Below are 264,967 nucleotides of genomic sequence, written 5' to 3'. Positions count from 1 at the left end.
TCTATAAGGTATATGGGTTCATCACATGGAAGCAGATTCCTTTTAATTATTGATAATCATGCAAATAGTATAGCAGTATCATACAGATAAAATACTAGAATTCTACACAACAAAACTGGAGCATAAACTTCTGCAAGCAGAGGTGAGACCCAGGCAACACATACCTGTCAATCAAAGCACCCACACCCCTACATTTAAGCATTAATAAAACCCAAAATGCTTAGTTATTTTTTAAAAAAAAGTTGATCCACCATACAGCTTTGGAAGAGACCAGAAGCCTAAATCACATACTAGGACTTTGTATGCCTTAAAAATAAAGTAAATAAATCATTTGACACCACAGACTTTAAAATAAAGACAACACAACACTAAAAGGCATGGAGCCACTGACTTTCACTACGTGTTAAATGTTACAGAGCACTACACTCAGGTGTAAAGCATCACATGGTCATGTATCACCTTTCACTCTCTGACAGATACACTGTCACTTTTTGTTGCTGGTAAGCTGATCCAGCTGTTTCCCAGAGGACTGCCGTAACCATAGTAATATGCTGCATAATTTATCAACCTGAAAACATGGAGCAGGTAGGATGCTTTGCTGTGGCTGTGTGAGAAATGCATTTGTTTTCCTTTTGTATGTACAAGGTTGAATTGAATTAACTGAAAATAAATGTAATTACAACCATGTGCTTTGCTTCAGGATTACATTGCTGGTCTTTACCAGTCTCTAGGTATGTCTGTTGGCGCAGAGTTTACCCCTGAGGATGTGAGTCTCCTTTACAGCAAAGTGTTTCATTTTCCTTCCAGCATCACTGAAGCACATACAGCTATGAAGAAGGTAGCAGCTCACACATAATTAGACACAAACACAAACCAATAGTAACAGAATACTACGATGGGGCTGTTTGTGCTTCAGATTGCAGGAGGAGACAGTAGCTGGACCTGTATTGGTGAAAATGTTTTGGATGTTTTCTTAGCAATGGAAAGGGAAAGGGAAAAGAAGGAAATGGTACAATTTTTCTTCTTTAATATGATAATATCGTATCTTAACTCCATAATCAAAATATTATTACTACTGCTCTTATAAATACTCTTATCTTCAGCTGTACTGGGACCTCCTGCTACTAAATACTGGAAATCCCAATGCTTTTCATCACATGATGGATTCCCTGCTCCAGAATACAGACTTTAATACTTTCGAAAAGGCATACACCTCAGATTTAGGATCCCTACAGCAGGTTGGTACAGGTATGTACTTGCAGAACTGTACACTTTCTCCTGCATTAATGCAGTTCATTATTTGCCCTCTTTTGCTTTCCGCAGATCGGAAGATGGGGAGGGGGGAAAGAGTTCTCTGGGAAAAAGACATGTGGGAAAAGGCTCAAAAAAGCAGCCAGGCAGTACTGGGCTAGGTGAGTATCTTTTATTGAGGGTGAGAAGTTACTCAGTTTATAGCAAAATGTGTTATTTTAATATTAAATTTGTACATGTATTGATTTTTATTATGTGTATATATAAACCACATAGTACATGGTTGTTAGACTTACAGCCACATCACCCACTCTCCTCACCCAGATTACTGTGTTGCATGTGTGAAAAGCCAAAGATTAAAGAACCTAAAAGGAGCAACATTCGTAGCTGCTTTTTCTTTAATACCTTAGTCCCTGTGGCAAATCTGTGCATTATTGAATAATATTAAATTGTGGGTTGCATGTAGCACAACAAGTCACTGAAGCAAGTAGAAAACAACTCGGTGACTGAAGCTTAACTGGGTGTACTGATGTGAGCAACAATTGTATTGCCAGTTAACACAGCTTTTTACTAAGGAGGATGTTTTATATTTCAGAGGTTATTCAATATTACTTAACCTGAGTATTAAGGAGCAACTGAGCATTTCAGAAATACAGTTTTCTAATATTACAAACCACCCCTTTATAGTGAAGTGCTTACTTGCAATAGCTATGTTGTTAATGTGTCTGCTTCTACTAAGATTGGCATCACAGGGTGTGTGGAGCATACTGCCCTCTACATGGCAGAGCCAAAGTCAAAGGATTACAGGCCAGGCGTGGGGCCATGTCTCCTTGTCAGACGTCCTCCTCTTGGTGGATGTCAAGTATGATGTGGTCACTCAATTGCTGTATACAGAAATGCTTCAGGAGCACCACAGTAAGGAAAGGTTCCTCTAAACTGTCAACTAAATACACCTTAATCACAATTATGGAGTCTGGTTTGGATGCTTCATGTTTCTGTTCATGTTTCTGTCATTACTTCTTTGTTGATCAACAGCTAAGAGTGTCTGGGAGATGATGCCGCCATGGCAACAGCATCAGGAAGTAGAACAGTTGGAGGATCGTGCAGATGAAGCTTTGGCATCTGTTGATATGCTCAGCTTAGCTGAGCTGCCAGGAGCTTTCAGGATGTACAAGTAACACACATAGATCATGTTTTTGCTACTTTGCTTGAGTGTTTGAACTTGGCTACACTGCCACTGGTCGGGGATATAAGGAGTCAGTGTGTTATCCAAAAACTAAAAAGGATGTGCATAAACAACTTTGTTAAATAGCACACGTAACGGCAAAGAAAATGATTTATCAAAACAGATGGGTTAATTTGTAGATCCATCAATTTTCCTGACTGCTTATTTAACTAAAGGGTTGAAAAAGGGATAGATCCCATCTCAGGTGGCATAGGCCAAGAGGCAGGATACACTTTGGACAAGTTCAGCGCAGGGAGAACAAAAAGCGACAGATGATTCACACTCACATCCATACGTACTGGCACTTTAGGGTCTATCATTAAGATGGCATTCATATCTTTGTATTATGTCTGTATTATGTATTATGGATGGAAAACATTTAGTTTGATTCATGTTAAGCCAAAGCACCATGGTAAAGCTTATTTCCCTTCAGGGCCTGTATGAGTGCATCTTTTAGAAGCTGTCCTGAGCCGTCCTGGTCTGCCGTTTCTCTTCTGAATGAGTTGCACAAATTTCGTCAACAAGAACATGATGCACTTACAGTCCTGCATGAGAGGTAAATTATTTCAAGTAGTTTCATACGTTTGACTTAAGAGAGTTTTTGGGGGGGAAATACCACCATGAAACCCTGAGAGGGAAAGGGTTGATTCATCAATCTTTTATCTTCCAGGCTCCATGGGGAGAGTCTGAAACTGTTGTGTCTGTACGTCAGGTTGGCAACTATTAGAGCTCAGAGAGAGAAAATTTCCTATACAGCTCTTCTGGCTGCTCACCAGTCCTGGGAGACATGGTGAGCCAAAAAACACTCAGAGTATACAAAAGTTTGTATTCACAATCATCAAGTTTTCATATCCTTTGTGTACTGTCTGTCCATTCAGGCCACATGTTAACGGTCCACGTAGAGCAGAGCAGGCCTCCTTGTGGCTACATGGAAAAGCACAAGAGAAAGAGTATGACTTTGAGACAATAGAGCAGGTATTACAAATCTGGCTGTGGACAGCAAACTCCTGTTATAATATTGCTCTCAGATTATATACATGATCTTTTTTAGTGGGTTAACATTACTTTTATAAGTAATAGAGCAAAGTTTTTGGTCCACTTATAGCAGTCAGTGCTGCAGCTGCTGGTGCTGACTCAAGAGCAGGAGAGGAAGCAACTTATCACATTAATACATGGAATCTCCATAAAGGATGTGCAGGCACCAGCATTCACAGTGCCTCCAAAATATGGTAATAAATAGTTTTATTTTTCCCAGCAGAATTTATTTAGAATTTACTTCTTTTTGATTTCCATCATTTCTCCACTTCATTATCTTCTTTCCTGTTTCCTCGACAGACAATCATCATCAAGTTCCTTTGAGGAATGGCTGTATTAAACGGCTGCATCAAATTCATGCTTGGTTGCAGGCACACAGTGGTACTCAGAGCCCTCTACAGCAAACAAACCCTGAACCACAACCGATGGCGCAGTCCAAAGTGCAGGCCTACAGAGAATGGTCCCAACTTCTCCTAGAAGACTGTGCCCTGCTTCTTCTAACCCATCTAACAGAACTTCAGGAAGTCCAAGCTTCTGCTTTACTGCAAGCGATGATGGATGGGGTGAGTCGAGGCAATCACAACATACAAGTCAAAGCAAGAAAACCTACAAAAGGCTGTAATGTTAATAGTGGTGCATCTTGTCTCTTTGTTTAGAATGCACAGCTTCTCCAGGCTTTGCAGGATAAATATGAATCTGAATTTCAAGCTCAGTGCTTTAGCAACCTGCTCCACGTCCTGATCTCAGATGCCCCCCTTAGTTCAGGCTCTATGTTAAATCCTTATCCAAACTTTACTGAAACCAGCAGCAGCAAGCAAATCATAGTTCAGTCCTCTTACACTGGACAGGCAGAAGTCCAAAACATGAGTGGTGGATCAGCTGAAGCTGAGACGGTTGATTCAAGCAAAAGCAGCAACAGTGTAGTGAATGAAGTCCAAAATGCGGATGGGACTTACAAACAGGATTTCTGTTCAGGTATTAAAAACATTTAATAACTAATTATCTTAATAAAATAACATATTCCTAAAACTGTGGGAATAATATGCTTTGAACTCCAACAGGTTGTGGAGCAGTCATGGAGGACCTGCCCTACTTGGAGATCCTGTGTGTGTCAGATGCTCATGAGGGTCTTGCTGCAGATGGAGGAGCCAAAGAGGAAGAAGAGGGCAGTGAATTAAAGAGCCCCCAGAGCTGTGAGAAACAGGGCTCTTTAATCACCCTCGCCTGGAGCAAACCACCAGAGGATGACATAGACAGCACAGCAGAGCCTGCAGATGGGTGTACAGGACAGATTCAGGATGGTGCAAGAAGCCTGAAGACGCAAGCACGGCCCACACAATGTGATGTGTCAGATCAAGAGAGAGATGGAGAAGAGCTGAAACCCACTGTGTTGCAGTCTGGTACTCCAGATCACTGTGACACACAGTCTGCAAACCAGCAGTGCAGCACAGTAGAAGAGGTACTTCATAAGAGTGTAGCAGAACGTAATTCACTGTGACTGTCACTGAACTCATGTGTTCACTTTCTGAATTCTTATTAGCTGGCCTTCAGTAACAGACAAACAGCTGATCAACCAAATGAAGGAGAAGCTGTATTTGAATGTGGCTTACAAACACATGCTTTGGTGGCAGTGAGCAAGGAAGCCGCACAGCCACACCCTGTGGCTGATTCCTCTGAAGCTAACCCACATGCAGACGACCTCTGCTATGGGACATGCAAGGACATAACTAATGCTGACAGGGATGTGACTGAGGTGGAAACAGAGTCCAAGCAGTGGGACATGACAGACTCTGAACTTGATCACTATAAGGAGCAGAAATACTGTCCAGAAGAAACAGTAAGAGTAGTCTTGATATATTCTGGTTAGATCGGTTCTCATTTAAAACATACAACCAGCTATTTTCCCACTATGTTCCAGGTAGACTGTAGCCTGTCAGAGTGTAAGGCAAAGAAGGAAGCTTCTCTGATGGAGAGAGAACGAGTGAGCGAACCGGTGTCTGCAATGGAGAGAGAGAGGACAATGCGCAACCTAGTGGACATGCAAAGAAAAGTTGAACAAAGGCAACAGAGAGACAGAGACAGGCAACTGCTCAGGGTGAGACAAAGGTGTAGAGAGGGACACTGCATGCTCATGACTCAGAAATGAAAGCAGAATTGATGTTACATTGTTAGCATGTCTTTCAGGTTCAGGAGCGCCTGTCAATCATCCAGAACAGAAAGGCAGAGGAAGACCTGCTTGGCCTGAAACACACAGACAGGATAAAGCACCTTACTCAAGATCTACCACTGGTAACTACATATTGAGGAACTGTACACTTAAAAAAAAAACGAATTAGTATGCTATCTTATCATCATATTGTCTACTTTTTAGGAAGATAAGAACAAGCAGAAGACTGTTGTGAAAGAGCGTCTGGAGCAACTCAGAAGAGAGCGCTCTTATGTCATGCAGTCTAAAAGAGATAGGTAAATGACACCCTCTTGAATCTGCCAGTCAACACCAAATTAATATTGACCGCATTTATTTCAACACTATTTTTTAATCCTTTAGAAATACCACAGGGTTTAAAGAACTCCTGGGTCCAGTTGCCCTCCAGAGCAGAGACACGGAGGATGCAGAAGACTGAGTCACAACACAGTCACAAAAATACCAACAAATGTACGCTTTTCTTATTTTGAATATATTGAGGCACCAATTGTCTAATGTGTTTAGGTTTAATGGTGCAGATTTTCTATCAGCAGTATTTTTTTTTGTTCGGGGTTGTAACAAAACTTATACAGAATGCTCAGAAACCAGTACAGGTTGTACATATGAAAACAGAACAGCTCAATGAACTTGCAGTCATTTATTGTACAGTTTAATTATAATCTCGACAACCATAAGCATCAACAATAATGTAATTTACCAATGACCCTCCTTAAATTGTGTACAGACTATCCCGTGGGCTAAATTAAATACACAATGAGTCACAGAGGTGTGTGATAACAGTCTACAGTGGCTCCATTAACTTCTCTTCATCTGAACATAACATTTATTACCATTATGTAAGAAAAAAAGTTGTGGCTAAAGAAAGACACTGCTGTTGACTCTGAATGCACCTGTGGAGTAGGACTGTATTTATTTACAGGTATATGGGGGTGGGACTCTTATAACATGTTGAGGGACAAAGGTTTGGCTAACAAGAATAGGGAGATATGTATAACAGAGGGTTTGGTGCAGGCTCAGTGGTTTTCCTGCAAGCCAGGAGAACTTCTCAGTCCTGGTGAGAATAAAACTGTCCATGTGGGGAAGATTCTCAGCAAATAAACATTTTTTCTCCTTCCCTAACTTTATATAATATCCACTCACACTGCAGTCCAATATAAAGCAGGAATACCTACCACCCTAATAAGCCGGAACATTCCACAGCAGCTCCCACACACTGAGCCACTGCATTACACACATACAAGTAGTATACAAGTTTGACCTCCACTCAAATGAACACAAAACTTCAAGTTCAGAGGTCTCAAACACACTAACCCCCCGCTTCAGACATGCAATTGTTTCCATTAATCAACTGAACTTGTCGGCTTCATGTCTGAACGTTGATCGTCTCTCTTCAATAATGGCAAGACTGTGAATGTGCATGTGTCTTGAATCAGTAACGACTATAATTTGAAGATTTGTATATGATGCGGTTTTCCTGATCCAGAAGAGAAATGTTTGTCCCTGGGTGGATGTGTTAGGGAAAGGGTACAGCTCTCCAAGGAGCACCATGCAGTACAAATACAGAACCTGCCCCTTTTTACACTATTGGAGAGAACTAAACATTCAAAAATTTACTCGTCTTCAATTAAGGAACATTAACAAAAGCGCTATACATCTGCACGGCATAGTTTTCTCACTTTAAAGATTAATGAATGTTATCTCTGTCTGAATGTCTGAAAAGGGGCTTATCATTCACACCTACATAGACAAAAACAGCTTACATATGAGAAAAAAACAAAAAAACAAATGTCCCTGGCAGGCAGGTACTTTAGTCAGGCCTTTAATATGTGTGTGTGGCAGCTAGGAACTGAACAGAACCAGCAAATCCCATTTTCAAAATATGACAAGTCTCCTTTTAAAGTATAATCAGGTTAGCGCTGATGGGAGCAGAGCACTTTAATAGTGGTGAAACACTGAAATTGAAATGTATATGTTTATGTAATGTCTGGACCCTAGTTTTACAAGGGCAAGCTCTTTAGCAAACTGCAGCATGCGCTTGTGTGTAAAAGATTTTAAACTATATATTTTACAAGACAGTCAACAAAAATTTAATTTTATACATTACCTTTCATTATGGGAAAGACGAGTCTAAACATTTAGGATGAAAACGAAGGGATCTAAATCATGTTCATTCAATAAACTTCTGAAAATGGGGCCACCTTCCTGCTGCTGGCTTTGAAGAGTACTACTGTTCATAAACATAAAATGATCATAACACATCCAGGATCACTCTGTCTTATGGGCACCATGGAGCTGAACGAAGGGGGGTAATTTTGTGTGTGTGTGTATTTATATATATATATATATATATATATATATATATATATATATATATATACACACACACACATACATATATATTAATTAATCTCTTTTTCATGTGAGTCTTGACAGGAGGAAAATGTATGAGTCGCAAATCTTGAATGGTGTTAGCAATGGGACTTTTGTGTTTTTATGCTTCTATGTGTGTGCAAGTCTGTAGTCTTTCTATTGGTGTGCGCACTGCACTCCTGGGCCATGATGACCCCCTTCCTCATCAGAACTATCATTGTAGGCCTCTCTCCTGGCTCCGCTTCCTGAACCTTGACTTCTGTCAAAATCTGTTAGGTCAACTTCCTCAGCATCTGCTGCAATAACGGGAGTCTCGGCACGGGCAGGCAGCAAGCACTCGAGTTCCTGAAAGAAGACAAACATCCATCACGACATCGTATTCACTCTAACATTTTGCGAGTTGTGATTTTTGTTTTCTCTATTGCAACTCACATTCAGCTTTTCAGGGTTAATCCAGTTGTTTTCGGGGAACTGGACCTCAAACTTAATGTAAAGATCTCCCTTCTCAAATGGATTTCTGTACTGAGGCATCCCCTCTCCTTTCACCACTCGAATGCAGCCTGCCACAAACACACAAAGGAGAAACGGCACACAGATTCAACAACAATTGTACACTACAGTGCGAGGTCTATGAGCTCTCCAACAGAGTCTAAATATAAGATGGATCTAGGCACAGTGATATCATCCACTGACATCATCTCTCGCACTGAGCGTTATCACAGTTGCTGTGTTAGTGAGGGATTGATCTGACAGTGACACCAGGGGACACAGTATACTGTAGGGACTTGTCAACCACAAGGTAGGCTTGCCCTAAACCATACTGTGCTTTATGGTCCTTTCAAATCTGATAGGGTCTAATATTTTCACATTTAAAAATTTTTAAAAATAATGAATTGTTAAAAGTAAGATTTGAAACTAGAGAGACCAAAAGAAAACCCAAAACAAAACAACTTTATCACAGATTTCATAGCTCAACTTCGCTAATTGGTTGATTTCCAAGAGACATCCATATAAACAGGCTTCTTTTTGGGAACAAGTGACGTCGCCCCCTGCTGCCCATTAGACAAAATTAGTTATACGATACATCAGCATTTCGACTTTTCTGACATGGAAGCTACATCCATCTTCTATATACAGCCTGTGGTTTCCATATTTATTCTGAACCTGGAATTTATAATCTGTGTAATATAAACTATGGTGCAAGTTGTCAAAATTGTCATGCAATCGATATTTTAAGACTTAGATTATACATGTGTCTGTGCTTATCATACATGCTAATGCCAGAGTTTTAAGTCAAATGCAGTTTTATAGTTACATGTTTATTTAGAAAACTAGTGTTAGATTTTACATTGTTAAGTTTGAAATGTCCCAAAAAAGTATATGTATTCTCAACAACTTGAAACAATGACAACTTTTTCACAAGACAGTTAACTATATACCACAACCTTGAGAAATTACCAGGAAATTCTACAACACCAAGGTGACTTGTTAAAACAATCTAATTTTGTTTTCAATTTGGTTCACATTAGATGCTTATATTCTCTCTTTTATGCTGTCCTAAAAATAAATGCTGGCACCAACACTTGCAGTAAAACATAAGTATTCATCCAATAAATTTCCTTCTGTCCAACCAAAAAAGAAAGAATGTCATAACAGAAAAAATAAATTAAAGTAAAGGGAAGGTTTTTACCTGGCTCAATGACCTTTCCAGGTGGATATTTAACAAGCAACTGACGTCCGTCGAGGTGTGTGACTGTGAACTGGAAGCCGCACAGAGCCTCAACCAGGCCGATACGATGAACCATGTGAAGATCGCTGCCATCACGGCGGAAATCCTATTTGAGATATAAAACCCATGTTTGTTGCTTAGGTTCATTACATCAAATCGCTTGGATAAATGTAGACTTCATTCATTATCCAAGTTATTCTATTATTAAAAACAGTTTTGTAATCAATGGGAGCTGTCTGTTTTGGGGTACCTCATGTTCTTTCTCTTGCAGCACCAGAACTATATCTCCTGGTTCCATGCCTGGTGCTTGGTCAGCTTCTCCAGTGAATGTGATCTTCTGTCCATGTCTCATGCCTTTGTCCACGTGAACTTCAAGAACCTTAGTCTCCTTACAGACTTTATGACCCTCACACTTTCTGCAGCGGTCCTTTTCATTTATCACTTCACCTGTACAACAACCACACACACAGAATAGAGGACCTCAGAGAGCTGTTTTGCTGCGGTTTGTACATTAACTTTGTTTTTAATGTCAGTTTGCAGGTGTGTGGGGATACATTACCCTCCCCATTGCAGTCTGTGCAGACTGACTGCATCTGCTGAACCATTCCTGGAGCCAGCTGTCTAATCATGATTCTCATGCCCCGTCCTCTGCATGCTACACACTTCTGCACAGCTCCTGCCTTACCACCCTGACTAAAAGCCAACAGTAAAGTATCAGCATTATTATCCATTTAGAGCAACTGCAAATCATTCATCAGACACCCTTAAAACTACAAATCAACATAATTTTAAGAAAAAGGAAACTCACCCATTACAGGCACTACACAGCACATTCTTACTGAGCTGCAGTTTTGTGGTTTTACCATTGTACAAGTCTTCAAGAGAAACCCTGTAACAACACGAGTTGTAAGTACACATACTGCATTACATATGCACCATCCACTGAAGCATCCATCAAACAACAACACTTACTTCAGCGGGTGTACCATATCATCTCCTCTCCTCCTGCCTCCATTGCGTCCTCTTCCTTGTCCCCCCATGAACCCAAACAGTCCTCCACCAAAAATGTGAGAGAAGATATCCTCCATGCCAGGTCCTCCTCCTCCTCCCTCCCGTAGGCCTTGCTCTCCATAGCGGTCATAAAGCTCCTTTTTTTCTGGGTTTGTCAATACCTCATATGCAAAACTTATCTCTTTAAACTGGAAAACGAACAAAGCACAATCAGACAGGTTGAACTGGTGCATGAAGAAAAGAAATTCAGTGCACCTCAACAAAAGTTCCCTTTTACAAAGCACAAAGAACTTAAAAGAGGCTTTAAGATTTGAGTCATAGAGAAATAAATATATTTTTAAAAAGCATTCTTCTCTAGTGGAAAGCCTGTGTCACATTTTGTACTCTGATCTGTGCCTAGGAGTAATCCTCAAAGCACTGGGCTATGTGATCATTATAAATGGAGGCGACATCATTTCTGCATGCCCAATTGTTGATCAACTGAGCATCCTTTGATGCTGTTGCTAACACTACTATTTTGGTGCATCATACCTTGTCTCCAGCTTCAGGGTTCTTGTCAGGGTGGTACTCTTTGGCCAATTTGCGGTAGGCCTGTAATAAACCAAAAAAAAAAAAAAATCAGCGTGGAGAAAGCTGGGTCACAGACCTAAGCTCATGTGCCTGTAGCAAGACGCTTCAATTAGCTTGCTGTCTAAAACATCAGGACATAGTCAAGATCATGGCTGCATGTAACATGTCAGAAACTCAACAACACTGCTTCCAAATATTAACAGCTTTTGACTTGCCAGCGTTATTTTGAATCCCGATAGACGGAAATACAAGGTCTTTATTTCGAGACAAGAATAAGATGAATACACAAGCTGTATAAGTTGTGTTATGTCGGGTTTTGCAGAGGACGCAGCAGTTGTCAAATATGAGCCATTAGCATCTGCTTGATGTTTGAATGGATTTTAAAGGGAATAACGCCTGGATGTTGGCTAATGTAGCTGCACGAATGGTGGCATAAACGTTAGCTTGTAACCGTCACACAGGTTGTTTATAGCGTTCCCTAACATCAATACTGATAAGTATGATCAAGTATTACACTGGGGTTGGCAGTATATTAAGCTAAGAGTCTCATTTAGCGAGTATTGTTTCGTTACTGAGTTGGTGGGGACTATTTGCTGGAGTTTAGCATTAGTAGCCGGCAAGCTATCACGCTCGTGTTTACCAGTGTTATCTCTGTTTTCAAAGAGACTAACTTCATCCTTATCACGTATTTAGAAACAATTATAAGTAATCATTCAATGCCAATGTGTCGCTTAAATTATGTTTAAAAGTCCGGTGATGTATCCCGCTGTTATCCAGCTCATTTTACTGGCTAAGCTAGCTAAACATCCATTAGCTTGTTTCTAGGCCACATTTGCACTGGTGACCTCTCTTCCTCTTTTTTCAATTTTGTTTGAACTCCAAGACATTCATTTCACTGTAGCATTTACATACCTTTTTAAGTTCATTTTCAGACGCAGACGGCGAAACTCCGAGGATGTCGTACAATTTAGTATCCACAACGCCCGACATGACGCTAACCGGCAACTACAGACAGACCTTCTCCGGAGGAGGTTCAGCTGTGCGACGATACGCGGATCTACCGGCTGGGACTTTTGCCAGAAACAGCACAGACAAACACCCCCTGACAAAAAGATGCTGAAACATGGCACATACTTATTATTCCAAAACAAATACATTTTCGTTTAATTTGTATGATATACGTGTAATTAATGACCGATTTTGTGTGTGTTTACCAAAAAGTGACCACCCGAAACTTTATTGTATTTAGTGGTAGAAAATACATTAGGGACTGTGTTAAAAATCTGTTACAAAACATTGTTTAAAGCATGAAAGTCACACTTTCCACATTGGTAATCTGGTTAAAAATATGTCCCAGAAGATACATTTTCCGGACTTATTATATGTTATGGTTATTTTCTTTTAGAACTTTGAGTGTACCATAATACCACCATGCTCAACAGCTCTAAGCACTGCAGTCTTTATTTAAGCTGAGCCTATGCTTAATAGCTGTTAGGCTGACACAACATAAATGTAATTTTAACAAGAACACTGATCAAATATCAGTCAGTGTGAAGATTTTCCATCCTTTCATGCATTTTCTTCTGCTTTTACTAGACTTAATAACTACAAGTGACTCTAAGCCTGATAACGTTTTCTCCTTCTTCTTTTAAAAAAGAAGCCAGTAAACAAGCAACGGAAGTCCAGACTATATATACAAGAAACCACAAGCAAAAAGAATTTATGGAGCATACTGCACAAAGGAACTGAAAACATGAGCTTTGGCACAGGAATGACTACCTGCACAACACAAGAAGGAAACCATAACACATGCTGACCAAGTAGTCTTGCATTTGACACAATGCAGACTATCCCTCTCCTTTCTGCTGTATATTTATCTCATTCTATATGCATACATAAACCAGTCCATGCAATGTTATGATAAATATAAAAGAAACTGAGTTACTAGACAGATTGGTGTGCAGCATATTTCCTCAACCGTGGCTTTTAAATTGCCTTAACAGCAGAATAAAGAAAGCTTGTATGAGAGGAACTCGTTTATTCATAATAAACTAAAGCAAAACTAAACATTTTTCAGCAATAAAACCTAAACTGAAACAAGCAGACTGGAACAAGTGACTCCACCCTGTGATACAGCTCCACGGTGCAGCTTAAGACAAAATATAATTAATGAATGTTCAGACCCGTAACCCTACACAGTGGGAATTCATGTGCAGGTAGAACAGGGACATGTTCAGGTGTGAGTTTTCGTAAAAAATCTAGCCGGAAACATAAAGACAGTCCCTGCACTTGTCGCTTACTTTATGTGCACAACTAAATCATTTTCCTGCAATATTAAATAAATGTTCATGTATGCATTATTGCATTCTTCACCCCAGTTTTAAACTTAAAGTGTTTATTTTCATAAAAAAAAAATGTTTGAGAGCATGGATGTGAATGTTAAATGTTGCTGCAGTGCTTGATGACAGCAGATAAATATGGACTTACTGGATGTTTACACAGTTGATGGACAGCCGAACTTTTTGATTACGTTTAGGTTTTAGGTAGTCGCCATTTTGATTTCCAAACCTGACTATTTTTATGTATTTTTTTCCCATTTGGTCCTTGGACTCCTGAATAATAATTTACACCGTGTCAACACAGCCCTCCCAGCAGCAGCAGAGCTAGCCGCTGAGTAACACGGCTGTGTAAATGACATTGCAGCCGGCGGAAAGGGTAGTATCGTTAAGCTAACAGCGCAGCCCTGAATAGGCTGCAATGGGCCTCCGAGTGACCTGACAACCAAAGTCGCCGAGTTGCCGTTCAGCTTCCAGATGTCCACAGATTAAACAATGGCTCAGAGGTAACGGTGGTATGTCTTTTTGGGAGTTTAACATGTGTAGCCCAACGTAAAGCCTGTTCAAGCGATCAGAAGACGGTGACTTCAAGCTAGGTCTGAATCAGGAGCACGTCGTCCGACCACCTAGCCCCTCAGCGGCGATAAATAACTGACCTATATTAGCTTTAATCTGAATGTGGTTTGTCTCCAGTAAGAATTTTTTTTTTTTTTTGGGGGGGGGGGGTTGTTAGCAACTGGCACTGCTTGCTTTGCTAGCGGGCTGCTTTACGATCTGCAGTCAAGGTAAGTGAAAGTGGTTAAGGGAGACACAGTGATAAAGGAGACAAGTTAACGTGGAGTTAAATGCACGGATTCGCTATCTAACACAGGTCCACGCTGATATGACTGTTACCCTGTTATAACTCAAATCAGCTAACAGCTCAGAGTAACCGTTTACAGCTGCTCTTAGGACGCCTTGACAGGCCTGTCACGGTTATGCAGTTGTATTAAATTTTAAAATCCACAGATGGCAATGACGAATCTGTAAACCCAGATTCCCGAGACACCTGTTTATCCCCTGCGTGTTTATTCAAGAGATGTGTACACAAGGGTGGCGTACTCCGACACCGTTCAATGTTATGCAACTACTTTTAATGGTCTCTAGATATGTGTAAGTTATTTCCAGCCATATTTTGTGCTGTAAAACGATACGCTACCCTCTTGTTTTCTCTCGTTGACGAGAGTTTGTTTGTAAACATAAAGAGATAATGGACTCTTGATGGATGCTTCGTACAAAGTGTGGTCTGATTTGGTTTAGTTTGCGGGGTGGGGGTGGCTTAAGGTGAATATTTAAAGCCTTAACAAAGCAAGCAACATTTCCTGCCTCTTACAATATTCAGCTGTCATCACCACCACACCTAGACTCAAGTTTGCTAGCTCCCAGAAACCTCCCATACTCAGGCATTTCTGTCACCGAAGGGTCAGTGTGTGCATCTTTCTTATCTCCAGTCATTCTTTGCTGATGCAAGTGCATGTGTGAGTCCCTTCCCTAAGCAAAGTGGTTAATGTTAATACACGAATGAGCAGCAGTAACTCAATTACAGATGCATTGCTTCCTGTTCTTTCCAGAGAGGAGTCCAAGCCTCTTAGCCTGAGTTCAGCCCTTCATCTAGCTCTCAAGAAGGCAGAGGCGATATTACCGTAAATGATTCTCCAACATTTGTTGTTCATTTTGTTGCTTCCCATTTTTGGGTTGAAGGCAACTCTGCTGGGTTGGTGCCTCTGGTGTTTAGAATGAGTAAAGTGGGTGTGTTTCCACCTTCGCTATACTCAAATGAATATTGTCTCTGATGTACAGGTTGCACAGTGTCTGTGAGGCAAATGGCTCTTTAGCAAGATCCAACTGAGTATACTTCTCCTTGTCCAAATGTAAGCATTCATAAATAAATTAAACTAAATCAAAAATTAACTTTTGCATGCATTCTACATCATCCTGTTGCTTATCTCTGCACCACATCCTCTTTTGCTCAACAGCAGAGTGTATGCTACGGTGACGTCAGTCATGTTTTGGAAGTTTGATTTACACACATCTTCTCATCTGGAGGCTTTACTGGACAAGGAGGATGTCACTCTCGCTGAGCTCATGGATGAGGAGGATGTGCTGCAGGAGTGCAAGGCCCAAAACAGGAGGTCTGTTTAATGTCTACTTTGGTGTAGCTGCAAATTATTACCACATTTCGCATAATCAATCACCTTTGCTGTAATGCTTACTAAATTAATACGTTGTGCTTTTTATGTCACCGTTGTGGTTTTGCAGGCTTCTTGTGTTCTTGTGCCAAGACCAGAGCATGAAGGAGCTGGTTCGACTGATTACTACAGAGCCTCCTACTGGTGTAGAGGAGACAAAGCGCTTCAAGTAGGTCCTGTTGTGTAGAATATTCTAATGTAGTTTATTATATTCAGGGTAAAAATATATTCCTGGTGCTGCACTACATTATATCCGTTACCAGCCACTTTGTAGATGAGCCTGAATTTTAAGAGGATTCAGATTTGCTTAAAAAAATGTTTTTAATCCGACTAAAAGAACACAAATGATTCCCTTAAATTAGCAAAACTATTTAATTGCCCGGTTGCCAGCAAACCAATGAAAGTCCTGTCCAGATAATTTTATCTTGTTTTGTTTTTCTTTGAAGTGGAAAATATAGCAATAATTTTGTTCCTCCATCATTTTACTGCAATATATGTCCATGCCATTTACAACAGGTATCCAAATATAGCATGTGAGCTGCTGACAAGTGATGTGGGAGTGATCAATGATAAGCTGGGTAATGAGGAGCCACTGCTGGAAAGCCTGTATGCCTTCCTGGAGCAGCCATCCCCACTTAACCCCCTCCTGGCGTCCTTCTTTAGCAAAACTATTGGGAACCTCATCACACGGAAGACTGAGCAGGTAACACACATGTACACTGCTACATCAAAAGGGCATGCTTAGTAAAGATGACGGTTGCATTTTTGTGATGTTGTTTTCATTTAATAAGTCTGAGGCAAGTTGATGGAAAATACTCACAAAAAATGTACTTTCACCCAAAATTGTTTTAAAATTCTGTTTCTTTTGAGGTGCCAACATGCATGGTTTGTTTTACCCTTTTAGTGTCCGAGTTGATGATTTTAGTGTAAGATTGCTTGTTTATGAAGCAGCACATAATCAAAACTGTCCTGTATCAGAAGGGAATTATTTTAGTGAACCATTATTGTCCAAAACAACTTAACTCAAAAATGAATGGCTGGACTGCAGCTTATATAGTCTTCCATTTAACCTCCTAAGACCTGAACTCTTCTATGGCATGCATTTTTAATTTCTCTTTGATATTTGGTCACATTGGGGCCTGATGAATGTCAAAACAAAGAATTACCAGATTTTTTTTAACCTTATTTTTGTTTTTAAGAAAAATCAGAGCCACATATGAGGATATTCGTTTAAAATTTTGATAGAACAGTAGCAGTATAATGTCCTCGTAAGTGGATATCAAGCCCTTGTAGAGCAAAATTGAGTATTTTGGTCTACATAACCCAAAATGTGATGTCCACATATGTGGACGCCAGGTCCTAGGAGGTTAAGGCTAACATTCCTGCTTGTATTAAGCCAACTAAAACATAAAGAAAGCTTATTACCTCTACATTTCATTTGCTCTGAACTCTGTATATATTTGTGTGTGTAAATAGAAGCTTATTTGATTCTGATGTGGGGTTTCAGATTTTTTAGAGTAGCTTTTTAAGACTTTAAGTAAGGCAGCTATCTCACCTATCTCATGACCATAAGGGACAGTCACTGGGGCAGGGGGCTAACCCAGTTGTCACCGGGTGAAACAGGGTACAACCTGAACAGCTGCTCATGATGAATTGAATCATAATTGAACTGAATCTGAATCAGAATACTTGAAATTATGTGGTTATAGTTGCTCCAACGCATTAAGAACAGTAACAAATTTAATTAAACATTACAATATATTACAAAGTTACAAAAAATAATAATAAGGCTGTAATATATATAAATAGCTCAATTATAAATATTCCAGTATATAACACAAATTAAATAGATATGGTTTAAACTGAGGTGCCTCTCTTACCAAATTGTAAAACGTTGTTATTTTCTCGTCTCATCCCAGCCTTGAAGTTAAACAAATATTGCAGTGAAGATGGCGTAATAGAAACATTTGTTATATAATCATCTGCATTTGTGTGTGTGTGTGTGTGTATAAAGGTTTATCTGTCTTTGTACTACGGTCTGTCACCCACAGTGTTAGATTTTATTGCATTTCAAGTTGTACTGCTCAAATAGCAGTATATCGTTTGGGAAATAGTGTCACATTTATCCAGCATGAGTCAGTCTTGAGAAATAATACCACTTGTTTGACAGCAAGCTCCTTATCCTATTCTTCAGTTTCCTGTTTTGTATAATCATTATTTTCTCTGCTTTCTGTACTGTTTAGGTGATTAGTTTCCTGCAGAAGAAGGATGGATTTCTTTCCTTGGTCCTGAAGCATATTGACACGTCAGCCATGATGGATGTGCTCCTACGCCTTATCAGCTGTGTGGAGCCACCGCCTCTACGACTGGAGACACTTACTGTATGAGACAAATAGACCCACATTCAGAATTTCACATAAATCTGATTTTTATTTTAATTTTTTTAATTATTTTGTGTCTAGTTGTAAAGCAATATTTTTCTCAACAGTGGCTGAATGAACAAAAACTGGCCCAGAGACTCATAGAGCTCATTCACCCTGAGAGGGATGAAGAGGTAGTGGAGAATTTCATAGTTTTTAAATTTAACAAATATTTTATTTTTGTCTTTAAAAGTGTGCCATTGCTATTATTCACAACGAAACCATTCATAAGACTGAGTGTCCAGATGTGATTGTTGTTTGTTTTTTCCCCTACACAGAGGCAGTCAAATGCATCACAGACTTTGTGTGATATCATTCGTCTGAGCAGAGACCAGGCCAGTCAGCTCCAAGAGATTTCACAGCCTGACCCACTGCTGACTGTGCTTGAATCGTAAGTTGGAAAGACTCACATGCACGCAAGTTTATGCTCTCTAAACAGGATGCAGCGATACTAACGTACTCCGTTTTGTTCATACAGGCAGGAGTGCGTGGAGCAGTTATTGCAGAATATGTTCTCAGGAGAGAGAACTGAGAGCTGTATCGTAAACGGGATTCAGGTTCTTCTGACCTTACTGGAGATCAGGAGGCCTGTGTAAGTGAGAAACCTCGAACAGTTTCTAACAGTGTGAAGCTATTCCAGCTATTCCTTACAAAGCTCTCTGACAAGCCTTCTCATTTAAAATTTGGGCATTTTATTCTCTTTTTAAACATTTGTTAAAGTTTATTTTATATCCCTATTTATTAAGCCTTCCCAACATCTATTTTGAGTTTTCTGTTTTTGTTCCTCTGTCTTTATGGCAGGGTGGATGGTGTAATGGATGCTCAGGGATTTGAGAGAAGCTACACTGTTAACAGCAGTATTTTATTGGCCATCCAGCCACACTTGATACACTTCCACCAGCTACTTCTGGAGCCACCCAAGGTACATAAACAAGTCTATCTACGATGTATGATAATGTAGCCACTTGTAGGTATTTAAGATTGTTGTGTGAGAGTTTCCATAGGTGAGAACGGGCTTTTAGGAAATCAGGTATCGATAAATTCAGTCTGTCCACATACATTTCATTTTGTATGGAAAATCAGGAATCCCCTGTGTATTTCATCAAGGTGTTCGTGCTCAGTTTCAAAAATGATGAAATTGCGCAGTATAAAAGTGCAAGCTCTGTTAGCTCAAGTCATGCTGCATGACGCAGGCTTTCATTTGCTTGCTCCACCAGCCTCTTTCTTTATCAGGTATGTTTGAGTCTCTGCTGTTTACATGCCATTGTTGTACAGTAGTCAGACCTGTATAACAAAACAAAAACCTCTAGATCATGTTTCCCCAAATTCCTCTGCCTTTTATCCGTGTAGCGAGAGCCTATGCTGACGACTTTGGGTGTGCTGGAGGAACCGCTGGGGAACACGCGTCTGCACGTAGCCAGACTAGTGGCTTCTCTGCTTTATACCAGCTCTGCTAGCCACGCAGTCGTAGCACAGGAACTCTGCAGACTCAATACACTGAACCTCCTTCTGGTGAGAAAATCTGCTGCCCTTTTAACAAGTTACTTATGTTGAGAAAACATTACGTGTTAAATGCCCCTTTGAAAAATACAGGACCTGTTCTTCAAGTACACCTGGAACAACTTTCTGCATCTCCAAGTGGAGCTTTGTGTTGCTGCTATCGTCCGGCCCTGTGCCCACGAAATGAGACTTCAGCCTGGCTTGGTTACCCAGGAAAAAGTCAAGCCTCATCCAGATGCATCACCAGAACAGGAGTTGAACGAGACCCCGACTTCTGAACTACCAGACAGATCTGAAAACTCTGCTCATAACCTAATGGTGACTCATGTGAGTGTCTCTGCTTGTATTTGTGAAGTAGAAGGGTTGATCTACAAGAATGGACAATGTGGCATCTCTTTGGGAATAAATAAATAACTCATTGACTCAATGTTTTTGTTTCCCAAGTTGTTTCAGCACTGCCACCTTGTCCAAAGGATTCTAGAGGCTTGGGAAGAAAATGATAAAATTCAGTAAGTAACTTTGAGATCTTTACATGAATTAGTGGTAATTGGCGGTAATCTCTGGGTTTCTCCAAGTGTCATATCTATTTGTTCAGGTCGGATCGTGGTATGAGACGAGGCTACATGGGGCATCTGACCAGGATCGCCAACACAGTGGTGCACAATCTGGAGAAAGGCCCGGTTCACACCCAGATCAGTAGCCTCATTGCAGGTGTGTATGTGTTTGTGGACACATGGACTCATTTCTGTGTGGAAGAAAGCAGTAACTACCACCATTCACACCAAACTGGCTTATGGCTTTCATAATGCTGCTGTTGTGTGTTTGCATGTAGAGCTGCCAGAGGACTACAGAGGGCGCTGGGAAACCTTTGTAGATCAAACGCTGTCTGAGACCAACAGAAAGAACACCATAGACCTGGTAAATCCTAATTCGTGCACATCTGTAGAATTAAGAACCTGTTTTTCATTACACACACATTCAGAGTTTTAAGCACTGCACAAGTGTTGATCTTTCCATGTTAAGGTTGGCACTGGGAACCCTCGTCCTTCCTCAGAGGATGATATGGAGAGCCCTTTCCCCAAAGAACTGACAATACAGCAGGTATGCACACACACATAAGCACATATTTAAAATATTTCTTGCTTCTCTTATGGGCTGTTGTGCTGTAATTATATTTGTTATGATCTGTTTTTAGGCCTTTTCAGACTACCAGATCCAGCAGATGACAGCTAACTTTGTGGATCAGTTTGGCTTCAATGATGAGGAGTTCACTGACCATGATGACAGCATTGGGTAAATTAGCTGACATTTTTCTCAAGTGATGGTGTATTCTTATTTCACTCGTGTGTGCTGAGGGTGTGAATCCTGGTTCTTTTTGCAGGGCAACTTTTGATCGGATTGCAGAGATTAATATCAATATTGATGCTGGCCATGACAGTGTAAGTTGATTTTAAAGGGGTTTTCTTTATTTCTTTAGGCTGTAAATATTTTTGTTCATTCTTAACTATACATCGTTTGTTTGTTTGTTTTTAGGCACTAAAGCTCAGAAATTAAACCTGACAGCTAATTCTTTTGTTTGTTTTTTGTGCAGGCTAACACAGCTGTATTTGAGGCTTGTTCCAAAGAGAGGATTCAGCCCTTTGATGATGAGGAGGAGGACATCTGGGAGGAGAAGGAGATTAACTATGCAACACAAGCCAAGTCCCGGAACAGGTAACCACATGGCTTTGAATAAAGATGCTTTCAACATCTTTATTATTATCATTATTTTGCTTCAAAATGATGGTTAAAGTTTTGTATTCTGTGCAAATTTCATATGTTTCAAGGTTTGGTGGGTCACAGTCCTCCCAAAGCCAAGCAACCAGTAAGACCTGTGATATGACAGAAACTTGTGAGAGCTCCAGCAGAGCAGCAGACTCAGACTCTGACAAAGGAGAAGACCCTAAATATGATCTGGACCCTTTCGCAAGTCCAGACCAGACCGAGGCAACAACGAGTGAGATATGATATATCGTGTAATCATGTATATGTGTTTTGCCGTAGTTGTGTTTTAGGTCTAAAGCAGGTTTTAAGTGTCACGTGTCATGTATGTATGCTCTTTTTTTTTTTTCAGGCACTGGATGGGTAGCAGACTTTGGAGAAGTGAATTCAAAGGCTCCTGCAGCAGGAGCGGGCTTCTCAGCCTGGGACACTCCAGTGTCTCAGCCAGCTGCAACAGAGGCTGAGGAGAAGGGATGGGCCAAGTTCACAGACTTTCAGCCTTTTTGCTGGTGAGTTTGGGTGCATTATATCTAAGGAGAGTTCATTGTCTAAAAAGCATCTAATTATAATTATAAGACTATATATCTTGTGGCGATTAATATTTTATTTCAAGGAAATGCTAATTTGGCATCATTTATTTTCTATGATAGAAATATGTACTTTTCAGTGGAAACTCAAAGTAAAACTAAAAAAAAGTGTAAATACCATGTGTTTTTCTTTTTTTAAATATTACAAAATTAAACAAAGATTTTCCTCCCTCCCCAGTGACATGTTGTTTGCAGTGGTAGTGCAAAGGAGAACATTTGTGTTCAAAACTAACGACAAACCATTTTAGTCACATGACCAGTGCAAAGCAAAAGCACTGTTAGGACATGTTCGCCAACACTGTGCATAATTTTTCCATTTGAAACTATTTAGATCGGCTCTTGAAAAAAACAAAAAACAAAGATACAGACTTCAAGTTTTTTCCATACAGTGCACATTCTGTTGTAGGCTATTCCAATCACTATAAACAGCAAGTCCAAGGCAGAGCTTTGCTTTAGAGATGTTATATCTTTTTGAGACTTTATTACTTTTCTCTGGATTTTTGATCTGGATTGGTGGATTCTTTAAGAGGTGAAGTAGACAAGGTATTCATTATCAAAGGTGATAGCTAATAAGCCTTTCAACATTGATGCATCTGTCATTAGTGGCAGGGTCACTGTTGACAGCATTGTGGGGCAGTACAGATTAATAACATTAAAACTTTTGTTAGATTAACATATTAACTTGTGTTAGTTTAAATCATTGAAAGCTTGAGCTGTTGTGGGGAACACAAATCGTTTATGCGATTTGGCTTCTACTCTACATTCGCATGCAGTGCCATACTGTGTTCTTTGCTAGCTGTTGTGAACAAACTGAGTGCCTTTTCCTAGTCATTGATTTTGCATCTGATTTTACAAGTATCACAGGTAAACAAATACAACCTCCACATACAAAGGGTGTGTGTAGTTTATTAGATGCGGCGCATTTTCTCTCTGTTTTATTATCTGTGTGACTGATGTCCAGCAGCTCTGAAACGGGCCCAAGATGCAGCTCACCTGTGGACTCAGAGCTCAGTGGATCAGACATCCCCAAACAAAACCAAAACCGTAAGTAGCCTCAGAATGACTGACTGTGAATATTTTGTAACACTTCACTCAAACATAAAAAAACTACAGAAATGGTAAAAAGTCTCCACTGTATTTCTGTTCAACTCCATATATCATGGTCCACAGGAAGGATATCTAAATGACAAGGCCTCTAACATCTCTATCAGTCAGTTGGTTAACTTTATGGCAGGTAAGCTTTTCAGATAACCATGCATCAATATTACAAACTGTTTCTTTCCTGTTAATCTCAACAGCATGTGTGTGGAGTGTTTGCGTGGCAAGGAAAGCACCACTAGTGGCATCAGACAGCTCCTCCTCCAGCAGCTCCGACAGCGATGAGGAAGAAGCAAAGACAGAATCCACATCCAGTGAGACGGTCACCACAGAGACCATCACCACAGGTGCTGGCAAGGAGACCATCCGGCTCACCGTTGACGCCAAAAATGAGAGGGCAGTCTTCAGCAGGTGCACATTCTCTCACACAAATAGGGAGCTCCTGTTCTGTCTGGTGCAGTGTGCCAGGTTTTGATAAAGCCCTCCTTTCCCTTTGCTCTCCTGTACAATTTTGCTTCCCCCTTCTCTGCTTTTTTTCTGATTATCCTCCTCCCCCTGTTTGTTCCCTCCTTTCTCATCTCCCCTTGACTCCAGAGTATTCAGACCTGCAGTCAGACGGTATGTTGTGCTTGAGGTCCTGTGCTCTGAAGTGTGGAATGCTTCCTGGAGTTGTGTTAAGGATTTAAGATGTGTCTTGCTTGTTGCATTTAACAGGATGAGGAGTAATGATTCCTTATGCCATAATTCAGGCCAAGCCTAATTCATAAAAAAGAAAATCCACTAACTCCAACCTGGTGACTTGTAGAGTCTCTGTATTCTCTGTGATTCTCAAACATTACAGAAATTCACTGTGCATTTATAAAAGAAAAGATGGTTGACTATTTGTTACCTTACTTGTTTTATACAGTATAATGATGAGAGAAGAGTACCATATTAGTGCTGATTGTAATGATGTGATATTTTGGTTTTATTTTTAATCATAACATTAGGGCTCGATATGATTTTTCATTCAGAGAACCTCACCACTAACAGTCTGTTGGATAGCATGCTATGAATAAAGGTTGCCACCTATCCAATTTATCAACATCCTAACAAACCAGTACATTAGCAAATTACTAACAGTGCACCAACGAGCATGCTGGAGTTAAATCAGTCCCGATCTGAACACAGTGGTCAGCGGGGACAGAGGCCACAGATCAGAGCAGATGGAGACAATTTAGCAAGCAGCAGAAAGGAGCATCTACAGTACTCAGTTCAGCTGTCACTTGTTTTCTTAGCTAAAGCTGTAATTCTTGTTTTGTTTTGTTTTTTCAGCGACGTGCCAGTGGAAGGGCTCGCTAACGATAAAGAAAGTGGCAAAGGTGAAAAAGGAAAGCAACATGGGAACAGTTCCAGCCCAGTTACTGCTGATTCAGCTAACCAGGCAGCTGCTGTTACACAGTAAGTTTGCATTTGTGTGTTTTGTATAGAGATGAATAAAGGATGGATGAGATCACCAAACATTGCATTAGTGATTCATCCCTGTCAAAGCACCTCTTTATGTGAGAGCTCTTTGACGAGTCACCGCACAACCTGCGCACATTTCTGACCTCAAGAACAGAGGTGTAACCTATCATATCTAATTGGCTGCATTTCTTTTTGATTTTTCTTAGAAGCTTTAAGGAGTATTAAATCATGAATGTTTTATCTACGTCCAGGGCAGCCAAAAATAAACCATTATACATCACTTACAGGACTGTTGTGGTGATTTACAATTCCAGAAATGGGAGATTTATGGCCTCTTTGTTGAATAATTTAGTTTCTGTCATATGAACATACAGCAGCATTGTATAGGCTGTAGATGGATACCCTGTTGTATTTAAGCAGTTTTTTCTTTAGTAAAAGTTACTGCACCCCAAATTACAGTTAGAACAACTTAAAGTTTATGAAGTATGTAAATGGTACACATTTTTCTTTTTAAAGATCTATTTTTTAGAGACAAGTGCAATATAGCTTACATGCTGAAGGAATATGTTGTACACATGCAACCTGCTGAGCACTGAATAAATCCCAGTTGCAAAGTTATTACATGTATTCACCATGCGATGCAGAAAATATATAAATTAATTTAAATTTTTTATTTGAAAATTTGTATAATATATAAGCATAATTTAAATTATACTTGGTTCTAATCTTTTGTAATGACCCCTTTGCACAGCTGGAAAATCACTTAATAGAATACAGGTTGGTTAAGAATACGTATTCAACAAATAAAATTAATTTCACTTTGATCTGGCAAAAAAACTACAGGGAGGCCATAAGAGGATGTGGGGAACAATGTCAGAACTGTTTGTAAGGATATATTTTTAAAGGTTTATAATGTTCAGCTGCCATGTTAGAAACAAACAGCAGCACATATTGTAGAGTCCAAGGAATGGTGCATTTGTGATGGTCATGAATTCACAAGATTAAGATTTTTCTGCAGCTTTACGATTGAATTTTATTTGCAGCCACAGTGCATATTATAGTTCATTTTCCTATTCTCTTGTCAGTTTTTTTTTTTTTTTAATATTTTTTAAAAATTGATTTCCTTGTAGATCATCTCTCCTTCCTTTAGGTGAAAATATGGGCTAGTGAACAAATAGACTGTACATAAAAGATGTACACACCCATCATGATATTACCTGTTGGTTTTGGATTTAAAGCCTTGGTGTTGTGCTAAGGTAATGATAACAAGCTGGATTTCCAAATTTGAATGGGCCAGTGTCGTTTGACATGCATAGCAACAGTAGCCACAAAGAAACCAACTCGTCTGAATTCTGTCTCTTTTTTTGTTGTTGTTTTAACTGACAGAGAGATGCAGTCCCCCGCTAATGGACCGGCCTAACGAAGTGGTGCAGGAACACACTTCATACCTGATCATTCAACACACAGCCACGCCACCTTTGCTTCCTGTTAGCAGTCCATCAATACCCTCGTTTGTGTCTAAAAGACATGTAAGTGAATGGAAGATCCTTAGTGCAGAGCTCGAGCAGTATTTATAATGGATACCAGAAATCAACACATGGGTACTAGTGATGTCTCTAATGCGCCTTCATGACATCATTACAAATGAACCGCTTCAAAAAGAATTGTGTGTTTTATAAAAACATTTCATTGTGCCAGGCACACCAAAGCCAAACTGTGTTACATACGAACTTTTTCAAGATGAATTTCTTTCCCATTAAACTTGGAAATGTAAACACCTTTATCTGTCGGGATCTGCTGATGTGCCAGCTGCACTTTTAATGTTAAGAAAACACCCTATTCTGAAATTTGACATTTTATTAAATTAAGCACCGGGATTTCAGATTATTTGGGTCTGTCTGCTCTCCAGGTATAAATACGGTCCAGTGGATTTTTTTTTCTGTTTTCTAGGAGAGCATTTGACTGTTTACACTTTAGTAACAAAAAGCATTCAAATAATCAGCCAAGATTACAGACGCCAAGATGCTTGCAAAGCTAGCTAGCCGCCATTTTGTGTTCAACATTTCAGTCTTCGTGCCGGGCAGACAGGTCATTATAGCAAATATGCGACTTATCTGATCGTTTCTCAGTCAAGTAAGTTTTTATCTCCTTGGATCACATGACGCGCAAGTGCTCTCTATTTGTTAGTTTGGAGCATTGGATTTGGGGGCCTCGCGTGTGTCACTTCCTCCTCCTGACAGATTCAAGTAGTTTAGGGGTACGTGTGTGCGTGCGTGTGTGTGTGTGTACTGTTGTGTCCATGTGTATAGACGTGTGTGCCGGCGTGTGTGTTTGAGCTCTGTCTGAGGTACAGAGTATGTTTCTCAGGTCAAAGGAGAGGTATGCAGATAGAAAGAAAGCACACCTGTGTAACACACACGCAGACACACAGTGCCATACACACACACAAGTGTACACAACCATATCTAGATGCAAAAAAAAACAAAAAAGGAAAAAAATGGCAGCCCACATATAAGTTCATACCACCCTCAGAGCTGTTTAAATGTAATATTGTGAAATTTGAACCTGTATTAGGTTGTGGCTCTTCTTGGTAATCTGTAAACGTAATATAAATGTAAACAGTATATATATAAACATCATATCTATTTTTGGAATAAATCCAGTGTACGGAAAGGCGGTTGTTTTGCAGGTTGCGACGTGTGTATCGTATGTGTGTCGTACTGTCGAAATGAGGCAATAATGATGTCTGTGTTTCGGTTAATAGGCCAGCATCAGTTCATGTTTCTTTGCTACATGCTTCCTACATGGCAGTTTAGGAGTGTGCATGCTGTGAATACGATTTGGTTGTCTGCGGTACGTCTTCCATTTTGTTTACTTTGAGGATGATTCTTGTTAATGACAGCTTGGGTCTTTTTTTTTTTTCTTTATTTCCACCATGTATCAATTTTAAACCCATTTTGCATAATTTAAATAGTCAAATTCGGGGGAAAAATGATGATAAACAATAAAATAGTCCCTGTACTGCTTTTTGATCATATCGTTTGTGTACACATGTGTTTCCACTGTAACAACGATGATTAATTTAAACTGGATCTGAACAAATGTGTTAGTTAGAGCAATAATAAATCAACAGAAGCACATTAGGCACATATTTTTATAATCGGTAAATTAATGTTGCCTAATTTAGCTGCTCCATTTCCTGCTTTAACTTCATTTTGGATTTTCAAAAGACTGGTCAGACCAAAACGCTTAAATTTACTTGGCAGATTAGAGGTGCCTTGTGGAGTTTACTTACAAAGGAAATATTGTGACCTCAAGTGTCATTCACCAAAACCCATTGTTCTCTAAGAAACGTCTGGAGTGCATTTCCTTTTGCAATGCATTCATTGGTAGATATTTCAAATCCAGCATTGTTTACATTCTTGTTTACTTGGTAGCAGTCTTGTTCTTCCTGTCGATCAGTGTAGTGTCTGCAGCCACTTGCAGGAATGTGTAACATTACTCACATTCTTGCACAAGTGGAGCAATGGCAAGACGTAGAAAAAGGTGCGATAGAACTGCTAGAGGCCGAGAATTCCCGGGGGTGAAACTTGAGTCAGTAATGAAAATCAACATTAGTTGCAGCAACACCATCAGTGCTCACTGAGGTGGCACACCATTAAGTTAGCTGTCTGATCTTTCCTGCTTCATCAAATCTATACTTGTTATAAACAGTTAACCGGTTTAATCCAGTCTGGTCATAATCAGATTACATTAAACAACACAATACGTAAGAAAACGTGACCCAAGTTGTGACGTACTGAATTATCCTTTAAAATCTGCGTGTGCCAGACAGTCATCCTTTACGTCATCTTTCTCCTCGTCTCTCTCTTTCTCAGGGTAGGAGTCGAATTAAATTGCATTTAATACCTATGGAACGATTCTCTGAGATTGTTGTATTTATTTTAAAAGCACTTTTTCAAGAAGCACTTTTTGGTTTTTGGTTTTTTAATTTGGTGGCGCTAAGCGCCCCTACGTAATTCCCTCCCTCAGAGCGATGGGAATGTTTGACTTGACGAGTGAATCACATAGACACTTTAGAATATCTTTTTGTAGTTGTTTTTTCTTCAATGCTTTCTGCCAGAGTGTGTCTTCCCACCAGTGTACAACTGGGTTTCATATCTGTGAAGTAGCCTCTTTTCTTGCAGTGGTCTTAGAGGTGTAGATTTATCTGAAGCAGCCTTTGTTTGATCCCTTGCTCATGTTTTTTTTTTTCTTTGTGAATCATGTGATGGAGTTATTAGCTGGAGAAGAGAATGCCACAAGTCAAAGAAAGACTTTGAAGATTCGTCTTAGATCACAGCTCTTTTTCTTCCTCCTCTGCTTTTATCTGTTCACCGCTTTGAGCCGTTTGAAGTGAAACTGCACAGAGCTAGCACCGCTTCGTTGCCAGGGTTAAAAGAGGAAAAATAGGGCTGCGTTTGTCAGGGTTGTTCACATGGTCAGAATATGTCATCCCACCCGTCACTAAGCCTAAGCAGTGCTTCTGGCCTATACCATTTGTGTGTATGTGTATTTAATGTGTGTTTGTGTGCCCCCTTCAGTTTGAGAGTGTTTTAGCTACGGGTATGTTGTCACATTATGCATAATGGTACGTTGCATTCATCTCTAAGTGCCATTAAGTTTGCACATTAGCCTCGTTCACCTCTTTTTGGGCATTCGCTGTATTGCACAGTGTGTGCCCCAAACTTTATAGAGAAACAATGGGTGTGAAGTTGTTACTTACCAATTACTTATTATTTACACTGAGACCATTTCAAAGTTTTTCTCACATTATAGCTTATTATTATATTAGGGCATGTGTGTGCAGATGTGTGGGGGAGTGGTGGGAAAAACAGCCGTGTGGTTAAATGCCTTTTTTTGTAAAGCGGACTGATGCTGGTGTCTTTGTTTTTGGGTTCTTTTTTTCATTTAGAGTAATGTGTCTGTTACCTGTTGTCAATTTAGCTTGTACATTCAGATATGAACCTAATAAATATGTCAAAGATAAATACTCTGTTTGTGTGACGCTTACTGTAAAACCAATGTAAAACACACACACCACACAGTACACAGAGCGAGAGAGAGTCAACAGGACATGGTCTTTGGAATATGTTTACCTTAAGGGCAGTTGAACAGGTGGATTATGTTGCGTGCCCGTCTCCCACACCTACAATCAGTGCTACACCCTCACAGTGTCTCCCCTGCTGCAAACATGAACCTGCCTGTCAGTTAGATGTCAGTGTGCTGCAGGCATCAAGTAAAGTTGGTTCACATAACAGCTGAGAAGGACCTGAAGAGCCTTCATTTGTGCTCATTCGCTTCACTTACATTTCAGTTTTTCAGCCTGTGGTCCTCTCTATATGTAGCTACCCTTTTACCCGTGGGTGTATGGCTTCATTCCTGAGCTTAGATGTTTGTCATACTAATCCTGGAGCACAGATACTGTTAAGTCTTACGAGGTAAGACTCTTTTCTACCATTCTCCCTGCCTTCTTCCTTCCTTCCTTACTTTTGCACCAAGGGAAAAAACAAACAAACAAACACCTTTTTAGGTTTTGATCCACACCTGCCTGCTCTCTCTGCGCAGAGTGCATGAAGGAGAGAGTGTGTTTGCAGTGGGTGGAAAGGGGAAGAAGGCGGAGTTGTGTTTTTGTACTTTTAATGGGTTGTGGAGAAACCTGCCTGTCTGCTTGGAGCTGGGAGAGGAGGAGCCTGTGGGGTGTGGGACTTCAGACAAAGGAGACATAAACACACTGACACTGGATCACTGGAGCAAAAAAAGAGTAGGAGACGACTAAGGGAGACGATCTCTAACTCTTGGACTACTTTTTTGCTATATTTTGGAGAAAAAAAACTTTATGTAAAGGAGATTTTTGAGGGGGGGTGATACCTTGGATCGGTTTGTGAGCTGAGACATGTTTGTGTTGGAGCAGTGGTGGCCATATGTTGCCCAGACTGTGTAGAAGTGTGTGTGTGTGTGTGTGTGTGTGTGTGTGTGTGTTTGGGATGGAAAAGTGGGGCTGGCACGATCAACATTTCTGCTCTTAGCTTCACGCCATGGGGGGGTGCCATAGTTACCCCTCGGCTAAAGAAGCAGACGGGAAGACCCTTCAGCCTTCTGACTTCAGCAGTGACAAATTGTAAGTTATATCTCTTTTTCTCTTCTTGTTGTTTTTTTTTATTGCATTTCTTTGTTTGTCCTGTCAATCTTTTACTACTTCTGTGTTTTTGATAGAACAAACACTCATGTTAAAAAGAGGACAAAAGTTATATCTGTTAATGGTGTGTAAGAAATGTGACTAGAAAGCTGGCTGCACATGGTTTACTCAGGAATGTTCTCCAGATAAGACTGTGTGCGTGTGTGTGTGTGTGTGTGTGTGTGTGTGTGTGTGTGTGTGTGTGTGTGTGTGTGTGTGTGTGTTACATATTTGCCTGATGCCATCAGTGACGGTGGATTCCTCTAACAGCGGGAACACATTATGAGCAGCAGTTAAAACTAATATGAGGAAAGGCATTGGGAAAATGTGTTTTATCTGAGTTACTAGGCAAATGTTTGCCTCAGGTTAAATCTTTTACAGCCAGCTCGCTGTAGCGAAGAGAAACCCGCTCATGGACAAAGTAAAAGTGGACAGATGGCCGAGTGCAGGAGAGCAGGGTCACAGAGGAGAGTGTTTACACAAAAAACACAACATGACAACTAGCTTTGGGTTCTTTGTGTTTGTGTGCTGACAACCTGTAGCCAAGAGAGGGGGTGACTGAGTTAATGTCAGTGAGCTGTAACAGAGCAGGATGTGAGCAGCTGAAGTTCCTGTGGACATTAGGAAAGTTTGTCATGGCTTGGCAAAGCTTTGCTCGACTGTACCTTTGCACAGCTAATGTTTACATTGATTTCTGACACTCTTCCTCCCTTTCTGACTGCTCTGACCTTTCACGTTAGACAAAAGACCTCCTGTTTAAACCTTTACACAAATGATCCCTGGCAGCCACCCTCTCTCTCACACACACACGCACACACACACGCTCACACATTTATACAGGGGGGAGTGAAACCCCATGGAGAGTACTGTGTTTTCCTTATCACAGCAGGCAAGGTCATACTAAGTAAACCCTCAGCTGTTGCGTGTGTGTGTGTGTGTGTGTGTGTGTGTGTGTGTGTGTGTGTGTGTGTGTGTGTGTGTGTGTGTGTGTGAAAGAAAGCTGAGTGTGACAGCTGCCTGATCCACTACACTTTTAATATTGCAAAGTCTTGACTAAAAGTCTGAGTTAGTTGCTCCTGATCAGAGCAGGCTATCCTGCATCCCTGCTTTGAATAAAGTCAAATTCTGCTGCCAGGTTTGACTCTCCATCACACTGTAAACATCATGCATTCCCAGTATTCTCTATCTATATTGTCACACCTTCCTGATTAATAAGCCCTGTCTGTAGCTTATCAGTAGGTGCAGTATATAAACCGATGTAGGAAAAAGAGATGTTTTCCCAAAGAGGGTTGGCCTCAGCACTCGGCTCTACATTATCCTGAACAATCTTGCTCAGTTATTTGCTTTCCAGCATTGACCGCTGCAGCAGTCTGCTTCATTAACAGCAATTACGCTGGCTCTGAATTGACTGCCTTCATTACATTAACTGCTGGTGTATTGGATGTTTAGGTCTGCAGTCACAGCAGTGCTTGTATGTTTCAATGTGTGTGTGTCAGCCAACACAGAGCAAGATAGATGAAAGAACTTAAAACATCTTATCTACTGAGTGCAGCAGCAGTCATTAATCCACTGACCCGTTGGTCGTTAGACATTTTAGCGATATTTTTCTGTCTCCCACTCTTTCTGTGTCGGCTTCATTAAATCTGAACTGTCTTCTCAAGGGGGATTAATAACAATAACCAGGAAGCGCGTCCATATCTGCAGCAGCAGTATGTGTGTCAGCGGATCACACACGCAGACATGTATGCCCTCATAGCTCTGCCGCCTGGCGTCGACAAGGCAGAGTGGCTTGCCAGCAACAGTAAGTAGTAACAGATTTGTGTTTGGACTCATTTCTCTGTAGCTCTTTAACTCCCAACACTTTTCTTCTTTCTGCAAAAACAAAGAAGAAGAGAGAACAGCAATGTGCGCAAGATATAATGTTGCTGTGCTTATTTATTTTTTTCCAGCTGTGGCATTTTTCAAGCATATAAACCTGTTCTCCAGTGCGCTATCAGAGTTCTGCACTCCCAGCACATGCCCAACCGCCTGTGGACCAGGCAACGCGTAAGTTACTCAGTATTATACTGCAAATTGTGGCACCGTATGCAGATACAAAAGCTGTTCTTGATGTATATTATAATAATATATTCATATTATATATGGGTAACTTTGTAAACTATATCTGTTGCAGTCATTGGGGTAAACTGCAAGCAATCAGCATGTGCTGAAGTAAAATGTCCAAGCTCCTATTAGTCTTGTAAAAGAAAAAAAATGTTTATGTGAATTGTTTTAAAAGTTAGTTTTTCGATTTTTCCCCAACACAACTGCCAGCAAACGGCCTTTTTGCTAACAGCATTAGGAGAGCTTGCATGAGGTTGACCTTCTGAAAAATGTACTATAATCAGTCTTCAAGCGGAGCTCTGAGCAGCTTCTCAGTCTTTATCAGCCCACGAGTGCCATCACAATATTTACCCTTTAAAAAAACATCAAGTACGGATTCTGTTGTTTCCATGTTGTGTAAACTTTTAGTACGCTTTCGTCCTCAGGGTTTATGTTTGGACTGATGACCATGGCAGGAAGCTTAAGTGCTCTGCTCCACTTTACTTTGACTATGCCATGTCATACATTCAGGACCTACTGACTGATGAAGACGTGTTCCCTACAAAAGCAGGTAGAGTGCATTTTCATTGTGTGTTACCTAATTGCACGGCATGTTCCAGTTTCAGGTTTAGTTTTAAACTGTCACCTCTTCCTCGTTTCTCCAGGTGCAGAATTTCCGACAGGCTTCGTGTTTATGGTCCAGAAGGTGTTTCTGTTGTTGTTCAGGACAATGGCTCACATTTATTGGTCTCACTACACACAGGCCCAGCAGGTGGGTCTGCACCCGCACCTCAACACGCTTTTCATGCACCTGACGCTCTTCTGCCGGCACCATGAGCTGCTGGATCCAGAAGACACTGAGCCACTGCAGGACCTCATCACAGCTTTGGGACGACAAGGGTGAACTTAAAGGGCAGCCGCAGATATTGTACAATCACATCATTGCACGCTTATTTATTTCTTAAAGCTGATTGTCTCTCACCACTCTGGGCCAAATTTAAACGTATTCCCCAGTATAGATTTTTAAAGAAAGCTTTATAAGGAGAACATTGCAAAGAAACAATGCTCCTGTTGTTCTGTAGAATTGGACTGAAGTGTATGACTGTTGCATGCTTTGTTTTGTTTTGCTTTTGTAACATAATGGTGCATTATTTTACTTTGATAAGGTCAAGATCTTCAAGGTCACTTAACCAAAAAAACCCAGTTAGTGCCATTTTTGTATTTTGTGCACCGTGCAAAAATGCTGCATCTACATCTTCATGTATTTTAGAGTACTTTGTAATAAATATTTGTGAGCCATTATCTGTACAGTGGAACTGAAAAGCATGCATACTTTATTTTGGAGAAATTAGTGAATACAAAAAAGTGGGAAGAATTGATTAAAGACAGGGAGGGACTTTGTGTTTGATCCTGAAGTGCCTGCTGGTGCTGTTTTATTTAGCATATTTTCAGGTCTTTGGTTTATAATCAGCGCCACCTGCTGCTAGTAAAGGAATCCAGCATGTATCACATTTTCCCTGCACCATCTGTAAATGTTTGTTTACATACTGGATTTATGATTAAACTGACTTATGAGAGTTAAATGGTGGTTTTTCAGTTTTAATGTAAGGGTGTTGACAAAACATCTGGCTGCACTGGTTCTTTCATTACAGATGTGAACGCCGTTTGAGGCCCACAAAGCTAAGGGATCACTTACTGTAAACACTGAATTGTATGAATATTTTTATTGTTTCTTTTCAGAGTCGTCTTTTTTCTTTTTAGTGCTGCAAAACAAATAGAAAATGTGCCTCTTCAAGATACAAACTCTACTGTACATTCTTCTTGGTTAACAGCGTTGTTTCTGGGAAGTGTCAGGCCACTCGAGCCGCACTGCATTAAATGAGCCTAACGGGCCCTGTGCCTATTTGCATATTTGGATCTTAACAAGGTTCCAGGTAGAGTTTCAACATGCAACAAGAAGAAATAGGAGTGAGACAAAACATTTTTTTTAAGCATGCAATTTATTGAAAACAAAGCTTAAACTGAATCAAGCTGTTTGATTTCTGTTTTGGGGGAGTTTACAGGGTTTTTTTAAGGTGTGGTCTTAAACTTTTGATCAGCCGTAAAAGTTCTAAACATTAACTCAGTAATGAGTAGCTCCACCGTTATTGTTGATCACTTCAAAAAATTGTTGCGGCATGCTTGATGCAAGCGTTTCCATGAGGTGAGTGGGAACATTTCTCCAAGTGGTGAAGAGAGCCGCAAGAAGGGCATCTACTGTCTGGTACTGTTGCCCATTTTTGTAAACTTCCCTAGCCATCCATCCCCAAAGGTTCACAGGGAACATGCAGGATGGTCCAAAAGAGTGATGTTATTGTCCTGGAAGAAGTCCCTTGTCCTGCGGGCATTGTGTACTGTAGCGCTGTCCTGTTGAAAAACCTAGTTGTTACCACACAGATGATGGCCCTGTCATGAGGGATGCTTTCTGCAACATCTGGACAAACCCAGCGCCCGTTTGATGCCCCTGCACCACCTGAAGCTCCTACTATTACTAATTATACGTAAGGATAATTAGTAATTTAAAAATGATGTGCTTACCCCTGATGGCATATATGTCAGCTATGCTTCCATTAAACAATAAGCTCTCACCTCACTGCCTCCACCTCTTCTATTTATTAACACTATTTATTTACATATTTCTATTTTTACCCGATTGTATATTTGTACATTTTATATATTTTTTCTCTAAATACTGTTCATATGTATATAGTGCTGCAGAAACTCTGCGCCCCCCACCACGTTTGCACCGAGTAGGAAATGCTCTGTATGTCATTATAGTGACAATAAAGGCATTCTATTCTATTCTATTCGATTCTACTCTGTAGCTTCCAGGTCATTTGAAAATCTGTGTTTTCACCTCTTTTTCTCACACCTCATGCCCCAGATACAGACATAATCAGGATATATTATTGCTTGGCTATTTTTATTTAAAAAAAATTTTCCTTTGCCCAATATAAGCATGTAGTCCTATATTTCTCCACAAAGAGGCAGCAAAAACCACTACATTTTACCGACAGACTTAAAAATACAAAGAAATTTGAAAAATGATTAACCTAAAAGAAATGTATTTATTCATTTCATAACTTCATTACTGAACAACACTGTTGCAAAAAATGATTAAGCTCTCATTTCAACTGCAAATTCTGTTCAAATTAAAATGAAAACATGCCTCTTTCATTATACAGGGTGGGCCATTTATATGGATACACCGTAATAAAATGGGAATGGCTGGTAATATTAAAGTCCTGTTTGTGGCACATTAGTATATGTGAGGGGGCAAACTCCTCAAGATGGGTGGTGACCATGGTGGCCATTTAGAAGTCGGCCATCTTGGATACAACTTTTGTTTTTTCAATAGGAAGAGGGTCATGTGACACATCAAACTTATTGGTAATGTCACAAGAAAAACAATGGTGTGCTTGGTTTCAACGTAACTTTATTCTTTCATGAGTTATTTACAAGTTTCTCTTTGTTCACAGCCATTGACATGTCGAAGAGGTTAACACGTGAGGAGCGGAGCGAAATTGTGTTGATATCTGGTGAACGCAGTAACCGGGTCATTGCAGCAGATTTCAATGCAAGACACCCTACGAGACCACCCATCTCCCATGCTACAGTTAGCAAACTGCTTGCTAAGTTTCGTGAAACTGGTTCAGTGTTGGATTTGCCAAAATGTGGACGCAAGAAAACTGTCACTAATGAAGAAACATCAGTGGCTGTCCTAGCTTCATTCAGCAAGAGCCCACAGCGTAGCACTCGCCGCATGTCACTGGAGAGTGGCACTAGTCGAACATCCCTTCGGTGGATATTAGCTACTCACAAATGGCACCCTTACAAACTCCAGCTACTGCAGCATCTCAACGAGGATGACCCAGAATTTGCAGAATGGGCAAAACAAAAATTGGAACAGGACCCTCAGCTCACGCAGAAGATTTTGTTCAGTGATGAGGCAAACTTTTATGTGAATGGTGAAGTTAACAAACAAAACCACCGCTATTGGTCTGACACTAACCCACATTAGATGGATCCCTCCAAGACTGTTGGAACAACAAAAGTGATGGTTTGGTGTGGTATATGGGGGACAACGATAGTGGGTCTTCATCAATGGAAACCTCAAGGCCACTGGATATTTGAAATTGCTACATGATGATGTGTTTCCCTCTTTATGCACTGAAGCTGGCACTTTCCCTGAGTTTTTCCAGCAAGATGGTGCACCACCACGTTATGGGTGCCAGGTCTGAGCATTCCTAGATGAACAGTTTCCTGGAAAGTGGATTGGTCGTCATGGGCCAATTGAATGGCCCCCAAGGTATCCCGATCTGACCCCCTTAGACTTTTATCTTTGGGGTCATCTGAAGGCAATTGTCTATGGTGTGAAGATACGAGATGTGCAGCACCTGAAACTACGGATACTGGATGCCTGTGCTGGCACTTCTCCTGCGGTGTTGCTATCAGTGTGTGAAGAGTGGGAGAAGAGGGTTGTATTGACAATCCAACACAATGGGCAGCACATTGAACACATTTTATAAGAGGTCAGAAACTTGCAAATAACTCACGAAAGAATAAAGTTACGTTGAAACCAAGCACACCATTGTTTTTCTTGTGACATTACCAATAAGTTTGATGTGTCACATGGCCCTCTTCCTATTGAAAAAACAAAAGTTGTATCCAAGATGGCCGACTTCTAAATGGCCACCATGGTCACCACCCATCTTGAGGAGTTTGCCCCCTCACATATACTAATGTGCCACAAACAGGACTTTAATATTACCAACCATTCCCATTTTATTACGGTGTATCCATATAAATAGCCCACCCTGTAGTTTCTGCACGCCTCTGCTTCACTCTTTGTACCTAACACGGTTCGTTCTGTATGTGCAACATAACTGGAACAAACTAAACCAACATATTACTACAGCACATCTTGTGGTCACACCCACCCTTAAAAATAAACGTTTATTCAGCACATAAACAAGCCTTATATGGAGTGCTGCAGATGCATTAAAATACTTACGACTGACTTACGTGGGACGTAAACTGAGAAGGAGAGACAGGCCTTTGGCCTACATACTTTAGACACCCTTAGTACTCGTGTTTCAGACCAAATAAAGGTTGTTTTTATTTAAAATCTTTATCTTGTTTGATTGTAGTGATATGACATTTAGACACATAGAAACCTGCAAATGTAGACACAAAAGCCTTTGTGGTAGTTCCTTCCATGATTTTTACTTTGATGAACCTACTGTGTGCCATAGTTTTGTGGTCATTCCATCATTCCACAGTGAAAAGAGAGCTCAACAGAAAATGGAAGTTCTGTATTGCAAGTGTGTATGCGATGTGATTTCTGATTGATTTCAGTTGGATTACAGCTCATAACTGTAGCCAGATGGCTGATTTCCACTCAGATTTCAACCTGAGGTGTTCAGCAGACACAAAAGACTGAAACTGAAACCCTTCACAGAGGAGGCAGGATAAGTCTGGATAGTGCAGACATGCACACACTCCCTCACACACGCATACACACAAAGGTTTGTTCTTTGGGTAGATAGGAGATGTGTTAATGCACATGTTGGACTGAGGTAAGGCTCACCGTATTGGAAACTGAGCTTACAAGGTAATACTGCAAACTGCTGAGTCACAGACAAGCACAGCCATGGTGCTTTAATTAAGACCTGAAGCCACCTCCACATACAGAGCATTCTTTTAATCAGGTTCAGACTCTGAGCTGCTCATCTGTGCCCTCCTTCACAGTAAAGAAGAGTTGTTCTTTTACAAGAAAACTGAAGGGAACAGTATCTGACAGCCTCTGGCCAACACAGAGACTGATTCTCTCTAGTTTTCCTTACTTTTTTCAACTTTCATAATCAGGGGATAACATAACAGTAGCCAATCTGTCTTAGCTGAACTTGTTACATGATGTTAATTTGAACATAAAAACGTTGGGTTTGCATGCGTTTAACTGGCTCGTGCATCACGTCACAGCTGTTCAGGTTAACTCCATGAGAGAGTTCTGACCCCCATGTGGGAAACATGTGGGTACAATTTGCACAATGTCATCTCTTTACAGGTCAAAAATATCAGCAGCCATAAAGCCAGGCACTGGGGTACAATATGAGTTCATATACTGCTGTTGTACTCAGGTTTCTTCAACAAAACACATCTTTAATGGAGGTGGTGGAGGTGTCATTTTTCAGGCAATGTTTTTTTTTCTCCTTAGATTGGACCGTATTCGGCTGTAAAGACAAATGTCAGTTTTTGTTGATAACTTTATAAATGTCACAGTAACCTGCTCTACACTGCAGGGAGAGTGATTTAAATTGGCATGTTGGGATAAAAACACTCACTAACCACTTTATTAGGTATGTCTTGCTAGTATCTGTTTAGACCCCCTTTTGCTTTTAGACCTACCTTTATTCTTCGTGGCACAAGATTCAAGAAGGTGCTGGAAACATTCCTCGGAGATTTTGGTCCATATTGACACGACACCATCACACAGTTGCTGCAGACTTGTTGGCTGCACGTCCATGATGAGACTCCTATTCGACCACAGGCCAAAGGTGCTCTATTAGATTGCAATCTGGTGACTTTGAAGGTCATCTGAGTACAGTCAACTTATTGTCATGTTCAAGAAACCAGTTTGAGATGATGTGAGATTTGTGGCATGGCATGCTAGCCTGATGGAAACAGCCAGAAGATGGGTTCCCTCTTGACACGAAGGGATGAACATAGTCAGCAGCAATATATAGGCAGGCTGTGGGGTTTAAATCATCCTCAGTTGGTGCTAAGAGACCCAAAGTGTACCATTACCATTATGCCATATTCTAATACTACAATCCAAATATTGCAGCAGAAATCAGGCTGCATTTGAAGTACAGTCTCAGATTTCTGTTCTTAATTGACAGAAGTAAGTTGCATGCAGTAGGCTTCTGCTGCCGCAGGCAGTCGGCTTCAAGGTTCAACATGGCATATTTTTCTGCAAACTGGTTGAAATGAGTGGTTGTTTGAATTACAGCTCAAGCCAGTCTGACCATTCTCCTCTGACTTCTCCCAGCAGTGAGGCATCTTCACCCAGAGAACTGGGCTCACTGGACATTTTGTGCTTTTTTGAATCATGCTCTGTAAACCCTAGAAATGGTTGTGTAGGAAAATCCCAGTAGATCAGCATTTTCTGGAATGCTCAAAAACAACAGTGCCACTTTCTAAGTTACTTAAAATCACCTTTCTTCCGCATTCTGATTCTCGCTTTTAACTTCAGCAGGTCATCTTGACCACATCTACTTGCCTGTGTATCTAATAAAATGTCCTCCGAGTGCTTACAGTAACAAAGTTTTTATTGTATGTATACCAGAGGTGAGCAGTTAATTTTCCAAAGGGGTCACATCTGCCAGTTTTTCCCATTTCATCCCAAGCATGTGGTTACCTCCGTGAACAAAGATTGTTCCTTGCAATCTCAAACACTTTAGTTTTCCCATCCATAAAGATGAGTAACTGTGCTGTGTCACGGACATCACGTCCAGTGCAAATTGTCCACTTTGTTTGTCAGCGTAAGTTGCAGATTTCCCACAGTGTCCTTGATCAGTCTTGTTATGCTTCGCCTGGATAGAGGCACATTCTCAAATGCTTCTTTTTTTCACTCATGGGCATAATAACAGTTCACCAAATAAACTTCTCATCAGAGAATAGTTTACCTTTGTTACTGCTGTTGGTGCAATTTTATGGGAAATCACAAAACTGGACTTGACTGCTTCTTCCTTGGATGTGTAATCCTTGGTAAAAAAGTTCTTCTGGCTTCAGATATTAGTTTGCGCTCTTGTCCATAGACATTCATATTAATGCGTGTTAAGCTTTAAATATGCTTTTTAATGATGGTAAGTAGGATATTCTAACATGGGACTCTGTGGTGATAGCTGGTGAGACAGCTTTGACAGGTTTTGACAAAGGATGTTGAAGATGGAGCTGCCAGGCCGGAGGATAAGAGCAAGATTTCAGAGAAGGTTAATGGATGTATTTAAGGAGGACATGGAGCAGGTTGATATGACAGAGGAGGATACCAGGGATGAGGTGAGATGGAGGCAGATGATCCGCTAATGCGAGAGGTAAAAGAAGAAATAGAAGATTTATACAAAGTAGAAAGCATTAGACTAATAAAATGCAATACCTTTTCAAAGTAAAAGTATTTTTTTATAATGACTTTATTTCAGGTTTTGTAGGAAGTTATTTATTAGTCTTCAGGCATGCATTAAGTAGGCTACTGTATGAAAACTCGTGGTTGTCATATAAGTGAAGTCCTGTTACTAAAAATAACATTTTCTTTGTATTCCAGGGGGTTTAATACGACTTCACTGTGTTAATAATAATCGGTTCAGCAGTTATATCTAAGTGGGTCAGCCTAGGCTTGTTGGCCACAAGGACACTGCCTAATGGGAAATGAAATCCAAAAATATAAGTTACCTTACATAAAGCGCAAAACAAATATGGCAGATGCACTTCATACCCAGGATTAGTGAGAGGACTGAAGCTCTTGAGGTTTAATTAGGTTGCGAGGTTCACTGGAGGTGAGGTTGGTGAGCAGGACACACAATCAAACTTCCTCCTCCTCCCTCCTCCCTCCTCCTCCTCCTCCTTCGGACTCTATAAACCAGAACACCCCATTCGCTCCTGCTGTGCGCCCCAGTGAGCATCTTTGCGTTCACGTTGGATTACACCGCGGAGGTCAGTGTGCCGAAGATGCAGGAAACAGAGATGATGCTGACCGTGTCGTTCATGAATACGCGACATTTTACATGTTAGAAATAATTTTGTAAAAACAAAACAACAACAAAAGACAGACCATATTCTTGGATCTTTTTCTAATCGATTCTTTTTAACATTTCCGGTAATATCAATAATATTTTTGGTTTACTGCTCCCGGACAGTGTGCCTCCGCTACCCTGTCATGTGCGCCCTCCGTCCGGCGTGGCTGTGCGTGCTGCTCGGGCTCTTGCCTTTGGAGATCCAGTCCCAAGCACTGACTCCGCAGAGAACTCACAGACCCAGGTACCCGAACCCCGAAACTTTTAGGGGGATTTAAATATTTGTTTGTTTTTAAGTAAATTGTTAAATTCAGAATATCTTCTTAACTAATAACCTTAATGGAAAGCAACTTTAATTTTGCTGCTTTACTTTAATGCACATTTTGTTACATTTTTACGTATTCCCCCCCCCCCCCCCCCCCCCCCCCATACAAGATAAAGTATAAAGCAGTGTTAAAAGATTTTGTGGATTTTTTTTAAGTAATTGTGAATAAATTTGCACCACATAACACCCTTTAAACTCTCTCTTTAGAAATAAAAAGCCTTTGTAAAAAGGTAACCTTGGCAAAACAACGACTACACATTTAATCGTTAAATCATTTAAATCTCAAAAGCACAACATTATTTAGGGTTTCAGCCTCTATAAAAAGACGGTTTTCAGCTTTCGTTTCTTTTATACGATTGTAAATGGATTGTTATCTTTAGTAATTGTATCGGGACACTGCGAGAACTTGTAGCATTTGATTAAAAAAAATAAAAACATAAAAGAGAAGAAAAGGGGTCTAGCGACAGAGTAAGGTAATTCCTCTCAGTAGCAGCAGGAGGTGAGACAGAGGTGAAGGTGATTTAGTGGGATTTGGGACAAGGATACATGCGCATACCGAGGGGCCAAGCAGCAAGCAAGTCTGAATAAGACACCAGACATCTTGTAGGTTCCTTAAGAACATCTTATGATGTGGCTGCTTCAAGGCCAGCACCACGCCGTTTAAAATTACCGTCACATGCAAACCCACAGGTCGTTACTTTGTTTTCTGCTACTTTGGTAGATCTAATCAGAGAAAACTTCTTACGCTGTTTTGTGTGTGTGTGAAAGAGAGGGAGTGGGGTTATGCTCCCTGAGTCCAAGTTATATAAGAGGGATTTCTCCCCTTATTTGCAGCTTTTATAAAGCTTTAATCCCACATTAGTGTGAATACACCTTATCTATTGTTCAAGAGCTAAATTAGTGCAATAACAGTGTAAGATAAAAAAGACATCAAGGCAATGCATTTCATTCAATGATATATTTTTTTCAAAGCTATTCCTGCTTGTTTATTTGATTGTTTTTCCTCAACAATACCAATAAGAATTAGCAATTTGATTAAGTTGTGTAGCATTATATACTAAACATCTTTGGCTAATGGGGGTGGGGCTTGTGGGGAACCCCATCTCAAACGTCTCAGTGTGATTCAGTGCTGTTGGATGTAATGTAATATTGCTGCTGGCACTCAGCAAAGTGAGCCTAAAGAAATAAAAGAGGAGAGAAAGAAAAATGAAAGCATCCTGCTGTAATTTAAAAAAGACAGAGAGCCAAAAAGAGGGAGGGGGTCGCGCTGTTAGTGTAGCTGTGGGCACCCATAGGGACAAAAAGTCTTCTCGAAACAAAGTAGAGGAATTACTGCAGGAAGGTGTGTGTGTGTGTGTGTGTGTGTGTGTGTGTGTGTGTGTGTGTGTGTGTGTGTGTGTGTGTGTGTACACATATGTGTCTGCACGTGTGTTCAGTCTCTCTGTGAACAGCCCCATGCTGAGCTCTAACTGGGGAAGAATGTTGGAGACGCTCCTTTTGGTCTCTCAGACTCTCTGCAGGTTCACATCCTGAATCACACATGAGAGGTGAGGGAAGGGGGGGGGGGGGGGGGGGGGTTGCAATAGAAAGAAAAACACAAAAGGGGGTTCAGCTTATTACATACTGCTATCATGGAGTGTTAATTGCTGTCAGACATTTTAGGCAACAATCATTTCTGTTTTCCTTCCTGTGAGTTATGACCAAATTTCATTATAAAGCATCTCAGCTGCTCAAAAAAGAACTTTTTTACAACTTTACAGTAAGTTTCATTGACAATAAGCAATCCCTCTCTGTTCTCCAGCTAGTACCGCGTATAAACAGACCAGGTGGGCAAAGAAAACTGTGACTGGGAAATGGATATCACTATCATCAGATCTTATCAACTCATAATAAAGTCATACTTTTAATGTAACTGGCTGTAACAAAGCCAGGGTGAGATGCTGTCTAAAGCTATCCTTTCTCACATGTAGCACACAGCAGGAGATAGCAAGTGTCAGGTGTGTTCTCACTTCTGGAAGAAGAAGGTGAGGTTGGTGCATAAGAAGGCAGGACACATGAGGTCCTCTCACTCTCTCTTACATACATCTAACTGCGTCTGACATTTTTGTGCTCGCATGCACCTCTGGTGGGCAGTTTCTCATCTACAAGAACTCAGGATGCAGTGAATTCATGTTCACAGCTTTAGATGTACAGCCAGTGGACACTAAGGATGCACTTCAAAGAGTGCAAGATGGTTTTTCACTGCACTCTGACCCATCCACTGCTAAACTGAAAAGAAAGAGTGGTATTTATGCAAATGTCTGAATGAGGCAAGGGAATGTGCTATGAAGACGATGAAACACGGAAAGCTGATTTGTCCAAATGGCATACCTGTGGAGGTGTGGAGATGGAGTTTAGGAGAGAAGATAGGGGAGTTTGTTTATTTTTGCCAGATTGTTTAACATAATCTTGAAAAATGAGAAGATGGAGAAGTTGTGTACTGAATTTCAAGAACAAGGGTGATGTTCAGAGCTGTAATAACTACAGAGCAATGAGCTGTGCCACAAAGATATGAGAAAGAGCTGTTGAAGCTTGACTGAAGCTAGTAATGATTAGTGAGCAGCAGTACAGCTGAAAAAGTGTTGATGGAGAAATACGGAGAAGGTCAGGAGGAGATGCACTGTGTCCTTGTAGATCTATAGAAAGCATGCGGAAGGGTGCCAACAGAGGAACTGTGGTACTGCATGAGGAATTTAGGAGTGACAGAGAAGTGTGTGAGAGTGTTGCAGGACATGCATGAGGACAACGAGACAGAGGTGAGGTGTGCAGTGGGAGTTCAAGGTGGGGTTGAGTCCCGTCTATTTTGCAATGGTGATGGAGAGGCTGACAGATGAGGCCAGGCAGGAGTCTCTGTGGACTAGGATGTTCACACATGGCATTGTGATCCATAGTGAGAGTAGGGAGCTGGTGGAAAGGAGTCTAGAGAGATGTAGGTATGCTCTGGAAAGCCAGAGGAAGCAAGACAGAACATTTGTGTGAATGTAAGGGAGACAGGTGGAAAGGTGAAGAAGAACACCCATCCCCCTATCTTGTAGTACAGTGGATAAGCAAAACCTTTTCACCACAATGAAAATGCAGACACTAAAAATTACTGGAAGTAAAATAAAAAATAAGTTTATGTGTTTACTGTATTGGTTCTTTGCTGTATATTAGCTTACCTGTATTAGATGTGTTAGAAACTAGCAAGTAGCTCAGTGGCCCAGATTTCTTGTTACTGGGAGGCAGCGTGGTGCCAAGTGCCTTTCCCTTCAGTGGCAGTTGATTTTAAACCTCACCACAGGGGGCCATTTAACCATGTATGTGTGTGAGTAAATGCACAAATGTGTGTTTTTTTGTGCAGAAAGAAAAAGAGACAGGCAACTACAGATCTCAGCACACGCATGTAAAGATGAATAAAGCCAAGAGATTGCTTACGCTGTGTACCGCATGCATGCAAAAGTCTGCATCTCAGTTTGACAGTCACATGTCACAGTCACGTGTTTTGACTAACTCCACCATGCAACATTATGCCAGTGTGTGTGTGTGTGTGTGTGTGTGTGTGTGTGTGTGTGTGTGTGTGTGTGTGTGTGTGTGTGTGTGTGTGTGTGTGTGTCTAAGTGTGCACGCTTCATTCACCATCCATTAAAACCAGTTCAGTTCACCTAGCTTAAAGTCAATGGTATAACACACAATGAATGTGTGTTCTCGTGTGCGTTGGCAGTGAGAGCTAAAGGTGTCCGGCCAGAAGAGTGATCAGAATACCAGTCAGGATTAGTTACAGGATAAAATGGTAATCTGGCCCACTTTTCACAACAAACAAACAAACAAACATTATCTTACTTCATCCATCCCTCTGCCTTTATTCTTTGTTCCTTACATACTGAATATACAATATTTTTTTTGCAGTACAGAATTATAAGTCATGCGTAAGGCAGTGTTGTGTTTGACAAAACTATAAAAGTATGAAAGAAAATCAGGGATGATGAGGGTTTGCAGTCATTTGACTTAACCACTTGCTCCTGTCAGCAGTATAAAAGGGCTGGAATAAACAGACAATTGCTTTATTGCAAACTTAGAATCTACTGCCTTTAATTTACCTATGTAGTGCAGTATTATGTCATCGCTGGTTGCTTACATGACAAAACATACCCCCACTTTGCACTTGAATTCTTCAGCGTCTGGGAGAAAGTTGAATTATTTTTTTCTTTTTTAAATAGAAAAGGTATTGTGATGATGTGAGAGAAAAAAACGTGTGCAGACAGCAGGAGATTGAGAAATAAAGTACTTAAAACCCACTCAAGGGGAGTGGAGGAGGTGTAGGAGCCCCCTCACCACCAATCTACATTGTGCTTTGTCACTTCCCGGACCTGTTGTGAGATTTGCCGACTTGCATACTGTTATTGATTAACCATATCTTTTTGTTTTTTTTGACTGAGCGGATGTCAGTGTCTTGGTTCTCGACTCTGTTGGTTTAAACCACTTTGGTCCGGTTGGGAGCTGGAAACAGAGCAGCCTTTAGATGTCGCTAGCAGAAATTTTAGACCGACTGGTTGCATTCTTTTTTAATTATTGACTAAAATGAACTTATCACCCTTTTAACTGTGTTTTGAAGATTAATGGGGGAAAGCAGTTTAATGTTTAAGCAACGCACATAGACAGTTAGATAGCTACAGGCAGAAATACTACCTGTGCACCACTCTGTCTTTCTTTATCATCTCTTCTCAAAATGAGAAGAGTCTGCTGTGCCTGCTGTGTCTGCTGTGCTCCTCAGACTGAGCACAGCAGACATTCCTGCAGTGCAACCGTGAATCTTGTAAGGCGTTTATCCAGTTTCACTCTGAAACTCAAGCAGGTGACATGCATGACTGCCAATCATCACATATGAACAGGAAGTGGCTCAGATATTGCTAATATTGCGCGTTTACACAGTCACCCTTTCATATCCACACAATTGTTCATTTTTAAATTGCTGCGTTAGGCTGGGATGAGGTTAATTGAAGTTATACTAAAGGATTCACTAAGTCTTCAGGAAATGAATCTGCACCAATGTAATGTACCCTAAAGTCATGGGGGCTCCATAGTAGAGTCAAAGATTCTTAGTTTGATCCTGAGAGGCGACACATATCCCTTTGGGGTTGCATCAGGAAGGGAATCTGCCAAGTCAAACATGCAGCAAACCCACTGTGACGACTCCTTGTGAATAAGGCAGATCTGAAAGTAGTATTATTACCCTAAAGTCACGTTTATATGACGTATGTGAATGTGATTCACTGGAAATATTTTCTGTCTGTTTTTCTCAGGCTGAGTTTTCCCAGAACCTCTAAATTCCCAAAGTCTTTTCACCCCAGCATCGTGCCGACTGTGTCTGATCTCTCTGTCGCTGCTCACAACCAAATTACAGAGGAAGACGGACAGATCATCTGGAGGGCCTTGCTCCCGCACAAAGAGCCCCCGCCAAAGCTCTTTGACCCGTTGGTAGACCAAAGCCACAACGTGCTACCGGAGGCGCCAGTCTGGCAGCGCAGGTCACGGGGTCGTCGCCATGCTGGTAGAGGCAGGGGCCACCCCCAACTGATGAGGGTGGGGTGCGTCCTTGGCACCTGTCAGGTTCAGAACCTCAGCCACCGTCTGTACCAGCTGATTGGACAGAGTGGGAGGGAAGACTCCTCCCCAATTAACCCCCGCAGTCCTCACAGCTACGGATAAGGCCACACCCACCCACCAACCCACCCACACTCAAGACAACTTCATCAACACCTGCTGGCAAATTACCCAGGTCCACTGTTACACTAACTATATGTTCAGGCTCAAAAATATTGCTACTGCTGTCATTCCTTAACAGAGCAGTTGTGGATTTTTCTACAGCTTGGGTCTTATTTTTATAGTTTTGACTAAAACTATTATCGGTAATAAGAACACGGTACTCACAGAGTAAACTGTTGAACGCTTTGAATGAGGCAACATCATGAAAAAGACAACAGCAAAGACCAAGAGGCCATTTGGAAAGGTCAGAGTCCCTTGACTGGAAACAGCAGACTGCTTTTTTTATGTCAGGGTGCTTTGGTCACTCAGGAGTCTTTCCCATGACAACTTCCTGCTTCAACTCATTATCACCAATTTGAGATTGAATCTATCAATTATTCTGATGAGTACATTGCTATTGTAAGCTACAGATACGATTGTCAAATCTGTAAAAATAACACTTTTTAAAGATTATTACCTGTAGTGTGGGCTACAGAGTTATACCGAGCTAAAACTAGAGTCCTATATGTTTTGGCATTTACAGCACGACTATCTTTGTAACCAGACAAGCCTCTCTCAACCAATCCCTACCTGACTAATGTCTGCTGATGAATGGTTATCCTCCTCCTCTTAACTTACCTGAGCTCAGTGTTAATCCACCATGTGTCTTGAAAGCACATTTATCCCTCTCTGCTTCAGTGCAGACAGAACCCAAGAATAACCCCCAATCAAACCCAATTAACCCTTCACCCAAAAACCCACAGTGCATATGATCAGCCAAAATAACCACTAACCCTAATCCGTAATCTGTCTGTACACTTAACAGACACCGTACCAGGTCTCGACTCTAATAAACCAGAGGGAGGACAGCCGCACTCCATATTCTCTGCATCAGTTTGAGCCTTAATTGATCATTTATAAGGCCTTACAGTGTTTTGCCTTTCACCAGCGCAGATTAAGCATGCCAGTGAATTTAGACCATCATTTTTTAAGCTTTATAGTTTTTTTTTATTCTTTTCTCTCTGTGTGCACGTCAGCTCATTATAACTCCCGTTTTGGTAGTTCACACAGGCTATTATTAGGAATGCATGAAAGCACTTTATTATCCTTTACATTCAATATGACTTGAATTTTAAGGGTGTGTTATTTAACTTTAAATTAATGGGTCAGTTTTGCTGTAAATATCACACTTTACTAAATCTTTGTTTTCATATACGCTCCATTCAAAGACACAAGTGTCCTTTTGTAAACCATTGTGCTGTTTTCTTTTAACACTGATGTTAAATAAAACCTTTATAGTTATTTCACCTGTCAACAGCAGATCGAGGCGTCAGTGTGAAGTTTTTTGTGAACACTTCATGCTGTATTATACTGACAATATTTTACAAATGAAGTAAAGTTACAAACCAGCATCATTTTACCCTTTTCATATCCATGTTGCGTGCTTTATTCTTTCACTATGAAACACTTTTTTGTCCATTCCTAAAAGGTAAGTGTGACTTACATTCACGTTTCATTTCCTGTACATGCACAGAACAAAGCAGGTAGAGTTCAAATGTTCAGAAAAAACACACATTGTAAGTCACGTTCATAAACAAAGAGCAGAGGCAGGGGCTAATGAGGCTACCAGACTTGACCCAGTTCCCTCTACAGCCACAAATAGCTTTAGATATAAAACATATTTTACACAAGTATAATAAACCCCACGGTTTGCAACATTTACATCAGATGTGCAAATTCTGTAAGTTCCCCCAGTTTAAAAAAAATAAGAATAAAATTGTGATGCCATGCTTGATCGCATGCAGGCTGTTGTTTCTCAACAGTTTTGGGAGGCATTTAATGTGGCCAATTAGATCAGAGTGGGCAAAGCCTCTACCACCCCCAGATACACCCCTTAAACGCAAATCAGAACTAGAAATATTTAAGCTTTTCTGAGAAGTTATCTTGTTTGTGTCCTAAAAATTATGCCCAAAAATGTTTTTTTATGCCGTACAGTATTATTAACACAAAAAACAAACTGTAAAGATCTGTTGTACTCTGCGTCCTCTCCGAGGGAAGGTAAAGGCTGCAAATCAAAATTCAAATCCAAATATCTCATCACGGCAAAGCGGAAAAATATGAAGGTTTTCCTGTCGTCTGTTCAGTCTTTACAATGTTCACCTTGTGACCTGGTAAAGAGGCAGGCATTTGGTTTATGTGACAGACAGCAATCAATAAAAAAATAGAAGAACTGGGTCACGGATTGATGCTTGTTTGGACATCTTTGTCAACTTTACCTCTGTTAATCTGCGTTTGAACCAGCTGATACTTGGAAGACAGGACCATTGATACTGAAAAATCTCAAGTCAGCGCCTGCCTTCATGAGGACCAGTACCCATAGATTACAAGAAGGCAGTATTGTTTTGCTATTTAAATAGTTTGTGATATAGTTCGCAGACATGTAAATATGACAAATCTACTGCATGTAATGCATACATAGTATTAAAAACAGATCTACATATGTGTAAAAACTTTTTTTCCTGATAATTATAAAAAACAAAAACAACTTAACTGTGAAAAGAAGTACTGAGTCATTCTACATAAGCCCAAACATGCAATCTGCTGATCACTGAAAAGCTCTTCCTGGAACGGACAGACACTCTGACATACAAAAACACACAAACAAGGCCAACGTGCAACACAGGGTACCCCATTACATAAAATTTGGTTAAAGTGTGACAGGACATTGCTGTAAACCTAGCCCCCAATGCACGTCAAAAAGGTTACAGTTTGAACCAGGAGGATATATATGGGCAGGCGGGCAGGCAGGCAGTGACAACCAGAGCATCGACGCATCACAACCCAACAGCTACTGTGATTTCACCTATCAGCCATGAGGATCATCAACATTGTAAGTGTAATTTTTGCCCATTCACACCATTCATTTGAAAGCAGAGTTGCTGCATGGCTTTGTAAAATCTGAAAATGTTTTTTTTACTGCTCAAAGGGTCCGGACCCGTCTCTGGCATATCGGCCAAATTTGGAGACAAGTAAGGTGAAAGACAAGGAAGACTACAGAAACTTTGAGGTAATTAAACAAACCAGCTTAATTCCACATTAATTTATGAGCTGAGGGAAAAAACTGAGGTTATAATTACAGGCAGACATAACTGGCTTTAAGTTAAAAAAAAAAGCTGAGCTTCAGAGTGAGGCAGAACTTAAGCAAAATATCAAAATGTGCCTAATACTAACCCAAGGCTGACCACAAGGGGAGTTCAGGTTCTTATTTTCTGCTCAATAGAGTCTGACTTCTGGCAAGTTTCAACAGTTCTAAAGACCAGATCTGTAACAGCAGATCTGGTCATTCATTGAGTTTAAGCTTCCACAGTGGAGTCAACTCATTGAAAGATAGTTGAGTTTTCACCAGCAGAGGCCGGCACAGTTCTGCATATCTGCTCAGATTTTTAACTAATCATACATCACAGTCTAATGCAGATTTTCCGAGAAGCTCATTGATTTGACGGTCTGATCTAACTAAACAACTAGTATTAAGTTCCAACATTAATACAGAAATTGCAGGAGTGAGGTACAGTTAGCTGGATATGCTCTAAAAAAATTCAAGCATGCAATATGACACATGGTGCTTTTGAGAATCTGTTGGTGAATATTGTTTCTGTGTTTTCAGAGCGGAAGCCTAATTGACCGTGTCTTCAACACGTACAGCCTGATGCACACCTATCAAACAGTGGAGTTTGTAAACCAAAAGGTGAGAAAATTAGAAGAAAAAAAAACAGTGAGTAAAATTTTGATCACAACCTGGTACAAAGAGAAAATTTTAAAAAGAGACCTGGATATTAAAAATAAGGTCTGTCACTATGTGAAATGATCAGTTACAGATTCATGAATGGCAGCTTTTAGTCAATCACACTGAACTTGACCTCTTTTGCCTCTGGATGAGCAAACTTGACTCAGACTGAGCAAACAAAAAAGAAAGAGGTCAGAATCACAGACCCGTCTCTGGCCTTAACATTGTTTACTTAACCTAATTCTCCTCACAAAGTTATACATTGAATATATTGTCATATATTTGACAACATGATGTGCTTTTGCTTTATTATAAACGGCAGAATATTAGTGTTAACTGCTGAATAGCATCACTTCTATCTGTTCACCAGAGCGTTTTTCACACACCTCTTGGAGTTATTTAACTGTCTAATATTTCTGCAGCACACTGAATGGAACGGTTGTAACCACACCCGGATGGGGATGATGGATGCCATCATGTCTCTAGACCAGCTTGTGGATGAGTCTGATCCCGATGTGGACTTCCCCAACTCCTTCCATGCTTTCCAGACTGCTGAAGGCATCCGCCAAGAACACCCAGACAAAGGTAAAGTGCAGAGAGAGAATCAGAAATGCACCGAGTCTGTGGAAAAGCTCATGCTATAGAGTAAATATCTTGTACTTACTGTACCTCTCAGAATGGTTCCAGCTGGTTGGTCTGATCCATGATGTCGGAAAGATCATGGCTCTCTGGGATGAACCGCAGGTGAGGGATAGGTCCAAGATAGGTAAAGCTGGCACAGCAGATTCATCATTCCCAAAGTTTCCAGAGCTGCTTTTCCTCAAACGGAAGTTTTAACACAGTTGTGTTCATTTAGTTAATTACCTGTTATTGTTATTATTGCTATATGAATCCCATTTGCATCGTGTTTAATTTTAATAGGTTTCTAAGGTAACTGTCTGTGTCTCCGTGTCCTGCAGTGGGCTGTAGTGGGCGACACTTTCCCCGTTGGCTGCAAATTTCAAAACTCCATTGTGTTCAGAAACAACACCTTCCTGAAAAATCCAGATGACAATAATCCCAAATACAAGTTGGTATTCTGATGTTGACTCTGCAAATTTCACAAAATAATTGCACATATTTTACAGACAAGAACATAGAAAAAAAAGTTAACTAAATGTGCTTGAAAGCAAACTGCTCATTGGACATAAAAACACACATCTGCATCTGTTCAGTTCACAGTCGGTGTTAATCAGCTGACCAAAAATATTTTTTGATTTGTGCTATTGAATATATGCTCCTTGTAAATTTATGACTGCTGACAATAAATTGTAGTCTAATTATTAAAAGTGCAGGGAGTTGATCCTGTTATGTTTTTTCCCCCTTTAGCACTGAGTTTGGGATCTATGAACCAAACTGTGGCCTTGACAATGTCCTCATGTCCTGGGGCCACGATGGTAAGAAGCATCATCAGCCACGCATGACTTAAATTATTTTAAAAAATTCTACTATAGAAGAGCATTTATCTATTACACTGTGATCTACACCCTTGCGTTCTTGTCTTCAGAGTATCTCTACAGAGTTATGAAGTTCAACAAGTGCCTCATCCCAGAGGAGGTGAGTTAATTATTACCTTAAATAGTTTTTATCGGGGGGCAATTAGCTTTACAGTTGGCACAAAAGTGATAGGCAACAGGAAAGTCTTGGCTCTGAATGAACAGCTTAAACACTAATTCCTCTTTTCCTCTGACATGGTGCCAGTTCTGCTTGGTGCTCTTTGAGAACCAGGGTAGATTTCAGCAGGTTTAAGAACCAAACATTTAATTGGATTAATTTGTGGGGAAAGACTGATTGCAACTCCAACACGACCGGAGTACAGGTCAAAGATTAGGCACAGAACAAAAGGGGTAGAATAGAAGAATTAGTGGATAAATCCCAATTATAGTGGAAAAAAAAAATTGTTTTTTTCCATGCGTACAGTGACTGGAGACACCTCTAATTTGTGTCTCCCTCCAGGGCTTATACATGATTCGCTTCCATTCCTTCTACCCCTGGCACTCCCATGGAGATTACATGCATCTGTGCAACGATAAAGACTTGAAGATGCTGCCCTGGGTCAAAGAGTTCAAGTGAGTATCTTAAAATGTGTTCAGTCAAGTTTTGTACCCAGGACTTAACTCTGATTCATCTACAGCAAATTTGACCTGTACACAAAAACCACTGATCTGCCTGACGTCAACAACCTGAAGGTGTACTACCAGTCTCTGATCGACAAGTACTGTCCTGGAGTACTGCAGTGGTAAAACGGACCAAAAGGAGCGTTTAAAAAAGAAAAATTAACAGCAACACTGTTGGAAATCGGCTAGTAGAATGATTTTACTTACCTATACTGTGACACTCTGACTAAATGTATAGCTTTATGATAACACTATAGCTGGACTTGGTGTCTTTCTGTATATAGTTTAGTTTTTACTGAATAAATCAATCTTATGTTGTGCATACTAATCATTGTAATAATGCCTATTTTATACAATAAAGCATGTACAAATCAAAATCTATTTTATTGTGATGTTACATATACACACACACACACACACACACACACACATACATATATATAAAAATGTTTCAAAACACTACAGTGTTCCATGTGTTTTATTTCAAATCTTAAAAAAAAAACAAAAAAAACCAAAACACACATATGTTTGTAGAAAAGGGGAAAAGTGCTTGTGTGATTTAGTTCTGTACATACAGCAAGACGCAAACAACAAAGGCAGGAGACAAACGGTGCCGTACAGTAGCGTCAACGCTACACAAACCAGAGCCCACATCATCGTTTCTCGTTTCATTCCACATGATTTGTTTGGTGTTTTTTTTTTAAACTGGGTTTCTCCAGGTGTTCAGCAGTATATGTCAGAACTGACAAGGAAGGCATTAAAATGTTTAAAAAACTTCTGCAAAGTGATGAAGCAGAAATACAGAGAGAGGTACAGTGTGGTGCAGTGAAGTGTTGGTGAAACAAGGCAGGCATGTTGTTAACGAGTGGCTGATCGGGAAACACAAAAATACACAAAACATCTTCTTTGGTCATCTTGGTAACATTTTATAAAGGCAGACGTGATAACAGTCTACGATGGATTACCAGCACCTTTTTCAAGGCCCTCATCTTTTTTCTATCCTTTCTTCGTCCTCATCTTCTTCATCAACTTCGTTCTCCTCTTCTCCCTCCTCTTCCACCTCGTCTTCACTGTCTGCTTCTTTGTCATCCTCCTCATCTGCCTGCTGTTCATCAGACTTCTCATGATGGTCTGAAGAAGAGCCGTCGGCTGCATTTTCAGTACGATCGGTCGCTGTGGCCTTGTGAGCGTCTGAAGGCTTCTCTGCATCTTTGTTTTTATGTCGCAATCCCTGAAGTAGACAGAAGGTGGCACTGCAGGCAATCAGGGTCCAGATAAATGTGTGCGCAGGGACGCCTCTGACCTGAGAGCGCACCCACCTCACCGCTTGGGCAACAGTGGTGTTGGACAAACGGCGCGGAGGTGACTTGTCCTACAAACAGAAATCAGTGTGGATCAATGGTGGTGCTAACACTGGATCTTTTGAGCTGAAAAACTAAGGCTTTTGTTTTTATTACATCACATCAGCACTCAATCATGTTAGTTTTGTTTTCACACTGCAATTATGAAACTGACTGCTTCCTATACTGGCATGTGTCATCATGGACATCGTCATTTTAATTCATGCAGGAAAATAGAACTGCCGCGTCTCATTTTCACCCTCCCCCACACTTTTGACCACTTGTAATATTCTCTACAATTCATCTGAAAAGGATGACACACTGGTGTACGGTGGGTCCTCTTTTCTCTTCTGACTGGTCTGCCTTGTTTGTCCCATGGAGGGCTTCAAACACATAAAAATCTGGTTCTGTGGAACAACTATCCAGAAGTCTAAATCTAAACAGGAGCGAACATTAAGCTCTCCGAATACAGGAAAGCATTTTCAAGAGTTACCTTAAGTCCATATTGGTTGAGCATGCCCTCTAGGAAATTGTTTCCCAGATGCACTATGGGATAGAACTCCTCATCATAGACCCTCCTCCACCAGCGCTCTGGGAAAGAGCTGCAAACAAAGAGTCAGTGAGGTCTAGTTTTAGGATAAAATAAGTAAACCTGCATTAAATTTAGCATGCATGTCTAAAGTCACTTTTTTTTTTTTTAAAAAAACCAGGAAATTAAATAAAGGAATAAATCAAGCTGTTAGGCGTTTCCAGAGTGCACTCTCTTTCTTCAATGCATGCAAACACAATGAAGCCCGAGGAGAACCAGAGAGCACTGACCCGTCAGCCTTTGATTCGGTAAACCAGTATCTGTAGCGGTGAGCTCGCAGGTAGGCAGGCGGCTGCTGGTGAAATGGATACTGGGATACATCCGACTGGATCAGTTCAACAACTGCAGAACACAAAGCGAACTTTAAGAGAACTGTTTGTTCCTGACCAAGGTAATTGGGCACTGTGGAATAGTCTAACTCAAGATTCAGGTAGAACACAAAACTTGTAGCATGGATCTCTGGTGGATTTTTATTTGCCTCCTGCTACTTTTTCCTTTGATTGCACCACCTTTGAAAATACCATAAAATGTGGCTTTCAATTAAAACCGTATAAACAAACAGCATGGGATTTTTCCCCCCTCATTTGATTAACTGAACTTCCCATTAAGCAGCTGCACAAGGAAAATGTAGCTCTCCGCTCTATGTGTTCATACCGTCTCTTTTTCCTTGCAGGAGTCTGTACATCAGGCTGGTGAACCATGGAGATTGCGTATTGGGCCCAAGAGCAGCAAACCACATTTGCCAGTCCAGCCTGGGCTGATGGGGTGTCAGCACAGGAGGAGATGCACTCAGATTCCCTGGCTTATACATGAACTCAATCTCCTATAAAGAAAAAAAGATTGAAATAAAAATAAGTTAATGTTATGAAATATGCAGTTTACCTAGTTTACAAATGAGAGAGATTTAGATCTTGTTTTTAAGTTCTCACCGTCCATGTGACCCCATCACTGCTTCCCTCAATGACAACCTCGGGTCGCCCGCCAACTCCGGTCATCCTTCTGAACAAGCCGTATGAGTTGACTATCTGATAGCGATCAACCATCTCATAGGCTTGGCGCACTCCTGGCCACAACCTGGAGTTGGAATCGTACTCTATGAAGGTAAACGGCACCTGAAAGAGAATCGGGCGATTTACAGCTGATCGCTTATCAGTTCCCATGTTTCCAACAGAACTCACCAGACTGACAGCGAACATTGAAGCTGCAGTCCCCGCGAACACCGTCCACTGGACCGTTCCCCAAAACCTCTTAAAGAAACCAGACACACACGCACACCTAGAAATAAAAGTTAGACGTTAAGTTGCACAACATCGAAAAGGCAACTGCTCAACAAGCAACACATCACAACCATTTATAGGTCAATCTTACCTGAAGAGAGAGGTAACCATCTCCCAGGTGAGTGAGAGGACACCGATCCAGATACAGGGAATAGTGACGGTCTTCAGAAACATGTTAAACTGGTGGTATGTAAATGCTGCCAAGGACATTTTAAGAAACATGAAAAAAGAGAAGCAAAACTGGTTACAGGCACATTTAAAAAAAACAAAAAACAAAAACAACAACAAAAAAAACACTCACCTGTCCGCGAGGAGATGCCTTTCTTAGCTGTATCTAGCTGCAGGTCAAAGCAGATGATTGTCCCAACAATCAGCAGAGCCCAGACCACCAGCTCCAGCAGGTAACACAGCCACGACCACAGCTTTGAGTCTAAATACAGCAGATAAAGAGAGAGAGCAAAGTTTGTGCTCAATATTTCTTTTAGTCTGAAGGAAGTTGAGATAAAACAAAATGTGCATTCTTCGTGACAAACAGCTATGCCTTAGCCTACGAAACATCGCCTGGGCTACAGCTGTGCAATGTTCAGTTTCATACCATCATTCCCATTATCAGTCTTGTATGCCTTGCGCAGCCAGAAATAGACATGGCGATCATCCAGAAGTGACAGACAGAGGGTCACAGTCAGCAGGTTGAAGAAGTTGTAGTTGCCAGACAAAATGATGAGGACTTGAAGCAGCACCTACTCGAGGAGAGAAAACAGACTGATTTCATTTTAGAGCCAACATTGAAGTTGATAATACTGCTTGTGAAACTAAAGCAAAACGTGAAAAAATGAATTTCTTTTCACCTGCAAGTAAAAAGCTCCAAGTCGGAGCCTCCGCAGTGGACTGAAGAACAGGAACGGAACAGCGATCTCGATAACGAAGGCTCCCACCACGCTCAGCTTCTGCCACCACACCGGCAACTGGTGGGCAAACCAGGCCAGAGGGGTTGGGATACACTGAGTCTCGTAGTGATACGTGAGGGCTGCTCAACACACAGCGAAAAGAGGGAGAGAGTAATCAGATGGAGGAAAATGACAGAATGAAAAAAAAACATGACATCACTGCGTAAAGACAGCATAAATGGCATCCATACAGTCACTCATACGTACCTGTAAGGCCCCACCAGGTGGGACAACGTGAGGTTAGCTTCACCACCCCGGATGCAAACATGAGTCTGAAGAGCAGCCAGCGAGTAAGCCAGAAGGTGACACGATCGTGCTCTCTGACCCCTCGTGACCCTCTGATTAAAGTCAGGGGAGCAACAAGGATACAGAGGAACCCTGTCTCTAGGAGCAGGTTGTCCCTGAAAAGCAAGCAATCAAGGCAAGAGGAGAGACTAGTAAGAAATTGCATCTACAACAGTGCTGCACAGCAGCAGAGACCTTGCAGCACACTGATAAAATGATCTCCTTTAAGCAGCTGCTGTTTTACAAGCTGAGTGGTATTCAGGAAAAAAATAAACTGCATAGCACTCACCACTGGAAGTAGAGGAAAACCTGGCCTACCTGTAAGAGACAAAAGTTTAGTGAGAAATACTGTGACAGGAAAAAACAGAAGAGCACATTACCACCGTGCAAAATCACCTCATACATAGACAGGTACAAGACCCAGAGGCAGAAGAACACCACACTGTCTCGAAAAGCCTCCACCAGCGTGGCAGCAAGGCTCAGTGCTGCACCGATAAGACACAGCAGCTCCATGGCAGTGTGAGTGTCCAGGCCAAGCCGAGGTCCCAGCCACAACAGCGTGGGAGAGGAGAGCAGCTGCTCCACCAGAGGCTTCCCGCTGTATCGCAACTGCCAGCGGGCAGGGAGCAGCCCCTCATTTCCATACAGACCTGCACACAAACACGGAAAGCAACAGTACTTATTATGCTGGTGGTGAGCAGTGGATTCATTATGTTACTCTTTTTAATGAATTTTACTTCTCGGTGCTGGAGATTATAATCTGAATCATTATAATCTGGTGACCTGCTGGGTGGAATCGAAAAATAACAACACTGGTCATACATATGTGATGCAGTTCTATAAGTAAAATGAATGAAAATATTTTATTATAACCACCAGTTATTAACAAGTTTAAAAACTTTAACAATGTTTTAAATGTATGTACTATGGCTTAAAAATTCACGAGAATAAACAGTAGTAACCTTTGCAGTGGAAAGTCATGTTGCCATTGCGACTAAATTAAAAATAACCCAAACACATTTCCTTTCAAATATGGGCGGAGGAAACGTTTGTTTGTTTGTTTTTTAACTTAACTGGGCTGCAGAGATACCCCTTACGCCACCATTAAAAACATAGTTCGGGTGTGCTGTGGCTCAAAATGCCACCGTATGTCTTTTTTTACAACAGGTTGCTTGTAAAACTGGCCCAATTGCAGGCTGACCGTGCCCGGGATGAAGAAAGTTCCAGGCGGTTCTTCACCACGTCTAACGGCGTGGAAAGCAGAGGAACACACACACAGGAAGCGCCAAGTTCCCAGCTAACAGGCTAACACATACCATTAAGGGAAGTCAGCTAGCCGCTTCTTGGGCTGCAGAGTTGAGAGGCTCACCTGGTATCTGCACGTAGAGGGAAACAAAAGCAGTCAAGTAGATGACCGCCATGCACCAGAGGAACATGCGCCGTGGCAGAACAACTTCCCCCATGTTTGACCGACTCCCGTTCTGCTTTTTTACCCCCCTTCACCTATCGCTGATACTCCTGTGGAAGCTGGGAGCGGGATTTCACGTAGCTGGGGGACACGTAGAAACGAGCTGTGCACGCTAAAGTCACCCGAATGGTCGCTAGGTGCCGCTGCAGGTCGCTTGAACGGTGTGGTGCGTTAATGGTACACGGGAATTTCGATTTCTCTAGCTGAAACACGACTTAAGGATTAGCTTGTTTCTGACGATAAGATCATAATTAATAAAATACATTTTACAAGAACAAAACAATGTCGTATACATTTTTTTTATATTTTCATATAGCTGATTTTTTCATCACTTATTTCGAGGGATACCTCACGTTTATTCTATAAAGCTGAATGCAAAATAAATAAAACGATACAAACAGAAGAATAAACTTTGAAAATGTTTAAAATAAAATAAAACGCAGGGTCACGACTTCAGAAGATGGTTTCTACGGCTACAAAAAAATAAATAAATACATTATTTATTGAAATTCTAATGAAATTTTAGAGATGTCCAACTCAAAAGACAATAAACAGAAACTCCACTCTAAATCTCTTTGATTTGCAAATGGCAAAAAATGTTTTTTTTAAAAAAAAATCATGGTTTGGGGGGGGGGTTTGTTTTTGTTTTTTTATTGGCAGAAATAATCTTAAAAAAACCACAACTACAGATCCTGTTCTATTTTTTATAGGTCATCAAATAAAACAAATAACAATAAAAACAAGAAACCAATAGCTGTCACTTTGACTCAGGTTTATTGTGCAAGACTTATCAGGCAAGCATACAGGGTCATGGCAATAAAAAGTGGGTCTGCATGCTGCTAGTCAAAAAGCCAAAGCTTCCAAGTATTTACATTCAAGTTTTAGACACAAACATATGAAACTAATCACAAACAGCTGATCACACACAAAACAGAGTACCACTAATCCTCTGACACAGTGACACAAAACATCATGAAACTCATTGCACAGCTGAATTAAGTAGTAGGACTCTTTAACTTACAAAAATACTAGAAATCTGATTTTTTTTTTTTTTTTGAGAACATTTACACAGTCTGTTTTCAGGTGGCACAGACACTTGTAGCTGCTTCCCCCCCACAATAGACAGAAGATCAGCAGCAAGACTCTAAACATAAACACGAGTGCCCACGAAACAGCGATTACGCTTGGCGAAGGTATGTGAAATTTGACACACACAGATAAATGCATCAAGAGGAGGACGTCGGTTGCTTCGATACCCAAAGATCTAGGTTTAAATACTTTAAAACAACCTCAAAGACTTTATATTCTATTAAACATCCCTGCTACGACATCCCAAAGACCCGCTTTATATCCACTCATCAGTTTTGTTTGTATTCATCTGACATCACACCTGTCACCATTTCCCTGCTCACTCCAGTTGCATGTGAATAAAAAGCATACCTGCTATGTCACTTGAATTTAGGATAAAGCAATATAATCTAATAGTTTTAAATAGCTTTATACTGAATATATGGTAATGGCTATTCTAAAGGGAGTTATTGCTCTACAAAAATATGTGCATATAACACCTGTAATTTTGGCTTGTGTTATCTATATGCATGTAACACGAGTTTCCTCCCAGAAATACAGCTGTGACACCATCGTTCCACACTTGCAGAACAATTTTGGACTTCCTCTGAGAAACACTTTAAAACTAATTATTAAGATTCTCAACAAATTCAACATGAGCCCAGTTTAGACATAAAACATTAAAACCGGACAAGAGTGAACGGATCACAGGTCCGCCTGGATTCTTTGGAATTAGCTTCAAAATTTTCCACTTCAGGCTAATTTTTCTATATTTTAAGAAAGAGCACCACTCAGTTGAAATTTAAACACTTGCCTTGCCTGATGCATAATCTGCTCACTTGGTGCTCAACACATGGGATGAAATAGCAGAGTAAGAATTTGACTGTGTTTTAAAATCATTAGCTTGTATCCCTTTTACTTCAGTCATTGAGTGACATCTGTGATCCGTGGATGGACAAATCAGTCATAGCTGCCTTACTCATACCCGACTGGATGACCAATATACCGTGGCTGTGAGTGACCCCAGCATGGACGGCTTTAATATGAAGGTTAGGTGTAAGGAGTCGGTGACTGGTTTTAAATGTTTTTAAATACTTTGAAATTCCATAATATGTCCTGCAAAATATGCTCTCTTTAAACAAAAAGAAACATCCCACACTCCTATATTAATATAGATTGCTTTGCATGCTTGAGAAATGGTTCTTTATTCGCTGTGTACAAGCCTTTGGATCTTTTATAGAGTTTTAAGGCAAACATAAGTCAGTCAGATTTGGACGGCTAGACTTAAAGTGTGTTGACTTAGTGTGTGTTTCATGGAGCCAGAATCGGGGACAGTGTCATTGTCATGTAGCCCCATCGGTTCCTCCGCCACCGGTCTGTCCAGTATTTGCCGTTGATGCTGAGGACTCCTGGTCTGTTTCGCTGATGCAGATAACCGCATCACCGCTTACATTTATGAGACACTGAGCCTAAGAGAAGAACAAGTATGCAAAATTTAATCAATTGAACAGCCAGTACTGAGATAAACCGCCTGTTAGTAATGTGCAGTTTATATCACCTGATTTTTATTTGGATTTTCCATGAACACACATTCTTTCATGCTGTAAGACACAACTGCATTGCCGCCGAGGGCCGCTACATGGGCTCGAACCATCGCAAACACCTCTGCGATGAATGAGTGAAGGAAGCCGCTGACACCGCCTTCCTTCACAGAACAAAAACACACTTTACGTTTAAAACTGCGCAAAATGACCGCGGGACTTTGGATGTTGTACTGACGTCGTTCGTACCTCCCGTAATGATGTCGTCTCTCTGATAAAAAACATGTTGATAATGCCAAGGTATTTAATGATGCGTGTCCCGGAAAGGAAGGAGAGCGGCGTCATCTTCACCACCGTTACCGAGCTGCCTCCAAACGAGCGACTGGAGCGCAGCGAGCGGGAACGTCCCTCTTGAAGCGGACTGCAGCGCTCCAAAGATGAGACTGCAGGTTCAGGGAGAGTGCAGGCAGAAGCAAGTGGGAGACGTGAATAGAAAAATAAGAAAAGAGGAGGGGGGATATAAAGAAAAAGAAGAGATAAAACGGGAATGGAGATACCAGAAAAAAGTCAAAACTAGTGGAAAGATTAAAAGCAGACATGAGCCTTGAAGCAGAAAGAAATGTCATAGTGGAATGAGCATGCAGAAACTCAGCTGTTAGTGTTTGCACAGCAAGAGTAAAATGTGCACTTACATGTGCTTAGGCATGTGTGTGTGTGTGTGTGTTTGTTAGATTTACATGCAGCATTGAGAATGCACTAGACAATCACTTGGCGCGTGTGCGCTGCCATGCATATCATGCAGTCGATGCAAACAGACAATTACACATGTCTGCAGACAGACAGACAGACCTGGGCACAGCTGTTTACAAGTGTGAATAGAGTGCTTACAGCAAAGTACATGAGAGATTTTATTCTATATGTTGGCATTTGTGAGGAAGGCTTCAGACATGGAGACAGACAGAAACAGCTGTGAGGCTGAGGCTGGGCACATGTACACAAGCCAGAGTGTGAAAGATGCTCCAGTATCTTATTGCAAATTTACCTGATGTGGCTTACATCCATCAAACCAGGAACCTTCAGAGCCACACATTAGACTGTAGTTTACTTAACGTGCAGAGGTCTGAAAAGTCACACTAGCTCTTGCAGAAAAGCTTTGACCCCCGCCCCACCGTGATTATCAGTGTGTTCCCAAACAAATCAGACATGAAATCCTTTAGCATTCACACAGTGTCTCCTCAAATAACCTCCTATCTTCCAAGCCTAAGAAAAATCAGTGATGCAAAAGCAGGGGAGGGGAATAAAAGGAACCCTCTGGAGGTTCTCATGAAATTGCTGCAACCAACAAGCTATTTGAGAAAAATGCTGCACACAAAATGCAAAAACCTTTCTAATCTGACACACTGTTTTTTGGCAAGCTGCAAATTGTGGATCCCTCTGAGGGGCGGGGCGTCAACTTTCACACTCTAGCCAAAAAAAACAAAACAAAGCTGGTGCTTGATTTACAATGCTCCGCCCCCCAGCGGCATGCATGGAGGGGTGTGTGCGCGTATGTGTGACCGCTTGTGAACCGTGTTCTGTATTTGTGGGTATGATCACCAGAGTGTGCTAGAGACTGTGTCCTCCTACTTGTCTTAACTGATCCTCGTCTTATGGTGTGAGCTTTCAGCCTAAGCAGCTCTAGCCAGGTGCTGCATCTGTCTGCAAAGGAACCGTAATCAACGGAGGCAGCTGGAGAGAACACACGCACGCACGCACGCACACACACACACACGCACACACACGTGCATTCACAAACGCAACAGCAACAACAACAACAAGAAAAGAAAACGAAAAGACAAAACAGAACACAAAACAAACGAACAGAAAAGAACAAAACTGGATGAGGGTTGGGAGCGGTGCAGGATAACTCTGTCCGAGACTAAAGGATGAAAAGTCAAAACAGGGCAGTGTAGTAGTTTCGGTAGCGGGAGAAGGGGCGGGGGAAATAAAGGACAAGAGGGCAGCTTACCTCTGGGTGAGATGTTGGTACTTTCTCCGACACCTGTCACACACACACGCACACACACACACACATCATCACAGTCTAATTTTGTCCTTGTCGGAAGGCGAGAAAAGTTCAGCAACAACCAATTACTGCCACAAGGCGAACACAGCATGCGCTGTCTAGCTTTAACCGTCACTCCCATCCCATTATCCCATGGCTGTGTTAGCTTAATGCAAATGGGGGGTCACCAACACAAAGTCTCTTCTAGACAGCGTCACAGACTGTTATCTAAGTTCACGGCAAAACAAACTCTCACTTGTCTACTACAGTTCATTTACCTGCTGATCGTACTATAAGCAGCTGGTTTTGGCACAGCTTTGCAGCTGGGGTGAATAAAGAGACTGTATCTGATGTGTTAGTGGACGAGATGGGTGATACCTGTTTAGTGAAGCAGGGTAACGGATGAGGTAAGGGAGGTAAAAAAACAGTTAAAGATACCTGAGATTTTGGATGCTGTCTGAATGTTGGAAGAGGACGAGTCTGCACACAATTCCAGGGGAAACTGCAGCTGCTCTTCAGCCTCAAGGCTCCCTAAAAAGATACACACACAAGACACGCAGCACTAGCAGGGATGCTTCTTAAAAGCAATACACTGTTTAGAGCAGGGGTGTCAAACATAAGACCCCAGGGGCCAGAATCGGCCAAAGTGGGTTGTATGTGGCCTATCGTGTAAAATGAGTTTGACATCCTGGCTTAGATCCTAAAAGAATATTTGTTTTCCTACTTCACTAATAATCATGCAATAATTCTCAGCTTTGCTCAATATTGATATCAACTTACCTAAGCTGAGTTATTGCATTATTTGGAGTCAAGTAGTGGCTCACTTCATAGATACAGCTTGAATTTTATTTTTTACTTGACTGATGAGTACTGAGTATATTAAACTGGATGTGAAAGCTTTCCTTCATCTGAGCAGAGCTTTGGTAAAGCTGTAAAATGCACAGAGAGACTGACCTTTGTTGACGGGCTTCTCAGCTGTCTTCTCCTGAGTCTGTTCCTTGTCATAGGTCATGGCAACAGCTGTCACTGTGACCTGTGCAGGGAGACAAGAAGAGGAACAGCAGTAGATATAAAAATTTTCTCTCAATTACATTCACTGCTCTGGCAGCTTGACAAATGAGTGATGGCCTGAATTGTCTCACCTGTATGAGCTCTTCTTCTGGCACTGCTACGGTGAAGTTGAGATGACAAAGACAGCAGGGGATCATAGAGCGCAGCTTGAAGTAAAAACTCTGAAACAAACGTGATGAATTGTAGACTTGTAAAACCCAAATCTAAACACAACCACATCAAGTTGAACCAAAAAAAAAACAGTGCCAGTGTGAAACCTGCTCCGTGATGGTTTCTTACCTTCAGCAGGTTCTCACAGAGGTCAGTGAAGATCTTGTTTAAGCCTTGGTTAGTAAGATTGGCATTGCTCAACCTCAAAACCCTCACTGATGTAAACATCTGTCAAAATAAATGATGACACAATTTACACAGATCTAAATTAACGCTTAACTGTATTTATTTCTAAAATAATTATTCTGCAATAATGGCTAGTATTGCTACAACTACGTTCAGTACGTACCTGTACTCCTGAAGTCCAGTTAGAAATCCCAGGCATATTTTCAGTGTTGCAGCTGTAGAAACCTGAAGACATTGAAGCAGATGCAATGAAGCACAGAAATAATGGCACCTGCTAGAGCTTGGACTGAATTATTAACTTGTGTGCAGTGCATAACGATCCATTGTAACTGAACCAGAGTGAGTGTGCAGCATGTACCTGTGGGGGGAGGTGCATCGATCAGGAGGGAGTGGATATCCTCCACGGCATCGGTGTCATCAATCTATAGGAGTGATCAAACATTGTCATCATTTAAACTGGCATTTACAACTGGCGTGTATTGATTTGATTTGTACAGATACACACCTCCAGGACGAAGGCATCCTTTTTGCCATGGGACAGATCCAGTTCTGATAGTTCGTCTGAGCTTTCCGAGTGGGAGCGAAAAAGTCTGGATCGATGCCTTGGCTCAGGGATTGGAGAGCCCACCCCTTCCTCTGCAAGCTCCTGCAAGCAAACAGATGCAGCATCCGAGCAGACGGGACGTCAGAGAGATAACCAGAACACCACAGAAGATCACATCTGTATCTAACATCTGTACTGTAACTAGTAGAATGACTGTGTTAGTAACAATCCACATGCTCTCACTCACCCAGTCAACTTTACTGACACACACTCATGGTTGGTGTTAATTTGGGAAAACGCACACTCGCACACACACAAATATATATGCAGGGGAGAGTGTGATTGGTCAGGGGAGATGGACATAATCAAAGTACGTTAACAACTTATAAAATGACTTTGCAGTGAGTCATCTGAAGAGGTGACTCTGGTGTGGGTTATGTATTATCCCCACACACAAAAAAGTCCCCAGTTAAGAGCTGCAATAAAGTTAAAGGTGGTGTAGTACTGTGATTAATAGTGTGAAACACTTGTCATGCTTTGCTGCGTCTCACAGCTAAAGGTTGGCATGCTCAGTACCATGTTTATGCCGCAGAACACCTCAGGGTCCAGGGCAAATAATTTCTTTAACGATCAGAGAGAGACAAGAGGGGTAAGTTTATCACGATTCACAAAGAACAGAATATACAGCCCAGGCATATATGGACAGTTAGAAGTTGTTCAGCTTCAGCACAGAGGATTTAAATAAGATGACATGTACTACATTAAAGTGTCAAGTCTTAGATTTCACTTGAGAAGGTGTACATCAGTATGGAAAGGACTGCTTCTAATGCACGGCAGACAAAATTTAGGGACTCTTTCTTTAATCTGACCTTCAGCAAGTTGAATAGGTCTCAAACAGATTTGGCTCAAGTGATTAACACAGCGATTCAAGGACAGCTCACTTCTTCACCCTGAAAGGCTCTTTGGTTGCTTCGGCTATGTGCCTGACGACCATTTTTAATGCATCTAGAGAATTCACCTACAGTGCACACCTGCACACTCATCCTCATGCTTTTTTCAGCAGTGAATTAATTAACAACTAGCAATATGACAGTAGCAAACACAGCCATATGGGCTGAAACAATAACAGAGAGGGGGCTTTAAGTCAAAAGATAATATATATATATATAAATACACAAACAAGTACAGTTATGTACTTGTGAAGCATTTCTGGCTTGCTTTTCAGCAAGTTTTTTTTCCCTTCACCATGCCAACGATTTCCTGATTTTCTGGAAAACAAATACCAACATGGAGCTCTTTGTCTTTCATGTTCAGTTCCTCTCTTCTCATTTAATGACACATAACTTCTACTTGTAACTGAAGGTTAAGTCTTGACAGTCAGCTCTGAGCCATGACACACAGCCACCCAAGAAACAGTTTCCAGTTTCCAGGTGTCCGGGTACTTTGAATCTTTGTAAATCTTGACCCTTTAATGTTGTATCCAATCAACAAAGCTTGGAGAACAAAATAAAAAGGTAACTGTCCACATAACTATAGTCTGGACTGTATAGTATGTCTCATAACACTGTAAAATAACACCAAAATAATGGAAAATACTAGTATTGTCCATACAATGTAAAAGCCTGATGACAATGCACTAGTCTTTAATATTCTTGGTCATAGACCGTAGATATTTTTTCTTTCAAAGTAGAAAAAAAATGTGAAAAGTGTTCCCACTTGTTGCAGTATAAAATGACCACAGATAGCGATGCTATAGCATACTCATCAGGGTAAGTTTTTACCATGTCTGAACATCATAAATTTAAACTTTTTTAGTTCTTTTGTGCTAAAAGGTTTTATACGGACTACAGAAGGCTACACAAATCATAATTTCCCAACATGACACCTCAGCTACTGCAGTTTGGAAACAAACCTACGTTACCACAAACCTGCCCTGAAAGGTGAGACTTTTCAGGCTTGATCACAAAGATCAGCTTCCATAAGTTCACTGTATCAGCAAGTGTTGACTGTCTCACCGGAGGATTAATTTGATAGAGCTCTTTGTTCACAGCTATGGTGTCATTAATCCTTTTCTGAATGGATGATATATGCTCGCTGCTCAAGTCTCCTGGAGTCTTCCCTGCTATCTGGATACCCCCTGGAGCAGGCAGAGCTGTCAGGTACACACCTGTAGCAGACTGAACACACACACGTTTACTTCGATTAAGATCCACCACACATAAAAGTGACATAATCACTTGTTAGCATGAAAGGTTAACCTACAGCCAGACCCAGGAGCATGTTCTCGCCAACACTGATCTGTATGTGCAGGCCAAACAGCGCGTTCATGCTCCGCAGTTTCAGCTTATTCATCAGCTGAGTGTGTAGCTCATATTCCATGAAAGGCAGCAGGTTAGAGATGGCCGTTGCATTCGCTTCTCCCTGGGCTTTCTTCTTTAGACGACACAGCCTGACAGACAAGAGGCACTGGCATTGAAGGTGCATTGATCCACTCATAGAAAACCTGCTTGATTGAACCCAATTGAGGTCTAAAATTGACCTTGATTGGTCAAAATTGCTCACTTTGATCACTTCCTTTGATGTCAAAATGCATCTTCTGAGGTGTATTGTTTAGCCCACATGCTACCACTGAAGAATATTGGATATTATAAATTATGTTATCTGAAATATCTACTGTAAAAGTTATAATTTATAGCTAGATTATAGAGTGAAATGCTAGTAATATACTTTACTTTTATAGATTTGATTTGTGTGTGTGTGTGTGTGTGTGTGTGTATTTTTCCCTAAGTAATATTTTTTAAAAGCCTTTTAACTCCTTTTCTGCTAATATCAAGAAGGGTTTGTGGGTTTGTGAGGTGTTATACCTGGCCTGGATAAGGCAGCCCTTTCCTGCAACAGCTGCTTCTGATGGCAGGTCAATTGTTGTGAAGAGCACATCAGGAACCTTACCAAAATAAAGGCAGTAGTTATTGATATTTTTAAAGAGCAGAAACCTTTTATTTAACCTAAAAAGAAATTAACTGTATTTGATACCTTTTGTCGTCTACAGTGGTAACAATAGGTGAGCTGTGCAGGAAAGGGCATGTTGAGCTCATCGTACGGGATGTGACAGAAGCCACAGTTTGGTGGCGATGGCTCCTCAAACCTGGAGAACAACAAAAACCAAAAAGGTGCGTTGGCATAAACATGTGATGACTGACATTCAGACTGTCCGAGACTTTGAGCTGAACAATAAGAAAAAAAGAAACCAACCTGTGGTCGGTGCAGCCGATGTCCAGGCAGCCTTCACGCATGTACCGAGGATTCAAGATGGCTGCTGTGCCAGATGCGGACAGAATACACACCTCCTCGCTGTTTTGAGCCAATGGGAGAAATGAAAAGAGAAAAACAAGAAGGCGCAATGAGAGCAGGACACAAAGAGAGAAATCACAAGGATCCAAGTGTTTTGTACCAAACTTGGGATTAAAGTGCATCACTTTTCTGTGTGTTTACGCAGTACATACCAGATGCTTGTGCTCTCACTGTACCCTACAACCGCATGGCAACCGAGAGCTCTGGCATGAGATTTGATCTCCTGGCGAATCTCCTCCCACCAGGCATCGCGAGTCTCGGGCTCATCTGCGAAACACACAATTCTAAATCAAACAGCCTTCACAAGGCATTTCTAACTCAATTATTTATCAAACACCTCACTGAACACTAAAATATAGGTTAAAAATGCAGTACCCTCACAAATCCAAACAACACTAACAGGAAATCTGTGCATAATCCGGTGCCTAATCTGACTGCTTTGACTTACCAGAAAATCAACAAACAGCCAACATTACAGTTTGTATTTTCTGATGTTTTATGGGTTAAACAGTGTATCAAAGCAGGCCAAAACCAACTGTGATTTTGTAAAACAAACTGACACTGAAAATGGTTTTTGAGAATTTCAGAAAGATGATGATGATGATGATGATGATGATGATGATGATGATGATGATGATGATGATGAAGGCAGAGTCAATGGTCAGACAAGATTAATTCATTAGTGGACATCATATAAATGTTCATGTCTCCCTTCTCTTTGTCTCCTTTCAGCCAGCTGCACTAACAGAAAGGACACAGCCACCAGCCATTATGTGAGTTCATGGCTGTGCTAGTATAGATAGAAAATCTTGTATAAGAGAAGACTCTACGCCTGATTTTAAACGTGCTTTCCTATCCTGGTGACAAAGCTAGTAATTTTAAAGCGATCGAGCCTTCATCATACTTATGCTAAACCATGGGTGTGTTTCAATATTCTCATGAGGCTTTGCTCCAAACATCTTTTTCTTTAAAGCCAAATCATTGCAAATTGAGAGCTTAATCTGACTCATATGGTTGTTTTAGGCTGTTGAACAAAGAGGACATGACCAAAAAAAAGCTACATTAGAGTATTGAGCTTCACCCCATGATTCCCTGGGAGGGCTACATGCTGACAGAGCCTCCCAAATACAGAGAGAAACTCAAATGGTAGGTGAGACAAGGGAGAGGAATGAATGAGGGGATGAGAAGAATGGGCTGTGAAACTGAAGAGATGAAGAACAATGACTGATGGTCAGGCATTAGGCCCACGAGGTGGGTTTCTTTAAACCAGAAGCAGTTATGTCAAACAGGCACAGGCTCACCAACGTGCACACTCATGACCATGTGCACAGTCATGGGCAGAGAAGGGCCATATTCATTCACTAGAGTCCATCGAATCTACTCCATTATTTACGTCAGCTCACCTCTTTCCCTCCATCCCCACCGTAATGTCCCAGATCCAGTTAATTTTCCTCAACTGCGCCCCCCAACGACTTCTTTCCATGCATCCATTCATCACTTTTCTCTCTCTTTCGCTTTCTTTCTCTCAGTATGAATACGGCCCAGTGAGTTAAGGATGCACATGCCTCAGTGGCTCTTTGTGACAGAGTAAACCTCCTAAACCTCCTCTGGTCTAGACAGGTTTGACCACAATGTTCATTCGGGAAGCGTTAGAAACAGCGCTGGGACAACGTTAGTGAAGAGCAGGAGCTCTTCTGTGCAGCAGGATGAGCTGGGTGTGGGGTAGCCAGGCCAGGCTGGATGGGGTGGGGACACAGGGCATGCTCAACTCAACTCAGCACACACACACGCACACACACAGATTAGAGAGAGGAAGATGGCAGCTCACTGAAGTCAGAAGTTTTCAGCAATATGAGGCTATGCTGAATTCTACTTAAGCTTTCTATGGGGGCGTTATATTTTAACATTAAGCATGGGTTTAATTTCACTGAGCTGCCATCATTCCTGTGGGTGAGAGCATTAAAAGGGGGGAAATACCTGCAGTGACACTATTCCAGTCTAGCAGTTTGTATGAGCGCGTGTTACCCAAGGCTGGGCCAGAACACACCGTTAGTACAGAAAAGAGAGAAAAAGAAAAGAAGAGACAGTCTAACAAACCGACACAGCACAACGGAAGCACTCCACAATCACTATGCAAAGACAGACACCACTTCACAGTCACTATTGCGACGCCAAACTAAGTTAAGCCCTAGTAAAACAATCTGACAGAGAAGAAAAAGACTGATGAGGAAGAGAGGAGAACTGAGATGAGTAAAAGCATCAGGCTATATTTACTTATTTTGTTTTTAACATAAGGAGAAGAGAAGCTCTACAACACAAAAAGGAGCATGCAGCGACTGTAAGTACATGTAGGCGCACTGTGGAGTTTTCATGTGAACAAAAATAAATGCGTCTCATCATAATGCACCGGGCATGTTCTTACTGTAAATGCCCCCCCCACCGATTTTAAATCATCAGTCAACAGGTTCAAACGGTGCCAGTCTGGAGCAGGCCGACCAACCTGAGTGAGTGATAGAAGTCATCTGGGTTGCCAACATTTAGCTGCAGTGATTCAACAACGTCGGCCTTAGATGCAGTTATACAACATTACACGAAGTGATTTTACATGCATTAGCTAATGTATTTTGCTAATAACAAGCAGTTTAAGCCCGAGTTAAGCAGAGCATAACTGTTAAGTTATTGTTGTTATTGTCGAAGTTAAAACAAGGTAAAAAAGTAACGCACTTGTAAAAATATCGCTCCCCGGTGCTATTTTTGAAGACAAACTCCACAGGGTACCTTTGATGTTTTTCTGTAGTAGAAAGGCAACAGTGAACAGGGCTCTTTTCAGACTGCTTTCCAAGTTAATCCTGGAGTTTCGATCAGGGTCATTGAGTCTAATTTAGACAAGACTACTGGTTTAATCACAGCACCTTTTTTTACAGTCTTATTTTAGTTCCCCTGTCCACTTCTGACAAGAGCCCTGCTTATCCTAACCCAGCCCACATTCATCAACACTCCCCTTTGATTAGATTCTCATACATCCTTCATTCGTGTTGGTAGGCTATTAGTAAACTGAGCTAAAAGGTAAAACTACTAAGTCTATAAACTGGACTCAGGTATTCCAACACTGTTAACAGGCAGGCGATCACCTGACGAGCAAATGTCTGTAAATCTCATTTGAAGGTGTATTTATTATGCCCCTCTTAACACAAGAACAGATTCAACACAGTGAGTTCAATAAAGACAGAAAAAGGCTGGCAGAGCTTAAGCAAGACACCACAGTACCTCGATATGTTGCCACCTACAGCCAACCACACACACAATAGAAGTAGCAGGCAAAACACTGGAGCCATGCGCCACTACTGCAATTCAGCCCCAGGGGGCAGCACTGCACAACAACAACACAGCAACCACAGCACAGGCACACACACAGAGCCACCACATGATCAGCACAGACTATTAATTACATAAAGCCAGTGAGTCAAAGGACAAGGTGAAAGTTGCCACTATCCATAAAAATGTTTGACACATGTGATGATAGCCCATCCTAAAGTTTAGAACAAACTACTGCAGACACAACCTATCGGCGTGACCAGGAACAGCTTTCACCTGCTACCTACAGGACTTGTAGATAAACTTAAGTCTGACCGTCAACTTTTTGTTTTTTTTTCCTTTGCAAACAAATTGGGAGCAGGACCATACACTGGAAAAATTTGGCAACACAAGAGGATAATGGGTAGCACTGACTAACAGCCATTTGCAACGAGATCAAACACACACAACACTGTAGGGTCAATGGAAAAAGCTCACTCTTATCTTTTCACGGGGCGATGTACGAGCTACGTTAGGAACTTGTGTGCTTTTGTGTGTTGAACTCACCGGGGTTGTGTATCCGATCCAGTAATTTGACAGATCGAGCGCTGACCACTCCACCAACATGAAGCAGAAAACCAGGCGGGAACGATGTCAAGGTGAAGAAGGGGAACTCCTACACATTTAATTTAAAAAAAAAGAAAAAAAGAAAAAGCACACACACTGGTCACTTACAGAAAGGGCCTTTCCAGTATTTTTGTGTCTCATGTTTACTTATACATTGGTGAATATTAAGTTCTCAACTCAAGACTGAGTTCAAATATTTACTTTTTGCTGACAAGGCTAATTTGTTCTGCGTTAGGTAGGTGGTTAAAACACCACTATAAGATACAACACCTAGAGTAGTGGGCAAAAGTCTTGAGTCACCCTACATCTCTTTATATTTTACCAAGAAAATGGGAATTCTACTAACATAAATGAAATACAGTACATAAGGCAAAAACAGTTTTTACAATTCTAACTAGCCTGAAAGGTCAATATTTGGAAGGACCCCTTTTAATCTTCACTAAAGTGTGAAGTCTTTCAGCCAAGCGTCCTTCTCAGTAGTCTTCAGGAAAAGTTCTCCAGGCTTCTTACAGCTTTTTTTTTTATCCATGTATGTTTTTAACTCTTTTTGTATTTAGAATCACTGTTGTGCTGAAAAATGAAGCCACAGCCAGGCCCCTGTCAGGTCTTTGCTGGATTTTATTTCTTATTTTTAATATATGAATTTCAATTACTGTTCATCTGTTGCAGAGGTTTTTTTTAGGTCTACTACTTCTTTTCTCTTCCACTTGTCCATTTCTCTCAATTTTTTGTAAGTAAGCTCTGCACAACATGCTGAGAAATCCCGAGTTCTCAGCTAATAGCTCTTTGAGAATCACCTTGTTGGTGCAAAAATACATCTGTCTAATCATATTACATTTGCAGTTTTTCATAGAGTCAGCTAAATAAAAGAGAACAAAGTGTTTTTTCTCATGGTCTGCTAGTAAAAAAGTCCCTAAAGATACAACTTAAAAATGTTTCTTTGCCAAGTTGACTGTAATGTGCAGACATATGTGAGTTAAATTCCTCTTTATGCTTGCATGATTAAGACATCAGTTTTCAGTGGCTTGACAAAAACAATAAGAAGAACTGTCACGCACAAGGACTGGACTGAAAATGAATGAAAAAGCAGCGAACATGTAAATCAAAAAACCTAGAAAGACTTTCAGAACACTGGAGAACTACTGCTCAAAACCACCTACTTCCTGCTTGGAGGCAATGTAGTTTAAAAAAAAAAACAGAAAGAAAAACAAGGGCTAGCTCAAGACCTTTGCACACTACAGTACTATACTAATAAGATCTTTATATTGCATAACAAAAAAATTAATTAGCAAATACTTTGAATAGAGATCATCCTATATTTTTAAAGGCTTCAACCCCAGAAACCTCACAATATCAATTCTATGCAAAAACAGAGAAATTGGGAAATCCTAAAGACAGAAATTAAAGCAGAACCAGGTATCAAACTTCACATTTTTTCCTCTCCCAACACATACTGAAGCAGGTGATTATTGATCAAAACTGTTTTAAAGTCTAAAACATGATGCATGTAGACTTAAGTTAGAGCAGTCATAGGATAAGTGGAAACATGCACCAAGGACAGAGTGTGATGAGCCCCCCATGCAGGTTTTGTCCACTGAGATTCCCCACTACAGCCTACCCGTGTAGGAATAAAACTCAAAAGCATTTCAAATACAGCTGGAAATGATTGAGAAAAACAGGCCTAGGTATTTAGTGTCACTGATGTAGTGATTCAATCCTTTTGAGTCTACCGTATACACATGCATTCATTAGGTCTGGAGCTGAAAGTGAAGGACAAAGACAGACAAAGTAGTTTGCGGCTGTGAATCATTACTCTGATTTACATGCTTTTCTCTGCCCACTAAGAACACAGCTGGTCTTCTGTCTCTAGCCAAATAATGTAATGCAAATCCATGCATTCACTCACATGAGGAGCAGGAAACTTAGCCTGCTGGTATTCATTCTTAGTTGAAGAGACAACACTCTTACAGAAAAGCAGAGGGACGTAGTGATTCCCAACCATGCAGGACCAGTATGTGATGGATGGCTTCAGTGATCAGAAATCAGGTGGGAATGCCACAAATTTCAATCATATCCACTACTCCACAAAAGGAAGATGTCTTCCAATTTGTCTGACAGCTCCTCCCACTCTGAGCCAGGTCACAAGAATGAGCTGATGAGATGAGTATGCTCATTCCTGTTTTTGATACGGGAAACCAAAAATCAAACTCAGGAAATTTTTCTAGAAGGAGGGAGGCACTTGAGATGAATATCCAGACGAAACACGAACAGTCTCAAACACACCCCTTCGAACAAGAAGGGAGCACAACTCCTAACCTCCGGCACTCTGCCTCACATGTTTGTCAATCTTTTAGGGTTTGGAGGGTGCAGAGCAATTAAAAAAAAAAAAGAGCTAGGTTAGGAGTTGACTCAGGCTAGGTGGTGGCCATCCGCTTGGTTAGGGTTTTAAGGGAAAGGTGGAGAGTGAGAAGGTGTCACACTGATGGGACATACCCTGGCGTTTAACAATAACCCAGAGGAAGACGCTCCCTGAGTAGCATAAGTGGTCGAGACACAAAAAATGGAACATTACTTGGTCTTACACAGACCGATCCCCATTAAACACCTCTCCAATGTCTGTTATGAATCTGGCTACGTTCACACTGCAGGTCTTAATGCTCAATTCCGATTTTTTGATCAAATCCGATTTTTTTGTCTGCTTGTTCACACTACACATAAAATGCGACATCAAACGCGCTCTAGTGTGAACGCTCAAAGCGGCCCGCATGCACAAAAGAAGATGTCACACACAACTCGCTCTGTTTAGACCCAGAGCAAACAATATTGTTTGACTGATGGCCCTTAATATAAAGACTTCGGACTTTATGTTTCCAAATTTTTGCTTTAAGTTATTTTGTTATTTACATAATAATGTAGATGATCCTTTTTGCTGTTTTAGAGGAGCGGTGCTTCAAAGGATAGTTGCAGATTTCTGTCAGAATCTGCAGAAAATACAGTAAAAATAAAATGTCCACATTTCTCCAACGTGGTCTTCCCAACAGTTTCACCGGATGGCAAGAAATAGTTCGCGATGTCCTATCGGGCGCTTCTCGGGCGCTGATAATTGGCGTCTGTCTTGTGTCAGTGACGTAAAAGACGGATTTAATGCGACTTGAGCGTTCACACAGCAGTCGCTTTCTAAAACATCGGATACGTATCGGATTCAGGACCACATACGAAAGTGACCCAGATCGGATTTGAAAATATCGGATTTGTGCCGTTCACACTGTCATACCAAGATCGGATACGGGTCGCAGAGGGGCAAAAAAATCGAATTTGATGCGCTTTCACCTGCAGTGTGAACGTAGCCTCTGTCACAAAGAATGCACCTGTGTTAAAACTCACCATTTGCACAGAGATCTGAGGCTGATATGCAACACCAACACAAATGTCAAACCCTAAACTCTCCAAAATATATGGCTCGCCAGCTGTGACATTGCATTTCAGTCTCAAGTGTCTGCACCAGTAGTGAGCTAGTAATTAAATGTATGCAAGTGTGGACGATGAGTGACACCAGTGTCACCGTACCCGCTGCTCAAGAGCTGTCTGCGTCTGTTGTCTGAGGAGGGTCCTCAGAGGTCCCGCCTCCTTCCCGGCGCTGCCTCCACTGCCCATTCCTGATCACAGAGGAGAGCCTGGCTTCAGTTTTGTCATTTTAAACACAAAAGTCAGCCGAATACAAAGCCAAACAAACTGTCAGGTGATTATTACATTGCAGCATTCATGTTAAAACAAATCAAGAGAAAGTTGAACTTGGACAAAAAAAACCTAATGATCTTCAGCCTCATGAACCTCAGACTAACTTATTCTGATCATTTAGTGCACTAACAAACACATCAAACCACATGCTGGGAGTTAAAGTATCCAGAATAGGACTCTCACAGTAGTGTTGTGGACTGTGAGCAGTTAGTGTTTCTGACAAAACCAGTCAAGACAATTTGGGTGTGAACAGTCCTGCTGTTGACCCATTAAATGAGTGAGATGCCAACACTTCACTGTTATAAGGTTCTGGCACTCGGTGACACACAGCAGGCCTACTATACCGGAGGCTGCCAGCAGCAGGTCCTCAGTGAAGGACACGCTCTTTCTCAGCAAGGCAGAGTCTGACTGGATGGAGGAGAGTGGGGCTGAGGTGGTTGCCCTGGGGTTAGAGCCACGACCACAGCCCACTGAGCCAGAACCAGGAAGGGACAGAGTGTCTGTGGAAAGGATGGGGGAGCTGGGGCAGAGGAAGATCCCAGGTCTGCATCTCACTGAATGGGGCTCCTCTATCCAACAGCAGAGAAACAGATGGAGGGTGCATAAAGAAAACAGATATATTGAGAATGGATAGGCAGAGAGCAATGAAGAGAGTAGGTAGAAGCACAACAACTGAGAAGATGGAGAAGAGCACGATGAGGAGGAAAGTGGACACAAGCATAGAGAAATGAACTATGCAAAGTAGGTAGCTAGTATTAAGTAAGTTGGGCATTGTACTGATACTGACCTTGGTGAGCGGATCAGCTGTCAATACATTACATGGCTGGTCCACATTTTAATTAAATTAGCATGCTAACTACAGACTGATGACTTTCAGTGTTGCAGAACCCAAAAAATACTTTCGATTCAAATAATTTAATGACAGTTATCAAATGTGCACTGCATGTACTGGTTGTAAGGAGAGAAAAAAAGGAAAAATGCTGAAGAATGATGGGAAGCAAAAGCCATTTTCACACATGAACTGCAGACAATCAATGCTTCTGATCATGAGCCATTTCTCTTGCTCTCCATATTTTTATCTTCCAATCATTATGGTACAAGTTGAGCTTGGTTTCAATCTGTCCAAAGATTTTTCTAGAACTGTGAAGGCTCTTCTAGATGTTTCCTGGCTGATCTGGCCTTCCTGTCACGACCTGCGAAAACCTCAGTTTAGGCATCTCGTTGATTGTTCCAACTTTACCAAAAGTGCTCTTCACTCGGTTAGATGTGAAGCTGTTTTTCCTAAACATGGAAATAATTCTGTTATAGTGGACTTTACCTGTCTTCTGTGGTTTTTCAAGCCTTTCGATGTTGCTGAACTGGCTAGTTCATTTCTTCTTTTTAAGAATACACCAGAATGTTGTTCCTTAAAGCTGATGCTCTCTGTTTTCTTTTGGTCTTTCAGCCAAATGATGAGCACTTTAACTTGTATTTATACATCTCTTGATCTCATATTCAGGTCAGCTACTAAATGCAAGCTCTAAACTTGGAATCAGCCCTAGATTTTTTATCTGCTTGTAAATTATCATGGAATAACAAAAGAACATTCCTCTGAAATTGGATGTAATGGACTATGTAAACAATTGGCTGTAATTCCTAACAAGTTAATGCAATAACTTTGTCAAATGCCTTGAATTAAAGCTTAAAAGTCTACAACTCAGTCAAATCTTATTGAAAGTGTTAAATCCTAAAGACTTAGCTATACAGTGCACCCAAAAGGTATTCACAGCTGTAACAGTTTGCCATGTTACAGCCTTATTCCAAAAATTGATTAAATTCATTTTTCTCTGCAAAACTTTCAGTATGATGCCACAAGCTTGGCACACCTATTTTTGGGAAGTTTCTATCATTATTCTTTGCAGAACCTCTCAAGCTCCATCAGAATGGACGGGGAGCGTTGGTGCATAGCCATTTTCTGATCTCTCCAGAGATTCAATCAGGTTCAAGTCTGGGATCTAGCTCCCTGTTATTCCTAAAGCCACTCCTTTGTTATCTTGACTGCGTGATTAGGGTCACTGTCCTATTGGAAGATGAACTTTCACCCCAGTCTGAGGTCCAGAGTGCTCTGGAGCAGCTTATCATCAAGAATGTTTCTGTACATTGCAGCTTTCATCTTTCTCTCGACCATGACTCATCTCCTGCTCCTGAAAAATATCCCATCATACAGCTTGATAATGCTGCCTCCATGCTTCACTGTAGGGATGGTATTATCCAGGCGTCGAGCGATACCTGATTTGCTGGTTAACTTTTGGCTCTCACGTGCCTTCCGTCTGGCCACTGCCATACAGACCTGATTGGTGGACTGCTGCAGAAATGGTTGTCCTTCCGAAAGGTTCTCCTCTCTCCACAGAGCAACACTGGAGCTCTGTCAGAGTCACCATCAGGTTCATGGTCACCTCCCTGACTAAGATCCTTCCATCCCAATCACTTAGACTGGCCAGGCGGCCAGCTCTAGGAAGGGTCCTGGTGGCTCCCAACTTCATCCATTTATGGATGATGGAGGCCAGTGTGCTCACCAGGAACTTCAATGCTGTAGTAATTTTTCTATACCAATCACCTCTGACTCAATACAGTCCTGGTTTTGGAGGTCAACAGACAATTCCTTGGACTTCATGACTTGCTTTGTGCTCTGACATGCACCGTCAACTATGGAACCTCAGACGGGACCAGGTGTGTGCCTTTCCAAATCACATGGAATCAACTGAAACATCTGACAGATGATCAGTGGAAATGTCATCTACATGCTATATTTTTGTTTTTTATTTTTAATAAATTTCCAAGAATTTCAAGCAAACTTTCTTTACTTTGTGATCATGGGGTAGAACTTTGAGGTGAAAAATGAACTGAAACCATTTTGTAACATTACAAAATGTGGAATAAGTTAAGAGCAGTGAATACTTTCCGTATTCACTGTACTTAGATTGTTTCAGTCACTTAAACCAAACAAACAAAATGCACTGGACATTTGTCTTTGAACGTGCAGCCTACCTTGGGGCAAGTCCTGCAATCTACATGTGAAAATGGCTTAAGAGGAAAAGAAAGGAGGCACAGAAGAGGAAACATGAGCAAGAAAGATAATGAAGTGGAAAGAAAGGAGGAATGTGGATTAGGGGAAAATGTAGGTCCAATCCTGAGGGCTCGGGAGGGCAGCTGTGGTGAAAAGTTCCTCAGTTTTTGTGGCATTTATTAGTGGCCTGCGTTAAAATGTGCTTAAGTTGTCCTTAGGGCAGAGTTCTACCAAAATTATCTCTTCCTCAATGATTAACCATGATGACTACTAATGGAGAAGTGACCTTCAATCAACAACAGCCCCCATGAGACACAGTGCTTCTAAAGCTACAACAACAAGGGGACGGAACAAATACAGAGATCTGGTGTGCCTTCAGGCTATGAAGCACATGTTTCCTATTACAAATATTAAAAATGGGTTTTTTTGTTTTGTTTTGTTTTTCAAAGTGTGAAACAAGAAGACACACCAGGCCACCGAGGACAGGTGGGAGACGAGGCAAGGCTTAATAAATATTTATAATAAAACTTACAACAGAAAATAATGTTAAAATATTCTTAAAAAAATGAACTGAATAAACAGAATTTGAAAAACAAAACCACACAGCAGCACCAATATGAAGTGTAGGAGAAGGGAGGGATGAGAATGGGAAAGAGGGACGGGGCCAAGTATTCTTACCCGTCTTGGGCGTCAAACTGAGGTCTGTGTCTGATGATGAGGACTGGCGGCTGCATGGCTTGGAGGGAGAGAAGGGGGGAGGAGAGGAGGAGGTGGGAAGGGCTCTGAAAGGGGTTGGCGGGCCGGAGGACGAGGGCAGATCCTCAACAAATACCGGCCTGCCAGGAGAACATGACACACACACACACGTCAGTCACCACTGCACCCCTCTGAGCGTTTGTATGTGTGCGCATATGTGGGTGAGAGTGAACCGAGGTTGTTAAGTGGGAGGGTGACTTTTTAATGTGACACTTGTTTGCTTTGGGTGAGGTGTGTTGTCAGGTGCTACGCATGGCTGGAAAACAAAAAAAACAAAAGCAAGCGTGAAAAGCAAAAAGTAAGGACGAAGAACAGCACACGCACACATACATAAATGAAACTAAAGAAAGCAATATGGCAAAACAGACAAAAAAAGATCAGATTAACAGAGGATGACGAGCTGAAGCATGTGTCCCAGTAGAGTGAAGCAAAGGTCAGGTGACTGTAGGGTGATTACAGGCCCTTCCTCAGAAATGCTGATGCAACTGCAAACCCGACTGCCCACCCCGCAGTAATTAGAAAATGAGAAGTGGAGGGATTCCAGACTAAAATCATTTTTAAGGACATAACGGTCTGTCTACCTTCTTTGCCTTGATGCCTCTATCTTATAGCTTTATTGCTACACTGCATTTCTGATTTCCTGCCTTTCTCCTGCACCTATTTCCTTTCCTGCCTCTGCGTACCAGTGAAGATGAGTGTGGGAACAGAGACTGAGAAGTTCTGGGACAGTCTCTGGGAGCTGCAGACCGAATGCACTGGGCTGTTGTGGGTGGAGCGGCATCCGTGGGCAAGGGGAGACCTGGGCCAATCAGCAGAAAGAATGAGAGTGAGAGAGAGAGAGAAAGACAAAGAAAAAGAGAGAGAGGAAGACGAAGGGCCGATATGGACACGAGCGGTGAGAAACGTCCAAATCCAAATGTTGGCAGAAAGGAAGAAAGAGATGCACACAAGAACCAACACAACACAACATTGCAGTAGAGTGAAAAAGGGAGACAAAAAAGGAAAAGAACAGCAAAAAGAGGTTGTTGGGGTTTTTTTTTTTGTTAAACTCCCACTTTTTGCACTGTTATTCAATTTAAAGTCATGTGAAAGAAGCACGAAAACAACACGCAGCTCTCAGTTTGAAATCTCAGTCTCGCACATATACAGAGCAGGGATGTAAACACGAGGGGAAAAAAGGTAACGAAAGCCCTACAGCATTACAGATAACTATCCAAAAATAAGCTAGCCTGGAAAGAATTTCTTTTCATTTTAATACATGGAGTAACTGTGGATATCAATTTTAAGCAAACTGATTAAGATAGGTCATTTATTTTATAGTAGTGTAAAATATCCAACCGCTACATCTTGAACTGTTGGTCAAAAAAAAAGCAATCTGATGACCTTGTTTTCCACTTTGGCACCATTTTGTTCTCATTATGTCTTTTTAAGTAAGTAAAGGAGGCCTAAGCAAAGATAGATAGACAATTAAATAAAAAAGTGACTGTATTTTTTTGTAGTAACTGAAAGTGCATTTATTGAAGGGAAGGAATTGAGACTGTAAATGACTGGCAACTGCCAGCGCTACCCCTCAACCTCCTAGTGGACACACCTATGGTATGAATTTAAAAATCTGTTATTATAACCTTATCAAGTTATTGAATTCACAAGACTTGACCTCTGACCTTGAGGTCGAACCCAAAATTACTAAATGGATTTAATTTAGTGGAATTTCTCTTTATACTCACTACTGCTGAACAGTGTCAGTAAATTAAACAACAATAAATACCCGAAAGAGATTAAACGACAAGAATCCTGAATCACAGCAGCTTTAGCTCATTGAATAACCAGTTTAAAAAAAAAATCAAGAATGTGTGTAATCACAGATAGCTGTTTAGATTCTGATAACATAGAAGAAATAGGGGTTTTTTACAACACTTTCTTAATCGCAAGAAAAACCAAAATGCAGGTAAGTCTTAAAGGAAAGATGAAGAAAGACAATCACAACAGAAAGAAGAAAATGAACTCGGTACAATAATTACGCTCGCTCTCTTTCCTTCGATTTATCACTTTGTCCTATTTTTAGTGGACATTCATGACTGTTCTCCTCACCGACAAGTTTTCCGATTAAATTCACACGTTTCATCTCACCACCAGCAGATGTTTACATCCCCATTACACAAAATCTCACACGCCGACACACAGATGTACAGTTTGAAGAGAATAAGAGGCACACAAGCACACCAAGTGTCGTTAAGCTTACAGGAACTGGATGTAAACCACAAAACAAATCACTTATGATGGGAAAAGCAGAAAAAAGTGAGTAACCACATAGTTAGAGGCACAGCAGAACATGTGTACTAGATACTCACTAAAAAGATGCAGCACTAGAACATGCAGAGGCAGAGCAGAAAGCCATGCAAGAGGAGTCTAAAAGAGCAGACACAGACAAGGGAGGAGGAGGGGGTTGAGGATGGCTGTGTGTGTACTGTACATGTGTGTGTCTCAGGTTATGTCGTGTGCTGTTAGTTTTATGATGCACTACACGATACAATGGACACACCAAGTGCAAAGGGGAATCAAGAGATACTGAGACACACACAGGAGTGTGCACATAAACTTTTATACAGTACACGCTTTAACCCACACGCTCTCCCTCTCGTGCACGCACAATCGTCTTTCCCAAAACTCACAAACTTGCACATAAAAGAGGTAGTAGTGTGCATGCTCGTGTTGTTGGTTCATACTCACTCCTTTCCATCTTTAGAGGGGGAATTGCAGGCATTGGAAGCAGGAGCTGTGTTTGGGTGCATGTGTGTGTTGGTGTTAGGGGCACTTCCAGAGCTGAGTTTGTCCAGCGTGCAGGCGGTACCTATGGCCCGGACCACCAGGCCTGACTCTCCTTCCAGGTCGAAACACTGCAAGTAGCCCACTACTGCATTCCCACCCATCTCCAGCACTTTAAGCCCTATTTTTCTCTGTAGTTCTCCTGGACGGGGGGGGTAACACACAGCCATGTTAACAAAACAGGGAAAATTGGGGCACTTATTCCTCCACACCTGAATTTCCTTACCAGACATGAGAGAGATGAGCCTCTGTCGCGCTTCATTGGAGGCCCTGGGAGTTCTGATACGGTCAATCCACTGGTACTCTGGATCTTCATTTACCACGAGTTCCTCAACAAAGCCGTGCACCAAAGTTGCCCTGTAGCACTGTGGAATACATGTGGCTGCCATACAGAAACAGAGGGGAAAGAGCTTAGATTTCACGAGAAAGGTTTGTTATAGCTGATATTCCATCTTTATTGCACATTTTAAGTGGTATTTCCTTGTTTACAGATGTGCTGATGGCACTGACACAGCTTATAATTTGCTGATCAAGGAATAACCCCCTTTTTTGTTGCCAAGATCATTATGATACAAAAAACTTGATTACAATGCCATCTAATTAAATGCCCTCTCTCACATAAATCTGAAAATTGTGTCTTATGATGCATTTAGAACCAAAAATCCACCCAAACTTACTGCAGAAAAACTTGACCCCGCATGAAGATTGTCTGAAACGGTTCAAATCGTTGAAGAGCTCCACTTTAACAATGACGTTTATTTCCCCTCGAATTCCTGATGACAAACAATAGAAATATAGATAAGGCCATGAAGAAAACTAAATAGAATTTGTGATTATTGTGGATGGATTAGCTGATTCTTATACCATGGATGGTATCATAGATGGGAAACCAGCCAGAGATGACAGAAGCAGCCTCACTGTAAAGCAGCGGATCAATGTCAATGTAAACTTTCCCTATGGCATCATTAGCACTGTAAGTGTCGTGGTCCAATACTGTGATCTGCAACGGCTCATCCTGCAAGTCCTCATCATCGACCTACAGACAGCAAGGCATGAAGAGGAACAAGAGGCAAAAGCGAGGAGGAGAGTTTAGAAATCTACAGAATCTGAATGCAATTTAATGTAGTAATAACATCGGTCCCTCATGTTCAAAGAGAGGTATTTTACCTCAAATTTGAACCACTCCGAGTTCCATTGTGGATTGAGGGATTTGGGACAGACATCCGTTTTGAAGGTTGTGTTTCCAAACTTGACCTGGAATGTAATCAGACACATTTTTTAAATGCCTAATTGCTTTTCTTGGCTCATTTTGGGCCTTTAGAGGGGAAGTGACTATCACCATTAGGACAAACAGTTCATGTACAGCTACACTGCTATAAACAAATTAAGTACATAAATTCTTCTCTTACCTCTACGAAAGCATCAGTAAGGTCACTGGCTCTGTCCATCACAGGCAAGTGGCGCCCTGCCACAATTTTGGCCTTCAGTTTCCCAGGCATGATTCAATTTTACGCTGATCTGTCAACATATATAATTAAATCTATTAACATTGCCCTTAACAACAGGAAACATCGAGGCGTCGGTAAACGTGTTGCCGATAACGTGCAGAGCCCCTTCCTCTGTTTACAAGCTCACTAGCTAATTAGCTAAAAGCTAAACTAGAATTTGTATTTCTTGTTTTTCAAAAAAGATGATCTACTCGGTTTGAGGTTATCTACTGGATTGCCGTTTATCTAAACAAAAAACAAACTATCAGTGTGCTAGATTAAGTTAGCAACACGAGGCTAACACGAAAAGCCACTTAGGTTAACTGCATTGCAGTCAGAATCTCTTTAGCTCTAGTTACCTGATCGGCCATGTTTTTACAGTCACACGGCAAAGCCTCCACCTATGCAGCTACAAGATAAGCATGTTGTCTTCAGTGCAGACTGTAACATCCTTACCAGTGCTAGAAGATTAACATATAGCTGGCCAAGCAGCAGCAGTCTCGTTTTACTCGGACATTATTGTTGACAGTCCACCGTTCGTCTGACCTCCGTGTCTCTCCCATAACACGAGACGTGAGTTCCCAGTACACCACGCAGGAAAGTGTCGCTCAACTTAGAAATCATCCAGCCGCAGATATTGCGGCATTACAGATACTGGCGATGCTCTACAAATGGCATTACTGTTCACTTACTATTTATTACACACGTCCCGCGTAAATACAACGGCTAGCTTGACAGCATGAAGCCCATGATGAATGAATTCTCACTTGGGGTTGTTGTGTGCTGCGTTTGTGTGTACCTCGTAAAGATGTACTTTAACATGCAAACGTTACGTCGACGCGCCCCTGCTTAAAATAAAAACAATAATATAAGAAATAATATAATATCTACTTCCACTAGGATGATTAAAACGTGCCTATATGCAGTCAAAGTATTAAGTTTAGCTTTTCAGTAGTTCAATTTCGCTTAATTTTATCTATTTCAATAGCAGCTCCCCCGTTAAGTGTATCCCTTAAAGGCATCTTAGAGATTTGGTTTGAACATGCGCAACTTTGACAACTTCGTTTACCTTCCATGTGACCGTAGCACGAGGAAGCAAACACTCCCAGTATTATTAAAATAAATGCAAAATGTTTTGCGTGCATGGGTACTGTAAAAGAGGTTACGTGATAGATTTTTTAAATAATCCTGCTGTTGTATTTTTTATTTATTTATTTTTTTTGCGCATGTTGAATACTTTATCCGGAAAAAAAAAATTATATCTTTGTAGAAATGACAACAGGAAAACCTATAATAGGAGGAGGCTTTCCTAATAATCCGGAAAACCCAACAAAAGACCTAAACTAGAAGTAGAGTAGCCTACTGCCTGAACCGTAGTCCTCCAAACATCTCAACAAGACACTGTTGCACTGTTGCAGGTGCTTTGAGTACTTAGAAATATTGACTGAAAATAAACCCTCAGCATGTTCTCTATTTGCTCAAGCTTGAATGTTATATGTTTTAAAACTACAGCCCCCGTGAATTTCAGGGAAGGAGTTGTGCCCGTTTTTTTTTTTTTGTTTTTCTAAATTAAAATTATACATTGTTTGTTTCATATTTTTTTTTAAAGATTTACCATTACATCTCAACCTGAGAGCCTTTTATATATGTATATGTAATATGTTATGTGTAAGAACTGTAAAAATGTTCTGCAAAACAAAGCAAGAAAGAACATCAGGAAAACATTAAACAGTGTTCTTTTTTAGTACTCGACACTCTTGTGCCAGGTGGATTAGTCTATATCAAACACAGCTTATCACAGCTTGTCACCTTTGTCTACTGAGGGGAGTCAAATGGTATTTTTAGTATGTATGATATGTATGAAGACAAACACCTGTCACATAAGAAGAGATTTAGTTACACATGTATGACTACCTATATTTGTGGACCAAGGTTTAAAATTAAAGCTCCCTTACACTAATAGATTTTAATCACAATACATGAAACAATCTGAAAAGGACAACAAAATAACTCAACAAAGGAAGAAAACTAAACCAAGGGCACCAGAAGGCAGGAGCTATGGTTCACTAGGTTCATCCCTCCTTCTAACATTCATGGCTCAAAGAAGAAAAGTCCTGCAGGGTTTGATGGTGCCCTTATTATTTCTCCAACACAACAAAGTGGGTACTTGTGTTTTTTAGTGGAACCTCTCAACATTTATTATAAGTCATGTATAATGGAAGAGCACAGTTTCACAGTTATAGTTTTAAATCATAATTAATTTATATAGTCTGGACATACTGCTTATGAAATTATGTCTAACCAACTGCAACACAAATATGCAGTTTGGGTTGCGATTTGTTTATATTCTATTCCTGCAGAGCTGGCACAGTTGGCATGGAGCACACACAACTTTGTTGTAAAGGGGTATTCTATTCTATTCTATTCTATTGTATCCTATTCTATTCTATTCTATATGAATTACTGCCTTGCTGTTTTATCTCTATCTGTCTAGACTCAGATACCATATCTAGTAAGGATTAAGTACACATATATAAATATAGTAAGAAATTTAATATGTTGTGGTCACATCTCTTTCATATTTTGACTTTCGGGTTGAATAGTGGCCAGAAATCTTTTGTAGAACTTTATGAACTTTGACACCTTTTTGTTGATAAAATCTCATTAACTTCTCATTTTATCTTACACTCAAAGGTTATTTTTCCCCATGAATTCTGACTTTATGTAAGTAACCTGATTACATATAACATTTCACTGTAATTTTGTTACATGAGTACAATGTAAAACATTGAATTTAATTGAATCTGGTCCAATTACATTTATTTGAATAAATAAACCTTTGATTTTACATATTTCAATTGCATCACATTTAGTTATTGGATCATGATGTGTTGATGTCCAAAACGTTTTGTGACAGTGATCTTGACATTTGATCACTTAATAAAAAAAATTTAACTTTAACCACTTAACATAAAACCTTATTATTGAGCACTACAAAAACGCAAAACAAAACAAAAAACAGTTATGTACTGGGAACTCTGTTCTCTGCACCCATGGGCCACTAACAGGTTAATCCGACCATGTGTTAATGTCTGAGCGGGTTTAACACATTGTGTGGATAGCTGAAATAGTTGGAGAAGGGGCACCAAGTTTTTAGTGTGCACAAGAATAAAGGACATTTAAACTATGCATACATCTTACCCTGAAGAATACAGTTTCATAGTTGTGCAGCATTCACACAATGAAGAATATTGTATTTTTCATTCAGATCAGATTCTGGTTCTTATTCCAGAGAACTAATAGTATGCTTTAGTAGGTGGAAATCCTTTTGGTTTATTGGTAGGCCAGGAACCTTTTGCCTTTAATAAATAACATTATAATACCGACGCACTGTAAACCTCTCTGGAGATGCCATCACTGTACCACAAATATGAAGATGAAAGCTACCAACGACCACAGAAAGTAACGCATGTCACGCTGAAAACGTTCCTCACTCAGTCTTCCTCCCTTTGCCAAAAATATAAAAGAGAAACAAAACAGAGAGCTCGCTGCTTGTTACAAGATATATTAACAGCATTATAAACATCAGTCTGCCTCATATCCAAAAGCGAAAGGTTTTCATTTTTGCAGTGACAGTATAATTTCTCACTGAGGTCCCGGGAGGCGTCACGAGATCAGCTGTTAGACAAAACAAAGACATCTCACTGTGTCGTTGTTTCTGAGGACCACGAATTTCTTTTATTTATTTATTTTATTTTTTTATTTTTATGTAGAGTCTTATCTTAACAGTTTTTTTGTTTTGTTTTTAGCTAGGTGGCCAAAATAAAGTGCTGAATTTGTGTCTTGGTGAGAAACCTCTAAGTTCTAAAACAAAAAGAAGAAAAGGGAGATTTATTCGTCATAATAGACGATCTTCGATCTACGGGTCTGACTTATAAAATGCAGCCGCTGCTGTTTCCCGCTTGTAAAGTGACTCGTTCCTGACGTGAGAAGTGAGAACTTCAATTGGGTGTCATTGTTTCTTTCTTTCTTTCTTTCTGTCCATTTTCAAATTTAATAGCGTCCAAATTGTGTAAAGGAAAAACAATGTCTGGCGAGTAAGTTGTCACTTTTTTATTCTTATTTAAATGGCCTATGAAGTCGGATACTCTTTCATATGAGAATAATAATCTCATGCCTTTTTTTCGTTTGTGCATCTTTGATTTTGCTGAACAACAAATTGGGCACTCACAGCGGTGTAAGTTGCAGCCAGCATGTATGACCATATACTTTCTCAGCTAACAATGATACAGATTTGTGTTTAACGTAGTTTGAATTTCTTGTGCATCCCTTTCTCCTCAGTATACATCATCCATTGCCCCCAAGGGAGAGGCGAAGGTATTTATATTTTTATATTATCATATGATTATTAAATTAAGTCTTATATTTCTAACCTGTCAAGAATGTGTTTTTATATTTGCAGACTGTATACTTTCATGCAGCAGTGTCATTGTGATATATTTGTCAGTTTTATTTGATATGATCTGACATTTAGTTTCTCATTATAGAAAAAAAAAAAAGGTAATCGTTTAAATGGTTGATGAGCTTATAACTGATGTCAGAATACCAGATACGCTCTTGTGTTTGTTAAGGGTACCTATTTTAGACTCATATCGATAACTGCAGATAGAAAATTTTCCATCCTGCTGCTGTTTTAAAGGAGTCAGGCACTTAATTGAGCAATGTGGCATGTCAAGTCATCAATAATATGTAATATTTGTATTGTTTCCAGCCTAAATGCAAGATTTCCGCGTCACGCAAGCTATCACTAAAGGTAAATAATTTATAATGATGGCAAAAATGCACGAACCATAATAACTCCTGAATATAATAATAGAATGTTATTATGAGAAAAGTTCTTTCCTGTAACAACCAATATTAAAATTATAAGCAATAACCAGATGACACAAATGAAAACCTCTTTGACTTTTTCGAGATCCTTCTGCTGACTCGTGCAATGGAAGACTTGGAGGCAGAGAAAACTGCAAACGAGGAAGAGAAGGTTCGATACCTGAGGGAGAAGCTTCCACCGCTGCAGCTCAGTGGGTTAAACATTGGTGATCTGCAGGTGTGAGCTTATGATACTCTGAGTAAGCATATGGGCTTGACAGTGTTTTTAAAGTCAATCAAGTGTCATGAATTGAAACTTCTTTTTTTTTTTCTGTGTAGAAAGTCTGTAAGGAGATTCATGAAAAGATTCATGTGGTGGACGAGGATCGGTATGACTGTGAAGCAAAGGTTCTCAAGAACTACAAAGATGTATGAGCTCAGCAAACATCATAACACACCTAGTTAAACTAAAATATATTGACACGCTTTTTTCCCCCTTTAACAATAAGCCACCAATAAAGCTTTTGCCTCTATTGCTAGATCAACGAGTTGAAGCTAAAGGTACAGGACCTTGGAGGAAAGTTTAAGAAACCAGCTCTCAGGAAGGTGAGAGTGTCAGCAGATGAGATGTTGAAAGCTCTGTTTGGATCGAAAACTAAGGGCTCCATGGATCTGAGGGCCAATCTCAAGTCTGTAAAGAAAGAAGACATCAAACAAGAGAAGGTTTGCTCTAGCAACACACATAATTGGTATCTAGTTATATTCAAATAAGCAGCCAAATAAAACTGCAGAATTTGATGGTCTGAATGCGGCTTTACTTTAGGAGCTGACGATGGAGGTGGGTGACTGGCGTAAAAATGTGGAGGCCATGTCTGGTATGCAGGGCAGGAAGAAGATGTTTGATGCTGCTGGTGGGGCCCAGTGAACAAATTCCTTCACGTGCTGACGCTGCAGGATGGATGGAGGAAGATTTAATGAAAGAACTTTAATTGAAAGTGAAAAAAAAATAACCAAAATTTAACATAACATTTATAAAATAAAACTAAAATGAGTCAAAAATAAAATGGGATAGTCAAAAACTGAAAATTACAAACCTAAAAATAGATTAATTCATAAATAACTAGTGGAGACTAATACGCAATGAAGTTCAGAGCTTGACCATTACAATAAGATATACTCCATGGACAACTGGATTGGTTGGACTTAGATTTTAGGCATATTATTATATGGTGATAATACTGTATTTCATTTGTTAGTGCAGCAGATTTACATTGCTTGGCATTGTCCTTGTACACGGTAATGGAGCTGTATTTCTTCTGTCTCCACTAAGGAATGCCATAAACTTGCAGTGCCACCTGAGATATTTAGAGCAAGGATATACTTAGCCTTTCTTCTTCTATGGAATGAATTCCTCTCCGGTTAAAAACAGCAAATATTGTCACACATACTGATACTTGTCCTTGAACTAGAAACACTGTCAGCAAGACAGGGGGTTGAATAATGAAGGGTGTTGTGGATGGAGTCAGCAGCCTTTAAGGACTCTAAGGGTGATGGAAAGAATTTGTGTATGACTGGCAATGCTATTTTTACTGTGTAAAGTTATTTCATTTAGTATAACAGTGGCCTATATGCACTACAATAGTACAGCTTCTGTCTATATGAGCTATGAAATAATCTGCCATAACCCAGAAATATCAGTCTAGCCTCAAGAATAAGAAAATCACAGAAACTGGCCTGCTAGTCTCTATTTTTACTTTTACAAGAATCAGGATGTATAGATGTATGTATAGACATGTACCCAATGCCCAAATCAGAGGTTTTGGCCCACAGTTTCTGCAGATTTGTCAGCTGTATATCCATAATGCGAATACCCCAAAGGTGCTCTGTTGGACTGAAATTTGGTGACAGTAGCAACGACAGTAGTGAGTACAGTGAACTCATTGTCATGTACAAGAAACTAGTTTGAGATTATTTGAGATTTGTAACATGATATTCTATTCTGATTGAAATAAGCAGAAGATTGGTACAGTGTGGTCATAAAGGATGGACATTATTAGCAACAATACTCAGGTAGGCTGTGGCATTTAAACAATGCTTAGATGATAAAAAGGGGCCCAAAGTGTGCTAAGAAAAGAACTCCCATAACATTACACCACCTACAGCAGCCTGAACTGTTGATACAAGGCAGGATGGATGCATGCTTTCATGTTGTTTACAACATGCATGAATTAAATTACGACTTGTCAGACCAGGTAATGTTTTTATAGTCTTCTGTTGTCTAATTTTGGTCCGCCTGTGTCAACTGTAGCCACAGTTTCCTGTTTCGAGCTGACAGGAAGTGACACCTGTTGCAGTCTTCTGCTGTTTTAAGGTTTGACATGTTGTGCCTTTAAGGAAAAAAAGCAGAACCTGTTTTCTGCATACCTTGGTTGTGATGAGTGGTTATTTGAGCTACATTTGCCTACCTATCAGATCGACGCACCCATTCTCATGTCATCTCTGACATCAACAAGGGATTTCCACCTAGAGAAATTCATTAGATTGGCTGATAAGATTGCCGACAGGAACACAAATGTCTTTCAAGGTTATCTGAATGAGTTTAAAAATAATTACTACTTACCAATTAGATCAAAGATATAACTTTAAGAACTGTAAATTGAAATCCATCAAGAGTAATGTGAAAATGTGCAGAGATGTACCAAGGAGGAATACAGTGATGATGCACTTATAAAGCTTGTTTCTCTCCAAAGGTAATTCAATCAATAACTAGAATACCTCTCTTTTTTGAATTAAAAGTTGTCTCAGTTCATTACTTGCATCCTGGGGCAGTTGTGGCTCAAGAGGCAGAGCAGTTTATCTTCTAGTTGGAAAGTTGATGGTTTGATCCCAAATTTCTACAGCCTACATGTTGAAGTATCCTTTGGCAAGACACTAAACTCAGAGACTCTTCTGATGCACCTATATGAGTGTGTGTGGGAATGTTAGGAAAGCTCTTAGGCATAGATAAAAGTGCTATGTGAATAAGTGTGACTGGGTGAATCAAGCTTCCAGTAAAAAGTTCTTTGAGTGCTCAACTGAGGTACAAGTCCACAGTATACCTCAGTATATATCAGCTATGTAAAACAACACGGTAATCAAATGAACACATTTAAGAGAAATTTATTTGCCAGATTTATCAAGGCAGTGTAACATGGAATAACCTGTCCCTGAGAGAAAACGCTTCAGAACATTAATGGAGAACCTATTCCCAGCATAAAGACAGTGCTGAGGTATTTTAAAAGTAAACCAAGAGCACTTTAAGTCATGTGAAGGAGTGTAAAGGAGAAAAGGGGAAAGTATCCATTATTCCAGCAAAATCACAAAACAAATTTAGAAAGAGGCAATGCTTGTAAAAGGAAAAACCAAAAAACAAACACAACACACTACTCTTAGCAGTGTTATGAATTATAAATGTCACATTCAACTCTTCTTCTGTCTTCATTGCCCTGAGTGACAAGTGAAAGAGTTCAGCACCTGTCAGTCATTTTTACAGGTTACGCTAAAAAGGGAGCAAACTCATTTGCTGACATGGAATGTTAAAAAATGAGAAAATGCTGCCATTACTCAAACATTAAATAACCACATAACAATGTGACAAAGCGACAAGAATTTTCACTCATTAATCACATTTTGTGGAATTTCTCTGCTGTCAGAAATGACAACTTAAGGCAGGGAGCCAAAAAAAAAAAGAAACAAAACAACCCCAACACAGAAAGCAGAAGCATGATCCATTGATGAAAAAGTAGAGCAAAGAGACCATCAAACACAGGAGTTAATGCTATGATTAAAGGTTATTTTTGTTATTTTTGGTAAGTGGCAGTGTAAGGAGAACTGGCAAAAATGGAAAACGTACTTCCACAGTGGATATGATACGGTCATTAATTGCCTGTGCATTGACAAAAACAAAAAAAAAGGCACAAATCTGTCTAAATTAAAGCCATTATTTTTTGTTTCCTTAAAAACAACTTAATGCTACAATTAAACATCACTTTAACATTAACTTATTATTTTCAGTTTAAGGCTTTTTCGGATTTGCCTGTAAAACAGTTCTCATTACTCCGAGTCACAGCAGAGTAAGGACACTTAAACATAATGAGAACAAACACGGAAGAGCACTGAGGTAAGTTCAACATTTCTAGGATTAAATATAAAAGGGGAAAAAAAGAACACCACAAACATTTATTCAATAAATAAAATGCTTTCTCTAATTTACAACAAGACAAGTAAGGCTGTGTTTTTATCATATAAACAATCTAGAGTAAAAACATTTTTTTTGGACACAAAGAAAATAAAATCCCCCCCCCTCCCCCTAGTTAAGACCTATGTGCAAGAGTGATGTTTATAATAAGGGACACTTGTGAGCTTACATATACGGAATCCAGCTTTGTCTTCAGATTAGGAAATGTTCTTCCTGCCAGTAGTGCAGATCATGATCCTTTTCAGCAACATTGTGCACAGCGGTATCCTCATACATTGAATTTTATAGTCATTGGCACTCAGTAGCCAGTACCCTCTTTGGAGTCCACAGCATATTCAATGAAATAAACTCTGAGCATATCAGTAGTATCTCCTAAGCAATGACCTTCAGTGCTGCCACCTGCTTCCCAAAGCCTGAGTGAGCAAATACAGCACCGGCTCATGTGCTACTCTCTCTAACCGTCAGCAGGTATTACCGTTACATAGCAGGAATCACCCTCCGGCTTTAAAGTGCTTGCGTTGCCTTGGTTGTAACCGTGGCGATGTCATTGTGCAAATGCAGGTGACAAGGTCACCTGGGACTTGTTGACATTCGCCGGTTCCACATGCCACGTTTGGAGTGATAGTGGTGGAAAAAGTTCCTCAAGTAGATCCTCTCCACTTCCAGACCTGCCTGCAGGATTCTAGATGAGAAAACAAGAGGATAGAGTGTTTACTGAACCTGGATCACAAACAGGAAAGAAACGATTTTTGGCCAATTAAGAGCTCCAACATGCTTTGTTGGCATTTCTTAGACACAAGTCATGATTGGCTGAAAAAACCCTTGCACTAATAAATCAACATTTTTTTTGAGAGTATGTCCATCTGTTCTTTGCCTTTACCAGCAACCTTTTAACCAGTCTGCTTCTTACTTGGAAGGTGTATTGCTCTATCTAATTTCTCTCAATGGATGAAATGGATGGAAAAACTCTAAACATATCTATCCATTTAGAAAAGTTAGAAAGTGTGAGACAAACCTGTCGAGAAGCTCCCAGTCTTCTCCTCCCCAGCGATCAGTAAATTCCTTGGTGTTCATACCTCCCACTGTGTCAAGATCTGACTTATAGATACCCAGCAAGCCAAAGCCATTGACCTCCCAGTAACCTACAACACAGACAATCACATAGCCAAAGACATAAATACCCGTCATTTTAGTGGCTAAAAAAATAAAAAACAAAAGGAAGTGAATCTGGTCCCATTTCCCACCTCTGGCCTCTAAAGGTGTAGTACCACAGCCCAGCCTCATGACAATAGGAGCAAAGGCCATGTATCCCTCTACACAGTGCATCCTGATGGTATCAATGATCGAAGGAGGGAAGTGGATGTGGAGGTCGCAAAGAAACACGATGCTGTGGTCATCCTAAGGCAGAGCGAGATGGGAAACATTAAAATTCATGAAATTTACTATTGACATCTATCAGTACACTTTTATGCTTCCTTGCCGAGCAATGCCGCAGTACTCACGGTTATCAGGTCGATACCTGCTTGCAGACCAGCAGAGCGCTCAAAGTTCCCATCCATCTTCACATACTGGTACCTGATCATTTCCACAAGCATACATACAGCTCAGTTAGACCAAGAATAGTTTGCAATGGGCTTGTATCACCTGTAAAATTAACTCACACACACAAACACAAACCTGGGCAGTGAGGACTTCTCAAGAGCCTTCCTCACATCCATGTCAGTGCTTTTGTAGTCAGTGATTATGAGGTTGAAGTTACTATCTCCAGTTACTTTGAACAGTTCCTCCATGTCAGTAATCAGCTGCTGCACCCATCTAGCCTGGTTTTTTACTGAAAAAGACATACAGGCCAATTATATGACAGATAAGTGACTGGCTGTCTTATCTCTATCTTTTATTTGGCAGACCTGTTTTGACCTTTGGGTTTTTTTTAAAGCTATTAATTCTCAGAGGGAACACAGGTCATTCCCACAGACAGTATAATAACAGGCTTGCCGTCCCCATGCAGTGCTCGACAGTTTCACTGCATTAATAAAGGGAAGCTCTGTTATGTGCTTTACATACCAGTATTAATGCATTACTGCCAAATTTACATTAATATTATATTATGCTGAATTCATAATGTGATTCAATTTCTGTCTTCAGGTGATAAGAGTTTCATTTTACTGTTAAGGACCTTGTCTCAGAGAGATTATCCTTTATTTCTGCATATTTTAGAGACATGGAGCCATTATTTAATCCCACTGAAGGGTTTTCTTTTTCCTCTAAAAAGGTCCACTTACATCTCAGCATGTTTTTTAATATGACACTGTCGGGCTGTAAGAACTTCTATCTTTGAAAAATGAAATATTGACAAACAAGAAACAAGAAAATGAACATGTTCATAATATGTATGCAAATCAGTTGATTTTGAGCGGGTCGTGTGGGAACTTTTTTCAGATTTGGCTGATTTTATGTGCAATCACCCAGTTAGTGTCAGGTGTACAGTACCTGGCACTATGAAGTGGACCATGGCAACAGGATTCCAGCGGAAGCCCACCGGGTTGCAGAGCAACGTCTTAGGTTTTGACTGTTGGAAGTTTGAGTCCCAGCTGTTGGACAAGCTATGGGTAATCAGAGCATAGATGTAGTGTGATACACGCAGCAGCTGGCCATTCACATCTTTCAGTTCCAGTTCAAGAAGGTAGCGGCTGCCCTGGAAGTCATCCACACGCTTCACCATGTTAACCACACGTACCAACTTAAACCGCCTGCAAGAGCAACCACAAAAATAAAAGTGCAATGTGCTGTAAAGGAAGTACAAAGGTTTTTGAATATTTTATCACCTAATTCAAAATGGCATGAGCTTACAATAAGAGTCTTATATCATACTTTGACTTGTTACAATTAATCCGAAAACTTAATTTACTAAACCAAGTATAAAAGAACTACTAAAAAAGTAGCAAAAATTCTCATCCTGCTACAAAGTGGCTTTTGTCAGTGTAATATTTTTGCATACTACAATCAACAGCCACGTTATTACATAGCCCTGTCCAACTGCTGGTTAACGCATACATCTAAGCAGCTAATCATATGAAAGCAGCTCAATGTATTTAGGCAAGTTCTAGCTTTAAAAATATAGTAGCAAATGAAGCAATTTAAAAAAAATAAAAACACTTTACCTGAGGAGGTATACATAAATTAACCACTGACTTTCAAGATCAGATCACCTAAAATACTTCTTTTAACAAATTCTAGAGGATATAGCAAAATCCAATCAGATTAACATTTTCCACACACACACATCACTAGATGCACAACTTACCCATGATGCTTTTTATTCAGTTGGTCCATGAACGTCTTGACTATGGGCAAAGCATCATTGGAGTGGAGCAACAAGTTTCCAGAAATGTTGCACTGCAGGTCGATCCAATCTGAACGCTGAGCCTGAAGATCCAGGTGGTTGACATGGAAGGTCTGGTTCCAGTTGACTTGAGTGTCAAAAACTGGTGTAGGTGTAAGATCTTCATCATCAGTACCTTCAAAGTCTTCTTGTCTTTCCCAGAAGTAGTGTTTCTCATCCTCTGTGGTGTCTTTCCTTTTCTCAGCCCTGTTGGAGAGCTCATCTTCCTCCCCTTCTTTCCTATCCGACCACCTTTTGTCAATCTTCCCTTTAGCAATCTTCTTACCCCTAACAATGCTGTTTTCTAAATCTTGTTGTTGTGGCATATTTAGCTCCATATCCTTATCCCTGGGGCTTTTTTTGCCATCCAAGTCCCTTTGATTTGATTTTTCTAACGGGTGGTTGAAATCTCTTTTGGGAGGGGTAAAGCGCTTGCCGTTTGGCCGCTGAAGTTCCTTCTGTTTGGTTACAAACCTCCACTGCTTGGCCACTGGCAGTTTTTCAGGCTGTGGATAATCCCTCTGTAGATTCTGAGGCTGCGAGTTGTTGAGTCGCTGGATTTCGGTATTATTCGTTTTACCAAATTTCTGGATTTGATCCTGTTCAGAGCCAAGTTGCTCTGATTGGACAACTGGTTGCTTATTTGCTTTAAGGTCTTTTTTATTATCCAGTATTGGTAGATTATTCTGTCCTGGTCTCTGAGCTGGTTTTACCCTTTTTCTTTTTACTCGTTTTCTGCTTTTCTGCTGTTCTGCTTTTACAACTTGCCCCTCCTCTTTTTGTAACTTTGTCTGATTCAGTTGCAGGTTATGTTTTAAGCCTTGCTTTAGCACTGACTGGGGCTGAGACAAATTTTCTTTATGTTCCCTCTTCCCCAACTCGCCTCTGTGCAGTCCTGAAGAGTTGCCCAATGTGTTGTTTGATTTTGGGACAACCAAGGAGAAGAGTTTGCGCCTACGTTTTTGTACATAATCATCATAATCATCTCCATAGTCTTGATAATGGGCTTTATCCTCATGAGCAGGCTTGGTTTCCGTTTCTTTTTTATGAAAGTCATAGTCCTCCTGGTTAAAATTCCTCATCTGGAAATTAAAATCTAATATACACCAGATATGAAAAAGGAGAGTTAAATGGACTGAAACCGCAAGCAGCTTAAATTTGCTTATGGGGAAAAACAAGGGCAAAATACCTCTGTCTGGATTTACTTTTTCCTCTGTAGCTGGACGGTCAAATCTCATGTATCTAGAGAAGCCGAACCTAGATATGACATTTAAAAAAAGAAAAAAAGGACGGAAGTTATAGCAGCCTTGCTTGGTGATACTCTAAAACTAATTATAGTTCAACTTGTCACACTTTTCCAGCATTATTGTTATTAGTCCTTTATTTATCCAGGTAAAAAATCTCATTGAGATTAAAAATCTCATTTCCAAGAGAGACATCATGACAACAAAAGTCAAAATACATGTACCACATAAGTATATAACATTTTAAACAAATACAATATCCTGTACAAACATGTGAAAAATATACATATAGATCAAATTAAGAGCGACATTAAAATCAATCACACTGAATAAAAGAATTATTCTCTCGTTCCTTTAAGATGGACTTAAACTCCTCCAAGGTAACCAATTCTGATAATTTCAGTTCCTTCTGCTTCTGCAGGAAGCAGGGGCAGCATATTTAAAAGCCTTTTTCCCCAATTCTGTTCTGATTTCTGGGACCATCAATTGTATGATATTGTGAGAACGAAAGCTGTATTGGTTGTGGTTTTTACACATATAAACACATAAATAAGAGGAAACCAGCCCAAGGAGAGATTTATAGATAAAGACCAACCAATGGGAAAGTCTGTGAATATACAAAGATGGACATTTAGCAGCAGTATACAAAGAATAATGATGTACACGATTTCCATAGCCAGTAATAAAACATAAAGCACAATGGTAGACAGTATCCAACCTCTTTAGGTAGTGGGCAGGTGCATTCATAAAAAGCAGGTCACCGTAATCCAATAAAGGTAAAAAAGTTGCATGAATCAAGTGTTTTCTCACTCGGAGGGAGAAACAGGATTGATTTCTAAAAAAGTAACTTAATTTTAGTTTTAACTTAGACACAAGCCTTTGAATGTGAGTTTTAAATGACAAATTCTAATCTCTAATGATCCCTAGATACTTGTAAGATGTGACCATTTCAATTTCAGTTCCTTGAATTGTTTTAATCTTAGGAGACGTGGCTAACAATTCTTTGCCATTTGAGAATAACGTGAACTTGGATTTCTCTGGATTTAACACCAACTTACGTTGAGTTGAATGGGACAGTAAACGTATTTGCAACAATTAGCTCACCTCTTTAGGTAGTAAGAGCTCTCAGAGTAGAAACAGCTGGTCTGCGTCTCCATGTGTGTTAGTCGAGTGTAGTCATTGGGGTAGATGTAGGACAAGTGGACCTGAGGATATGAAATGAAATGACATGGTGTAAAATATATGACATCTTATTGAAAAAAGTTGAATATTTTGAGGTATGTAATTATTGGCCTTTGTATTGAAAGCTGGATAAAAAGAAATCTATTTGGTAAATATGAAGGTTCAATTAGTGGCTTAAGTCAGCAGACTGGAAACACAGAGAAGGTAAAGCTACCAGTGGCTTTCTTTAAAGATTAAAAAACATCTACTTTAGAGCTCTTCCAAATCTCACTAACGCATTTCAGCTGAAGCGTGAAAGAGAGACTAAAGACTATTTCTTGGCCAGTAAATGACGTCCTGGAGGCAACCATTAGAGATTCCAGGAAGTCACTGCAAATAACTCGACTTCAGCAATAGTAGTAAAATCAATACGAGAAAAATCTCAAGCTATTTTACTGTTTTTTTTCTTCCTAATGGATGCAATTAGCACTAATTTCTTTTATATGGTCCTCGGAAGACATTAAGAATGTGGGTGCAATTTAAAGGCCTCAAATAGATAGCATAACTCAGTATAACAGGGATACCATTAGAAGACTGACATAAAAGCCATAAAAGATTGAAAAAGCTTCCCAGCGTTTCTTGCTGGCATGCCTTTCTTTATCTCTTGAACAAACAAAAGATTTTAAAAATGCACCTGTAACCTTCTGAGAATAATGGTATACGGCGATTAAATATCAGAAAAGTAGTGTAAGTGACGTAAACAAATTATCAGTACAACAAATACGTACAAACTGCAGTCCTTGATAACGAAGCAAAGGGAAGTCTTTGATTGTGTAAGAGGGTTTATATGAGCAGTCAGGCAGAACACCTTGTAGGTACTTGCTGTTTAACATGCGCACTGCAAAAAAGTGAAACAGATAAGAGGCGAGATTACTTTGTGCATTCAGTAAGAGGAAATAACTTGCACAGTACTTGCATCCGGGATGGTAGGAAACAGACAGCTGATGTGTCTGCTTTGTGGTGAAACAATCGAGCGACGTAGCTGACCTTTGTAGAATGAATCTCGACGGTCTTCAATTAACATATCTGCATCAGCACTGCGCTGCTTTGTGGGGGTTTGCCGGTGGCTTGCAGCTGTCTGTGGTATGTGGGCAACATCATTCATTGACAGTGCTGACTCATCTGAAGACACGGAGCGTCAGAAGAAGATACAAGCTTTTTACTTACTGTGCTTTTTAGCATCTTTGCAGAATAAAAGGCAAATGTTTCATTGCGATCTAGACTCATGAACATTCATTCTGAGGGATATATTTTGAGGCACCAGGAATGATGTGTGTACTCACTAGTATACAGGGAGATGTACTTGGAGTCAATAACTTTAAACAGACTGCTATAGTCCAATTGCAGCCACTGTGTGAAAACAAAACAAACTTTAAAAACTGCACGTCTTTTCCACTTTATTACTCACATAATACAAGAGTGCATACTTGGCGCGGGAGTTTGGAAACAAGAAATGAGATAAGAAAACAGAAAGGGCTACTTACTGCCACCTCCACGTGGTCAGTCCCTTTGTCGTTTTGCTTGTGAATAACTTCAAAAAAGTATCTCCTCCGAGCAGACAGCCTGTCAGACAGTAAAGGTACTCAGTATCATGTTATAGTCATAAAAAAGACAATGTAAACTACTTACCCAAAGATAATCTCAAACCCTTATTTGCTGAATGTACATAATAAATTATTTATGACTTCAATATATACAGTCATGGTAATGTTTTTACATATCAGGACATAATAAAACCATACTGTCCTTAACAGGTCTTAAAATTAGGTAAGTACAACCTCAGATGAAAAACATCAGAAGTTACACATGTTCAATAATTATTTAATGAAAATTAAAGGAAAATGTGGAAGTTTATTTTATTTTAATATTTACAGGAGGTAATTTCGCAAATTCAGCTATGAGAAGCTCACTTCTACACTTCCATCTTCCTGTACCCTTGGATGAACCTTTCTTAAATAAATAATGACACATGTCATTTGCTGTTTTTTAATCTCAGGTTGTATTTACCTTTTAAGAACAGATGATGTCCAGATCATTTTTTTATTATCCCGATACATAAACCCTTATATATATCTATAAAACTATGAGTAGACATTAACATTATTTAAATATTTACATTATTGTGGATTTAGGCTGGTTCTGTATATCTTGGCACGAGCATACATGCCACTCCTATGGCAACTCACTAAACTAAAGTGTGAAACAAATAAAGCAACTAGTTTTATACGCACAGGGTGTAAAAGGGTGTGCTTTCCAGCATGTCATTAATTATAATTCAACTGTTAAGAAGAGTCATTTGTGCTTTTGAAACAGGTTTGACGCCTCAAACCTCATTTCTGCTGCTGCTGCTTCTTTCATTTAAGGAACATCTCTAAACTCCGACATATGGTTTCCTCAGCTGAATTAGAAAAAATTGTTCATGCATTTGTGTCATCGCGTTTAGATTATTGTAATGCCCTGTTTACCAGCTTGGATAAATCATCTCTTTCTCGCCTCCAAGCTATACAAAATGCAGCGGCCAGGCAACTAACTCGTTCTAGCAAGCGTGCTCACATTACTCCCATTTTATATTCTTTACATTGGCTCTCAATAGATTTTAGAATTCATTTTAAAATTCTTGTTTTAACATACAGTGCACTAAATGGTCAGGCCCCAGATTATTTATCCAAGCTTCTTATAAAATACACTGCTGCTCATTGTCTTCGCTCACAGGCTCAGAGTTTGTTGGTTGTTCTCTGTACACGACTGAAGACGAAAGGTGACAGAGCCTTTCAGTCTGCGGCACCAAGGCTGTGGAACAGTCTACCACCACAATTACGTTTGGTTTACTCTGTGGAATCCTTTAAAAAGCAGTTAAAAACTTTATTATTTAAACAGGCCTTTCGTTAATCAACACTTTTGAATTGTTTGTTTGCATTATTTATATTGTCTATTTTATTATTTAATGTTTTCTTTATTTTAACCTTTGTGTACAGCGCTTTGTGACTGCCTCTCTACGAAAAGCGCTTAATAAATAAAAATTTAAAAAATGTTTGTGGCTTTAAAGAGCTGAAATTTCACCCTTCTGCCTCATTTAATATACACAGAAAAATCAGTACACAAACCGATCCCTAACTGCTACTTCCCCACTGCAACATGCAAAATATTTATTAAAAACTGACTCTGACAAATTGGTCAATACATTCATGTCAGACAGGTTAGACTACTCTAACGCTCTATATGCAGGTTCTTATCATCAGGACGACTTCAACTTGTTCAGAGCGCAGAGGGCAGGGTCCTTACACATACGTGGAAATACGAACATAGACCCCAGACCTGAAATCACTAAAGAATTACCTTCTTTTAATTTTAAAATTTGCATAGCTTTGAACCTGCTTAATATAGAAGAATTGTTGAGACATATTTCAGCACGTCAGGGCCCTATGACTGTTCACAATCGTTTTCTTTTTTGCGTGTGTCCAGAGAATACCACGATTCTGACCTTGTAGCCTCCAACATTGTCTCTCCTCAGCCCATCAGGCTGGATGCTTTAGTGCTTTAGTGCTTCATACTGTGTGGATTTCATCCGGAATTTAAAGCTCACAAGTAACTGTGTGTTTTAAAAAGCTCCATACACAGAAAGTTATTATTATGAGGGAACTGCTTTGTTAATATAAGGAGAAATAATCAGGACACCCAGGAAAACAGTAAGGGTACCAGATGGGGAAAAGAAAGTAACGTAAGTCTTTGACTGCTAACGATGCTTTACCAGTGTTCGATAAGCCTTGTTCTTGTTCTCCAGTTAGGCCAGTTCCACAAGTTCAAAGTATTTGTTCGTTATTTGTTAAATGAGAAACCCTGGCAGTTGGTGGTAATGCTTTTGAGACTCTTATCAGTTTGAACTGTTTGTGTAAGATGTCAAACCAACCAATGTAAGTACGTACCCAGCTTGTTCTCACCCTGCACAAAGTGCAGCTGCCAGATTTTTTTTTTTTTACCATACTGCATGTGTTATTTTTCTACATAAAATAATTATTATTATTACTCCTAATAATAATAATAATAATAATAGTGTATTATTATAATTATTAAGGTCAGTGACAGTGGTAATAATACAAGTATTTGTAATTAAGTTTTCTGAGACAGTCAGGCTTTTATCATTTGTTTGTACGTTTGGTCTGGTGATTCTAAATTTGTTTGTAAATATTTATGGATAGTAGTTTGTGTGTGAAATGTTAGTATGCATAGGTTATATATAGATTTGTCTATATGCACTGTGTGTGAAGGGGCTCATTGTTGGTCTCGGCCATTGGTTTCAACTCACCAAACTGGTCTGGAGGTCTGACTGGAATACTTCTCAAACTCACCCGGGGCCGTCCATTCTTTTCCCGTCTAGGAAATGAAAATTAAACATTGAAGGAAATGTTACAGAGACTAGTATGAGAAATTTACCCCGGAACACTTGAGGAGATGACAAAATGCATACCATTCCAACCCACGCAATTAACTTCAAATTAAGAGGAGAGTCATCTGTGCTCAGCCAGAATTCAGAGTTGTCGTCAGAGCTCACAGCAAACACAAAATCTCCTGAGACAAAAGAAGAGGAAAGGAGATAAAGTAATGAGGAGACAGACTGAGTCTGTACAGCATAACATACACGTATTACATGCTGAAAATACACAAAGTGAAAAAGTACCATCAGTATGTGGATGAAGATAGCCAAATATTCTGAGCCCATAGTTGGTCCACTGAGGAGAGACGGCCAGCTTCTCCACTGTGGTTCTGGACTAAAGGAGTAATGAAAGACAAAGAAAATCAGCCATGATTTGATGTCAAAGTAATGGTGCGTTCCTGAATAAGTCAGAATTTCTGAGTTCCCAGTCGACTTTGAATCTGGAACGCTCCCTTACCTCGGTTTTAACACTCAGACCAGTCAGAGTCGGAACAGCCTAACCAACCCCAAGTTAACAATCTAAGTTCTAAAATCCAGTAGTAAAACTGTAAAACTTTTCATTTGTACTGCCACTGTTGTGTATCTGTGACTGATTAAATCACTGAGTACTGACTAGACTCTGCATGAACATGCAGCAGACATGTTTTTAAGCATGAAAAGTATTGCTCTGGTGTGCTTGTGAGTCCCGAATGTCGCTTTTCTGTAATGCACTAACTCGAGATTGACATTACTCCCGAGTTCCGAGATATCTGGACCGTGGCATGAGCTCAGGAACGTGAAAATCTGGCATGAGGATGTATAATGTACCACTGAGTAAAACCAAGTGTGTGAGAGTGTGCGCACGAGTGTCTTCTTTCACATCCAACCACAAATACTTACATGCAAGAGGAGGTGATACCTATGGGTTATCTGAGTTTGCTGGCATTCTCTGGTGACGATTTTCTGTCTATGCTTCCACTACTTTTATACTTTTACACATAAAACTTGAAAGAAATAAAAAAAACTATTTTTTTTATTACGTTTTACTAGGAATACAACATCACACATACTGGGCAGTTTTCTGCAAAACCAGTATAATATGACAATGAGAAAGGAATCAGTACTAACATATATGGCAGGAATAATGTTTACTATGTTCACGTGTTACATTTGGCATGTTAGCATCCTAGTACAGTTTTTGCAAATTACCATTTTTAGCCTGGCTGGAATGCTATTTGGTTTGCATATATTTGGTCACACAATGGCCACAGTGGCTAAAAATGTAAATCATCAGTTAAGCAAGATTAATGAATAACCATCTCTCTCTACTCCTGTATGTGTGTGTGTGAATGGGTGGATGACTGAATGTAGTGTAAAGCGCTCTGCAAATACAGGCCATTTACCATTTTACCATTTACTCGCCCCTTCTTTTTACCACAACTTGCAATCCAGTAAATACTTAACCTTCAATATTACACTAATCTTGATATATCTGGTTATATCTGGTGAGCCATTCAAATTAAATCAACTCCAATGTATCCTCGCGCTATATTCCTTCCCCCTGTTCGAAATTCATTTGTTAATAAAACGAGTTTTATTAACAAATGTTTTTTTTTCGCCAACATGTTTAATGATTCCTTGTAAACTGTGCTTGTGCTCTTGTGAATGTTTCCTCTTCTGAGGTCTGTCTAATCTAGCTTAAGATTGTCTGACTCAGTGAAGGTTTACATTTGACTGTGACAACTGAGAAGTTGGGGATTTTGACTCACATGAGGGTAAAGCGGGTAATGCAGGTTTTTGCGAAGATCAGCCGTTGAACTGCCACACCAGTCCTCAAACACATGCAGATTGGCCTGTCCCTTATACTGCAACACAGGAGAGTGACAGTGACTTTAACACAGCTGTGCACGTGCGCGTGTGTGTGGGCGCTGCAGCAATTCAGCAGTGAAACAATCAACCATCCTGCCTCTAGCAAACTTAAACCAACAAACAAAGACTTCCTTAGATACCACTTGACAATATAGAGACAAAGGTGTCATTTAATCCACAGCTCTTCCTATTATAAACAGAAATGATAAAACACCATATTTTATCCATTATGGAAGTATACATTTTGAGCTTTGTTTTGTGTTTTTTCTAAAAAGAGGAAATACGTTTTTTATGCAAACTGGAAGATCTTGTATGTTTACTGTATTTAAAGGCACAGAAGTTGGAGCAACAGTCTAAATCACTTTTCTCATTTGCAGTTCAAATGCTCAGTGAAAGTCAATAAGAAACACTGGAACACGAACACGTAAATGAAGAAGCAGCTGAGTTTCAGTAGATGCACAGATGTCCTGTAAACATACACCTCTGTGATATCTGCCAAAGAGGCCATGTTATCTGATCTGTGTGTGTGTGTGTTTGAGTGTGTGAGTGAGTGAGTGTGTGTTGGTTTCGCCAAAGGGACATAACAGTGCAGAGCCAAATGTAGCCAAGCAGCTCATCAGATTTCAGTAGTGGTCAGGCTAGTTAGTTAAATGTTAGCATGACTGGAGCTCACAAGTTTACACAAAATGCTGTAAAATGATGACTGAGAGTGTAGCTTGTAATCATTTAAGAAGATTCTTACTCAAAATCAAAGGCGGTGAGTTTAAGGAGCTCTTTTGTTGTAAAGCTCAATTTTAGCTTCTGCTAAAACTCACTTGCTGTATTTTTCAATAACTAGCCTGCTACGTGTGGCGCTTCATCAAAGCATTTTTGAGCTTTGTTAATTCTCCGAGACATTAGCCTGGCTTTACATCGTTTTTCACAGCAAAATTAATTATAACTCAATAATAACTTTTTGTAGAAAACTTATCAACCTCTTCCTTGACATAAAACATGAAACTATAGATAAATCTACTACAGGGGCATTCAGTGTGTACAAAATCATGTAAAACTGTGGAATACTGACTGTACAACTAATAAAGACATTCATATCAAAAGTTTTTTTTCTCAAAGCAGATATGTGATACTTGTTTGTGGTTGGGTACATGTGGCTTTCCTTTGACTTGACTGTACATTAAAAACCCCAAAAGTGAGTCAGTTTATCAAGAAAGATTTCAGCAAATTAACAGAAAAGTAAGTCATAGTTAGATGGAATAAAATTAAAGGTATTTCATCAAAACTAACAAAAAATGTTTTATGGATAGCTATATTTTATATGCAGTGGTTAGTATTTGCATTTCATCTACAAAACTGAAACTTAAGGTTCTTTTTTGTTTTTCTCTTTGCATGATTTCTGCAACTTTTGTTCTTGCTCTTTATCAGTGCACCTGATCAGGACCCAAAGAAGATGTATACTAATATTGTGCTGTAAATTGTGTGTAAATCATTGGCTTCTTAAAAGGGTGCAGCTATGTAGCAATCTATGCATGTCTGCAGACTTTTCTGTTGGTTGGTTTTTACATTTCAATATCTGATTAGGCTGGTTTCCTCTTATCATCTTATGTCCCTCGCCTGTGCTGTCTAAACCCTTGTGATATTTTCCAAATGTTTGTCCCCAGAGTGACAATAGAAGTGAGAAAAACGCTTTTAAATATGTGGCCAACCCCCTGATTACCAGTGAGACATTAAGTTGATAATAAAGAAGAAAAATGTACCCTTGGTCAGTGTGATTGCACTTACATTTGTTAGAAACCGCACCTTTTATGTTCCTGATTTGTTTTTTGTGGATGATTTTTATTATATATAAACTGTGTTTATATATAATAGATAGAATCTCTGATGCCCTGTTGGCCAGGTCTGTCTGTTTAATCATGGAATACTGCTGTTGAAATGGGCAACACTGGCTCAAAAAAAAAAAAAAAAAAACATAAACAGGAACAGGAACATGAAATATTCGAAACATTAACACAAAGCAGGGAAGCTTCTGAAATGGAGTCACACTATAAACGGAGGGACTGAGGGAGGGGAGGCCACTGGGCAGGCCCAGGCAGCTTATTCAGAGTTCAAAGGAGGTGAGATTGAATATTTAGGTATGGGCAAGCACACACACCTCTGGTTTCCAAGGTTGTTGAGCATAACTGGAGACCCAAGCACTGCTGTCCCCAACAGTGTCTGGCTGATGGTCCTTTCTTGCCTGTAAAAACAAATATTAAACTTGGTTTAGCTTTGGTTTCCTTTCTGCCAAAACAAACACTCTTGTGTGCCATCCTTACCCTATTTTCAAACACGGCTCTCCTCCAGCTGACGCGGTCAGCATCAGTAATTGGACCTGAGGATATAGGTGAAGACAATAGTCAACATAGTCACATCATCTCTGTGAAAGTGGTTATTTTAAAGTGACTTGAGGCTTCCCTGGGAGGTGCACATCAAATCAAAATGCATTCTAAACAAAAAAATCCCAATCTGTTTCTTACAACTTGTGACATAAAAGAAACTCTAACTGGGTTGCATGTGAGGAGCGGTAGGCACGCTACATGTCCATGCATAAATGATAAACTCTGCCCATGCATTGCACACAACAATGAGGCCCGGTGTCTAAGCAGAGTCTCAATGCTCATAGCCCCTGAACATAGCTCATCTCAGTGACAGGCTTCAAAGAGCTGCTATGGCACAGGGCTCCCGCGTTGGCAAACATCTCTGGCGCTCTGGCAGAGCAGATGCTCAAATATTATTCCTGCTGACTTCTTCCTCATCCTTCAAATTACAGGGCAGGGTGTATTTTAAAACAGGACCTACGTATTTGTCTTTCTTTTCTTTTTTTTATGACCATGTGGTGTCAGCAGTGAACTGGGGTTACTGCAGTGATGGTCTGTCATTATCGCCAGGGTGGAGATCTCCAAACACACACCCTTGTGACATACGTTCCAATTTTAGCAGCACAAGTAATTCTAGAGCCGTGGATAAGGAAAGCAACAGTGGAGTACTTTTCATCTCTATGTGCACTCCTCTCCTCTTCTTACTAAACCTTCCCTGTCATGTCTTTTTCCACTTTCCATGCAATGTATTGCGAAATTCACTGTCAGGGCAGACACTTCAGGTGATAAGAAGAATGCAGCAGGGTTTCACTAGCTTTCTGCTTCCATATATGGCAGGAAAACAAAGGATTTTTTAAATCTCTTGTCAAATTGTTGCTGTTTTAGTGTTTTTTTTCTGCCCACTTTGGACACAACATACCAGTTTAGCACTCCTACTCCTCTTATTCTGTCAAAAAAATGTTGCTAACAGACATTTAGTTAAAGTGAAAACAAACTGGACAAACGGTGTTGGATTCACGTGTTGAATAAAAAGGAGAGGCTGTGTGATAACATGTAAAACAGAATATAATCAAATATATAATTTACATCATTAAAGAAAAAGCTTTATTTGCATGTTTTAGCATGCAAATTAAGTCTCCACAGTATTCTTTGGATTATGTGCTTCGAGACGTTCAATTTGAATGCTAAATTTGAATCCAAGTTTTAGTGTTAAGAAGATTTACAACAGGATTATTTTTTTTTAAATGTTTGTGAGATGATTAGATTTTTATACAGCACGTTTTAAAAGCAATGTGTCAAATGGATACATAATATTTCTTGAGCTTCTGTGTTGTTTCAGCTTGAACTCATACACCGAGAGTTAAACGTTGCCTTTTTAACTGAAGTGGGACTGGCTCTCAAAATGAGAGGTAAGAGGTGACCGGCAGATTCTTTGGAAGATGAAGGGGGGGGAAAAAATGACTGTGCAGTAAATTTCCAGGATGTAGGCGTACACTTTTCTTTGCAAAGAGGAAAAAAAAACTTCACTACCAAAACCTCAGACAACCCACCACAAGAGACAAACCGCTGGTAAGCCTCAAAAGGCAGGAAAGCTTACTTGCAGTTTTAAAAAAAAAGTGCAAACAAGCAGAGGTGTAACGCTGTGTTCTATGTTAACTATGCAGAAAACTGGAATCAACCAAACGTGGTAACTGAGCAGTTATGGTTTACTGAAAGTAGTACCTTTGCACATGAGACGATTTGCCTCCTGATAGATGCGCTGAATGCACAATATATAAAAACCAAAATCCTATAAGCAAACAGAGAGTTTCTGTCAAGTATTGCAATGTCCCCAAGTTGTCAAATATATCGCCTGATCCCAAGCTCAGTATACGGTCCACTTTCTGTAAACCATAGTCAAAGGCAGATCAAGAAGTGAAGGTGGTAGCAACAAAAGCCTGGGACAGCGTCTCCAAGGTGGAGAAGGTGTGTGTCGATGAGTATCGATCAAAGACTTCAGGAAGTCATATCTTGAGATGGATGTTTCTTGACCTCTGGATCACATCTTTTAATATTTTAATTCAGGGTTTTTAGTCCCATTATTACATGTGTATATAACCAAACATCCAGCTATGCTTTCTGCCTTTTGCAAACATTTGTGATACAGTAGGCCTTTCTAGTGCTCAGTGAATTTAAGCTTGGTCTTGTAATAAGATGGCTCCACTGCCCCAACTCAGCTTATGACATGTTTTACCTCTCAGATCTTCCACCATCAACTGTAAGTGATATTGCTGCAAAGTGGAAGTGTTTAAGAACCACAGAAACTCAACCATGAAGTGGCAGACTAATAAACATACAAAATGAGGTCACTGCGTACCGAGGTGTGTAGAGTCGCCAACGCTTTGCTGACTCATTAACTGCTGAGCGTCAAAACTCCTCTGGCATTAACATCAGCAAATAAAATCTGCGCCACGAGCTTCTTAGAATGTGTTTGCATGGCTGAAGAGCTACTCTAGGTGTAATGTGTAGGTGCCCCAGTACTTTTGTCTATATTGTGTATTTACCTCAAATAAGAAAGCTTGAAACCTTTGAACAACGTGCACAATTTTCACAGAGGAAATCCCACAGAATTTCTTTGATCCACTTGTGCCTGACATCTTGGATTTTATGACAAAGATTTTTTTTTTCCGGTAACATTTCTAAAAACGTGCCTCGGAAAGGTTTTTATAAGGACCTTTGTGGTGTAGTTTTACAGAATAATAAAGCCAAATGGCAGCTACCAAAGTGGCTGTGAGGTCATGTCTTTGTACTCCCGCAAAGTGGCTTGCATATAAAGGTGGACAGATCGATCTAAATATCAATAATAACCCTGGTATTGGTATTGGATCAATACTAGCACGACAGGATCGATACTATGTGTCTAGCCTCTAAGTTCATTATGTAGCCCACTGAATTGTGTTAATAATTTTTTTGGGAAACGAAAAATATACCTCCCACATGCACTATGAAAGAGGAACCTTGTTGTGTTGACTGTTATGTCTATTTTATTTGTAGCCTCTTGCAAAAAGTAAAGTGCCATTCAAATCTCAAAAAGTACCAATATTTGCTTTAGAAGCACATTCCCATTCCAGGTCTCAAAAAAGAAAAAACCCCAAACCAACCCAGTTTCAAAATACATGAAAATCTGAAATGTGTGTGCTGTTGTGTTAAATTATTGTGGACAGTAAAAATCACAGTGATTTAGGGGTCATTAAAATGTGTTCAGAATTCGGCAACTGACGATGATTCGTCTTATAAATCATGACACACTGCTCTCCCTTACACAAGCTGTCTTTAGAAGTTAAAAATATCAGTGTCGGTATTGGTATCGGCAGTACTGTGTTTACTTGGTAGTGGATTGATGCCATAATTTGCATTATCACACAGCACTTCTTCCCCAGTCCAAGCATACAATGCATAAATCAAACAATTTTGCAGTATTTCACCATAAGGGCTCCTGCTGTGTGGAAAAATGCCATTTTTAAAAATATTGTTTTGTTTTCGCTTACAGATATATCCCACAAAGCTGGACTAGAAGCCTTAACTGAGGCCTATGCTCTTCAAGCTATTTAATTAAATAAGTCACTCGGCCTTGTGGCCATTGTGTATTAAAGGATCTTTATCTGTGTCACAATTTTTTTTCTGTGTTTGTGTAGATGTCAGCCGAATTAATTGGATAATAAATTGCACATTTTATGAGTTTGACTACTAGTTCTCAACTTTTACCAAAGGGTTATTAAAAATCTAGGCCAAGTGTCCAATGGAATTATCACATATAAGTCATGCACACAATGGCCATCTTTATTCTGCTGGACCAGTTATTAACTACTTTACTGCAGCAAACATTATCTACGTTGTTAGTTGTAGTGCTCATATGATCTCAGAAAAAAAGTCCATCCCATAAAACTGCACATCTCAAGTCCTGTTTGTCTAGTTTAAAGGTGATTAACCTAAGTGAGTGAGTAACCTGCTGCACAAGTAAAAGATCTGCTTGTGAGGTTTCCTGATGACTTATACACTTCCTTTAATTCACCTTGATGCACGTTTCTCCACCAAGATGATCTCTGCAAAAACTGCAAAAGCAAATTTCACGAATGGAGTGGTGATGGGTGAGGGGGAAGAATACATTAATTACAGGTGTCGATCGGGCATGCATTCTTAAAAAGGTGGGAAAAAAAACAAAACTTGGGTGATTATATTTTCCCAAAAGGTAGAAAAAAAACAGAGTTGTGAGTGAGTCGTAAAAACCGCATTTAGGGTAAAAAGAAGATGCACTTGTGAGAAGTCGTTCTTAATGAAACTGTGTGTGAACAGATTATGACCCATTAAAGACATAAAGTGCTGTTCTGACCCACAAAGTGTACACTACGATAGCAAATTTTAAACCTCAGTGTATTCCACATGAAGAAGACATTTCCGCACAGTGCAATTCAAGCTGCTGGCGAGCCATGCAAATCACTCAACAAGCACACTTTAAAACAGCAGCCACATGGCATCAAGAGTAGGCACAACATCCCCATAGTGGACCTCATTTTGACCCTCAATACAAAGTTTTAAAAACTCTTAATAAATATCATTTTTAATTGTTGTTGGTTCTCTTGTTATTATGTAACGGACTGACTTGAATTATGTGTTTGGGGCTTTTTTTATGTGAGTCATGACACATTTTGTTCACTCAAAGTAATGTAAATGTATGTTATAACAATCAAGTTACAACATTTTTAAAAACGCCTGTCTTGTCTTATGAACTGTGTAAAAAAGGGGGAAAAAAGAAACCTCATACTGACCACTTGCAACTGAAGTCATGTGCTTAACTGCACCTGCCAATTATTTATCCATGTTAGGATTTTAATACAGCTCTGTTTGAAGAGCTATGTGGAGTCCTTCTCTCAATAGAAGCCCCACTGTGGCCGGGGGGCTTCAGCCCAGGAATGTGTGTACATATAGGCGAGCCCTCTAATGTAGATCTAGGCATGTGTTTACATGCTGATGCTGTGCTCAGACTGAGCGTGTCATATGTTTCTGTTTCTCTCAACAACCCCACTGTTGTTTCCTTTCATCTCTTTTGTGCTGTGTGTGTGTGTATGTGCGCTGCGACAGACGGTAAGTCAACGTGTGAGAGTAGAGAGCAGGAAATCTGGTTACCCAGTGTGAGACTAGATTTCCTTCTGAGTGTAAACCTACTATGTGACCTCCTGACCTCCCCAACCCCCTTTTTACTGTCTTTCTTTCCCTAAATCAACCTGCTGTTTCACCTGCTGAAGGCTCAAGTTTCCTGAGGAAATGCATCCAACATCATGAAAGCTAAAGCAAATGTTAGATATAATCTCTGTGAAAACTAATGTAAAATGCACATGCATTCAAATCTTTCATGAAAATAAACAAATCTTTTGCTACTTCGTTTTCTGACTTCCAACTTCACGTAATATAAAATGTGACCAAACAACTTCATACATTGTTTTTGGTGATGACTCATTTTTACAGTGGCCTTAGCAGAGATTCAGTATTTCATGTTTGTGTTTCCCTATTTTTATAAATGATGTGGACTGTTCAACACCACAGTGCCATGGAAATGTGTGATACGTGACAAATAGCTTATATCATGCACGCTCAAATGCGTAATACAGTGCAAACCTTTTCACTTTTGTTCGGCTATATTTCTTCCCCCCCCCCTCCCGCATGTTCACTTGCTATCGCTACTGCATACTTATCATAAATAGAAACTCAGTCTGAATGGTGCATTACATCAGCAAAGGTTTGAGTGACACTCTGTGAGTAGCAGTGCGCGTACTGGAAACCATAAACTTACTCATATCACTGCTCCATGCTTTTGCAGCAACCATCTCGTGGTACACGGCCACCAATCCCGCCAGCAGGATCGCGCCGAACAGGAGATATTTGCCATTTCGCCGCAATTTCTTCAAGGGGAAAAACGACGTGATCATTTTGACTCCCGGGGGAAACTTGCTCCCGAGTTCCTCACCCGCTTTGTCATGAGGAGGGGACGGAACGCGCCCTGAGCACGTCCGCCTGCCGCCCACCGCTGCTCCCGGTGGATGCGCACTATCACCGGCACCCTGGATATCCCCAGCGCTCGGGTCCCCTGGTGTCTCTCATCCGGAGAAAAATCCCACCTTGCCCTGGGCCAGCCGGTGACCTACACTGGGCACTCTCGATCATCAAAAACTTTTAATAGGTCTCCTGTTGCTCCTTGAGCGCCCGGCTGGAGACCTGACCTCTGCTCCTGCTAGTACCGCATGAAGCGCACGCAGCTCGGTACAAAGAACTCAGCGAGGAATGAAATCTTCACCTCCCCTCCCCTCACTATCCTCCACACAATTTAATGAAGCTAGATGGAAAGATTTAGTAAGCGGCCAGAATAGGACCAGCTTTGCCCTCAACGTAAAAGCACGATCGTGATCATGTGAAAGAAAAATTAATACTTGATCGGCGAATACTCGCACAAATGTGGCAAAATTACTTCAGCGCAAAGGCGTTTCATCAACGTGAAATATAATGATATATTTTATTTCCTATAGCGAAACGTCACAACTTTTCCACGCTTGTGATTTATTTTGAAATCTGAAACAGGAAACACTCTCTAGTATTCTAGCTAGCTCGACGTTACACACCAACAAGATTAAAGGGAGGAGTAAACACGTTCAGCGACACACACACACACACACACACACACCCTTTACCCTGGGATTTACCTGCAACAGGTATAGCAACAAATACTTCCTGGATTTTGCTGCCTTTCGAGATTTTTCCTACGTTTTACACGTGACATGTATTCGTATGTTACAATTACACATTTATCACGTCGTCAACCCGACTTAGAACAAACGATTACACCATTTGTAATAAAGTCAGACAACGTAAAAAGTGTCTTCAAATTTAAAAAGCAAAAACAAAAAATTGTTGTCAGGCTTTGAGGGTGGGTGTAACTTTTCTGAATAACAAACACGCCTGAGAAACAATATTACCAATGCTTTAACAGCCACTATGACTAATCCAAAGTGCTATTCAGTGGATGTATGGGATCATTAAGGGATAATGGTTAAGACTATAAACAAATAAAAAGTAAAAGGGTTTTTTCCCTATTGAATTAAAGGGGGGGGGGGGGGGGGGGTTGTTTTTTTTTTACATTTATTTATATCCAGTGTTGCCTCCATCTGTTCATAATCGTAGACATGATCAAAAATGCCAGTGGCTATATGGATTATATAGCCACTCTGACACTGTATGTCTTTTATCAAGAGCAGCAAATAAAAGAACAAAGGGCTCATGGCATAGGGAACACAAAAGCAGACCCTCCCAGGTAAGTGCCATCCCCACATCTGTCTGCCTTTAAAATGCTGAGTCACTAAAAGGAGATCTTCTCAGAAGAAATGTAAAAAGTCAAACACTGTAAAGAAAAAAAAAATTAAATACTTTTGACTTCTGTGGAGAATAAGCAGTACTGGGTCATAACTACCCCAGAGGGAGAGAAAGCACATCTGTAAGCTGAGTGAGAGAGCTTGAGGATCAGATAAACACCTCTTCCTCCTCAAGACAAGGCCTCCTGACTGTCACAGGTGCAAGCTCGGTAGTTTTAATTTTCAAAATACACACAACACAGTGCTGGTATTTTTGCACAGAGTTTTAATATTCCTCCCATAAAGATGGAGAGTAAACAGCTTAGTTAACCTTATGTTTCATTAAAGCACAATATGAAACAATAATAATAAAAAAAAAGCATTTACCGTCCCACCCCATCACATCTTTTTGCAGTAGCTTACTTTATCTGACAGACAGTGCAAACACCAAATTCAGTTAACTTGCAATGCAAATATTACAAATCAAACTTATTACAGGTTAAATGGCTATCATCAACTCGTACAACCTTTAAACATTTAAAATGAGGTCAATTTAATTTTGCTTAACGTATAAACAAATTCCTCATCATAGAGCACAAGTCCAGCTGAGGAGTCGTCCTCCTCGTGTGACACTGTCAACAGATTCTTTATTTTGCACACTTTGTGTCGATGGATACATCACAGGTTCTCGAGTTCCTCACGTGAACAACGAAAAGTGGGTGGAAATGCATGTACAAGTCAAAAATATCACACGCAGCTGAGTTGTGTCCATTTGTTTATTAAATCCTTCTGTCAGGACAGAACAAGCAGTGACTTTTCCCCCAACAAAGATGAGCTGTACATACAACTCACAGCCATGTTTTTAAAAAAACCGGGCCTCTCATTTGGTTTTACACCCCTTTCCTGCAGGCACTGCTGACTAAAATGAAAAAGGTTCACTTAATCCTCTCGTGTACAGTCTAAACCTGAATCTGACAAGCCAAATATGTACACTTTCATACAAGTACTTTTTTTTTTTTTTTTTTTTTTTTACAGTAAATTAAGACTTAACTGCTTAATACTCGAGGGTGTCCAGGAGAAGCTAATTCAGGTACTTTCTACTGTAGCTGCTTTAAAAATGCACATATTCCAGTTAAGTAAACTGTTGTATTTGTAGTTTTGAGAACAATACAGAAATCACAAGCACAACACTAGGAAATAAAAAGTACAAAAAATCATTTCCAAAGCAGAAGGTGAACAGTCCTGTACCCTAGGGGTTAAAAGTGAACTCCATTTTAAACTGAGAGAAAAGCTCCAAGTCTGACAGCTATTTCACACCAACATCTTATTACTCCACCTATCCACAGTGCTGCTACATACATACTTTGGGACATAGGCACTAACATTGAAAACACAGTGGATCTATGCACACAGCCATCACAACTCTAGGAATTGATCAGTAGGCCCGTAAGGAGGCTTGGATGGACAGCAAAAAACATAGGGTGGGTCAGACAGAAGGTAGTGCAAGGTGGGGGATGGTCTAGCCCTTGACGGGTGAAGGTTCTGAAATTCAGCACTTAACATTTTGGATGCAATTCCCCCCCACACTTCCCAAATTCTTTTGAAACCACATGCACAGTTCAGAGTTGAGGGGGAGGGGTAGGACTGTAGCATACAATTCATTTAAATTTACGTCCCACAGTGCCATAAGCTGACGACACCTCACCCCACAGTCGGCTAGCTGCCACAGCAAAAAGCCCAACAAGAAGAAAGCCAGCGAGGACGTGCCCAAGGTCAGTGCTGTCGATGACATACTCATTCTCACACACAAACAATCACACCTTAAACACAAATGGCCAGAGTTACAAAATTTGAAGTACAGATGAACCGCAGGAGAGAATAGGGAAAAAAAAAAAAAAGAAAAGAAAAAAAGCTGCATCTTCATCTACGCTTTTGCTTCACCCCCAGCTTCCTTTTCTCCGTTTTCAACCTCCATCGCATCTTCTCCATTCTCCACGCTCTCACTCTTCCCCTTCTCTACTTCTTTCTGTTCACGAGGAGACACAAACCAGTTCAGCACACCTTCACTTTTTGCCAAACCTAAAATCGTGCTTATCACACCCTCTTGTGGCTGTTTTAGTAAACAGATCCATCACCTTTGAATCCCTCTCTGCAAATTTCTGGAACATGTTGGCATAGATGCGTTTGTCCTTCTCGTGCTGCTCCTTTATACGTTTCTGACAAAGCAGCACCTGGAAGAACATAAAGCAGACGTCACCCTGCTGTATTTCCAGATATGTTATGGGTACAACAACAACCGAAAGTCTGGATATGCAGAACAGTTGTTTTATGACCAGTGACCTAAAAGAACAGCGTTTTCGATCCCAGAAGCACAGTCATATTTGTTCACCCATCCTGGTTTGTTACTAAATGAATCCAGTATAAACTTTCGTTTACACCATGAAAATAAATTAAACTCAATTAAACATTCACCTGTCTCATTTTGGACGGTAGTACAATAAAATTAGACACATTAACCAAACTGAATTTTAACTGCCATAATAGAGAGAGAGAGAGAGAGAGAGAGAGAGAGAGAGAGAAAAAATCTTTAATTAAATATTATCTTAGATTGATTAAATTTCAAGGTTTAAAACTACTTGAATTACACATCAAAGGCACACTGTGTTATACCTGGTTCTTGGCAGCCTTGTTGGCAGGATACAGTTGAACCACTTTTTGGAAATCATCTCTCGCCTTCTCAAACTCGTTCATTCCAAACAGTGCCTCTCCCCTTCGGAATAACGCCTTTTCATTGGATGCATCCAACTCCATCGACTATAACATAATTAAATATAATTACATGAATATAATTAAATTTTTTCAGTATTTAAGCAAAAATCAAGGCAAACCACTGATCACACGCACACGTGCTGCTTTAAGACAAAGAACAGGTACCAGATACCTTGTCACAGTGTTCCAGGGCTTTGTTTGGCTCCTGTAGTTTAAGGAAGCACATGGCCAAATTCAGGTGTGCAGCGAGCTGCAGTGCTTTCGCCTTCTTATCGTCCTCTTCTGACAAACCAGATTCATGTTCCAGCCATGACACAATCCTTTTGTACTGCACTGATGCATGCTTATATTTTCCCTCCTGAAGCATATAAACCATTGCATCACAAAACATGACAAACATCAAACCATCTTGAAATCCAAGACAGGATCACTTCTTAAATTTAAAACAAAAAACAAAACAAAGCAAACCTTAAAATACTGTGTTCCCTTCTCTTTGACAATGCTGCTCTGCTCCAGCTTTTCTGATGTGTTCATTTCCCATGATTCCTTAGCCTAAAATAGAAAGAACACATTTTCCTTTTCAGATGAAAATATTTTAAATGAGCATCTAAAGTGCTGCTGTGTTTGCCACACACTCCCACCTTACCTTCTCAAAGGCTGCTAGTTTAATCTTGTACTGCAATGTCGCTCCACCAGGAATGTTAAACTTCGCGTTTCCTGCATTCCCGAAACCATATCTAACAAATCAGACAAACATATCATTATCATTAGTCATGAGTAAAGAGCACAAAAATAACTGCTGGTGTGCAACTTAAAAACCATTTCAGTTCAAGGTATTGGATACTGCAAAAAACAGATAATTCTGCAGCCATTTTCCTGTTTAATCACATTGCAAAGCTTAACCGTTATAGTTGATTATATTGGTCATTACTCATGCTGTCACTTAGCTTAAAACCAAAGACTGCACAACTATCCAGTTAAAAATTCATGTAGCTAATTCCTGCAGGAATTAATGTTTATTTACTATTACAGCAGCATCTTGAGGGCTGCAGAAAAAGCAGTTCAAGAGTCTAAAATTCGACTGACTTCATATAAAATGTCACCACTATGAAATAGTAAGAATTTGAACATGTGAACATACTTAGGTTTAATTGTGAAGACCGCCTCCTCTCCCTGTTCCATAGCCATGATAGCCTTCTCGACTCCAGCTGGCAAACCGAAACTCTCGCCATCTCCAATTTCAAACTTTAATTCCCTCTCGTCAAATACACTGTCATCGCAGGTCCCTATCACGGTTACTGAAGAAGACAGAGAATGTTCAGGTTAGTTCATGTCACACTCAGTCTTGATTTCTTGGCAGACTGCCACATTAAAAAGTCAGCCATTTCTAAAGTGTCAGTGAAGTTCTTTTCCATCATTTGGTCTCATTTTTAGGAACTTTAAGAATTCTGTGTAATGGTACTTGTATGATTTACAGACTCAGTTTCTTAAAGAAACCAAATCTGTCTTACAGCCACCTTTTGAGCATTTACAGTCAGACTGATGAGCTGGAGACTCGAGTAGACATTCCTGTTATACTTGTGTGCATATTTGGTGGGCTGAAATGTAAATTCTCCCCGAACTCCCAAAAAGTTGATTCTGTTCATCTAGACGTAGCGGTTTCAGTTGGAGAAACATTTTGTCACTCATCCATGTGACCTCTTCAGTCTCAGCTGATTGCAGGTTTAACCATGCTTATAAACAGTACCTTTGCACAATGATTGAAACTAGCCCACTGAGTGAACAATGGGCTCCTTGATCATTAATATGCAAATTGTCACGGCCATTGATCAAAGACCATTGATTAATGACCATAAGTACCGTTCATAGAGAGTTGTGGAATGGCTGCAACCACAGCATTGTGACACAGTTGGTCCAAAGGGGGGAAAAAAAATAAAAAAGTGAACGCCACTCAGGCTTGGAAAGTATAATCGAGGTTTTAATCAGGCCCAATACATCACCTGGACCATTACTGAAATTGGATATCTGCGGGTTTACTTTTGAATAGCTTTATATTGTAGTGGTTTAGACACTGACTTGGCAAGTAAAATGCTGCTCGTTTAACTCCAGCTGGAGTCACAAATCCTTCCGTGGTTGCGCCTAGAAGTGTAAAACTCACAAATCAAACATGCAAAGCTACTCGCTCTGGTGACCCCTTGTGACAAGGGAGCAGCAGAAAGTAGTTTCTTCTTTATGTCTGCAAGTCCACTCTTGGTGACAAAACCAATCAGTTACTGAATTATTATTCAGTGGATTTGTTAAAACATAATAAGGGACGTATAACACCAAAGGCAATGCTGTTTCTTTTAATGCCGTTTCATTTTCCCTGTGGGATCCCTTAGTTTGAAAAGATTATTATCCTCAATATGCTCTTACTTAAACACATTTAAGCAGGGACTCTACCAAGGATGGAAATATGAAACATGAAATTGAATGTATCAAACACGTTTCTGGATGCATTACCTTCAACAGCCGCTCCTTCATTAGGTTTAGAATATCCCTCTCCTTTAGTGATAATGCGTCGGATGATTCCTCCATCCTCTTCTTCACTTATGTCTTCCCCTCTAAATTCAAAAAGTTCCACCTATAAGTGTGTAGACATGTGACAAAAAATGTATATCTTTTCATGAAAAAAACAAACAAACAAACAACCCCAACAACTTTTCCAATATAATTTCCAAAGTTCCCCATTTTTTGTCAAAAGATTAGTGTTGGGGGGGGGGGGGGGGGAGCATTCATTCAGGTTTGTATTTTTTTCCCCCTTTACTGTATTTTTTTCCCTTTTCTTTTACTGTAGTCTTTAAACAAAAGGTTACATCAGTTATTCTAAATGTATGAAAAGGCAACAATTGGTTTTATACAAAACAATAAAAACAGAAGGCTGTATAACAATTTTTAACACCATCAGAAGCAACAATTATAAGCACAGTGGAGATTCAAATTGTGAAACTGCTTATCATGATTTGCTTTTTTGCAATTCTGGCCACAGAGATAGCACTTAAAGAGATAAGCATTATCAGAAAAATTGATTCAGTTATCCTAAATGCTAAATTTAAGCAAATGCATTTTATGATCCACAGCTGAAATCCACTGCAAAGACAACTGAGATGGACTGACTGAAATAAAGCTGGCTCTACTACACATTTCCAAGGATTCAATGCAGCGAACCTGACCTCACTGCTTTGCAATGTGTAACCTGAACTGTAAAGGTAATTTATAAACTTGGAAGCAAAAAGATTGTAAAGTATTTTGTACTCGCTGATTTGAAGCCAAACTCAAACTACACGTTAAAAGTACTTAATGGACAATAAAAACTGGCAACTTACCTCAAAAACAAGAGTGGCACTGGGTGGTATCTTGGGTGGGCTGCCTGCAGAGCCATAAGCATACTCTGGCTTACAGACGAGCTGGCACAACTCCCCAATTTTCATTGTGGCTACACCGATGTCCCAAGCCTTTATTACTTGTCCTATGGGAAAAAAGGTAGATTAAAACTCACACTTTAAGGCTTTTCTTGTCTCAAGCTGCCCCTCCCTTTTTTTGGTTTTGTGGTTATGTGGGGTCAAATATGCAGGTAAGCTTGGCTAATCAGCCTATGTTACCTTACTAAATGCATTCTGGTTCATTTCCTTTAGTAAAAGGTCATTTTTTTAAATGTAGAGAAAATCCTGCACTGGTGGTGCAGCTATAACAAATATGAAACTAACCTTTGCCCAACTCAAAGGAAAACTTCTCTCCTCTGTCTCTACTGGAGTCAAAATGAGTCCCGTCCAGAAGTGTGCCCACATAATGTACAAACACTTTGTCACCGGTCATAGGCAGTTCTGTGCCTGTACCCTCCCTTTTGATCACCTGGAGAAAAAGGTAAGACGAGAATTTATCAAAGAACATCAGAAAGCAATTTCTTGAACATGTTTGTGATCGCTGCCTTGCACACGCACCACGCACTTCGCTTAGTGAACGACTAAATTGCAAACTTGTTTATTCTGAATGAAGGCCTGTATATTTAAAGCCCTCAGTATGTGTTTCATTGTGGGATGAAATATAGAATGTGTCCATCAATAAAATGACAGTTGTTTCTTCAAGGCTCCAGATCCTTCTAGAAATGCAGACCGTTTCATTGACAGCTAGTCTTATTTCTGACATTTTGGTACTGAGTTAGTTCTCATAACTGTGACGTTGCATACCATTATAAGGTGTTCCCAGCATTAAAGTTAGCTTTCGTTTTTTTTTTAAATCAGTGTATGCGACAGCATAGCTATCGATAGCTAACGTTAGCCTAGCCGAATAGTAAACAAGCTGTCAGCTAACCACTCAGCTAGCTAGGTGCTGAGTACCAAATCAAGCACCATTTTTACCTTTAAAACACCCCCATCTTTCTTTGGTGTGATGTCCTCTCCCTCCAGGGGGATTGTATGTTGTACTTCACTTGTTTGTTCCTCTGCAGTCATCGTCATGAAGCTGATCTGTCCGTTCTCTGCCTTGCACCACAATCCAAACTAACACTGGCTAATAGTGACGGTGGCTAAAACCCCTACTACTCCTCAGATCAAGTGCTGCAAGCAACAACCTGATTAACGTTAACTAGCTGGCTTAACTTCCTCGAGAATACAGCACAACTTCCAACTAGCAACACAGGTCCTTTGCTATAGTTCACTAGTCACGCTGCTATCAGCTTATAATACGAGGTTTACGCAATGTTGCCTTCAGTCCACGCTGTCCTGCAATCTGGCATCTCACAGACGCTTAAAGAAGGGCAGAGAACTTTCCAGACAGTCTAGGAGGTACCGGGGGGGGGGGAGGGACCAGCGTAGGTGACGTTAAATATAGTTTAAAGGATCTACCTGGAAGGCGGCAGCAAATCCAACGAGCAATATTCATGCTTATTTTACGAATATTTTAGGTCAGTACTCAAATTGCTAATATCAAGGCTAGATCTGACATTCTTTGACATCAAACAGTGTTACAGTAAATGACAAAATCGTGGATAAATACACACAACCCCGTCCGCACAAACGTTACTGTACATTAAAACATGCACTCCTTCTCGTAGCTCGTTTCCTAGTGGCCAGACTCTGTGACCACTTCTGTTTTTTGGCGCGGTTGTTGAATAGCCGGGAATTGACAAGTAAAAACACAGAGAAAGACATTATTTTACATGATATACACGGTAAGAAACGGCAGTACTATATTCTCAGATTTTGATTGACGTTCGCTAAAAGATACGATTGTAAGGAGAAAGATTGCTAGCTAGCAGAACGCTTCACTTTAAAGATAGCTGAAAAGCTGTCGGTTTCAAATGTTAGCTGCTTGACGCAACGTATTGGTGAACAGGTAAGGTCTTTAGTTAATGAAGATTTAGTTATTGTAGTAAAACGAGCCCAGCCGAAAAGGGAATTCGTCGTCGTTTGAAAAGGTGCTTTAATCGGTTGTTTGTAGAGGCAAGTCAAAGTTCCATATCAGAAATGAAATGTTGAAACTAACCTTTGCTTTTATGTTTCCTTCTAGGAAGGTTTAGGAGCATGGAAAATAGTAGGGCACAGTTTCCATTTCCCTACCAGCCCTATAACATCCAGGAGGAGTTCATGCAAGCCCTGTACAGTGCACTTGACAAAGGCAAAGTTGGCATCTTTGAAAGTCCCACTGGAACGGTGTGTACTAATGCATGGGGAAAAGCATATCTGTGCAGAAGCTGTTGGACTTCATTAATAAGTGTTTTTGTCTATTTATGTCAATCTAGGGCAAGTCACTGAGTCTGATATGTGGAGCACTGAGCTGGCTCACAGATTATGAGGAGAGAAAGAGGCAGGAGGCAGCTGCTCTGTTGCAGGAAGGAGAAGCAGCTCTTTCCACTAATGCTGCTCAGTCCTCTGCAGCCAGTTCCTCAGCAGAGCTGGACTGGATCACTGACTTTGTGCAAAAAAAAGCAGAACGTGATTTAGTGTCAAAGTTAAAGGTGAGGAAAACTTGGATGTGAAGTGTATGTGAAGTCTGAATTTTAACTTGCTCAACGTTTGCTTATTGTTGATTGGTTTGGTGTCAGGAGGAAGAATTGAAGAGGAAGAAGAGAGAAGAACGGTTAGAAATGATCCGAAACAATGTCCAGCTAAAGTATGCGGTTAAACGAAAGGTGAGCATTTAATGGAACTTTACTTGGATATTAAAATTATTCCAAGTCATTTAATACAAGTGAATGAAATAGTTTCATCTGTTCATAGAGCTATGAAGAGGATGAGGCATTCAAGCTGCTTCAGCTCAGTAAAGAGGAGCAGGTCGAGGCAACAGGAGATCAAGAAGACGAGGAGCTGATCATTGCAGAATATGAGAGCGATGATGAGTCAAAGATTAAGAGCAGGTGAGGAAGATTGATTGTGATAGTTTCATATTTTCTAATTAGTTTGAATCTTGAGTTTTTGGTTACAGTTCAGTTTAGTCTTTGTTAGTTTCCAGAGAGGATTTGCTTGTTTGTTGGTGCGATTGTTGCAAAGCAGCAGTCCTAGTACATGTTATTGTCATTGGCTATTTTTCTTCTTCTTTGCCTGCTAACTAGTCTCGCACCATGTGTCATAGACAGAGTGTTCATATGTCAAAACGACCAGCTCAGTTGTGCATTGCATGCTTCTATTTAGATTTTCAAAATTTTGTTTCTGAAATATTAAACTTTTCTCTGATAATACAGTCCCATTGATTTTGAATGGAGCACCAGTCCTCTCTCAGAATGTTAAAGGTTGCTAGTTCAAGTACAACATGGTACAATTTTCAAAAAAAATTTTTCTGTGTATCATACATCAGTTATCGTTAGTTTGAGTTTAGCTTTAGTTATATATTAATAAACTAAGTGAGGACATGAATTAATGGGTAAAATTAATAAATAATCCAAATGAGAGTCTGAAATTGACAAAGGATTTCTTTGCTTGCATCCTCAGATTCTTTGGAGCTGAAAAAGATGAGGATGATGAACTGGTTGAAGAACATGTTACTAAGGTATGAAATTTCACATTGTAGCTGTAAGAGTTAAATGGGTTGGATGGATGGATATATTTATAACGTGAACATTATTATAATTATGAGCATCCGACATTCCCCTGATGTGGAACTGTGTTCATATGCATATCTGTAGATTTACTACTGCAGCCGCACTCATTCCCAGTTGGCCCAGTTTGTCCATGAGGTACAAAAGAGCCCCTTTAGCAAGGACATCAGTGTGGTCACACTGGGTTCACGGCAGGTATGTACCCAGCAGTGACTGTAAAAAAAAAAATCAAAATCAAAATCTTTTCTACTGTAGAAAAAAATGTTTATACAGTCATTGGTACACACACACAGAAACACACAAATGTCATAATTGGTTGAGTACATAAACATCTTATCTTGTTAAAGTAACACAAACAATATATGAACATGAGCTGATAAATTTTTGCATGAATCTCTTCATCCTGTTCACTTATTCATTCAATAGATGTGATTATACTTTTTTCTTGAAGTTGGTTTTGACTGTTTCTCCATGGTGCCTCTTTTGTCAGCTCGAGTACTTGAGAGATTTCTGGCAATTTCCTTTAATTCCTCAAAGTAACTGACTGGTATAATTTGTCTCTATTTTTTTTGTCAGTAAAAGTACAGATTGTTCATAAAGCACGCCACCAAAAACACAGTCTTTCTGTTTGTTTACGTACTGGCAGTTTTTCCTTCATAAACGAATTTTTACTGCTCCCACCCAAAGAGGTTTTAAGCATAGCTAAAGGAATCTCACCAACGTGCTTTGTTAACTAGGTTTTATTATACAGGTGTAATAACTATATTTTGTTTATCAAATGGTCAGAAATAACAAATAAGTTAACAAAGGTTCATTGCCTTTGACGTATGCAGACTCTTATGTGTGTAATCAGCCTGTTAGAGGCTTTTTCAAATGTAGGAAAAAACCTGATCTTAATTTTCAGAGGATAATAAAGCCAAGAAGACATTTGCAGAACAGGATATGATGGGGAACAGTTATGAAACAGTCTAATTCTGAAAGAGTCTTTTTAGATTCTGACAGAACTCTCAAGTAGCACCTAACAACAGCCAGCGCTGGGAAGATTGGCCTGTTAAATCCTCTACATGATAGAAGAAATGGAGAAACAAATGCAAGATAAATGGCGTTATGTTCTTTGCTATAGCACATTGAACAATCTAGTTTGTGTCTATGTAGAAGGAGGGTATTTCCTTTATGAAATACACAGTATTCAAAGACGCTGTACTTGAGACTTTACTTGGGATTGCACACAAACTATTACATTTCTTCAATCAATAAAACTGACTTTTGACACTGACATCTGACATTGTCCTGTTATAAAATTCTGCAGAATCTGTGCATCAATGAAGAAGTGCGGCAGCTGGGCAGCATCCAGCGCATAAATGACCGCTGCATGGAGATGCAGAAAAACAAGCACGGTGAGAGGCATTTTGTGGAAGAATTGCTCTTCTTACAGAAATTATTTTAACCTCAGGCTTTATTGATTTTTCTCGAGAAAGCTTCTTTCATCTCTCCTACCATTTTGTAGAGAAGCATCATCACGAAGAGGGTGTAAAACGTAAGCGAGGCCCAGCAAAGAGCATGTGTCCCTATAATAAGGCTTCAGCACTGCAGCAGATGCGAGATGTAGTTCTGGGGGCTGTTAATGACATAGAGCAGCTTTTGAAGCTGGGCAGAGAAACACACTCATGTCCTTATTACGCTACACGTCTCGCTATTCCCCCTGCACAGGTAACTGAGTCACCAGTCGATTTGTCAACAAAAGCTACTTGGTTACTGTATTTCTCCCACAAGATCTGGTTTTCATTTAATGTCTTTGTGGTTTGTTTATGTTGGTGTAGCTGGTTGTGTTACCTTATCAAATGGTGCTTCATGAAGCTACAAGACGAGCAGCAGGTGTCCAGCTAAAGGGACAGGTACAATTATATGTCTGGTATTCTTCTTCCTGTCTTAAAAAAAGAAAAAATAAGTGTTTAAAATATCTTGGCAGTATTAAGAAATATATTTTTTCTCTTTTCAATTGTATTATCTGAAAATAATGGATACAAATATGACCAAATGACTGAGTGATAAAGGGATATAAAAAAGTTGTTGGGGTATCTTTTACAGGTGTTGATCATAGATGAAGCTCATAACCTTAGTGACACTCTCTCCTGTATACACAGTGCAGAGCTCAGTGGAGCACAGGTGAACACATTATTCTATGACATGCACAAAATACAGATTTCTGAGATGATTCTTCCTTGTGATGTTCTAATGTTTCAGTTTTCTGCAGCTTTGTCGTGCTCACTCCCAGCTCAGCCAGTATGCTGACCGCTATAAGTGAGTCTTAGATAATTCGCTTATTCGCGGAAAGTGATCGCAGTCTCGCCTTCTTTGTGTTGATATTTATGTTTCTTAAATGCCAGGAGCAGACTGAAGGCAAAGAACCTGATGTACATTAAGCAGATCCTGTTTGTGATTGAGGGACTTGTTCGGGTGCTGGGAGGTGAGTGTCTGCAACAAGCTTAGCGAGGGTAATAGCTGGACAGTAAAATCAAATTTTGCAATGCACCTCATTTTGATATTTGTTCCTATTTGTTCTTCCAGGTAAGGTGGGGCAGAGTCCACAGAGCCAGACTACACAACCAGGTCAGTCAATGATAAACACATAAAGTTATGGTCTAAAGTTTGCATGCACTCATCATGGTCATGAATATCAAGGTAATGTGAGGCTTTTAATGATTTCTTTGAGCTTTCCTTTTTCCAAGATGGAGTGATTGTATAGCATGCATCTTTAGTGTCTTTAAAAAATGAATTAGTTGTGCAAGTTTGAATTTATTTTGGAATTTCTCTAAGCAACACAGGGCCAAATTTATACATGCATACTCAAATATATACATACTGTATAATCACTTAAAACTTTTAATAAGTAGTGGTGAAGGTTCTACGGTTTCTTTTAATTTAACAAAGCTAAAGTCTATAAACTTCTTGTTAGTGATTATCATTGATTTACTGCCAGGAGGTCTGTGTCTGTATATTAACAGGAAACCAACCAATTTAAATGAACTGTACCAATTCTGCCAAGAGTCGTCGTCAAATATTCAACCAGAGTTATACCAGAAGCTTGTTGATTGCTACCGAATCAACTGGTGAAGATGCAACTTGCTAAGGAACATTTAACATTTAACCGAAGGTCTTGCACAGTATCTTAGCTGTTCCTAGAACTGCACTCTTCTGGACCACCGTTACCTTCACCTTCCACATTTTCTCGAGCTCTTCTCTGAGCCCTTGGTATTTCTTAAGCTTCTCGTGATCCTTCTTTCTGATGTTGCTGTCATTGGGAGCCGCTACATCTATCACTACGGACATCTTCTTCTGTTTGTCTATCACCACTATGTCCGGTTGGTTAGCCACCACCATTTTGTCCGTCTGTATTTGGAAGTCCCACAGGATCTTAGCTCGGTCATTCTCTACCACCCTATCTCAGGACTTCCAGGCCGTATTTGGCACAGGTGTTTCTGTATACTATGCCAGCCACTTGGTTATGGCGTTCCATGTATACCCTGCTTGCTAGCATCTTACACCCTGCTGTTATGTGCTGGATTGTCTCAAGTGCATCTTTACACAGCCTGCACCTGGGGTCTTGCCTGGTGTGATATATACTAACAAGCTGATCTACACTACGGCAGCAGTGATCAGTGAGATGCTTGGCTACAAATTGAACAGCCACAAGGGGCAGTACCCTCCATGGAGAACCCATAACCCATAACGGCAATGCTCAGTGGCTAGTGGATCTGAGGACAGACCATAGCGACCTCCCTGAACAGGGTCCAGTAACCATCACAGTGGCAGATATCCAAGAAAGGGTCTCCAGTATGAAGAGTTGGACAGCACCAGGGCCCGACATGGTTCACGCTTACTGGCTGAAGAAGCTGACTGCACTCCACGAGCGTCTGGCAGCACAAATGAACCAGCTGCTAGTTAACGAGAGACACCCGGAATGGCTAACCGAAGGTCGGATGGTCCTGATCCCCAAGGACCCCAAGAAGGGACCGGTACCATCCAACTACCGACCAATAACCTGCCTCAGTACTACATGGAAGCTGCTGTCAGGCATCATATCGGCTAAGATGAACAGGCACATGGGTCAATACATGAGCGGGGCACAGAAAGGGATTGGCAAGAATACCAGAGGCGCAAAACACCAGCTGCTGGTAGACAGAACAGTCAGCCGAGACTGCAAGACCAGACTGACCAACCTGTGCACAGCCTGGATTGATTACAAGAAGGCCTATGACTCAATGCCCCACAGCTGGATACTGGAATGCCTAGAATTGTACAAGATCAACAGGACCCTACGAGCCTTCATCAGGAACTCAATGGGGATGTGGCGTACAACACTAGAGGCCAACTCCAAGCCCATAGCACAAGTCACCATCAAGTGCGGGATCTACCAAGGAGATGCTCTGTCCCCACTGCTGTTCTGCATAGGCCTGAACCCCCTCAGTGAGATCATTAACAAGACTGGCTACGGATACCGACTACGAAACGGAGCGGTTGTCAGCCACCTCCTGTACATGGATGACATCAAGCTGTATGCCAAGAGTGAATGAGACATCGATTCACTGATCCACACTACCAGGCTATACAGCAATGGCATCGGGATGTCATTCGGGCTGGAGAAGTGTAGTCGGATGGTAACAAAGAGAGGGAAGGTAGTCAGAACTGAGGGGATCGAACTACCAGAAGGCAACATTGCAGACATAGAGGACAGTTACAAGTACCTGGGGATCCCGCAGGCGAATGGGAACCATGAAGAGGCCGCTAGAAAAGCTGCAACCACCAAGTACCTGCAGAGGGTCAGACAAGTCCTGAGGAGTCAGCTGAACGGTAAGAACAAGATCCAGGCTATCAACACCTACGCCCTGCCCGTGATCAGGTACACTGCTGGGGTAATAGGCTGGCCAAAGGAGGAGATAGAAGCCACTGACATAAAGACAAGAAAGCTCCTTACCATGCATGGAGGGTTTCACCCCAAGTCCAGCACCCTGAGGCTGTACGCTAAGCAGAAGGAAGGGGGCCGAGGACTGGTGAGTGTCAGCACCACAGTCCAGGATGAGACAACGAACATCCAAGAATACATTGGGAAGATGGCCCCAACTGACAGCGTGCTCAGTGAATACCTCAGGCAGCAGAAACCCAAGAAAGAGGAGGAAGGCGAGCAACCATCATGGAAGGACAGGCCCCTGCACGGTATGTACCACCGGCAGATAGAGGAGGTGGCTGATATCCAGAAATCCTACCAGTGGCTGGACAAAGCTGGACTGAAAGACAGCACAGAGGCACTAATCATGGCAGCACAGGAACAAGCTCTGAGTACAAGATCCATAGAGGCTGGGGTCTATCACACCAGGCAAGACCCCAGGTGCAGGCTGTGTAAAGATGCCCCTGAGACGATCCAGCACATAACAGCAGGGTGCAAGATGCTAGCAGGCAAGGCATACATGGAACGCCATAACCAAGTGGCCGGCATAGTGTACAGGAACATCTGTGCCGAGTATAACCTGGAAGTCCCGAGGTCAAAATGGGAGATGCCCCCAAGGGTGGTGGAGAATGACCGAGCTAAGATCCTGTGGGACTTCCAGATACAGACGGACAAAATGGTGGTGGCTAACCAACCGGACATAGTGGTGGTAGACAAACAGGAGAAGACGGCCGTAGTGATCGATGTAGCGGTTCCGAATGACAGCAACATCAGGAAGAAGGAACACGAGAAGCTGGAGAAATACCAAGGGCTCAGAGAAGAGCTCGAGAGGATGTGGTGAAGGTAACGGTGGTCCCCGTGGTAATCGGAGCACTAGGTGCGGTGACTCCCAAGCTAGGCGAGTGGCTCCAGCAGATCCCGGGAACAACATCGGAGATCTCTGTCCAGAAGAGCGCAGTCCTGGGAACAGCTAAGATACTGCGCAGGACCCTCAAGCTCCCAGGCCTATATATATATATATATATATATATATATATATATATATATATATATATATATATATATATATATATATATATATATATATATATATATATATATATATATACATACATACATACATACATACATACATACATACATACATACACATATATATATATATATATATCCCAAATAAATTCAAACTTGTGCACCCAATTAAAGATGTATGCTGTATAATCATTCCATCCTCAAAAGACTGAATGAGTTCTAATAAATTATTAAAACCCCTAAATTATCATGACATTTGATTATGATGAGTGTAAACTTCTGACCACAAACTGTAAACACGCAGTCATACATATCGTGCACAAATCTGTAACTATTTTTTTTGTTCTTCTAGGAACAGAGATGCTCACGATCAATAACTTTCTCTTCAAGGCTCAGATTGACAATATAAATTTGTTTAAGGTAGTTGGTAATTCTATTAGGAATCACAATCATTTTAATTGCACACCTCATCAAAAATACAAGCTCTCATTGTCATTCTTGCTGTAGTTACAAAGATACTTTGAGAAGAGCATGATCAGCAGGAAGGTAAGTGTGATTTATCTCATACATACAAAGATGGTAAACGTCTGTGAGTTCACTTATGTAAAATTACATTTATACCACCCTGGTTTTCTCTCTGCAGCTGGGGGGTTTTGTGGAGAAGTACACAGGCTCAGGTGTGACTCTGCACACACACTGCAACAACAAGGAGAACCGGCGCACAGAAGGCTTAAACCGCTACCTTCAGACCCTACAGAGCAACCAGAACCCTGGAACAGGTCAGCTGTGTATTTTGTTACCCACAAAAACAATATTTAAATAATTTTCAGGACAAAATAATATTTCTGAGAATTGCATCATTATCGGAGGCATAGTGTATATACTGAAAGAACGTCTCACTGTACCTAGTTTTGTACTGAGTCACAAAAGTACTTTTGAAGATCTAAGATGTTCTGAAAGTTTTTTACACTTGACTTTTTGCATGATGTTGTGTCGGAAAAGTGTACAAAGAGACAATACAAGCAAATGCAATTAATCTCACATGATTTTTACCATATTTAGCTACTACCTAATTTCCATTTGTAGCCCCTCAGCAGGAGAACAGAACTGTGAAATAAAAAAAAAAATTCATGTAATAATATTCAATATAGTAGATATACAATGGATTTGTCTCCAGTCTGGAATGAACTGTATATCAATGAGTATATCACAATCAGAATTTTGTTGTGGTTTCTTAATTATAATGTTTATGGCTCATTTATAAAGTCCATCTATCCATCCATCCATCTTCTTCCGCTTACCTGGGGCCGGGTTGCGGGGGCAGCAGCCCAAGCAGAGAGGCCCAGACCTCCCTCTCCCCAGCCACCTCCATCAGCTTGTCCGGGGGAACACCAAGTCGTTCCCAGGCCAGCCGAGAGATATAATCAATCCAGCGTGTCCTGGATCTGCCCCGGGGCCTCCTCATTTATAAAGTCACCTGATTACTTTAAGGTGGTCAGACTCACTTGAGACGAAGAAGAGCTAAAGTAGATGATAGCAGACGGTTTCACAGTATTCAGATGCACACTCAGCTTTTGCAGTGAATCTAAAGCACAGAAATAATTACTGTTTTAATTCAGTGCATTAAAAAATTATAAGGATTTGTAAAACTGCACTTGAGTTGCATGGGTAGACATTTTTAAATTAAAAAAAACCTAAATTTTTTTTGTCTCTGATTCCAACATGCAAACAAACTGGAATCCAGCCCAACATAAAACATCAGACCGAACAGTATTTCTCTGCTTTTAGTGAGTTTTACCAGCCAATATACCCGACTGGTGTTGTTTTTAACCTTATGAGTCTGAGTATATGTTATAGGGGAGCAAAATCTGCCACAAAGAGGCCTTTGAGTAGCTTGGCAGGCATGTCTCTCTGTCTGTGGACAGATTTTGTCAGTGCAATAATGTCATAACTGTACAGGATGAAGTCATAATATGTAGTGACAGCTTATGGTTAGGTGTGTACAAATCAAAATAAAAGGAAAGTTCAAAGTCAAGCGTCACAGACGTTGCAGTTGGTGTGATGTCATCTCAAAATTGTTATTGTTTTTTTTGTTTTTTTAGCGTTCTTAGAAATTTATTTTGTATTCTTGTTTTGTGTGCAGTTCCTTCAGCTGACCAGCAGGAGTCCGTAGAAGCGGAAAAAGTCCTGTCTGCATCTCCAATGATGCAGGTGGAGGGTTTCTTCATGGCTCTCACTAACAGCAACACTGACGGGAGAGTGGTGGTGCACAAACAAGGTGCCGTTTTAAACGCACAGCACAAAATAAAGAACAGTTATGACATCAACTCATTACAGTGTAAAGTACACCCATTTGCTTATTTTACAGGGTCTTTGTCGGAGAGCAGCGTCAAGTTCCTTCTGTTGAATCCGGCAGTCCACTTTGCCCAGGTGCTGAAGGAGTGCAGAGCAGTCATCATTGCAGGAGGAACTATGCAGCCTGTGAGTTGTGTTAAATCCTCTAAAAATAAACTGAGCTGTTGCTGCGTATCTTTTATCTTTCCACTCTAAAGGATGTTATATGTAGGTTTCAGACTTCAAACAAGAGCTTCTGTTTTCTGCTGGGGTGGGAGAGGAGCGCGTCACTGAGTTTTCCTGTGGTGAGTGGCCCATTTTATAACACAACAGTACTTTGTGGAGCTCCCCCTTTTGTGTTTTTTATTATGCACTCTCGCTAAGTGACGAGATTATCAATATTTCTGTTTGTGGGAAATTTCGATAAAGGGAATAATTAGACTGCTTGACAAAAATGATGGCAGACATTTAGATGGAGTTCTAATTTTCCAGTGAGGTTACCCAGACTGATTAAGTTATAGGAATAAGTGCCTGAACTCAGGTGATGTCACATGAAGGTGGTTGTCAGCACAATACGTTAACCCAGGCTTTCCCAATCTACCTATGAGCATCTTTACAAGAAGGTGGTGTCAGCTTATAGCCAATCACAGCAGAGAGACTAACTTTACAAAAGAACATAAAACTACACTATGTGGAAAATACAAAGAGGTTTCACATATAATAGAGTCTGAAAGGGACACAGCTGCTGCAGACAAATCAGTGGTGTCACTGTCTATAACAGGAAAAGTGGAATGTGAATCTGCTTGCATATTAAGCACTTTGTTCAGCAACCTGGAAAAGATCTATTATATTAATAAAGTTTAAGTAGAAATAGGTGCCCTGTTTTAGGCTCATATATTAATGCTTAATAAAATTAAATAATAATTTAAATTGTTTGTAGCCAACAAGCAGAAAAGTTGTGTCTAAGAATATATATTTATTATTCATCATCATTATTCATGTCCATGAGGAAAATACTTGAGGCCCTCTGACTGCCTGTGGACAAAAGTCTGAGGGAATAGTGACTTTTTCTAGAGAAATACCTGGTCAGCATGCAGTGATTTATTTATTTATTTATTATAATTTTTGATCTCTTACCTCGAACATGGTCTGCTCTGGAGCTGGTTAGATCTGCTGCACAAGTTACCATGGAGATGTCCCCCAGTACGTGGCGAACTGCCTTCATGATACTGAAAACTCAGGGTTTACTCCAAAGTTATCTGGATAAGCACAAATCCTGCTTATCCCATCACGATAATTATGTTATTTACTTATATTGTATTGTTACATTATTATTGTTCACTTACAGACTTAGGGTAAGATCTACAGAAATAGCCTTTGTAATTTTTGAAGACTCCCAACAATTGATGTGTTTAAATGGATGATTGTTTACAGGCAAAGCAGAGGAGGAAATATAAGACATCTTATGAACTAAACCATAAATTAATCCACTGTACACAAACTTTAGCCCAACCTATAACAAGTTAGGTTTTGTGCTCTGGGACTCATTTTGTGACATTTGAACATGATCTTAATTCACAACACATGCAAGCCATAGGTTGACTGAAGTGTATTAGCATACGAAAATAACATAAGAATATTAGTTTGTATTAATGCATTTAACATGATAAATAAACAGAAATTTTGCCCTCTAGGTCACGTAATTCCTCCGGAGAACATCCTTCCCCTCGTGTTGTGCAGTGGCCCATCTGGTCAGGAGCTCGAGTTCACTTTCCAAAACAGAGACACGCCTCGTATGGTAACTCACACATGCACAATACTGAATGAAGTTTGTGTTGTTATTCATTGGTTACAGTTGTGTCATTTGACTGATGCACATTTGTTTGTTTGCAGATGGATGAGACCGGGCGCATTCTCTCCAACATTTGCAACGTGGTTCCCGGGGGCGTGGTGTGCTTCTTCCCTTCTTACGACTACTCGAAGAGGATCATTTCTCACTGGGAGGCCAGCGGTACACTTACTCGATTGGCTAATAAGAAGAAGGTACATTAGCTATATATATTACTGGAAACTACTTAGTAAATACTCGAGTCACTAAAAAGAGTCAAAAGACATCTTGTCCTATAGTCTCTTAATTATCTAATCACACCTCCTCAGATCTTCCAGGAGCCAAAGAAGGCCAACCAGGTAGAGCAGGTGCTAAATGAGTTTTCCCGTTGTATCCAGGTAAAACTGCACTCTTGACACAACCGATCTCATAACTAAACTGATGATCATCAGGATTGTGTTTTACCACTGCCAAGCAATAATTGTCTTTTTTACTTTAGAGGTGTTCTGCGGACTGCAGTGGACTCACAGGAGCATTGTTGTTCTCTGTGGTTGGGGGAAAGATGAGTGAGGGAATCAATTTCTCCGATGATTTGGGCAGGTAATTGAAGGGCGCCGAACAAGCAGTTGTACACCATTTTAAAGCAGGGAAAGTCAAAATCATTTTACATCATGGGCCACATTCAGCCCATTTTGATCTCAAGTGGGCTGGACCATTGAAACTGGCCTTTCAGTCAGTGAAAAGAAATACACTTTTAGCTGAGATGTCTTAATATAAGAAAAAGACACGGAATTCTTTCCATTACCCAGACTGTGCTGTAATTATAAAACATGAAGTTTCTGTTCACAGAAAAAAATTCCTATTTTTTTTTTGTATTTTTTACTGTAAAAAAAAAAAGACATTTCTAGCTGATAGTGGAAAAAAATGAAGAACTTTTATGTCATTTAATTGTTTGTCTGTTACTTAATTACTTCAGTGTAGTTTGAATGGCCATGGGGGGAGGTCTTTATCAGCAAGAGAAGCAGGAAAATGTATTAAAATACAGTTAAAAATATAAAATTTATGCCCTCCTTCACATTTTCTAAAACCGGAGTTTGGCCCCTGGGTCTTAAATTTGACACCCCTGGTTTAAAGTATATCACACTAATCGGTGTGGGTTTGTGCTTTTGATAACAGGTGTGTAGTGATGGTGGGAATGCCCTATCCAAACATCAAATCCCCAGAGCTGCAAGAAAAGATGTCATATCTGGACAAACACCTGGTGAGACTCTTTACCAGCAGCTTCTACTGTGACTTCATTGTAAATAGAAGATTAGAGGGAAGGCGACATGCAGCTTAGTATCAAATCTCATCTTTTTTTCTATTTCAGCCTCACAGTCAGGGGAGGAGTCCAGGACAAGCTCTAATAGAAAACCTCTGCATGAAGGCTGTCAATCAGTCTATAGGTGCAGATAACGAAGTCATATTAATACATATCAATATCAAAATACAGTTTTATTAACTTGTGCGTGATATCCTCTGTTCAAAGGAAGAGCTATTCGTCATCGGGGCGACTATTCCTCCATTGTGCTGTGCGACAGGCGTTACTCCCGGCCTGCTACGCTCTCTAAACTTCCCACATGGATTAAAGATCGCACTACCACACACACGACGTTTGGCCCCGCTTTTGCTGCCTTACGAAAAGTGAGGAACATTATTGTTAAAAACGTCCCCTTCATGATTGACATTTTAAATTTTCATATTTTGTCTGTATGTTCTTCTTTCCTAGTTCTTCCTGGAAAAGAAGCAGAAACAAGCATAGTTCCTCTCCCAAAGGACCCAACTAACATCTCCCTAATATTCATGGAGACTTGTGTTAGGATGATAAGAAAATGATGTGCAACTGCAGAGGGGGAAAAAAGAGACAAAGTTCAATATCACACCACAGGCTTTTGAACATCTTGCACCCTTGTGAGTGCTGCTGGTTTAAAAAAAAATCAGTCAGGTAGTTTTTCAGTTTTCATATTTATTTTATATTTCATTTTTTGTACACTCTCTACATCTCGTTTTATTTAATGATTGGAGAATGATGAATTTGATGGCACAATGCAAACAAAGGCTAACGGGGCAATTAACACTTCTCGTCAGGGTTATTGGTCTGAATCTCATAAAAGAAAATGACTTCTCATCTATTTTTAAGTTCGGCTTGTTAAAAATTACTTACTGAACAGCTACCACACATATCAGGCACAGCGCTGGCATAGCAAATACATGTGACTGATTTACTCCTGAAGTTTTAAATATTCATAGAATTCAAAGCAATGTGTTATGTAATGCAAAGCCTGCAGATCCATTCCATCATCATTGTTTAACATGTTCTGCTTAAATTAAACATCAATAAATTGTTTGATCATTTGCATTTTCCATTTTTTTTAATAGTATTTCTGTGTTAGAAGGAAATTAAATCATTTTAAATAACTGTATCAAAGGGCATCGAATGTGGTGTTCATTGTCCATTACGCTTCCCAGTCGTCATCGTCTGTTGTCGCTGTATGTGGGGCAGGAAGTGGAGGGATGACATCTGACATCCTCGCAAATGCCCCAGAAGGACCGGCCGGAGCATCACCTGACTCTCCACCAGCTGGACCCTTACCAGATATGCCTGGACAGAGGACAGAAGACATTATGCAAATCCAATCACTAATATCAGTATTTTCAATTTCATTTGATATAAAACGGGCCTCTAACCTTTTCGTCGCATAGCAAGTTTGTTGAAGAGATCAGACATAAAGTCTCCACCACCGGCAGCCGCTCCCACTGCTATTTTAGAAGAAAAAAAAAAAAGTGAGTAAAGGAATAATCATGCTACCATTATTTTTTTTAAATTTGCAATTGGAAGAGATTATGGTCTCACTAATTCCCCAGTGCTGCACTTCAAAGTGAAGCATATAATTACAAGACTTTTTTTTTTCTTAATCTAGTTATTCAGTCAAGGCAGTTCTCTTGAAAAAAGAAAGAAATGTAAGGTCATGACCTGGCGAGCCAATGACAAAGGGCCAGAGATATGCTGTCTAATATTAGGTAAAACAGTTTTTAAATACAATTGTTGGTTGGTATGAAACTGAAGTCACACAGTTAAGCATATGTGATAGTCAAAACCGATCTCATCTTAACATGCAGTGTGAAACACTGTATAAACTCCTGGTTGAATAGTAATTAGGGGCTGGTCACGCTCCACTTTGATTGCATGACTTTCTCATCATTGTCAAGGCTGTGCCGTGTGCTCATTAATAAAACATGGGCAGAACCACATCTACGCTCAAACCATCTGACACCTTGTTCTTGCTCCTTTTGTTTCTTCTTCTCCAGCTTGCGTTCCTTAACGTTGCGTAACTTGGCCTTGCCGATGCCCCCGGCGTTGCGGATAGACTCCAGCAGGTTGGCACGGCCATCTGACGGCTGGACCACCTCGCTGGGTGCACCCGACACAGGACCTGTATTCAGAGTCAGAGCCAGTGAGTCAGTGTAGTCTGGGTTTACATCACTGAGATCAATCTAATTTACAAGGACAAACGTCATTTAGTCCGTGTGTGCGTGTGCATAACTGAGGGAACAGGCTTTAAGACACTGTCAGGTTCGCTCCAAGTCAGCAGTGTAGAGCCTGTATGAGACTACTGACGTGCATAAATGTGACAAACCTGAACTTGGCACTTGGGAAACTTCTGCGGAGCTGTCTGCAGGAGGAGGGGGTGGTGGAGGTGGCGGAGGAGGAGCTGACGCAGGAGCTGTGGGAGGGAGGGAAGGCTCCGGAGGAGGGGGCGGGGGAGGTGGCGGAGGTGGTGGGCCATCAAGCTGGAGCTGAGTTCCTGAAACAAGCAGATGAAATATGACAAACAGCTGTATAACAGTAGAAGAAAATTTGATCTATTTATGTAGCATCTTTTCAGATATCACAAAAAGCTTCACAGTAAAAAGACAAATGGGCACAAAATGATTGAGATTCACAACGTAAGACGTCTACCTGGTGCACTGCTCTCCTCAGAGAAGCAGGGCAGCTCGGGGATGTTGTGTGTGGGTCCCGAGGGGGCAAATCCAGGTCCGAGGTCTGCGCTGTAAGACAGGTCGTCTGCAATACCTGGCAGGTCTGGCAGGTAGGACGGCACGTCTATCTCAGGCACTTGACCCAGGTCTGGCACATAGAAATAACTCTCTGCTATCTGTTAAGAGAAAAAGAAAACCATGATTAAGTTTTAACAGATCTGATCCTTCACAGAAAAAAAGGAAAAGTCAGAAGGTACCTGTCTCTCCAGTTGCTCTCTCTTTGTAATGGACAGAGGAGCATCGAATGGTTTATCTTCTTTTTCCGTCTCTAGTGTTGTGTGCGTTTTTGTCACTGCTCCCGCCAAAGGATCAAGAAACACATATTTCTTATATCTTTAAAAAAAAATAAGACACAAATTAAAACATACGAGAGAACATTGAAATCAGTCAGTGTTTACAATAAACATCTGTGTCTGTGCTGGCGTGTGCAGACTCACAGATTTTCTGTGGTATTAAAGAGCAAAAGAGAGCTGACAGATGAGATGTTACGCGGCAGACTGCCCAATCCTTCTTCCGTCTCATCCTCAGTCTTCTTCTTATTTCTCACGCACACAGGGAAATACATTAACTTCTCCTGAAAGGAAGAAAGCAGGACTTGGAGTGAGAAGGAGATCAAGAAAATGTTAACGAAATCTTTAGCAACACATATCGTAAATGTCATCAAAGTGCTCCTGCGCATAGATGCACACGCACACAAACTACAATACCAAGTTATATGTTCGGGGGCATTGCTTCTATTGAGGGGGGTACTGAATAATGCATTTCTGCATCAGAGAAAAATGCCAGCTCTATTTTCTTTTTTTTCTCTTCCCAAGCCGACAAATACACACAGACACACAAACACGTGCAAGCACAGGCAGGAAAAAAAAATTTTTTTCCTGTTAAGTTTTCTATAACGGTGAAGGAAAAACAGTGGTGTTTGCTATAAATAATGCAGGAACTTGTGCTGAGCAGAGCACGCACACACACGAACCACTTGGGGAAAAAACACAATCTCTTGTCACTGTGCGGTGACACAAATACAGCTGGGTTCTGATATCCCATTTACATACATCACATACAGTATGTGACAACTTCAACTGTGACTCGTGTGTAGTTAAATCTACAGAAACGAAGGGACATGCCTGTTGCGGCTTTCGATACATGATTGACAAGCTGCATTTTTCTACAAGTCTATGTTGTTTTCACCTCCATTTTACCTCCTGAATAAGTACTAAATTGCAAGTAAAAGCAACAAAGTGCACATACAATTGGCTGCTGTGCACTGCTTTGCAGTATTTTTTAAACAGACAACATAACCTACTTGGCCTGAAAATGTTTACTTAGCAAAACAGGAAATACGCAGGCTGAATGGAGATTTATGCATAAACATGTTTCACAAGCTTTACAGGGCATTCACATCCAGTCAAGCATTCACTTGAGATATCAAAGTTTTAAATCGGGTCAAAATGAAATGTGTGTAATTTAAGGAATTACCCACATCATTATGGATATAACCAAGACAGTGGACACAAGATATGTACATATCATTCTGATCACCCTCTCCTGCAAATGCTCTAAAGCTTTAAAGTGGTTTGCCCAGCAGTCTGCATAAATATGACCAGTGTGCTCAGAGTCCCCATGCCCTCATTTGGCTAGAACATGAGGTGTGGATAAAAGCTATGTAAATAAAATTAACCGTGTCCATATTCCTGTTTTCTACCTGCTGTTTTAGCAGCATGAGCTGAACAAAGAAGCAGCAACACTAACTAGTCAGCAAAGTCTTTTAAGACATCAGCTTTAGAACACTTTGCGAAAATAAAATATGCAATGTGGCTCTTAGCAAGTCACAGTCATCATTTTCATAATTTTGAAAATTGCTTTTCAAAACCTTTGCTCCCCCCCCCCAGCATTTTAATGTGTTTGTCTCACCTGCAAAGCCTTTTCATCAAAGGGTCGCAGTTTATTCTGTATTCTGTGTCGGAGCCGGGTTTGTGAAGAGGGGTCTGTAGCTCCAGCGAAGATAGACAAGTAGTCCTGAAGTTGATCTGGGGCTGGGTACTTGGCACTGGAGAAAACCTATATGCACATAAAAGTACATTTTTACTCCTTTTTTCTCCTATATTGTGTATCAGAACTTATAAAGCTGCCTTCTAGGGTGAAGATTCGGTGTTACCTTGGTGGCTTTCTTGCTGCCTTTAATCTTGTCGACACGGGCCTGAGCTAGTCTGATCCGGTCAGTGATGCTCTTGAGCTGGTGACGGTTTTTCTCGACACTCTCTGACACCCTGCAAGCAACAACAACTGAATATGGGCATATGCACATCTACACACAAAGGATAACCGTATGTCAAGGATACTGCACAATCCAGTTCTTTATTATATATCCTGCAGAGTCCCGAAACCCCCCAAAAGGAACTGAAGACTCTTACAATTCATTGAGATGATGTATAAGTATTAAATGCCACTCTCATGTTTTATCAGTGATCTACTTATAAACAGCTCATGTTTCAAAAGTTTACATGGCCAAAACTGTTCTGTTCATAAATGTTATTGTTTCCATGCTGTCACAGGCAACACCTCCTCCGTTTTCAGGGTGCCAGACAGGACCATCTGTCCTCAAGCAGCTGCTGTTTGTTAACGGTGCAATCTATTAAATATGACAAAGCTTTTTGGCCCATCAGCAAACTTGCAACAGCTGCTGTTATATCTGCTACCAATCCATTTGGTGCATTATTAAAACCTGTTCTTTTGTGGTTAAACACTCTTTGCTACCTAGCCTGAGCAAATGCAGACACTACTGTTGAGTTTTTTAAAAACTCTGTAGCTTTAAAACTTTTTGCCATTTTGAAAATCTGATAAGCTAAAAATGATCAAAGTAACCTTTAAATAAATGACACTGAAAATGCAAGCATCCCTGAGACAGGCTCTGGAATAACATCTGGCTCACTCCTATCCTGAATAAAATGTAGTGGTATAAACTGAAGGAATAAAACAATATCAATTATAATGAATTTTTATAATACATTGTATTACTACAATGTAACTACAAACAACAATGTAATTTCCCTATTAATTTCATGTTTATCCCATATTTTCAACCATGAAAATGTAAACATGAAGAAAAAGACTGCAGACCCAGTGATTCAGTTTACAACCAAGAGTCAAACACTGCGAAGACCAACCTGTAAACTGCTTGTGTGTGTGTGGTGGGCTTGCCTTCTGAAGATGTCTGTAGAAATGTTCTCCAAGTACATCAGTGCGTCTGCTATCTGATGAACAGCCTCCTCCCTCCTCAGGTCGGGCTGGATGAGAGGCACCGAGTACACCTGGCCCTCCAGGCAGTGCTTCTGTGTCATCCTGCAAAGCAACAGAGCAACAAAGTTGAATCAAGCTGTACAACTGTGTTGTAAGGGCATATTCTGAAAGTAAGCATTGCATTCCTGACAAACAATATTGTTAAAAATACCATGCTGAGTATCAAATTTATGAGGGCTTATGACATATGGCAATCTCTCTCGCTGTCTCTGACTGACACACACACACACACACTTACTTCACATCTGACTCTCACATGACGGCGCAGGAATATTATATCATTTTTATAACCACAGCACTATGTGGACTCTTTTTGTCGTTTAACTGTTTTAATCGTCTTCAGCTGGTCAGCATTTTCTAAAAGCTAATAGCTCGAACGGTAAATAAATCTGCACCCAAATTGCTGCAGATATTATATTTCAAACAGCTGATCTCCGTAATGAAATAACCCGACGTCTGACACCTCTTAATCCTAAATGCAGAATATCCGTGAGCATAGCCATACCCGTTTAAAGACTTATTTTACTAGAAAGACAGTCTCACCTGACCATGAGTGTTTTTTTACGACCACAAAAACAGTATAATGAAAAAAAAAATGTGTCGACGATAGCCACTCGTTTAGCAAAACAACAGTTTCGCACTTCCGCATCCGTGTAGCACGTGACGATTCAGAAATTATTGTGTTGCTTTCAGGCACGCTCGGAAATCTCTCGTTTAGTGCACCCTACGCTTGAACGACGTCAGTAAACCGAAGTATTGGCTAAGAGCAGAAGTAAATGCCAAGAGAACTTCTCAGTAAAGAACGCAAACATAAATAAGCAAACAATAATATAAAAGTCTTTAAGTTTTGTATTATTTGACTTTTGTGAATGAGTGTTTAGGTCAAGGCACCATGAGAAGTTCAGTTGTCTTTGCATGTAATACATTTTCTCTCCCCCCCCCCCCCCCCCCCCCCCCCTTTTGTTCCGTGTTGTTTATTTCTATATAGACAATTTCGTACGAACTAATTTCACATTCTGGAGCATTTATAGTTTTAACTTAGTTTTTATGGGCCTTTAAAATACATACAAAGCTCAGAGGCAAGATGCATCGCAAGATGCACATGCTACACAAATACACCGCTTTGCGATTGTTTAACCAAATTCTTAGATTTAAAAGAAATTCTTAGATTTAAAAGAAAAAAGGATTTTGTGTGCAATAAATCAGTTTCATATACTAGTCCACAAACTAAAGATGCTCCGTAGAACTCCTTGTAGCTCCGTAGAACTCCTTGTAGCTACCTATAGGGCGCGTGCTAGGACCGTGCTCGTGTCTGTGCGTGTAGTGACGCATCCATCCTCGAGCACCTCCCCTCCTCCCTGCTGTCACATCTGGAGCTGGCTGCTCTCATCAGCACCACTCAGCGCAGTGTATGTGTGTGTTTGAGAGAGAGCGAGAGCGAGTGAGAGAGAGTGAGGGAGGGAGTAAACGACTGGAGAAGTGGAGACTGGCTTGGTCGGCGTAGCCTCATCCACAGCCGAGCAGAATCAAGGAGAGGAGAGCGGAAGGACATCCCACGCCACCTTCTCATCCGCACTCACAAATAGGCTGTTTTGCATCTCCTCTGTCCTCCATCCGCGCGTCCAGGTTCTTTCCACCCCCCTCTCTCTCTTTCTCTTCCTTCCTCTTGCTGTGGGTAGCGTATGATGAGCTCCAGCCTGCTAGAAAACCCGGTGCAGGCGATTCTGTACCTGCGGGAGCTTACCACCATCGTCCAGAATCAACAGAGTCTCATCCAGACCCAGCGTGCAAGAATAGAAGAGCTGGACCGGAGGGTAGATGAGCTGATCGGCGAGAACAGACACCTGCGGGACGTCAGGATACAACAACAACATCCTTATCACCACCACCATCACCATCATCACCACCCCGACCCCAGCTGCCTTCATCATCACCACCACCATCCCCAGGACCCCCCGCTCAAGACTAGTCCTGGGTCTTTGCCAGATGCGGCTTCACCAGCACAAGTCGAGGCGGCTCCGGCTGTCCAGTCCTCGCCCACCCAACCTATGAACCCAGGAGACATGCAGCTGGTCCCAGCCGAGCCTTCCACAATTTCACCGGTTGAAAGTGAGTCCGAAAACGGTGGAAGTTGCCCCAGCTGCCGCTCTTTGGTTCCGATGACCCCGACAACCCTTTGTCGGTCTCTGGCCCTGGCCAGGAAATCCGAGTGAGTAGAAAATATTAGAGCCTTTGATTGTTTGCATGTATGCGTGTGCGCCAAAACGCTCCAGATGCCTATATACATAGCCTAGTGGCTTTTCAAAAAGTAGCTCTATAGCCCATAATTTCAAACCTCTTGCGTTAACCTGACTTATTCGGTTGTATCAACTTAAAGCCAAAACAAATTTCATATCTTCCATATTACGGGCTAGCCTGTTGTCGAATCCTTAGCTTTTGTCTTAAACTGTGTAATTAGGCGCATCCACGTGTGCGTGCGCGTGCTCTGCAGATTGAGAGGCGTTTAATTAATGAAGAGGGCGCTTGCAAATTTCCAATTTTCAGCTCTGTGTATTTGTGTGCCGACCAAGGACCGTGCCAGGAGAGGAAGAGGTGGATTATTTAAATGAGAAACTGGATCACGATCACTGGATCATTACATAACAAACAGCTGGAGGCCTATACGTGTGTGCGTGCGCGGGCGCGCGAGAAACATACTCAGCGCAGCGGTCAGAGTCAGTAGGAGACAGAAGCAGCTTCACGTGTGACGATGACACACCTTGAGCCGCTGTCCGGGGTTTGCTGGCTTTCTGTGTTAATTACCACCAGGGATCTACAAGCTCCCACGGGATCTCAAGGCCTCTGATGTTCCCCCGGTAGATGAGACACACAGCTACACACACACACACACACACACACACACACACACACACACAGTACCGCCTCCTGCTTGTCACCAGAGCTTCACAGAATATCAAAATATCACCTAATGAGGGAAGACCCATGTTTCTCTCTTTCCCGGAGTGTGTGTGGTGTTCTTTCTGCTCATAGGTTTTCTATCAGCAGGAGCCCTTATTGGTCTCTCTGGGACTCCACCCCCACTGAGGGGAGCAACACAAAATGAAGTTGTGATGAGAGGTGCAGGGGAGCACATATTAACATTAGTGATATTAATCCAAAAGTGCGCATGATCATGCGTCTTACAGTCGCAGCTCCATGTGCATGAGTGTGTATGTGCAGAGTCCCTGTTGCTCCTCTGGACCCTGTTGACCCCAAGTTGTTCCTGAACGTCTTACTCTGCAACGACAATTTATTGCTCAAGAAACAGTGTTACACAGATTCTTAATTATAATTATGAAGAGGGGAAGAAATTACAATAACAATAATTTAATGTTATTAAAAGAGCTCAGAGCTTGGAGCAGAACATCCCCCAGATGAGCTGGCTGCTGCAGAGCAGTTGGCTAAATAGCCCTCTTGCTCCTGTGGGTACTGATGTATGTCCTTGAATGCAACCTTACGCCTCTGCTCCCTCAGTGATTTTAAGTCTTTTGGATTAGACCAGTAGCCTAACACCTAATGTCTACTTTTGCTTTTGGCAAGCCAAGCAGGAGAGGGGGAGAAAAGCTTTTCACCTCCCTGCTCCATCCTGTCTGCAGCTGACTGGAAATCAGATCTCTGCTCCATTAGTCCTGTTGCCAGCTAATTAACCTGTATAAGTTGTGTGATTGTGCATATGCATATGTGCTGGCATGCCTTCGTTCACACATCCCACTCTATCAGTTAATTTGAAGATTTATTTTAACTCGCTATCGACTTTTGTGACAAACAGAGACATGTGGACTAGAGTTCTACATTGGGGTGGCTGTGAGTGTATTTATGTTTGCATTGTCATTGTTGCAGAAACCAATGGATATGCCTATGGGGGAGAGGCAGGATCCTCTCCTCCACTCATTCTCAGTCTTTCTTTCCAGCTGAGCCTTCTATCTGCCCCACTTAGCCCATGGAGCGAACAGTAATCAGCCATTCTCAGGAGAGAAAAAGGCAGAGAGATATAAAGAGAAAGCAAGACATGCATGCCCAGTTGTTGTCTTTGATGGAGCCCTTGGAGGTGTCTAGAGGAAGGAGCTTGAGGCTGACACTGTGAGTGGACCGCTGAAAGAGAGAGGAGTTGAGAGAGATGGGAGGGGGGTTAAAAGAGGAAGAGGAGGCAAAGGGAAGCTCATTCATTGTACAGAAATTGAGACAGGTACAAAGAGAGAGTGAAACACACACAGAAAAAAGAGTGTATTTGAGGTAGCTGTCTCCTCGATCTATCCATCTGGCAAACAAATGCAAAGGCTGGACAACACTTTGGTATCCTGTGGCGGCATGGAATGTGCATACAAAGAACTGGTAATGTTTTTGAGTCCAAATGGAGCTGATCTTGTTGCATGCCAACCCTCCTCCATAGCTCCTCTCGCCTTACACTTTGTACTGGGTACTGGCTGATGAAAGGCATTGCGTTTTAAGTGCTCTTACAAAACAGGAAAGAGGAGAGGGGGGGTGCAGGAGAGAGGACGGAGCTCACAGAGAGAAAGAGAGAGAGCCAGAGAGAACATAGGCCAACAGCAGGAGGCATGTCCTGTTAAAATATTCACCTGTTCTCTTTGTAAGTGTTGTTGCAGACGAATGGCCGTTACGTGTGTGCCTTGTACAGACAGATGGACCCGCTGAGTGTTTGTGTGCGAGTGTGTATATGAGTATGTGTGTCTGCACAGGCTGGCCTCTTCTTCCCTGTATGACCAAACAAAACTGAGCAGAGCTGAACTGTTTTATATTAGCCTGACAAAAACGTCCAACTCTCATCATGATGGACAAACTGGAGTTGACTTTGGGAGTTGAGGTCTTACAACAACTGCCTGAACAGTCAGCTCCTATTTAAACTAGTATAGTTAAAAATAGGCCATATTGTATTTGTTTTCCTTTGGAGAGTTAGATGATGAATGATCTTTATCTTATCATTTCGGTACGTTAAGCATGAAGCTATAGCCTAGCAGGAGTAGATGAAAAATAAAAGTGAAAAAGCAAACCCAGCCCCCTGCACATTTTAAAGCTCCCAAATTAAAATGTCATATTGCTTTATTTAATCTGTACAAACCCCAAAGTGCAAGCAAGAAAATTTGTAGTTTTACACTGTAGTATTTCTCGGCCAGATTCATTAATTCACTGGACTCAAAGCAAGTAGTCTGGGACAAAAAAATATTATGGTAAGCAACCCCTCTGCAATCTAGTTGTAACTTTAAACTCTTCTCGAGATGTGACTTTGTGCTGTGCGTCTCCTCTTCTAAACTTGATGAAAGCGAATAAATTTACTTTCCAAAATTTAAAAAGTGTTCCACATTTTCTTTCAATTGCTGATGTGGCAACGGTATCAGTCATATGGCTCTCCATTTCATCGAGGTTGTGGCCTCAGAAATAGTTTCACCCTGCAATTTAGTGTAAAGACACTCTTTTATATTTGATGACAAAGATCCATGACTGAGCTGTGTCTTCCATAAACTCTGAGCTTTCACACAGTTTCATTTTTCTGCTCACCTGTCAGTCAGATGTGCATTAGACAAAGTATATTTTGGCATCATCTCATCCAAAACCAAAATAGACGGTGAATGGCACAGGGAATGTAGTTTACAGGCTCACGGAGATGTTTAAACTCCTTCAGTTGTTGGGTCAGCGATTGATTCCTGGCTCCTCCAGTTCACGCACTGAAGAGCCTTTGAGCAAGACACTAAATCCCACATACGACCCGTATACATCCATAACTGATAAAGCATCGTATCCGCAGAATAATACACTCTACAGTATAAACAGATTTGAATCAGATTTTTAATGCAAAGCATTTTGAGTGCTTACTAAGATTAAGAAATACTAAGAAATTGGCTTTTTAAATGACAATTTACAGCATCAAAACCTCATCAAGTGTAAAATTAATAAAAAGCAGATCAAATTACTTTAAAAACATGGAAACATCTCACACTACAAAAAGGTTTGTGGCTATATAGAGTAGATCAGGTGTTAAAAAGTAAGATTTATTCAAGTGTGTAGACTTGTTTTAACCTGCAGGAAACCTAGAGGGGGACCGTGTTACTGTTTATTAAACATCTATCTGTGTACTAAAAAAAAAGGGAAAAAAGGGAATATTCTTTGACAAGCATGTTTGAAAATTACTTGTTTCAGATGTATGACAAAGCAGTTTATGTTTTTAGCTCCAGTGATTTCAGAAAGTCCTCTTAGCTTGATATATTCCTTTTTTTTGCCCCGCTTTACCTGATGTTTAAAGCGGATCAACGGCACAACAAAGACAACAACTACAATGGAAAAATTAATATTCAGATCTAATATGATTGTTTTGGAAATTTTTTGAACCTCCTGGGTTCAAGCTGTTAACAGAAGAGTGTGAAAATTACTGCAAAACCTGCAAAACAAAACCCAAAGAAGATGAATCCAGGTATAATAACTAGTCTATAAATTCCACACAAAGCAGTTCTTTGTGTCAGAGGTATCACTGGGGGGCTTAGGTGTTACAACAGATGAAGGAGTATTATTCATACCAAATAAATATGAATAATTTTTGCCATGCATCTTTAAAAAAAATGAAGACAAAAAACCCCACAGTGTCCCTTTAAGTCTGTGGAAGTTGCTGTGAAACGATAGCTTTTTATAGCTCAGACTGTCATTCCTAGTCTTGCACTGACTCTGACTGCCTGTCACTGTGGGTCTGTGTCATGAGCAATATGCTGCGCCCAGGTCAGAAGACTTGCTGTAGCGTAGCCAAGAAATTCACTGTCAGCCGAATCCTTTCAGCTCAGCATGAAAAGACCAATACTACACCAAGACCTCACAAAAACTTAGCTGGATGGACAGTGATGATCATGCTAATTTTCAAGCCTCTGGTAGTGGAAGGTGTCCAGCATTCGGAAGGTGAAAAGGTCGAACGGCAACAGCTTCCACGTGATGCATGGGATTTTTTTGTCCGTTGTTCTCCTCGGTTGTAATCTGCCCCAGATAAAAGGACTAGCAAAGTGCTTAAAATATGAATGTAAATGCAAAATGTATGAGAGAGAAATGAAAATGAGAACTTAAGAAAAACACAGGAAGCAGAGCCAGAATAACCATCTGTCCAGATTGGGTTAGGGGAATTCTGCTAAATCACCACTGATCTGCTGAATTGGAGAGGAGGGGAGAGGACGAGCACATCCGGATACACAAACACATAAGTGCTCCCACTCTATCTAAGCTTTCTCAGCCTTGAATTGACCTACATAGGGTATTTACCCCGGGATCAGTGGCAAGTTGTGTAATGCAATGTTACAATAATCCAGTATCTAAGAAGCACTTCTTCAGGATCTTTTGTGATGTCGGGAATGGGTACAGAGAAGCGTATTAGCACAAGGCAATCCAACAACAACCAATAACAACCTAAAAGACATGCTCTCCCGCCAAGTCTGTCCACCCCACTGCTTTCCTCACCTGTCTCTTCTGCTGCAGGAGCGAGACTGTGCTGCATCAGTTTTGCTGCCCCGCCCCTGAGCATCCAGAGACTGAGACCACTGGCTCATCCAGGTAAGACAAAGACACTTTAATAGACTTTTTTTTTTCTCTCACAGTGTGCTCTTGCAACAATGTAAAACATCCAGTCTGCATACATACACTCTGTGCATTAGTGCCAGCTGAGCCATTTCAACACCCAGGCCTTTAAGCGTGCCCAGTAGCCTGATTGCTCTTTATTGAACCACATGTGAGTGTGAATTGGTGCATTTATAGACCTATTGTGCATGGATTTCATAAAGATAGTTAAATGTTCTGTGACTAAACTACACCTCTGACAGCCTCAAGGGTAACTCACATATTCATAGGCATATAAATGGGAAGTGTGGGTAACCGAACTGATATTCCCACTATGAAAGCGCCTATGGCAACTCTGACGCAACCCTCGCCACTACCATAGTAACTGGAGAATCTACTGTAGTGACTTTTACCGTGTGACTGTGCGTGGGCAGTGCTGTCTGTTTGTGGTGTGAGTTGTTTGTGAGTATGTAGAAAGTATTGTGTATGGGGATGTGTGGGAATGCATGACATTTCACTTGGATTTTTGAATGAGCCGTTAAAACTGTGAAAAGCTGATTTTGTCATGTTTCTCAATGATTACTGTTTTTCCACCCTCCTCCCGAATGTCTCCCATCTTCTAATCCTCTGTGCTCTGTTTCTAAATCCAGTCGTTCCCGGTCTATTTCTTTTCCTCCAGTCTCTTCATCTGCTATGGCGTAGTTTTTCCTTCTTGTGTTGTTTACTTCTTCTCATTATTTATCTGTCTGTTGGAAGACTCTTCTAATCAGCTCACTGCAATTATTTCTATCTCATCCCTCCTTATCAAGTCTCTCACTTATTCTGCTTTTATTAATATCACCATCTGTCTGTCTGGAATCCCTCTCTTCTCTCTGATCTGATGACTTTACTCCTACACCCACATATCCCTGATTGGATGGGCTAATGGCACAGCGGCAGTGGACAGCCAGCTGAGATGATGATGAGACGTAGCGGAGATGTGTAACACCGTAGCTCATTATTATCATCGTTACACAAAGTTTTGTGCTCTCGGTGGCTGCAAACCTGCACCCACGTCTACGCGCTGATGTTCGCTGAATCCATCAGAACACACAAACCTCCCAAGAGATGCCACGAGATCTGCCTCTAGCTTAAACTGTCGTGCCTTTTCTCCTTTACTCAGGCTTTTCACGTGTGAGCGAGTTCTCCCCTGGCTGTACAGTACTTTAGGTCTCCGTGGGACTGTGAGCAATGCGTTTTGACAGACGTTCAAATCTTGCCACCTTGTCACACAAAAGCAAAGGCGGCAGTCTATGTTTGCGAGCGTGTACAAGAGGAAGAGAGGGTGTATAGTGCCCATATCATTACAGAGGCTTTTGCTGTCCAGATGCATTAATAGCTGACTCTTGCTTTTAAATCCTCTAATGTATTCTAATGTACTCTAATGTATTCTGATGCAGCACTGGGGCATGGCAGTGTTTTAATAGAGTTTTTGATATAGACAGCCTCCAGCATGCACACCCCAACACACAGTCTCAACCTTCCTGTTTCCTCTCTATTTTCCTATCGCACTCTTTCCTCTGGTCCCACTCTCTCTTTTTCCATCTATTTTCGCTAACTTTATCTCATTTAATGATAAGAGCGAGCGTCTCTGGCCCTATCTATGACTTTTAGCTCGGTACTCAGAGTAGTTGCTTTCACAGCAATCAAAGAAAACAAAGCGGGAATTTAGTGATGCAGTCATTATTTAACCATGAGTGGGCTTTTTGTTCTCCCTGGTCCCGTTTAGCACTGGTCCTCTTCGTGTAAAAATTATTAGAGTAAGCCTTATCTGGGAGGAAGAATGAGTGAACAAGCACACAACATCATGCGCACACATTCAAGGAGGTTTCTGGTTTTGACTATGAGAAAAAAAAATGATTATAAAGAAATGGTGCTGCTAAATTCCAAACAGTATTTTCCATGAATATGTAGACAAAGTGTCTTAAAATGCCTATTTGTGTATTTTGGACATTTTCTCATGACTGGTCTGGAAAAAGACATCTTATGGAAATAAAATAACCCAAAATTTCAAAATTGACCTCTGTATGAAAAAAAAAACATGCCTTCACCTGTAGTTTCTTTTCATAATCAATACTGTAAACACATACTCACCTGCTACTTTATTGGTTTTAGTAATTATCTAATCAGTCAATTACAATGCAGCAACTTAATGCATGTAAACATGGTCAAGAGAACCTGCTGAAGTTTAACCTGAGCATCGTGGTTGTTTGTACCAGACTGGCCTGATTATGTCAGAAAACATTCCATGACAAAAATGCCTTGTTGTAATCAGAGGTCAGACGATAATTACAAGAGGCATCAGTAACTCAGAGAATGCAGAAGAGCATCTCTGGACACAACACAGATGGGCTTACAGCAGCAAAAGACCACACCAGACTCCTCTCCTGTCAGCTTGGCTGTAGGGTCTAAATTTGGCATAAACAACAGGAAAATATGGATCCACCCTGCCTTTTATCAGTTCAGGTTGTTGTTGGTGGTATGATCAATCATTTCTTGGTACACTGAGCCTCTTAGTGCCACTTGAGCATTGTTTAAATGTCACAGTCTACCTGAGTATTGTTGCTGTCCATGTCCATCCCTTTATGACCAAAGCGTACCCATCTTCCAGCAGGATAATGTACCATGTCACAAAACTCAACATGACAATGGTCTCCACAGTCCTCGGATCTCAATCTGATAGAGGATGTGCAGCCAACGAATCTGAAACGGCCGTGTGATGCTGTCATGTCAATATGGACCAAAATCTCAGAGGAATGTTTCCAGCACCTTTTTGAAGCTATGCCACAAATAATTAAGACAGATCTGAAGGGAAAAGGGAAGTGAAGTGGTGGTGTCAGTCTGTTCATGCAATACTCTGGAACAAATCTGAGCAAACTTGACATAATATGTCCCTCAGATCTCAGTACACAACATGTAATGAACATCAACAAATAAAAAGAAACATTCAAACTTCTCACACAGTAATAGAAGGAGGCCTGGAGAGATGGACAGATGTTTGGTAGATATGCATGAGCGGAGAATTGCTGAATATTTTGTCAGATGGTGATCAAGAAGACTTATAAGGAGGGCAAATATGAGAGTGGCTGCATGTCTAAACTAAACTAAACAATCTTCCATTTATATAACACTACAGTGCGAGCTAACCGCAAAGAGGTGATCATTTATGCTTTATATATAACATCTTAATTTACTGATTGAATAGGAGGAACAATCCATTGATAAACCAGTTACTGGTCAAGTGTTTATGAGCTAGTCACCACTGAGGAATATAGGAAAACGTTCACTTCTATTACAGCTGATTCTTACCTCCTTAAGAGAGAGTCAGAGAATAAAGAATCAGTCTTTGACTGCTCACAGTTTATAGACATGCATCCTGCGATGATGGATCACAAGAAGATATTGATTCACATTACCGGCTCACAAGCAAAAAGGGTTGGGAACAACTGGATCAGCACACTAAAGGGAAATGAATCAATATTAACTGAATAGTAATTTAGGTTATTTTGGCTATTAATGGAAAAATAAAATGCTAAGCATTCACTGTTTGTCATAGTGTGAGGACTTGTGCATTTTCTCTATGTCGTATTATTGTGATAGAAATGAATATGGCTTGTGGATTGTTCATTTAATGAGTCATTTTTGGGTCCAAGAAATTATGATTTTTAAACACATTTTTTCATCACATTGACAAACAGCTGATGTGCTGTTTCTTTACTGCAGAACACAATAAGAAAAAGCTGAGTTTTATGTTTGAAACAGCAAATAAGAGGTGGAGAATATAATTTTTAGATAGCTTTATACTGTTACATATTCAGTTGAGAGTTGCACACTTGAAACTTGCACTTGAGCCACAAATCTGACCAAATAGGACTGGGCACATAAAGCCAGTCAACCTCACCCTGGGCTGCCACAGCTACACATCACTGTCTGCATGCTGCTCCCCTTATGAGTCTCTTCACACTTCACGTACTTGATGACCAGCCACTGACATCAGAGTTTTACTCCGTCAGGAGGACTGATATCTTTCTGCTCTTATTTCTGTGTCAGTGGACAGATGCTGAGCCTGGAGGATGGCACCTCCTCTGGGGACAGACAGGAAACAGAGGGTACCAAAAGGGAGGGACCCAGTGAGTACGAGAGCACCCTGGAGAATAAAAACAAACAGGTATGTCTTTTAGCAGGTGTATGTGGGCTCATGAGCATATTTTGGGTGCTGAGGCAGAGCTGGTTGCTCTACCTGTCTTTGCATGAGAAGGTGTGCATGTGAAGGTTGCTCACTTGACACAGAGTTGGGTGACAAAAAAAAACAAAAAACAGATTCCCATTCAGATCTATTTCTGTCTATGTTCACATGAAAAAAGAGCACCCAGGATACCACTGCCACAGAGACAGGAGCATGAAAGATGCTAAGTTGTCATGGTAACAGCTAATAACTGCTTCTGGCGGCTGGAGATGTCTTTATTCCTCATAGGAAACTGCTGAAGGGTCCACTGTTACTACTAGCGCTGTTGCATGGATGCACTTATATGAGCGTGGCTGTGTGTACTTTTGGCATGATCAAATCCACGCACACACAGAAACACACACAAATGAGTGGCTGTCCTCCTTTTTTCCTCCCTTTTTGTCTCTTCTCCCCCTGCCTCCCACTTCTCCTCCTTCGATTCCCTCTCGACGAAAATGTAAGAGGGCAAAAAATTGTGGAGGACAGTGAGATTTTAAGCTGAGCTGCTCTGCCAACAAATGGAACAGAAATAAGCTTGTGCGGGTGTTTACTTTTCTATTCATTTTCTCAACAGCACCTTTGTCACAGCCCATCCATCCTCTTTTTCATGCCCCTTCAGCCAGTATTAGCAGCTGAATGATGATAGATGATGTTTACTTTGGTTCTAATAACACAAACACCCACCAGTTTTAAAAAGAGTGGACTGATAAGTAAGACCCAAGCGGGCGCTAGCAGACTCATGGACTAGTGGAAAGTATAATCAAGGCTTAAGAAGGGTGTGAGTGGGAATTTCATGATTCAACTCAGCTCTTTTGATCTTTTGCAGGCATTGGCGCAAAATGGTAAAATGTTTGCTTACTGATGGATGAATGAGTATCTTTCATTAGATTTTGTGTGCTTTGCAGTATTATTCTTGAAATGTCTCAAAGTCTCAGAGTCCTGTCAACAAATGTAATATACTCGCTCTCTCCCTTTTCCCAGATAGAAGAGTTGGAGCAGAAGTATGGAGGCCATCTCATAGCAAGGCGGGCAGCCCGTCGTATCCAGACAGCCTTCCGTCAGTACCAGCTCAGCAAAAACTTCCAGAAGATCCGCAACTCATTGTCAGAAAGTAAGCTTCCTCGTCGGATCTCTCTACGGCATCCCAGCCCTTCGGGCAGAAACCGGAACGCAGCTCAGAGACACAGCTACACTCTGCATCCTGGAGGAGGACAGATACCTTTACGCTCTAAAACTCCCCCTCCACCCCCTTGCCGCTCCACATCCCTGCCCCCATCATCTCCTGCGTCAGCCCCGGCACCTCCCCCAACTCCTGCCCCAGGCTCAGGCCCAGGACCTGGACCAGGCCCAGCACCACCCACACCTCAAACCCCAGGACCCTCACTCACACAACTGGAAGACTGCTTCTCTGAACAAGTGAGGTTTTTGTTTTTTGTTTTAATCTTGTGTTATAGGAATGCAAAACTGTATGATTTTATAAATGTTTTATAAACTTTTTATAAACTTGGGTTTCAGATAGAAATATCTGGAAAACCACTGAATGAATTATCACAATTTTTGGTATATTTTAGACATTAACCTTTCCATGACGATGAATCCCAGTGACTTCTTTAACCCTCTAGTCAAATATTTTGACAGGTACAGAGCGTATTACTATTAAATTCGATAGATACACCATGTCCTCATCATTCAGAAGATACATTTTTAACAACTTCTTGACTTTTGTGTCATTTTCTAGTAAATGTATTGGCAGAAAATCCGGTGTAGACATTCATAATCTCCTCAGGATCTTTTATAACTTTGATCATTCTTTGATGTCCTCAGGTCAAGATGTGAATGTGTCTGATACTGAGGTTTATGATGAAACATCTGCAAAACTGATGACATTCTTATTATTCTCTGACTTACTTTGTGTTTTAATGCAAATCAGCAAATGTCTGCATGGCATTATGACTTCATTAAAGCCAAGGAGCCCTACGAGCGTGTAGTCATGTTAAATAAGATTTTACCATATTCGTGAGGTACGCTGTCAGTATCAGTCTGTCCCATCATAAATCTACTGATCTCCGTGACAATATTCTCTTACCCTGACTGAACTTATCTTTAAACTGTCTTTGAATCTTGCACTACTTATCCAAGAACAGAGCTGACCCTCAGTGTCCTTACATCTACACTTTATCTTATTTAGCTAAACTACACTGACTGGCTCTAGTGACTTGATAGAAATGAGTTTCATCTGAATGCCAGTGGCCCACTCAGTAGTCCAGCTGCTGTCATTGTTAATTTAGTTCCACTAGTCTTACTAAAAGCCACTAATTAGCAACCCTGCGACTATCATAAGCTTTTACATACATGAGTCATGGCCCTTGACCTGATTAAATCACAAGTTGTGATGTGAATTTTTTTTTTTTTTTTTTGTGATCATATTTGCAGCTGCACTCCTTGGCGCAGTCAATTGATGAAGCCCTTCGTGGCTGGAGCTTGTCTGAGGGTGGAGAGGGGAAGGGACTGCTGATGGACCCCGGGGCGCTTCGTGCAGCTGCCGAGAGTGCTTGTCTGCCACGTAGTGCCAGCTCGCTGCTCATGGCGTTCAGGGATGTTACAGTTCATATTGACAGCAATAGCTCCTATACCATCTCCTCTGCCACCACCACAACCACCACCACCTCTTTGGGCAATGCAGGTGGGGGACAACCAGGTAGCAGGAAGACTTCTGTGAGTGGAATGGCTGGGGGAGGAGACAACCAGTCAGTGGAGGAGCCAGAGTTTCCTGCACCTCCGCCTAGTGAAGAGCTGGAAATGGTTGATCTAGGATCCAGGAGGGGTTCAGCAGTGCCAACTGCAGGGGGAGGAGGAATAGAAGGGGAGAACAGCACAGACAGACTGGGATCCTCCTCCACTTCTACCTCTACTTCCACTTCCATCTCCACCTCTGCCCAGACTAACCAACAGCCTGCCCAGATTTATACCCAGTACCAGCAGTACCACTACACTCATCCCCAGCAGATCTCCGGGGGGCCAAGCCCCGAGGCCCTGCAGGCTCTGGTCGTCTCTCTGCCGAGGGACCGCTGCCAGGATCCAGCCTCTTGCCGCTCACCCACCCTGTCTACTGACACACACCGCAAACGCCTCTATCGTATAGGACTCAACCTCTTCAATGTGTGAGTAGACCACCACACACACACACACACACACACACCGAGCACTCTCTCAGAAAATATATAATAAATATTTCTGCACCCTCTGGCTCAGGGTTCAAAGTACTCTTACTGCTGTTTGTGTCGAACACATCTCCAACAGCCATGCAAAACCGCTTTAGGCAGCTGCTCATTAGCGTTTGTGATTGTTGGGAGGAGCTGCCTGTTCAGTGTTATCTTCTGATGATCTGATGTCCATGGCAAAAAAAAAAGACATCAAGAGGAAGGCAGGGATGGGAATGAGAGAAAGAGAGAGATAGATGCAAAGAGAATAAATGCAGCGGAACATTAGAGGCAGTCAAGGAGGTCATGAACAATGCGAGAGCCACAGAGTTCCTATAAATAGTGTCCACGGTTGGCCTGCACTTATTATTAGCTAATACAAATTAATGTAAATTAACCCATATGCATCAGTAACACTTGGCCTCTTTCTAAAGTCCAGAGCTAACAGCTTTTGCGCATGGATGCGCCTCTCTTTTCCCTCTTTTTCCTAGTGCCTCCTCTGACACACACACACACAGACACAAACATATTAGGCACCCTTTCTCTTAAATATAGTGTAAGAGATTTTGTTTCGCGCTCAGCCCAACACACCTCTCTGCTTGAATGCACAAAACTTCTTACACGCACCATTCCCTCTAACATTATGTGCTTTTCTCTATTTGTTATGTGCGGACAGGAATCCAGAGAGAGGCATCCACTTCCTGATTACGCGTGGTTTCGTCCCAGACACGGCCATCGGAGTGGCTCACTTTCTGCTGCAGAGGAAGGGCCTAAGCCGGCAGATGATTGGGGAGTTTCTGGGGAACAGCAAACTGCAGTTCAACAGAGATGTCCTTGAGTGAGTTCATGTCATTTCTCTGTCATCAGTCATCATTTAGGTTTATTTGATTAGGAAAAGATATAACTGACTTTATGGTGATAATAAGGCACCCCTTTTCTTATATCCTGATCATTCAAACGTTGTACTTCCAGTTAGAAATATAGGCTTATTACAAATTTATAGCGTCAGTTCACAAACTCGTATGAACATGATGACATTTTGGGGGTTATTTTGTCAGATATGACAAAGGTAATCCCCATAGTAACTGAACTGATGACATTTATAAAACTGGTTTAAGTGCACCTCACTTTTTGAGTTTCCGATCATAAAATATTCTCTCACTCACTTTGACACTTTTTTCTTATGTCAAGCACCTTAGATCAGTGAAACAGAAACTGCGCTGCAGTCCAGCATCTGGACCGATAGCAATAGATCTTATTAACATGTACAGCTACATTGTTTAGGAGAGGATGTGAGTTAAGAGGTAGAATGGGTCATCTACCAATTGGAGGGTCAGTAGCTCGGCTACTGCTGTCTGCCTATTGAAGTACCCTTGGGCAAGATACCGAACCCCAAGCTGCTCCTGAAGGATCCATGGGAGTATGAACATGTCCATGAACGTTAGACGAGGTGCTTAGGTATAGAAAAAAGTGCTTGTATGATTGGGTGAATGAGGCTCATAGAGCTTTGAGTGTTTAGTACCAGTCTATTTACCATTTACTCATTATAAAGTGAAAAACCTTTTTTGCTATTTGCCTATTTAACTTCCTCGATTTGAGCTAATAATCTTAACACAGTATTCATCCTGAAAATTTAAACCTTATTACACGGTCCTCTTCACCAGATTTAGATCGCTTCGTTGCTGCAAAACTGTAAATGCTCACATTTTCAGTCGTTTCACTTCTTCTCATTTAATCAGGCTTTAAGATTAGAATTCCTTCCTGACCTTGGAAAAACCAATTTCATTCACATGTAGCTGAGGAGCTGACCCCGCTATTTGTGAGGGTGCCCCTATTTTTAGGAGACCTGAAAGAATCAGGCTGTATAGAGGCTTTTTTAGGCATTGAGTTCTTTGTGGTTTCTTTATTTCGCCTCTGCAGAGGCTTCAAGGACAAACTGGCTGCTTGTTGATATTGCAGAAACTCACTGTGATACCTTATTTGAGAAACGTCTGCAAATGATAACAATTTAATGATGATCAAAGCACCTGCACATGTGTGCTTATCTCTCTTCTCCTTGCCAGTATTCTCACAGGAAAAGTAATTTCTATACATACTTTGCATTCATATGGACCTCTTTAAAGACTTTTTCTTTTTCAGGAAAACCTAATCTCACTAATATTCTCATTTAGGTCCTTTAGTAGAATTTCAATCATATATCGTAGTACAAAGTTTGATGGTACTGTTGCTTTATATGGCTAAGAAACTGAGGTAAATCAAGTAAAACATCTGTTAAATTTGGACTTTCGAACTTCAGTTATTTTAAAAGCTATCATAAACTGAGCTGGTTTTCGAAAGCAATTACCTTATAAATGAGCTTACACGCAAAACTCACTTGACATGTGGCACCAGTATGCGGAAATGGAAGACATCCATGAAAACATGCTTTTGCTTAATGCTTTGACACTCACCCCTTTTTGCATCCTGCCAGTGTAGGCTGCAGACTGAGAACCAGCGTAGAGAGGTTTTCTGCTGATGTTGTTGTACAGACTGTAGAAATAGGTCACTGCACTGAACACACACTTAAGCACACACCCTCACTTTCTTTCACAGAGACACACTTGTGTGGACACAAAAACACCCATGCACCTAAATGTACATGCGCAATCTTGTACGTACTACTCCCATTACCGCAGTCTGTCCTCAGCCTTTCATGTTACCTCTCTCTTTCCCATTCCCTCTTTACTTTTCATTTTTTGCCATCTCATCCCTCTTTTCCCACTATTTTCGGACTCTTTCTTCTCCACTGATATTTGCACAGCACGTGGGTATATGTGTGTGCATGTGCAAGCATGTTGTCTCTATGTGCATCATTCAGGTCAGTGGTTCTGTAATGGAACTATGACTGTAATAGCAAGATTTGCCGTCAGCACTTGGGTACAGATAGTTTGTCTCAGATCCACTCGCACACTCACTCTGTTACCTTCTCACTACAGTGAAGTACTGAAACTAAACCCAGCTTCATTTTGCCTTTTTTTTTCTTGTCTTTTTCCCTCTCTGTCTCTTTATAGCTGTGTTGTGGACGAGATGGATTTCTCAGGCATGGAGCTTGACGAAGCCCTGAGAAAGTTCCAGGCCCATGTCCGTGTTCAGGGAGAAGCACAGAAAGTGGAGAGACTCATCGAAGCCTTTAGGTGAGACTGTCAGCTCGATCACAACCCAGCCTCACTGACTAACGGGCTCTGGCTTTGATTTTTAACACAGTGCAGCACAAAAACAGTGCATCACATGACCGAGCAGGGCTGGGTAGTGCACTCTGAAGATTTTAACAGGAATGGGCCTTTTGCTTGTGGCCACCAATACAAATCAGAAAAACAATGGCACACAACCAAGAACACACACTTTGGAATAAAATTGAAGCAAAAAGCGTTTTCTGATCTCGCAGCCTTGGGGTAGCAGAATGCATCCAAGATGGCATACTAATCAGCTCACTGTATAGACGTAGAAGAATCGGCTGTTTTTGCTGGCTTACTGCGACAGGCTGTGATGACAGCAAAGCTCTCTGCCATTAATAAGTTACACTGATTCCATGTAACCTTTGAATAAACTCAACAGTGTTTGATCATCAGCCAATCACAATAGGGATTTAAACTGCAGCAAAATGCGTGTGTTCCATCAGGACAAGAATAGATGCTTTGTTTCGCAGCTCTCTTTTCACCAGATGACACTTCCCTGGCCAAATCATTTTCTTTTTAGGCTGCTGGTGCATGCTGGGTAGTTGCGTGTCCATCCCATTCAAAATCACACATGAATATGTAGACGTTTGTTACTCACCAAGATCTGCCTCAGTTGGTTTTGTCCTCATTTTATGTTGACTCCAGCCCTGAAGTCACGCTAGTGTATGCTGCTGATAAAGGTCTTGAAATACCAAGTGGAACTTGTTAGACTTACTGCAGTTTGCAGACTCCACTTATACCTTTCCTGCAAACTGTCTAGCTTTGCTTCTAACAAATACCTGGATGGAAACAGTTTTATTTTAAAATCATGCTATTTAACATTTAACTGAGGCAATAAACAGATAGAAGCAACCAGACAAATAAAAGCTGCAACTTTGGTCCCCTGGCTGGCCATGTCCTTGATAAGTCCTAAAGATATCCAAAGCGTCCCCTCAGGACTAAAAATGCAATAAAAATGCCCTTCATTGTTTTCTATTGCAGAGAAATTGCTCTATACATTTAATGTCCTTCCCTTGATGTACTGCTCTTTCCCTCAGGAATGCCCACACTGTCATCAGCATGACACGGCTTGAGTCAGTGGCCTCTTTGAACTCATTAACCAAGACGTCGTTTTCCCTGTTCACACCATAACAAATGTTCAGCTTGTTAGTAGGCCGCCAACAAATTTCGGCATCCTCATTCTGACAAACCTTATGGCTGTTAATACAGTTTCCTCCTTCTTCTGTGACACTCAGCCCCAAGGGCGGTTTGTCCCATTTGTCCCAGACATTTGTCCCAGACATTGAAGAGCCCACAGCCCTGCTGCTTTAAGCTGAATGCTATTGTCAGCATTCAGACATGTTCACAAAACCATGGTGTTTAGCAGGTAATGATCACCATGTTTACCATATTAGTTTGCATTGCTAAACAGCACGCAAGGCAAACAGCAGATGGAAGTACAGATGGTAGGAATGTCATTAGTTTTGCAGGTATTTGAGTTAAACCAAAATAATGGACAGATTAAAATGCTGTCTGACTGCACTACAAGTTTTGTCAGAGGCTCATCATTGACATTACAATTTAAATGTGAGGACCAGTTTCATGAAAACTCTCTAAAAATTGTTGATATACAATACTGCTAGCATGGCTAATGAAAGCATGCCAGAAATACAGCATGTCTTTCAGTGCATGAACAAGTAAGTACAACTTCAATTAGTGATTTCTTTCTTTCTTTCTTTCTTTCTTTCTTTCTTTCTTTCTTTCTTTCTTTCTTTCTTTCTTTTTTTTGCCTGTTGTATAACATTTGTGCTGACAGATTCATTTCTCCTGGACACGAAGGATACCATTCTGTCCCAAATCTGTAGAGAAATGTTCTGCCATTTCTCACAAGTTATTTTTTTCAGCTCTCTTTGCTGGAGGGATGTTGCTGTGCTGCTATCCTTTGCAAAATATTCCAAATGAGTTATCCTGGATTCAAGTTAGGGAAATTTATATATATATGTATATATATATATATATATATATATATATATATATATATATATATATATATATATATATATATATATATATATATACATATATATATATATATATATATATACATATATATATATATATATATATATATACATATATATATTTATAGCCATGCATTCACTTCTTCCTTTAAAACTGATCGTTTTTTCTCTGACCTGTCCTTTCAAGACTGCGAGTCATCTTTTCTTTCAGTCTTTGGGTATACAAGGATGCATTCATAGAGCCATCTGTAAATGTCATCTCCCCTACAAGCTTGTGCACTCATGCATTCCCATATCAGCCCACGCCTACATCCATGTTTCACTGTTGGCGCTCTTCAGCCACTGTGGTATTTCTTGCCCTATTGACGGCAAGCATGCAGGATCTATCTGTATCATCTAATCTGACGAATGCATTTATTTTGCTTTTCTTTTAACCAAAGAATGTGCTAGAATTCATTGATGTTATTTTGCTGTTTTTGTGCCATGTTGTAGACAGTGGTTTTCTTCTTCGGAACCATTCCTGTCTTGTATGTACTGTTTGTGGCATTTTTGAAGATGAGTTTTCCATAAATAGTGTTCTGGTTCAGAGCACATACACATGATCTTAACCCCATTGAAAAGATTTTAATATTCATTTATTACTGAAGTGAAACTCCTGAGATTTAGAGTATCCTTTAAAGAGTGTTCTAGGCAGCATTTTTCAAAGAAAAGCTCTAACCGGATGCTCTGCTGTGAGGTAATATTTCTAACCTCATGTTGCACGAGACACAACCAAGGACAGAGCTGAGCCAGTTCTGGTTTTTACAGGGCAATTTGTGGCTGTGTTATTCAGTTAGCCTGGTAATGAGATGAGTAATCACGTTTTTGATTGTGTTTTTCAGTTTGTAATTTAAACGTACGCCTTCTTTTCTGTTTGTCTTTAATTATTTATACAAATTAACATTCCGCACATCAATGAAAAATATCATATTGTAAGTAGAAAAAATAGTACAGTTAACATAAGATGACTCACCGTTGAATTAATGCCCACGATTGTAAGTGAAGGAACATTTGATCCAGTAGAAAAATGTGGCTTGATCAAAGTGTCTTTAGCACATCTAGGGAAACACTGCATGTCTATGACGCTGATTAAGACTACTGTTTATGAGGGGTTTGGCTACACTGACAGCAAGCACTTATTTATTTATTTATTTCGGATTGAGACGTTTTTTTAGACTCTAGATTCTAGATAATGTGAAAAGTATAGAATCCCCGGCCTATCCATTAAGAAAAGTGTTCTTATTCCAAACAAGAGGTGGTGAGGGAAGAGAGGAAAGGGAGCAGTCATGACACTTCCCCTCTCTGATTCTGATTTGAGGGCCAATCAGAACACCCACTGCGGTCATCAGTTAATCACAGAAACACTCAATCATACATACTGAGCCTCTGGGTGCAGATTATAAAGTCATCAGTGATCTGAGACCACACTTTCTGGAGCTGGGAGTCTAGGTCAGAAATGAGCGGGCTTTATCGGGACTGCCAGACATCCACTACCATATCTGTTACGTAACACTTGTTATGTCATCTGTTTGAAGCGTGTTGTACTCTTGTCGAAAGCAGTTCTTTTATACAAAGTGGTATTTGTGCCAGCTGGCATGCAACTTTTATATGCAGATATGAAGATAAGCGATCAGAGCTAGTGTTTAAATAAACTGGTTACATAAGACGGAGTGTGGTTGAAAATGTGTGAATGGAACAGAAATACACGCTCATGCTTACCACTACCGATTTAGTCAACTGTTTGCTCGCTCACTGAGAAAACATGCACACATATGCACTTTCACATCCATGCACATACCCATTTGCATCCATACGCTCACAGATACAGCAGAGCTTGCCTTGAATTCAGTCTTTGATTAATTTTTTGCAGAAGTTGGCAAGTCTGCTGATACAGATTCATCTGTGAGTCTGTGGTTTTGTATCTAAGTGCGGGTGCCTGTTCTATCTGCAAGGGAGTTTGAGACGAGCAGGATCTAGACTCTCTCAAACAAAGGCATTTCTTCTGAACTGTACAGCGTGATTGATACTCAATGAGTCCTCTGACTTCAGTTCTGGTATGGAATGTGAGAAATGGCTTTCTGGTTGCACCGGTTTCAGATGTGACCTCTTGATTGCATACGCTCTTCCAAGTGCATAGTCCTCTAGAGCAGAGCAGCCCCTCTCCGTGTCTGCATCGTGCCTGACTGCAAAGATAAAAGCCTCCCGCCACTGAAATGGCCCACTGTGTAAGTGTAAGTGACAGTAAGAAAGAGAGGGAAAGAGCTGTGGAAGAAGGAGGGGTGGAAGTGAGAGTTTGTGAAGGCTGTGGGCACCAATGGGTCAAAGCAAGTCCAAATGCAGCATCTCTGGTTCCTAAACAGAATGGGGAGAATTTTCTTAGCTGCATTGCACTGTCAAATGTCTCTGCTGTCCTGTCTTTCATATATGGTGGAGTGACGGCTTTCACATTTGAGCTAAAGTTAATTAGTGTGATTAGAAAGAGAATTATCTACCTTAAAATCACAGCAGGAACCTACTGTCTTTATAACTTGACCAGTGTGTAAGCATCTCTCTTAAAGATGTCCTGATTTTTTTTATATAGCATGAACTCACCAATCAGTTGTATGTCTGTGTGTGTGTGTGTGTGTGTGTGTGTGTGTGTGTGTGTGTGTGTGTGTGTGTGTGTGTGTGTGTGTGTGTGTGTGTGTGTGTGTGTAAATAACTGTGCCAAAGTCTCAAGCCACCTTTTCCTTCTTCATATTTTGCTGCCAGGGAACCCAACCGCTTTTTAATTTTTTAAAGTGGTCTTAAGCTAGTCAATAGTTCCCCAGGTTTTTTGAAGGTCTTTCAAAGTTTTTCTTTGAATATGAGTACTGCTTTTTCACTTATTTTCAGTGCAGTCCTTGTAAATGACCACTTTCATTTTCAGTCATTAAGCCATAAAAATGCACCTCAAGCACAAAACTCAAGGGATGAATCGGTTTTCTGTCTTCACATCACAGGTAACCTATCAAAGAACCAATTGATCAGTCTACAGCAACTGAACACTATCTGAAAGTTGTTTTTCCAGGAAATAGGAAAAATTCTGAAAAGAACTGACACAAGCCCTGAGCGGTGAACCTGACTGCTCAGCATCATCGGAAATGGTCTCAGTGGAAGGATGGCTGTCAAGAAGCCATTCTTAAGGAAGGGAAACAGGAAGAAAAGTTTGAGGTGTGGCAAATTACCCAAGAACTGGACTGAAAATCAGTGGCAGCAGGCCTTGTAGAGTGATGAATCCAAATTTGACATTTGGTTCAAATTATTGTTAATTGTACAAAGGTCAGGAGAGAGATACAACAGTGAGTGTCTACAGCCATCTGTAAAACATGGTGGAGGCTCTGTCATGGTTTGTTTAGGATCTTCTAAAACTTGATGAAATTATAAACATAGAAAAGTACAATCAGATTTTCATCCACCATACAATACCGTCTGGAAAGCATCTGATACACAACGTCTGCTTTTCAGCCTGGCAGTGTTTCCAATTTCAATGCAATAAAAACATACCTGGGTAGAAAAACACAACATGTAACACTAACAGTCATGGATTAGCCTGTCCAGAGTGTGGTTCTCAACATTACTAAAGCAGTGTGGGATCATCTTGACAGAGAACAAAACAAGAGGCAGACAAAATCTAAAGAAGAGCTTTGAATATCCTTCAAGAAGCATGAATTACTAATCTTGAAGACTACTTAAAGAAATTACAAGAAAGCTTGCCAAAGAGAGTGCGGGCGATTTTGAAGAATAAAGACAATTATTCTAAATATTGACTTTCAAGCTTGTCAGAAACCCTGTTTTTGAATCATGTGCTGTTTTTGCATTCGTGCTTGCCCATTTCACCTACACATATTTCCCATTTTCTTCGCACCAAATGAAGAAATGAGGGGTGGCTCAAGACTTTTGCACAGCACCGTATTTGTAAGAAATCCACATACACAATAAACGCAGAGCATATATTTCTTATGTTGTTTGTTATTTTTACACTTGACGAGTGCACGATAGGCTCACCAAATCAAAAATCCACGCATCGTATTACATTGCATGAATGCAAGTTAAAAATAGCCATAACAGGACTTTGACGTCATGCAGCATGAATATTATCCATTTGTATGTAATAAACTGGCATCTGAGTATGATTTCACGTCATCATCATTATTATCTTGTTTTTTCATTTAGTTTTTCCATGTATTTCTGTGCTGCTAGGACATTTTCAACACATTGCAGTGAACACAAGTACTAAAATCTGGCATTACATTTTTGTGATGTTTTTGCTATGACAACAAAATTGTGGTGTCTTGCAAACACATAGCAATGCCATTCTGTTAGAAAAAAAATTCACCTCAATCTATCCTGTCAAAAGAAATAATACTCCTCAGGATTCTGTCTGACTAATAAACAGGATTTCACCATTGTTGTGTCAGCAATGCTTAATGTTTTCTGCTTTCAAAAAAAAATAACAGAGAAGTGTGTGACCTCCACTGAAAAAAAATATAAAAATATAACTCCTGTTTGTCCTCCACAGTCAGAGGTACTGTATGTGTAATCCTGACGTGGTGCAGCAGTTTCACAATCCAGACACCATATTCATTCTGGCCTTTGCTGTCGTCCTCCTCAACACTGACATGTACTCGCCCAACATCAAACCCCAGCGAAAAATGGGCCTTGATGACTTCATACGCAACCTAAGAGGTAAGAATGTGCTCAAACTGCGAGGCAGAGAGTATTTTTCTACAGGTTTTACTCTACGTGCCATGCGAGAGCTAACTGTCCCTGTGGGCAGAGCTGGCATAATGAGCTGCAGGCATGTTTCAACATTTATAGCAAGTGGTTTTATCGGAAGGGCATGAGCGCTGGTTATAAATAGTAAACTTGTTTATACATACGCACCCCTCTACTGTAGATCACTCACAGTGGATTGGTGTGGTGGAAAGAATGATGGTGAAGATGAAAAAGAGAGCAGATGGCAGGGGAAGTCAAAATTTTACAGCAGGCACTCTCTTATCGACCTCACTTCAACCTCACTATCAGGCCCGTGAGTGACAGCTTCTTGAACTGAAGTAAATTACTCAAAGAGGTTGTGGTTGGCTGCCTATGCTCGGTACCATCAAGGAAACCATCATCAGTGCGGGAAGAGATTCCTGATATCCTTGACTCGGAGCGCTGCCCCAGAGGCCGTGGCGGCGGCCCATTTAATTGAGGCTCACTTAGCGTGAGATTTAATGATTTGAGCTTGGTTTTCCAGAAGCAACTCATCGCCCCTGCTGAGCTTCCCATAGCTCTGAATGTTGTCTCCATCCAGAGGTTCAGCAGATACATATATTAACGGCAACGATAGCCTAAGGAAAAAGGATTTCACTGTTATTTGTGCCTTTAGTTAACAGAAAAATCTATTTCTCAGTCATTATATATTTTTTCTTCATATTATCTTCTACAGCTGAGTGTGCTGCTCCACAGTGATAGTGGAACAACTGCCAGGATAGAATGTCAGCACACATACTGCGATAACAGCACATTTTCTGATTTCACAGCTTCAGACCCTACAAAGGAATAAAACTAATTTGGCATTAAAATGTTGGGTAAAAGTGATACAGCCACACAGTTTGAAATTCAGATTGTTAAGTTTACACTCAATCTCACGACACCCATTAACTTCATCTGTTTTTTTTCCTCTAATACTTCCATTAATTTGCACATTAGAATGAGTCACAGTCAAGTCTGTGAGTAATTAAAACGTTTGAGATGCTTATTTAATTTCCAGCCTAAAGAACTGTTATCCGGTATCTGATTTCAAGTATTTCACTGTCTGAAATCAACCCAAAAACAATTTTTTCCTTTTAAAAATTCTCTGACCTTCTCTGTGCCCTTGATACTATTCCTGTGTTATCTCCTCTCGTACCATTTGTTGATATCTCCTCTTCAATCTGGATATCAAAGGTGATGTCACCTTTCTAATGTAATTTATTTTGTCACATTGACCAAGGAGAATGCTCAGTTTCGCAGGAATAAACAAGGACTATATATATATTGTTTTAAACTATGGCCTTGAATGTACAAATGTGCACAGCTGCATGCACAGTGCATGTAACAGTCAATAACTGTTGCAACATTGGTTGGATATCTTACATATGATGTAAGTGTGCAAAAAAAGGGGGTAGAGAACGCCCAACCAAATTATACATACATGAGTTATGACACCCTCAGTCAGGGTTTTTTCTTAAGTATTTTTATTCATCTTTAGGCATGAAAAAAAGATTTTTGAATTTCATTTTTTAAACATGTACTTTTCAAAGAGTTTTTCTTTTTTTTTTTACACATCCAAGCATACCATAAACACTGACACAAATACAAGAAAACAGCCTTTGAATAGCTGTCCACTGTAGTGGCCACTATGCGTGAAAGGGTTATATACTTCATCTTTGGCCATCACATAATCCAAACAACAAGTAAAGACAGTTTATAATTTAGTCAGATTTGATGTTGTGTCTGAATCTGTTTGGCCGGTGGCGGTTGTGGGGGGAGGGGGTTAAACCTATCTGTTAAAATGTGTATGGTGTCTATTCATGCAGTGCATGAACCCTTCATTTCTTTCAGGTGTGGATGATGGAGCGGACATCCCCAGAGAGATGGTTGCAGGTATTTATGAAAGGATCCAGCAGAGAGAGCTCCGCTCAAATGAAGACCATGTCACCTATGTGAGCCGTGTGGAGCAGTCAATCCTGGGCCTAAAAACTGTGAGTAATATCTGCATTTTGGTGCAAGTCCTGCATTTCCTTTTGTCTTTCGAGAGAGCTTTCTGCCCTTTTTAGTACAATCTTCTTTTATCTTATATCACGGATTATTTTGCTGCAGCCCATCCCCTGCTCTGTGCTAGCTGTCATCTTCATCTCTTTAACCTTGTCTAGATTCTCGCCGTGCCCCACAGACGTCTAGTGTGCTGCTGTCGTCTGTTTGAGGTGCCTGATGCCAACAAACCTCACAAACAGAAACTGTCTCAGCTCCAGAGAGAGGTCTTCCTTTTCAATGACCTACTGTTGGTAAGATTTTAACATTTGAAAACCATTAAAAAGCACAAGAAACCATTTCAAAACATGCAGTATGTGCCCAAATGCAACCAACCATATTTCCGTGTTGTATGTCTCTAGATCCTGAAGCTATGTCCCAAGAAGAAAAGCTCTGCTTCATACACCTTCTGTAAAGCTATGGGTCTCCTAGGAATGCAGTTTCACCTCTTCAGCAATGAATGTAAGCTGCCATTTTACACTGCAGCAATTTATTGCCAGTGCAGTTTCACCCTGTGCTGAAAAATGCTGAGCCATCCACAGCACTGTTGTCTGTCAATGTCAGTGTCAGGATCCATACTTTGAGGAACTGCCAAGCACTCACTAGTATAACAGTGTTAACACGCTGTTGTCAGTGTTACGCCAGATATCCTGAAGGATATATTTTTATTCTTTTTAAGATTTATTCTTTTTAAGTTTTTAAAGAAAGATTATTTCACTTGTCCATTCATCAAGATGTTGTCTATGTTCTACAAGAGCATCTTACTGTCAATCTCTTATGTGTGCTGTCAATCTCCTATCAACATTTGAGTCCTCGGGTGCATCATCGAGTAAGGTTTGTGAACTTGGTGAAGCTCTGAGAATCTATAAACAGAAATAATTCACTAAATTCATCTGGAAAGATAATAGAAAAGGTGTGTGAACTCAGAGAGCTTATGGGTAACTGGAAAGAAGAAAGAAAGTCTGAGATTATCTGTATTAGGTATGGATTATTGGATTATCCATTCATTTTTCCAGTCATAGTTATGGCAAAAGCACTTCTGTTTCTCTTTGTTGGGGTTTCTCATCAGACTATGCCCATGGTGTCACCATGATGAGCCCGTTTACCTCAGAGAAGAAACAGCTGGTGAGTTTCTGCTCTCCAAGTGGGGAAGAGCTCAGGAAGTTTGCGGAAGAACTCAGAGAGTCAATCGCAGAGGTCAACGAGATGGAACAGATTCACATCCAGTGTAAGGAGGGGGGGAAAAAAGCCTTCACTATCCTCAAAATCTGCATATGTAAACAAATACTGATCAACCTGTGTACGGCTCACTGAACTTTCCCTTTCTCATGCTGTAGGGGAACTGGAGAGGCAACAAGGCATCCAGCCACATGGCTTACACACTAACGGCGGGCAAATGGATGCACATACAGGACACGGCTCTCCCTCAGGTGCTGGTTTTGCTTGTGCAGCATAACGCAGAATACATTACTCATAATAATGCAAACATTGCTCAGGGGAATATAGAAAATAGAACAAGTTCTTGGAGAAAAGGTACATGAAAAAGCTGGAAAAGATGCTGGTGAGAAAGCCATCACTGTCACTTTTGAAATATTAAAGAAAGACAGAGAAGTAGCTTCAAAAAGATTGTCCAATTGTCATTTTTACATTGTGCACAGGTGTTAGAGACTTTCAGATCTGATACAGTCTCCAAAACAATAAATAATTATAATACACTGTCCTTTTTCAGAGAGAGGATGGATACCAATGTCATATGTTATTAATGAGGCTAGAGTGCCAATTACAGTTGTGGAAAAGAACGTTTTCAGATGATCTGCAGTCATATGAAAAACTTAGTACACCCCATGATTCATTATCTTGAAGAACTACATTTTACAGAAATATGTTGAAGTTATGTGTTATCTGCAGTCTGGAATTTGACTGGGTTAGCCAATGTGTTGTAGATTTGCTGACGTGCTTTCTTTTGCATGTCCCAGTTTTGGTTGTTGGAGAGATGGCCTCAAAGCAACTCTAGAAACTTTGGTATACAGAGAAGTTCATGCTTTACTCAGTGACGGCAAGGTCCCAGGTCCTGTGGCTGCAAAACAAGCCCACATCATAACATGTCCACTACTGTGATTGAGCACAAATGCCTCAGACGTGCCTGTGTGGGTCATTTGTGCTGATACGGTGTGTTTGGATATTATTAAATGTGGCCAAACACCTCCACTGTGATCTCATTTGTTCAAATGACACTGTCCCAGAGGTTTGGGGATTTTTTAGATTTAACTTTGAAAACCTAAGCTTTTATGCCGGTTCTTTTTAGAGAGAAGAGACTGTCTTATGGCAACTCCCCCAAACAAGCCATACACATTCAGTCTTTTTCTAATTGTACTGTCATGAAATTTAACATTTAACATGCTAACTGAGGCCTGTAGAGTCTGAGATGTAACTCTTGAGTTTTTTGCAGTTTCTCTGACCATTGCATGGTCTGATCCTTGAGTGACTCTGTGGCATTGTGTTAACACACACCTGAATACTCCAGACCTGCAAACTTAAAAACATCTGTTTTTATAGAGGTGCTCACACTTACTAATGATCAGTTAATCAAGTATATGTTTGATTAGCAGCGCCTGGATGCCATTTACACTCGTAATTCCAATGTCAGCAGTAAGGGTGTACTTGGTTTTATTATATCTTAATTTAATTGCCCTATTAAATTAATTAATTGCACTGTTTAAATAGCCAGACTGACTGACTAAAACATTGCCCACCGGCACCTCTAAAGATGAATATTTAAGTATTTAGTTAGGAGAAAACTGTAGTATTAAAATATGAAAACATGACATGTTCAGTTGATTCTGTGCAAAATGTATTTTAAAAAAATATTCATGAACCATTTTTTAACTGAATGACAGTTGCCTGTATGAGAGTCTGTTTCTGACATTTTCGAAATTCTGTATGTGAAGCTGAAATCTGCCTGTTTTTCCCCCACAGGCCAGGATGCGTACGATAAAACCGGCAACAACAACACAGTAGAGGTGAGTGCCAAAGCTACTCTTGTCTCCCTCAGGTAAGTATCTGCGTCTGCAGCTCTGTGGGTGTGGTTTTTATATATGTCTGTGTGCGTGTGTGTGTGTGTGGTTGGACAAGGGCTGTACCTCATCCTGACAAGAAAGCGTGCTTTATGCTTTGCTTTAAAAGAGCTCCACCTGAGGCACATCCTGACTATGCAGCCATAGATACAAAGGATGCTGAGAGGACTCTGGTGTAGTGGTGCTACAAACTGTCTCTCATTGTGCCTCATGAGTAGATGAGCAGCCACTCTACTCGCTATATAGCATTCCTTCTCTCATCAATTGCTGCTTGCCAGCCTTACTGTATAAGCCACTGCAAGCCACCATAAGCCTGGCTGGCTCCTAGAATACGCCTACAAAGCCAGATAAGCTTGATACTGTTAAAAGTCTGTTGTGTGTGTGTGGATAAGTGTGTGCATGTCTGTACAACCAGCCCTTCCTATAAGTACGCGAAGTGAAAGAAGATGTTTTCTCTGTTTTATTCCTTTGCCCGTACTCCCCGCCCCCTTCTCCTCCCTTTCAATCAGTCCCTTAGATTTGTAAGTCACTGTGTTAGGGAGACACCACGCCCTCGGTGTCACCTCTTTCCTCGTCTGGCACTCCCTTATCTTTCAGCCTCTCAGTCTGCCACTCAATGACCACTCCCTGTGTCGCACTCCGACACTCATAAAATCCAAAGGGTTCCCACCATAATTCCTTAAGAAAATCTCGTCTTACCCAGCAACCCTCTTCTCTTCCTAGGCTGGTGCGTGTAAATATGTGAACTCAAGTTTAAATCATGACAATCAAGAGATGATCAAGAGAAAATGAGAGTGTGTGTTTTGCATGCGCTCGCTCTACATACTACCTACCTGCATGCCTGCATGCCCATGTGCGTAACACACCAGAGGGCTGCGTAGAGGCTGCGTTCAGGCTGGTAACTCCTCATGCGTTCTCTGACTGTTCCTAAACTAGGTGTCAATTCACAACAGGCTGCAGACCTATCAGCTGAGCCAGCCCAGCATTGAGTCAACGCCACTGGCTCTGGCTGCGCCACCTGCCCTGCTCAGCCCAGTCCAGGCCGGAGATCTCCGCCCAGAAACACTCATCCAGTGCCAGCAGATTGTCAAGGTGATTGTCATGGACCAGAGCGGGCGAGGACGGATGGAGGCATTCCTCAGCCAAGGCCCGGCTACCCATCAGCTCATCCAGTCGGCCCTGTCAACACCTGCGCGTGTCAGAGAGGGAGATGGGCCTCAACCCCCTTTGCCGCCACCTCCTCCACCTTACAACCATCCCCACCAATTCTGTCCACCCGACTCACCCATGCCCCTTCACCACACCATGCCTCTTACCCGCAGGCGCAACTCCAGCGGCTCCCGCAGCATCGTTTAGGTCATCAGCTGCGTAACAAACTCCCTGCGCCAGACAAGATCCGCACACTCACACTCAACAAACACATGCTGGAGCACAAGTCAGCTTACTTTGAATAGTAAGACAAAAGAAGTGCAAAAAAAAAAGTAAAGTAAAGATTATATTGTGTGACTTAAATGAGGGGAGGAGGGGGGGGGTGCAAAGAAAATGCAAACCAAGAATTTATTTATAGTCTTAACTTGGCTGTGTGCTTTTTAAACATGGAGTAGCTTTGATGGTATTTCTGAAAGACTTTTCTTCTTTCTGTTCTCTTCAGCCTGTCACCTGGTAGCAGCTGTTGTTGTCTGTCTGGATTTCACGCTGTTGGCTGTATGGTGACTTAGCATTTTTAAATGTCGCCTATCCAACAAGTGTACGTGAGCTTGGAGTGTCAGAAAAAACACCCTGAAAAGACATGACATATCTTTAAAAAAAAGGGGGAAGATTCTGTTCTCTTTGAGGATATTGATGTTCATGGCATCTCCCTGTTTTCAGTATTACCACACTCAGTGAGGGATCGTTTTACTGCAGCTAATCTAACTACTTTATACCATAATCATTTTCCTTCATCTCTGCATAATGTGAAGAAACAAGAGCACCAGCTTATTTGTTTCTCCATTTTCTAGGGAACACATAATCAGTGTGCGTGGAAAAAGGCAAAGAAGATAAATTGCCGTACCGTCTCTACCACCTACGGGTTAGTGTAGTAAGCAAGGATGCTGCTACTAACTAAACTATCCTAAATTAATATCCTGATGACAATCATGATTCGGTGCTTCACTGTTGCATGATTTTCTAAAATTGAGCAGATAGCAGATATCCTCACAGTATCTGTATGCTGTGATTCTGAAGGTGTGCTCTCACACAGCTCAAGAAAGAGTCTGCTGCATTGCAACATTTAACACTTTATCTGCACCTCTGAGTTGTACTGAGGGGAGAGTGCTTCTGTACTGTTTGTTCAGCCTGCTTACCCATGGGCAACAGGGAGCCAGGCTGATAATTTATCCTAACCAAGGCTAAAAGAAGCCTTTCTCCTCCTGTCTATTTACTCCAAACAGGTTGCCTTGTGCATAGGGATGTTACCTTTGGATTTAGGGAAACCTAAAAAGAAAACGTCATCCAAAAATCAAATATACATGTTTTTCTTATGCTTTGTAGTGCTGTTTTTACATCTAGATTTGTTTTCTTCTGGTTTGAGTTGCTCAGTTGTGGACATGCCTGCCTTCTTTTGAATGTAATGGAGTTACTGTAGATAGCACTTGCCTTGGACTGCTAAAAGTGGAAAAAAATGGCAGAAGGAAGCATCTATGACAAGAGGCATAACCATGACAGGATGTAAATAATAGGTCCCAGTGCTGAGCTGTAATGTTGTGTACCTGAACACTTTTTTGGTTGGATGTACAACCCAATCCCCGCCCCCCCCCCAAAAAAAATAATGCAACAGTTTGCAGATCACACAATCCCATATGATTATCTACAATATAACATAGAAAACATACTAAATGTTCAAATTGAGGGAACCGCCCCCCCAATAATGTAAAGATAAGGAATTCGATGGCAGCAATCCATCTAAAAAATATGTTGTGACATGTGACGTGTTTACCTCTGTGTCAGCAAAGCCGTGTTGTTGTAATATTTCTGCAGTTTAGTGTACCTGCTGTAGCACTGTCTTGTTGATAGACGTGGTGGTGTCCTATCCTCTTTAAACCAGAGGATGCAGCGTCACTGTGCCTTAGTCCATTTTAAATGATCCAGAGAAGACTACACATTTTCTAGATCATCTTCACATTATGGTTGTTTAACCTGCATTTGTGGATGGCAATTTGTGTTCACAGAGAGGGATTTCTGGAAGTATTTGTGAGCCCATGCAGTGATATTTTCTGTATGATAGAATCATGCTTGTTTTCAAAGCAGTGCTGCGTGAAGGCCCATTGTGCTGTTAATGACGAGATATTGACAATCTTTACAATTTTACATTGAGGAACAATATTCTGAAAGTGTTCCACAATTTGTTGATGTTGTTTTTTGCAGGTCGGTGAACCTCTGCCATCTTTGCTTCTTAGAAACTCTGCCTCACTAAGATGCAATTTTTATGTCCAGCCATGTTACTGACCAATTAACCTTTATTTAGTATTATATTTGCACACTGTTCCTCCCCTTTTGTTGATACCATCCTAACTTTTTTGAGATGGGTTGCTGCCACCAAATTATAAATAGGCATAATACTGTTCCTAGAATAATAAAATGTCTCAGATTAAACATTTGTTTACACATATTTTTTTAATGTGCTTATGAGATTTTCAAATCACTGCATTGTGTTTTTATTGACATTTTACACATTGTCCCAACTTTCCTGGAGTTTGAGTTGTAGGCATCCATCCATTATTATATTCAGTATCAAGGGTGAGAGGCAGGGCACACCGCACAGGCAGCCAGTCCATTAAAGGGTGGACACATTAAAACTGCTCACAACAAGATCTGAATCAAACCAAAGTGAATTTTTTATTTACTTATTTATTTATTTTTTGACAAATTGGATTTTGATTTCTAGAAATCACATTGCTACTAATTTTCTGATGTGTATTTTTTGGTGCTTTGGGCACCACAAGACAAAGTGCCATCTGCTACCATCATACTCAAGAGAAGGCTTGATTTCCTACAGCTATGCCTCCAAAACTATATTAAAATGAAGTAAAATGCTCTACACAGGGTTGACCCAAATCACCTCACTAGACCACGTCTCCCCTCTCACCTATTTATATTCTCCTTACGCAATGAAAATATTATATAAGCAGACATGCACATGAGTACTGAATGTTAAATCAGGGGGAAAACTGAAGATGTCCGTGGAATAATAACTGATTTCCTCACGTGTCGTCTGTCCACCGTTGATGGTTTCGAGCCAGTTTGTACAGCACATCACGAATCATCCGACTGAGACATACCAAACACGTCTTGTACCTTTTTGCACCACAGAATATACTGGATATATTGTAAATAGATAATATAGATTTATTCTGAAAAAGTGATTGCTTTGCCCAGTGTGTGTATCTACGTATGTATTTGTACAGAGAAAATCTAGTTTAAAAGAAAAAAAGAATATTATAGTTATTATAGTTACTATTATTCACATTTAATATCAGGGGGAGTCCTATATGTGATAAGAGACAGAAAACAGGCAGCTTTTATAGAATACGTGACATTATTACAGATCTACACTTGTCATTAAATTACCATGTCATGTTATTACAGGATTATTAAGAGATGGCTGCGTGTCATCTGTAAAGGTATGCAAAGGGCTATGCTGTATTGGTGAATACGTACAGTACACCACAAGTCACGCCACAAACACACACACACACACACACACATGCACGCACTAGCATAACAAACAGCTGCACATGTGATCACACAACCACACACAAACATGCACACGGCTGCCAAAGCAACAACAAATTTAAGCTTAGACTTTGAAACTGCTTGATTTCTCAAGTCAGTAACCCCACTTTGTTTACTGTAAACTCTGACTTGTACTATACCGCATGATATTTTTTTTTTTTGTTTGCTTTTTTTGTTCGCTTTGTTTTTTTCATTTACAGTACACAGGAGGAGTTTGAGTCTACGTTTTCGTTATTATTGTCAGGGCATGTTTGCTTTGTTGATGTCATTTTCTCCTTTCTCTCTCTTGCTCTACTCCCTCTCCCCCCTTCTCTTTTCTACCCTTACCCCTTGCCTTCTCCGTGGTTGTCATGGAGATGCACCAATCTGCATCCTCACTGTGGAGCACTGTCATTAATCTCTGCACCGTCACAATATTTCTATAAAGGAGATTTCTTAAAGATCAACATGTTTACTAAAAGAATTTCTAATTTTTCTGTTTGAAGAGAATGAAAGAATAAAGTAGTTTTTACTCTCAGTCTTGCGTGCGTCACTATCAATATCGTCTCCACGGTGTCTGTGTATGAAGCACTCTCTGCCTTTCTAATGAATTAATTTGCAGCAGGTGTGCAGGGAGGATGGCGGAATGAAGGAGCTTATGGGAAATCAGTCTGACCGGTGTTTCGCTGTCATTCCAGCACACCTGGTCTGAACTCATTCATTAGAGGTCCTTCCACCAAACCCCCTGCCCCCAAAGTAACACTGAATCTGAGGTGCCTGAATGTCATATGTGTCTGCTGTAGTGGTTCTCAAAGTTGGGTCCAATGACTTGTGCAGGTACCTGATCCATATGCACAAACCTGTCCATAAAATCTGCTCTAAATTGTGCTGTAGTAATAAAAGACACATATCTACAGATGGGGACCATTTACAGAAATAATGCTATCATTTGGCCAATAGTAATCTCTTAAAAACATCCTTTTGCATCCCTCAGACATCATGGTTCATATTGACATGATATCATTGCATAGTCGCTGCAGATTTGTCAGTTGAAGATCCATGATGAGAATCACCAAACCCCAAATGAGCTTTGAGGATTGAAATCTGATGACTGTGGAGGCCATCTGAGTACAGTGAACTCATTGTCATTGTTAAGAAAGCAGTTTGAGATGATATGAGCTTTGTGACACACACATACACATGGTGCTCAGCTGATACTAAGAGGCTGAAAGTGTGTCAAGAAAGTATCCCTCATATCATCTCAAGACACCAGCTTGAGCTGTTAATACAAGACAGGATGGACCAATGTTTTCAAGTTGTTTTTGCCAAATATGAACTCTACAGCAGGAGAAGCGGAGACTGATTAAACAAAGTATTTTCAAGTCTTCTATTGCCCAGTCTTTGTGAGCATGTGCCCTCAGTTTCTGCTGCTGTAGCCTCAAGGCTTGACATCAAGGTTTGAGATCAAGATTTGACATGTGGTGCATTCACAGATGCTCCACTGCACACTTTGATTGTTAAGAGTGGCTATTTGAGTTACTGTTGCCCTTGTATCAGCTCAAATCACTCTGGTCATTCTCCTGTACGCCTGGTAACGGCAAGGCCTTTTCTCCCAAAGAACTGCTGCTCAGTGGATATTTCTTCTTTTTCAGACCATCCTCTGCAAACCCATAGAGATGGGCTGTGCAGGAAAATCCGAGCAGATCAGCAGTTTTTATCAGACAGGCCCGTCTGGCACCAACAATTATGCCATATTCAAAGTTATTTAAACCATCCCTCTTCCCCATTCTGATGTTTAGTTTGAACCTCTGCAGGCCGTCTCAAGCCGCATGCTTAAATGTTTCTGATGTGTGTGCTAACATGCAGCTGAAATGATGCATCCAACAAAGTGCCTAGTGAGTATATAACCACAGCCTTGGATTTAACGGTTATGTTAGCTATTAAGCTACTGCAGACTTCCCTTGTTGAAACAGCAAGACTCACTAATTTGTAACTCCCTACTGCAACGTCAAAGTGCAGAATGAAACAGATGAAACAGTCAAGTGGGGAAAGTCTTGAGTGTTTCTTTTATTTTGCAAATCACTCTTGAGAAAAGATAACAAACATCTCAACACAGTTATAAAGAGACTGAAAAGCCCCAATACCACTTTGGCTGAATAAATTACGTTAAAAAAAACACAGATGATATGAACATAATACATAATAATAATAATAAGACAGTGAAATCGATTTGTGCAAATACCTGTAGGCTTACACTTGTGATAGAGCTCTCACGATCAGCTCACAATTTCTCATTTATTCCTGTCCTTTCTGAACTTCTTTGTCCCTGCTCTTCACTTTTTTCCCTCGCAGTGTCTTTGGAAACAAGTGTTCAAATGGTTCAATATAAAGAGGACTGTGCTGGGAATAGATTTTGAAGTGGACTGACAAAGTTCTTCAGACAGATCGTTGAGTGCAGATATTCATCTCCTGTTGCTCTTACTTTGGTTGGTGGGGATGGACCTCTCCATCTCCAGGATCTGCCCACAGGTCATGTGACAGTGACGCACAAAAAACCCCAAAGAAATCTCACAGATGTTCCTTAGTCAGTTTTTTACATAGTGGTCTCCTCCCATTCCAGTTCAACATCACCTGAAGAGCAATAAAACCTTGTGAGGTGAGCACTGAGCTGCATGTTTGTTTGTTTTTTTAAGTATGACCTCATATATTTACCTTCCATGGCATCCAGGGAGTCCATCTTCTCCAGAGCAGAGTAGCTAACAAACCATATCGACTGGCTGTTGCCTTTGTTGTTTAGAAGTTCCAGCGTACTTTGGTGCAGGAAGATGTACTGGGCCTGACAGCACACATATGCATAGACATATTTCTGCTTATTCAGACCATATGTTCTTTTGTATTAATCACACAAAGAACAGATGTTGATATGAACAATGATATAGTCCTAACAAAAGAGTGGGAAAAGCAGATTAAGTTTGAACTGCTGTGGTACGAAGATTGCACCACTTGATTTATTTTTCAGAACTAAAACTTAACAGAGGTGATTTTAAGCCAGAGACATGTAAATTGGCTGCGTGTGAATGGCTTTGTGTCTCTGTGAGAAGCCATATAATGAACTGGTGACCTGTCCAGCCAACCCTCCTCAAAATCTCTTGCTGCTTTACTTGGTGATTAAGTGGTTAAAATAATGAATGAATAGATGGATGATTTGAGATGTGAAAAAATACTTTGGTATCTTAATGGCTGTGACGACAACACCTCTTGGTGGTTTTTGCTTTGGACGTTTTATTTAGTTTCATTACTTTCAAATAAAGGATTTTGAAAGAAAACTTCAAGCACTCAGCAGTGCAGAAAAACTGGTTCTGGGTTGTCGCTCTGTCTTCCAAGACGACAACAACCAAAAACATGGTGAAAAACTAAGTCCAGAAGATCAAAGTGAACTGGCCTGAAATTGAATCCCATCGAAAATCTTTGGGGTGAACTGAAATTTGAGAGATTAGTCAAAGCAAAGCTGGCTGGGATTGCTCAGGGAACACGATCGTAAATGACTGTAAGCTGTTATCCAGCACAAAACACAGCTGTCTATTAGCAATAGTCAAACTAGGATGTTTGGAAATGTGTTAAAAACTCCTTATTCTGTTAAACAGCACTTGAAATACTTCCTAACTATATTTCCAAATAATCCTGTCCTTATCTCTATAGTTTGAACTAACAGCAGTTGTGTAATTCATGAATACTGAACTAAAGGCACCAGAATGATAGAGCCTATTAGCCAGTACAGGCGCAGTCTTTGACATTTCAAGTGTATTGTTTAGTCCTATGTGTGGTTTGAGTACTTGTGGCTTGTGTAATTAATTCTAATTGTCATTCATAGTCTTTTTATTTCAATATTACAAAGTACAGCTGGAAACTGGAACTACGTTTGCAAAATCTGATGGACTTTTACAATAACATCAACCCTTTGATGCCATAAACACATAAGTAGCTCAAATCAATGACTGTAGAAAACTTTTAAAGTGTCTTTTTAAAGCCGTCTGAAAAAGGCACTCTGCTTCAGAGTCTCAGCAAGGACATTTATGAGTTTGTAAAATAATCAATATGAATGATGTCCTCAGGCATTGTACTAATAGCTAGCCTGGCACACTGAAAACTGAACTCTCAAAGAATCATGCCTTCAGCAAGCACAGCTCTTGCAGCTGCAGACACTACAGGCTCAAATCCCACAGCCAGATAATGGACACAAAGTTGTGGAGAAAGTCTAGAAACAAGAAAACAATTACACAGAACAAGCACAGTAACCACAGCAGGCAGAGAGTCTACACAGGCACTGACAGACAAATCAGCAGTCCACAAGTAAACACTAGGGTAAATATAGGAAAGGTTCAAGCTGTTTCAAAAGAGGGAATCCTGCTCAGTGCTTGCTTTTAATCCACCGCCAGATCATTCCCTTTGTCAATACTAAAATATCTTCTGATGGGGATGAGATCACAGCAGGGTACAAAGTAAAAAGTAGGGCAGCTACATTTCCATTTGTGAGTCTTTGATGATTCTTAAGTTTATCAGAAGAACTTAGGATAAATAAATAAAAAAAATGTTTCATATTTATTCTATTTACCATGAAGCTCACACGCAAAAGGATAACATACTGCTGCACTTATGGTAAACTTACCAGATTCTGTACCATACACATCCTCTCGCTGCGCAGTTCAGCCACCAGCCCATAAATATCGACAAAGTCATGATCTCTGACATGCTGAATAAGATGATCCAAAGCAATAAACACACCTGTTCTTCCTACGCCAGCGCTAAAGAAAATACAAGAGAGCAAATGCCATTATACTTTCAGCTGCACTGTTATGCCACACAAAAGGATTTAGGTCTTATTTGTAGGTGTAATACAAAAGAGGATATGAAATTACTGACAGTGAAGCATTTACTGATAATCTGTTGATATGAGACTCACTTTTAATGACCAAAAATTAAATATTTTGCTATAGTTCACGCGATGTTGGTCTCCCTTACATGAAGCTGATAGCGTACCTGCAGTGGACAACAATAGTGCTATTGTCCTGCCTGTGCATTCGGACAGCTTTGACAAACTTAATGAGCGTACTGCAAGACTCTGGAACGCCGTGCTCAGGCCACGATGTGTAATTGAAGTGGCGGACCAAAATGTAGTGCCCATGCTGCAGGACAGGAACACACATAACAGGAAGTCAAGTATAAACTCGGCAGATTTTTTTCAGTGACAACAGAGATAACATTTATTATTTTTCTAACAATGAACAAATTTAATTAAAAGGACGTAGGCTCTCTCAAGCCATCAAACTACCGATGGAGAAATGTCAAAACCAAACTTTCTTAATGTAATCAGAAATGTAATTCCAAACTAAAAGGTTGTGTGAGCATCCTCAATATGCCTGCACATCTTACTACCAAAACAAGATGGTTAGAGAGGCCTACACTCTGGTTTCCTATGAAACACATGTAGTTCTAAAAAGATGTAAAGCCTCCCCTATCATTCAGCTTTATTACATAGAGTTTACAAGATTTTTTTTTTATATTTTCTTATATAACATAAAATTCTGATAATTGTGATAATTTATCACCCCCAAATTGGGCAGTGCCACCATTACTTTTAAAATTCATATTACAGGTTCTACTAAGAAACCAGTGTACTAAGTCTGAACTTAGAGCTCTCCTTATTGGCTGTAGGTAAAATTATTTCCTGCTCCCAAATTCCTATAAAACTGGAAGAGCTCGACATAAATACCAGTTCAGCTTGAAAAGGGTAGCCTGACAGCCTAGAGTCCCAACATTACTTTAGATTCAACAGTGTCTTCTGATCGCTACCTTATACACATCACTGAATCACTTTTTTCCACCTGCACCCTTTAATAAAGCAAAAATGTTGTCTTTGCAGTCAGTGGATGATGCTGTTTCATCCAAACTTATTCAGTTTTATGCCTTTTTGTTCATCATTAAGTTTTTCCCTGTTATTCGCTCATCAATAATCCAGTAAACCTGTACTTTAGTTTGCCAGAAGTGTAAATTGTTCAGTCTGTTTTAATAAACCAAACTATATTCTGTGTTTTGTTTTTTTTAAAGCAAACCTTTTCAAAGGTTCATTTATTAGAGGAGCTAGAGAAGTGGGGGCATATTAGCAGATGGTTTATATTTTTGTTTATTCTTTTAAATCTTATTAGTTATTTTTGAAGAAAAGAGAAGTTGCTTTTTGTTTTTTTAATTGTAAAAAATAAAAACTAAACTAAACAAAAAAAGCTAATTTATCCTCATAAAATAATAATAATGATAATAATAAAATCCCATCATGTTGCCTAGCAACCACTTAGCAAAGAATTAAAATAACACTGATATAGTAGAGCAGAACCTGAGCATTGCAGGTGACTCGTAAAAACATGCAATTTTTTTTTAAGTATCTCCACTTTCCAGGTGCACAAATAGACCAAACAATACTGTATCATTGACATGAACTAATATTACTATTGCATGCACACATATATTTCAAGTCATGTGTGCACTGTAAGTGTGCATGTGTGTGTGGTAGCTGGTGAATGTTCACTTGACGGAGGTTATTAGCGCCATACCTTTTCTACTTTCAGAGTTCTGATAGTCCAGTCAGGAAAGCCTTCCTCTGACACCTTTGAGATGAGAATGTCACTAAACACTGACATTGGCTTGTTGTCTTCAGGCCAGTACTTGTGACATCGAATCTGAAATGTCACACACACCCACACACACATAATCAGCTCTTTAGAGCAGACATAAGCATCCAGGGAAAGAAGCCCAAATACTGGCTTGTACTCTGAATGCTAATAGCGGTGAGGTTTTTTTTCTAACAGTGACAAATCTCTCATACGCACTCTGCCTTTCTCATAACACTGAGTGAGCATGGCGATAGTGCGGGTTCCCGTTTCCCAGATCATCCTCCAAAAATCAGCCACAGTGCCCGGCAGAGGGCCCTGGGTGGCTATGAACTCATTGGGACACAAATAACCCTACAGACACAGAAAAAAGGAGACGGGGAGGCTTACATCTACCCTTATGTATGTGGATGTCTATCTGACAGAATCGTGACTAACTGGTACTCACTGAGACAAAGCTAGCATTGATGTAGTCTGAGCCTGCGGTGCCAGGTTCAGACAGCAGTTTCACTCGGTTGTTATTATCTAAAAACAGTACAGGGATAATAATACAGTTGAATTTAAATATATGAAATGCGACCACAGTGAAGCAAACAGAAATGCGAGATAGGAACAATTCTGGTACGTTGTAAGCGCAACGGCCCTGAAAAACTAACTTCAGGCTGGCAACATACAAGGTTTGATGTTTGGGAAACGATTTTTGGACTTGTTCCACGGCAGGTCAGCGTCTGTAGTGGCCAGGTCCTGCAGCAGCTTTGGGAGTTCCTGGATGGACAAAATTTAACACATCAGTATTCACAGAAACACACAAAGGTCAAGGCCACCATTTTTACCAAAGTAAAATCAAGGGCCACGAGTGAATGAAAGATAAAAGTAAAAACAAGTGACTACTCACCCATTTCCTGCTGGCAAACTCAAAAATAAAACTCACAGTCCTTTTGACTTCAGAAAATATTATCTAATATGTATGTAAATGGTAGAACAGGTTTAGTTTTAAAATTATGCAGGACTGAAACATCTAAGGTCAAAAATTTGTGAATTATCTAATGTATTAAATGTAATATAAACCACTAGTTTTTCATTTTCTTCTGTATTTATTTATCATTGTATTCATTCATTTTCCATGTATATCTTAAGATTTTCATCTACTGTATTAACACTGCCCAGCCAGCTGCTTTACAAATCTACTATCAAAATCATTTTGTATGTTTCTGTATGGTTAAAACAACCAGTATCCCCAAGTTCTTTAAAAAAATTATATTTTAATGCTAAAATATAATTATTGTTATTATCATTGAAAAGCTGAATGAAAATAAAGCACGTTGTTATTAGTTTGATTAGAGTGACAAATTACAGTTATTTATTTGCATTCCTAAACAGAGAAAAATTGTTCTAGTGGTTGAATATTATGATTCTCTGAGAGATCAAACTTAGAATAAAAACCTGAGTTTGTTATTTTGTTGCTTTGCTTTGCCTTTGTATTTCTCGACAAATACATCAAATCCTGTAACCCAGTAACCCAGAGATATCACATACATACTAATTTTATGTATTCACATGAAGATGTAAACAGAATTATTGACCAACTATTATTAAAAAACAGTATTTTTAAAGTATTTAAAGTATCAGCAGCAATTCTGAAGAACCTAGGTATTTACCATGTAGCTGGTGTTGATCAACTAATAGGTGAAATCTGGATCTAATTACAGAATGACACATTTGCATGAAGAAGCACAGATGTATAAAAAATGCAAAAAGACTTGTAATTAATAAGGACAATTTAATTGAAGGCAAAATTGGGGTAACTTTATAAAATGTTCTCTATATTAATTTTTAAGAATCTGTTAAATACATTTAATGGCATATGAATGTATATATTTAACTTTATCTATTTTACCTCTGCTTTTGTATTTATAGTTTATTTATTGGTCTGGTATGCACAGGGGAAGGTTGTAAAGAAACACTTACAGAAAACTCCTCCTGGAACTTGGAATTGTCATTGGCACACAGATCCTCTACATGCTGCAGAAAAGACTTCTTGTTGACAGGCCTGTCGGTGAGGGCGGGGGAGAAATGCACTGAATGTGAGAAGCAGAAGAGGATGCACAGTAACTCTACGCCAATATGTGATTTTCTTTAAACACATTCAAGGATACAAGCAAGACTAAGCAGTACAGTGCAGACTCTTTCATACTGCACTGTGTGCATATTTGAAATATTTACACAGGATGACTTACTTGAGTGATTTCCTGTAGCTGAGCAGCCTGGATAAAAATAGACAGTAAAAATCAACCAATATAAACAAATTAACTCAGTAATCACAGCCCACACGACAGCATTTTCTATCCATGACAGAACTGAACTGATCACCACTTCAGACAGAACATGGCGATGTGTTGAAGGCAGGGACGTTTAACCAGTTTTTAATCGCTTTGGTTAAACATCGACACAGACTTTGATGTTTTGTTCTAAAGGAATATGTGAACATCAGTAGCATCAATTGAATGCAGCTATTCCCCCGAGGAAGCCTTCTTGTTGCAGCACTGTGACATGCAGCTACGCAGATCCTCAGCCATCGATAAAGCTTACACATTAGTACCCTACAAGAGTGCTAAGCCTTCCGAGCAATTTTTAGATAACAAGTTGGCAAACAAATTAAAATGGTCTTAAGCAGAGGTCTGTCAGCAACTCTCCAGCTTCCCTGACATTGATGGAGAATAGGGAGCAGTTTGTAGGTAATACATTGATGTCACTGATTTGTTCAACTTTTGATCTCCACTGAAGGTTTAGTAAGCAGCACAGATGGATTAATTAATGAAAGCTTAATGAGTAACACTGTGATGACACACATGCACGCAAAGCAGACTACAGCCTACAAACAGATATATGCAACAAAATGTGCCACACACATGCTAAAAGCCCAACTTACTGGATCACATAAATCTCTTTCCGTCTAAAGAAGAATGAAGAATACCTGGTGGGAGAGAAGTGCTCAGTGAGAGAAAAACAAAAGCCTAAGCGAGCAAATGCAGGTGCTTAAGGTGTGCGGAAGAAATCTGGCTAAATACAAAGGAATGTGTGTTATTTTAATATGAAACTCAGCAAAGCATTAGTTCAGGCATACCACAGAGTAAAGGACAGTCCTCATTTCATGTAGATCAGTTGAAAACAGATGACCTCAGTGCAAGGGCACATCAGCTAAGGACTTAGCTGGTACCCTTCTATGCTTCTAACTGGAAAATATATTTTAAGTTGCTTGAACTTGTCTCCTGTTGCTGCTGCACCTGCAGCTCCCTTTGCAACCCCTCTCCAGTCTATCTCCTCTCTTTAATGCTCTGCCTGACCATATTGCCAAATATAAATTGTTGTAAACTGCAAATGATGTTGAAAATTAAGCTGCCAGTCAAGAGGAAAAAAAGAAGAAGAGGTTTGTGGATGTAGTGATGGAGGACATGCAGAGGGTGGAAGTGAGGAGAGGATGCTATGGATAGAGTGACATGGAGGCATTGAGCAGCCAAAAGAAGAAGATGGATAGTCTTGTGAGAGAGGTAGTGTGTATAGAGACCTCGTTTCATCACCTAACTTGGGAAGAGAGTCTGGTTACAACAAAGCATAGAAAAGAATCTGTCCTAATGACCGCAATGTGAACTGCGTATGGATATTTTGGTTCACATTTTTTTTGCTTGTTTGAAACTTAAAAAGAGTGGTTGACAAACTGTCCTCAGGAACTGCATCCTTTATCAATTGCCTAATTAGAAGAGATAAGTAGCAATTATCCTCTGCAGGGAAGAACTTGTATTTATCTTCTTGTAATTAGGTTCTGTGTTTTAATGCTCGTACACGGTCAACTTTTCCTGAAGACAGCCACATTTACTCACCTACATGGACCTCTCTATTTGTTTTCTTTTGTGTTTTGTCAGTATGTGGCTGACAGTATTCTTTAAATGTTGTGGAAGGAAGGGGTTCACTTAGAGGTTGTTTAAATGGCAAAATCTATTTATGCATTGTTAATGGCTGGACATATATATATATAGAGGATTTACTATTACAAAGCATTTGGCAGTGTAGTATATACAGTAGCATTTCTGCTTAGTGGACAAACTGCTCTACCTATTAGCTACTGATTAATGAACCACATTATACACCAGTGTTTATACTGACATACATATTATTTTTCCTCAAGTTTACTGCTATATTCTAACCATCGGTGGCACTCATAAATCATAAACAACAACTAAACCTGAGTTTGATTCTCACCAGATTCAAAATTGCAGCTTGTAAAGGAAGAGCAGCTTGCACCACTTAGTGTCTGCACTCTTGTTTGTGCCAAAGACAAAAAAAAAACAGTAAAGCTAGATGCTAAATTTGTCTGAGAGGATGGTTGGAGAAAGGAGACAGGAAGACTTGTCTGTTCTGCAGAGAACTGAAGATAAATTATAAAGCCACTTTAGTGCTGCAATGTGTCTCTGTGCTGCTGCTATTTTCTGCACAAACTCTACAACACTAGAAGATTTTGTGCTGACAGGAGCGCACATCAAGTTGGCTGCAGCAAAGGCATTTTTTGTCTTGTTGACTGAGATTTAAGATCGTGTCTGGAGAGGCTAAATAAAGCCTGAAGTCATGTAGTGCGCACCCTAATTCAGTTGCCTGAAATGTGCATGTTATATTCGTCAAAGTGACGCTTTTAGATTAAAACTAGCACAAACTTACTGGTTGAGTTTTTCTTGTTTCAGCTCCATATCTGCTACGGCGATCAGCTGATCCAGCTTACACTTAGTCTCTATGATCTCTGCCTCTCTGGGCGAATACGTCCCACCTTCCTTTTTACGCTGGTGGATCCTGACATGTCAGTAAAACAAACAGGTAAATAATGATACAAATGCATGTGTAAAATGAGTTAAGTTTTGTTTTCAAATGATGTAATGCTCAACTAGCCATGATTAAGACTATTAATGTATGCAAATGAGTGAGTGTCTTTTGCCATCTTACTTGACTGAGCCACAGATGATGATGATGAGTAACACAGCCAAGAAGAAGGAGAGCAGAACGCCCAGAATTATCTGCTCTTCTCTGGTCAACAGCCCATCGCCTGGAGCTGGAGGGTCACAGAAATGGCAATAAAGCAACCCATGCATTGATAATTCATTTCACAATAAAATGATGCATTAGTAAATTTCCTCATACTCCTTAACAGAGAAGAATTCACAGAATGATAAACATTAATTCAAAAAAAGAAGAGGGCTTTGCCACACAGGTTACCCCTTTCCTTAGTACAGCAGTACCTGTTTTGATATGCTCCGAGTATTCAGAGTCTGTGTATTCCCCGTTGATGTTAGTGGCTCTGAACTTAAACCTGGTAAACATAAGACAAAACACAAGACTTTGCATTAGCTTTTACCAACAATAAACATAAAAAAAGTTGTTTTTTTTATTTGACTGTGTATGTGGCGCACTCACACATAGACAGAGTTAGGCTTCAAAGGTCCATTGCAGAAATGCTCAGTGTTGTTGCCCGTGCAGTCATTGCTCTCGCCGATCACATATTTATCTGCAGCAGTTTGGTTGTACCTCTGTGACCAACCATCTCTAAACACACCTCTGAGATGTGCATTCATACTTGAGTCATTGCACGGGGGGTTGGGGAACCCTGAGTCAGTAAAGTAAGGGGCGGGATGATCATAGTACGCGCTCTTCCAGTTGGTCACGTTCTTGTTGTCCTTCACTGTGGCAAGATAAAAGTTAGAGAGGAGAAGAAGTGCAAAGAGGCCGAGTCAAATTTCAGCTGCTTAAGTTTTTACTTGCCTTTTTTCTTTGAGGTAGGGACAAAGTAACATAGTGTAAACTCTGATTTAAAACACACACACATACAAAGACAGACGCCCGAGTCGAGTGTATCCAACTAAAAGTGATGGCTGTCAATGTTTTTTAAGAGTCATACCCCCTGACTCGGCCACGATGACCTGAATTTTTGTGATTGGTCCATTGTCGTCACTATAGAAACATGCAGGCATGTGGATGGTGATACTCCTGTGGGTAACCATGGCAACCCCTCCATAGCTCAGCATTGCCTGGGGTTTTTGGGTTGGCTTGGATGGGGCTGAAACACACACATACACACACAACCACACACATGAGCACACCCAGAAACACACACACACACGTGTGTGCGTAGAAGTTGCGTCTGTGTGAGAAGATGTACTTTTAATCTGCCACATTTACATATATAACACGACAAACAGGCTGGAATAAATGCATAATTAGCACCCATCTAATAATATTGCCAAGATACATTTACTGTATCAGAGCGGCCCTGAATGCCGAGCAATAATACTGTGCAGTTGTAGTTTTCTGTCTCACACTATGCTGCACCGCTGCATCAAGAAAGAAAGACTCTGGAGCATTGCAGAGCACAGACAAGACAGACGGGCTTGTACCTTTGATCCCTGTAGTAATCAGGACACGTGAGCTGAGTGGGCTCTTGCCAGCCCCGTTCTTTGCTGAAATCTGCAGTCAGACAAGCACAAGAGAGAAGGGAATACAAAAGTAAGAAAGACCAGCACAGAAAGGAATTAAGGCATTGAAAAGTTTAACAAGTCCAAGCTTTTGGTTGATGGTAGGCTTGGTTGTTTGGCTAGTATAGGTGCGCTGGTGTTGTGTAAAAGTAGATGAGATCATAAAGTTCTATAACTGAAGTTTCCCCTTCAGTGTTGTCTCCTTGTGCATCTTTGAACTGCTCTTAAAGCTTTAAGTTGGTCCATGGAAGCCCTGTTCTGGCCAATTGTGCTTTTACTTCACCTACAACCTCAAACTTACAGAGCAAGAACCAACTTCTATCTCAAGCTGATCCAAATTTCATTTCAAGTATTATTACCAGTGCTCAGAGTTCCAGTTACAATTTAGAGATGAAGCTGCAGTTTTTTAGAGACAGAGCCCACAGTTTCATAGCCAGAGAGCACATTATCATTTGAGTTATGAGGCCTGTTAAATTTTTCCACTGAGAATTTTCCAGGAATCAGAGGGAAAACATTTAGAAGAACTGCGGTGTATGCCAACATGAGTATGCACACAAGGGAATGAAAAGACACTTTTGGTCGCTAGTATACTTACCTCACTGTAAACTTGCACTACAACCATGATGTTGGATAATCTGAGCCATCTGATGAACCATTTGCACAATACTGTATATTTGTTTTATAATTTTTGGGGGAGATTGTTTTTCTTACATGGAGAACTTACACACCGAATCTCAGGTTTGCAATGAAAAAGAATGAAATGAAAATGAAAAAGAAAAGAATTCGCTTCACACAGCGGTGTGTTTTTTACCTGTAAACTGTAGGTTCGTCCTCCCTTTAGCCCTTCTATTACAGCATCCATCGTGTTATTCTCTTTTTGGATGATGTTAAGGCTAATGTTTCTGACCAGCTGGTCCTTCTCATAGATGTATACAATGTATTCTGTGATGTTTCCATTGGGCTCCTCTGGAGGGTTAAAGGTCAACCTCACAGTACGCACTTCCTCTGGGATTACTGAAACTGTCACATTCTTTGGAGGGTCTTTCGGTTCTGGGATCAGATACAAGACAACAGTATTAATTTGGTCAAATCTAAAGGTGGGCAGAAGGTGGAGCAGTCACTACAACGTGAAGACGTACCCTCCTCCTTTGTTTGAAAGTAAATGGGTCCAATGGCTTTCCCATCACTGCTAGCGTGCTCCAAGTCACCAGTGAAGGCAGTGATAGTCACAGAGTAACGACTGAAAGCCGTCAAGTTAGTAACAACAACGGTCATCAACTCCCCTGGAGCCCTGACTATTGAGATATTCACCCCAGGACCATCCACCTGGCATTACAGCACATTATATAGAAAAGTTATTAAGTTATACTGGATTGCTTTTATAGCCTTGTACTTAAATTGCTACTGCTTTTTGAAAAAGCCTGAACAACATAATACCCTGTTGAGCTGTTCTAAGAATAGCTAACTTTGTTCTACAGTTCATTTGTGACATGCTCATATTTGTGACAAACACAGTCTAACGAGATGACCTGCACAAGATAAGAAGTCGGTCCAGAGAGAACAGCCGGAGCGTCCCACGCAATGTGAAATCTGGTGGAGGTGGAAGTCACTTTCAGGTCACGGGGAGGAGCATCAGGGTCTGAGGAAGGAAATGAGAGAAACACTGAAAACTGAAAAATTAGTGGCTCCGGTTATATGAATCAAACAAGACTAAACAAGATAAGGTAATTAATCTTTTCTTTGTTCTAAATACTGAATTAATGAGCTGAAGACTTTCCTGCATACATTAGTTGGCAGGGGAGGTCGAGTATTTAATTTGGCCGGAACATATTAGATAGTAAAATTACTGCAGCAATGCAGGACAATTCATTGCAAATGTATTAGGTATTATAAGTTATTGCCATGACTAACAATTTTAATGCTTTAATTGCTAAATGTTAACATGTTTACATTAATAAAAAGGTACTTTTGTTGCATTAGTGTTAACTGATCATTCTTTGGGATTAGCAGGGATCACTTGGTCCACCTCACTTTAAATGCCTTTCCTGTAGTTTTGCAGTTGTTAGATGTCATCATATGTTGTCTTTTAGATTGGCATATAGATTCATTACATGTGCAGTCCAATAAATATCAGTATAATTTCTTATTCAGCTTCTATTTAACCCATTTATACTATAATTATTACTTTTTTCTCTTTCATTTGTCAGACACGTGTAATAATGATGTTACAACAGCCTTAGTATTTTTGTAATTACTACTTAATTACGCACTGCTAAACTATAATGATATAACATCTAAAGACATCTTTCAGAATAAAACAACTGACCATGCCTGTTGCTAATGAAACATCAGACAAGCTGTGTAATTTTGCTGGTACGTCTGAAAACAAATAAGTCATTATTTGTCAAATATTGGTCATGAAGGTCTGACTAAGCGGCAAATCTCTCTGGCTATCTGGCAACACAAAAAGGTCATGTCGTCAATGTCATTCCTACTTCCTGCCATGGTGCGTTCATATTTCCACTGTGTATAGTCTCCGACTCCAGCGTTGGTCACAGCAGCAACTTTGAAGCGGTAGTATCTGTATTTAGCCACGGGATGGATTGTGAAGCTTTGTTCCTGTTCTGCATCTGAAGCATTTATCGACACTGTCACATTGTGTTCAATGCAATGCGGGGCCAGGTCGTCCTTCGGGGTTGAGTGAGCTTTAACTGATATGCTTGGTTCACAGTTAGCTGAAATCAGCTGTGCAATGATGTGATACTCTTTAAGCAGGCCTGGAACAGAATGTGGTGGAGCCCACTGAAGTGTCACATTGTTAGGTGTGACCTGAGAGATGGTGAGGAATCGAGGGGCAGCAGGAACTGTCAGGAGACAACAAGGTTTAATCAATTATTCACTTGTGGCGGTTATGCAAAATGCAGTACAAGAAGATTTGACTACCTGATTCTGAAAGGGTGGAAGCTGTACAGTTTAAACTGTCTCCTGGTCCTGCAGAGTTTACAGCAGCTACAGAGAGAGCATACTCCTGGTCTGGCGACAGCCCAGTCACTGTGTACTCTGGTGTATGGGCCTCATGTGTATAGGACTGCTGGTCTACCTCCACTTGAATCTCATAAAAAATTATCTGCCCATTAGGATTGGCAGGAATTTCCCAAGACAACAGAATTGAATCCCAGCTCACTCCTGAGCAAGACAGATTCCCTACAGCGTCAGACACTGCAGACAGAGAAAGACACAAGACAGTCATGTTGTTAACCCAAGTCTTAGCTTTCGGTTGATTTCCTTACTAAAGAACCTCACGAGATTAGCTGTTTATTATTTGATTGAACTGAAAAAGGTTGCAGGTTTTTGGACAGAACACTGAATTATTACTAACGTGCAAATATCTGTATTGACTAACTGCGTCTTTTTTCTTCACTATTAAAGATCTAAAAACATACTTGGTCCAAAAAAAGCGACACTACATGACACAACAAATCAAACCTGTCTAATTATCACATTTTATTTATTATTTTAGTTTCTGTTTGGTAGAATAGCCAGAATTCTTGTTCCAGTTTAACCCATTAACTTCATTAGAAGTAGGTTCTGGTCTACAGACCCCAAAGATCCATAACCAGGGGTCTTGGAAAAGTTTTCTTCCCCATAAGCGGTCCTTGGCCCCAAAAAGTAAAAAAAAATCCTACAGATTTAAAGGCCGAAAGCTGTTCTTAAGATGCCATCTGCTTGAATCCAGGGCTTTATTCTTTTGTTCACTACCCAGAGCTCATGACCATAAGTAATGGTAGGAATGTAGATCAACTATACACTCTCTCCTCACTTGTGAACAGGACCCTGAGATGCTTAAACTCCGCCACTTGGGGCAGAGTCCCAGACTCGCTAGGCACTCCACCCTTTTCCAGCTGACTACCATGGTCTCAGACATAGAGTTGCTGATTCTCATTGGAGCCGCTTCACACTTGGCTTCAAACCATCTTACAGCATGCTGGAGGGGCCCACATGATGAGCCCCAAAGAACCACATCATCTGCAAAGAGCAGAGATGCAATTTTGAGGCCAATAAAGTGGAAACCCTTTGCAATTTGGCCATTTCCAGAATTTCTATCCATCCCTTTCATGAAAGTTATAAACAGAATTGGTAAGAAAGAGGAGTCCTGGTTGTAAAGCCAATGAGCTACTGGACAGAGTCTCCTCTTCAGCTCTCTGACTTAGACCTTTGGTGAGAGACTGAGGAATGTATTCCTTCTGAAACTAAGGACCACCACCCTGATCTGCCAATCCAGAGGCACTGTGTCTAACATCCATGTCATGCTGCAGAGGCAATGTCAACCAAGACAGCCTTACAACATCCAGGACGAATTACATCCATCCAGGGGCTTGGCCACTGGACAGTTTTTGACTACTTCAGTGACCTCAGCCACAGTGATGGGCAAGTCACTAGACTCTGCTTCCACTACAGAAAGCGTGTCACTGTGATTGAGAAGGTCCTTAAAGCATTCTTTCTACTTCCTGACTATCCTCAGTCAAGGTTAGCAGCACTCCATCTCCACTGTATACAAGAAGCTGGGTCCCCTTCCAACCCAACGGGTTGCCAAAATTGCCCCAAGGCCTACTGAAAGCCTTGCTGTATGGCCTCATTTTCTTTTTGCTTGGCATGCTGATACAAATCTTATCATCCCAAAAAAAACATTCCAAAGCTCTAATTGAGAATGGAAACCTATATCTGTGTTAACATGTGTCCCTTGTTTGTATACAGTGTATATTTTACCTGACTCATTGGTTGTGAAGGACACAGGGCTGCTGAACTGATTCCCATGGCCCACTCTGGTGAAACTGTACACACTGATCTCATAGGAGCTGTGGGGCTTGAAGCCTGAAAGATACTTTGTGGTTGATGAACCAGAGGAATTCTGCATTTGTTCCCAGACAAACAAACAAACAGAAAATACATATGATATTAAATCTGACTATTGGAGTGGATAATATGTGTATATCAGCACATATGTGATGGTGAGTTAAAGTATCATGTTACTGCTCAGTAGCATCTGGAGTGTGAAATTAGCTCCCGCCCATGTGTACTCTTACTGAGTGGGTCCTTGGAGTATGTGTAGGTGTGTGTTATTGTTGCTGTGAGGCTGCTTTCAGTGTGTGAAATTAACAGTACCCGATGTGTGACGGTTTGTGTGATGAGGTCTTGGATCCGAAATCCGTACTTTATCACCACTCCGTTGGGCTCTAGAGGAGGCTCCCAGCTCAGCCACACAGAGACTGCCGTGTGGTTATATATAGTCAGGTTACGGGGAGGAGATGTGGGACCTGGATCATAAAGTTGGGCAGATAGAGAAAAGAAAATATTAAGTTTGTGCCATCCCACTATAATCACTGAAACTCTTCTTTCAAACTAACCGCTTTCATCGCTGTGCAGCTGCAGCAGCAGACTAGGCCCCGAGCCTTTACGAGTTGCGGCCGTAATCGTGAGATTGTAAGCTGTGTATGGAAGTAGGTTAGTGAGGACGAACGAGGTGTTGGGGGTATGTGTCGTGTTGGTGCCCTCCGGGCCAACAAGAATCAGGGTATACTCTGTTATCTCCCCATTGGCCTCCAGAGGGCGTTGCCAGACCACACCGATGGAAGACGAAGACAGGTTCCTGGTGGACACCAACAACGGAGCAGAACTAGGAACTAAAGGGAAACACATCCGCACACATGTCAGTGCCACAACAAATGCATAAAGACATATTGCATGGGTGAATATCTGTGAATAAACTCACTGTCATCATCCGTTCTCAGGTACATTCTGCTTGTATGGTTGTAGGCAGGGCCAGCAGTAGTTGCTGGGGTAACAGTCAGCACATAAGGGAAATATTTCCTGAGTTTGGTGAACAGGAAGATGTTGTCAGTTGTGGTGTGCTTTATGGTCTTGTTGACAGCTGGAGTCCCTTGGTTGGAGATGTTTGGAACGATGCCTGCGTCCTGTAAGGTGAGCAGGTAGTAGGGGCGTCCGTTTGGCTCCAGAGGAGGGTCCCAGCTCACTATGATTACCGTGGAGCTGAAGATCTGTGCCGTCAAGTTTTGGACCGAGTCACTTGGCACTAAAGAATGAGACAAGAAGAATAGTGTTACTATTATTAATCTCCACTGGCATGAGTGATTGAAACTCTATGCCCTTACTGGGAGTTTACTTTTGAGTGTGGAATCAAATTGGGCATCAATCAACGCCCTGAGACTTAAAAATGAAGTCATCATAATGATCATCATCATCATCATCAACAACTTTCAGAGTGATTGTAATTAGCAAAAAAAATAGCACATCAAGAACAATACAGCATAACATTAATTTAGCAGCACAGGAACACAGGAACAAAGCAAATTCAAACAGTAAACATACACAAAACAATGCACGATTAACAAGACTTCATTTTGAAATACAGAGGCACTTAGGAGAGAAATTTACAAACTGAAAATTAAGGAATGAAAGGGAGAGAGATGAAGTGATACTCATCCTGCTTATGGTGTCAGGTCCTCTAGAAAGAGTAAAAAGAAAAAAGGGGTGGGGAGATAGTTGAAGGAGACAGAGGACAGAAAAAAACAGAGAGATCTGCAAGATGAATGAGTGGATGTTAGGGGCCGGATGTGTGTGAGGGTCTGAGCCCAGGGGAGAGAACCCCTGCTGGGCTTAGCTGTGCGGGAGAGACAAGGTGCCCTGGAGGTCCGGCGCTTGGCTGAGAGTGGAGCAGCTAGAGCATAGGCAGAGATACAGAGTCAGTGTGAGCAGTGATTATTCAGAGGCACAGAATACACGACAAGCAAAATTGAACAAAACAAAAAGTGCCAAAATGCAGTCAGTTTGTGAATAAGTCTGTAGTTGCTGTCTGCACCATTTTTTTTGAAAATCACATAAAAACAAAGAGCTTAAAAAGACTAAAATACTAAAATGCAACAAAATATTTGCATATGCATAAATGCAAATTCAAGGACTGTAGTGTGAACTAATATGAACTTCCTCAAAACTCATCAAGCTCAGTTGATTCTCTGTGCCAACAAATTTTAAGTGTTTCTGCGTTTCTCCCTTTTTATAATCCCTAACATTTTTCATCATGCTGTCATAACTGGCTGTCTTCAAAGCGCAGTGTCACAGGTGGTCATTTTTTTTTATCTCCTTTCACTGACACTGAAAGCTATTTTCAATCACAGCGTTTTTATGTAATTTTTTTTCAAGTTGAAGAGCTCTGAAAAAAAGAGTGCAGACCTGCCCTCCGGTGAGACTCTGAATCATCGCATGCAATTATTATCCAGCTTCCCGAGTAGTATTTTATGTGCATGTGTATTTACTTCATCCTCGTTTATACTGCGTTTGTGTGTGCGTGTGTCTGACTGACCGTCCTCTGGTAATAACAGGATTAAGGGCTCGGAATGGACCCCTCCATCACCCTGCACAGTGCTGGATGCCATCCAGAAGGTGTAGTTATTGCCCCCAATCAGCCGAGTCAGAGTGTAGGAGAGAGGTGAGTCAGGAGAGGTGTGGGAAGATAAGTCTGAAACAGGAACTGTCTGTGGAGAAAAAGATGTGTCAGGCTTAATTTCACAGCCTGAAAAATGCATTTCAGCGAGAGCAAAATATATACTGTTACAAATCAGGTGCAATACATTTCATCAGGAAGCAAGTTTGCCCTGCATTTTTTCACTTTCTGGCTACTGTTTACATGGGTAATGGAATGACCTGTAAGCATAGCTATCATTCAGTTCACATTTTTTACACATTACACACAATTGTTAAAAAATACCATGAAACACATATTACTTAAACATTTTTGTAGCCTAACTTGCGGTGGATTTTTGTGACTGATAGTGTCATAAAACATCTGAGAGTACAAGAGCAGTGAGAAGGTGTAAGAGAGCCTGGAGAGGTGGAGCTATGGACTGGAAAGAAGTGGAGTGAAAGTCACTAGAAGCAAGACAGATAATGTGTGATGTGTGAATGAGAGGGAGACGGGTGGAAACGAATAGTGATGGTGGATGAATTTAAATACCTGAGGTTAACCATTCAAAGTAATGGACAGTGTATAAGAAAGGTGAAGAAAAGTGTGTATGCAGGGTAGAGTGAAGACGAGTATCAAGGGTGATGTGTGACAAAAGGATAACAGCAAGAGGGAAAGGAAAGGTTTACATCATGCTAGTGAGACATGCTATGATGTTGGTTTGGAGACGGTGGTACTGACAAAAAGACAGGAGGTGAAGCTGGAGGTGGCAGAGTTGAAGATGTTATGATGTTCGATGTGAGTGATGAGAAGAGACTTGATTAGAAATGAGTACAACAGAGGTACAGCTGAGCAGTTTGGAAACAGTCAGAGGGGCAAGGCTGAGATGGTCTGGACATGTGCAGAAGAAGGATAGCGGATATACTGGACAAAGGAGGCAGGAGGAAAAGAGGAAAACCATAAAGAAGCTTTGTGGATGTGTGACTGAGGACATGCAGAGGGCTGATGTGGCAGAGGCGGTTGTTAGTGATGAGGTGAGATGGAGGCAGATTAATCTGCAGCTGCAACTCCAAAAGGAGCAAGCCAAAAGAACAAGAAAAAGAAGAAATCTTTCAAAATGTATCTTTATATTTTGAAAAGAAAATGTCTTGACTTCATTATTGTATCCCGTTAGGCCCCCAAAACATATTTTGTGAGGTTACAGTGACCTTTAAACACTAAATTCAGTTCATCCCTCCGACATATCACAGTGACATGAATGGTTACAGATGTAAGCCCCACACTTTGAAAAAAAAAACCCTATTAAAGATAAAGATAAACTTAAGAGACAATGTGTTTATGAGCTTGAGCCAAAGGATGGGCAGACAACCTAAAAAATAATCCATAAATACATTCTCTTTCCTTATCATTCAATCTGTCCTTATCAGTTTAGTGTGGGGGGAGGGTGTGTGTGTGCTGGAGCTAAAATGCTATAAAGGATTCTGGGACTTTGTGATTACTACATTCAGCACCTTTCATCCGACTTATTGACTCAATTAATCTGTCTTCAGTATTTTTGTCTCACCTTCTCAGTCACAGTGTTGTTAAATGAGTAGTAAATAGTGTAGTGTACAATGATCCCATTGGGTTCAGTGGGTGGATACCACATCAAGGTAACAGCGGAGGCGTTCGCATTAACAACAGTCACATTCTGTGGGGGGTCAAATGGCTCTGAAAGGAGACAGTTAAAAAAGGACAAAAATTCAAGTTGTGCGATAAAACATCACTTAAGAGGAAATGTTATTTTTTATGTGAGGATAACACGATAATGTTTAAAGATTGCATAACATGTATCCAGCACCTGCATCAGTTGTGGTAAAGCTGATGTAGATCAGCACTCCTCCATCTCCCAGTCTGGTCCAGCTGGAGACAGAGGCATTGTAGCGACTCTCTGAGTCCACGTTAATAACCACCGAAGTCTTTGTCACATTCTGCCACAGGTCAGTCGTTTCATTCCTAACACATAGACGCTGCATTATTTGTGTTTTCTTTAGAGGTCATTAGATGGAAGTAGAGTTCAAAACCTTACCAGACTCTGACAATGTAGTAGAGTATGTCTGAATTAGCCTCGAGTGGTGGCTGCCATGATAACTCTACCTCATAGTCTGACAACTTCCTGGCATGGAGAAACTGAGGAGGTGTGCCTGGAGCTGAGATGCACGAGAAAGACTTTCCAATAACGTAGCACAAACATGCATTGGTGGTGAACTTACAAGTAATCGGGAATTAATTTCTAAAATATTTATCGTTGTGGAAATCAGGGACTCAAAAGGCACACAGGAAGACACTAGAAAAAATAGAACATTACCCTGAAAAAAAAACCTGATTAGTTGTAATGAATCTGTTGTTTGCGCTTCCCAGTCGTGATGGAAAACACGAGTGTCACGTGGCATCGGATATCTGTGATGTAACATCATTAGCATGAGCTGAAACAGAGACGTGAGGAGGAAAAGACTAGAGGAAAGTCAGATTTAATCAGATGCCCTTCGAACTTGTCAGCCTGTGATGATGTAATGGTGGAGTGTCCTGGAACTGAAAAGAACCCCCACACCACCCCCATTTTTTTCTCTTGTCACTCACGCCCCTCTCACCATCCTCAAGTGTTGTGACGTTGAGCGGCTCGCTGCTGTAGTTTCCTGCTCCGACTCTTGTGTGTGCTTGAACTACGATGCGGTAGTGTGCGTACTTCCTCAGATGCGTGATGTGGATGTAGTTGGTCCGCGAGGTCAGGTTCAGGTAGTGACTGGAGTTCCAAATCTCTAAGCTGTAGTGAATAATGACGCCGTTAGGCAGCAGAGGAGGCATCCACGTCACATTCACCTCACTGGGACTAACTGATTCATAGGAGAGCCCATATGGAGGACTGCCCGGGACTGGAGAGGGAATAAAACATCAAAACGTGTTGGTTAAACAGTTGGTATTCACTCTAAAGCCTTTCATATGTATGTATCTGTGAAGGTGGGCACATCCTTCAACACACCATCTTCTCCAGATAGCAGGTATAAAGTGTCTGATGTCTGGTTGCCATTTCCGTAACGCGTGTACGCTCTCACAGACACATTGTAAAAGGAGAATGGTTTCAGACTGAACAGGGTGACTTTGTTAGAAGACGTGTTCACCAGCGCAGAGTAGGATTCATTCTCATACAGGACCTCATACTGCTGGATCGCCCCATTAGCTTTCTCTGGTGCAGACCAGGCTATTGTGGCAGTAGAGGGGGTGGTGTTTACCACAGTGAGGTTTACAGGAGGGGAGTCGGGCTCTAAGAGGGAGAAGAAAAAAACACAGAGAACTTGTCAGTATTTACAGTAGGTAGTTAATAAAAAAGTTACATTTTCAAGCAATTTATAAAGAATACAGTAATAATTATTATGCAAACTTCATGATTAATTAATTTAAAAAACTTAACACTGGATATTCATTAATCATTGATAACATATAGTTAATCCAAGCATTATAAACAGAATTTTTTTGCATTTGCACATACAGGTAGCACGATGCTAAAGTTTTGCAACCAGCAAAAATAAACCACATTCTTGACTTAAATTTGGCCGACCCTCCATTCAAGCTCATCTCCTTGTGCACCTCCTGAATGCTTTCAGTTCGGCTGCATTCACACGTCTGCCTCAAACTTGCTGTGAGAGCAGGAATGAGCTTCTGCATCAAACTGAATGAGCAGTTAATGAGAGTTCAGAAGCACAAGCAAGAGAAATCTGTTGTTTTTTTTATTCTACATTCATCGCACATTTTATTTTTTAAAATGCAGTTTTGTTTTGTTTTTTCAATTTATGCCAAGTGGTCAGGAACGGGCCCTCGAGGGACTGACTGAAAAGTAGCAGCTCTGCAGGAAGACCTTGAAGGAGATATCGGCCAAATTTTATTCAGGTAAGGTTTTTTATTTTTATGGGAAAAGTTACAGAAATGATGGCATCTTGTATTTGTGAATGTATAAATTCAAAAGTCCAACACGTACCATCCTCTAAAGTGAAAACAAAAATGTCATCTTCCTCAGAAAGTGAGCTCTCCCCCACAACTGTGGATGCAGCTACACGAAGCTTATAAGGAGTGTATTTGTCCAGATCTATACATAACAAGAGGGGAAAGTGACACTTTACATTGTAGTGGCAGTTATACTTAACGGCTTAAGAAAATGTAAGCTGAAGAGAATGAAGACGCTACCTGTTATCAATATGCTGGTAGTGTTAGTAACCCATTTCAGGCCTTGATTACTGGGCAGTTTGAGACCATAAACAGTGTAATGTGTGATCCGCCCATTGGGATTGATGGGTGGGGTCCAGCTCACTAGAATGGAGGTAGAGCTGATATTCTGATAGGATACCTCAAGCACGGAGCTAGGGACTGAAAGACACAGACGCACAATATGTTAGAATTGGGCACCTTTAACAGCTCTATTAACATTTTTTCTTGTTTATATTTATTAATTATTAAACGTGTACCATAAGCACCCACCCTGCTCCCTGGTCTTCTCTGTGATATCTGCAGCAGGGCCCTCTCCTACAGTGGTGGAAGCAGTGACCCTGAATGTATACTCAGTGAAGGGAACTAGATCTGACACCAAGTAGGACAACTCCTCAGACAGAACGTCCATTACCTCCTGTCTCACTGTTACCCCTGCAGATTCATGCAGACACACGCACAGAGGATTTATGAATAGTCAAGGTTTTTTTTTAATAATAATTCTGGTTAAAGCAAAGCAAAGCAAAGCAATGTTAAAAAATGCAGTGTTTACAGTTAGCTCTCCCACCTGTGGTACCAGACACAGCACCGCTGCGTGTTGAAAAGTGTTCTGTAATTGAAGCATCAAGTGTAGACAAGCGAAGCTGGCCTGGGGTGAGGGCCAAGGGGGCAGAGCCTGAGGTCACTTCCCCAGCATGTAATTGCTTCGTAAGCCAGGGTGGAAGTGTAACAGATGGCACAGAGGTAAGAGAAAGTGCAGAAGTTCCAGAGACTGCAGAGTCAGAAGACTGCATATTTGGGTTGTCAGAGCGTGAGGCAGTGTCATAATCAGGGCTGGGCCTGTTGGTGGCCATGGGGTCAGTGGTTGGCTGAGCATTCGTGTTAGTGATGTAATCAGTGTTTCTAAGTCCAGAGTGTGTGAAACTGGAAGCAGTAGCACTAGTGTGCAGCGTGCGGTCTGAAATAGTGGCTGTAAAAGTTGGTGGAGATGTGATCAGACCAAGCTCAGCAGTTCTTTTATGCCTCTTTGAACTGTTATGGACATCAGGTGGACGTGTTTCATTTTCATAAAAACCAGTTGTATTCTGAAAGGAGACAAAAAACACCTTATCTAATAAAATCAGTAAGCATCAGTAGATGGCACTTATTATTAAAGGGGCTCCAATATAAAGTAGGTGGTTTTTTTTTAAATTATTCCTATGATAGGATACAGCAGCACACAGTCCAATGTAATCCACCAGACTAGTGGTTTAAAAAAGCCTATAATCCACTGTAGACTATTGCAGAGTGTTGCTGAACCATATTGATCTTTGAGAGTGTAGTGGTCTTACATCCGACTGTAAAATGACGACAGTGTATCATCAGCTGTAATGGATTGTACAAGTATTCATGACACAGCAACATATCACATGTCTTTAACTGTGTTTTTTAAGCTGGAAGCATAGAGCGGTAGAGATAATATCATTTGGCTTACTGCTGTCAGCGTGATGTCCTGGAGCAGAGTTTCCTCAACCAGCACCAGGAGTCTGTATTGGATTATGGGCCCGTTGGGCTGGGCAGGGCTTTTCCAACTTACACGAATTGAAACTGAATCCTCAGCAATTGCCATCAGGTGCTGCACTGCACTGGGTGCTATCCTCACAAACACACACATGCACATAGATAAACAGAAGCACAAAAACTAAATTTGCTCTTGTATTTTGTATGTATTTATTTTATTTGCTACCAATGTGTGCGTCTGTATTAAAAGTGAAACTACACTAAACTAACTAAACGGAACTTTTTCATTTATACTTCAATCTTGTAACTGTCTCACCTTCCGCAGGCGTAACGATGTCTCCCTTCGCTGCAGGACCCACCTCACCAGCTGCTTTTGCTCGGACGGCTACTATGTACCTCATGTAGGGTTTCAAACCGGTAAAAGCAAAACGCATATCTCCTGTGCTGTTCTCATACATAAAACCTTTAAAAAAAACAGAGCAAAATTTAAAACTGCATTGATTTTTGCGTGTATTATGTGTGCATGTATCTGTGTTTGCTCTGAGTTAACATTTATTCACCTGTGGGTCCATACAGGTAGAGTACATAGGAGAACTTTCCTGTCGTGATGCTGGGAGGGCTCCAGGACACAGAGAATGATCGGGATGTCATGCTGAATACAGAGAAGTTTTGTGGTGGGTCTTCTGGAGCTGCACAAGCAGGGATATTTGTTTTCATACCTCAGTGCTTATATGAATATGAGTTTTTGATGCTTAATTAGTACAAAAGTGTTTGCATGCTTCTTTTTCCACACCTGATTCTGGCATGCGAACCATAGTGGAGGCTACCTGTCCCTCTCCTTCAGAGGTGAAGGCGGACACCTCAAATAGATAGGCAATGTAAGGTCGAAGTTGATCAACTCCTACTGATATGGGTACGTTCCAAGAGGCTGCAGGGGGCACAGCAGAGAGGGTGATGGGTGGCGATGATGCTGTTATCTCCAAGGGACTGAGAGTTGCACTGGACAGGATATCAGCTGCATCCTAGACACATGAAATCATGCAGGATAAAAAGATAAAAAAAGGAAAGAGAAAAGATGGTCGGCCTTGTGCATTTGTGCTATTTATCATCTTGGCAGGAAAGCAGTATAGAAAGAAAACACTTTGCAACAACAGCACAGTTTAGAAGTAGGGTGAAGGAAAAACACAGTACATTGCAGTGAGGCAGGGCTACAGTCATGATGTCCACTGCATTGACCTCCAGCAAACGGACAATCTGCCCAGTACGAGCAAATCTGGCTTTGACGGCGAACTTTGTGATGAGGCCATTGATGCGGTGTGGCAAGAACCAGGTAAGGACAACGAAGGTGTGGTTATGAGCATACGCTGTGAGATTGGTCACCAGGCCAGGGGCTGCAGGATGTGAATACACATGCAAATTCAGTGAAATATACATGCACAAGTTATTTTTATGATGTTGAGACGCTTGGATCGGAGTGCAAGGCTGTGTGTTTGTGCATGAATACCCACGGGACTCTGCTGTCTTTATGTATAAAGGTTTGCTGAATGCTCCTACTCCAAATGGAGATTTAGCTGCTACCTAAAGAGAAACAGAGAGAGAGAGAGGAAGTGTTGGTAGGCATAATGATTAATTCATGTTCCTGTCAGTTATCATCTCCCAGCCATGTGCTAATCTCAGGCTGTTGGAACAAGCTGCCATAGCAGAGTTGATTCAGAGATCCCAGATATATAATCTACAGAAATATATCTCATTATATAGCGTAGATGTAAACAGATCACAACACAGTCTCAAGTCTTTGATTTTTTTCCAGTGATTTAAGGTGGGATCAAAATTAAATAGCAATTTATCAGGTCAACTGTGGAGTCACTTAAATGGATTTTAGTTTTGTACTGGAGTACTATGGGAACTGACATGTTATCTTAAAAAAGAACAAAGAAAAAATGTCTTTCGTTCCTGCCTGAGATCAGAAAACAGCGCATGCCGTTCAGCTGTTTGTTTCTACCTTGTTGCCACGAAACGGTTAGCAGTGGGGCGCTGCAGGCGTTTCTCTGGTTCGTGTCAGTGTCATCCAATCAGCAGCCAAGCACATACAGGGTAACCCCAGAATAATTAAACAAGCAATGGACATAATGGATCAGTTGATCTAGGTGCAGCACTGCAATACAAGTGAGCTAAACATAACCCTCATGTCCTCAGATTTTCTCAGTTTCTTGTCACCTGACTCGCACACCTGCTTCACCTGTTCCTAACTAAACCTTCCTCCTTTATTTATATCTGACATCACGCCATTGTTCTCTGTCAGTTCCTTAGGTATTCAAACGGGTTCCAATTGTTTTTTCACTTTTTCTGTTTACCACTTGCCTACATGCAAGATTGTTCTTTATTATACAACTTAAATTGTTTATGCCAACATGACAAATGGTTTTGTTTGTTTAGTGTAAAATGTCAATAACTCTTACAGAGGAATATCTTAAATAGATTAAAATTGGTAATATCAAATCTATAAAATAAAGAAAAGCAATATCATACTTAAGAACATAAAAAAATCAAGCAGAAAATTTGTAACAGGGCTTTATCCGTGCCTTTCTCAACTGAGTGCTTTCAGCTTCACATCAGAAATAGGTAAGCTGAGGAAAAACTGTATCTCATATTCAGCTTTAGAGAAAAACTCAATGGGCTTTACTTTGAGGAATTATTGTTGAAAAAGACAGAGCAGAAGAGATTTTTGCCCTTGAAAAAAATACAATGCAACAATGCAGCTTTCATTAAAAAGCTAATCTGTGGCACAAATGCTTTTTCTATCTGTTTATTGAGAAATCTGTGGGGAAATAATAGCCCTTATACACTTGGTGACAAGAATGAACAGATATGTTCTATTACAGGCTGAGGAAGAAATACGAATTTGCTTATGGGCTCAGCTGTGCGTAGGGTCTAGAGGTCTAGCAAACTCAGAGGTAACATTTAGTAACATTATATGTGCAAACACACACAGATAAATGCAGTATGTGCAGCTATAATCTGTAAGTGTGTCACGTCCATTTGTATGAAGGTCATAGCGGGTTAATGAATTCTGAAAACCTTTAAGCATGATCGCATTCAAGCTCACTGACAACAGATAGTGGAAAGAGCCAAGGCTCATCCATAGATCTGTTTACCTGTTTAATAATGCAATCAGGATCAATTACCAGTATTCAGCCAGATCAACAGAATAGTCTGATCTGATAGTTACACTCACATGATGGGAGGGGGGCAGTTTCAAGGAGGTCTGTTAAGAGGGACAATGATCACAGTTCCCAGAAGTATATCTATTAATCATTACATTTTAACATAATAAAAACTCATATTCAAAAGCTCTTTTATGTGCAGTATTCCTGCAGTACAGCTTGTTCTGTTTTGATTCAATCTGGGACTTTTTAAACAAAATTTGCTAGGTCAGCCTTTATTTGATAAGACTCCAGAGAATAGACAGGAAAAAGGGGAAAGATATGAAAGAAATGGTGTGGAGCAGACTTGAACCCCTGCCACTGTAACTCCTTTGGGCCACGGCTTTGTAGTCAAAACAGGTAAGTTGGAGCAGTTCCCCAGAATGAGTTTTATTTTGTTTTATTGTTTATAGTGAATTCACCAAACAATCTGCCTGCAAACTTAATTTAATTCTGACTATTATATTCTACCTGAATGTGGTAGGTAGATCCTGAAGTGAAGTCAGTGATCAGGGTCTCTAGTATATCCAGGTATTTTGTCACCTGTGTGAAAGCGGGATCAGGGTAAGGACACACCTCCTTGTACCTGCAGTAAGAAACCAGTTAGTTAAGATCATCATATCTCAACTTCACACTTATGAAATTTATGCAACTGAATGAAAATAAAATTTATGGTCAGATGCAAAACTGTCGAACTGTACTCAACTACACTTAATATTTCTTGTTTACTTATCTTAATGACCTTATAGTGCCATATCACCCCACTTTGCTCTCGCACTGCAGGTTTACTTGTTGTTCCTAGATTATTTAAAAGTACAACGGGAGGCAGAGCCTTCAGTTTTCAGGCCCCTCTTCTATGGAACCAGCTTCCAGTTTGGATTCGGGCGACAGACGCTATCTCTACTTTTAAGATTAGCCTTAAAACTTTCCTTTTTGCTAAAGCATATAGTCAGGGCTGGATCAGGTGACCCTGAATCCTCCCTTAGTTATGCTGCAGTAGGTGTAGGCTGCTAGGGGATTCCCATGATGCATTGAGTATTTCCTTTTCAGTCACCTTTCTCACTCACTATGTGTTAACAGACCTCTCTGCATTGAATCATACTTGTTATTAATCTCTGGCTCTCTTCCACAGTATGTCTTTTATCCTCACAGCAGATGGCCGCCCCTCCCTGAGCCTGGTTCTGCTGGAGGTTTCTTCCTGTTAAAAGGGAGTTTTTCCTTCCCACTGTCGCCAAAGTGCTTGCTCATAGGGGGTCATATGATTGTTGGGTTTTTCTCTGTATGTATTGTTGTAGGCTCTACCTTACAATATAAAGCACCTTGAGGCGACTGTTGTTGTGACCTGGCGCTGTATAAATAAAATTGAATTGAACTGAATTTACTTACTATTATTGTATACAGCTGCTTCATGAGGTGAATATTTCACTTTGATCTACATTAATCCAAAAACTGGTAACTAGCTCTGTGCTGATCTTTGAATTTTTAACATATAGTAATAAGGTCTTGTTGTAATATATTTTTAACATTAAAAATAATCCCTAGGAAAGTATTTCAAACCATTTCTGCAGAAAAAAGCCAAGTTGTACTGTAGACATGTATCTCGAACACCTCAAATGCCAATTTCTGGCTATTTGCTGCTAATATTGGCATCTGCATTTATAACGGTCAATAAATGAAAATTGTAAAAGTGAAGAAGTGATCATTGTTGATGTTGTATAGGTTGTCCAGCAGAAGGTATTCTGCGACATCCCTTTTGGCAACATGTGTAAACGTGACAGAAAAACTACATAGAAAAGATATAGATAGATCAATAAATAGATAGAAAAAAGTATTTAGCACTTGTTTAGTACATGTTGCTGATTATACTGCACTTTTACATGAGATGTGAGATTGAAACTTTTGACTATACTAAACTATGATAGTGTATGTATCTTAGACAGTTTTCCAAAGAAGATCTTGAAAAACTACCTTATGACATATCCATCTATATCTTTGGCATTAGACGGTATATTCCAGGAAAGCAGGATGCCATTAGAGCCGACAGCTTCTCCCTCTAGGCCTAAAGGTGGACCAGGAACTGATGAAGATGAGGGCAACCGTGTGAAGGAGAGGAGATGATGTAAACACAAGCAGAACACAAGCAGTAAAAATATCTAAAATTACACAAATAGCTGTATATTACATGTCTGTTAATCATCTGTACTTGAGCCAACTGGCGCCTCAGTGGGCTCAAATATGTAATCTGTTATCTAATCCCCTCGGCTTCTCCTGTGTAAAACATCACCAACAAAACAAACTCAGTACACTTGTTTTGATTAATAACTTTTGTATTATCTACTCGACAGACTACAGTGTCGTCTGAAGAATGGTGTTGTTATCTGTTGTAGACTGATCCTCTGAGTGTGTGTGTGTGTGTTTGTGGCTGAGTGTGTGTGGGTGTGTGTGTTGGGTCTGCATGAAGGGTGTTTTAGGCTGAACCCTGATGAATAAGGCTTCACACAGCAGTGGCATTTCACTGACATTCACTGCAGACCCATTCATCCTGTGGTTCAAAAGCCCAGGCTTAAGTTACCTAAAAGGAATTAAACAGCAAAGTAGGCACACACACACATTTATACACGCACACACACCTCCACTGTGCCAATCCCTTTTCCTCAGTGTGTATGTGTGTGTGTGTAATATATATATACAGTGAGCAAATACAAAATGAGTTCCTGATGGTGCTTTAACACCTGAAAAAACAAAACGTACACAAACAACACCAAACTGTGTGTGTGTCTTACCACTTCCATTCCTGTTGATCATGCGGCTGACTCCAGGGCTGATGTTAGAGGAGGAGGCTGCTGTGACTGTTACAGTGTATTGTGTCTTGGGGCTGACATTTACCACATCGGCCTGTGGGAGCAGAAAAATAAATAAATCTACTTGCTCGTCAGCAATGTAACGTGCTATTTCCCAATTATTTCTCTTTTAAAACCTAAATGTATTTTTGTTTGATGGATTTTAAACCGGATTTTATGCAAAATCATTATTTCTTAAAATTATAGACAGCTGAAAAATTGCTTAAACATTTTTAGACAACACATGCAGCAGTAATCCCTTTATTGTCTTTTCATTTGTCTTTTATTGTCTTTTTTCTTCAGTTTTTTTGCAGTAATATTCATCTAAATGACAAAATACATGCAATTTTCACTCCATTATTTTACTCCATTATGCTGCCTATGACAGAATTACCAGACCTCTCCTCATTCATCTAAATCAATTTGAAGGGTATTAGTGAATGGATGACAGCTTGTGGTTGCACTTGTTTGTATTTTAACGTCTGTGAGACAGACGAGCTCTGCTTCCTGCATCACTGCTTTTTTGCTTCAGTGCATGTTGTAGCATCTGTGACATCAAGGTGTTGGACAGTGTGTTACCTTTCAGAAAAATGACTAAATACTCAGACACGGAAAGAAAAGGTGCTTTAAAATTGATCTTACTGCATGTGCATTCATTTGTAAAGCTGAAACGTGACTCTGAATGGTTAGTGTATTACTGTTACACATACATAACATATCTATGTGCGCAGTTTATAAATAACTGTGTGCACCAAAGCCATGTAACCATTGTCTAATTCTTACCTGTGAATGCACCTGGCCCAGGCACAGTGTGAGCAGTAGGATGTCTGAGAAGAAGGCCATGCTGGGTATTCGAGTTAGCTTTAGTTTAGTCACAGCAGGTTAGAGGCCTCACCAGTATAGCTGTTTCCAGAATTAGTGCACAAACATTAGCAGTGGGCTACAGGTAATCCAGTGAGCCGGACAGGGATGACTCCAAGTCTAGAAGCTGCTGGTTAATGGCATTAATGAAGGTTACAGGGTTAGTCGTCCAGGCATTAAATACTGAAAGATCTTGCTCTTGAGGTAGTCCAAAATGTTTGGAATTTTACAAGGAAGGGCAGTGGGTCCTTTCATTAGCACAAGGCTAACAGTCTCCCACTGGTCTCTTCCTCTGGGAGAGCTGCTTAAGCAAATGAATGATTCAGGGTTGAGCTCAAGAGGGCAACTTAATAAATAATGAGATCTATTACTCAACTCTGTGTGCTGTCTATGTGTGTGGTTTGAGGTGTGTCAGGTTACATTTTGGGGGGTAACTGACACCTGGCTGCCGGTAGAAGCCGGAATGTGACTGGTCAAGAGATCTATGTGTGTATGTGTGTGTACTTTTTTCTCTTTAATATTACAACATTACTGCAACTCTGAGTTTGTTCCTTTTACTCAAACACTGCTTTGGTGAAATGACAAAGGCTTTGATGATACTTAGGTGAACTTTTTACACGCTTGTTGTCCCAGCGTTTACAATTATGGTACATTTCTTAACTCAACCTTTAAACAGCATGCGTTTCACTAAGTATGTGTGTACCTGGATGTATCCGTCACGTGCGGGGTGCATGGTGATATTTCCTTGGTTCGGTAGCAGATTTACTTGGTAATGATCCACACACCCTACTGCCTGTTCCCAACGCAAGGAGAAGGCACATGCAGATAGGTTTGTGATATGTAATCCTTGCACAGGGGCTGGCACTCAAGAAGAACATGAAAGGGAAAAACAATGTTAGCAGAGAGTTTCTAACATTTATGAAGACATGATCAAGGCTGGTGATAAGAACGGGGTGGAGGTGCTGACCAGCATCATGTGTAATATCATTTACCTGTAGTTACAGTCAGAAACGCAGAGCGTCCTGCTGTCACTCCTTTCACTCTTTCAACGGTCACGTTGTAGCTGCAGCCACCCAGCAACCCTGTAACCACAGCAACCTGCTTCTCCTTGGGTACGGTGAGTGTGGACGTGACTAAAGTGTTGGTCACATTCACTCGGTGGAAGTCAAACTCTCCATGTGTACTGTCCCAGCTCACAGACGCAGAAGAAGAGGTCATGTGATCTAAATAGAGATGGTGTATTCCTGCTGGGCCTGAAACACAATTTAGAATTTTTGCCTCTTGTTTTGGAAGGTGCTCTTGTTTTGGTGCGTCTCTGTTTCTAGATGCTTTTGCGTCACTCACATGTGCTGAACCCTTTGTGGACCGCCTGACTGGAGTCTGAGCCCAGTACACTCTGAATGTTAACCCCATAATCTGATCCGGGGATCAGATCCTTCACCTCACAACTTGTGCCTTGGACAAGCACCTCGGTCCACGACTTCCTGTCTACAGACAGCAGGCCAAAAAGAAGCTGAGAAAAAAACAAAAACAAAACAACTAATATAACAGATTATATTTCTGTCTATTTTTATTCAACATTTTAAATACTGTTCATATTTTCTACTTTAAATAATAACTCAGTGAGCACTTTTGTTGTGTGTCGGCAATGTGCTTGGTCATTCTTCCTGGATGTAGCTCTGTGGAGGTCATATTTCTCTGAAGTAACCAAATCCGTGGCGTGCCAACAGCAGTTGCTTAGTAACAACAGGTGAGTGTAAACCTGACCCAGGTGATGTACTTTTATCTATCAATCATATTAATCAATATTTTGGGGGTATGAATCAGTATACCAATATACCATGGCATCTCGTACTGCCTCTGCCTCTGGACTTGTGCATTGCTGTGCATGTCTTACCTTGTACTGCATCACCTGTCCTGGTGGCGGTCTCCAGGTGACAGACACAGACGTCACTGCGTTTTCTGAAAGAGTCACTTCCTGTGGCACCTCAGGAACTTGAGACAAGATGCTTGTTAGCATTTGACACCACATACTCACACCTAAAAAGTTAAACTTTCTCTGTGCTTTACTGGTTCAGTTCATTCTAAACCAGCAGGGGGCGACACTGGATACAACCGAGCACCAGTGGTGGAGGGTGTATTGAGACTCTAGTGCAAGTAGCAATACTGCAGTATAAAAACAGTCTTTTAAAAGTAAAAGTCATGCATTTGAATACAAGGCAATCAAAAGATGGGCTAAATTTACCAAAAGTATCAATTACTTTAATGTTTACTGTAGCTAATAAGCATTATAATGGTTACTTATTACAGACTGGTGATTGAAAATTGGGGACTATGTATAAAATGTCTGTAATTCCAAAACAATTAATGCAGTGCTTTTGTTAAACCTCTTGAATGAAAGCTCAGAGTCTGTACTTCAATCACATCTTGACTTTATTTATAATCCACTTTAATGGTATACAGAGACAAAGCTACAAAAAAAATGTATCTTTGTCCAACAAATTATGGACCTAATTCTATAGGCAACATAACTGATTATAGTATTACATTTTTAAATATATTTTCAGTACTTTTTTGTATATTTTTATTGGTTTCAGTTCCTTGTTTCCTTGCTTAGTATAATTTTTTTTACCTTTCAAATATATTTTGTTTTGTATGAATTTATTTTACTTTAATGAGCTAAATCGTTTTTGATGCGTTGGTTGCTGTAACACAGCGATTTCAAAATGTTTAATTTTTATACAGTTTTACCCAAATTTGCTGTAGAAATGCTGTTATTGTCCTGTGGTTTTGTGATTTTTCTGAGTTGCTGTTTTCTGTTGTATTCAGTTTTGATTTTGCGGTTGTTTTAGTAATTTCGAGTTTTTGTGACATTAAGTTTCCTGCTTCTACTTTATGGTTGTTCTAATGATGAATTAGATTGTTGTGATAAAGTTTTGTTAAACTGATATTGTTTTTAACTTGTGTTTTTATTTTATTGTTATTGTCTTACTCGTGTTTCCCTGCCTGTGCATCCCTATGCCAAATTCCCACATGTGGATTACCTCTGGCAAACCTGATCTGGGCCACCAAAGGGCCGTCATTCTTTGCGGTATGTGGGCCATCTGTAAGTGGTGTGGAGCCACGGGCCAGTTGTAGACACTGCAGGCCCTGTGCTGGCCCAGAACAATTTCAGCTCTGGCCCCAGATGTCAGCCTTATGCGTACCTTAATCAAGGCATGTAATAACAACATGTGCCAGAACACGCAAAAATAACATGACGAAACTCTATTCAGACAGTGAATGGACTTATATAGTGCTTTTCTAGTCTCCCGGATTACTCAAAGTGCTCTATGCAACACGCTACATTCACCCAATCACACACACTCTTTTTAACTGAGTGCTTCCTAACTACACTGATACACATTCGCACTCTTCACATGCAAACTGGAGGAACCAGGGATCGAACCACTAACCTTCCGATCAGTAGGTGACCCACGCTACCTCCTGAGCTACAGCCACCCATGGGCAAAGATGACTAAACCGTTACTAGGTTTTGGATAAAGCGTACACTCACAAACCTGTCAAACCTGCATTTGAAACATTGGCTGCCATAGAAGTATAGTATTGCAACATGGCATTTGGGTCTTCTAACTAAAATAGGAAAATAGGAACATAAATAGTGCCATCATTTCCAGACCTGGCCCACATCTGGTTGACATACACTCTGCCATGACACCAGTCAGTCAGAAGTGCCAGCTTGGTGCCAGATCTGTTTTCTATGGGCCTGGGCCACATAAACCAAACCACAATCGAGCCAGATATGGCATGCCATCACATAGACAGTGCCATCTATGCCAGGCCTGGCCCATATCTGGATGACATACGTCTTGTCATGCCAGTAGTCCGCCAGCAGTGCCGACTTGATACCAGATCCGGGCCAGACCTGCTTGCTATGTGGGTTTAGTTTCTGTGTTGATAGTTGGTTTTCTCTGGTGTCTTGTTTTGTGTTTTATTTCCAGTCTGACTGTCTTGATTACTTGCCTGTGTTTCATTCCTCTTCTATCCCTGATGCCCTGTTAGTCTTCAGTGTAAATATAGTCCGGCCTTCTGCTCTGTTTGGCTGTTTATTTTGTGTTTTGCTGTTTTTATAGACTGATTATCAGTTTTTAAATAAAGCTCACTCTTGATTTTACTCTGTCTGCATTCAGGTCCACCTTTGAAGTGAACCTTAACAAATGCAGATAGAAGTAATTTTGCTTCTCTTCTTTATCTAATACGTGCTATTTTTTAATACATTTGAATTTATTTGCACTCATCTATTTTGTACTTCATCAACAATATTCGATTGACCACTTACTAGTACAGAGAGTCATAGTAGCAGGTTTACTTCTTCTGTCCCCACTGATGGTAATAACTTCAACTGTGTACTGGCTTCCAGAAGCGAGGCACTTGAAGCAGAATAATCTGTGTACACACACTCAGCTTTAGCACTCGGTGTTTTTAAGGAGTAGTTTCGAACTGATGATTGAAACGCCAGGCTCATAAACCCGCAGTAATTTGTGTACTGGCTGAGAAGAAAGGAGACTGACCTGGGCTCCTGATAAGATGTGATCAGCTCCTGAGTGCTTGTTCTGTTTTTGATCGACAGGATGAGTGTAGTCACCAATCCCCTCAACATACTCCAACTAATGCATATGGATGATGTGGTTTTATTGACAAGAGAGACTTCCACTGGGCTGGGAGCTGGCACAGCAGAAAGTGATAGTTATTAGGAAAGAGAGACGGAGACGTGCTTGTACTTGTGTGTCTGTATTTACCTGCAGTGATATTAATCATAACTGGTGGACTGTCAGTAAAGGACTGCTTCTCTGTCCGTACTTCGAATCGGTGAAGCGAGCCTGGAGTAAGACCTGAAAATACTGCACTCTGGCTCAACACCTTCTGCACCTGCAGCACACAAATCAGATAACCAGCAAAGCTGACCAAGACCCTTATTATAATTCTTACAGAAGTGTATATATTTATACTGAATACATAAAAAACATGCCAATTATTGTTTACCATAAGTCTCCCCTGAAGCTACTTCTGATTAGTGCAACACTCGAGGTAATTTATTTCAGTGGGTGTGAAAACTTCTGATTTAATTATCAACCCAGACACTGAAAAGTTATCGGGGAAATCAAATAAAGGCTTCTGTTGATATGCTTCCTAAACAGGTGAATTTTTGGGAGCTTTTGTTGTTGTCGTATTTTTACCTTCTGTGAGCTTTCACAGTTGAGACAGATGACCTCGTAGCTGTGATCCTGGCCTGGTGCAGGATCCCAAAGCAGCTCAATGGATGTATCTGTCACCTGACCCTCCCTTACTCTGCTAGGAGGAGCCAGACCTAAAGTTACAAAGCATATATCACATCCCATTAAGTGTAACGATTATTAAAAGTTCTAATAATTTATGCAAACAATGTTTTAGAAACAGATTTAAAGATTTTATTCATTTAGAAAATCCAAAATCCACAGAAAATTAGTGTTATAGTTTGATATGAAGTTTCAAACAAAGGGATCAAAATACAATATCTATCATACAGTTCTGAGCACGGCCTCTGTGATGCATCTTTTTATAAACATTAAATGTTATCACTAAAAATCTAAAAAAAAAAGAAGAAGAAAGAAACAGTGAAGTCGTGCCAAGATTAGGATGGATTACATTTGAAATTGAATTACTGCTATCTGCATGAGATGATGAAGATGCACAATCTGCTTTTAAGTGAAGCCAAATGAAGAGCGCAAAAGAAAATAAGCCCTCTCCAGATTACGGTAACGCAACCACCATCCACAAACAGTAAACAAGAAAAGAGATTTACATTGGGGAATACATCTGCTACCGCCTCAGGAATACTTAGATGGCTAACCTCTATCATGGGCCATTCAACAATTTGTTACAGAGTGAGGATACACAGCAAGTAGTAGCATGACTTTTTTTGCACGACTCTCTTCATACAATCCATCTGTAAGAATTGGGACAGTTACAATAAATGAATAGAAATAGTGTTCAGAATATCGGCAGTCATGCATTATTTTTGTTTTCTTGCTTTTCTGATGTGCAATGTGGCTTTTCTGCCATTTGGGTTGAACAGCAGTTTGCCTCTTGTGTTTCTGGGGGTCTTATGATGAGGTCTTCTCTTAACCTTTGACAAAGGTATTTGAGAGCATTTGTGAAGTTTTGTACAGACATAAAGTGTTTGGGCGTTTTTTTACACGTATTTACAAATGCCTGAAAAATGTTTTTCAGGTCATCCATAACACATTTTTCTGTTTGTGTTTCTCCAGTTTTGTGCACATGCATTATAAAATAAAGCATAGATTTTTTTTGTCTTTGTTTGAGCTTCATTGCTCGCTTAATCACTTTCCTCATCATATTTACAGACTACTCCACCTCTGCCTGAGGGGCAGCTCTCTCAGTCAGCCCTGACCTACTTTGGTCATCATCTGTTAATACTGCAGTTTCAACTTAACCCACTGAAAAAACAGGAACTTTTGATCAAAGAGATGCACTGTAGCTCACTGAGTTCTTTTTATACTTGAATAAGCTTTCTCAAATTAAATCTGTGACTTGACATTTTAGTGGCCTTATCCATTATTTGATTCAAATTGAATTTGCTGAAGCATAGAGCTCGAAGAACAAAACATGTATATCTACCCAATTACTTACCATCTGGACTCTATGTGTCTATCTTAGTTATGTGAAATAGGATGATATGATCAACTCCACTGCAGTCAAGGGTTGCACTAAGCTATCTTAATTAAAGTGGCCTTAAATCTGTGTTTGTGTTGACACCTCTCAGGTAGAAGCAGTTTAAATGCAGTTGTTACGCGCACTCTGAGTTGTGCATGCATTTGTATGTGCTGGTAGTGACAGAGGTAACTCACTTGTTCTAAAGAGGCGGCTGTAGTATGGTGGTCCCAACTGCTCTCGGCTCGTGCTGTACACTCTGAGCTGGTACGGTGACCCTGGACTGAGGTTGCTGAGGTTTATGAGACGAACGTGAGCAGCGAGGGAGTACCAGTCACACAGATAGTTGCCCAAACCCTTGCAAACAGTATCCCAGTCTCCAGGACACGCACACACTTTTACGCCATCCATCACACCCAGCTGTGGATGCTGGATGTACAGTTGTGCGTAGTTTGTACCCACCGAGACAGGCACTGCTACCTGCACTGGCATGGGAGCTATATACACAAAGACAAACAAAAAGAGTCAAAGACAGATAGTGGAGTGCCTTAGATAATAAAAAATTGCAATACATCTATTTGGACACTTTTATTATTTCTCTTACCTGTGGTGTGTATGACGCTAGACCTCTCACTCCTGTCATTTCCCTTCAGAGCAACAACTCCAACTTCATACGTCTGACCAGGAGTAAATGTGCCCAAATTAAAGCACATGGATCCATTTATCAAGAGTCCACCTGCGCTGGAGTGGTTTAGCCACAACAAAGGAGCAGTAGGATTGTCAAGAGGTTGGGATGTAATAAAGTAACCGTCTGGAGGATCGCTGGGTGGATGGATGCCACAGACAGTCAGATTTCTGCTCCTAGTGCTTATCACTACCAGACCACTGAGAGCCTTCACCGCTAAGAAGTACAAACAAGCATTATTTGAAAGTCAGAGGTTAAAAAGCTACATGATTACTTATGCATACCTGCACATAACCATTTCATTTAATATCGTACTGAAAAAAAAATCTATACTGCCCATATTATTTAGGAGAGCATTGCAAAGCAGTCAGAAACACATCTACGAAATCATATTTGTCAACAGGATCATCAGTGAATACTGATGAGTAGATGTAAACACATGCAAAAAATTAATAACCTCTCAAGTAACGTTGGAATGGCACTAAAAAATCAAACTGAAACTAGCCCACTTGGACGTGAAGCTATTTAGCTGCTTAATAAGATGCATATTTTGAGAAGGCAATAGTCTGCGTTCATGCCATCTTCACTTGTGACACTTTGCGCCTTTTACTCTGGTGAAATGACACTGGCATCACAATACTGTATTCCACTTCACAGCAATGCTTAAGTACACTGGACAGACTTAAAGGTTGCTTACATGAGCAACTAATGTGTAGAATAACTTAAATTTTCTGTAAAGTTTGCATTTGCATTTACCTTATCTTGTCAGTATTTGCAGAGATTTCAAATAAAAAGTACGAGATAATTCCTAGAATATAATTTAAAAATAGGTAGAGCATAGCACCAGACAGTACTTACTGGACAAAAAGCTTTTAGAAATTGTTCATGAATCTAACATTTACATGCTTACCAGTTTTTACAGTTAGAGTTGCCTGTCCACAGCTCCCTATCCCATGCTCGGTAACTGTGTATACTTCAATCCTGTATTTCCTGTGAGATTCCAGCCCTCCAATTACTGTAGTATAGGACCTCAACCCAGATGACCTGGAGATGTTTGGCATGCCAACTACACCATCCTGTTTCGAAGACATGTCTTCATATCGCACAACAAAAGTCCAGCCAGCCACAAATGACGCATCTGGCAGCATCCAATGAACGCTAATGTGACTGGCTGTAATGGGACCAACAGTGATATTTTGAGCAGGATGAGGTCCTGTAAGAAAGGCAGTGTAAATATTAAAAGTCAGCCTCTATTAATATAACGTTCTTTGAATTGTGTAAGTGATACACTCACTAGTATATGCAATTTGTGTTTGTCCCAAGCTCCAAGCAAAGCCAGGAGGGTGAGACGCTTGAAGGGTGAAGGAGTAGATGCTTCCTGGAGATAAACCTGCTAAAGTTACGCCTCTAGAAGAGATCGAAATGGGGACCCTTACAATTTTTTTAGGGGTGCTCTGGTTCTTTGTGCCCATTTGGTCCTCTTGCTTCCTTTGCCTATCTTCTTCACTTGGATCCCACTCTCCGTATTCTTCCTCTTGGTACTGCAGGAATACCTCAAATGATGAAAGAGCAGGTGAGTTACAGAGTGAGAGATCACTCCAACGAAGCTCTACCAGGTCCTCTGTCACCTGAACCAGGTCAAATGAGAATGAGGCAGGAACTAAAGGCGCTGTAAAGGAGGAAAAAGCAATATCTTAGCACCCTGAAAAGGAAAATAAGTGGCAGAAGTGCTCACAAATTGCATGGTTTGAATCTGTAAGTGCTGTGCAATATCACAAATGAAATGTGGTGATACTCCCAAATTATATATTGCATATGACTTATGCATTACAACCACTATTAAATATTATATTCTGGCTAATAAATGAGTCGTGCACAAGTTATTTACTTTGATATTGGCAGATAAAGGGTAAGGGGATGTTACAGAAGAATGGAGTGAGAAAGAATCCCGGCCCCGTGGCATTCCTCTGGAAAGCGAAGCAGTCCGTCTGGTTGGCTGGTAGCAGAGTCTTCATAGTGTTTGTTCGGTTATATGATGAGCCATCAGACCAGAGAGGTCGGCCCTCTTCCTGTAGGGCAAGAAAGAGGCAGACATCACGAGTCGAATGCTATTTAAGTATGAAAAACAAACTTTCCCTCTGAAGGTTAACTGCTGCGATGAAGCGTTGTCAAAGTGAACAACGTCTTGTGAAAAACCTCCCCTTGCGATATCCAGCACTTCAGCGATGGCTTGCTGAGTTTTTCTAACTAAATTATTTTAACAAAACTTTAGAAAAATCCTACCAGGAATATTTTTGAACAGTTTGGACCTCCCTTGTTAAGCATATTTTGCTTTTTGTCATAAAAACATATTCATAATTACCTAAATGCAAAACCTGTTTTTTTCCTCACAAGGTTTGTGTTTGATTTCAAGTGTGAAAAACTTTTATGCAAGGAAATTGTATTTATGCAGAAAAAAAAGTTTAAATTTAATGTCATGCAGCACACGTTCCACAAACACCTAACCCTGGAGGATATTTAAGTGCATGTGTTTCAATATATTTAATCAAAATGTTGTTCTTTTGTTTTTAGAAAATCCTCTCTAAAGTACTAAGTGCTCAGTTATTCATGACAACTCTCAGATGTGATTCTTTGTTATTGTTCTGACAGCACAAAAATGAAAAATTAAAGTCATTATAAATGCTGCTTTTTAGGATTAAAGTGATTTAAAATATGTTCGTGCATACCTGCTGGTCATTAAGTCCGGTCCATAGCAGCAGCAAGTTGTTCTGGGACAGGAGGTAAGAAGATATAAAAACCAGATCTTCCAGGCTCTTCAGGTTAGCCAGATGACTTCCAGCTGCAAGGTCTGAACATCTGTACTGTGCATCACTCCAGGTCAACCCTGTTCTTCTCACAGTGTAGCAGCTTCCCCCAATGGCCATCCAGCCAGGTGGGCACTGAGCTGGAGAAACATATTACAATCAGCTTACAGTACAAATTCCTGACTGCAGTCATTTAAAGGTTAATAATTGAGCTGTGGTCATGCGATCACAGGATTACTAATGTTCACAATACCTGTTTCCAGACGAATTCTGAGTCTCTGCTTCAAGGTCATATTAAACTGTTTGAGGTATGTAGTCACTGTGACTTTGGCCTTGAAGCGTGTGCCCGGCTGCAAACCTTTCATTGTATACTGGGATTTTACTTCTGAAGAGTTTATGTTGAAGATGTGCACGACAGTTTCTGTGTGTGTGTTGTACAGGCTTATGGAGGACAGGGTCTGCAGCCTGTGAAGTTTCCATGTCAGAAGGGCGGTGGTGGTTGTGCTGTATACATTAAAGGAGGATGTGGACACTGGAACTGTTGAGACACAAAAAGGGATGAGGTGTTAACGTTATTAAACATGATAGAAATACAACATGTGGTGTTTGGATTCAGACTTCACAGACACTCACGGAAGTGAAAGGTCTTTGTCTCGAGCACCGCATCACTCCTGCTGGCTCTCAGCGTGATGTTATACCCCTTCTGATCCTCAACCATTCTCAATAATATCCTGCAGTGATGGGAGCATGCTGAGTCATTGAAGCTCTTCACATATACCTGCAAAGATGTGACAGAAAGTGAGAACAGAGTAAACTTTATAAAAACGAACAAAACTTAATAAGACTTTCACAGCTTTTTTTCACCATTACTAATGTTCTTACCAGATGGTTACTTGCAGGTCTGCAGGTGACCCTGTGGCTGTCTGAATCTTGACTAAAGGGCTGAAAAAGAACTTCAACCTCAACAGTGTTTGAATGTTTTTCACAGGTTAGCAAGACCACCTGTGGAAAGGGAAAGGGATTAAATGTCTGCTGAATAATTGAATGCGCCCAAAATCGCTATGTAATATTTAAATCTTACTGATACAGGAAAATAACTGAACCTAAAAGACCCAGAATGCAGTTTTAACTTCTTTACAGATAACTGACATCGTGCAGGGTTACCTTACCTGACATAAACTTGCTAGTAGCCACAGGCGCTGTGTTTGACCCATTGGGAATCTCAATCCATCTCATTTAGCACACCTTCCAGGAGTGTCACTGATCCACATGGGTACATACAGTCACTTCCACGCCCAGACACAACAGATCCTTCCTCTCGTCAGCCATTGGTCGCACAAAAAGAAAATCCAAGCCAGCTGTGCGTAAACATCAGTTGTGGAAAGTCCCAAACTATTTTGGTCGCTGACGTAAAACTGAAGAACAAGAAAAGTGAACGGGTTGAAACTTTTTCATTTTCTTTCGTGAAACTTTTCAGGTTTTACTTAGTTCAGTTACTGCCTCGACGTGTTAATGCCTGGGGGGGAGTCTCTTAGTTTTACTTCACATTTACGCAGAGCCAAGACTTTGAATTTAGCGCGCACTCGAAGCCAAAGTTCCCTCGAGAAGCAAGCCTCAAGTGAAGAAGGAGGCAGTCTTCCTGGGCTTGTAGGAGGAGAGAGAGATTGCGTGTGTATTAGTTCAACCCAATTTGTTCTGCCTCTTTGTCGGGATAAGAGCACTTTACCATGACAACCTTGGGCACACGGCCACTCCAGTGCTGGGCTCCTGAGGAGGGGGATAAGTAGGGAGATGGTCATGTGGGGCATACTGAGGGGAAAAGATGTGGTGGGATTTTATGAGCAATTGAGATGTCCTCACTGGGCAAAGGCGCCCGCCATGCTTCACACCTCTAGAGTAACGGTCAACCACTCGGTTAGAGCAGACAGTTCATGTTTTCACGACTTTATTTAACCTCTAAAATAAGCATGTGCTGCAAATTGCTCCGAGCATTGCAGTGGTAAGAATGGTTTGGCTCTGAGGTGGGGTGTGGTGGGAGCGCTGGCCCATGTGGAATGACAGGAATGTGAAAGGGAGAAATGATTGACAGGCAAAGAGCTGACTTTACTAAGGGCTTCTGTTGTGAAGAGGTGACTCCCACTCAGCAATAACCTCTGAGAAGTGAGACATAAATATGTGTCAGCACTATTAATGCTGAACCAGGATGAGTATGTGTGTAATAAAGGTTTAATGAAAGAGAAAGTGGGAGTATAAAAACATTGCAGGTCATGAGGACACAGTTTTAGACAACAGCACTGTTAAATCTTTTATTAAACTACTGTAAAAACTAAAAGGAAGGCAAAAATCACATTTGAGAAAGAAATTCAACTTTTCTAAGACAACAAAGCATAAAGACTAAATGAATCTTATAAGACAAACCAAAATTCATATACAGTGTTTAAACATAACAGCTATTTAAAAACGCAACAACGTGTTCATATACTGTAGGATAAAAAGCTTAGGGTACCATCAGCTGAAAGCACTAGAAGCTGAATGGATTGGCACTGCAGGACTTACAGAAAATAAGGCTAAAGTGCGAGAAAACTATCTGAAAAACAATCCGCCTCTTAAATCGGTTATTCTCATATCTTTTAGTTACAACTATGACTCAAAGTCAGTGTTGTAAAGTGGATTAAGACAACAACAACAAAAAAAGACATGGCTGGTTTTCATGTTTGTCCATTAGTAAAACAATATTCAGATATCCCCCTACCCCACCCTGTTATTTAGACATTCTCTTCACTTGTCTTGCTCTCATTCAGCTGTTTTTAGTTCCACTGGCACGAACAGTCCAGAGGCTCTTGGAAGTTGTACTCCACGACTGTGGCATTGCGAGAGCAGTAGAGTGCGACGGAGCGGGTTTGCAGTCCACTCTCACGGCAGCATTTACAGAATCTGGCGTGACTGTTGATGTTAAAGTTGAATATGGTGGCTGACGGACATTTCCCATCGCAGGAATATACTGTAACCTGCCAAATGAAAAACATATATTTACTAAACAAAACACAACCACAATTACTAAATTTGTTTAAAATTCTGCTTTCACAGACTCCTCCTCATTTTCACAAGTGAATGTCTCTTTTCTCTCTCACCGGTGCATTGCTCCTGCAATCATCTTTTCTAATGGTAGTCCGGATGGCCACCCGCTTACATGTCTTGCCGTCCTCTTTACCTGCAGAGATTTTCACACAGACTAACACTCAGGAAGAAATATAGGATCCTCAGAGTATATAGATCCTTAACACACCAGATATTTTTAGAGAAGCCTATAAACACAAAACTGATGTGAATGCACACAGTGATGATAATATGCTCACTTTCAAATGCACTTTAATCATTACACTACAGAGACTTCATATACACACTGAAATGCCTATTCAGTTTGGCTCTTTGTTGCTGAGCAGTAGGCGCTTACTTTGATTGACAGTTGGGTGATGGGTGGGGGTGTGGGACACAGGTCCCCCAGCACAGTTCCACTGAATGGCTACTGACCTAAATTTAACCTTACTTTTAAACCAATCAAAGTTAGAATTCTGTGTGGGCCTGAAATTCATGAAAAAAACAGAAGTGCTTCTTCTAAACATTTGTGTGTGCATTACTGAAGCTTATATTATTTCACAAGAAGTGCAATTTTTATTTTATTAAGGCCTTTCTGTTACAAATAACCTAAAATGCTTTGCAGGTTATATTGTGTTTTAAGGATCTGACCAAAAATGGAGAGAGGAAATGAAAAGACAAGACACACAGACACTGAAAAAGACATAAAAAAAACATTTACACCGTACACATTCAGAATTTGAAAACACAAAGGAATGAGTCACTGAGAGCAAGGATGCCAAAGAAGTCGGAATAGTGCAAGATGGTGGTACCTGTGTCACAGTTTGTACTACCAGTAGGCGTTACAGGATTAACGGTAAATGGTAAAACACCCACTCCAGAACCTGGAAACATCGTTGGCACCGCAGCCGTCCGGTTCAAAGAACGTCAGGAGAACACAAGGTTATGTTTTGTTCAGAAAGCACAGTTTAATGTCACACACAAACACACAGCGGATGGAGTCATTGCGGCCGGCATGCACATGGATGTCGCATCTTTTTTGGGTCACTCTGGGCAGCCAGCCAAGGAACGCAGTCATTTGATGTACTACAAAGCTCAGCAGGGCGAATGCTAACCCCTGCACCATCTCACATCTTCAGCGGTAAAACGCTCACTGTGAACACCTCAACTGGCCAAACAGCAAGAACAACTGCTTAAGCAGGCAAGCGGGCAAGGCTGCAACGCTGAATCCAAAGAGAGAGGAAATCTCACCACTGTATGTTTATTACAAATTTCATCCACATAGCTCAGAAGATACTTTAACTCAAACTTTTTTCCAAACATCAAGAATAGTTCAGGGATGTTCACCCTGAAAGTACAGCTTCAGGAGATTGTGAGTGTAGTGTAGTATATCCCTTTGAATGTATTGGTTAGTTAATTACTTGAGGTTTTCAGCAAGTATTTCTTCAGTTTATGCTGTGGTAGCTCTTAAATATGTCAACAGAAGGTTTTGGGGACACCAGGGAAAGCAAGGGACTGTGAAATGTACTCATAGGCCAACAGGCTTTATGTTCACCCTCTACAAAAGGCCACACCCCCAACCAGTCAGCCAATAAGCCCATCCACTGCCAAGCAACAAGGCGCTCACCCCTCTAATTGACTGCTCAAAGCGACACCAGAAGCCCTGAATAAATTTAAAGACTCACATGTCCTGCAACAGCCATCCACATAGCTCTGAACAACACCGCCATTCTGCAAAGAAGATAGGAAAGAAATACTAAAAGTTTAATATATAAGAAAAAATATCAAACTGAGCAACTTTAGATAAAAAATGAGGCATCATTAAACTCATACTTAGATATAGATTATAAGTAGCGGTCCTAACCTGAATACATTCTGTATCATTGAAAGGTGGGCAAACCACCCCAGAGGCAAGTATCACCGCTCCCACTGCAGTTTCCATGCAGTCGTAACGTGTGCAGTTCTCCACCCAGGAACTCCCTGCCTGCACACACAGTCAGAATTAGCACTGCTAAAGATTTTGCTTTAATTGCACTTGAATGTGGATCTGTTCATTCTTACAGTGAAAAGCTCCATTGTCCCGTTTTCGTTAGTGAAAGTACAAGAGATATTTTTACAGGAACCACAGCACACCTGAGGGTCTGTAGATGGTACATACACCTGATGCTGAAAAGTTAAAGGAGAGGAGGACCAACAGAAAAAAGAATATAACAGGATGAGATGTGGCGCAAATGCCTCAGTTGAGATAAAACTTCAGGATTTTACTCACATTTAAATACACTGAATACAGAGACAGTAGTCAAATGAAAATCTTGGTAATCTCCTCTTCAACCAAACTATAAGTTGGAGATTGGGAGGGAAAGGAAAGCCTAACTCAAATATAATATAGCTGTGATATGCAAACTGCTGAAAAGTTTTCACATAACTTTTTTTGCCATCTGTTTTAACTCTATTAGACCACACATATTTGAGATGCTATTAATTACTTTGGAGCTGACTCTTAGTAAAAGTTCAGTAAATGTAAAGGTTAATTATGGTAGCAATCAACTTCTGGTTTCAGTGAGTTCCCAGCTGAGAGAATAAGGGTTTATTTTTCACAGATAGTCTGTTACTACCAATGTCAAATCAATACTTACAGGCTTTTCATGTAGTGCTTTTCTCCTTATGAAATTAACACAGGAAATTGTCTGATCAACGATTGACTGGATAAGAGAATATTGACCAATCAAGTGACCAGTCAAACCTGAGATTAAAGCTCCATTGGATACATACTGGTCCACATTTTTGGGAGCAGTTGACAGAGGTGATTTCCATGGCATAATAACCCGAGTCTGGATCTTTATGATGCAGGCACTGGACAGTGTAGCACAGTTCTCCCTCAAAGTACTGAACCAGAAACTGGCCTGGGCCCAGCACTGTCACCCCTTGGAAAAGACACACCTCTGCCTTCTCTGCACACACACAAACACAGAAGAAAAGATTACGCCGCATGCAAAAAGGTAACTATTAAAGCTGCTGAGCATTTTGGAAATAAAGTAGTATTAAACAGAAAGGATTTCTGCAGAGACTCTGTTGTCACACTATTATCAGGTGTCTGTGTGCTTTCAGTCACGTTACACATACGGCATGTACGCTGAGGACAGCCACAGTTGGTGTTGCTGTCTGGAACCTCCATCAGCACCTCCCCCTGAGAGAAAAACAGATTGCTGACTTAACTGAATTTGCTCACTTTTTCCTCTTCCTTGCAGAAAAACCCGATTAGACAGTGACTTCTGATTCAGCTTTTTGCTGACTTACCACCTGACAGATGGGGAGAGAACTGTCCTCACATTGGCATTCTGGACGTGAAAGAAAAAAGTTGAAGAGGAAGGTAGTGTGAGGTTTACGCAAAGGGCATGACAGGCTTAGCAACTTCTGAGTTTACTGCAGTCATCAACACAGCAGTGAATTGACAAGTAATTATTTGGATGAGTGTGCATACGCGGGTGTGCATGTGAATGAATATATGTGTGTTGTCGACTGTGTACCACAGTGACGCTGGGGGCAGCAATGTCCGGGAATGGCAGTTTGGACAAGAGAGAGACCAGGTGCACAGCTCACAGATGATTCGGGGCACAGATTGACATCACAGACTGCAATAAAAGGAACAAAATATGAATATTACTCGAAAGTCAGATAGAAACACACACACACGCACGCACGCACACACACACACACACACACACACACACACACACACACACACACACAAGCCTGCGCATGTAGTTTACCACAGTGGTACTGTGGACAGCAGCTGCTGGTGGTGTTCAGATCCACAGCCAGAATTTCTCCGTTTGAGCAAGTTGGAATGGGCTCGATACATGACTCACACACTGCTCAGAGAGAAAACAAACAAGAAAATTCACAGATTTACTGCTGTAATTAAAGGGACCTCAAACCAGGCAGGCCTGTACACAGCAATTTAAACTCACCACACAGGTAAGAGTAGCAGCAGGACTTTTGCCCCCTGACCTCGACGAGAAACTGATCTTCCCTGCACTCTGGGGTAGACACAGGAGGGCACGCCATGGGGTCACACTCTGAGGAAGACCATTTAGTGAATGAAACAGTTTAATCCAAATGTTATATCTGACAGAAAGTTTATAAAACGTAATGATGAAAGTTTGTTCTTACCACAGCGGTACTCTGGACAGCAGGAAAGAGCGCTGTAACCGATCACTAGCCTGTTCCCATTATCACAAGGTGGAGCTTCACTGTCACAGATGGTCATGTTGCAGTCTAACAAGTAGTGAAGGATAGCTCATTTAATGGGTATTACTTTATACTGATGAAAATGATTTTTGGTCTCTGAAATTGGTGTAAATTATGGTATTACGGTAACTATTTGAGGACACACTTTTATTAAGCTAAACAACTGGTGAAACATAATCAGTGTCGTATCTCACTATAATAATATGCAAAATCTCTGTCTATGTGTTTGTTTGTTCCTTTTCCCATAAAGTCCTCGTAAAACATATGAAGTTGAGCAACCAGATTTGGCTCAGAGGTGGATTTTAGGCCTCTGGATTGTTTTTTTTATATCAGATATTATGATGTCGTCATATAAAAATGATAAATTTTTATTTGTTTATTTATTTGTTTTATTTCTGCACTTATAACACCTTATAAACACATCATTTAATTTCTATTTAACAACAATAACAGCTTCAAAAGGAGAATTATGATTGATATGCTATGATGCCATCTCGTTGCCTGGCAACCCTCTAGGCTAAATTTACCGGTACCTGTTTTAGCCTTTCATAATACTTTATGCACCTACAACAGTAGATGTATAAAGTATTATGAAAGCATGCTATCCTATCAACAAGAATAACTCATTTATATCCACAAAAAGCTTAATTATATGCCTAGCAACCACCTAGCAACTGACTATATTGCCCCATTTTTATCATTTATAAAACATCTCCCACAACTAGTTTTTTACTTTTCTCAATGTGATTAAGTATATCTGTTAGCCAACAGCACAACCAGACAAAACAATACTGTAGCATGGTCATGTACTAGTTAGTTACTAGTAAAAAAAAAAACAAAAAACGGTAAAACCTAAAGATGAATCAAAGATAAAAGATAAAAGGGGACATTTGCAACTCACCACAGATCTTCTTTGGGCAGCAGGCTCCTTCTTCCAGCACATCCAGCACATACTCTCCCTCTCTCTCACACAGTGGAGTAGGCACGGCGCTGCAGTCTGGTTCCACAGCCACCACAGAGCCATTTTCCATACACTTGTAGAGACAGCAGCTCCGAGCAGAGCCATTCCACACCTCGCCTGGGGCCCGGGGGTTACCCTCATTATCTGTGCACACTGGATACAGCAGAACCAAACAAAACAATAACAAACTTACGCAGCATCTTAGACATTGCAGTGTTCATCACAAGGGCAAGTAATAACTCACCGCAACGGTCCTCGGTTACACAGTAAGGTGAATCAGCACGGTGCAGGATAGTTCCACCGCGGCACACACACTCTTCTCTGATGAAGGAACAGGTAGTCTCCTCGTAGTAATCTCTGTTTAGACAAGTGCGGCTGGTGCAAGTGCTCACACATGGCTGATACTCCTTACCAGGAGGACACCGGAGTGCTGCAAGATTACAATGCATGAGAAAACAAAAAGCATGAATGAGTTCATCTGAGTGAGTATGTCATTTCTTATGCTGTGTCTCCTTACGGCAGAAGTTGTGTCGTCTCCAGTTGATGCAGACTTGATGTGTGTAGCAAACCGCCACATAGGCTGCCAAGAAGTCACACTGGTGATCCTTGTAATGAAGGTCACCTGCCCAGATGATGTCACAGAACTGCTCCGGAGGCACCTGACAAAACACACAAGCAGGCCATGAAAGGGTGAGTGGGTTTTTAATCAACAAACCACATATCGTGTCACGGCACTGGGTCTGTTGACCCAGTGTTTGTGTTTTTGGTTTAACTTATACTCCTTGAATGGTGGTTTTCTGTTTGTATTATATTTATAGTTCTTAGTTTTGGGTTTCTGTTCTGTTTCTGTGCCTCCTCTGTGTTCTTGGTGAAGGTTTAATTCTGTTCTCCATATGTTGTATGTTTAGTCTTAGTTTTCTGTCTTTATGTCTTCCCTGTGTCCCATGGCTTGTTACTTTTGTCTCTGTTCTTCATGTCCCCTCTGTTCCAGAGTCTGTCATGTTTCCACGTCTGTGTAGTCTGCGTCTTTGGCTTGTGCTTCCTGTTTTACTTTGACAGTCTATGTCCTATGTCAGTGTATTCTTCGTTGTTTCCGTTGTCTCATTATGTCACATTAGCTCCAGCTGTACTTCCCTCCTGTTTTCCATTCCCTCGTTACTCCCTGGTGTATTTAAGCCCTGTGTTTTCCTCTATTTGTTGTTGCGTTGTACCCGTACCCTCACAATACTGTGTGCGGTCTCCGTGCTCCCTGTTTCCTAGTTTTTTCAGTTCCTTGTTTCCATGTTCCATGTGTTTTTCCCAGCAATAAAGCTGCCGTTTTAAGTTATGTTTCCATGTTCCAGTCCTGCATTTGTGTCCTTCCTCTTGCCTGCCACAGCACACACCTTGGCATATCCTCATATTCGGTATTTTTGCATGATGAATACTTTAGATAACAAAGCTTTTTCAAAATTGCCTTAGCTTTTCCTTTTGACCAGCAAATCAGTTAAATGGACTGGTTCTTACATAGCACTTTTCTACTCCTCATTCAAAGCACAAGAAGTCTCATTCAGCCATTCATACAAGCACCTTTTTCTAAGTCTAAGTGCTTTCACACTCCAGTGAACGTATCAGAAGCAACTTGAGGTTCAGTATCTTGCCAAAAGACACTTTGGGATGCAGACTTGAGTAACCAGGGATCGAACAACCATCTTTCCAATTAGTAGATGACCTGCTCTGCTTCCTGGGCCACAGCAACCCCATTTACTCTCCTGCTACTGTTTTTAATGCAAAAGGCAAATGACAAAGTAACTTAGCACATTCACTACAATCAAGGTTTTGAAAGCACTGCTGGGTACCTTGCTGTGGCATGGTGTGAAAGCTCTTTGGTAAAGCATAGAGAGACAGGTGGAGCAGTCGCCAGTGGTGCAGTTGTCTCCAACCCTGCGTGTGTGTTCGGTCTCATCGGTGGTGTGGACTCTCCATGCCTGTAGGAAGATCATCATGTCTCCCACCTCTCTCACTACTGTGCCATTGGGCAGTTTCAGGTCATCTTCAGGGTTCCCATCGCAGCAACCTGGCATAGTGGACAGACAGGTTTGTGTGTGTATGTGTGTGTGTGTATGTGTATAGCGAATGAGCAATAAAATTGTCAAGTGACATGATGTCTGCCTAATTAAACCAAATGGCTCTCGACATCTCAAATTGTCATATCCCATAATGATTCAAGTCAAAGTGATGCTGCAGTTTAGACATTAAACCTTTAAGGGCCTAAAGATGGCACTTGGATAAAAGAGGCTGATGTTGGTGCTGATGTAGTCAAAGCTAGCGGGTATGTGTGTGTATGGGTGCATGTATATGACAGCTCACCACACAGGCCTCGAGTGGGCACAGATGTATTATTAGGAGCAATATACTGTAGCACCATAATGCCCGTGCTATGATACCACTGTATACTGATCCCGCCAGGTGTGTGGATAAGGTACATGCTTCCTGTATCTTCCACATAAAGGGACTGACGTGAGAACGGAAGTCTAGCAGGTCTGTAATTTACTGTAACCTAGAGACAAATATAAAGAATGCAACCATATTATTTATGTAAGGTAAATTGAATATTTCTTGGGATTAAAGCTGGTAAAAATAATCACCTTCCGATCGAGTCGGTTGATTATAATTCTGTAGAAAGAGGTAGTAATGTTCAGCTTCTTAAAACAAAGTCCAGATGTTCCACCTGTAGGGCTCTGTAAGAAACATTAAAGAGTAGTCATAAGGAGATAATAATACAACAGCTTTGATGCAAGTATAACTGCAGGGAATAACACGGAAGAATTGAAACTGTACTCACAGTTCGTCTGATGGAATTCACACTCTGGAAAGAAAAAAAATCAATGTAAGCCATTAACATCTGCTTTTTAGTAAATTAGACTTCATTGCATTTACTTTATATAATACCTGACTAGTTGGACATTTCTCCACAGTGCCAATAATAGTCTCTCTGGGCAGGTTAACCAAGATGTAGGAGCCATTGTCGTACAAGGCTACATTATTACCATCAAATGTGATCACACGCAGGTCTGACATTACAGTGCAGCGACCTGTAAAAGCCAAACAGATTATCAAGGCAAAAGAAAACTTTCATACCATTTCATACCAAGTTATTCTAGTGCATATAGCTAAACTTACACGGGCACTGCCACTGCGGACAGCAGGGGTCTGTGTTAACCAGGATAGGCATGCCCAGCAGACTGCACTGAGGTTGGGTGGTGTTGTAGCGACAGTGGAGAGAAGAGTTGTGCAGCAGCAGCTCTCCATTAAAACAGATCAGCTCAACACACTCATCAATGCGATAGGAGTATGGGGGCTGTGGATGCAAATATACACGTTCTGTTTTTAAAAGGTGAGCTGGCTTAAACTTCATTATCATCATCAAACACACATATTTAATTTCTACATAATGATTTATCTGTTTTTTCTTTCAGCCAGTGTATTAACCCATTATTGCTTAGAATACAGTATGTGTATGCAGGAACAGATTAACTATGCATTATTATCTGCATAGCAGGCAGCACGGTGGCATGGTGGTTAGCACTGTTGCTGCACAGCAAGAAGGTCCTGAGTTCAATTCCACCACCAGGGTCTTTCCGTGTGGAGTTTGAATATTCTCCCTGGGTACTCCGGCTTCCTCCCACAGTCCAAACACATGCACTTACCATGTCTTAGGTTAATTGATCAATCTAAATTGCCCATAGGTATGAATATGAATGCGAATGGTTGTCTGTCTCTGTGTGTTATCCCTGCAACAGACTGGCTCCTGTGATCCTGAAAAGGGTGGAAGCGAATGGATATTCTGCATAGCAATAATGATAAAAATGAGTTTTCAGTAGTCATTTAAAAGAAATAATAGAGTGAGCCGACCTGACCGACTAAGGAAGACTGTTCCACAGTTGGGCCCAACAACCTCAAAAGCACGATCACCTCCAGTTTTAAAATCAGAGCGAGGGACAGTTAGGAGACTCTGGTTAGAGGATCAGAGAGGCCGGCAGCTCTGATAAGGTTTCAGAAGCTCTGCTATATAAGCAGGGACTTGTCCATGTAAAGCTTTATATGCTAGTAATAGAATTTTAAAGCTGATTCTGAGTTTCACTGGAAGTCAGTGAAAGGTCACAAGAATAGGTGTGACATGTGACTGGCGCACAGGTAATGCAGAAATGTTGCCTTTATGGTACGAGGACCGATCAAGCCTTTCTGAAATGAAAGGCTCATTGTGAGTCAGAAAGCATTTCTTAATTTTTAATAATTGTATAATTTGTTTTGACACATAACGGTATGAACAGTAGCACCAGCATCAATTTAAAAAAACACGACCGAATTTCACTGGTTTTAGAGTGCTAGTATTGTGGATGCTTACTGTGACACTTATTTTACTACAAGATTACAACAGAACTATTAAAGATGTCAGCAGTAACACCTGGACTCTTTGTAGCATTTTGCTTATGTTTTAAAGCCTACTCATACTAAATAATCATGTAAGGAATCTATGATGATTTAAGTAATCATTTAAATTGCTACCATGATTTCTCAAGTTTAACACGGATGGGTTTTTTTATGCACGTTTATATTTGTGCATATATAATAAACTAAAACAAAAGACTTACTGTACAGGGAATAGTGGGCAAAAGGAAAGGGTGAGTGGTTGATGTTTCCTCTGTTACAGGAATGGTTGCAGGACTTGTGACTATTTCTGTAGTTACAGGCTCAGTGGTGGGCTCGATGGTTGTAGGAGGGGGTGCTGTAGTTGTTGGAGTGTCTGTTGGAGTGGTGGCCTCTGTGGCGACAGTCGTATCTGCTGGAGGAGGTTGAGGAGTGGTTGTGGATTTGGTAGTGGTTTCAGGTTCAGAAGTAGCTGAGGTGGAGGTAGTTGTAACAACTGTAGTGGGTGGTAAGGTGGGGGATGTTGGAAGAGGCGGGGATGTGGATGGTGTGGTAATGGTGGTGGAGGTAGGAATTGAGGGTGAGGTATGGGAGGGACGAGAAGTAGTGGAGGGGGCTGTAGTGGCTTCAGTGGGTACAGTGGAAGGTGTTGCAGAGGTAACTGTTGTAGTCACCGTAGTAGTTTGCGTTTGAGTGGGGGTTGTTTCAGTTGTCCTGAGAGTGGTGCTTTCTGTCGGGGTTGTGGGAGTGAAAGTAGTTGAAACAATAGTGGTGGGAGTAGCAGATGGAGACGTGGATGAAGTTGGAGTGAGCAGAGTGGTGACACGCTCAGTGGCTAATGTTGTGCTGGGAGTAGTAGCAGGAGTGGCGGTGGTGGTAGAAGTGGCAGTGGTTGTTGTGGACCTGACAGTAGTGGAGGTGGTAGTGGTGGCTCTAGTAGTGGTGGTGGTTGTAGTGGTTGTTGTCGGCCTTGTGGTGGTAGTGGTGGTGGTGGTAGTAGAAGTTGTTGTTGTTGTAGTCGTAGGTATTGGCGGTGGTGCTGTAGTAGTCCTGTTAGACCGCGTCACATATGCAAACGGGGTTGGAGTTGGGGGAAGAGACACACCTGGAGAAGACGTTTATTATAACAGGCAAATATTTTCAATTGAAAACGATTAAAACCATCGTCATATACAGAGCACACCAAGAAAAAATATAAACTTGGCAAAAAAGTAAGGACATTTATGTCTGATTGATTATTTCTTTGTCATAATCCTGCTTCTTGGCAATAAACCTTACACTGTTGAATTGCTTGTTTATTTCCACTTAAATGGTGCCACAAAATGCATTTTTGAGTTGAGTAGCAGTGTTGAGTATGTGGGTTAAAAAACGTTGGTGTGGTTTATTTGATTGGGTGTTTGAAGTGTGAAGTAATAAGACATATTGGCAATTTAACCATTTTTTCAGTAGCATGTGGAAGAACCATATACAGCCAAGTAATGCTGCAGCTTGGTTGTTGTCTTATGGCATGGGTCCAATCCAGATCAGCCAAACATGGCATGCTTGCAGCAGACACCAACTGACAGCTGTAGTATGGTCCATGCTGCTGCTCAACCCACAAATGTATTTTCCTTCCAATTCAGAGAAATAAAAAGGCTTTCCAAAATATAAGATTTTTTATAAGTGTCGTTACAGCTAAGCAATAACTTATCAAACATAAATCTCCTTGCTTTTTGTGCTAAGTTTATTTTGGTATATGAGAAAACCATATCTTTTTCTTTTTTTTTTTTACAGCAACTTAAAATAAAAATGGCTGTACTCACAGTCCTCTGTGTAGACACATCTTCTAGTGACTTCATCAAGGACCATGTTCTTTGGACATCGGGGAAAGCAACCTTCTACACTGTAACATACACAAACTACTTCAATACTTGCATCGAGCACACATTATGCTGATTTTTTTATTGCTTTTTAATTAGCCAAGCCTCTTACGGAGGAAGAAACTGGCAGCGTGTAGCATCTGGGTCACTGCACGTGGGGACACAAGGACTTGCACAGGACTGGTAGCGCCACTCACACATCATACGATAAGGTATTACAAAAGTGCTCTCTGCAAGAAGAGAGGAAACATACCTTATTAGTTGGCATTTGTATGTCCAACATGCATATATATAAAGGTATACAGTGGCTCCAAAAAATTATCTGGACAAGTAAAAAGAGCTAAATTCATATGGAAAATATGGATTTACATCACATTACAGGCTCAGGCAAGTTCAGGTACAGCTGTCTTGATTTTTAGCTTATGAATGGTTTCCATTCATAAGATAATATTTAAGCTGAGTTGTCCTTGCTGCTTTTTATCACCTGTTTCTGATTTGATTTTGCACAGAGGCATGCAGACCAATCTGCAGCTGGTGTTCCTGTGTCTGCTTCTCTTCTCACTGAAGTTACCCAGTTTAACAATATATATTCAAATGTGGAGCACAGAGTGTTCCTGTGTGCAAGCAAATGATGCTTGAATTTTTCTTCACATTTTAATTGATGTTCAACCAACAAGTTTCAAGGTGATTTTGAAATGTAACAAATTTATTAAGTCAGTTGCTCATCAGTTCAAACATATGCCTCTAGCAATGCAACCAATGATGGAGTTTAGCTCATCACATTAGGAATGGGCATGGTCCACTAAGTTTAACAATCAGAACCTGTCCAGCTTGCCATTTAGAGCACTGTGTTCATGCTTTCTCCCTCCTTGTGATTTATTTATTTCTTTTAATAGAAACCTTCCTGTTAAATTGTCCTAAATGCATTTTATGGTTTAAATACTAGTTTATCTAACATTTTATTAAAAAAAGAACTGGGTCATCCTGATATGTTTTTGGGGCCACTGTATATATGCGTGTGTTTCTGACCCTCCAGTGTGAAGCTGCTGCTGGCTTTGAAGCCCTGTGAGGTGTCGTATCTCTGGGCTCGTGCAGCAGTGCGTGTGAGTGTCAAAAAAACTCCGGGCTGGGCCACAAGCTCAAATGAGGTGTGACCTGGGAGAAACAGCCCCTGGTGCTGGATAAAGGTTGCTCTACGACTGAACTCCACCCCTCGACTCCACTGCTCCAACTGCAGACGGCTGCGCCCTGACACAACAAGGAAGTAGTTGGGTCTCTCTGCAGACTCCAGCGACACCATGGGAACACCTACAAATAGTCGTAATCATAATCAACATAATTTATGCAGGAAATAAACACATATCAATGTATAATAATAATAATGCAGATGCTCACGTGATGTTCTGTCCTTCTGCAATCCTGCTGTGATCATGAAGTTGAACAGTAGACCTGGGGCAGGCAACTGCCCTGGTCTTTCTCTTACCAGGGGAAAAACAGAGCTGCTGGTGCGATTCACTCCAAACATGGTGTCTTTATAGACTGCACTCACCAAGGAAAATGGGCCATCGCCTAGCTCTGTGATGTGAGAGAGCAAAAGAGGAAATAAATGATAAGATGGCAGGGAATAAGAGTAAGGTTTACAAATCTGGTAGAAGATTCTCGGTTAAACATACCTTGATTGTAGTACTCACAATCATAGGCTGAAAGACAGTCCAGAAGAGTAAGATGTAAGATATAACAGAAGAATTATTTAATCTTATGAAAAATGGAAAAATATTGACTGATGCAAAGAGTGACTACAGAAAATGGGTCAAAGAGGTAAGCAAAGGTCACGTCCCTGACCCACACAGCAGAAGCCTGTATTGTATTTGTCTGTCTGTGTATGTATGTACTCACGACAGACAGAAGGTGATCTCCAGTGAATTGTGACCCCCTGCTGACAGCATTTGTATGCATATGCAGCGATGGACGTGCAGAGACACTCACAGTCTCCCCCACGGTTACAATTGCAAGTGTCTGTCAGGCAGTTCCTGTAGAACCAGGCCACATCAACCTGAAAGGGTACACACAGAAAGATATCCACACAAACAATCATGAAATGAACGAGGCCAAATCTCGCTGGGAGAAACTGAGGGAGGTCTTATTTTTCGTAGGGGGGGGAGTTGTTTTAAATAATTCAGACAGGAAAGACCGATGATATCGGGACAAAGAAATGTGGGTCAACCTCTGGTGCAGAAGGTATCAGATGAGCTCTATGACAAACTATGCATCAGCAATGAGTTGGTGTGGCCAAAGGGAAGGTTAACTAGGCCTCTGTCTTTGACACTGGCTACTATGATGTACATAAACAGGAGCAAATAACACTTTTCTGTATTACTATAATTTTAGAAGATATAACAAGTAGAGACATGTGTGCTGCAACCAGGTTGGAGCAACAAGGTTACAATTAATATTCAGATGTTAGCATTTTACTAGAATGTTATTATGAAACACATTTAATAAGCCCTTTCTGTGCCCCTGATGCATATTATTATTTCTCTTCTTGTAAAATTTTATTTTCAACAACACTAACAACAATAAATATATCACTTTTACCCCAGTGCTTGTCAGAGGCTAATAACAAACAGGTACATGTCTAACAGGACATGTGAATCATATTTTGTCCTATAATTTGTAAACATCTCTCACATTATCAGTGTAGACAGAGACAGATTTCAAAGTTGTGAATGGTTATTGTTATATTCTGGAACTGATAAGGTATTGGTACCACTGATTGGTATCAAACCTCCAGGAACTGCCTGCATTCTCTAATCACATGATGCTGGGCATGCTTTTGCACCGGAGGAACCCAGGACCCACTGCACCAGCGTAACGTCGGACGATATCAAGGATTTCACCTTGATATCTTATGGCAGTCAGGATGCCATTGCTTAGCCTGTAGAGGTCTGTGTGTCTCTCCATGGCTATGCCTCCCCTGACCATCACTAAACCCACCACCAAACTGGTCATGCTGAATGAAGTTACAGTGAGCATAACGTTCTGCACGGCTTCTCCAGACCGTTTCACATCTGTCACATGTGCTCAAGGTGAACCTGCTCACATCTATGAAAAGCACGGGGTGCCAGTGGTAGACCTGATAATTCTGGTATTCTATGGCAAATCCCAATCAGGCTCCACAGTGCCAGGCAGTGAGCACATGGCCGACTAGACAACGTTAGGCTGTTAGGCCTAAAAGTGTTCCTTTTTTTGGAATTTTAAAGAGCAGTATATTTACTTCGTATCTGTCCTAGTGATGAGGGTTTTTTTTGTTTTTGTTTGTATTTTAGTTGTTGTCTATTTTTATAATTGTTTTGTAGAAGTGGTCTCCCCAGTGTTTGTGTTATGCATTCCTGTCTTATACCATGTTTATGCTTTGGACCTTTTTGTCTCCGTGTCTCCTATTATCTCCTACATTGTTTAGTGTTGGTAAGAGCATCTGATTTCCTGTTTTACATTGAACATTTTTGTTTCCTCTGTGTCTTATCCGCCTTTCCTTGATTCCTTGATTGTTTTCATCCATTGTTAATTATGTTCACCTGTGTCCCTCTAACCCCCGTTGATTAGATGTCTTTACTCTTTGGGATTGTTATTGTTTGGTTTCTACTTGCATCAGCCAATAAAATGCTCATTTTCATATAATTAGTGGTTTCATGTGTCTACATTTGGGTACTGCACACTACATCAACAGACCAGCTGTGACAGCCTTACTATTAAAGACTGAATGCCAGCTCACCACTAACATGAGTTAAATCTCAGTCACTGGGCCTAGATCTAGCTGTACAGAAATATTTCCAAAGTTAGCTCAGTACTGCCTTGGGATATTAATGTTTTTATTTATCCTTGCCTTAATTACTGCAAATCTAGATTTGTATCTTAAAGCATTTACTGAAAATCATTTGGTTCAGAATGAGGCAGTGAGGCACATATATACTAAATGAGAAGAACACATTACCCTATTCTTGCTGAATTGCACAGACTGACATGCTTTATATGAATATATGCTTCATAATTTAGTTCAGTTCTGCTTTTAACATTAAAAGCATCCCATGGCATAGCAGCTTCTTGTATATCTGAACTCCTCACCCTGTATTCTCCACTACGACCACTGATATCTTCTGACCGACTGCACTTAATTATCCCACCATCGAAACTGAGAACAAAGAGGAACTGTGCTTCTGACATTTTAAATCCTGCTCTGTGGAATTGCCTCCCGCTTATTATCAGGTCTGCTGTGTCTGTACTATATTTAAAAAATTATTGATTTACATTTTTATAGTCTTCTGTCTGCAAGCATGATTCTTTTTCTGTTGAGAATTCATTGTAATCTCTATTTTTTGCTTTTGATCAATTAATACATTAAAACTGCTGTTTCCTCAAATAAATCTGTTTTAGTGCAAAAGAATACAAACATACTTTAAATAAGTGCTAAAAAGTAGCAGGAATTCAGAAATATCTCAAAGGAATATACTACTAAATGATGTTCCTCTGAAGGTTGCTTCAAGGGTACATATTTGTCTTCACTGGACAACTATGGCAAACAGAACATGACAAGAACGTGAAGCAGATCAGATCAAAGAGGGCACATTAGGTTTAATAAGAAAAATGAATTTATTGCAAAGAATATAAGACAGAGAGAAATTTGTTTGAACACAGAAATGTTCAAAGATTGGCTTTTGCTTTATTATGATAATCTCTACTGAACCTCTTAGTTAATTGTAAATGTATGTATTTTCTGAAATGTAGTTTAAGCAATGAAGTGAAATGGACTCTCCACTGGTTGATAGTGATGGCTAAAAAACTGTACATAAAAACATGGCTCCATCTACTGGTCATAAATTGAAATATAACACTATAATAAACACTAGGTGTGCCCAATTTGAATTTGAGTGGCAAGCTTGTGAATCTCTTTAAGAGTGTCTTTACTAGGATTAGTTAAGAGTTGTTCCTATAACCCCTTATTAATCCCTATAGCTCCCTTTTTCAAATGATATAACCTTTTCATAGCTGCAGTCTCTCTCTACACAGGTTTCTGTGTTTGCGTGTGTTTATATGTGTCACTTGAATGGCACTTACAACATTGTGACAAGGTGCAAAGACATCGCTGTAGAGGAGAGCACACTCTCTTTTGGCGTACGGCTGTCTCCCTAAGTCCCCTTCACATGGTCGCTCAAGTACATAGTCGCTTTCACACTAAAATACAGAAAACACACACACACGGAAAGTGATCAAGTGTCTGATTACTCTTAAATATCACGGTGTACTCGAGGGAGACGGGCACAGGGAGCAGGGAGGTAGAGAGGTAGTGAGTTTGAGGGTGATGGACAAAGACAGAAAGAGAAAAGAGGGCAAAAGAAGAATCAATGAAGGGGAGTAGAGGAAATGAGCTGACTCATACCTGTCCCAGGGCCCAGCTATCGCCGAATGTCTGTGCATTACTGACTTCCATGTGGCTGGAGGTGGTCATATCATTCGCTGTCACACTGTCAAAATTTCCACATAACCCACTGACAAGACCCTGGAGCGAAAAAGCAGACAACTTGTCATATTTTTGGATTCTTCTTATAACAACGCTTTCAATTTCAGATGTGCTACTAGTACACGCCTTCCACTGAGGTCCAGCTCTGATGTGCACAGTCGTCTTGCGGTCCCAAAGGATGGTCAGGTCCTGATTTGAGAAGTGGATGACAGTGTAGTAGCCGGCTTTCCAGAGCTCAAACTCTGACCCTCGACCAACAACAGTGGAAGGGCTCTAACACAAAATAAACCAGGTAGCGTGACATCAGCAGGATTCACTGGATTTTACTGAAATATTTCAGTTTGTTACTGTGTTTGTATTATCCATACAGGGTTGCCAGAATTGTCAGTGAAGTAGATCTTGGTAAGTCCCACGTGAATGACCAGGATTTTCATGCACACAATGCCGCTCTCATAGCAGTCTTTGTTTTGGGCAACAATGGATACCTCGGTCTCTCCTGCACTCTGATGAGAGGAGAAGGCAAAATATTACTACTGTAAGGAAAATTGTGTTTTTTTTAGCAAACACAACAAAATACTTTTGTTCATTTGTCTGTTCAAAATTTTCCCCACTAAAGCCACAGCAGTCAGAAAGCAAATATCCAAACACCACGTGCTAGACTCAGAAATGGAATCTCATTCTACCTGTTCAGGAAACATCATCATCCTGGACACACGATAAGTGACAAAAAGAGGAAGCAACTGTAAACTATTAAAGTACAGTTTTGACCAGCTTCCCCATTCTTTTCAGGTCTGCACGGTGGCAGGCGGCCTGCGGGCTCTGAATGTCTGTTCTGCTAATTCTAATTCTATATCCCTGGGAGCGCAGGAGCCCTGGGGTTTGAAGTGAACACTGGTCTCTTTGTGTCACTACAGCTTTGCGCAACGTCTGCTAGCATTACAGTGGTCCCAACCCACCGACACAAACACACACATACATGCCTTAATCGGCTCTAATTAAAACCCAAACTCCAAGATTAGAAACCAGCTTGGATCTTCTTTCCCAGATCCATATCAGTGTTGGCTAGGAATTGTTAAGGATGCTCCTCCTTTGCCCTTAAATGCAATCAATCACACAAACTTCTCTGGCACAGGTTAGCACAGTCTCTATCAGACAATCCCCACTGGCATTCCAGTGCCAAAAATGAATCCATAAATTTGTCACTGGAAGCAAATTATATAATTTTACACCTTTATTAGTTTTTTTTCTTGTGCCAACTAGAAAGTTTTTATATAAATCCACACAGCCAGCCTACTCACTTTGAGCAAGTAGACCTGACAGTCAGAGTGGTAGTCGTACTCGAGGCCATCAAAGGTGTGGTAGTGCCTGTCACTGTAAACGGTACACACAGCTGGACACGGAGAGTAGCTGCAGTTAAAATAGCCACGGTGACACACGCTAAAGGGATGGACAGGTGGGTGCATAAGAGAAGAGCAAAAACAAAGCAGAGGTGGGACAATAGACAAATTTGCTTTTGTAACTGCTTTGAGAATCAGCTGTTTGGAGATGATTGACAACCTTATAAGGAACCTCATTATTACTTTGTAAATAATACAGAGGCAGGAAAGGTGTTTACCATTTGTAGCATGGTGTTTCCACAGTTTCTCCAGGCAGGTACTCAAGTCCTAGCCAGGAACAAGGGCAATTTTCTGGATAATAACATTCCCCCTGGTGCAGCACCAGCCTTCATGGGTAAAACAAAAGTAGGTGGTACAAAGCATGCGAACACTTAAACACTCAAACCCCATATCTGTGTTTGTCTCTGTGTTGCAATTAACACTTTAGCTTTTAGGCCCTGAGATCAAATCTCTTTTTGGAAAAAACAGTGGAGAAAATACATAAACACAAGATTCAACAGTTCAAACACAAACTCAAAACAATCAGTCATCTCCCCACTAATTAAAACAGTCACAATTATTAGAAATCTAAACTCTAACAGGAATTAGTGTTCCTAAATTTAAGCTGTGTTGAAGGTTTTTTTCCAGTATTATGGTGACAGTACTGAAAACCAGTCTTTCCCTGGACATGAACTTTCAGAGTACTTTGTGCTCTGGTTGCTGAATATCGGCAAAAATCTTGTAAGTGAAATTAAGACACATATATGCTGATGCCTGCAAGATGCTTCTTTTCACGCAGTCCACAGTTGTGAGTGCAACCCATGCCAATGGCAAATGGTCCTGGGGTAAGTGAAAGGTGTTTTAACTACCTTAAGATACCACTTTTTGTGTTTCAATGTAACTATCCTAACACGGGTAAAGCAGTTAATTTTTGAAAATAGTCACTAAGTCTTTGTATTACCCAGAAGGGCAGACACAGCCAGGTATGCATGGTGTACTGGGTGGGCACGTCAGGTTCAACATCAGGTTGCGGCAGGTTGGTGCACAGGCCACTCCTCCCCTCTGCTCAGTGCAGCTGTGGTACACTTTCCCTTCTGGACACTCGCCGACTTCTATACTATCTGGCTCTATGATGTTCATGCATGCGCGCACACACACACACACACACACAAGAAAATCAATGCCCTAGTTGCCATAAACACCAATTGCAACATCAAGTCATGGGAAACAAGCTACAGCTACAGACATAAGGCTCTTGATTTCAGCAAGAGGGACATAGCCTGAAATGCCACTTTGTTACTGGAACGGACGAAAGCAGGAACTGAAGGGAGGAGGGGGGGAGTGCAGAGAGGTTACCTTTTTCCTCTGGCACACACTCCATCTTCCCATTTCTGCACAGGCTGATGGTGGAGACAGGAAGGGAGAGAAAAAGGGGCGAGTGTTTGGGAAAGAGAATAATGTTATCAAACACAAGGTCAGTTTAAGTGCTCTACGTCTCATTTGACAATCACTCAAGCTTAAACTGCTTTCTCAAATGGATCAGGGTGTGTGCAAGTATGTTGCACTGTGTGCAGTTTGAAGAGCAAGCAGAGTGGGTTTTCAATTTTCAGTGCAGCTTATGGTCAGCTGTGACTCACCAGGGCCCAGAGGCACTGAAGGTCACCTCTCCTGGTTGTGACACCCCACCCATGGAATAACAGTGACACTGCGACCTGAGGAGAAAGTCATGAGAATATTTTGATTACATTTATTAATGATGATGCTTTTTGTGTTTAAGTGCTGTGTGTGCCATTGTATGTCCTTTCTGGCCAAATGGCAACTGATACCCATTAGTAAGTAAGGATGATGTATGAGGTGCTTAAGGCTTACAGCTGCACACAGCGCTGGCGCACATCATCATAAAAACTGCCGTCTGGACAGCCGCATCCCTCGGCACAGTCATCAGGGGTACATGTCTCAGTGCTGGACAATGCCCGACAGGACCGGCCACAAGACGACACACACAAGTGGTACAGCATTCCACCAAGACACACCACTCCTGTATATCACACACAGAGAATAGTACAAATTAGTTTTTCTGGGGTAAATTACAGTCTTCTGCAATCCCTTTACAATGCCTACATTTTGGGGTAGTGTACATTTGAATCTCATATCAATAAGAAGAAAAATCACAAAGGCACAAATTAACGTCTAAAAAAAAATCCAGACTATGGAAACTTACCACACTCGGAGACTTGTGATCTGAAATTAATGTTGACTCCATGTTTGGAGCAAAGGTAAGCGTAATGAGCCAGTGCAGTGCACAAACAGCTGCTCCCACAGCGGCAGGCCTGATAGCGGCACTGCTGCTGGTAGATGTTTGGACTGATGTAGCCATGGCACGGAGCAAACACAGTGCCCAAAAGCACCTCACACTGGGATGCGTAGAATACTACAAGACACATAAGCCCACACGAAACTTAACACATCCTCATATTTCCTTTGACAAGATAGATTGCCTGCAGCTAAAACTTGAACAATTTATAATTCAAACCAGAAAGCAGTAATGTTAGAATGCATAGTACAATCTGGGATTCAAACCCCTAAAATTTTGCCTTGATCCTTTTCTTTCTTCATATTTTTCATTAAGGCTAAAATGAAAGAATAATAACCAAATCCACAGTAATTGAAACTATTACCGTTGTGCTGATTCATCTCGCATGGGTCTGTAATAGGTAGATTAACTGGAGCAACACAGGCAGATGACACCTTCCAAGCACTGGCATGAAGCTGCGGAGTGCCCTCTATCATACCTGCTGGAGACCTACCCCCCACAAAAATATCCTCAGCAAAAGTCACATTTTCAACACTGACATGTAAGTGGGAAGTACATGCTCACAGGAAATCATCTCGTAGATTTCCATTGTAGGTTCCACAGAGTCCCAGCGTCTGTCCGCGCCACTGGCTGTCAAGCTGCACATAGACCCTTCCGCCTCGACCGTCATAATGCAGCCTGAAACCAATCCCAGTCTTCAACTGTGTGAACACAGAGGTCAGTTTCCGCACCTCGACTGCATCTGTATGTCAGGAAGAAGTTTTAAAATCGAATCAATTGTTTGTTTTTTTTAACTATTTCTGGCAATGTGTTTACATGTACCATTTGATATCGTGTGTGTGTGCATCGTGTGATTCCTACCATCGACATATGGCAGGGCAGGCGCTGGGTTGACACCGATTATCACCTCCCCCTCTCTTGTCAAAGTGATTTGGCGACTTACATCTTCATCCAGCACTACTGTCACTGACTGAATACACACCTGCTGCTGTTGACACACATTTATACAGAAGGGGCAGTTATATCTGGATTAAAGGAACACTGCAGGCTTGTTAGGTGTGTGCAAAAGTAGTTGTGTGTGCTACCTCTGCACAAGTGGTATACTGTAGTGTGATGGTGAATCTGCTGCTGCTGCGGCTCTTTGCCAGGACATACTGACACGCCCCTGGCTGGAGAAACATCCTTCCGTCAAATGTTGTCACAAACACGTCCCCAACCACTGAACATTCAACTAAGAAGAGACAAAAAGAAGATTGTTTTTGTTTTTTAAATCTGGATGCATTATTTCTTCGTTGGCTGTCTTCGATGGGATTCTCACCTGTGCAGTTATTCTCAGTGCAGTTCCACGCACCACCCATGCACACACTGAAAAAACAAAACAGAAAGAGTTAGCAACACATTGGCTGTGCTATATTCTCACACAGTAACACTTTTCCACACTCACCAGACACTGCATCCCTGTTGTAGCACCTGTCCTTGTACATATGAGGTTCCATGATAAACACATGGACACTGAGAAGCAGCAATGCATGTTCCATTCTGCAGGATGAGACCTGCATTCAAGGATGATTATCTGAGATCAGTCAACAATTTCAGAGACATTAAAAAAATTGGGGGGGGGGGGGGGGTTCTTTGAATACCATCAGGACAGTAGCAGCCATCCAGACAATGCAGATTGGTTCCCAGGCATTCTTTCTCAAAGGTACAGGTAGGTGGACAGCAGCTGATACAGTCTCTATACACAAAACTCTCCTCACAGCCGTCATCTAAGCAAAAACACAAACAACTGGCTTAACAAGAAAAGTAGAACACAAGTATGTACTAAATACATTATAAGTTTTCATGTTTCCGCTGAAATCGTAGAGCAGCAGCCATTACTTACTGCAAGAAGGGAAGCTGTCTCTCCACTCTCTTACGGGATATCCAACATGGGAGCATGCTCGGGTGTACTCCACCAAGGCTCGACAAAAAGTTTCCTCATCATCAGAGCTGAAAACATGCATGAAATGTTTTCGGGGAACTGCTTTGTATACAAAAAGTTTCAACTCAAGCAAAAGGTTGAATGTATCTGCTCGACAGTGTGCTTGCTTTTACTTACACACAAAGGTCAGAGACACAACTGGCAACAAAGGGATTGGGATCGATGTTTTCATGACAGGACAAAAAGGGGAAAAAGAGAAGCGCACTGCATTTCTCTATAGCATCCTGCATACAAATAAAGTATGGTATGAATATATGCAACATAACATACCACCAGAAGTAAACAAAAATTAACACTGCTAAAAAAGGTTTTATTATGGTGCACTTTGGTGGGCCTGATTTGTCTTTGCACATGTTATTAAGTGGAAATATTGCTTCTGTGGTTCTTACATCCATGTCTGACTCAGACTGGCAGGGCCCACTAAAGTCAAGATCCACTGAGGGACAGGCTCGTTCATGAGCAAGGTCCACTGCCCAGCTATTAGCAAACAGTGCAGGTTCATCAGTCCGAATACCTAAAGTAAACACATATGTGCAGCTGTATGTGGTATACCCAGCATGACGTAGGTACAGACAAAAGATAAAAATTTATAAAAACACATACACAGAGCAAAGATGGAGTAGATTTTCCATTCAAACATACATTAAATTATTTCTTTAATTCATTAAACACAATAACATGAGACATAAAAAAGAGGGCTGACTATAAGAGGCACTAAGAGGAAATATGTGTGTGTAGAAATGCGCTGTAGTTGGTTCCTTTTTGTCTGTTGTCTTTCCTTGGGCTCATCTCCACATTACTGGTCATCTCTCCTCCCAAACAAGCAGGGCACCGTAGTTCATGTTACTAGGTCATATGAGGAAAGTCCATGCTTCTTCCAGCTATTCAAATCAAAACTACCAGTTCTCCCCTGTCCTTCCACTCTAGACTCCCCAGGTCCCACTGCTACTATAATTGGCCAGAATCAGTGTTGAGTGTATAATAACAATAATTACGATGAGTGGGTGCTGAGAGAAGGGATAAGAGGATGAGTCGCCAGTCAGGCCGGTCTTACCGCGAGCAGTGGTGAGGTCATCACCAGCAACATTGTTGAAGTTTCCACACAGGCCACAAGGGGCGCCTTGGTGCTCCTCGCTCATCTTCAGGTAGACGCCTGAGCCTCCATCCCAGGCCAAAGAGAAGCCAAACACGCTCTTCACGAGCAGGTAATCAGCCAGTCGTTCAATAAAGACACCGCCCACAGTCTGAGGCAAACTTAACCTGACATTATACAGAGACAGAGACATCATGAGAGCATTGGATGACGTCAGGTCTTTGAAAATCTTACTTATAGTCTTCTATCAATTTTACAGTAGGTGTAGATGGGATGGTGAGCAAATGCTTTCTTTCTTTCTTCCTTTTTAGTTTTTATTTTGACACCTCTGCAGTTAACAAACACACACATACATGCACACACTCATATGCACCTGCGGCCTCCCTGGTGGACCCGATATCCTGAGATGTGGATCTCCTCCTCGTTTGGGAAGAACAGACTGAGAGCTCTCGGACATAAATACACACTCCCCTCACACACTCTGCTGTTGTGAATCTGACAAACACAAGAAAATGATAGAAGTGGAATAAGAGCCACTGAGGGAAAAGCATACCGATTTATGAACAAGGTCTCATTAAAGCTACAACTCAAATTTTGCAGACTATCATTATATAATAATATATGGCTGCAAGGATAAAGACATAATTAGAATGACTTTGGCACCTTTTTTGAAAAGGTTAATCATAATTAAAAACATTTTTTTGTCCTTAGTAAGACAATTTTTTGTTGAGTTTTTAGAAAACAATGGCACAAAGAAATATGCCACATCGGTGTTGTGCTGACAGCAGATAGTTGTTAATAATGTATGCTAAACACAGACACTTTAAGACCTTGACACGACTGTTTTATAGCCTTTACAGATCTCCTATTTCCTGTTATTTTATTCAGTACAAGCAGTCAGATGCCACTGCAGTTTAGCTTATTTAAGAAACTTCCGTATTGCTTTGTTTTAACAGCAAACATGGCAATGTAGCAAGAAGCTAATGTATAGACATAGAGTAAAGACTGATTACTAGCCTTACCCACACTGTGTACTGCGGTGTAGTTGAGTGACAATCCTGGGCCAAAATGTAAGAGCAGGTTCCAGGGAAGTAGAAATATATTCCATCAAATGTTTCATAGTGGTGCTGACCCCATGACCTGCAGATCCCATCTCTATCCTGGCCCTGGTTAGGTACTGAGAGGAAAAATGGGCATTTCAGTCAGACAAGATTCTTGTAATTATAGTGACACAAATGAACTGACTTATCATCGTTATGCCTTTCATCATGTTCTATTTCATTGCACTTATCAGAGAAAAATGAACTCCTGAATTTTCTAAAAGCTCTTTGTTAGAGGAAATCCCCATAGCAGGATATGCCAAGATGCTGCCGAGGGCCATTCCCAAAAATCTGAGGAGGTGGGTTGCGCTGACAGCAAACACATCTTCTGATTTTAATACTCTGACATGAATGGCTCATTTTACATATCTTCAATTTGAGACATTAATGCTTAAAAAATATAATTTTCAAATTTTATTCAGTACTTTTTGACGAATAGCTCAGTTGCCTCAATTATTATAATCTGTTACGGTGGGAAAGCTTGATATTTTTCTTGGGTGAAGCTTTTATTACCTTCATGACAAACCTGCACTCATGACATTCTTTCATATTTTCTTTCTGTAGTGGTGTTTTATTTTTAAAATTCATATTTTTTATCTTGTCAGTGCCATTTCAGGGTTTCTCCTCAAGTCTCAGCTGAGTCACAGGTGGTCTCTAAAGAACTGCATTGCCTTCGACCATTTGTCAACACTAAATTAGTTTTTATTGAAATGAAAAATGTCTTTACAATCACTGTGACCTCAGATCTCCTGATATGCTGTATAAGGAGCCTGTTCACAATATAGAAACCAGAAACTCCATCACTCAGCCCTTACCCTATTACCTAAGTTCAAGTGACTTTATATCAGCTCCTCTAGGGAGTAAAGTCTTTGTGTGTGTGTGTATGGGTGGGTGGTTTTAGTAGAGATGGAGGTTGGTGGATTTGTATCAACAAAGGAGAGACAGAGAGAAAGAGATCTGGGAAAATCTGATAATTAATGCTGGAGTGTGTACAGCTAATTAACATTTGTTGAATGATTGTAGAGCACATTCACAAATTCTTGAAGACTGACTACGTTATGTTATTAAAAAAGGATATTGTTACCAAAGATGCTAGCCAGCTGGTTTATTGCATACCAAAAATGTGTGGTTATAAGGCAAATCTAAAGGAAGACATGTAGATGGGTGGATTACTCACTGATCTGGCAGCGGTCTCCCAATGCCTGGAACTGGGCACAGTCACACACCCCACCTTCCTGACACCAGCCGCCATTGAGGCAGCCGCAGTATTCTGGGAAAGACAAAATCAAGGGTAATCATTCCAGCCTGCCCAGGTAAAGAGTGTTAAGTTTCTGTGAATGCATTTGGAATCACTTCACAGGCGGAGTATTTACCTGAAGAGGAATCTCTGGCTGTGTAGTTGTGCAAAATACTGCGTGACAGAGTACCCTCTGACAACAATGGTCTGTACGTCTTGGAAAAGAGTAAACAGACACTTAGAGTAGTTCCTTAAACAACTCTTAAGCTTTAACAGCATCCCTGACACTGACGTTTCTGTACCACTGCTCTAACTGGTCCTGTAAGATAACAGTTGCGTCAAGTTGAGTGGGAGAAAGTGTACAAGTTAGTGAGTGTGTCGCATTCTCTACAAAGACAGCTTTGTGCCGGTTAGGGTGTTGTGCGCATGTGGGTGCCCTGACCTCCTCTGGTTCTCTTAGGTGTAGTGTACAAACCTCCTCCCCGAGGAGATCCCGTTTCCTCCGGAGTGCATTAGCTCTTCTGCACACACACACAAACATGCACATTAGTGGGAAGAAACAGTCAGAGGGGAGACTTAAGTGCACTTTACACCACTTGAATTCAGACTTGAAACCTCTCTGTACTGAACTCTCACACGCACATGTGCAGGCACACACAGACACACACTCTCATACACTGTCTCTGTCATATACACCATACAGGGAGTGTAAGTGCATTTATCATGTTCACCCTAGAGCAATGTGTAAGAATGACATATGAAAAAAATGACTTTTCATTTGTATCATCTAATGTATTAATACTGTATTAATATTATTAGTAGACAGCAACATGTTTAGTATTCTTTCTTTTATTTACCTCTGTGGTCTTCCTTCTGCCACTGAAAGTCGACTCTGAACTCCTAAATGCAAAGTTATAAAATCAGCATTAAGGTTTCTGCCTTACTCATCTCAGTCAAAGGTATCTTATAGGTGTAACATCAAAATACATCTCAAAGTGTACATCGTGTTAAGCAGACAGTTGTAAAATTGTATTACCATCTGTGAGTGCTAATACTGATAAAAGAAAGAAGAGATGAGTCGAAAATAACTTGTAAGACCTCAAGGATTTTGTGGCTTATTTATGTAAACATTGTCTCATACTTGTAATACATCATATAATATCAATAACATTAACATCTACAGAAGTCTGGATGTGTCTGACTTACCCTCAAGTAACAGCAAGTGGGAGACTGAAAACGACATAAGAAGAAATCGTTTCACTGTCCACTTTAAGTTCATCTCAGAGTCCGAAAGGAAGTCTCGCCGAAACGTTAACGGTGCATCTCAACTGTCCCGAGAGGAAAGGGTTCAGGGTGTTTGTTGAACCGGTACGATGCCTGGTCGTACCTCTAAAACGTACCTGGTGGCGACAGCCCCCCCTGACCAGCTGACGAGTAGCCTACACCTGTTGCGCAGGTAAGCCTGTTGCTTTGCTCTCTATCACTGCATCTTCAACCAGCAGGCTGACTTTGGCTTGACCGTTTGCCTCCGTGTCAGCCTACAAATCTGCCCCTCCATAACAGAGGTTTTCACCTGAATGTACCGTAAAATCACTTGGTGTCACATGACTGGGGTGGGACCCTTGACAGAGACACAAACAGAGAAACAAGCAGGGGGGGAAATGAACTAGAGAGCTTCGAATTAAGAGTCCAGTTCACAAAAGTTGGTTATATAGACATTATTAGCCAAAACAAACCATAAAAATAACAAACATATATTTGAAAAGAAAACAGCAGGAGCAAAAGCCCTTCTGGAAGACAGCCCTGAAGTAAACTTAGTCCATTAGCTAACAGAAAAGTAGGTTAGCTAGCTAAAAAGGAATACGAACACTGATGCTAAGATGTGTGAAAATGAATAAAGCTACCATATGTAAAGGTAGCAAAGCAAAAATAAATAAATCAAATTAAAAAAAAAGTAAAAAATAATAATAAAATGAATAAATGAATACATAAATAAATACAAACAAATAAAAAAATACATTTTTCTTTTGTTTCTTGCATGTTTAAGATATTTGAACTAATTTCAGTTAGACAAATTAGACAAAAATAACCTAATTAAATGCTAAATGCAGTTTTTAAAAATTATAATTTGATTTATTAACAGGCATAAATTGCCCCTTAAACCTAACAACTGGTTGTGCCACTCTTGGCCTCAAGGATTGCAATCAGGTGTTTGCAGTAACTGGCAATGAGTCTTTCATATCACTTTGAGAAGTGTTGTTCCACTCTTCTTTGAGGAATTGTTTTAATTCAGCCACACCGGAAGATTTTACACCAGTAAATACTGGTGCTTAATACTGCACTGCTTACTGGACTATTAGCGCAGAACTTTCTGTAACAGACTGATTCGACTTCGCTGCCACAAGGACAGACACAGGAATAACTCCCTCTTGCTACACATAACAAAGAATCTGTGCTTTCACGTTAACTTTATTTCAACCTACACTTAACACAGACAAAGCCATGTTATTGCACAGCACTTGCCACCACACTTCGTCAGTGTCATCTGGTGTCGGCTGTGATCTTTTTACTACATTTAGTAAGTATGCATGTTTTTGGACTGTGGAAGGAATTTAGAGGACCCGGATGCAGCCAGAGCAGAACATGTAAACTCCCCACAAAGGTCCCAGCCTGCCTTGCTGTGGGGTGACAGTCATAATCTCTGCGCCATTGTTCCATTCTCAACATGGACCTGTGAATCATTCAAGAAAAAAAAGGATATTGTTACCAAAGATGCAACTTTGTTGCTTGCTGCCTTTAAAAAAAACATATCATGTCACCATTACATAGTTGACTCCATGAAAAATGCCAAAGGTAGGCCTGTCCTTAAGTTCTGATCAAAATGCCTCTACAGCGACATCTGCAGTTTACAGAGTTAGTGTGAGGAGAAAAAGGAGGACGTCGCAAGTCTCAGCACCTCCAGATGGGATCTCTCACAATAATTTAATACACTTCAGCTTTTTTCATGCTGATGCTTGTTGTAGCAGCCCCAAAGGACTGTTAAATGAGGAGAGAAAGGATTTAGAAGGAGGGGATTCAGCAGTGATGGAGCCCTGCTGGGGACAGGATAGAAAGTTTTGCTTCGCTGGCACACTTACAGGTCTCTCTGCCACACCACTAGCACTGGATGGACTGCTTCATAAGCTATAGCCTTACAGAATCCAAACAAAACTTGCTCTTAATGCACTGACTGCAAAATCACTCATTACAGCTATGAAATCACCAAACATTAGTGTAAATCTCCCACAGGGAACAGAACTGATAACACACTAAATTTTTTTATTAATTTCAGGTAACATCCTCAGGGTTTTGCACATGGTAAAACTTAATTATCCAGTTAGTTCTGCATAGACAGGATAAGTCAGGGTCTCCTCAGGCAGCTGAGATGTCGAACTCAGAGTTTTACACTTGAATCTTTTGTTATACAGAGACAGTCTTATCAGAGCGATCTGAACATTTTTTTAATTATTACTTTTAAAGTCAGATCCCTAAAAACTGAAACCAAAAATAGATTTGTTGTGAGGTTGTCCTGAGCTTTCCCACCTAAAGTCAGTAACTGCAGTAGCGATAATGGTATCATTATTGTTCACATGCCCGTTTACTATAATGGCTGTGTTTAGAGAGGTTACTCTAAACACAGCAAAATGCAGCCTGGCAATGAATTAATTATTTGAGAAAAATTATTATTTTTCTGTGGGGCTTTAGGCTTCGCAGTAGACACGGAGGCCTTTCCCTCTGAGCTGTTTAAAGGGCCAGTTTATTAAAATAATTAAAGCTGCATATATTAGGATAGCTATTATCTACACTTATAATAATGCACTCTTGTTGTTCCTCAATGAAAATGAACTCCCTCCATAATTTTTTCATGGAATTCCTATTTGTCTGTCTATGTATACATGAGGACAAAACACTACAGCGCTCACTATGTGCACATTATTACTTTACACTATATTGTGCTGCCATCTGCACTTCACAGATATATTTTTTAATCAAGAAAAAAAAATGTGTGTACACCTATATCCCAAAAATGAGAAAAGATGGGTCATGATTTAATGCAACTTTATGCACAATTAGGATTAACAAATACTGTCTCCCACTGGTTAAAATTTAGAAATAAAGACTTCATTAAAGAGTGAAGTGTTTTTTTGTGGGGGGGTTTGCAGAAATTGTTGCCACTTCGTGGCTTATGCAATTATGAGCTTAAAACCATTTATTTGCTTCAGTTTTTTTTAGCATTCTGCATGGCTATACAAAGTCTGTGTTCATGACTAGTCCCTGTTAGAAATGCCCATGGTTTACTTTTGTGGCAAAACAAGAAAGGCAAATGTGACAAATTCCTATTTTCAAATTCTGTCAAGACAGGAAAAATAAAATATTCCTGTTGAGATTTGGGCCTGTTCCCACTCTCCACTTTGGCTAGAGCAAAGGAACAAGTCTGTAAATGCTGCCTAGAAATTATCTTGGCTTCTCTTTCTTGGCTCCTCAGTCACAGTGCACTATATTAACCTTTAATGATATTATTTTTCTTGTAAAATGTTACAGTGGAATACAATAGAAATTTAACGTACCTAAATGAATTTCAAAAGAATGAATCAGGCGCTTAATAGCAGTCATACAAGTGCCTATTTTCAGCCCTTTGGCTTGTCTATTGCGCAAGTGTAATTTGCTTGGTGGACATCATAGAACAGATGACACTTACAAGTAAAAAAATGTAATTTGCTTTAATAACACTGTACATAGTGATGCATCTTTGATAAGGCAGAAGCAGGAGGAGGGAATGAAAAGCTTGCAGTCTGTTTTAAAGACTTGGATATTGTCATGGCTAAAGCAAGTTATCATTGGGTAGAATTAGTCAGTTAAGCTGCTTAACATTCTAAAGGAACAAAAATTAGAAGTATTTGAGGTAAATGCTGAGTTTTATATCCCACCAGGCTTTCATTTCTTGTTGGAAATTAGTGCATTGACTTCATCTTCTGGTTGAAGGCTATGCCACTGGGCTATTGGCCGCCGGGGGTTGGCCAGCATGTCTGACCAATGGCGTTGCTCAGTTCCAGTGCTGTTCCCGCCCAGCAACACCTTCCCGATAGCGTCATTCTTCCCAATCTTGTCATAGTCAAGCACAGTCACTGCTACCTGCACCTTCTACAAATGAAAATACAGACACACAAATATCAGTGCTGATTATTGTATTTGTGTGCTTCAATTCGCAAATAAAAATGTGTACCTCTATCTGTTCACAAGGTACTTCAAAGCTGAAGGATTCATTGTAGTAAGGGTTCAGAGTGTTTTTCTTAATTGTTGTTTTCTTTTTCTTGAGTCTTTTCCCATTCTGCATTAAGTGGATCTTCACATAAGGGTCTGGAAATGAGAAGAGGGAGTTTTTATGTCACAGAGCAGACCAACGGCCTGGCATGGATGCAGTAACTCCATCAGTGAAACACAACATCAATTGTCCTCAGTTTCCTTAAACAGAAGCTTTTTGAAAGTGGGCACAGCACTAAAAAGGCATTTAGAAGACCTTAAAACTGAGCCAGCACAAGAGAGCACCTGGTGAAATTATCAATTACACAGAGAGACATACGTTTATATGTTTAGATTTTGTATTAATTGGTTTGCACTGAATCATCAAAATTATCAGTACTAAAAAAGGTCAAAAAGATTATTGCCAAAGGCTTTAAATCTGAGATGATTTCAAAGTTTTTGCTGCTTAACTCACCTGATAATCCACCCACATCCATTTTCTTCAGATTTTTGGCCTCCAAAATCACCACTGTCAGCTTCCCTGCTGTAGGGACATACCTCAAGGACAAACATATGTCTCCGAGCCGTTCACTCTAATACACACAAGAAGTAGTGAAAAAGAAGAGTATCACATTCGATGAATGTTTAATAAATTTTAATGCATAAATTATTAATTAGTAAAAAAAAAAGCTGGAGTTCCTAAGACTGAAATGCTTTGTTTAGTATTTAAAAAGCTAGTAAAACAGGAAAAATGGGATTGATTTTTTTCAGATAACAACTATTCAGGACGTCCCGCCTGTTCAGTTTTGGAAAATTTAAACGCATTCATCTTCTGTGATCCTCCCTTCTTCATCCTCCCCCTGTCATAATATTCTCCTACCTCCTCCTTCTCTGCCTTCTGCAGGTCCCTCCACTCTTGCAGAGACTGGCTGAAGTCCACACTGCTCATGGGTATCTTCACAGCTCCAATAGCATCATGTTTTGAGAAACGGTCAAAGTCATACACAGTCATCACAAGGTTCTTCCCGCCCAGCTCAGTGTATGGTACCTGCAGAGCAGAGAACATAATTAAGGGCAGTCATTTTGCACATATATTAACAGAGCTGCTAGTCAGGGGAAATTACCTTTATTTATGTTGGTGTATTACATTTACCTTAAATGTGAAAGTCTCATTGAAGTTGGGTTCTAAGGTTTTTCTATGAACTTTGGTTTCAAACTTTTTCTTTTTGTCTGGTAGCAGATAGAGTTTAACGTAAGGGTCAGAACTTCCTCCCACGTCCATCGCAGGTAGCTCTGCAGCCTGCAAGATGCCTACCACCAGCTGGAACATGATAACAGGGGAATGTAAGGGGGAGAAAAGAGACTCTGGCTAATTGACAGGGAGAAGAAAAGTATTCAAATGTGACATTTTGAGAGCTGGCAGATGGTGGGCAAAACGCATCATAGTGAATAGCTGGGACTCACCGTATTATCTGTGAAATTGTAGTCTAATGTGAAATGTAGTCTGCCCAGCTTCTCGTCTTCCTTGGGCTCGTTATCTGACAGCTCTGTTTCTTTGTCACATTCATCTTTCAGGGACTGCATGCAGACAGACATGCATCACATCAGGTAATCTGTGCTACAACTTGTGAGGATGTTCCTCCTGTATGTTGTGTACCCTCACACAACCAGACACAGAAATAGATGATACATGAGCAATGTGTGACACACAGCCTTGATTAAAGTCCAGAACAAGTTATCTCATACCATAGTTCAACTTTTATTACAACATGAAGGAGTACAAAACATCCATATGTCTGAACACACACTGACAGTTTTAGTAGTCCTGGATGACCCGGATGTCAGGACTGTGATACATTGCAAGGACAATGCGTCTGCAGGCGGGAGAGGGGGGGGGACACAGACTGTGTGTTTTTACAGCTTACCTCATTGTAACCTCCATCCATTTCAGTGTCAAAACCTCCCTTACTCTTCTCTTTCCCCTTTTTCTTGTCCTTTTCTTTGCCCTTGTCCCCCTTTTTTAGGAACTTCTTCCATACGCACACAGCGCAGGACAGCACCATGCACAAGCTCACAATACAAAGGGCAGCGACAGCCCATGATGGCACTGCAAATCCACAAAGCACAGAGATCAATCATACATAAATGTTTGACAAAATATTTAGTTCTGGTTGTTTTCTCTTAAAATAGTTTTAAGGCAAAATGAAATAAAACAAATTTCTACATTGTCTGAATTAAGAGTACATAAAGTGAACACTGGGAAATAGTGCAATGAACTCTAATGTTCCTGTATTATTTGTTGAATAGCTTATATTTTAAGTCTTTATGGAATTTTGCATTCATTGTAAATCAACTGTACAGCTCTACAGTGTTATCTATGAGGGCACAATCCATGGAAATTTTAGACCATAATTTGGGGTTATGTTAATCCAGATTAAAACATATTGCAAGGTGTTATCATCTGTCATGTCGTGGTATTATCACAGCATAGTTCAAGTGCTTGTTCTGAAGTGTCGTTTCAAGGGACATCACCATCTCCAAGATTACATTTTTGTCATTTGGCATGCAATTTTAAATTTTCCAAAAAACGTGCATGCATATGGCTGTCCAAGCGGTACGCATGTATAACTCAAGTTAGTTTCTTTCATTTAAGGAACATTTCTAAATTGCAAGCTATAATCTTCTCTGAACTAAAAAAAATTGTTCATGCGTTTGTGTCATTGCGCCTACATTATTCTAATGCCTTATTTACTGGCTTAGATAAATCATTTCTGTCACGCCTCCAAGCAATACAAAACGCTGCAGCCAGACTCCTAATGCACTCTGGCAAGTGAGCTCACATCACCCTTGTTTTATCCTCTTTACATTGGCTCCCAGTTGATTTTAGAATTTGTTTTAAAATTCTCACACTTCCCTACAGAGCACTAAATGGAAAAGCTCCAGACTACATATCTCAAAATCTATTATTTGTCCCTCATACAAGACTGAAGAATAGGGGGGGCAGAGTCTTACAGTCTGTGGCACCAAGGCTCTGGAACAGTTTTCCTCTGTGAAATCTTTTTTTTTAAATACTGTTAAATTGGGCGTTCAGTTGACATTCTTTGTCTTTTTAAGTTTTTATTCTGTTTTAATGTTGTTCTCTATTGGTATTAATTGTCTCTTAATTGTTGTAGCATAATGCAACATATATCTGTAAACAGTGCTATATAAATACATTTTACTTACTTACTTACTTACTTAGTCTGAAGTACAACAACAAAAATATAAAAAGAATGATTTCCAACTATGATTGTCACACAAAATTGTAATGCACTACTACCAGGGAGGGTATTTTAAAATTAAATCTATATAATTTAAAATATGTCTATATGTAATATGTAGGATATTTGCTCCATAAAAGCAAATGTGTCAAATATGGCATTTTAGATGTTGTTTTGTGCTTCGTCCTTCAAAAATAATTGTTGAAAATATATCACTTACATTACTGTTTGCTGTTAGGGGATAATATCTGACTGAATCATTGCAGCTATCCGATCCCAGTCCTCCAGCTGACTGGGTAAACACCGATAATACTAATAAGAAATGTGAGATGTTCAAATTTCTTAATAGTGCACAAGTTTCTTAATTTCTTCATATACTTCACCAAATCCCCGAAGAAAATGTAACTTGCTCACATTCAGAATTTTTATAATTTTTTTTCCTAATTTTCCTGGTTACAAATGTTAATTCATAATTTTATCATTAAGTCATTTGTCGAACTCACTGTGGATGCTGTGAAGTTCACTCATGAACTTATTAAGACTGTGGCCTCCAGATTGTTTTTGGCCTGGCGTGGTAGTTGCATTTGGCAGATGGGTAGGGGTAACTGAGGTGCTTGGTTCAACTCGGCGGTTCCCAGTCATTATTAGAAGAGTGACGACAGAAACTGGTGAGATGAAGAAAAAAGATTGCTCAGCCCTAAAAACATCACAGCACATGCAAGAGAACATTATACTTCAATAAAATACAAGACTGTTGCAAACTTTCCGAAGAACCATCCAAACAAACAATTTAAACACGGATACACACAAAGGAGAGTTTCCATATTTGTTATTGATCAGATAGCAGTAATGTGCTTATAGATGCTGTACCATCAGTGTGAAATGACTTCTCTTGTTTCTGCTGGCCTGGCAAAAACACTTGAAAACAGGATGTGAAAGCTGCTCTCTCTCTTTCTGCCAAACTGCTGACATGGAGGTGTTTGGTGAGGTGGGAGGTTTAAGCGTCATGCGTGGACCTCTGCTATTCCACAATGAGCTGCCAAAGGTGAAAATCATGTGCCAAGGTGATGTTTAACAAAGGCAAACAAACTAAGTGAGGGGAAGTTAATTTGCCAAAAGTTGGCTCCCAAATGCAAAACTGTTTTGGTATGTTATATTCTATTCCGCAGACATCGCGGGGATTGAGTATCTGAGGCTGAATCAGCAGATGGGATCACACACCCAAGCAGATACTGATCTCATTTTATGTCTGCATTTTCAGGATCATACACCAATTTTGTCTGAAAAGATACACCGCTGTTACTAAGAGTTGCAGGAGCAAGCAGAATTAAAGGGATACCCAAAGGAATCAGGAGTTCTTCCAAACACTATATCTACAATATTACAGAGCTCTGACACTGGTGATATTATCGTGTATTTTAAACAGCATTGCTCAAAATACATGTTATAAATGTTCAGCTGTGCATGTCCTATGACAGATTCTACAACATTTAGAAAAAAGGGCTAATTTGATGCAAGACACTTAATCAACGTGTATGACTCTATTCCAAAACAGAAGGTAATATGTAATATGTAACAATATGTATAAAAGGTGTCAAATTCACCTAAATGTTTAGACAATATACAGCCTAGCATATATATCAACCTCCAAAGGTTTGTTCCTTCAGAGGAAGTTCCCTTTACTAGTTATGATTTTACAAATTATTAAATGACCAAGACTATATCCAGTAAACAATATAATAACCTTTTTAATCTCATAAATATTTACCATTGTGTATTCATGAGTTTTCACATAGTTAATATTTAGGTTCACCAGAGTCAGGACAGAAAAAGACATTTCAACTGATGAAACAACATTTAAAATTAATAGGAAATAGAGACATACCTGTATTAAAGCGTTCCAGCAGCAATATTCGGACTTGCGGGCAATTCTTTTCCTTACACAAAAATGCAGGAGGAAGATAAAAGATGACAGAACACGAGACGCAGATGAGAACGGTGAGGTAAGGACCACCACGCTGGCCGTTGTCCTTTTGTTTTTGTGTCTTGTGCGTTCTTAGACATAAAGAAGAACAGTGCAGGTGTGTGAGAGCTGGATCAGGAGCGAGCGCGAGAGAAAGGGTGGGGTGGGTATAGGTGAAATGGCAGCTCAGTCATCTTGTGTTGCTTCCCTCTGTGTGTGTGCGCGTGTGTGTGTGTATTCTGGTGAATTTGTTCTGTGCATTCAGGTCTCATGGGAGCACTGGTCCTTATTTCTGCCACCCCACCTCTTGTGACCTCTGTCCCATCCCTGCAGGTCACCCTCACCAGGCCACTGATGTATATTCATTAGTGTAGTGACATGGCATTTTAACAGCTCGTTAGCATACTGAGACTTCAGCAATAGAGGACATTTACATTCAGCGTGGACAGCTCGGTATGCGTGTGTGTTTGTGTGCATGCGCGCATCTGTACATCTGGCAGTAACTGCAGAACTGTCTCATACTATCTATGTATGGATGATGTTGCCTGATTTAGAAACTTAGGATGTGGTTTCTGCAGCAACACTGAGATCAGGTTCCGGCCCCGCCTCATTCACCTTGAGGACCTAGAGATACTGTACAGAAGGAGGGATGAGACAGAGGGAAAAGAGAGGGTTTGGGGGATGGGCTGGGAAACATGGAGATCAATGTAAGTTCTGTTTGTGACATGTAGAAAATAGTAGCACTGTATTTTATTTGGACACTACAAACTGTTTTGAATGTTTTTAGTGAATTTATTATAGAGAAGGCCTGCAGGCCAGGGATGTGTTGCTAATCCTGCGTTCACCTGTGAGAAATCACAATTATTGGCCTTATTTTAGTAAATAAGCTTAATTTTAGGACAAGAAGCTGTATAAACAACTTTTACCAGAGACACGTGACAACAAAATACAAATATCCAACATTTATCATATATAGATTTCATGAGTATGACCTTTGACCTTTTTCAGGTTGAAAACAATATATGTTAAGAGTATAATCATTATTCACTCAGAAACCATTAATTAATCAGTAAATTTATGATCATAACTCATTTATATAAAACAAACTCCCAATGAAACAGTATGTAACTCTGAAGTGTGTAATGTTATCTCAAGTCGAACTATACATCATGAAGGTTGGCACCATGTGACACTTCATTACATTTCTCATTTAATGTTTCATGTACTCTATTTTGGAAGTCCTGCATTTATCTAACAACACATAGGGTGATCTGAGCCCAAGTAATCAATATAGTAAGATTTGTGTTTGGATACCATGTCTGGCCCAGCATCAAAGGTTTTATAGTGCAAGACAGATGGTACCTGTGCCCTAAAGTCTTTCAGGTCAGAGTGACCTGCTAATGGTGGTGAACAAAGGAACTGGAATTTACTGACTTTTCAGAGTTGACCACCTGCCAGAGATGAGATCAAGAATGGAAATTTAGAGAGGATGGGTGTAGTAGACCACTACCTATAAAAGTAGGGGCCCCAGAAGGTCCTGTGGGCTTGCCTTTGGTTGAGCTTAACCTCAGCATGGGGCACTTTTTGTCCATTTTTCATCTATGCTCCAATTAGTATGCTCTTGACACGTCTGGTGAGGGACAGAAAAACTGACAAACGAACTAAACCTGGGGAAAAGCTAAGGATAACAAATAACCTGTGGATGGAAACATGGGCAAGAAATGAGGAAGCAGCAGACATGGGGAAACAGGCAGAAGAAACACAGAGACACACAAGGAACGACACGCAGACAGACCAGCAAGGAGCAGAAGGAAGCACACACTAAATATACACCCAAGGTAACGAGGGAAATGGACAACAGGAGGGAGACACAGCTGAACCTAATTAGACATGACGAAGCAGGGAGGAAGCAAAACAGAATACGCTGACAAAGGACAAGAACTATCAAAATAAAACAGGAAGCTTGACAGAGGAAATTTTAAAAAAACTAGAGGTAGGACTCAGGGAACACGTAGTGGCAGAGGACACCAACTCTAGACGTATAAACTAAAACGCAGTAACTGGGGAGACATAGGCAACAGAGACTTAACACAGGCAAGGATAAATACCAAGGGAAGAAGAACTAAGATCACTAAGACTTAAGAAATAAAGATAACCAAACCCAGGAATACAATACTTAAACATATTAACACAGAATCTGAAACACAACCGTGGCAGCTTTCCCTCCTAAACCACAGCCTTCCCTTAGTGTCTTAAATAATCTATTCCTGTAATTCCTGTCATGAAGCTGTGTCTCCATGTTTTTTGCATGTTGTGGCTTAGAAAATACTCGAGTTTATTCTAATGCACTAATATAATTCTATTATTATGATATAACAAGTTTCATTTAGCTTTGCACAAAAATAGAGGGTAGAAATGTCATTGAAATATCTAATTTTACTCTCTTTACTATTTTGAGTATATTGCAAAGCCTGTACTTTTCACCTTTACATAAGTAAACAAGTTGAATCAGTACTTCAGAGTTTACTGGAGTATTTTTTAATACTAGTATCTGTAATATGCTGCTCAGATAAATAAAATATTTAATTTCAAAAACTAAAATTGACTTTCCTTTTTTACCTGACCTGTATTCTCTTTTCCACTAAATATTTCTTATTACTTGTTGTAGTGTGTGCTAGAAATAAAGGCTGGGCGATGTGAGGAAAATCTCATATCACAATATTTTTTTGGCTATATCATGTCTGATCTCGCTTGTTCTCTTCTTCATCTCTAGGTTGGTGCTCCCTGCTCCGACTTTCTCCTCCTCTTTCTCACACGCTGCTGAATTTATCCTTGTGTGTCAGAGGTGGAAAGCCATAAGAATGAACAATAAATAGAACTGAAACTTTTTGGGTTGTTATTTAATTATTGAATTCTGTGAGGTGGAGGCGTAAAAAGAGCTCAGGTTATTTAATTAAGTGGTACTAGCAAACAT

At 40.6% G+C, this 264,967-nt stretch overlaps 16 protein-coding genes across 41 annotated transcripts; 7 read left to right on the top strand and 9 right to left on the bottom strand.

Annotated features, from left to right (window-relative positions):
- Nucleotides 1–6,339: 6,339 nt before the first annotated feature.
- Nucleotides 6,340–12,452, bottom strand: dnaja2b (DnaJ heat shock protein family (Hsp40) member A2b). The gene is made up of 9 exons (XM_063479764.1): nt 12,310–12,452; nt 11,359–11,418; nt 10,789–11,015; nt 10,625–10,705; nt 10,376–10,509; nt 10,067–10,263; nt 9,778–9,922; nt 8,520–8,647; nt 6,340–8,432 (listed from the first exon to the last, which is right to left on the bottom strand). The coding sequence occupies exons 1-9, from the start codon at nt 12,385–12,387 to the stop codon at nt 8,244–8,246; spliced, it is 1,239 nt and encodes a 412-aa protein (XP_063335834.1). The 5' UTR covers nt 12,388–12,452; the 3' UTR covers nt 6,340–8,243.
- A 1,497-nt stretch (nt 12,453–13,949) lies between these two features.
- ppp6r2b (protein phosphatase 6, regulatory subunit 2b) lies at nt 13,950–29,773 on the top strand. 3 transcript variants are annotated; one of them, XM_063479761.1, is made up of 25 exons: nt 13,950–14,239; nt 15,573–15,643; nt 15,749–15,904; nt 16,032–16,130; nt 16,478–16,664; nt 18,205–18,342; nt 18,450–18,515; nt 18,660–18,772; nt 18,860–18,973; nt 19,183–19,303; nt 19,732–19,893; nt 19,975–20,208; nt 20,326–20,390; nt 20,477–20,592; nt 20,714–20,799; nt 20,905–20,982; nt 21,077–21,174; nt 21,263–21,320; nt 21,473–21,594; nt 21,708–21,877; nt 21,995–22,151; nt 23,191–23,273; nt 23,528–23,738; nt 24,642–24,767; nt 26,160–29,773. In XM_063479761.1, exons 3-25 carry the CDS (start codon nt 15,777–15,779, stop codon nt 26,191–26,193), a joined length of 2,766 nt encoding a protein of 921 aa, XP_063335831.1. In that variant the 5' UTR covers nt 13,950–14,239; nt 15,573–15,643; nt 15,749–15,776; the 3' UTR covers nt 26,194–29,773. The 3 variants fall into 3 exon arrangements, with proteins under 3 accessions (XP_063335831.1, XP_063335833.1, XP_063335832.1); XM_063479763.1 differs by having other exon boundaries at nt 23,194–23,273; nt 26,160–29,772; XM_063479762.1 differs by lacking the exon at nt 13,950–14,239 and adding an exon at nt 14,450–14,518.
- A 746-nt stretch (nt 29,774–30,519) lies between these two features.
- Nucleotides 30,520–34,229, top strand: LOC134631434 (MOB kinase activator 2). The gene is made up of 5 exons (XM_063479765.1): nt 30,520–30,933; nt 32,652–32,791; nt 32,940–33,036; nt 33,519–33,643; nt 33,738–34,229. The coding sequence occupies exons 1-5, from the start codon at nt 30,851–30,853 to the stop codon at nt 33,974–33,976; spliced, it is 684 nt and encodes a 227-aa protein (XP_063335835.1). The 5' UTR covers nt 30,520–30,850; the 3' UTR covers nt 33,977–34,229.
- A 7,556-nt stretch (nt 34,230–41,785) lies between these two features.
- adm2b (adrenomedullin 2b) lies at nt 41,786–47,960 on the top strand. The gene is made up of 3 exons (XM_063479770.1): nt 41,786–41,896; nt 42,027–42,147; nt 47,547–47,960. Exons 1-3 carry the CDS (start codon nt 41,839–41,841, stop codon nt 47,950–47,952), a joined length of 585 nt encoding a protein of 194 aa, XP_063335840.1. The 5' UTR covers nt 41,786–41,838; the 3' UTR covers nt 47,953–47,960.
- Nucleotides 47,961–50,815: 2,855 nt separating this feature from the next.
- On the top strand, nt 50,816–54,266 carry miox (myo-inositol oxygenase). The gene is made up of 10 exons (XM_063479768.2): nt 50,816–50,878; nt 50,975–51,055; nt 51,653–51,733; nt 52,195–52,357; nt 52,449–52,516; nt 52,732–52,841; nt 53,141–53,208; nt 53,319–53,368; nt 53,768–53,880; nt 53,946–54,266. The coding sequence occupies exons 1-10, from the start codon at nt 50,861–50,863 to the stop codon at nt 54,052–54,054; spliced, it is 861 nt and encodes a 286-aa protein (XP_063335838.1). The 5' UTR covers nt 50,816–50,860; the 3' UTR covers nt 54,055–54,266.
- A 122-nt stretch (nt 54,267–54,388) lies between these two features.
- Nucleotides 54,389–59,955, bottom strand: lmf2a (lipase maturation factor 2a). Of its 2 annotated transcripts, XM_063479767.1 has the most exons (14): nt 59,736–59,955; nt 58,763–59,016; nt 58,656–58,684; nt 58,289–58,482; nt 57,983–58,161; nt 57,730–57,874; nt 57,436–57,564; nt 57,226–57,331; nt 57,036–57,132; nt 56,787–56,969; nt 56,512–56,680; nt 56,088–56,199; nt 55,762–55,870; nt 54,389–55,300 (listed from the first exon to the last, which is right to left on the bottom strand). In XM_063479767.1, exons 1-14 carry the CDS (start codon nt 59,827–59,829, stop codon nt 54,914–54,916), a joined length of 2,187 nt encoding a protein of 728 aa, XP_063335837.1. In that variant the 5' UTR covers nt 59,830–59,955; the 3' UTR covers nt 54,389–54,913. The 2 variants fall into 2 exon arrangements, with proteins under 2 accessions (XP_063335837.1, XP_063335836.1); XM_063479766.1 differs by having other exon boundaries at nt 56,787–57,132.
- A 636-nt stretch (nt 59,956–60,591) lies between these two features.
- Nucleotides 60,592–86,340, bottom strand: c2cd5 (C2 calcium dependent domain containing 5). Of its 22 annotated transcripts, none has more exons than XM_063479744.1 (32): nt 86,020–86,340; nt 85,486–85,594; nt 85,244–85,330; nt 84,941–85,112; nt 84,754–84,849; nt 84,303–84,458; nt 83,981–84,218; nt 81,934–82,049; nt 77,793–78,017; nt 77,278–77,366; nt 76,204–76,239; nt 73,651–73,759; nt 71,767–71,820; nt 69,942–70,056; nt 69,691–69,789; nt 69,472–69,583; nt 69,303–69,382; nt 68,701–68,887; nt 68,454–68,615; nt 66,400–66,540; nt 66,253–66,316; nt 66,058–66,119; nt 65,838–65,936; nt 65,630–65,719; nt 65,442–65,520; nt 64,926–65,018; nt 64,766–64,834; nt 64,452–64,484; nt 64,040–64,171; nt 62,693–62,886; nt 62,461–62,607; nt 60,592–62,371 (listed from the first exon to the last, which is right to left on the bottom strand). In XM_063479744.1, exons 2-32 carry the CDS (start codon nt 85,573–85,575, stop codon nt 62,246–62,248), a joined length of 3,552 nt encoding a protein of 1,183 aa, XP_063335814.1. In that variant the 5' UTR covers nt 85,576–85,594; nt 86,020–86,340; the 3' UTR covers nt 60,592–62,245. The 22 variants fall into 22 exon arrangements, with proteins under 22 accessions (XP_063335814.1, XP_063335807.1, XP_063335810.1 ...); XM_063479737.1 differs by lacking the exon at nt 81,934–82,049 and adding an exon at nt 81,173–81,330; XM_063479740.1 differs by lacking the exon at nt 81,934–82,049 and adding an exon at nt 81,173–81,330 and having other exon boundaries at nt 64,070–64,171.
- Nucleotides 86,341–88,971: 2,631 nt separating this feature from the next.
- Nucleotides 88,972–91,357, top strand: tnni1c (troponin I, skeletal, slow c). The gene is made up of 7 exons (XM_063480397.1): nt 88,972–89,025; nt 89,905–89,940; nt 90,335–90,376; nt 90,539–90,670; nt 90,772–90,861; nt 90,973–91,155; nt 91,256–91,357. Exons 1-7 carry the CDS (start codon nt 88,972–88,974, stop codon nt 91,355–91,357), a joined length of 639 nt encoding a protein of 212 aa, XP_063336467.1.
- A 3,569-nt stretch (nt 91,358–94,926) lies between these two features.
- Nucleotides 94,927–115,113, bottom strand: b4galnt3b (beta-1,4-N-acetyl-galactosaminyl transferase 3b). Its single transcript, XM_063480395.1, has 20 exons — nt 114,978–115,113; nt 109,109–109,164; nt 108,946–109,029; nt 106,697–106,792; nt 105,192–105,282; nt 104,982–105,082; nt 104,820–104,887; nt 102,001–102,079; nt 101,800–101,866; nt 101,504–101,638; nt 101,245–101,354; nt 100,400–100,500; nt 99,241–99,308; nt 97,974–99,147; nt 97,160–97,419; nt 96,347–96,500; nt 96,172–96,244; nt 95,914–96,067; nt 95,685–95,811; nt 94,927–95,351 (listed from the first exon to the last, which is right to left on the bottom strand). Exons 1-20 carry the CDS (start codon nt 115,111–115,113, stop codon nt 95,240–95,242), a joined length of 3,246 nt encoding a protein of 1,081 aa, XP_063336465.1. The 3' UTR covers nt 94,927–95,239.
- A 2,175-nt stretch (nt 115,114–117,288) lies between these two features.
- fkbp4 (FKBP prolyl isomerase 4) lies at nt 117,289–124,104 on the bottom strand. Its single transcript, XM_063479736.1, has 11 exons — nt 123,693–124,104; nt 123,042–123,186; nt 122,661–122,803; nt 121,798–121,918; nt 120,437–120,593; nt 119,942–120,032; nt 119,764–119,847; nt 119,468–119,653; nt 119,197–119,340; nt 118,662–118,757; nt 117,289–118,552 (listed from the first exon to the last, which is right to left on the bottom strand). Exons 1-11 carry the CDS (start codon nt 123,789–123,791, stop codon nt 118,451–118,453), a joined length of 1,368 nt encoding a protein of 455 aa, XP_063335806.1. The 5' UTR covers nt 123,792–124,104; the 3' UTR covers nt 117,289–118,450.
- A 303-nt stretch (nt 124,105–124,407) lies between these two features.
- On the top strand, nt 124,408–138,386 carry ddx11 (DEAD/H (Asp-Glu-Ala-Asp/His) box helicase 11). The gene is made up of 28 exons (XM_063479734.1): nt 124,408–124,504; nt 124,843–124,985; nt 125,075–125,290; nt 125,378–125,464; nt 125,553–125,689; nt 126,261–126,318; nt 126,455–126,562; nt 127,677–127,764; nt 127,875–128,077; nt 128,188–128,262; nt 128,456–128,533; nt 128,622–128,668; nt 128,755–128,834; nt 128,936–128,977; nt 132,697–132,764; nt 132,852–132,890; nt 132,988–133,123; nt 134,488–134,622; nt 134,713–134,825; nt 134,911–134,983; nt 136,373–136,476; nt 136,572–136,721; nt 136,836–136,904; nt 137,006–137,106; nt 137,683–137,767; nt 137,876–137,951; nt 138,035–138,189; nt 138,275–138,386. The coding sequence occupies exons 2-28, from the start codon at nt 124,857–124,859 to the stop codon at nt 138,305–138,307; spliced, it is 2,685 nt and encodes an 894-aa protein (XP_063335804.1). The 5' UTR covers nt 124,408–124,504; nt 124,843–124,856; the 3' UTR covers nt 138,308–138,386.
- A 150-nt stretch (nt 138,387–138,536) lies between these two features.
- wash1 (WAS protein family homolog 1) lies at nt 138,537–144,553 on the bottom strand. Its single transcript, XM_063479735.1, has 11 exons — nt 144,427–144,553; nt 143,785–143,925; nt 142,742–142,853; nt 142,498–142,644; nt 141,024–141,160; nt 140,784–140,919; nt 140,507–140,702; nt 140,184–140,351; nt 139,821–139,979; nt 139,234–139,305; nt 138,537–139,147 (listed from the first exon to the last, which is right to left on the bottom strand). The coding sequence occupies exons 1-11, from the start codon at nt 144,432–144,434 to the stop codon at nt 139,002–139,004; spliced, it is 1,422 nt and encodes a 473-aa protein (XP_063335805.1). The 5' UTR covers nt 144,435–144,553; the 3' UTR covers nt 138,537–139,001.
- A 677-nt stretch (nt 144,554–145,230) lies between these two features.
- iqsec3b (IQ motif and Sec7 domain ArfGEF 3b) lies at nt 145,231–179,344 on the top strand. 2 transcript variants are annotated; one of them, XM_063479733.1, is made up of 15 exons: nt 145,231–146,092; nt 151,387–151,461; nt 155,554–155,671; nt 156,710–157,144; nt 158,162–158,889; nt 159,605–159,766; nt 161,979–162,101; nt 168,723–168,889; nt 170,792–170,931; nt 171,103–171,234; nt 171,343–171,442; nt 172,050–172,208; nt 172,318–172,410; nt 173,957–174,000; nt 175,008–175,163. In XM_063479733.1, exons 1-15 carry the CDS (start codon nt 145,566–145,568, stop codon nt 175,041–175,043), a joined length of 3,039 nt encoding a protein of 1,012 aa, XP_063335803.1. In that variant the 5' UTR covers nt 145,231–145,565; the 3' UTR covers nt 175,044–175,163. The 2 variants fall into 2 exon arrangements, with proteins under 2 accessions (XP_063335803.1, XP_063335802.1); XM_063479732.1 differs by having other exon boundaries at nt 145,232–146,092; nt 174,991–179,344.
- A 1,614-nt stretch (nt 179,345–180,958) lies between these two features.
- Nucleotides 180,959–224,177, bottom strand: ptprq (protein tyrosine phosphatase receptor type Q). The gene is made up of 65 exons (XM_063480394.1): nt 224,158–224,177; nt 224,024–224,106; nt 223,467–223,528; nt 223,180–223,299; nt 222,931–223,075; nt 222,551–222,835; nt 222,220–222,437; nt 221,382–221,562; nt 220,788–221,162; nt 220,404–220,706; nt 219,413–219,709; nt 219,006–219,305; nt 217,335–217,465; nt 216,897–217,026; nt 216,669–216,822; nt 216,437–216,543; nt 213,995–214,092; nt 213,442–213,610; nt 213,090–213,350; nt 212,801–212,961; nt 211,180–211,291; nt 210,365–210,473; nt 208,868–208,982; nt 206,702–206,771; nt 206,385–206,584; nt 205,987–206,215; nt 205,754–205,882; nt 205,510–205,656; nt 205,168–205,325; nt 204,262–204,778; nt 203,967–204,128; nt 203,676–203,855; nt 203,470–203,577; nt 202,477–202,758; nt 202,088–202,369; nt 201,526–201,646; nt 201,298–201,452; nt 201,022–201,167; nt 199,359–199,530; nt 197,751–198,071; nt 197,386–197,661; nt 197,144–197,295; nt 196,748–196,889; nt 194,924–195,199; nt 194,476–194,844; nt 193,510–193,619; nt 193,120–193,306; nt 192,792–193,030; nt 191,903–191,972; nt 191,407–191,565; nt 190,926–191,190; nt 190,751–190,821; nt 190,458–190,563; nt 190,179–190,307; nt 188,398–188,442; nt 187,706–187,732; nt 187,437–187,518; nt 186,143–186,233; nt 185,917–185,993; nt 185,688–185,822; nt 185,412–185,537; nt 183,844–183,989; nt 183,473–183,608; nt 181,519–181,642; nt 180,959–181,437 (listed from the first exon to the last, which is right to left on the bottom strand). Exons 1-65 carry the CDS (start codon nt 224,175–224,177, stop codon nt 181,400–181,402), a joined length of 10,893 nt encoding a protein of 3,630 aa, XP_063336464.1. The 3' UTR covers nt 180,959–181,399.
- A 927-nt stretch (nt 224,178–225,104) lies between these two features.
- On the bottom strand, nt 225,105–252,769 carry otogl (otogelin-like). Its single transcript, XM_063481146.1, has 58 exons — nt 252,697–252,769; nt 252,348–252,390; nt 251,966–252,011; nt 251,627–251,705; nt 251,431–251,523; nt 250,176–250,330; nt 249,527–249,648; nt 249,115–249,320; nt 248,450–248,574; nt 248,178–248,284; nt 247,962–248,068; nt 247,720–247,845; nt 247,524–247,632; nt 247,398–247,444; nt 247,165–247,310; nt 246,941–247,067; nt 246,644–246,821; nt 246,444–246,568; nt 245,987–246,196; nt 245,635–245,803; nt 245,403–245,477; nt 245,122–245,165; nt 244,727–244,892; nt 244,005–244,112; nt 243,688–243,826; nt 242,758–242,892; nt 242,516–242,662; nt 242,309–242,428; nt 241,987–242,103; nt 238,771–238,927; nt 238,548–238,574; nt 238,270–238,449; nt 237,904–238,182; nt 236,987–237,104; nt 236,818–236,897; nt 235,240–236,120; nt 233,768–233,945; nt 233,537–233,679; nt 233,430–233,453; nt 233,233–233,325; nt 232,955–233,144; nt 232,444–232,661; nt 231,123–231,264; nt 230,850–231,035; nt 230,546–230,758; nt 229,567–229,671; nt 229,365–229,472; nt 229,164–229,265; nt 228,921–229,025; nt 228,691–228,731; nt 228,517–228,580; nt 228,166–228,344; nt 227,455–227,559; nt 227,258–227,377; nt 227,079–227,124; nt 226,206–226,277; nt 225,429–225,508; nt 225,105–225,305 (listed from the first exon to the last, which is right to left on the bottom strand). Exons 1-58 carry the CDS (start codon nt 252,767–252,769, stop codon nt 225,105–225,107), a joined length of 7,881 nt encoding a protein of 2,626 aa, XP_063337216.1.
- Nucleotides 252,770–256,464: 3,695 nt separating this feature from the next.
- Nucleotides 256,465–260,672, bottom strand: syt1b (synaptotagmin Ib). Its single transcript, XM_063481145.1, has 8 exons — nt 260,534–260,672; nt 258,696–258,877; nt 258,235–258,348; nt 257,924–258,091; nt 257,651–257,818; nt 257,246–257,363; nt 256,754–256,887; nt 256,465–256,671 (listed from the first exon to the last, which is right to left on the bottom strand). The coding sequence occupies exons 1-8, from the start codon at nt 260,670–260,672 to the stop codon at nt 256,465–256,467; spliced, it is 1,230 nt and encodes a 409-aa protein (XP_063337215.1).
- Between the last annotated feature and the right edge of the window lie 4,295 nt (nt 260,673–264,967).

Source organism: Pelmatolapia mariae, linkage group LG7 (genome assembly GCF_036321145.2).
Source record: "Pelmatolapia mariae isolate MD_Pm_ZW linkage group LG7, Pm_UMD_F_2, whole genome shotgun sequence".
NCBI lineage: Eukaryota > Metazoa > Chordata > Actinopteri > Cichliformes > Cichlidae > Pelmatolapia > Pelmatolapia mariae.
This window is presented reverse-complemented; position numbering and strand designations above follow the sequence as displayed.

What these genes read in the sequence shown, in the direction of transcription:
- iqsec3b (XM_063479732.1), top strand. Translation starts at nt 145,566, where the DNA reads ATGATGAGCTCCAGCCTGCTAGAAAACCCGGTGCAGGCGATTCTGTAC. An exon ending in TGGAGAATAAAAACAAACAG is followed by an intron (nt 155,672 to 156,709) that starts GTATGTCTTTTA and finishes CCCTTTTCCCAG; the next exon opens with ATAGAAGAGTTGGAGCAGAA. An exon ending in CTTCATACGCAACCTAAGAG is followed by an intron (nt 168,890 to 170,791) that starts GTAAGAATGTGC and finishes CATTTCTTTCAG; the next exon opens with GTGTGGATGATGGAGCGGAC.
- dnaja2b (XM_063479764.1), bottom strand. Translation starts at nt 12,387, where the DNA reads ATGTCGGGCGTTGTGGATACTAAATTGTACGACATCCTCGGAGTTTCG. An exon ending in CTGAAAATGAACTTAAAAAG is followed by an intron (nt 11,419 to 12,309) that starts GTATGTAAATGC and finishes GGTTTATTACAG; the next exon opens with GCCTACCGCAAATTGGCCAA. An exon ending in TTAACCCTGAAAAGCTGAAT is followed by an intron (nt 8,433 to 8,519) that starts GTGAGTTGCAAT and finishes GTCTTCTTTCAG; the next exon opens with GAACTCGAGTGCTTGCTGCC.
- lmf2a (XM_063479766.1), bottom strand. Translation starts at nt 59,829, where the DNA reads ATGGGGGAAGTTGTTCTGCCACGGCGCATGTTCCTCTGGTGCATGGCG. An exon ending in GTGATGGGGTCACATGGACG is followed by an intron (nt 56,681 to 56,786) that starts GTGAGAACTTAA and finishes TTTTCTTTATAG; the next exon opens with GAGATTGAGTTCATGTATAA. An exon ending in CCTGCAAGGAAAAAGAGACG is followed by an intron (nt 56,200 to 56,511) that starts GTATGAACACAT and finishes TGTGTTCTGCAG; the next exon opens with TTGTTGAACTGATCCAGTCG.
- fkbp4 (XM_063479736.1), bottom strand. Translation starts at nt 123,791, where the DNA reads ATGACGATGACTGCAGAGGAACAAACAAGTGAAGTACAACATACAATC. An exon ending in AACTAGCAGCCTTTGAGAAG is followed by an intron (nt 119,848 to 119,941) that starts GTAAGGTGGGAG and finishes TTTCTATTTTAG; the next exon opens with GCTAAGGAATCATGGGAAAT. An exon ending in CCCTGGAACACTGTGACAAG is followed by an intron (nt 119,341 to 119,467) that starts GTATCTGGTACC and finishes ATTATGTTATAG; the next exon opens with TCGATGGAGTTGGATGCATC.
- syt1b (XM_063481145.1), bottom strand. Translation starts at nt 260,672, where the DNA reads ATGACTGGGAACCGCCGAGTTGAACCAAGCACCTCAGTTACCCCTACC. An exon ending in ATGAGACTTTCACATTTAAG is followed by an intron (nt 257,819 to 257,923) that starts GTAAATGTAATA and finishes TCTGCTCTGCAG; the next exon opens with GTACCATACACTGAGCTGGG. An exon ending in GGATGTGGGTGGATTATCAG is followed by an intron (nt 256,888 to 257,245) that starts GTGAGTTAAGCA and finishes TCTCATTTCCAG; the next exon opens with ACCCTTATGTGAAGATCCAC.
- adm2b (XM_063479770.1), top strand. Translation starts at nt 41,839, where the DNA reads ATGCAGGAAACAGAGATGATGCTGACCGTGTCGTTCATGAATACGCGA. An exon ending in GAATACGCGACATTTTACAT is followed by an intron (nt 41,897 to 42,026) that starts GTTAGAAATAAT and finishes GCTCCCGGACAG; the next exon opens with TGTGCCTCCGCTACCCTGTC. An exon ending in CAGAGAACTCACAGACCCAG is followed by an intron (nt 42,148 to 47,546) that starts GTACCCGAACCC and finishes TGTTTTTCTCAG; the next exon opens with GCTGAGTTTTCCCAGAACCT.
- ddx11 (XM_063479734.1), top strand. Translation starts at nt 124,857, where the DNA reads ATGGAAAATAGTAGGGCACAGTTTCCATTTCCCTACCAGCCCTATAAC. An exon ending in CAACCAGAACCCTGGAACAG is followed by an intron (nt 133,124 to 134,487) that starts GTCAGCTGTGTA and finishes TTTTGTGTGCAG; the next exon opens with TTCCTTCAGCTGACCAGCAG. An exon ending in CTTTTGCTGCCTTACGAAAA is followed by an intron (nt 138,190 to 138,274) that starts GTGAGGAACATT and finishes CTTCTTTCCTAG; the next exon opens with TTCTTCCTGGAAAAGAAGCA.
- b4galnt3b (XM_063480395.1), bottom strand. Translation starts at nt 115,113, where the DNA reads ATGATCACGTCGTTTTTCCCCTTGAAGAAATTGCGGCGAAATGGCAAA. An exon ending in TAATTGCGTGGGTTGGAATG is followed by an intron (nt 104,888 to 104,981) that starts GTATGCATTTTG and finishes TTCATTTCCTAG; the next exon opens with ACGGGAAAAGAATGGACGGC. An exon ending in CAGACCTCCAGACCAGTTTG is followed by an intron (nt 102,080 to 104,819) that starts GTGAGTTGAAAC and finishes ACTGTCTGACAG; the next exon opens with GCTGTCTGCTCGGAGGAGAT.
- c2cd5 (XM_063479737.1), bottom strand. Translation starts at nt 85,575, where the DNA reads ATGCCTGGGAAACTGAAGGCCAAAATTGTGGCAGGGCGCCACTTGCCT. An exon ending in AGACAGCTCTTGAGCAGCGG is followed by an intron (nt 76,240 to 77,277) that starts GTACGGTGACAC and finishes TATGCTACTCAG; the next exon opens with GGAGCGTCTTCCTCTGGGTT. An exon ending in ATCGGCTGCACCGACCACAG is followed by an intron (nt 69,584 to 69,690) that starts GTTGGTTTCTTT and finishes GTTGTTCTCCAG; the next exon opens with GTTTGAGGAGCCATCGCCAC.
- tnni1c (XM_063480397.1), top strand. Translation starts at nt 88,972, where the DNA reads ATGCCATCACTGTACCACAAATATGAAGATGAAAGCTACCAACGACCA. An exon ending in CCCCCAAGGGAGAGGCGAAG is followed by an intron (nt 89,941 to 90,334) that starts GTATTTATATTT and finishes TATTGTTTCCAG; the next exon opens with CCTAAATGCAAGATTTCCGC. An exon ending in CACGCAAGCTATCACTAAAG is followed by an intron (nt 90,377 to 90,538) that starts GTAAATAATTTA and finishes GACTTTTTCGAG; the next exon opens with ATCCTTCTGCTGACTCGTGC.
- ptprq (XM_063480394.1), bottom strand. Translation starts at nt 224,177, where the DNA reads ATGGCGGGCGCCTTTGCCCA. An exon ending in CACGTGACGGATACATCCAG is followed by an intron (nt 211,292 to 212,800) that starts GTACACACATAC and finishes CTGCTCCCACAG; the next exon opens with GCCGATGTGGTAAATGTCAG. An exon ending in CATCGTGGCCGAGTCAGGGG is followed by an intron (nt 191,191 to 191,406) that starts GTATGACTCTTA and finishes ATCTTGCCACAG; the next exon opens with TGAAGGACAACAAGAACGTG.
- wash1 (XM_063479735.1), bottom strand. An exon ending in ACAAAAGGAGCAAGAACAAG is followed by an intron (nt 139,306 to 139,820) that starts GTGTCAGATGGT and finishes CTTCTAAAATAG; the next exon opens with CAGTGGGAGCGGCTGCCGGT. An exon ending in ACTTGCTATGCGACGAAAAG is followed by an intron (nt 139,148 to 139,233) that starts GTTAGAGGCCCG and finishes TCCTCTGTCCAG; the next exon opens with GCATATCTGGTAAGGGTCCA.
- LOC134631434 (XM_063479765.1), top strand. Translation starts at nt 30,851, where the DNA reads ATGGGGGGGTGCCATAGTTACCCCTCGGCTAAAGAAGCAGACGGGAAG. An exon ending in AGAGTGGCTTGCCAGCAACA is followed by an intron (nt 32,792 to 32,939) that starts GTAAGTAGTAAC and finishes ATTTTTTTCCAG; the next exon opens with CTGTGGCATTTTTCAAGCAT. An exon ending in CGTGTTCCCTACAAAAGCAG is followed by an intron (nt 33,644 to 33,737) that starts GTAGAGTGCATT and finishes TCGTTTCTCCAG; the next exon opens with GTGCAGAATTTCCGACAGGC.
- miox (XM_063479768.2), top strand. An exon ending in CATGTCCTGGGGCCACGATG is followed by an intron (nt 53,209 to 53,318) that starts GTAAGAAGCATC and finishes TCTTGTCTTCAG; the next exon opens with AGTATCTCTACAGAGTTATG. An exon ending in CCCTGGGTCAAAGAGTTCAA is followed by an intron (nt 53,881 to 53,945) that starts GTGAGTATCTTA and finishes ATTCATCTACAG; the next exon opens with CAAATTTGACCTGTACACAA.
- ppp6r2b (XM_063479761.1), top strand. Translation starts at nt 15,777, where the DNA reads ATGTTTTGGAAGTTTGATTTACACACATCTTCTCATCTGGAGGCTTTA. An exon ending in GACCATGATGACAGCATTGG is followed by an intron (nt 21,175 to 21,262) that starts GTAAATTAGCTG and finishes TTCTTTTTGCAG; the next exon opens with GGCAACTTTTGATCGGATTG. An exon ending in CAGGCAGCTGCTGTTACACA is followed by an intron (nt 24,768 to 26,159) that starts GTAAGTTTGCAT and finishes TTTAACTGACAG; the next exon opens with AGAGATGCAGTCCCCCGCTA.
- otogl (XM_063481146.1), bottom strand. Translation starts at nt 252,769, where the DNA reads ATGAACTTAAAGTGGACAGTGAAACGATTTCTTCTTATGTCGTTTTCA. An exon ending in AGTCTGAGTCAGACATGGAT is followed by an intron (nt 248,285 to 248,449) that starts GTAAGAACCACA and finishes ATTTGTATGCAG; the next exon opens with GATGCTATAGAGAAATGCAG. An exon ending in GAAACACCATGCTACAAATG is followed by an intron (nt 243,827 to 244,004) that starts GTAAACACCTTT and finishes CCATCCCTTTAG; the next exon opens with CGTGTGTCACCGTGGCTATT.